Below are 282239 nucleotides of genomic sequence, written 5' to 3' on the forward strand. Positions count from 1 at the left end.
GATGATGATGAGGGTAGTTTAGTATTATTCCACTCTTTGTCCTCTCCTTCTCTACCATTGATCTTCCTCCTGACATATTAGCTTCAAATTTTGTTTTTGCTTCCCTCTGGCCTTATCTCTTTCAAGTTTCAATGCTTTGTGCATGTAAAAATATCTGATCTTTTTATTTTCTTTCAAACTTTTTAGTCAAAGTAGTTTTTGAGATGGGTATAACTTCTCACTTTGATTTCTAAGATTTAAAATCGATATAAATGATCCCCAAAATTATCCACCGTCAATCATTTTGGTTATTTCTTGAATAATCTCCGTTTAATTGAGGGTACTTTTGTCAAATCAACCCCTCTCCTTGAACTGGTAATTTCTTCAATTTAACGGAGATTTTTCACAAAATGATTAAAATGAAGGTGACAAACTCAGAGACCGCTCTTATCGATTTTAAATCTTAAAAACCAAAGTAATAAGTTATGACAATCTCATAAATCATTTTGCATCTGATTAACTTAAGCAGGAACCAGAAGACCAAGTGGGTTGTGTTACGTAGGTAGCTATGGAACAAAAATTCCTATAATTGAGAGTTAGACTGACTTATGGATAATGTTTCTTAACACAATTGTTGTCCATTGTTTGGTCAGTGATCATATCATGTCTCTTTTTTTTTTTTTTTTTCCTGATTTCCAATAGAAACAAAATCTGATGGCTCAAGCAAAGCTTATCCTTTTTCCCCTTTGCATGCTACATTTAATCGATGAGGATAGAGTAATGCTAAGGATATCATGTGGTGCTCAAATATGACACAAAAATGTGATATTTTATGTGATTTAGTACTACAGTTTAGTGATATACTTCTGCACTTGTAAGTGAAAGGTTTTAGGTTTAATTTTCTCCAAAGACAAATTTGAACCACATTAAATTTGACTCTAGTGAATAACAAATTCGACATTAAATTATTATGCAGATTATTAATCCCACGATGCCTTGAGTAAAGATGGGGATGGAAAATGAGTCCACATCAATTGGACCAAAAACTTAATTCTTGATGTAAATTTGGAAGAAATCAAAATTTTGGGCGGTGAGGTCAAGTGGAAGAATTCAATAAAGATAGGAGGCATATATAATTTTGATAATTCTATGTCAACTAGAAAATAATAACCAACCAAAATAAAACAAAAATTGAAACTATTGACCAAAAGAATTAAAAAGAATGGATGCTATCCACATACTTTATTTTACTTTTCACATATTTTTTCTTAATTTTGTCACACACTTGCTGTTAAACTTGTTATTTATTCTTTCTTATTTATTCAATCTGACGTCTATAATTAAAAAGAATGTGCAACAAGAAAAAATAAAAAAGTGTCAATAGGAATATCCTTAAAAAAATGTAAAATTTGAAACGGACGGCAGATATAGGGCAACGATGCAGGACGTTGAGAAGGGTCACGTGTCACATGTTAGTGCCTTGCCTCTTCCAACTTTGTCAATTGACAAAGTGATTGGACACCATAATTGTTTATTTGATTTTCTTGTCCAAAAATACCAAAATATTCAAATAAAAAAATAAGTGATTTTGACTTTGTTGAATCATTCTATTTTCCATACAACTTTTCCTAATCTCAGCTCCATTTGAGAGAGCTGGGAGAAGAAGCAAACAAGATCAAAAGGGAACAAAAAAGTTGTCTCTCTTTCCCATTTGAAACTTTTGCGGAGTGGAGCCTCAAACCCAAATTTTCACATTTCCCAAACACTCTCCTCTCTCTCTCTCTCTCTCTCTTCCTTCAAGCACTGGGATCTGTTCTCTTCAGTCTGCAAGAACAAAGCTCAAAGGTGAGAACTTTAATGAATTTTCCATCTGGGTATTTGATTTTGGTCATAAAGATGGCTGCTTTATGTGATTCTGCTGGTTTTATTAGCTTGTTAGCTTAAATCAGAATTTACAATTTCTCGGGTTTCTTGAAGTTCGTATACATGCAGTTAGCTTAAATCAGAATTTACAAGTTCTCGGGTTTCTTGAAGTTTACAATTTCTCGGGTTTCTTGAAGTTCTTATACATGCATGTATACTCACAATCAAACTATACAATTTCCAGCCACTTCTGATTTGGATTACAAGTTCAGGATCAAGAATAATTGCTGAATTTTTATCTTTTATTTATAATTTCTTGTTTCTTTGGTGGTAAATTAAGATATTTATATATAATATATAATTGAGTAATTATTAACTCTCCATCTACCAAATTTACCCCCTGTTGGAATGGAAGGTGAGGGATGTGGGGCAATTAGCTGGAGCCTGGACTGTCTTTGTTTCCGACATATGCATTCCTTTCCCGCGGATTCAGATTCAGATTTTTTATTTATTTCTTTTTTTCCTTATCATTCCCACCAGACACCCATAGATTCAGATTTTTTTCTTTTCTTTTACTTTATTCCTTTTCTTGTTTTATTAGGACAGTTTATGGGCCCATAAAACAGTGTGCCGGCCCACTTTCCAGTTCTGTAGGCCCAACTGAACTTGGCTTGTTTTTGCCCTCTTTGGAGTCCAGCTTTTGCTGGCATTGTTTTCATGAAGTGTGTATGAGTTAGGCCAGTTGACATTGTCAGGATGTGAAGGTAAAAGAGTCTTACGTTAGTGAAAATAGAAACCTTGCAAGAGCTTACAAGAGGTTGGGTTACTCTTCTCCGTATAGCCAATTGGTTTTACAGTGGAACGTTACCTTTCTCCGGACATTTGCCTACCTTTACCAACTCAAGTTTGAATTCCCCTTCCCATAGATTAGAGTGGTTTAGAATATCTTTCAGTAAGAAAAAGGACATCTATGGTAATTTATCTATACTATTATCCTATTATGAGAGCTCCTTCTGTCAATTTAGGTGAAGTGTGTAACTTCTGATTCGATTTTTTGACATTAGATGTAAATACTGAAGTTGTGAACTAATTTGTATGTGGGCTTGGGACACAGGTTATTGTAGCGAAAGTATCAACTCGAAGTTTCAACAACATTAGCAAATGGCCAACTCCTTGGTAAGAACTGAAATTCAGAATTCCAGCAAACACCAGCTTTGCTAATTCTGCAGTTTCTGATATGTTGTTGTAGTTAGAGAACTGAACGATTCATATGCGTAGGCCATGATCACATTGTCCAGATGAATTTGAGTTAAATTTGATCGTGTCAAACTAAGTCGGAATGACAGATCAGCCCTGCTGCAGCATTATGTAATGGATAGAAAGAGTGTTGTCAACTTAAACATGGTTGGTGGGATAGTGGTACATGCCAATAAAAATGAATATGTTAAAATTGCAGTAGGAAAGCATACTATTAGCGGTGATTGTCATTTTGGTGACTTTTATACTAATATGATATATGCAAAACCTAGATCAGAGCACAAATTGTTAGCATCACGAAGGTTTAGTGTTGAATGAAACATTTGCATCGTAGAGTCAAGCGTCTAAATAGCAGATGGTCTTTCACGGATCAGGCATAAGATATCTTGTTTTTTATATTTCAGGTTGAGTCCAATAAGACTATGAAGAGGTTCGAATCAAGAAAGTCTCATTTGTGGTGGTGGGATAGTCACATCGGTCCCAAGAACTCTAAGTGGCTTGCAGATAATCTCGAGGGTGAGCAACAAACACCTCTTTTGGTCTAATTTGTAACTTTTGTATTTATTTATTTTTAAGATGTCGCATGCAATGCCACAAAGGCATAGGAAAGAGATGTCTAATGATGAATTTCCTCAATATTATGCTTCATATCTAGTTTCTCATAGAAAATGAAAGATATTACGCCTAGGTTAAATTTAAAAAATAGTAATCCGTTTATAAAATTTCATTCAGCTTGACCTAGCTAAATTCGAGCATCGGTATTATATTTGGTTTTGACTTATTTACGAGGAATTCTAGGTTAAGTCAGATTCGTTTTACTATTTTGAGCTAATGCTTTCTTCTTCTTATACGTTATCAAAGATTTCTTGTTGCACATTCTAAATGAAGGCAAGGTTAAAATGGGCAAATCGGACTACGGTTGTATAATTTTAGTGTTACTTCTCCTGGTCTAATGGTATAGGGGTTATTCAACCCCAACTGCCCAAACCGGTGGAGGAAGTTGGTTTTCCAAATTATGCATGTTTAAATATCTAAAGAGTCGATTTTTTTTTTGTCAAAGTTCTAAAGTGGTGATTGCTATAATCGATTTTTCACCAAAATGCCTCTCATGAAAATGACCAAACGATCTTTCTCCTCAGAGATGGATCGGAGCATCAAGGGGATGTTGAAGCTGGTTGAAGAGGATGGGGATACATTTGCAAAAAAGGCAGAAATGTATTATCAAAAGAGGCCTGAATTGATTGCTCATGTTGAAGAGTTTTATCGCTTGTACCGGTCCCTGGCCGAACGTTATGATCATGTGACAGGAGAATTGCGGAAGAATGCACCCTCAGATCTCCAATCCCAGAGTTCATGCCTTTCTGACATTGGTTCAGAACTCCCATCTGCATTGCCATCTCCTGATGTCCAACCTGGAAGACTAGGTCGTCGGAAATCTGGCCCTCGTGCTGCTGGCTTTGATTTCTTCCTTGGCCCTGGTGGAAACGGCTCAGATAATTACCAGAAAGAGGGAGACGAATCATCTTCATTAACTGATTCCGAGCCAGAATCTGATGATTCTTCAGTCAACAATTATTCAACTCCCTTGTCAAATGGTCTTGATCATGGGCAGACGAGAAAGATAATTGAATTGGAAATTGAGCTTCGTGAAGTGAAGGAGAAGCTCCGGATGCTACAGGAAGAAAGTGTAGACAGTTCATTCACGGGTGCAAAACCTGATCATTCCGATGAATTTCCTGCAAAAATTGCAGAATATGAGCAGGAGCTGACAACCACAAATGAAAAATTGCGGGAATCGGAAGAAGAGATTGCAAGGTTGAACATCAAGCTCAAAAGGTACGAGTCTCCGCAGCATAATAATGGTATTAAGGTTGCACTTGAACCAGAGTCTGCACAACATAATAATGGTCTTAAGCTTGCACTTGAACCAGAGGCTGCACAACATAATAATGGTCTTAAGCTTGCACTTGAACCAGAGTCTCCGCAACATAATAATGATCTTAAGCTTGCACTTGAATTATCAAAACCGAAAGAGGCCAAGATACATGAGGGTGAGCTAGACAGGGAGATAGATGAATTGTCAGAGATTCATAAAACGGTTGGTGGGTCGGGAGAAGTTCAAGACCCAGATAGCAAGATTGAGGCATTGATGAAAGAGCTTAGAGCCACAAAAGATAGACTTCAACATTCAGAAAAAGAGATTGCAAGTTTGAGACAGCAACTTGAGAGTAATAAGGCCTCTGAGGAAATCCGACGGTTGCAGGGTCAACTTGTATCCGCTAACAAGGATATTTCTTCGTGGAAAACGAAGTTCAACACAGAGAAACGAGAGGTGTCCAAACTGCAGGAACGAATTTCAAGGTTGAAAAATAGTTTAACAGACAGGGATAATGAAGTCATGGATTTGAAAATAGCAGTGTCTGATGCCGAGGAGAAGATTTTCCCCGAGAAAGCACAGGTTAAGGCTGAAATATCTCGATTGCAATTAGAACGGACACGTTTAGAGGAGCAAATTAAAGACTGGGAATCTCGTGCTCGGTTGTTGGAAGACGAAATCAGACAGATGAAGTCTGGAAAAGCAGAAATGGAGGAGAGACTGAATGGCGAGATCGCACAGTTGAAGGCAGACATCCTTGAGAGAAGCAACCAAATGGAGAATTTAAACAAGGCCCTTGATGCAATGAAAACAGAAAGATATGAGCTTAGCACCAAAGCCACAACACTACAGGCAGAGGTGAGTTCAAGAGACGATCAGATCAATGAGATAAACAAGACCTTGCAGCATATGCAGACGGAACATCAAGAACTGCTCAACGGGGCTGAAGGGGAGCGTAAACAGGTGGAGGAGCTGACAGAAAGAGCAAAGGAACTCGAAGAGGAGATTCAGAGGCAAAGAGTTGTGATCATGGAAGGAGCAGAAGAAAAAAGAGAAGCTATAAGGCAGCTATGCTTCTCGCTCGAACATTACAGGAACGGATACCATAGGCTTAGACAGGCGTGCATGGGAAACAAGAGAGTTCCAGTTTTGGCAACTTAAGCTAAACACAAAACATGCTGTCATCGTTTGTATAATACATAATTTTTTGAGTGCCTTTTTTTGTATCGGCTTGGAAATGGCCAGCCGAGTGATCATGCTCTCTCATGGTTGAATGAATGTGAGGTTTGTGTAGTGTAGTATACATATAGATGCAGAGGGGTCCTGTCTTAAGGACCCATTTGAGTCACTAATTTGCCCTGAAAAATGGTGGAGAGGGCAGAAATTTGCGTGATAATTCTGGTTTGGTGTTTGGTGTTTGGTGTTTGGTTTTGGGGTTGAAATTGGCACAATTGAAAGTGTGCAAACTTGAGACACATGACTGCATATTCATTTGCTATTTAAAATTTAGGGAAAAAAAGGCCTATGGACTTTTGGATTTTATCATCTTACCCTCCGAACTTTTTATTTGGTTTTGTGCCTCCTAGGCTTTCAATATGTGTCATATCTTTCTCAATTTTATTAATTTCATTACGTGTAATGCAAATGACCTTTTTTATGAGCGTATACGCCAACCAAATGTTTTATCAACAGAAAAAATTACCGAGTGATCTTAATTTATTGTCAAAAACAAGATTTAATATTTAGCTAATTAAATTAAATTTTGAACTGTTGAATTTCTTTAGCTAACACTTTGCAAATTGACCTCAAAAAAAATAGAAAAGAAAAGGAAATAAGATTCGCGCCAGGAAGGGGTCGAACCTTCGACTTTCTGCTTAGGAAACAGACGCTCTATCCACTGAGCTACAGGCGCTTGTTGTTGACAATAATCCTTCATTAATTCTTATAAACGTCTGACATGGTTCTTAGACCCAAAACCTTCGGAAGACCCCATGAGGAAGACTATGTGGTAAGTTGTTATCATGTCGATTCGCTTACATTTTTTTTTTCTCGTACGCAAGAGAAATTCTTAGATAAAGAGTGCGACATCCAACTACCTTTCACGTAGGAGAAAGTATTGGAAACGGCTGCCACATAGTGGCGTGCTCAAAACGAGTGAAACTCTATGGACTCGCATGCAAACCCGTTAGGAGAGGCACAGGCAACCCCAACCAAGAATTTATGCTCATGTTGGTCGCTCTCGATTTTCTACTAGCTCAACACGCGAAACTCAACATAAAACGAAAAAAAAATTAACCTTAGGATTTCTAGCACTAATATTATGATAAAATTTGTTTTAACCTCGGCGTCTTATTTAGCTATGCATACAAGACGTTAGTCATGCTTGTTTAAGATTATTTCTAAAATGACTAAAAGCGTACCTTTGATTATGCCTAGAAAAAAAAAAACTCAAAGAACTTTTGGGTCTTAAAAGCTGTTCTTCAATGAGCATCACCAAGTGCTTTTTTCACTAAGCACTTAGAAGTTTTTGTAAGAATTTCGACATGTCACAAGAAAAGCACTTTTAGCAAAAACATTTAGGATAAGTGCTTCGTATATAAACTGTCCCAAACGATTATAACATCCACCACCACCAAATTTTAGCTCACTAAATGAGATCGGTTATATGAATCGTGAAATGCTACTGCGCTCGATTTTCTATGTTTCACTATATTCTAGCTCAATTAAACAATATGCAGAATGTAGAATAATATGACGTCAAAAATTGGAAACTCATATGCAAGAGATAGCAAAAACCACAACCAAATCTTAAAGAGAATATTCAATTAAAAAAAAAAAATAGTCCCTTGGAAATTCTAAAACAAGCAAATTATTGAAACAGATGGGAAATTAGAATCTCTCCTCTGATTGGTTGGCTCATTGAAACTTGAAAACGACGATGAAAATTGCGTTACGACGGATCCAGATCCAGCAACATCGTGAAATTTATTGGCCTTCAGTCTCAGCAGGCTTCTCGAAAAATGTCTTCTTTATCCAATCAAACGGCTGTTAATTTTTTGCAAATTAAAATAAATAAAAAGAAAAACCATTAGAATCATAATGTTTCTGAAGTTTTCTAATCTGTTGCTCAATCTACGGATTTACTGGGAAAAAGAATAAATAAATATGCGATTTTTGATAAATAAATAAATTGGGGATGAGAGGAAGTGAAGTGGGAAGCGAGAGAGAGAGAGAGAGAGGGGTTAGACCTGGACGAACCAAAGAGCGCCGGTGCCGGCGGCGACGCCCCACATGGCGGCGGCCTTTACATCGGAGGATTGGGGAATCGAGAGCTTCGAGAAACGTGCTGCGAGTCCACCTGCCATTTTTTGGATCTGAATTCACAACAAACGCAAACAGAGGAGCAACGATGACGCGCAGCAAAGAAAAGCGACTTTGAACAGGCCGCTGCGTTTGAAGTCGCAGACAATATTTATAAAATAGTCTAATTACACGTCCCATCCAAGTATTTTTTAAATTGACAAAAGAACCCCTAAAGTTACTAAATATTATATATTGGCCTCTCAATCAATCTAACTATTGAGTTAACTACTATTTCTTAACTTGTTAATCAATGACGATGAGATTTCTTTTCCGGCATGTTTATTTGGAAGAAATGAGATGAGTAAGCAATCGGAGAACTTAGAATTAGGGAAAGTAAGTACCGATTTGCTACTGAGGTGTTTTTATAAAAAGTGAACATAAAAAAAAACTGAGCTAAAAAGTGTTTGGTAAACACTTAGAAACAGTTTATTTTCACAGTTTTGGGTGAAAAACAGCTGAAATCATGAAGCATAAAAAATAAGCTTATTCTCACATCACAGCTGAAGCAGTTTTTTTTCAAAGCACAGCAATACCAAACCAAAGAAAGGGAAATCGAATAAACTAGCCCCTTGGTTAATCTGATTTCTAACTTTGAGGTATTTAATTACAAATTTTAAGGAGAAACTCGCGGTCTTCTGATTTCATGTGTTAGTGAAACGATTCTTAAACCCATATTTTCGTGTATGGGACCGAAACCGTGAGATTGTATATGCCTCTAGTGAAGCCATAATCAATTCAAATATTGCATTCCAATACAAACATCTCAAGAAAACTTCATTTTTAAGATATACAACGGAAGACCTATGAGCCAACCTTACAGTCTCTAAATCCGTTAAATCATTCATCCTTAGTACAGATTCTGGGTACACTAACAATGTAAACGACAGACCTGAAACGCGGACAACGCACAAGGAACTAATCGTGTTCAGCACCTTTGTAGTCCAAGCCTCAAGTCAGAAGCAACACGCCTCTATCACTTTACCGAGGTTGCAAGACAAGCATGCATAAAGCAGCACAGGCACGTTTACAGCTGACAGAGGCCATGAGGTATGGATGGGCAAAGAGGGAAGACCGAGGGAACGAGGGAGGGGGGAGAGAGTCCGGGCACTTCTATTCTAGCTTCCACACAAACTACTTACCAACGTCAATCTTGAAGCCCCACGAGTGAATCTTTGCTTGTATTTAAAAACCCACTGAAGGTAGACTTCATCAATCGTCCCAAGCACTATCTGCTGCACCTTCTTTTTTATTGTTCGAATCAGCAAACATGAACCGATACTTATCCTCAATGTTTACTGATGCTGGTCCCGCTGTTGAGCTATTGGATAAGGCAACCCTAGCTTGCTTTTGAGCAGCTGCTGCTTCTTTCTCTTTCCTTCTTGCAGTCTGATAGTCAATAGCAAAAATTGCCAAGCTTATAAACACATGAAACAAAATTTTCTTTTCTTTCTACCCAGATTATTTATAAATGAGAAAGAAATTCTGTGCACTAGAACGATGCAAAAGCAATGTCTGTTGATAGCATATCTCAGAATTAGTACCTTCCCAGTTGCAAAAGCCACAGCATTCCCAGATCCAGCATCTGATATTGCTTTCTTTATATTTGCCACGAGGAACTACAGTGTGCCATCAATAATCGAGAATGAAGAGTTATATTCTGCTAATGGAAGAGAGATAGTGAGAAGAAGCAATAAGAAAAGGTGGAGAGCAAGGTACCATGTCACGATCAGTGTAAAAGGAAGTAGATTGTCCCATTGATCCTGCTCTTCCTGTTCTTCCAATCCGGTGCACATAATCTTCCATGCTCTATATTGAGGTAGCCATAACTGAAGCTTCAGGTTTGCTATTTCACAACAAATTTAATAGCAACTGAAAAGACCAGGCTATTGAGATGCTATCACATGATAGCAAACAGACTTATGATCACAAGTTGACGCTATTCATATACCAAAGGTCACCACCTATTTGTTAAGGACAATGGCGGAAATGAAACTCTGATAAGAGCTGCCTAAATTATAGCCAATTTTCAGATAAGCTTCTAAGTTGGGTTAGTGGATTCCAGATATAAATGAACCAAGAGGCAGGCCTTCCATCGCAACCAGCTATACCTTTGGAAGATCCAAATTGATAACATGTGCAACTCCTGAGACATCCAATCCACGAGATGCAACATCAGTGGCGACCTACACACATGGTCTCAATCAGACACTTGATAATTGGTGATGTTAAAGCTGCCTTATATTCAAGCAGAATCAGACAAAGATGAACAGATATAAAGAAAATGTGAAATTAATAGACCACAAGGCAGTGCATGTACCAAAATACTGGTAGTGCCTTTTCTAAAATCACGTAGAGCAGCCTCTCGTTCAGTTTGAGTACGACCACCATGAAGAGCAACTGCATGCAACCCTTGTGCTACCAAAGCTTCAGCAACTTCGTCACATCTCGTCTACATGCACACCCAAATTCAATGTCAAATTTCATGAATGAGCCATACAAATGTAAAATGCAGGGCCTCGCAAAAAGAGTTAGTAACGAGAGAACATTAAGTCACACCAGATTATTAATTTTTCCGTCTAGCAAGCAAGGCATAGCATCTTGCACTAAGAACAGGAAAGACTTCAAATTGAATTTGCACAAACTTTTCACTAATACAAATTTCACGATAATGACCTTTAAACCAAATCATAAATGAGTTTGCCATCCACAATATAGAGATTTGGAAGACATGCAAGCAACGCAGGAACTTGTTCATCAATTATTTATACCCATCACCATTAATTATAAGCTTGAAATGATGCTAGTCATAATCAAGTAACAATAAAGTATAAAGCATAATGTACCTTCCTTTCAACAAATACAATAGTTAAGGGAAAGGGATGGCCAGTTCCTTCAACCCGAGATGCCTCCTCTACGAGCAAAGCCAAAAGCCGATCAGTCTACACAGACAAAGCACAATTGTCAAGTTAAAACGAGGCCAAGAACTCTCCCAGTAAAAGATCTGCGAAATATGCTAGCCAAAGATGATAAGATCATCATCAAGCACAGAAATACGCAGGGAGTGGCAAATATACATAGAACAACTCTCCACACCATAGGTCTAGCACTAAATTCCTAGAAACCTCATCCCCACCCCAAAGGAAAGAAAAAGAAAAGACAATATCACAGACTGCAGAATTTAAAAAAAAATGCAGAGAAACCAATATTGCTTATTCTGGGTGAACCAACCTTCTCACTCTCAGGAACCTTCTCCAAAGTCTGAGTTACGTTTGCTGTAGGGCTACTCACTTTTCCTACCTTCACTTGCACTGGTTTAGTTAAGTATTCCTGAAGACAATAAAAGCTAGAATAAGTTTTCACTGAAATTGAGCATGAAAGTCTTAACTAAACCAGAGAGCAAGCGAGCATAATGATCTTAAAGGTATTCCAATACCAGTTTTGGTATATTAGAAAATAACAAACTACAAATTCATTTCAAACTTGGTGTAAAACTACGTTGCACTAAAGGTATAATGCAGTAGTTTCTATTCATACAATCAAGATTGTCTAGTTAGTAATTTGTCCATCTGGTAAGCAAAGCGATAAATAGGTCTGTATACCAATCTGCCTGTTGCAGAGCAAGAAAATAACATTATGTTACGACCAAAAGAAGAGCCAATGGCTTATATGTCACAGGAAAGAGAGAAGGTTCTCAGACCCAACATACAGGAAAAATAAGCCATAGAAACATAAGATTGTAAAATGAGAAGGTTGATTCTATGAAAGAACCACAGTGACGCCTTTCCCTTATTTAGTTACAAAAACTATGAATAGAATTACTTAGTTACATCAACTATGATAATGTTCATAAAAGCTCGTACAAGAAAGTAATCAAGTGGAAACCTTACCTGAGCTAATTCTTCTATCTCTTCAGGCATAGTTGCACTGAACAGCAAAGTTTGATGCTTTTCAGAAAGGTTCCGCATCACCTAAAATGGCATCAAAATATGTGACATATCATTTCAGAATTAAACAGGGAATCAGATAGTTGTTCCATTTTTAAGGAAAAAGAAATAGAAAGTAAAAGGCACATTCACGTCAAAAGTTGAGACAATATACCTCTCTTATCTGCGGTTCAAATCCCATGTCAAGCATTCTATCAGCTTCATCTAGAACAACAAAAGAAATTCTAGTGAGAGAAGTGTTCCTTTGTTGTAAATGATCTATAAATCTTCCAGGAGTGGCAACCACTACATCAACTCCTGCTCGTAGCTCAGACCTCTGTCAATCCATCCAGTAGAAATACACAACGAAACAAGTATTAGCAGAGACTAATAAGATATATATTCCGTAAAATGACATAAAATTGAAAAAAAACATTGCACTAAAGGCATGTCTCAGTCTTACTGCATGAGAAATCAAGGGAGGTATGAGGTTAAGTGTTTTCTTTTCATACCACAGGTCAGAGGGGAGGAGGGCGGAGGGGGGGCATTAGGGAGAAACATATGTTCATAAGAATCTATAACACTAGAAGCATTGATTCAAACCCTAGCCCACACCTAGGCATTATCAAAACCAAGAGAGAACGACAAGCACTAACAAATTTCCAGAGTCACAACACCTAGAAGATCAAGAACAATTATTGAAATAAAATGTACAGTTATTCCCCCAAATCAATTACCTGCTCAGATATGTTGGTTCCACCGACCACAATTGCAGTTCTGAAGGACTCGAGAGATGCACTAAAAGCTTTGACCTGTAAAACCACAATATAACTTAGCACTTACAGAAAAGTACTAAGAAATAAATTCCAGACTAACAATCATATACTCATAAATTCATTGTGATCTTTTGCAGCTTAGATCACCTCTTTTTCAATTTGTTGGGCAAGCTCTCTAGTCGGAGCCAATACCAGAGCTAGTGGTCCATCACCACGCTGAACAGGAGGTTGAGCCAAGCAATGCTGTACATCGAAAATGACAATTAAAACATGCCTTAAACCAAAAACTACTTAGCATGCACATATAGTCCAGACTACATAAGAATGCTATCAGGACCACGGACCTGTATCATGGGAATGGCGAATGCAGCAGTTTTCCCACTGCCAGTTTCAGCACAGCCTAATAGGTCCCTCCCACTGAGGGCAACTGGCATAGCTTGAGCCTGAATGGATGTTGGTGTAGTGTATCCATGATTGTCGATATCCTTCATGATGCTAGGGTGCAAACACTGAGAGTAGAGGAACGACACGTCCGTTAATCATATGGATATACAAACTAGGCTAATTCAAAAATAGAAGTAAAAAATCTGATTGATAAAACACAAAGACGACTCACCATATCTGTGAAAGACTCAATCGGTGCCGGAGCAGAAGCAGAGTCGGGACTAACAGAAACATCCAAATTAAGCCGCAAACAAACCTCTTCAATCTACAGGCATGTAATTCCGTAAATTTCAGTTAATGATGGCGATATAAACAGACTGATAAAGTCAACAAACAGAAATTTGACTGACATTGTGAAATTAGCTGTAGCAAGAACCCTAAGCAAATGCAAATTGCACAAAATTCAGAAAATGCAAGGAAATAACTGGATGAGCGTCGAACCATTTCAGGCTTCATGCCAAGGACGCGGTCGGAGGGCTTCCACTGAGGGACGACGGAGTCAGGGCGAGCTCTGCTGGCCTGGGAGAGAGCGCCGGAGCTCCAGCGGGAGGAGGCATTGGAGTGCGAGAAGCTGGAGAAGGAAGCAGCACCGGACGACTTATCGTTGTTGATGTGAGAGTTTGAGGAGGAGAGCTTGCTCTGATCGTCTAGGGTTCGGGACGAGGGTTTGGCGGTGGTGGTGGTGGTGGTGGTTGTGGTGGTTCGTGAGCTCGACCTCAGGTGCGGAGGCACGTACGACATTGTTTTGCGGAGAGTTTTCTCGGAAATCGGAGACAGTGTTTGATTTTACGGCGACGACGTCGACGACTGTTGGTGGAGTGAGTGAGTATATGAAAAACGAGAGGTGCGTGTTCGGCCAATCTTTCTCAATCGAAAGGATCATACCACGAAAATGTTTTCACTCTCGCTAGCATGGGCCTCTGTGGGTTGTGGGCCCTTTGGGTCATTGCGGGCTTAGATTTCAGTCCATATTTCTGGGCCAGAATAACAGCGTCGTTTGGGTCCTCTTATGATTTTGGGCCGGACTCAACCCACATTTGAATTAGGTTTCTTTCTCCTCTTCTTGTATATGGAACCAAATTTGGATTTTGACTCCAAAGGGAGCCACCTCATTGTACGACTTTTGAGGTGATATTACCCTTAAAGGCCATTACTAGGTACTTGTGGCCCTTGGGCATGAAGCTACAGGAGAATCAAGGTTTCCCATTTTCTCTCTTGACTCTTTGGTTTTAAGACTGTTTGGTCACGAGAATAAGTAATTGTCCTTCTCTGATTTTCATCACCCAGCCTACAAGCAGACAACCAATCAGTCCACTTGATTTATTGAATTTGATTTTATCGTTGGTTTGCAACCCCTAGAGGCCAACAATCTATTTTCGCACTACTTACCTATGAGTACATCCATAAGTAAGTAGCATGAGAGCTCTCAACCACATCAATAGCTCATGTGCTCACTAGAATCTGTCTCAATGAGGTTGAAATGTGAATCACATGAAGCACATTACGTCTTCCACATTAGGATAAGGAATTTGTGGCCCTTGATGATCAAGCTATAGGAGAATCAAGGTCTCCCATTTTCTCACTTGACTCTTTGGTTTGAAGACTGTTTGGTCACGAGAATAAGTGATTGCCCTTCTTTGATTTTCAACACCCAACCTACAAGCAGACAACCATTCAGTCCACTTGATTTATTGAATTTGATTTTATCGTCGGTTTGCAAACCCTAAAGGTCAACGACCCATTTTTGCACAACTTACTTATAAGCACATCTATAAATAAGTAGCGTGAGAGCTCTCAGCCACATCAATAGCTCATGTGCTCACTAGCATCTGTCTCTATGAGGTTGAAATGCGAATCACATCAAGCACATTACGTCTTCCACTATATTAGGATAAGGAATTGAGTTTGATTCCAATTTCACATATGTCGGTCCTATGAATTCAGTCTGAGAGAGAGAAACGAAAATAACCAATACAAAAATAGAATTAGATGAATCTCACAATTAATAGATAGAACTTAACTCGCTCAAACCGACAATGGTGTAAAAATTGTGTTATATTTTAATTCCTATATATACATAAATCAAAGTCACATAAACCACTGCAGATGCCATCGCTAGAAGCCAAACTTGTATTTAGGCTCCCATGGCATGTCACGATGTGAGACAAACCTAATTAGTTTTGCTGCTCCCACAATATTTATGAGAGAAGCCACCTCGTTGTAATCGTTCTTATTTCTGTGGGCTCCTATTCCTTTATATTTAACATGTGATTGTAATCCGTGAAACTGTCTATGGATAATATAAAAAAAAAAAAAAAAAGTAATGTTACGCTAATCACATTTGTATCATCACGTGAGTTTTATCTCTATTAAATAAATGATACAAAGAATAATAATTTTATAATAAAATAAGTGCATTTTTGCTCACCACCATAAACTATGTTATATGTTCGTCATACACCTTATCATATGTTGGTCACTGTTCTATTTAACTTTTTAATATTGAAAAAGAGACTATCTGAAAGCGAAACTCTCGATGGACTATCTGCTACCTCACACATCAATGTTAATTTTCATACTAATATTATAAAATAGAATAATGTTAGGGAGACAAAAAATTTAAAGTAAATTTGTAAACCAACAGATATGTCACCAATAGGATATAAACACGTTAAAATTGATACTTAATTAATAATTCAATCATCAACAATCACATCATTTGGTTTAAGCAAAAGTTTTGTTTAAAAATTTGTTCATCCTGACATTACCCCATAAAATATTGTACCAAAAATATGAAGTTGAGTTCATGAGTACAGAGATAATCATACGTCTAAAAGAGTCTTCTTAACATTTCTTATAAAATAATAAAAATAATAACTAGTGATGTAGCAACTGACATAAAGATGACGTGGATGATTTTGGTGATTGAAAAAAAAAAAAGAGAATGGTTGGGGAGAAGGTAGCTTGAGAAAGTGCGTGCCATTGGTTGTACTGAACATCCTTTTCAATGGTGGTAGGTGAGATGGGATGAAAGCCTTGGAACTTGTCCTCACCACCAATCCACAAATTTGGATCTATCTTCTTCTTCCTTCTAACCTCATTTGATTAGTGATGTTTAGTTTCGATGATTAAAATTAATTATTAATTTATGTCCTCATAAGGTGCATCTTTATATTTTGGAGGTGAGAGGTGGATTATCTGTCTTTCTATTTCCATACTCTCTTCTGATGTGTGGTCACAGTTAAGTCACGTTAATATTTTATATTAATTTTTTATATAAATAATCAAATAAAAAGTAATAGGAATATAAAATGTTGACGTAACTTAACCGTAACTACACAAACAGAAAAATATGAAAGAGTCTGGAAATGAGAGGGTATACAATCCACCTCCTTGGGGTGGTATCCCACTACAGTTAAGCACTAGGCCTCCTCGACAAGTCCTTGTATTTGTCTTTAAGCAAAATTATAGACTCAAACGGTCGCATAACTTTTATTTTCTTACGAGGGTTTTTTTTTTTTTTTTTTTTTTTTTTTAATGTCCTTTGTATATCTTATTAAAGTCGAAATAAGAATATTCCAATTACATATTAAATTTTGATTTGCTGATGAGAAGGATCGAAATAAAGAAATACAAGAACTCCATTGAAGCAAGTTTTTCCTTGATCTTATCTACCTGTCTTTACCAAGTGTTGCTCGCATTAGAAAGTGTTTTACGAGAAAGTGTGTGTGTTTACGTTTTAATTCTAATGAAAACTAATGAAAATGATTCGAAAATTTTGAGTTTTAACGATAAGAACAAAATAAAGGGTAAACTGAATAGTACCAAGATTGACTTTTTAATGTAAAAATGTGATTTTTCATTAAAGTGAACAATATCATGAGTTTTTCGTTAAAACTCTATTTATTCTACTCCACTTTTATAAAGAGTATGTCTCTTTGTTTAATAGTTTCGTTATGAAAAGTGCTAGAGTACAAATCAATTGTCCTCGCATACGCTCATCCTACTTAAGACTGTTTTATGAAAAAGCAAGTCTCCATTTTTCACGTTACTCGTAAAACGTATAATAAAGTCATTATTATGCTACATTACCCTAATGGTTTAATTAGAGCTGGTTTAGGATTGCTTAAATATTTTTAAAAGTAGCTTCTTATAAAACCTGAGGCCTTAATTTTGTGTTTGGTAGATGACAAAAAAAAAAAAAAAAATCACGATCATGGGTCCAAAACAACATACAGCAGAAGCAACTCTACATATTTTTCTCAAAAAAAAAGCATTTTTTTCATTGGAAGCAGGTAAACAATACTAATAAATAAAACTTACATATTGATAATCCTACTACCCTTTTTTTTTTTTTTTTTTTTTTTTTTTTTTGCTAAAAGCACTTTTGGCACTATCTTTTACCAAAAACTTACTTTTTTTTTCACAACTATTTATTCTCACACCACAACAAAAACAATTTAAAAAAAAAAAAAAAAAAGAAAAAAAAAAACACACAGCAACCCGAAAACTAGCCCAAACTAGCCCTCTGCGCTCCTGCAACTAAGTAAGGACCAAAATATTATGATTTATTGCTCATACAAGTTGTTCTTGTGTGTGTGCGCGTATAAAATCACAAATATAGGTAGAAATAGAGAGATTTTTTAGTGTAATCGACACATGAGATGGTACATCATGTGTCATTATTTAAATGATGAGATATATGTGTTAAAAAGTTAATAACTTAAAAAATAAAATTTTCCACCATTTACATAAAAACACGTGGTGTACCATTTATATTTTCGTCACAATTAAAATTTTCTCGTTGAAGAGTCTAAGATGTCAGGTGAGAAAGCAATACATATGCACAACGCGTAAGGAGTTGGATCGTATGGTGTGGTAGGCAGCGCATGTAATTAGGGAAGGTAATATGATTAGCATAAGGTACGACCACGCCCCGTCAAATCTAATTTAACGGCAACCTAATACGACGCCGTCTAAATATCCTAGGAATGCTAGAAGATCTGAAAGTGCATTGACATTTATTTTTTTGTCTCTCCCAATAAGTTATATTATCTGTTTTCGTATGGTAAACTTTCATTTGAAGTCGTAGGTTGTGCCTTGTGCGTGTTTGAGTGCCATAAGACTTTTCGTGTCGAGAAGTTAGCACTAGTCTTCCATTTGCGTATGATTTTCCGGCCATGCTGACGTAAACGGGCAGGCTCCGTTTGACCTAGCTGAGAAAGTTCGAAATATTTTTCGATTGAGGCTTCATTTTAAAACTAACCGAGAATGAAGAAGTGACTCAATTCTTTATAAGCAAGTGTTTGAAATTTCTTCAATACGATCGATATTTCTATGAAAAAAATCAAAGAAAGATATGGAAACGGAAAGTGAAGTTTAAAGTTCACTCCATATCAGATAAACTCTTAAATTTTGACTAATATCGACAGATTTTGTTGATATTTTAAACATATCAGTTGAATATCGAAGAAAATTTTATATTTCGTTTAAACCAATATTTGACATTCCTCAATATTTTTTTTTTTTAATTTTCACGTTTTTTAGCAAATTTCTGTTATTTCTATAAAAATCAACCGATATCGATATTTCTATAAATTTGCATATTGATCAATATTTTCAACGATATTAATATTTTAAACACTACTTATAAGTTCATGCGAAGTTTCTTAAATCTGCAATTTATGATTTATAATCCTAACAAGCCTCTCTTACATATAGTCATTTAATTTTCATGATAAACAACAACATATTGAACGAAGTAGAACCGCATGGGCCGTTGAGCCCTGCAATTGAGAAAAAAGAAACATTTCTCTTAAAGTTGACCAGGGGTTGTCTAAGGATGGTGGAGAAAGAGATTATTAAAAAAAAATAATTAAATAATAGAAGTTGATATTTGAGAATTTGAGATAGATTTATGGACAAAGTCCAACGTCATTTGAGTAAGCAATACTACTTTGTTTTTATAAAGAAAAAAAGATAACTACATATCTAAGCAATCAATTGCTCCTTCAAATTCTTTAGGGCCATCACATCATCGGTGATGACTCTATTTTTTATTTCATTGAGGTGTATCATACGATTCACATGAAATTGTTATTGACATTTGAAAAAAAAAAAAAAAATCATTTTGCACTTCTCAAAGGACAGTTTTTCACTAATGTTGTTTGAGAGATAACTAGCATGACGAATTTCTTAGAGTGTCTTCTCAAAGTGTAGTTTATTCTTCGTGCAATTTTTTCTTTTTGAGGGACGAATACAAGATGATGAGATGCTGGGTAGAAACCCAATATTGTAGTGGATAAGTACGTATGGTTGAATATTAGTGGATAAAATGTTGGGTTTTCATCTATGCGTCTGGGGTTCGAAAATTCTCATATCATAAATTATTGTAATACTTTCGAACCCTTCCCCCTCCCTTAATAATAATAATTTTGTAAACAGCATTTTAGTTAAAAATTGTCACTGAGATTTAAAATCGATAGAAGTGGTCCATGAGTTTGTCAACCATCAATCATTTTAGTCATTCTGTGAAAAATATTTGTTAAATAAGAAACAAAATAACAAAAATACCCTTATTTTACTAAACAATAGGCCAAAATGATTCAACAAAAATTGAGAGTATTTTTTGTCATTTTTTTCAATTATTTAATGAAGATTTTTTACGGAAGAACCAAAATAATTAATGGTGGGCAAATTCAGTGACATGTTCTATCAATTTTAAATCTTAATGACTAAAGTGAGGAGTTATGCGAATCTTATGAACTATTTTGACTAAAAAAAAAAAAAATTATAAAGTGTAAATATCAATTTCCATATATTGTTGCAAACCAACTTAATATACTATATATGCTATTATTTTTTTTCTTAGTTAAACCAGATTTCCTTTTGTACATTGAATTGTGGAGAAAAATGCATGGTAAGCATTTTCTTTGTTTGGAATGGATTTGATAAAACTAATTGCCGTAATAATGCCTCTTATTTCTAAGGGCAGAACACGCTTTGCACCTGTATGGTTTAGGGCATGTATCAATTTAATTTCACACGTATTAAAATTTGGCAAAAAAAGCGTTTAAAAGCATCTCCAAAGGAGATGCGAAAACATCCATGTAGGTATATAACAGTAAAAAATGACAGCAAATTCTCTCCAACCGAGCCTTCAATTTCCTACGTGGCGCTGAGTCAATTGAAGGCAAAGCCTTTTGCTGTCAAATTTGACAGCATATGTCAAATTTATTAAAGAATTTTTTTAATAAATTAATATAATATATAATAAATGTTGTTGTGTTTTTCAAGTTTTTGATTGGTTGTGTCAATCATTGAACCCCACAAAAAATTAAAAAATTTAATAAATAACATTATTATTTGACATATCGGGTGGAACAAAATATTACATAAAATGTCAATTTGCCACATAAGCTATTAAATATCATTTTGATGTTTAAAATTTGACACATTATTTGGAGATGCTCTAAGTGACAAGTTGTTACGTGTTTGACTCTCCATTTATGAAGCTATCAAGTTAACCGCAATGTGAATAAGGAAAATGTCACTTTAGGCATGCTTGTTGTACAACTGCTCATTATTTGTTTGGAATAACTTTCAAATGCATGTCGGTATGTTTTTTAAGAGAAGTGATAGCGATTTTTCATTAGTAACAAAAACAATTATAAGGGTTATCACATGAGTTTTCATCGATCTAGTGATATTTGCACAAACAATCATAAAGATTAATTCCTTAGTAGGCTACCCGCAAACAGCAACAACATTGATGATAGCACAAGCACCAACATAGATTCACCACAGATACGGAACTATGAATTTAAACCGGAGCAACGTAATGCCATTGCCAACAAACGAAACCACGTCAAACCATCGCTTAAGATTTAATTATGTGTCTTAAAAGTGACGCTTGGATATTGGGATTTTTTGGTCATTATCTTTAACTTTAGTGTACCATTCATACATCCAAGATTCTAAAAAGGTCAGAACCAACATAGAATTTGGTGGACTGAGACTTCATCGAGAAGGATGTGCAAAATTCAACATTGGACGAAGCACAACTCATACAACTGACCTAATTGCTTCTCAGACTATTTAGAAATCAAGGGAAGAGATCTCCTCCGAATCTCTTCCACCAAATCCTAGGGATCTAGACATTTGAAATTTGATTAAACGGTTATAATTATTATAATTTTTAGAGGGGCCCTTTATTTGTAGCCGTTGAATCAAATTTCAATGATCGGATCTCCGAATCCCTAAGATTTGATGAGAGAGGTCTGAAGAGGATATCTTTCTAGAAATCAAGATTCTGGTGGGACCCACTCCCAACTTTAGCCAAATATTATCACTAAACTTTTATTTTTTGTTGTTTATGTTCCCATAAATACTATAAATCCTTTTCGGGGTAACATTTCCATATATATATATATATATATATATATATATATATATTTGAGCGTACAGAAAAGGAAATTTAATCACAAATAATAGTTTAGGAAAAATGAACCAAAATTAATTCTGGTGGTCGCAGCAGCGTTACTATATGATGCTAAAGCAACCACGACAACAGAAACATACACGGAGACGGACCCATTTCAATTGATTACATTCAATCTGATAGGATATTTTTTAACGTGTCGAAAACACGATTCAGTACATCAATTTTTTAACATGCCAGATCGTATTTTCGATACACTGAAAAATTTCTCCAATCCTACTGATAGCTCTGTGGGCTTCACAAATAATGTTATAAGCAGACACAGACACGTTATTTTTTACATGCGTTAAAAAAATAGCTCCATATGTGATACTAATGAAATATTTAAGTATATGTGTCAAGTTGCAAGGCTAATTTTGGAGAGAGACTTCCCTAAAGATCTTAGTACTCATAACAATAACGTAATGATAGGTGAAAACGCTAAAATATACGAAACTCCTTCTTTACTCTTCTAGGATGCACCAGAGCTTACCAGAGAGCTCAATTAAGTCCTTCTAACTTAACTTCGTTATACTTTTCACAAAATTAACACGCATACATGTCACACTCATAAGAATAAATTAGTTTTTAAAAACATAAATTTACTCGTGCCTCTCAAATCTCAACTATTAATCTCATACTCATAAATTTAAATCGCAACAAGTGAAACTTTTTATTTTTTGAACAAACAATATTATCTATACTAAGAGGAATTATGTGAGCTTAGCCTCACAATGGACTAGCAATAATGTGGTTCAAACTCGCCATTGGTGAAAATCGAACCTAAAATCTTTCACTTACAAGTAAAGAATATCACTAAACCGTAATACTAAGTAGCCGCAATAAGTCAAACTTAGAGGTGAAGAACATCAAAGTTTTTATTTTGTTGAAAAAGGACGAACGTCACACTATTAGCCGAACAAACATTTGAACGTCTCCCATCTCCCTCCACCTACCCGCTCGTTTACCTACTCCCCACACGCCCACACACTTTTCTCCAACCCTATCTCCGTCCAATCTAACGCCGTTACACTCCGCATTCACGCCTTTACGTCTTCCACCCACCCCCCACTGACACATGACCACGCAACCCACCTAACGTCCGCGAAACCGTGTCCCTCTATAAAACGCAAACCCGAAACCCCCAAAACGCCAGTTCACTCTCCCACACAACTCTCTGCATTTCTGCTCAGCCCACCCACCATATCACTCGACACACCCACAGAGGCAATGGACCTCCTCCTTCTGGAAAAGACCCTTCTGGGTCTCTTCGTCGCCGTCATCGTCGCCATCGCCATTTCAAAACTCCGCGGCAAGAAATTCAGGCTCCCGCCGGGTCCCATCCCCGTACCCGTATTCGGAAACTGGCTCCAGGTCGGTGACGACCTCAACCACCGCAATCTCACCGACATGGCCAAGAAATTCGGTGACTGCTTCCTCCTCCGCATGGGGCAGCGCAACCTCGTCGTCGTCTCCTCGCCGGAGCTCGCCAAGGAGGTCCTCCACACTCAGGGAGTCGAATTCGGGTCGAGGACCCGAAACGTCGTCTTTGATATTTTCACCGGTGAAGGCCAGGACATGGTGTTCACCGTCTACGGCGAGCACTGGCGGAAAATGCGGCGTATCATGACCGTCCCCTTCTTCACCAACAAGGTCGTCCAGCAGTACCGCTACGGATGGGAGTCGGAGGCGGCGGCGGTCGTCGAGGATGTGAAAAAGCACCCCGAGGCGGCGACCAGCGGAATGGTGCTGCGGAGGCGGCTGCAGCTGATGATGTACAACAACATGTACAGAATCATGTTCGACCGGCGATTCGAGAGCGAGGAGGATCCCCTGTTCGTGAAGCTCAAGGCGCTGAATGGGGAGAGGAGCCGATTGGCGCAGAGCTTCGACTACAACTACGGCGATTTTATCCCGATCTTAAGGCCCTTTTTGAGAGGGTATTTGAAGATCTGCAAGGAAGTGAAGGAGAAGAGGATCCAGCTGTTTAAGGACTATTTCGTGGACGAGAGGAAGTAAGTTAATTCATTTTATTTATTAGTTTTAATTACTTTTACTTTTTAATTTTATTTTTGGTCGAGTAAACGTTATTAGAGTGCAATTTTCAACTCTCCTCTTTCAACCTCAAAAAGAATAAATAACTGTTATTTGAGAAATTTGTAATTACGACAGAAACATAAATGGTACGTTATGTGTTTTAGTTGAAATGGAGGAAATTTTTAATTTTTAAGTTATTAACTTTTTAGCATACATATCTTACTATTTGTATAGTAATACTTCATATATCATCATGTTTATCGGTCACACTGAAATATCTCTCTTATTATTTACCACCCGTTATTGGCCTCTTAAAAAAAAAAAAAAAAAAAGTTCTCTTCAAAAGATAAAAAGAATGTTAGATACACGAAATTGCCTTTATCGTTGACACTTGACATATTTTTTAATAATATAAGTCGGTCTCACGCATATCTCTAGGGATTGTCGGACTTCTAGAGAGCGTGACAAAAGTTAAAAAGAATTTTTATTCACGCTTTCCGGCTGTCATTATGTGTTAAGACTTAAGCGGGTGAAAATGATAGATCGAGAATGAATACCACCATTAATAGTATGTCACGCTCGAGTTAGTCTTTTATACTTTTGTGTGATTTCAATACGAAATGATACGACGATTAAAATGAGCGTGTGAAAATTATTGACTCGTTTTTTTTTTCTCGGTATTTTTGAGCAGGAAACTTTCGAGCACAAAGCCTACAACAAACGAAGGGTTGAAATGCGCCATCGACCACATCCTCGACGCGCAGCAGAAAGGAGAAATCAACGAGGACAACGTTCTCTACATCGTCGAGAACATCAACGTTGCTGGTGAGTAGACCCACTCCTTATAATATTAACTCTTAACATGACAACATAGTAAATCTATTTGGAAGAGGATCATCTCCAGATCTACTTTGTGAGAATCCTAGGGATCCACATATCCTAGTGTTTATTATACATCATGTGATCAGTTTTCGTCAGTTATTATTTATGTTTAATTTTATATTAAAAAAATTAAATGATTTCTGATCGCACGATATACAATAAATAATTAAGATGTGAAGATCTTTAGGATCCCACAAAGTGAATCCGGATGGGATTCAATTCCAATCCATTTTTACTTATATGACATGAATTAAAAATGATTGTTAGGATTATTATAATTCATCACTTTGAATTTTGATATTTAAATTTAATAAAAATTAGTCCTAAGATTAGCCACTGTCAAGCTATTTTATTGTATTTCTCATAATATTAATTTAACTTTGAGCAAAAATGAAAGATCCTATAAATAATTATTTTTCGTAATTGGAGGCCGGCAAATTAGATAAGGTTCTGAGATTCATATCTATGGAAGTGCATTACTTTGCAAACCAACTTTTCATCCCCACCCTATATATCTTTTTATAACATGGTGGTAATTAAATATTTATTTTCTTGATGGAGTCACTAAAATATGAAAAATAATTATATGGTTTTTTAGCTCCCCCGTATGCCAGGGATAAGGATTGTCTACCCTCCAACTTCTCGTGTCTTCTTGTTTTATGTAATCACAGTTAAGTCACATCAATATTTGATATATATATTTTTATAAAGATAATAAGATAAAAATAAATAGTAATATAAAATATTAACGTAACTTAACCGTAATCACATAAACAAAAAAAACACGGAAGGACAGACAATCCTTGTCTGTATGCTAGTGCTTACATGTGGTGGAAGGCCTACAGGCCCCAATGATGTTACGTAAAATTGTTTTTAGCTTACGTAAATATTGCAAGAGCCACAAAGTTTCTATTGGATACGTCGCCGTCTTTGGTTGTCCCGTTTTGATCCAGTTGGCATACTTGTTTAGGCCTAATACTTGTGTCACCGACATATCATCATGTGAGTATATTTTTGTGTGTGGAATTGGATCCTCTCCGAGGCAAAGATTCATTAACACGGACCGTTGAATTTTGATTCAACAATTACAATTATTATAACTTTTAAAGAGATTTCTTGTTTGTAGCTGTTGGATCAAAATCCAACGGTCTGTATTATTGGGTCAAGAGGATCTCGAGACTTTGCCTCGGAGAGGATCCAATTCCCTTGTGTCATGTAATGTACCACCTATCCCATTATTTATAACACACATATCCCACTATTTATAGAGTGTCATGTAATGTATCACCTAGTATTCTGATCACACTAAAAAATCTCTCCAAATCTAGGTTAGGTGTGTTGGTGAACAAATATGTTGCTTTTGATCTAAATTTGCTAAACCACTTGATTGTGCCTAAACAGTGGTTGTTCGTATCCTTTTATAACTTCGTTTTATATACAACTCACTTCTTTTTACCAACCTCATGACATTGACATGCAAACATGATCGCAATAGTTCTAATACAATACGATGACGTGGTATTATTTTAGGTTGTAATACGTGATTGTATTTGAATATTCACAATATTTCTTTGCAATGAGCTTTGTGCAAATTCAGTTAAGGTTGTTTAATTTTAAGAAAGACTAATGAAAAAAGTTTGAAAATTTTCAGTTTTAATGATAAAGATAAAATAAAGGGTAAAATGAATAGTATTATGATTAATTTTTTAATGTAAAAATATGGTTTTTCGTTAAAGTGAACAGTTATGAGTTTTTCGTTAAAACTCCTTCCATTTTAGGCTGCTAATGTTGCATTTCTCTATTGAACAGCTATTGAGACCACATTGTGGTCGATCGAGTGGGGAATTGCCGAGCTAGTGAACCATCCCGAAATCCAGAAAAAGCTGAGGAATGAACTCGACACAGTCCTTGGCCGCGGAGTTCAGATCACAGAGCCCGACGTTCATAAACTTCCCTACCTGCAAGCCGTGGTCAAGGAGACTCTCCGACTTCGCATGGCAATCCCACTCCTTGTCCCCCACATGAACCTCCAGGATGCCAAGCTCGGCGGGTTTGATATTCCGGCGGAGAGCAAGATACTGGTGAATGCTTGGTGGTTGGCAAACAACCCTGCCCTGTGGAAGAAGCCAGAAGAGTTTAGGCCCGAGAGGTTTTTGGAGGAGGAGTCGAAGGTGGAGGCTAACGGGAACGACTTCAGGTATCTCCCGTTTGGTGTTGGGAGGAGAAGTTGTCCTGGGATTATTTTGGCCCTGCCAATCCTGGGCATTACAATTGGACGTTTAGTCCAGAACTTCGAGCTTCTGCCCCCGCCAGGACAGTCCAAGCTCGACACCTCGGAGAAAGGTGGACAGTTCAGCCTGCACATCCTGAAGCACTCCACCATTGTGATGAAGCCGAGGGCGTAGATTGATGCTTGGGGAGGAAGATTTTGATTCTATGAAATATGATATTTGGTTGTGAAAATGTAAATTTATCAACTTCTTTCTTTCTTCTTCTTTGTTTACTTAGATTTATGAACTTTGAATTAATGGAAGGTTCAAGTAATAAACTTCTTTTTATTAATAAGTATTTATATCTTAGTTTTGATGAGTTTGTTTTTTGTTGATAGTATTGTACTTGATGTTCGAGGTAATGAATGAGCTTTACCCCCCAAGAATATGTGCGTGTGCGTGTAATTTGGGGGTTTGAAGTTAGGCACTTGTCATTCAATTCCGACCCTTTACCTAACACACATATCGATACAAGTGATTCAGATTTTTGAAATTTAATCCAATGATAACTTTAAAGAGAGTTTCTGTTTTTAACCATTAGATAAAATTTTAATGTTTTGGATCACTTGATCAGGTAACTTTAGTGAAAGAGATCTGAAAAATATATTTTTCCCTCGCCACCAACCCCTCTACATAGTTTCACTTTTTTATTCTCTTTTCATGGTTGCGAAAATTTGTTTGGTCTATTTTCACTAGCAACCTTTTCCCCTGTGCTTGAATTTAATCCATAGACAATGTGGTTTGCTCAACCTAAATTTCTTGACTTAAAACACACTTAACCTAATTTTATCATGATTGGTGCTGTCTATTGAGTAGACATGTGATGGTTTAGGGGGATTTTCCACTAAATTCTTAATGCCTGACATATTTACAAAAGTGATTTGAGTCCATCACTGGATTAAGAGCCCTTATGTGCTTTTAAAATGACTAAAAGTATTTTTTGAAAATTGTTTTTGGGTTCTAAAAGCACATTAAGTGTTTTTTTTTTTTTTTTTCAGGATTTAATAGCATTTTTACTAAGGATTGTTTCTAAAAAAAGTTTCACCAAAATCGCTTTTAGTCATTTTAAAAGCACATCCAAAGGAGCTCTAATTTAGGTAACATCATAGACATTATCCAACTACCCTTGTTACGTATTTCGGAAGGAAACACTGTTACTTGGATTCACGTCTCTCCTTAGATGGTAGTCATAGTCTTATTTGAGTACTTACACATACTTATCAACAGAGGGATTCAAACGATGCAATATACGTTGACACTAAGTGCACGAGACACTACGATGACGATAAATTCATTTTATCTTCTCCTCAGTCTTACCATTACAACAAAAAATTAACAAAAATGTACGAAAATGAGTCAAATTCTTGGGGGTGCCAGAATTTTCCGTGCAAAATCTATTAAAATTCGTATTTAAACACTTGTAATCAACGATTTAAAACTTAAATTTAAAGATATGTGAACCTTTTTTTGTTAATTTTTCTTTTATCTAAATCTAAACTATATGTTAATAGAACCCTCTTTCTCAACCAAAAGAGGGTGAAAGACTATTTAACAAAACTAAATGTTGCTATTTTTTGTTTAAGCCTTACTTACGGGTGATTTTTTTTTTTTGGTGAAGAAGCTATAGAATCTACACTAAGGGGATGTGGTGAGTGGTGTGTTAAGCCTTACAAGGGACTTACCATGATAATATGGTTCAACTTTGCATTTGTCGAGAATCGAATCTAAGATCTCTCACTTACAATGAAAAGGAATATCACCAGCGTAATATTAAGTGGCACCTACAGGTTATTTTAACATTTCTGATTTAAAAAAATACACACACACACACACACTGAATATACATTTTAACATCTCTATATTTTTCATTTATTTTTTTTACATTTCGGCTTAATATTCTACTAAATATACACTTGTTGCTCAATAAATTATAAATCTGTTTCCAAATGCATCATAAAGATTTACTTAATTCTCGCAGAAAATATTTCAAGAAAATAAAAAAATTTCATTTTTTATAAAAAACGTGGATCAACACTCACGATTTTTAGTCGATTTTGCAAATTTGTACATAAATCACTGATCAATCTATTTATTTTCACACGTGACATTTTGGCATTCATAATAATTTTTATCATTTTATTTATTTATTTATTTATTTTTATTTCTCTTACAGTCCTCACACACCCAAATTAGAGATAAACTAAGTTTTCATATTATTCCATGTCATGTACGGATAAGCTGACTTAACTGTGAAAGTGACATTTGATATGAGGCACCAAATGCACTTATCCTCTACCAGTCTCGTCCTCCAAAACCATCAAATCAAGTGATTCAAGTTCTTGAAATTTAATTAAATGACTAAAAATTATTATAACATTCAAATTTTTTTTATTAACTTATTTATTTTTAACCGTTGAATTAAATTTCAAAAATCCAAATCATTTGATTAGATGGTTTTGAAGAAATGATCTCTTTCCCCTCCACCAACACTTCCCCAATTTCTCAATTTCCACCGGCTGCAACTGGCTCTTGGCCAAGAAGAAGAACAGTAGCTTTTTCCCATGCCCCCATGATCCATCTGCCACCGACTTGTCAAACCGACAATTTAATCACACAATCATTCTCCCCGTTCTCCAACGTCAAACCCCTCCTAACAAAATTTGTATTATTATTAATTTTTTTTCTAAAAAACGATATTATCTACGTTAAGAGATAAATAAGTAAGCTAAGCTTTACAATGGACTAATAATAACGTGATTCAAATTCGTTTTTGCCGAGAATCGAACCTAAATCTCTCATTTACAAGTGAAGAAAAATACTATTAGACCGTATTACTATGTGGTTGCATTATTAAAGTATGTATGATGAATATGTCAAATTATAAAAATCAAATTATAATTGATTGCTGATGTGATATTCTAAAGTGAAATTATAATTGATTGTTGATGTGGCATTCTAAAGTTAAGTTCTGAGTTTGAAATCTTCAAGTCTCAGTTCCTCCCTTCCAAATATTGAATGTATAAAATATATAAAATAAAATAGAAATTGCTTTCTTTTCTTTTTCTTTTGTTAAACAATAGATTTATTAGGAAGCCGATGAAGTTTTGAATCCACATTGCAGTATAAGGACAATACTTCTTTCTACCACTATGGTAGATGACAACTTCTTCATATGGGTTAATTATTAAAAACAGCCTTCAATTTTTTGCAAAAAAATAAAGAAAAGTCTTCATTCATCTAGTCCTGTTCCTGCTCGTTCTTTTCATTTGGGCCAAAGTGAAAAGTTCACGTTCCTCTATTTCTCACTTAGCAACTACCCAACTAATTGTGAACTGAACACGTTTTATTCAAAATTGCCCAATCACTTGGCAGTGGGTACTAAATTGTTGACCCGACCAAATCGGCTGATTCAAATAGTAACGGTTAGTTTAGTTAGAATTTTCGATTTTTAGTACCAAAAAAAATCGGCGTCGTGCTCCCGCGGAGTGGGCGTTGGCTAGAGTTGGCGTTGTGGTCTCTTCGGAATTAGTTATTGGAAAACTTCAAAACCACACAGTTGGTGACGACTACTACAACGTTGCCGATAACTAGCTCCAGGGAGCCCACGACGCTGACTCCGGCCGATGCCCACTCTAAGGAAGCATGACACCGACTCCGGAGGCCAAAAAAGTGTATAGAAAGAAGAGGAAGGATGAGGATCCGGAGGTTTTGGTGGAACTGGCTCAGGAGAGGATCCTCTCCCCCGGCGAGCAGACCAAGTATTAAACTGATTATGATTTGATTTGATCACGGTTTTGAATTTTTGTATCCCATACCAAAATTTAATCATTAACTGCATGTTATGTAATTTATTAAATATAATTAAAAAAAAAATTCATTTAGCATGATTCAGTTAGTAAGAGGTACAATTCTAATTCCGATTTCAAAAAAAAGTTTAATAAACAATTTCAACATAAATCTAATTTTGACTCTAATTCATTCAAACTTCTCAACAATCCAATTTTTTATTAATTCAATTCTACTCATTCTAATTACGAATTAGTTAACGCGACAGTAGTTACTATGTTTCAATGTTCAACAAAAAATACAACAAATAAATTAACACTTTCGATATTATACATGCTTGGTACAATCAAAAGCACTTTTCGATAATGTTTGAACAAAAAAAAAAAAAAAATTGCTTCACGAAACACGTCCCCGTACAGTTTTTTAATTAAATTTTTTGACATTGTTTCTAAATTTTTTATACAAGTGCTTTCCATAGAAGCACTTTTTAAACAAGGACCCGATTCAAGGACTAAAAAAAGCAGAAAAATTCGAGATTGGTGACAACTAACAAGGAAAAAGAGAAGAAAAGACGAAGGCGGAGGAAGAAAAAATGTAGGTCGTAACCAGGCCCTCAAATCAGAGAGAGTCAGAGAGAGCAGACATGCGGACCCTTTGCAATTCAATTTCCGTGCACATAACCATGATTCCTTCATTCCTTTTTACTCCAGAGCATCGACTTATTGTGCACGGATTCCATAAACTATTAACCACGGATCTGTAACCCTAATTAACACCCAACAAACCTAACTAATCTCACGGCCTAGTGAGTTTGATGCCGAACTCACGGCCTAGCGAGTTTGATGCCAAATTATTGTTGGCTAATTGTGTAGCTTATTTCATTCTCCCATGTCAACATGGTTGCCCAACTTAGAGGCTTTCTTATCTAGTACAAAGTTAATCTTAATTCTTCTATGGACTCAAATTTTGGAGCCTACAAGTATATCAAAGTCCTACAAGTATTTTGGAGCCAATATTTTTTTTTTGCTAGAGCGATAACGTTAGTGGGTAAAATAATTGTTATTAGGAAGAAAGGAAATTGGTTATAATTGATCCGTGGTAAAGTGCATATGCATGATTCTTTCAAGTTGGGAGTAGCAACAAAAACACCAAAAAAGAATACAGACAAGGAGAAATCAGATTGGGCTTAAGTTAGCCCAACTCGTGCTGAGCCCAACCCGGATGAGATTGGATCCACAACCCAACTTGAAGTCGTGACCGTACATATTTCATATTTTCATTGATAAACACGCGCCAAAAATAACCGAAACAAAGTTTTCAGTTGGCTCCGATTGCCTTCTATCACAATCGTCGATTCATCGTCACCAAACCACCTTCGTTTTCTTTCAATTTCAAAGAAGCAATTAAAACCTCCGAATTCGCAGAGCCACCTCCAAATTACTGAATCGGTGCTCGCTCACTCAGCAAGCAGCAATCCCGAGTTTTCAGGTGAATCGGTGCATCTCTCTCTCTCTCTCTCTCTTAGGGTTTAAGTTTGATTAACTAGGAAGTGCTTCTTCGGAATTCAACCATAGTCTGTGATCGAATTGAGATTCTGTTTGCGATTTCGAGATTTCAATGTTTATTTCTGTGTAATTTGATCGTTTCATAGAAAATTTGTGCATTTTGATCGTTGTTGGGCTCAATTTTCAGGGTTTTTGTTTTCCATTTCCATTTTTCTGTAAGTGTTGGGACATTTGTGTATCTTCCTCAAATAATGCTTCACATACTAATTACTGTTCCATTTTTAACCCTTGGGAGTGAAATTTTCAGATTGATTTTTTAAATATGTTGCAATGGATGGGAGGATCGAGGCGGAAAGTAACGGCTGTAAGTGTGATATAAAATTATTTCGGATTCATGTTCTAATTTTAAATCTTTCGCGGCATATCCTGGATTCCGAAAATGGGAGGTTGAAATTTTGTTCTGACATGTTAGCATTTGTTTCATGCATGTTACCTCTTTGGTTGAATCGGGGAAACTTCAGTCAAGGAAGTCTACACAGCAGAGGTACAAAAGACTTGTTTTTATCAGCAACAAAAGTTCACATATTGCATCGATTTCGTAGCACCGATGTAACATAGTAATTGAAATGTAAAATTAAATGGTTATTATACAAAACGTTTTGCTATCGAACTGTATATAAATTTTGGTGCATTTTTTTCAGAAGAATAATGCTGTTGAGCATATGGTTCTAACTTTTAAGACTTTAAGTTTATATTCTGTTAGATGCAGCATATCGATATGTTCTGAGTCATTATGAACATCCTTTTGATTGTCAAGGCAAAAGCAATACTTTGAACAAAGAAGAAGACAACAACAGCGTCAGGGGCAAACAACTGGGTTAGAGAGTTACGCAGATGGCCTAAACATATCTGAACAGCATCACAAAGAACATCGATCATTGGATATTCTCAGTTTGCTGAACTTATCAACAACTGCTCAAGAACACAAATCTTCTTACCCATATCGTAAGTTCCTAATATCTTAAAAATTCGGTAAGTCCCTAGGAACATTTTTCATTTCTCCCAGATTTTATATAGTCGGTGATATGACCCTGCAACTAAAACTAATTGAACTTACTCTTTAGCTTTGGTATTGTGACTATTTTCAATAAGTAAACTATTTTCTCTCTTTCCCTTTGTTTGTCACTTTTGCACCCATATAAGGAAGGGAAGATCTTGAAGTCAATGCTTTAAGACCAAAGTGTGATATCACAAAGGATTCACCAAAAATACCTTCAAAGATGGTTGCTCCTCTCACCTCTGTTGAAGTTAACAAAGCAAGTATGCTTTCTACTTTATTTTCTTTAACTTTTAGGGCCCCTTCTTCCCCATCCTGTTTTTCCATCTAAACGTTTCTCTGTCTGTACTTCTTAAGTGGATACACCATGTTTTAATGGATTATTTTTATATGATGATACAGGAGCTGAATCAGGCTTTCAAGTGGAGATTGCATCTCCGAAAAAGTGAGTGATATGTGTGTGTGCACATGTGTACTCTTTGTGGAATATCATCACACCCATACATAGCTATATCTCACCAAACTCATTTCAAAGCCTTATTTTTACTTGTAACTGAATAAATAAATCTAAGCTACTTTGGTTTCAAGTGGTTACAGTTCACTATAAACAGTCAGTTGACTTTGTACATATAGATTGTGGTCTTGTTGCTGGTAAATTGATAATAGTAATCACAATTGTGTGCATAGTTGCTTCCATGTGTGATTGTTTTGCATCACAGGGTTAAGCTTAGTGATTCGCTTAATCATAACAAGTCCTGCAATGAAAACTGGAGAGAAGGCACGGAGCAGCGTAAGTATAAAAGCATTGAATACAGTTTTGAACTTTCTTACTTTCTAACTTTTGGTATCAGTCCTTACAGATTTAGCTTGCGAAAACAGTTTAGAAGTTGGTTGTCAATAGAACTTTGCCATAGTGCCTTGAAAGCCACTTCCTTGTCATTTCAGGTTTTTAGATACACCTCTGAGTATTGAAGCTTTTTTTCATAAATTGCTCCTTTCTGTTTCAGAGTGTTCTGTACTTGATTTTCTTGGCGATGATGGGTTGAATGACTATGTAAAAGAAAGCCCAGTACATGAAGATCATGTTGCATTTTCAGTTGAAGGTATAATTCTGTTAATTCAGATCCTTAAGTAATATCTTCTATTTCGTATTCCTCTATACAACACGAACTACTGTCCACCATTGTGTTGCTCAAATTTTGCGGTCTCCTTTATACTTATGACTAAAAGCTCAATTTTAATTGGAAGAGTTGCTTCATAAGGTTATTCCCAACTCTCTGGAAGTAAGATGCAGGTGTTATAGGTTGTAGTGCTTCTTTACTTGAAAAACAATAAAAAATATACTAAAATAATTGTTTGTCGAACAATTGACATCGTGTAATTCCCATCCCTTCTTAATGAAGCTGTTGAGTCCATGAGAAACAGTGCCTGCTATTTTTTTTCCTGATGTTGGTTGATATGTGTTTTCACTGCACATCCTTACTTATCAGGTTTGGGTAAAATGGGAATGGAAACACCAGTCCATTCACCAAGACAGCCTGGAAGGTAACGATTCCCAACTGTTGTTCGGTCAGCTAAGGTTGTTGCTAACTAGGATGCTACACTTGTCAAATATTTCTTATTTTCCATGAATGGCTTTCACCAATTTAATGGAAATCTTATATTTAAATACCAAAAGACAAGTAATAGCGGAGCTTATACATTTTTGGTCAAAAGTGGGGACTCCAAATTTAAAAGAAGATTCTAACTTTGTCTGCACATGGCTTAAATTTCTGTGATTGTAGAACATTCTCCTATGATTGCTCCTCACCCTTGAATGCTGTGAGGGGACAAAAATCATTCAACAGTCATAAGCATCTGGATGACTTTGAAATTGAAATGGTGAGAGGCATTATTGATTGAATTCTTATCGTGTAATCTTAAATTTTCCATGCACTTTAACTCTTAAGTGACTTATTTGTGCAGTCACTTTTATCTCTCTGATATATGAACCCTTGTTTAGTATCTTTATCCTGTACGATCCATTAAAATTTTCATTTGGAAGAGCTAGATTATGCTCTCTTCTTTGGGTATAAATTAGTTTCTTCTGATGCAGGATGCAATGATGCAAGATATCAATATTCCCCCATATAGCAGTGCTTTAGAGTTTTCTCCTGATCCAATGGATTCATTCAGTAGTTCAAAGCAAACGCTATCAAAGGATGATGGTCACAGTGGTAGATTAGATAGTTATTATGGGTGCAGAAGAATCTTTGACGATGCTGAAAATTTCAGAAAAGATAAATGGGATGGTAAATACTTCTGCCTTGAGTTATACTGTGCCCTTTATTACAGTTGACACTTTGCAAGAGAATGTAATATCTAACATTTCATCATTTCTGTTAGCCTGATATGCATTATTGACCCATTCCCTATGGGTTATCTGACATTGCTGCATGTAATTATTTATTCTAGATCTCTAGGTTCAATTTTCATGAAAATCTAGTGAAATTTTACTTTGGAAATATGACCTTTGATTTTTTTACTTCTAATGAGTCATGAGAACAGTGTATATATTATATTCAACATGATATGAACTTTACTAGTAGCATGCAACTGCAACAAAAAAAATACTAGTAATTTTTTCTGAGATATGCTTGTTTTCATTTCCGTAGCAAGTAAATGAGTCCATGAAACAGAAATGTAATCGGTTATTTTGTGATCTTTCTGTTATTTACATTATGATGGTTAACTATACTAGTACTCTTCATTCTGCTCGACCAATGGCCTTCTGATAGGGTTCAAATATAGGATGGTATGACTTATTAATTGTCTACCAGGTCGGCCATGTTTCCCAGAGGAATACACTTTTAATGAATGGGAACATGATTTATCATGGAAGAACTGGCAAAGTCAAATGAACTGTGCTTCTGATGATAATTTGATGCACGAAAAGTACCAGACGTCAGATTTTGCTTTTGAAGGATCCTTTTCACCGATAAGGTGCTTACTTAATTTCTACTTCTTCAGTTATCTTGTTTTGAGAAATTATATCTTCTTGATAGAGTCGTGGCATCTGTACAGGTCTGCTACAGGCATCACAGACAAGTTCGACATCTTAGGTGCTCTCTGTCTGAAACTCCTAATTGAACTCTGCGTGTAGAATCCTTTAACTGGCCTTTGTTTAGCTGTGTGCATATATAAAAATACAAATTGTTTGGGTTCAAGAAGCCATTACCTATATATTATATACTAGAACTTTTGCATCCTGAAATTGTTTTTGATTGGTCCATCATCTGCATTGCATAGTAGGATTAAGTTGTGAGTTGTGTCCATTTCTTATACCATGTTATGAAAGACCTTACATGGAAACGTTGTGCTAAAAATATGATATATTAGCTTTATATGAAATGGAATTGCTTGCCTTCATCTATGGATTTTTGTCCGATGCTTTGCTCACTTCTCTCTTATCAGAGGAACCTTCATATTTCAAGCACCAAAAATCAGAAAAGTATCATGATTTTATGGTTCCCAATGGAGCAAGGTACGCCTTCGGACTGAGCTAAATTTCTATCAGTAATGTAGACATGAACTCAAGGGTGTCTGCTTGTGATGTTAGACAGACGCCACGCAGTAGGAAGGAATTTTGATTTTGGTGGTGTAACCAGGCAACCAGATTGGTCTAGCTTTATGAATGAAAATGAAAGGGACAATTTGAGCTTGCTGAGGTAATTAGCGGCATTCTTTTGCTTAACGTTGATTTTCTTCCCCCACCCCTTACTCTGACTCATACAGTCATATGTTTCATTACCTTCTGTGTCTTTCAACAGTGAAGAGTCTTGCTCATCAAGTGCAGGTATATATATTAATTGAAAATATGTGGTGATTCAGAGTTAAATTTCTGCTATTGCCAATATGATAACCTTTACTCATAATAAATTTGTTCTTTTTTCCATTTTTTAACGTCAGTGAGGGACAATGCGATTGATAGTTCACTGTCAAAGCCAACCAGGAATTGGAGCAAGAGAAGACATGACAATGCATACGCTGACCCAGTATATCATTTGAATATAACTTCTACAGGAAAGACACAGATCAAAAGCAGGCATGTTGTTCAACCAGAGGATATTGCACATGGGTCAGGAACATGCACGAAGATGCCAGATTCGTCAAAGTTCAAACCATTCCACTACTCAAACTCTCCTCTCCAGGAAAAGTTTACCCCAAACTGCAATTGGTTCCCTGAGGAAGGATATCTGTCGGTTGACAATAATTCAGGTTGCAGATCTTTCCATCAAAAGTCAGAGACAAACTGCCCATCTGCAGGCTCTAAAATTTTGTTTGGAGATCCTTTCAGTGCAAGTCCTGTCCCAGAATTACATCTCAATCCTAGATCTCATTTTAAACCCTGCGAACCTGTTGCAAGTTCACCTTCCGGCAATTTGATTTCTGGGAACTTCGAATTTCATGACTCTCCTATGACCCCTAAGATTGGTTTTGGACCAAGAAAACAAGAGTCCCATTACTCTCATGGCGAGACACCATCTCCAGATTTATCAGCGCAGGAAAGTGTCAGCAAAGATGAGGGAAGAAAAGCTGAATCGCAGCAATGCCAAAAATCTAAGCTGGAGGAAGAACATTGTATTCTGAACAATCTGTACACAGAAAATCAACGATGGAACAAGAACAGTGAATTTGAGGAAGTAAAAGATGCAGCTTCGGGACTAACAGCAAGCATAAAACCAACCTTGCTTGAGCGGGTTGAGAAGACATCGTCATCTATGAACTCTCCAGCGAAATATGGAAGCATAATACAAAAGAAAGAGTAAGTGACACAAACATTGAAGTATTTTCTCTCCCTCGAGTTTATATGTTTGGTTCGCCAACTCTTTGAGTCTTAAAACCTATTCTATATTTGTACTAAGAGGTTTTTGTTGTTGACAGGGATTACTGTGGTTACGAAATTCCTATCCCATGTCCAAATCACAACGGAGGTACGTGTTTCTTCTTAACTGTCTTGAACTTCCCTTTAGTTTCTTGCCAACAAAGGTTCAGCAAATGTTTGTTTCTCAATTTTGTCGCAGGCTAATGTGCTTCATTCGCTTGTTTTTTACAGAAATGGAAGAGGCTGAGCTTCAGGAAACGAAGAAAGAAAGTAAACAGCAAAGTGATTTTGTTGACTCGTCCTGTCGGGTGATGATGCTTCAGAGCTATGTTCAGTTTCTTTGTGTGCAGAAGGTATTGGAGGAGGCAGCTGCACACAACGACCTAAAGAAGATATAACACGTTTGCGACATGGCAGCCACGGCTGACTTCCCTTTGACGTGAGGATTCTGTTGAATCAAACTGCACGGTACATTTTCGTTGTAAACATCATTTTCGGATGTGTAATGCATATCATACCGGTCTTGTAGATTTACGTTTTACAGTAGCAAAACGGAGCAGAAGGCAAAAAATCCCTGATCGTAATATGATTCAAAGAAATTAACAACGGTTACATTGTATCTCAGTGTTTGACGAATCAAACAAGACTGAAGTGTTGATGGATATAAATGTTAGGCCCTTTGGGATTCTGTTCTTGGATATTAAGTGCCCTTATAGAGGTCATCTTCCCCTTCATTGCTAGGGTTTCCGAATTCCTTTAAACGGCATTGCAATTTTATGACGTCCGATTGCCGGAGAGGCTTCAGAAAGAACTCTTCGGCTCCTTCCTCAAGGCACCTATTCAGGTCAGGAAAATTGAGGGATCAATAAACTGCTATATTTTCCCAAAAAATTAGAAGATAAATAAATTGAGATTCCTAGGTGAAGATTTTTACTTCTCGATTCGGGTAGGTATGTCCTCAGATGATATAACTACTACTGGTATCTCCTTCACGGTTGGCGATTCCTGTTTAAAGAGGGAGATTGGCAGGGTTAGATAAATGTTCTAGTTACAGCCATAATTAAAAAGTAGATGTGCTCCTGCTTAGGCTTTGACAATTTTTTGCATGACTCATTAACCCAATGTGAAACGACAAAAAAATAACAGGTTTTGGCTTGACTCGTTAACAAGTTGGGTTGTTATTGAGTTATCGGTTAGAAACTTGACAAGCATGACCTGTCTACTAGGTCTTATGCACTCGAGTTTGAATAGATAATGGATTTGACACGATAGGATTCGTTAAGATAACGGATATGACACGAATACGACAAGTATGACCTGTTTACCAGGTCTTATACAATCGAGTTTGAATTTTCCTTCCAATTTAATTTAGTTTAAAAGTAAAATATCGTTTGTGTAATTAAAAAAAAATCATGATTGAAATGGCCCTTCAATTATGCACTATACATTAAAGCATAAAATAGTCACATAATTATTTACCTTAATTTTTTTCAGAAGCTCATAACCTGTCATTCCTGGCATAGAGTAATCAGTGATGATCATGTTTACATTCGAAACCTGCAAAGACACGTGCATTGAATCTCAGAGTCAAATCGAAAAAACAAGAGGTACTTAGGTCGCCCTCTCGAGTTCTCTCTCGGTAGATTAGAGTAATTTAGAATATCGCTTTGTATAATGCGATTCAAGAACTAAACCACTTACAGTGTTGCCGAAGTTTTGTTGTCCATCTGCAAGCCCCAACAGCTCCAATGCACCATGTGCGTTTTCTGCAGTAGTCACTGCCATATAGAAAAGAAGAACCAAATATTATTACCTCCCAAAACTACTTATTCAACTTAATGAACAAATAAATCTTCTGAAAAACTATATGCCAAATAGTAATAACAAATCATAGAGTTCTTAGTTGATCTTAAAATACCAATAATGAGTCAAGATTTAGATAGATTAGGGGTTCCTCCATTTTAGCAAAAAAAAAAAAAAAGCTTATATAACTAAAACTATATTGCAAGGAACTTGTAACTTAAGTAGTTAAGAGTATTTAGCGATACTAATTTGGTTGCGTAAAGCCTTTTTTTCTTATTTTCCTTAACAAAAACAAAACTATGACTCATTAACCAATCACGTAATGGAGAAGAACTTATATGAAACCGATTTACCATTATCTAAATGTTTCGGTTTAATAATACAATGACAAAAGAGAGAAACTTACACATAACATTATTGAATCAAGATACCAAAAAAATGGTAGACCCAATCCACGTAATTTCTTCTCCTTCTAATGACCACCGTGACCCAACAACAACGACCAAGTAACCTTTAAAGTAGCAGTACCTTTGCATGCAGAGTTGGTGAGCAATTTTTCAGTGATTTTGCGGTCCACCAAACTATCATCGACAGCCAAAACATGTGGCTTTTCATCATCTTTCCACCCCAACCCCATTGATGCTGCGGCACAAGAAGAAGGCATATAAAATCATGAAAAAATCATATTGGTCACAGATATCTCGTCATCTTTTTAGGTGTTTGTGATATATATGATCATATATGAACATGTATGATTTGATATTATTGGGTACTAGCTGGGAACATTCCTCTGATCTCAAAAGTTTTGATTCTAATATTATTTGATCCTCTTCTTTATTTAAATTTTTCTTTGATATGTTAAGTCTAATCTTTTGAGATCAGCTCTTAGAGATTGATGATAATCCAGTCCAGCTCATCAAGATTTTTTGGTTTGTCTAATTAATCCTAGTTATACAGAATAAGTATATGCGATATAAAAGGATACCGAAAGATATATAGCACCATAATTAATGGAAGAATGCCCTCATGCATGTACCAATTAAGTAATTACCAACGTGGATAACCAACGCCCATTTGAATTTGAGCCATTGGTTAACCAAAAGAGCTGTTGGTCTCTGTTTTCTTGGCTGACGTGGGTGGCACACCTACATGCGTGGGGTTGCACTTTGCAGCAGTGATGGTGGGTTGTAGCGCGATCCTCATGTGGCGTGCGTGAATTTGAGCGCTTGTCGTCCAACTTCCTCTCTTACACTCACAAGTGGGCTTTCCCACTAACCCAAAGTCAAAAGTTGGCCGAAATTTGACCCATTTTTAAGTTTTAACCCAAAACTGAAAATTGGCCTAAGTGTTAGAATGAAATTGGCGGGGGGGGGGGGGGGGGGGGGGGGTGGGTGGGGTGGTGGTGGAATGGTGGGTGGGGTGGTGGTGGAATAGAAGCTTAAATTTGAGACTTCCTCCAAGAATTGGAGTTGGTCTAAATGTTAAATTTTGTTTTTAAAATAAAACAATATATATAATTATACAATGCGCAAATTATAATAGATTGATATTAAACTTATTATTTATGAAAATCAAACATAATACATCTTGCTTACAAGTAAAAAAATATCACTAAATTAAAGTAGTCAAAATTACGGACACTTACATAGTCGAGGACTAAAATTGAAAATAAAAGTAAAACACAAAGACCAAAAATATAATTTTTTTGAAAAGCCTATTACATATAGGCAGATAATAGTCCTTCCCTTTTCTTGGTCCAGAAAAAAAAAAGAAAATTTTAACGAAAAGTTTTCGGTACTATTTACTTTAACGAAAAATCATATTTTTACACTAAAAAATCGATCATAGTACTATCCACTTTAGCCTTCATTTTATCCTTATCGTTAAAATTTATAATTTTCAAACTTTTTTCTTTAGTTTCATTTAAAAAAAAAACCAAGAAATCCAATTGACAGGTGAGAGCTCACCCAAACCAAAAAAACCCATAGCGAAACCATCGGGTCATCGTATCACATCACTGTCCTAATAGGAATACTCTCGCTCCTCCCTTTCTCTCTCTAAATACAAATTTCAATACATGGCGTAAAAAAGGGAGACGACTTGTGTTAAGCGGCGTGTCTTCAAGTGTCGTGCATGCATTTTATGCATCTGTTGCTTTGCATGCACTCTCTCTCTCTCCTCCCTCCCTCTCTCTCTCTAAATGCACGTTTTCTCTCCTGGTCTTACCCACACAGACCCCCAAAAACCCCACTCCCCACTAATTACGTTCGTGAACGGTAAAACCCAGCTGACTGAGTTTTGACTCGTTTCTTCTTCATCAGCTCACTGTATCGAGCTCGCCGCCGCAGCCGCCGCCGTGGCCGGTTGGTTTCCAGGGTGGGTTTCTGCTCTGTTCTTGGATGACTAGTCGTTTTCGAGATTTGGGTTTCGATTTGGGTAAAACAAGGTTTGTTCCTTGCTAATTTTTTTTAATTACGTATTTGTTTAATAATTGCCCAAATCTCAAATGTTGTGTATGATTGTGTTTAGTGCTGGGGTTTCTGTTTAAATTTCTAGCTTTTGATCAAAAGAGCTTTAGCGATTTGGGTTTGATTGCTCTGTTTTGTTTGATTTAAGGGTTTGGAGAGCTTGAATTTGGGGGGATGGAGTCCAAGATTTGCATGAATCCTTCGTGTAGGATGGCCAATACGCACGAATGGAAGAAAGGTTGGCCTTTGCGAACCGGTGGATTTGCCCATCTCTGCTACAAGTGCGGGTAAATTTTTTCCCTCTTTTTAATTTTTGCTGACCAAAGTTTTGATCTTTCAGCTGTTCAGTTGTTGATACGGTGTTGGGAGGACATTGTGGAAATATGGGTTGTGGTTCTTGACGTGGGATTTGATGTGTATTGTGGGTTAGGACTAGTTGCATTGTTCATGAACTGTTTCTATTTTTATCGTCGGCCATGGAGGAATGAGCGGAATTATCGATGATCAACATATAATCAGGGTAAAATTAAAATCCTTATTAGAAATACTAAAAAGCTAGTATCTTTTAATTTATTTGATGTAAAGGAGAAATCGCAAGAACAAGAAAATTGTTTACCTTTTTGTTGCCTTAAAGAGTATCTTTGATAGTATGATGAGTTTTTGCTATCCTTGTGGTCCGGCTAATTTATTTATGAATAAGAAAATTGTGAAATTATTTATTCCCAAGTAATTGGAGCTGAAATTATATCAGCTAACCTTTGTAGAACCTAACTTTAGCCATATTCATCTTGATGTAATAGGCTTGAGTGCTTATGTTTTCCTATCAGTTGCTGTTGTTTCAGATGTTCCAATATTTTGCATTTTATATTACTTGCAATTGTATTTTATTGTTTTTATGCGGATTGAAAGCTTAACGGGAACAGATGACTTCACTCTCTTTTGAACTGGATATTAGTCTTTCAGAAGTCACTTGATATCAGATGTTAGTATTGTGGAAAGAATTATCCTCTTTTGATTTGTTTGTTTGCTCCCACACTAATATCTGAGACTTTATGTTGTAAACATGCCATATCATTAGGGTTGGTTTTTTTTTGTATGCTCATAAATACTTACATATTTCCCATGTTGGTTTAAAAATATTTCCGTTGCTGATCATGGCATTGCTTGTACTCCAGAGTTGAGTATGAGAATTCAGTTTACTGCAATACATTCCATTCTGGGGAAACTGGTTGGAGGGACTGCAATTTGTGCCACAAGGTTAGCTTGCAGTTTGTTCATGTAAAAAAATAGTATTCAAGCTCTCTTCACACCACTCTGTTACTCTCTCTGACTTTACCTTAGAAAATTATTCAATTTTGTGCAGCCTCTCCACTGTGGATGCATAGTCTCAGAGACATTGTATGAGTGCCTGGATTTTGGAGGTATAGGGTGCATTGGCTGTGCTTCTCAACCTCGCATGGTACGAACAATTTCAGTTTTTGGTTATTTATACCCATTATAAGTCATAGGGTGCATTGGCTGTGCTTCTCAACCTCGCATGGTATGAACAACTTCAGTTTTTGGTTATTATATACCCATTATAAGTCACTATCTTTGTCTCCACCATATCATTTGTTTGCATTAAACTCTCCCATCTGCTTCCATGGTTGATAGTTAACTTCATTCTTTAGAACATAGATTATATATGTACATATATGTATCTTATTTTGTACTTACGTATATTCATAACATTGATTCATCTGTTTTCACTTGCTCAACGGCAAACCTATTCAATAGTATTTTTAGATATCCTCTATCGGTAATCAATGTATATGTAAGCAATTGGTCTTTATCTGTCACAGTGTACCTGTCTGCATCTCTCACTCTTGTTCACATACACACAAAGATGACCTATAGGAATTTCATGGATTCTTATTTTCTTAAGTGCAGATTCAGGACGGTGATGTTTTAAATGGATTTGGTGGATTGAAAATAAGTGATTCCGGTGATCAGCAATCAACTGTTCCTCAGAATGGAGCATTAAGTGATACTGCTAATGAGGGAAAACTTTTGCAATTGTGTCAAGTCATGGAGGCTAATGAATCCAACCTTTCATCTCAATCTCAGAGAGGTGAAATAAATATATCTCCTGTGCAAACCAAACGTGAAGAAGTTACTTATCCAAGGGGGGAAGTTGGCCCTGGATTTTCAAGTATCAGCAGGCCATCTTTTGGATCATTAACATTTGCCAAACCAGACAATGGTAGAATAATGATAGAGGTCAAAGATATGAATAAGCCATCCTCTGACCCGTCTTTGAGTATGACTTTGGGAGGCCCATCTGCAACTCCAAACTTTGCTCAACCCTTTACTGGGGGAATTTTGGAGAGAAGGGATCAGATTAAGACGTCTTCTTCCTTCCAACAGGGGCAAAAAATTCAGCCTATTTTTCCCAGACCCTTGAGACCTCCCCCTCCTGTTCATCATGTGCGTGTTGCAAGGCCACCGGCTGAAGGGCGAGGGAAGAGTCAGTTACTTCCTCGATACTGGCCAAGGATTACTGATCAAGAGCTCCAGAAATTAGCTGGAGAGTATCCTTAATCGCTTTTATATTTCTATTTGGTGCAGAACACTTCTTACTTAGTAAATATATGCTTTTGATTATCTGTCAATTTGAATGTAGTATTTTCCTTAAATGTTTTTCAGTTTGAATTCTACTATTGTGCCACTGTTCGAGAAGGTACTGAGTGCCAGCGATGCAGGTCGAATTGGTCGTCTGGTTCTCCCAAAAGCATGTGCTGAGGTAAAAATTAACAAGTTAATTTCTTTGAAGGCATTTTATGAATTCGAGATTATGTTATTCATTAGTTTCGGGAGTTTAGGTGGGGATTAATTTTTTTTCGTTTCCTTGCCTTACATTTTTGCCATGTTTGTGTATGTGTTATTTCCCCTTTGCCACATTTGTATGAACTGGAAGTGAATGCAGGCATACTTTCCTCCTATTTCTCAATCAGAAGGCCTTCCTATAAGGATTCAAGATGTCAAGGGTAATGAATGGACGTTTCAGTTCAGATTTTGGCCAAATAATAATAGCAGGATGTATGTTTTAGAAGGAGTAACGCCTTGCATACAGTCTATGCAACTTCAAGCTGGTGATACTGGTATGCTTAACTATATTCTGGCTTAGAGGATTAAGATAAAAAGTCCACATATTTTCATCTTTCCAGTTATTTCATTAGCTTCTCATTCCTTTCGCCATAGAAAAAGACCTCCCAGCTGAAGTCTAGATTTGGATCTGATTCTTTTTGTTGCAGTGACATTCAGTCGGATAGATCCTGGAGGCAGACTTGTAATTGGGTTTCGTAAGGCATCAAGGTGTTTAGATGTGCAGGTCAAGTGTCATAATTTCATATCTCTTGAAATTCTTCACCCTCGTACTTTCATACTGTGTTTCTGTTCCTTTGTTCTGATGGAATCTGACATTTCCACACAAATGTTAAATAATTAGGAATCCCAAACATCTTTCCTTCCCAATGGAACTCCTGGGGAAACTTCCTGTCCTAGCGTTGTTGAGAATCTGGTAACAGGAAGTGGTCACTCTAGTATTTATCAAACGAGTACAGGAAGCAAAGACCCTTACCTAAATGCTCTATCAGGACATTTGCATTTGGCTGATGGGGGTACAAGTTTGCATGATAATGAGAACCATAGTCACTTTACAAGTGAGGATCTGCAGCAGAAGCCTGTGTCGAATTCTGACAAGAAGAGGGCCCGAAATATTGGGCCTAAAAGTAAGAGGTTGCTCTTGCATAGTGAAGATGTTCTGGAGCTGAGACTGACATGGGAAGAAGCACAGGACTTGCTTCGTCCACCCCCGAGTGTCAAACCAAGCATTGTCACTATAGAAGATCATGAATTCGAAGAGTACGATGTAAGTATGTCATAGTCAGTGTCCCTCTTGCTATATGAAGTCATGTGTGTTATGATTCTTTGACAGATTCAATCCGTTAAAATTACAAACTCCATTGCGTTCTTTGGTGAGTTGACTGATCAATGTTCATTTTTTCCAGGAGCCCCCAGTTTTTGGGAAGAGATCTCTATTCATCGCCGAATCTGAGTAAGTACTTCTGAGATATAATGTGTTATGTTACGTTTATCATATCAAGAAAGAGGGCTGTATTTAATTTATACCTAGCCACATGACAGAGCATCTTCAAGTTTCTTGGAAAAAAAAAAAAACCACTATTAAAATGTAGTGATCGAAGCTATTTGGCACATGAGCGTGCGCCTCATAAGTAGGCCCTCTACTGTAAACTGAGGACTAACTTTGTCCTTGCATTGTGAAATCTGGAACTTATATCCAGGAGACAGGAACAATGGGCTCAGTGTGATGATTGCTCTAAGTGGCGGAGGTTGCCTGTTGACGTTTTTCTTCCTCCAAAGTGGACGTGCTCTGAAAATTCTTGGGATATAAACAGGTGCAACTTAAATCTTTAATCTTCTTCCATGAGATCACTGAGATGCAAGATTGATTGTGTTTATTTTTAATCTTCGCAGGTGCTCATGTTCTGCACCAGAGGAGGTGAGCCAAAAGGAATTGGATAATCTTCTAAGACCAAGCAAAGGTATAACTTGAACCTTGTGTCCCTTCTCTTTTATATAATACATTTATCAAACACGCATGCACCTATCATTCCCAACCACATCCGTCAAATTAGGCATTGATAGATTTTTGTTTTTCTGTTTTTCACTCAGATTTAAAGAAGCGAAGAATCGTAGTGAACCATAATGAAGCCCAGGAACACGAACCTTCTGGCTTGGATGCCCTGGCTAGTGCTAGTGCTGCCATTCTGGGAGATAGTGTGGATTACGCTGATGAACAATCAGTTGGAGCCACAACCAGACATCCGCGTCATCGCCCAGGTTGCACATGCATAGTATGTATTCAACCCCCAAGCGGGAAGGGCAAGCACAAGCCAACATGCACATGCAACGTGTGCATGACAGTAAAACGGCGCTTCAAAACCCTGATGATGAACAAGAGGAAACGCAAATCAGAACGTGAAATGGAGAATGCCCACAGGGATAATAATGACCAAAAGGATGAATCAGAAATGAATGGTACGTCAACAGAGATTGAGTTGCATATGAATCACTTATCGGAGAATGGAAGCAGCTGCGAGAAGAGAATTCAAGCTGACGTGGCAGAAAGTTCATGCGCTGGACAAATTGATCTGAATTGTGAGCCCAAACACAATTATGTGCAGGTTTCAGGATTGAACTTGTTGAGACTCGCTGATGCTGTTGCTCAACAACCAGTAAAGAACAGCACGAAGGAAAGTGGCCTCACAAACAGAATGTGCGAGCCACAGGCCGGTCTTGGTTCATCTTTACGTACACAAGATACTGCGGAGACTGATAAACTCTTGTGTAATGAAGGCAGCCTTTCATCCGTGGCAGCGGCGTGGGACTTGGAGGGTAGAGGTGATGGGGACTGAAACAATCCGGCCGTGCCCCTTCTTTTTTTGTCGGAAATATATCTTTATTTGGCTTTATTTATAGAGGGCAGTCCTATACATCTTTACAAGTCTTCACAGCCAGTGAATGTAATTTTGTTTCTTTGTTCGTCTGCTATGTTCGTGTGGACAAATTTTAACTTTGTCTCTAAAGTTGAAACAGACGAATCGATGAAGGTTGAAAATTGCATTATGCGGCAGTTGATGAACACTTCCCTGTTGCGGGAATCGGATTCGGACGAGATTACTTAAAGAAATCAAACCTATGGAAAAAAAATTCCATCAACGACGCATTCTCAGATAACATGTCATCTCCCCACGAATTCGTCTATTTCATAACCTCTTCCGACACTTTGTATTCTCTGGCATACTCGATTCATCCGTCTAAACTTGAGGCCTAAATCTTCTTCATCACTCTCACTCTTCGATGCGCTCTCACTAGACTTTTGATTTTATGTCTACGCCGCCTCGATTCACTTAGATTTAATGGTTTGGTAACCTGCAACATCTTTGGTTCGGCTAGCTTTCATCTTTTTTTTATATTAACTGTTAATGTCGGGTGCAATTACAACTGGGTTTAAAAGTTTTCTTTTGTTCTTCGGTGCTTCGTTTACGTGCAACTCAGATCTAAATGATTTGCTGGGAACATATGTCAAAGAAAAGAACGAAGCAAACAAGAAAATCCGAGCTAGGTGGTCATGACAAAGTATGTTTTATGTTCCGTGCTAGGAAGCATTACTCTTCCCCTTTCATTCCAAATTTTACAATATGGCCGATACGGTTAACCTGTTTGTGTGCCTCTCCTACTTTTTGCATTCCATTCCCCCGGTTTCTCGGATACGTTTTGATCCACCTACGCCAAATCTCAATTTGTGAAAAAGAAAATAATTTATGTGCACTATTTCTCACTTTTTGAACATCCTTACGTCTTTTTAGTTATTGGATTAATTAATCAAACGAAAATCAAGAGCCAAGATTAAAAAAGGATGTGCTTAAGGTGAAAAAATGTGGCTGCCGAGCGCAATCACTCCCTTTTGTGGAAGTGCCCCCTGTCAAATTTTTTCTTTTCCTAAACTCTCACGTTAATCTTGATAAATATTACAAATTTTCAGTGAAATTCACAAGTGCTTCTCTTCTTTTTTTCGCTCATTCATACTCATGTTTAATTTTCTCTTTTAAAATGCTGCTCCATCTTTGAATCCAAACAGATACAAAATGCAAGAAATCATAGTTTATTTGTCCATCGACAATATTAATCGGCCATTTTTGGTTCATCAACTAGGCGTTAAAATTCACCAAGCAAAGAGTGAAGGCTTACAATTGGCATGGAGAATACGAATTGATAAAATATTGGTGGAATCAAACTCTACAGTCACAGTTCATTTGGTGTTGCAAGGTCCCCTTGTTTTGGTCTGTCGAGAATTGCTTTCAAGATCTTGGCAATGCAAACTTCAGCATGTCTACAGACAGAAGAACTTTGTGGCGGATAGTTTATCGACCTATAGTCTTGATTTAAATTTAGGTAATTTTTATTTTGATACTCTTCTTTCTTGTTTAGTTAGTTTTATTCATGAGGATTAACTTGAGATGTCCCGGTCTAGATTTATTATTGAGTAAGTTTGTTTGGACTCTTGCTTTTAACCCCGTTTTTCAAACAAAAAAGAGAGTGAAGACCAATGTTTTGATACCAGCACACATTTTATTACTGGCTGTAGTAGGTGAAAAACAAAAACAATATTGGCCGGCCACGGATTAGTTATTTTTTCTTGGCCGGGTTGATCATATCCGTCATCCACGTTGATTTATTTTTATTGTTTATTTATTTAGTTTTTTTCTTCAAATAATAGAAACATGGGATGCAGTTCATAAACTAAAGGTTTAAGAATCAAATTTAAAACTAATTTATTCACGATGTATCAGATTTTCTTTGATTCAAACACAAAAGAAGTCTTTATTTAAAATTGAGGAAGAAACCATCGCACTACGAGGGTCAATATTGGTTTGTTTTTATTAGCTAAGTCATGAAATGACAATAAGTTTTTGCCTGCTAATTTGCTTTGTTTTTAATCCCAACCTTATACAAAATAGGGAACTTTCATGAAAAGCTCTCGGTATTATTCATTTTAACGAAAAATCACATTTTTACACTAAAAAGTCAATACTGTTACTATTCATTTTACCCTTTATTTTGTCCTTATCGTTAAAACTCAAAATTTTCAAACCCCTTTCATTAGTTTTCCTTACAAAATAACCATTCATTTTGCGACATTCATAGGCTTTTTTAGACAAAGATTATATACGTATACACACATTCTAAGCTACTCTAATTTATGGGAATGATTTGCACTTAAATGCAACCGGACGAACGCGGTTTCTCTTGCCAACTGATCTAATCCAGGCCTGCTTAACATTCAAACCAGTTAAATAGTGTACCATGGGGAATAATTAGTAATTTACATGCGTCAAAGTTGAGGGCCAATTCAACCCATTTTTATGGGGGGTTTTGTAATACACATCACAATCCTTAATACCTACCTTGTTTCAGTATGGGAGAAATTTTTTTTGCTCAATGTCCACGGCCGGCCCTCCAGCTTGTCCTTTTATTACCGTCTTCGTTCTCATTGGAACCTATTAAACCAACTTAATCTCCCATCTTAATTCCAACCACTAATTCACTCTTAAACATTTGGAACCTAAACATCTCTCTCTCTCTCTCTCTCTCTCTCTCTCTCTCTAAAAAACTGTAGAGATGGGGGACAAGGCAACATTGAGCAAGGCAAGAATGGAGCTTGAAGACATGTACCAAGGCATCCCAGATGAGTCAGTGAACCTAACTTTCCAGGACTTTGCAGAGCTCAAACTACACCAAGTTACATCAGAAAAGAAAAAAAAACCTACTCCATTATTATTGAATCCTACCTCTCAACTCAAATCCACCACACAAGCATCCTCCCCCTCTCCTTTGACCAAACTCCCCAGCCTTGACTTCAACCGTGCCTTGCAAGCATCCAGAGATAACCACCACCGCAACCGCCACCACAACAACGAAAACAATGTCCCTGTCGGTCCATATGACATTGGTAGTAACAATGATTATAATCATCAGCATATTGATCATCATATGAATACTCATCATGGTCATCAACGTGAAGTCAACCATGACATGCAGCATGGCCATGGAGGTCACGGTCAATATATGGGCGGTGGCGACCATCATCATAACCATCAGATGCATCGTGGGATGCATCATGGTCATGATGGCCATGCAGTTAATAATGGTCATCATATGAGTCTGAATAGTCCTGGTCCCACGTGTAATTCAGGTATGAAGCATGGATTGGAGACTAGCATGGGGGCTTTTGATCATGATGTGAGTGGTGTGAGCGGTGTGAGCATGGCTTCCATGTACCAGAAAGAGAGAGGAGGAATAAGAAGGCCTGGGATTCCCCACTCTAATATCTGCACCCTTTGCAGTACCTACATCTATATTTTCCGCCACCGTTGCCTGGTACGTGTTATTTGTACAAATTTACAATATCTAATGCTTGATTTATCTGATAAAATATTGAACACATGTATGGAAATGGCGATGGATCAGATATTAGTAATTTAATTTTGTGTACAGGTATGTGGTAGAGTGTATTGTAGACAATGCGTGATTCTAGGGATGGGAGAAATGACAGAAGGTAGAAAATGCGTCGAGTGTTTAGGGAGGAGATTCAGCCAAAGGTATGTTCAAGTTAAACTATGATTAAGTTTTTTTCTACTTAGTTGAATTCCTATCACATACAATTACTAGATATTTAGATTCAAGTCATGAGCTCAACACGATTATTACCGATGAGTAACTTTAGAATGATTAAATTTTAGGAAAACTAATAAAAATGGCTTGAAAACTTTGAGTTTTAATAATAAGGACAAAATAAAGGGTAAAGTGAATAGTATCAGGATTGACTTTTTAGTATAAAAATGTGGTTTTTCGTTAAAGTGAATAGTATCGTGGGTTTTTCGTTAAAACTCCTTTAAATTTTCTTATTTTAACCATTATTCGCATTCTATGAAGATAATTTAGTTATTTTGTAAAGAAATAGATTAGCGAAACTGTACTTTAAGTAATGTATGATGATTATAAAGTATCAATAACAGTTCTCTTTTTAAGTCTTTGGCATGTGGGAAGTTTTTATAGCAAAATCATCAACCATATAATTAGGTTTGTGGTGAAAATGTTATTAATTAATTATGTAAATAACATTCCAAGACCGAGCTCTTTAAGTGCCTAAACACTGCCCTAAATTTACCAATTATTATGTAGTTAGTGGTACTTTCTCTTTCAATGTTGAAATGCGTCTCAATTAATCCGAGTCCTCTATCTCGCTTCCATTAATAAAAAAAAATATCCCAAAGAATAATATATTGTAACATCCCACATCGACCAACAGAGAGGGGGTGACGTGCCTTATATGTACATACTTCCCTCCCTATAGCACGAGACCTTTTGAGAACTCACTGGTTTCGGGTTCCATCGGAACTCTGAAATTAAGCGAGTTTAGGCGAGAGCATTCCTACGATGGGTCACCCACTGGGAAGTTTTCGTCTGAGTTCCCAAAAACAAAACCGTGAGGGCATGGCCAGGTCCCAAAATGGACAATATCGTGCTGCTGCAGAGTCGAGCTGGGCTGCGATGGGAGATATACCATTTTCATGGATTGGTTTCCACTCCTAAACCATAGATTGGACGATATGGTGTCAAACACTAGAAAAAATGGTAATAGACTAATATATAATGTTGAATTTTTTAACACATCAACTATCATACATGTAACGATAAATTACAAGCAAGCTACACAAGCTAAAAAAAAACAAGAAAACTGAAAAAAAAACAAAATATCGTGCTGCTGCAGAGTCGAGCTGGGCTGCGATGGGAGATATACCATTTTCATGGATTGGTTTCCACTCCTAAACCATAGATTGGACGATATGGTGTCAAACACTAGAAAAAATGGTAATAGACTAATATATAATGTTGAATTTTTGAACACATCAACTATCATACATGTAACGATAAATTACAAGCAAGCTACACAAGCTAAAAAAAAACAAGAAAACTGAAAAAAAAACAAAGGCCGGCAATGAGGTTGTTCTAACCGACGAAGCCGATAGTAACATTAAATTACAAAATATAAAAAGGAAAACTAATGAAAATGCCGTAGACTTTTTGTTAAAACTCTCAATATAAAATGTATTATAGCGTTGCCGTCCTTGGTTCTTCATACTTGGCACTTCACAAACTGACAGTGGCCTAATACAAGAAGAAAGAAACTCCACAACATGATGTTCGGATAAAATAATATTTTTGTCTCATTGTTTATTTTATGACACAAGTAAATTGGCTTATAGGTACATACAAAGAGCAGGGAAGTTTGGGTGTTGGTCAAGGTACCCTTCCAGGGTGAAGCAAGCAGAGCTCAAGTGGGCTGAGAAAGGGCCGAGAAGAAGTGCCGGCAACGGAGGCTACGGCCGGAGCTCAATGACATCACCAATATCAAAAAGCCCAGTGACGCCGATGACTCCGAGGACCCCAAACAGAGGCCATGCTAGTAGCCCAAATTCTTTCGTCATGAATAGTTCATCATATTCCCCGTATTCACCAAGTCATCGCCACCACCTTCCTTTGTAGAGAGTTTGGAGACCACAATTTATCCAACATTCTCAGTTCTTATGGTCACTGAGTTATTTCCCAAACATTATTCTTCCAGTGGTTGGATTTTTCTTAATTAATTCATCATTATATATATATATGTATGTATCTTCATTTTGTATTAACATTTTATAGATATCATATATTACATAGAGAGGTGGCAAATCAACCTATTGAGTTGTTAATGGGTACCTGTTAAGATCATTTTAATTTGAAATCACCATAATATACAGGAAAAATTGGTAGTGGTGATGATGATTTAAGGTAAAATCAAACTAAATGGTTCTTAATGAGTATCCATTAACAATCTGAAGGATTGATTTTTCACCTCTAATTCCATAGCCTAGACTTTGCTAGGCTGGGAAATATGGCCTTTAAAATCCCTAGAGGCAGACAACTTGAAGAAACGAAAGCTTGTAATTTATGAGGCCATGAGATATGCTATGAGATTGGCAATCAAAAGATAAAATGAAAGCCCTGGGTTAGCACATCTGTAGGTAATCATTACAAACAGATTAAGAGATGTTTGGAGTTCAATTCTCTCAAACGCATAACTAAAAAATATTTACGGATAAATCATTACAAAAAGAAGGATGAAATGAATAGAAATTAAAATTAAAATTATTCAACTAAAAAAATACGTTGCTGGTAACACTTCTTTTTTTTTTTGCCAAATGACAGAAGAATTGGGGTGGAAGGAAATTTGAACATGACCTTAGATGCAGAGGTAAATGTTCTGACCATTTGGACTATAAGTCCACATTACAAACCCTAATCCGGATGTGAACAAGATTGAGCAAATAAGGCTATAGTAATCCGTAAAAATTGAGGTAATAAAGTAAGATATATCAAGGAAAAGAGTTAGGTTAACCCAACTTTATTTTATAATGCATCAATAATTTCATGAATTCTTACAAGATTTTCTTTTGAAGGACAAACGAATATTATCAAACACAAAGCATGAGGCATAAACAAGCACTGTACTAATTAAGGCTTTCTTGGTTTGATCTTGATTGGGAGACCCATGGATGGATATGGCGCTGGGTTAGGTTACGATTTATCGGTTCCTCAAGGTGCACCTTTGACCACTCAAAACATTTTCACCAAGTTGTGGATGGTAACGAGTCACTACAAAATAAAATAAAAACAGTCTTTCAATCATAACGAAAGTTGTGATCAAAAGTACAAAACGTTGTGACTAAAATATTTAGTCACGAAAAAGCTCTGTAATTGGACTGTGACTAAAAACCTCGTGACTAGTTGATTTAGCAAAAAATAAAAATTGACCGACTAAAGTCACATCATAATTTGTTAATAGAAAATTAAACCAAATCCTGACTTTTAGTCACAACATCTTTTAGTTACAATCACTCTTCATGACTAAAAGATTTAGTTACAATGCCCTTATGACTAATAAGTATGTAGTGATCACAACCGATTTTCATGACGGAAAATCTTAGTAAAGCCATGAGATGCAGATACAAATTATCAATTCTTTGCAAGGCATATAAACAAAGCCTTGTGTTGTAATTAAGGCTTCCTTGGTTTGATCTTGATTGGGAGACCCATGGATGGATATGGCATTGGTTGCCTGGTGATAGCTTCATCGGGGTACACCGGAGACCACTCATACATTGTCACCAAGTTGTGGATGATAGTGAGCACTTCTACTCTTGCAAACTCATTCCCTATGCAAGTGTGGAGGCCTCCTCCAAATGGAATATAAGCATAGGGAGGGATTGGTTTTGATGGGTTCTCAAACCTTGATGGATCAAACTCTGTAGGCTTGTCAAATGTCTCTTTGTTCATATGAGTTCCATGGGCCACCCAAAACACCTGCAAAACCAAATTCACATGTTAATTCTCATTCTTGAAAGTTGAACTTGATCTCCTTTAAAAGTGCTAGTCCGGAAACTAGGCACAAACTTAGGAGTGGCTTGGGGGCGCTCTAGGAGAGACAAACTATCTTGAAACTAATATATAATCCCGGTGCACATAACCAGTGACATAGATGATTGTCATGTACATCATCTGTCATCTATTAGATAGTTGCCAATTGGTGTCACTAATTACAAGATAGAATCTCTCGTGCACTAGACACCCCAAGTAAAAAAAGTCCTAACAAATAGTTTAGTTCTAGCTTGTTGATATAATATTTGAAGATGATGATATAAAATGCTGTTACCTGCCATCCCTTGGGGATATCATAGCCACCATATTCAATGTCCTTAAGTGCTTTTCTAAAGCTGCCAAACACAGGAGGGATAATCCTCATCAGCTCTTGTGCAACTCTCCATGTGTATTTCATCTTTTGTATCTCAGCCCAAGTCAGCCTATTTTCTGCTCCCTCCTCCCTCTTCCCTATAATGTCCATTTGTTCTACAAGCAAAGAAAATACAGGCATATAAATTTAGTGAGAAATTTGGGAAGATAAAAAAGGAGATACCTAATGAAATATTATACCCTCTAAAACTTTGTTGTATATCTCAGAGTCTCTGGACAGCTTCCATATCATCAGGCTCAGAAGAATGGCTGAAGTGTCGTGACTAGCTACCATCAATGTGACATAATTATCCACGATCAAATCATCTGAAACAGGTTCTTCATTTTCATCTCTTAATGCTAGTAATGATGAGAAAACATCGCTTGTAGGGCTTAATTTTCCTTTTGAAAACGCCTCCTTTCTTTGCTCAAGTATTGGCAAAATCTGGTTAGCAATCCTTGACCGGGCTCTTAGGCCTTTCCAGTAAACAGTGCCAGGGAAGTTAACAGGAAGAGACCAAACTGCTTTGAATGCTAAAGAAAAATCATCAAACAAAACCTCCCTAATGCGCTCATCCTCGATGCCGAAAAGGATGCTGGATGCTATGGTGAATGTAAATTTCTTCATGGTGACCACAACTTTTATGGTGTCTTTATTTTCGGTTTCTTTTAGTAACATGGTCTTGATCAGTCCATCCATTCGTTTAATATAGTTCTGTAGACTTTCTGGCTTTAAGAAGCTCACCATTGCTCCCTTTACCAATCTGTACCTGCAATACGCACGATATTAATCATTTGTCATCCTATTGGACCAAATTCGTGACATGCATGTGTTATCAGACTATAAACCTTAAAATATGAAGTGTTTGACTTTTAGATAAGAGAAAAATTTCCCGAAAACATAAGATGAGGGCTTATTAAGTACCTTGAGCCTGTAAGTTCAAATATATTTTGCTTTCCAGAAATGGCTACCAGGGTGACAGGTTGCTTGGCGGCAAGGACATCATCCTCAGCACCAAGGACGAACTTGTTACCCGCTTGACCAACAACCACCACAGTTGGGGAACCCATCAAGGAGGTTTTGAACACTGGTCCATGCTTTGATGTTCTCTCTTCGAGCCATTCGGGTCCTTGATCTTGTTTCTGTGCTCGAAGAAAGCTGAACGTCTCTCCGATTAAGGGAAAGCCTAAAGACCCTCCTGGCAGGTTTTTGGTCTGATCCTTAAACAGAAATTTTGAAAGGAAAAAAGCGATGAACAGAGTTACTACAATTACTGCAATGAAAGCTTCCATGTTTGTGGAAGAATGCTATGATCAGAGAGATTGAACTAAATGAATATATGCTCAACCATGGCCGGCTGCTACAAACAAACCAATTGAAAGTGATGGAAATATTATAATGGATTATTAACTAGATTGAGTAAACGGCAACATGCACAAAAGCATGTCTGCATATTCTTCTTCCTTCATTTTGAATCTAAGGGCCTACAAAACTCTGACCTGATCTGAGAGCAGTCATCTCTTTAACTTTTCAACAAACTTGTATGTGTTTATGAAGAAAGTTGGGTTACGCCGTAAAATTGATTGGTAATATGAGTAGTAGTCCAACATCTTATAAGCAATCAACATGCTCTGATAGCATATAGAAAGTTGGGGTTCCGCCATAAAACCAACTGGCAAGCCTTTGTAAAGTCTCTCATTTCACTGATGTGGGACTCTTTTACCTTCTCATCCTCACAGTTTTAAAACTTTTATCACGACATAAAAAAGTCTTTGCGCTTTTTTGTTAAAAAAAAAAAAAATGAAGATGAGAACCTCAACCAATAATAAATTAACGTTTTAAATTTTACACTCGAAATTTTGTGTTTGATTCTCACACTTCAACACACCGTTTTACATCCTAAACTTCTAGTCATTTTCAAAATTAATTCTCTGATAAAATGAGTGAACATTGTTCGAACCTTTTTAATTAACTACCAAATACAGTTAGATTGTGATTAGTTTATAATTAAGAAAGGATTATTATACATATAATTGAGCCATATGGTTTGGGATAACAAAAGTAAACGATGAACACAAGACCCTTTCATTTTCAGCATCGATCGTCACCATGGTTTTTTTATTAATTAACGTATCTAATTAAGCAATTAATGGACTCTTTCCACAGCTGACGGATATGTAAACAAACATGATGGAGACATGCATGTTATTGGCACTTAAAATGTTATTGTGTATTTCTTCATGTACATTTTCTAATAGGGGTATTACTTGTGTCTCTTGTGATTTCATAATGAGTTCTTTGTGCTAATTTTCTTAATCCTGGTGTAGCATTTGTTCCCTTATAGATAATGGCAGAGCCACCCACAAGGCTTAGATAGGTTGTAGTCAGGAGGTTTTTTTTTGTAAATTCATGCTTTAATTGCTTATGTTAATGCATGTAGTCTATATATTTCATTCAATTTTAATACATATTAATATTTAATGTATACTTATGTATTATAGGTAATAAATAATACTTTTTATGCTAAAAATAAAATGAGTTCTCTCTCTATTCCCCATCCTTTTATAGTGGTGGAGAAGAGTGTTGCCCTTGCACCACGGCGTGCTGCCTAATTTAACATCTAATCTAACAAATCTATCGTTTGACAAAAAAAAAAAAAAGACTATTTAGCCAATGCAATCTAACCATTGTGCTTCTTACTCAAAAAAAGAAAAAGATTTTGTTTTAATCAACCATTAAAGCCCTAGCTCTGCAATTTCCTTACACTATGTTTGGGTGAAGAAATTTAAGATTACTAAGGAATTTAAAAATGACGGAAATTGAAATGACGAGATTTTATTTTCTAGAATTTGTAAATTTTCTTGTTTGGTTAACCTAAAAGAACAATGGAATTGAATACAGAATTTGTTATTTTTAAACTCTCAATCATAGAAATTGAGAAATGACACCTATTTACATGGAATTTGAACTTGGGATTTGGAGGTCCCAAATTCCAAGTTTTTTTTCCATGCGGAAATTCTAAATTTCTATGCTTATGAATCCAAACAAGAGAATTGGTGCCTGTTAATTTATAAATTCTGACTTTTACCAAAATTCCATGTTTATTTCCCTCATCCAAACATAGTGTTACTTTCCATGGAGATTTTCCAATGAATATCACATTTGGTACGTTCTTAATCTCTTTATTTACTATTCTTGATTTAATTATAGGTTTATTATTTATATGGTCCTTGAATTTGTAGATTAGATTACAATTTTGAGAAAAGTTTATATTTCATTGTTGTTGTTTCATGTTGATTATTATATAATTTTATATAGGTAAAAAAATGAACATATAATTTTGTGGTACTGCTTTTAGCTAGCCCACTCAAGAAAAAAATTCTAGCTCCGCCCTTGAGAATTGCAACATGCTAATATGGTCAGACTTTTAAACATGTGTCGCAGTTCTAAAAAAGGGGTAATGTCACGCAAGAATTAAGATTGAGCAAAAACGATTCTTTCATAAATGAGAAGTATGACATTCATGAAGTGCCAATATAAAACCTAAGCTAAAACATTCAATTTACTATATGTGTGCACACTCGTAGGGAATGATAAACACACACATTTTGTTCCTTGCACACCCCATTTTAGTCATGCCCTTTAATTTTGTTTAATTTATTTAATTTGATTACATAATTAAAGAGAAATACATGAGAAATTAAAATGACCGTGTAAATATCACCTCCCTTTATTATTCGTATAAAAAATAGAAATGGTCATTGTTGATATGTATCCCCTAGCCCCTAGGCAACAATCATACATCTCATAGCTTTTTTCAACATCTTATAAGCTTTATCCCACTTGGAAAGGTACGTGACGACAATTAGAAATTAACTTCCCACTTCATTTAAAAATATTGCTCGACTCCTTAATTATGTTTTTTTTATGAGAGGAACTCCTTAATTATATTTAAACACATGTCATCTAACACAAATTAAACTACAAGTTGATGAGATATGTCATCGAACTATATTATAACAAGTGGTGGATTAATAACACATAAAAAAATGTATGCTCGTATTAATTGTAATTTATTTGTAATGGAGAATGACCACAATAACAGTCTATGCAGTGTGGCAAAGTAAATTGAGATCATATTCAGATCTCTGTGTCTTGAGCCAATGAACCTAGATATTCATTAGTCCATCTTACTGGTCTGCCACACACAATTAAGAGTTTGAGTCTTTCTTTCCTTCGCGTAAGTAGCTCGAATCTCTGATTCCGTTGATTCCGCACGTCGAGATCCAGAGAGACTCTCGATTCGTGGCAAAGTATTTTCCCTTCATGTGATGTCTTCCTCTTTAGTGGCAGCCAATGGACCCAATGAGCAGAAACTGAAACGTGTGTGGCCCCTACACATGGACAATGGTTCGTCCACTCAAGTTCCATCCATGCATGGCCAGCTTGCATTTTTTTATTTGAATCTTGTTCTTGTCGACTCCGGTAACTAGGCGGAGCTTACTAAGTAAGGGGGCAAGGCTTATTCTATTTCTGAATTTCATTCAAGTAATTTTGTTCTTACTCATAATATCGTTACGTGATATTATTGTTTTACATAAATTATTAATATATAAAGAACGTCGTTTATTGATATTATAATGTAACAAAGCCTTTAGTCAGAGAGGTTCTCCTTTTTTGGTAAAAATATGGACTATTTGTGGGACTCATTATGACATGCTCCAACCTCGATGTCTCCACATACCAGGGTATGTACGTATTGGCCGACACCTGAGGGTGATGAAGTCATTTTAAAAACATGCATACTGATAAAATATGTAATTAGAAAGATATAAACTGATGCAGAATCATGTTCTGAGCATACAACTAAGTAAGAATAATGTGAAAGAATTTTTAGGAAAATATACGAACAAAGGAATGATACCTATACTGAGAAGACTCGAGAATACCTATGCAGAAGTGTCCTGACACTGGGATCATGTGTCTCGATCCTAACTCTAGAGGAGGCGCCAAAACAGAAAAGGTAAGTGGACCAAAGTTTATAATAATAATACTAATAATAAGAAAACATTTTATTTATGAACATACTAACCCCCTGTTTTGAAAACATATATAATACTACATATAGGTTTTATAAAAACCCTAGCATACCATGCAAAACCTTTGTAAAACATGCTCAATAATGCTGAAAACGTTGCCCGAAGGAAAATCCGTAAATCTCATCAATGAAATACTCATCTAGGGGTATCATAGTCGCCCGAAGGCAGTACCTGTCCATCACCCGAAGGTGAAGTTGAATAACTTGTCCATCACCCGAAGGTGAAGTTGTATAAAATAACATACATCCACACTGAAACTGCTTTCAGTAGTGAAGCTGGGGTATATAATATATCACATCTCACTCCTCCATCATTTATGTCCTATGGCCATAGACATCTATACCCGTGGTGTGCGGATGTGCCGTATGATAACCCTCTAGGTAAGTACCAAAAACATAACTCAAAATCTTGTATCAAACATCGAAGCTCACTAGCTCAAAGTCTCATCTCATAAATCCAAGATAAATCGTATTCATGTTCGTAAAACTGTAATATAAGTCATATTTGAGATCAATAGAAATCCATATACGCAAATCCAATAATTCGTAACCGTCAGTAAACGTAATTTCGATAAAATTATGAATATTTCGTAAACCGTAATTATGGAAGTTCGTAAAGCATAATATAAAACATCCTCAAATCATGAAATACGAAATGCATGCCAGGCTACTATTTTATGAAAATATATAAGTTAGGAAGAGATCCACTCACATATTTTATATCCGGATCTCTATGTCCTGAGCCGGTTAACTTAGATATCCATTAGTCCATCTCACTAGTCCGCCACACAAAGAGTTCGAGTCTTTCTTTCCCTAGCATAAGCAGTTTGAATCTCTGATTCCGTTGACTCCGAACATCGAGATCTAAAGAGAATCTCAATTCGTGGCGAAATATTTTCCTTTCATTTGATGTCATCCTCTTTAGTGGTAGCCAATGGACCCAATGAGCAGAAACTGAACCGTATGTGGCCCCTACACATGGACAATGGTTCGTCCATTCAAGCTCCATCCATGCATAGCCAGCTTGCATTTTTTTATTTGAATCTTGTTCTTGTCGACTCCGGTAACTAGGCGGAGCTTACTAAGTAAGGGGGCAAAGCTTATTCTATTTCTGAATTTCCTTCAAGTAATTTTTTTTCTGTCTTATAATTTCGTTACGTGATATTATTATTTTACATAAATTATTAATAACTTTATTGATATCATAATGTAACAAAGCCCTTATTTAGAGAGGTTCTCATTTTTTAGTAAAAATATGGACCACTCATCATACGTCGAATTTCAATTATTCAAACCGTCTATGTTTAATTCTTCATTCCAAAAAATTCAATATTTCTTAAAACATAATGTTCATTAATTTCTTTGAACTTAATTGGATGTCTCAAGCATTTTCAATTTGATTAATATTATGCAAAGATAATGTATAAACTGCAACTTGAAAAAAAAAAAAAAATTCAAATTGTTAAAATTCAATATAAAATGAACCCCACCACTAGTCTTTATTTTTACTAGAAAAATATAAATCCATTTGAATAAACACCAGTGTCCACCATTGGGTAAGTTGACAATGACAATGTGATTGACACATTCCGCCAATCAAGGCTTCAAGATCGGTCTGATATTTGCCTGTTTGATCGCCGGTCTACTTTGCAGTTGTGTTATCGTCAATCAGTCATGCATGGTACGTGACAAAAAGTATATCAAGAGGTGACTTGATAAAAAATATTGATCTCTCTAACATTATTTTTTCTCGTTTCTCTTGGATAAATGAAGAAATTTTTAGTTGTGATAGGAATACGGATGATGCATCATATGTTTTTATGCAAGTGATAGAAAATTTTACTTTTTAAGTTATTAACTTTTTAACACACATATCTTACCATTTATATAACGACACGTGATGTACTACCTTATGTGACGGTCATACTGAAAAATCTCTTCAACAAATAATGACTTAAATTTTACATTGTGTTTCTTGCGAACGAGGGAAGAAAGAAAGAAAACAAAACAAGAGAAGTCAAAAAAACAAAAACAGAAACCGAACAGAAGACACAAAGTGGAGCGAAACACATGGGAGGGAGGGACAAACAAACCCACAATGTCCACAGAAACCACCACCCCGCCAATGCACCAAGATCAACACCTCCTCCAACAATCCAACCCTAACCCTAATTTCTTCACCTTCAATTCCAATCCCAATCCCAATCCCAAATCCAATCCTATCCCACGGCTCCCCAGAAGCGTTGGCATTAGTGGCAATGCCAATGCTTCGGGACTAGCAGCGGCCGCCACGACGTCGTCTTCAACTGCGTCCACCACGTCCACATCCCTGAGCTTGGCGACAATGTTGGGCAATTCCGCCTCCCCTTTCATCCGGGAAGACGCGGACGGGTCCCACCTCCACCATGATTACGGCGGGAGCCACAGGAGGGCCCACTCGGAGGTGAGCTTTCGGCTGTCGGAGGACATGGTGGATAAGTCCGCGGCGGCGGCGGATCCGTTTAACGGCGGATCGTCGACGGCAAGTCTCGAGGAGATGGGATCGGAGGAGGACCTGTTCTCCACGTACATTGACCTCGACAAGCTTGGCGGGTCCAATAATTCGTCGGATCAGAATAGCGGCGGCAATGATGGGCCCGATGGTGGGCCTAATGGTGGGCCCAATGGGAATGGCGGTGGTGGTGATGGAGGAGGAGAGAAGAAGCTGTCCAGGCACCGGTATAGCAGCTCGGTGGATGGGTCGTCGACGTCGACCGGCGTGTTTGGGGAGGTCATGGATGCCAAAAAAGCTATGCCTCCTGATAAGCTCGCTGAGCTCTGGACCCTTGATCCCAAGCGTGCCAAAAGGTCTGCAAAATGCTCTGTTTTCTTCCTTTTTTCTTTCTGGGTTGCTTTATTTTGTTGCATTCTGTTTGGATGCTGAGAAAATGTGAAATGTGAGAAGGAATCCTAATTGGGTTTTGGGTATATGGAAAACGCGAACGTATAAATGCTGAATTTAATGAACTGAATTCTAGAAACTGCAAATTAGAAACTGTTTATGTGGTTATTAATTACAATTAGCATAAAAACATAGTAGTAACTGATGTTGCCACAAACCAGCTATTTTTCTGATCAAAGGCTTTGCCTTCACTAGAATTCACTACGAGAGGTAGGTTGTTTCTTGGTTGTCAAGACCTTCCCTTTCGACTGAGATCGAGTGTTAATTAGAATTGAACTGCATGAAGGTTCTATTTGGAGAATACTATTGCATAAAATTTGGAAAAGTATGAATGTGTTCAACGGAAGATCCATCGTCCTCCTATTTGAGATTCATTCATATGCATCATAGTTTTCCTTTTCCTCAGTAACCGTATTTTGTGAGAATGTATCAATGGAGTACTTTCTCTCACCCAAGCAAACCATTTAGATTATTGCTCTACGAGTGTTTTGTACATTCAAAAACTCATGGTGGCATGCAAGACTTGTGTGCCTAGTTGCCTACGAACTTCTTGAACTCTATTTGTTTCCGGTTAAGGGATTTTTGGGAGCCTTACATTTTGGTTGTCATATATAGGATACTGGCGAATCGGCAGTCTGCTGCTCGCTCAAAAGAACGCAAGGCACGCTATATGCAAGAACTTGAGCGCAAAGTTCAGACCCTTCAAACAGAAGCAACCACTCTTTCTGCTCAACTTACGTTATTCCAGGTTTGTGTCAGTGTATTTTAGCAGCTTTCGTTAAATGTACTGCATGTGCACATCTTTACTGACAACACTGCCTTAAAATCATACATGAAATCTCTGTTCAGCCATTTTTTGTGATCCAACATTGCTAATCGCTCTATGTTATGTATTTTTAAATTGATAGATGACGCGTAGTATGGAAGAAAAAAAAAGGTTATTCGTCAATCAAAACAAAGGATACTTGGAGCAAGTATTTTAATAGAACTTCATCAATTCATCCTTTGTTGCAATGTTCTGTTAATATTTAGCCTTCATTTGGTTCTGGACTGTGTTGTTCTGCTCACTTCTTACGTATATACACAAATGTTTGTTAATTGGTTAAAGGTTATGACTTTTTTTGTTTTTTGTCACTTACAGAGGGACACAACAGGTCTGAGTACTGAAAACACAGAACTTAAGCGTCGGTTACAGTCTATGGAACAACAAGCTCAGTTACGCGATGGTGAGCAACATGCCAACTTTTATCATATTTGATACTCGAAACTTTTCTTTTTTCTTAATTATATCAGAAGAGAATGGTCCATTTAATCCAACTGGTACTTATTTTGTTTGAAATATTTCGTGCAGCATTAAACGAAGCACTGAAGAAGGAGGTTGAGAGGCTCAAGATTGCCACAGGGGAGATGATGAGTGCTTCTGATTCATTCAACTTGGGAATGCACCAGATGCCATACAACCATCCATCAGCTTATTTTCCGCTTCAACAACAACCAGGACCGGCTAGTCACCAGACCATGCATTTGCCACAATTCAATCATTCCCAATCTAGTATGCCACCCCAACACCTGCATCAGTCAAATTCTCGTACTCATCTTTCAGATATGTTGCAGAACGGTCCTGTTGGTCAGTTACAGGGACTCGACATTGGTAGCAAAGGAGCACCTCTCGTGAAGTCTGAAGACCCCTCGCTTTCTGCTAGTGAAAGTAGTTCTACTTTTTGACACAAACTGGCTGTCGAGCTGCTTGCCTGCTGACTTGTCCATTGCACACGCTGTCTGGTAGATTTGTTCATAGATTGATATCCGATCATTTAGAGAGGCTACTCCATATTTATTGAATTTGTGTCAAGAATTTATTCTTAATTGTTTATTCTTAGGGCTGTTCCCCAAAAGTGGGAGGCACCCTTTTCATCTGTCTGTTCGAGGTCCATTTTTTGTGCATGGGGGTGCTATAAATTCTGGGAATGGAAGGTCATTCCTATTGGCGTGGAGATGCTGTCAATTCATGGCAGAATTCTCATCCTTTGTATCTTGTTTGTTATGTAATACCTTGTAACTCTGTGTACTACTGCCACATTTTTCTTTTTCCTTTCTGATGTATTTATGCTTTTCTGAAAATCCTATTCATAAAATTTACTCATCTAGTTTTTCATTTCATTTTATTTTTTATTTAACTTATTGAAGTTCGGTAGACGTCCGCCTTCCGACCCTTGCAAAATGGGGAGTCTTGTTGGCAGGGTCACCTGTTACTTATTGAAACTTGGTACACTGTGGTAGCCGTAAACCGGATGTATTTACTTATCAGATTTGAATTAAGACTCACGAACAATATCATCTAGAGAATACCTGACAAAAAATTAACTGAAGTATTGTTGTATCAAAAATGAAAATAAAAATGTAATAGATAAATTGTTCATACATACAGACAATGCATATATTTTGTGTATAAAAGGGGATCATTTTATTATTAATAGATGGTAATGGATTACATTGCCATCCTTATACAGGACGATCCGACCCTTATAAATTATTAAGTTCCACAAAAGCATTGTGATTTAAACAACTAAGAGGTCTGTCTAGCTATATGGCTTCGAGGAATAGTCTTCTCGGAAGCGTTATTCTCCATTCTCCAATCCTCCTATGGATTCAGATTACCCTGAAAAAAATTGCACCCAAATATACAATTAGTATGCTATTGCTTTTGTTTATTAATTATCCAATGCTTCCTAAACTATCACAATAATATCACTTTATTCTTTGTTTTTTTCTCCTGAACCTTTATTTTGCATTTCACGTTGCCCTATTTCAATTTTCATTAAGTGAATCATTACCTTTTTCTTATGTGGACCTCGGCGAAATATGACCTTAGGGATTAGTCCACGTAGGCACCATGTAAGAAAAAGTTAAAAATTCACTATAATAAATTAGACTAAATATAGTAATTTGAGACGCAAAATGAGTGTTCATGAGAGCAAAATGATACAGTCGCCAAAGTACGGTAAACTTTAGCAATAGTTCAAGGGGCATTTTGATAATTAAGCCATACTTTGGTGGTATGTTTACAAAAAGTTAAAAACATGGAGGAGGCTGAGGCTTACGCAGAGCAATTTGTAGAGGGGTAAACTTTGTAAGGACAAGGAGAGCCACAGACATCACCAAGAGTGTTAATCCGGTCATAATTAATCCCGGGGATTGCTGCAGCTCCGTCCTGAATGCAACTGCAAGCAATTCTACGGTCGATCGTCGTGTTTTGTGCAGCATTCAGCTCTTTTATGCCTTTACAGCAATCTGGGGGCACTGTGCCTCCAAACACTCCAAAGGGTATGCATGGAGTGAGCCAAGCTACCACTTGATCACAAGTTATGGTGGCGTAACTGACAGAAGAAGCTGTCACAAATAAGAACACTATTGCCACGATGACCGAAAACCTGGCCATGGTTAGCTGCTTTTGTTTGGGTTTGGGCAGGAGTACTACACATGTTTATGGGGCTATATATAGAGTGTGATGTTATGAACAGAACAGCTCGTGCGTTTGTGCCATGTCATATGCGATTATATCGGAAAATAGTCAGGTCATAATCTCATCATGTATCAAATGACTTGAACACTAACTCACTTGTTTATAAAACTCGTTGATCTAGTAGCATTCCTCATAAAATCCATGACATGTCCTGATCCACACTGACTAATTAGAACAAAGCTGACCTAACTAAGCACGTACAAACTAGACAAATTAATTAACTAGCTAAATTAATGATATGTGTCTGATGATGTAAGCTAATATGATCTTCGTGTTGATGTCAAGGAACGGCTAATTCACCCAAACCACATTCTAATTTTGTGATGGGTTTAAGTAGGCGTTCCCTTTCGTGCCAAAATTGTCACCCTTCAAAGTTAAGCATATCAAACTATATGTTGACAGGGGTGGCCAGGGAACAAGATAGGGTTTGACTGTCTGTCGTTACCTATGGAGGTCATGGGGCTGCTGCTAGAAAATTCAATCTTCCTTGTACAGATGGCTCAAGAAAAATATTGGAAGGAAAATTCAAAGGGTCTTGAACCTTCTTGTGGAAAAGGGTTCCGTGAGGGACACAATGTTGTAGAAATGCCAGAAGAGTGGAAGATCAGATTTATGATAAGCATGCGTGGCCAATCAATTCTTATTACTTGGATAGGGCTCAATAATATCAACGACTAAGATTCTTAGTGTGACCGGAGATATATCCTTCTCTTTCTATCTCTCCATCACATAACTGTATGCTAAATCCCCCGTTAATTATGAATGTTTCAACTAGGTTTTGAATTTTCCATGCCAAATTTAATCCAGGATTCAAGGCGTCAACAATGCAAGGTTCCAACTTTAGCACAGTATACCGGATTGACTGTTTGTTCTTTCTTTTTCTACTTGTTTGATTGAATTCTGTTCTAACTTCTAAAGTATTTCTTGTTGAAATTCTTAATGTTGGAATTGGACCTATGACGTAAGGTTGAGATACTTTCTTTATGATGTGCTGAAACCTGCATTGTTCTTAAAATTATTTTGTACCCGAGTTGCACCTTGTAAGGAAAATCTGACTTAATGGAGAATAATGCCACTAAACCGTAATACTAAGTGCCCAACAAATTAAATACTTTGAATTCCAAACATTCACTTGGAGTTTATTGAATTATAAGTCTTAGTTAAATACATTTATTATTGATATAATGACATAATTTTGTACATTAAAATTAAAAAGGATTACAAAATAGTTGTTTACCAAAGTTATTTATGAAATTTGTTATTACTGGCACTCCAATTATGTCATCCTGCACTATATTATTCATCCTCTTGCGAATAAATGGGGCGCAACGAATCCTCCGATTTCTCCACCGGGAGGAGGAGGAGAAGTTATAGTGCAGCAACGACAGTAGGGAATGTAAAGTCCACGGACTTTCTTAATTATGCAAGAACCACTTTGGCCGCATTCCTCTAGACAATAATTATCGCACGATGCCGGCTTGCATTTTTTAAGGTAATCACGGCAACATGGTATTTCCTGGCAACAGTCTTGATAAGCTTCACCTCGAAAAGCTGTAAAACATCAATTGAGCTCTGTTAGCTATACGATACATGGTTAATTTTATTGATTTATTGGTCAGTTTTATGTAGATTGGGACATATGAATTGAAACAGGATTAGGATCGAGAGGCATACATTGTTTTGACATACATTCTAACACACTTTCTTAGGTTCCACTAAAAATTATATTTTAAGGATCTGAATCATTTATTTTTTAGATATTTCTTCAAAGATCATTTCATAAAAAAAATCAACCGAATTCAAAACTATATGTCGAACTATATCCGTTCATTTTTTTCACTATAAATGAATGTTTTAATGGTTTTGGGTTTGTCTTTGCAAGGATGATCGGTAAATGATCGATAAATTGAAATAGACATTTGCATTTTTGAAAGAGATTACGGAATGAGCCCTAAAAAAATATGTCAAAATGTTTGTTAGAAAAATATGTATCCCGGATCCTGACCATATATATATGTTAATGAAAGAAGAAAGCTATAGCGTGAACCAACAAAGCTATAGCATTATACAGACCTGTGCATAAAGCATAGGTGACGATACAGAAAAGCACCAGCTCTTGTGCTATGGCCATCTTTTAATCTTCAGCAAATTTCTGTAGACTATTTCATGGTGTGTATCTAGGAAATCAATGCCCATTTAATTTAGAGGTTGAAGGTTAATTAACACTTTTGAACCATTAATTAGGATATGCTGCAAGGATTATTAATATTTCCTTTTCAGATCCGGCGTGATCGACAGTGAATTTATTGAAGACTCTTTATTCTTTATTTTTTATTTATTTTTTATTTTTATTTTTTAAGTTGAGACTCTTTAATCATTTTGTTAAAAACAAAAAGAAAAACAATAGTGGAATGTGGAGGACTTGATGATAGGCTTATTTTTAGCAATGACTCTTGTGCTCGTTACCAAATTTCATTTTATTTTTTGGAAAATTTTATTTGAACCCATATTTTGTATCTCAACATCCAATTTACTTTTTATATCCACATTGTATTTGATTTATCTATCATTTTCTATTTACACCCAACATTATTTCCGAAACCGTCCTTACTTATTAAAACTCAACTCAATCAAATTTCTTTTTACACCCAACTCAATATACTTAAAAATAAAAAATAAAACCCTAACCAGTCCATCATCTCCATGGAGCAAATCCCCTTCTCTCTTTCTCTCTCTTTAAAAAATCCTACCATCTTCCATGGTTGTCATTTTGCACCCCCATCTACTCCTCCGTAGTCATCCAAATCCCTTCCTCGTCATTTTCTTTATCATTTGACATCTCTAAATTTCTAGAGCACTAATTAACTTAATAATCTGTATGAGCGTCTGGTTAGAGTGTTTAATGAGTTTGGTATGTTTCAATTAAATGAGAATCTTCTAGCCTCTATATTCCTATAGAAAAATGGGTACGCCCATGATAACTTTTTGTCAAAACTGTGGATATTTATTAGATACAAAAGTTGTAGACAACAATTCACATTACATTGAACTGTGGCTAAAAAGTATATCACATTGGCATGTTTTATAGGTGAACTCATAGTTAAGCAGTTTTTATTGTGGAGCAAAACTTTGGGAATTGATCTAACTTGGATGTGTAATTGAGTTTGTGTATTTTAATGATTAAACTGATAAATATTTCGACCATATATGGATTTGATATCGTAGTATCTTTTAGCCTCTATATGCCACAAAAGTTGCAGAAAAAAAATTCACAATACATAGAACTGTGGTTAAAAAGTTTATCACCTTTGCACGTTTCATAGGTGAACTCATAGGTAAACAGTTTTATTGTTGACCAAAACTTCGGGAATTGATCTAACTTGAATGTATCATTGAGCTTATGCATTATAATGATTAAATTCATAAATATCTCGACCACATATGAATTTAATATCGTATTGTCTTTTAGCCTCTATATTGGTATCTATGGCAAATAAATGGGTACCTCCATGGGAAAATTTTATAGATCGATGAATATTTTCAATCTGGATATTTATTAGATACCAGAAATTATAAGTCTATTCGCGAAAATCTAAGTCAATGTCACATACAATATTTGTTGAGACATATTTAGGGAACTGTTATTAGCACTTAAAAAATCTCATTCTATACTCCGCATAAATGTATTTTTCCTTCTAATTATAGAAAGTTTGGAGTGCCAAATGAGATTTTTGAAGTGCTAATAACAATTTTCGGTATTTATACATTTTATTTTAGTTTGGAAGTCGACTTCCTTTTTTTTCTTTCTTTATCAAGTTAGGAGTATCACTGACTATGACCCTGTGCAACTAGTTGTTTATTCATTTTGAATAATCAACATTATTTCTTACAATGTCTTGGGCATATGAATAACAGAAAGAAAACGGTCATGATACAAGCTAAATAGTAGGAATACTAATTAGTAAACAACTTGTGCATGAAGGGACAAATGTGTAGGTTTCATGCATGACTTAGAATAGTATTTGTAAATGCATGATGTTTGCTTATAACCAAGTGGCATGAAGGGACAAATGTACATGTTTCATGCATGACTTGGAAGTCGGGAGATTTTGCATCCATTTGTTTTTGTTTTTAATATGTATATATTAAATTCTATTTTAATGGGATTAATCACCACCTCTAAGTTAAGATAATGCCTTTATTTATCGTTGTTAAGTGAGTTTAATTAAATTTTGAGATTGTGTTTATCCACTACATACATTTCGATTTTTTTTTTTTTTAGTCGAGCGATAGCATTAGTAAGTTAGATGTTAGATTATTTACCGATAGAATAACAGAAAGAAAACGGTCATGATACAAGCTAAATAGTAGGAATACTAATTAGTAAACAACTTGTGCATGAAGGGACAAATGTGTAGGTTTCATGCATGACTTAGAATAGTATTAGTAAATGCATGATGTTTGCTTATAACCAAGTGGCATGAAGGGACAAATGTGCATGTTTCATGCATGACTTGGAAGTCGGGAGATTTTGCATCCATTTGTTTTTGTTTTTAATATGTATATATTAAATTCTATTTTAATGGGATTAATCACCACCTCTAAGTTAAGATAATGCCTTTATTTATCGTTGTTAAGTGAGTTTAATTAAATTTTGAGATTGTGTTTATCCACTACATACATTTCAATTTTTTTTTCTTTTCAGTCGAGCGATAGCATTAGTAAGTTAGATGTTAGATTATTCACCGATAAAATTCAAACCCACGCCGTCATGCAAGAGCACAACACTTTTTCACCACTGTTGTAAAGGGCCACTTGCCAACAAGTTGATTGGCCTGTATGATTTTACTAATACTATTCCAAGTCATGCATGAAACATACACATTTGTCCCTTCATGCCACTTGGTTATAAGCAAACATCATGCACAAGTTGTTTACTAATTAGTACTACTCTTATTTAGCTTGTATCATGACCGTTTTCTTTCTGTTATTCATAACCCAAGACATTGCAAGAAATAATGTGAATTTTTAAAAACGAATCAACAACTAGTTGCATAGGATCACAGTCAGTGATACTCCCAACTTGATAAAGAAAGAAAAAAAAAAGGAAGTTGACTTCCAAACTAAAATAAAATGTATATAAATATAGAAAATTGTTATTAGCACTCCAAAAATCTCATTCGGTACTCCAAACTTTATATAATTAGGAAGAAAAATACACTTGTACAAAGTGTAGAATGAGATTTTTGGAGTGCTAATAACAATTCCCTAAATATATCTTAACAAATATTGTATGTCGCATTGACTTAGAATAGACTTATGATTTCTGGTATCTAATAAATATTCAGATTGAAAATTTTCATCAATCTACAAAATTTTCTCATGGAGGTACCCATTTTTTTGCCACAGATACCAATATACATGCTAAAAGACACTACGATATTAAATTCATATGCGGTCGAGATATTTATGAATTTAATCATTAAAATGCATAAGTTCAATGATACATTCAAGTTAGATCAATTCCCAAAGTTTTGGTCGACAATAAAACTGCTTACCTATGAGTTCACTTATAAAACGTGCAAAGGCGATATACTTTTTAACCACAGTTCTATGTATTGTGAAATTTTTTCTGCAACTTTTGTGGCATATAGAGGCTAAAAGATACTACGATATTAAATCCATATGTGGTTTAAATATTTATCAGTTTAATCATTAAAATGCATAAACTCAATTACACATCCAAGTTAGATCAATTCCCGAAGTTTTGCTGCACAATAAAAATTGCTTAGCTATGAGTTCGCCTTTAAACGTGCATAGGCGACATACTTTTTAGCCACAGTTCAATGTAATGTGAATTGTTGTCCGCAACTTTTGTATCTAATAAATATCCACGGTTTCGATAAAAAAAAAATTATCCACAGTTAAAAATATTCATTGATCTACCAAAAGTTATCATGGACATACTCATTTTTCTAGCACAGATCGGAATATAGAGTTTAGAAGATTCTCATTTAATTGAAACATACCAAACACATTAAACACTCTAACTAGAAGATCATTTAATTGAAAAGAAAAAGGAATCAATAGGTAAAAATTGAACCAATCAATTGAACACATACCAATTATCATGCTAATTAGTGCTCTAGAAATTTAGAGATGTCAAATGATGAAGAAAAGGAAGAGGAAGAGGTTTGGATGACTACGGAGGAGTAGATGGGGGTGCAGAATGACAACCATGGGAGATGGAATGATTTTTTAAGGAGAGAGAGAAGGGGTTTTGCTCCATGGAGATGATGGACTGATAGGGTTTTATTTTTTATTTTTAAGTAGATTGAGTGGTGTAAAAAGAAGTTTAATTGAATTGAGTTTTGATAAATAAGGGTGGTTTCGGAAATAACGTTGGGTGTAATTTCAACGGCCCGATAGGCTTGGTTAGGAGGATTCTCACCCTTTGCTCAGGAGAGGATCCTGATCCCAAACTTTATTCCTTTCTTTGGCCCTTTGAACTTTCATTTTACATTTCACATTGCCCCATTTCGTCAATTCCACAAGTGAGCATTAACTTTTCCTTACATGGGCTTTGGCCTAATATGACCTCATGAATTAGTTCATGTAGGCACAATGTAAGAAAAAGTTAACAATTCACTACAATGGTTAGACTAAATGGGTGCAATTTGAGACACAAAATGAAAGTTCATGAAAACAAAGTGGTACAGTTGCAAAAGTACGGGATAAAGTTTACCAATAATTCAAGGGGCATTTTGTTAAGTAAGCCCTACTTTGGCGGTATCCTTACAAAAAGTTAAAAACACAGAGGAGGCTGCGGCTTAGGCAGAGACTTTAGTAGAGAGTAAACTTTGTAAGGGCAAGGAGAGCCACACAGACATCACCAAGAGTGTTAATCCGGTCATAATTAATCCTGGGGATTCTTGCAGCTCCTTCCTGAATGCAACTGCAAGCAATCCTCTGGTCCATCGTCGTGTTTTGTGCAGCATTCAGCCGTTTTATGCCTTTACAGCAATCTAGAGGCACTGTGCCTCCAAACACTCCAAAGGGTATGCATGGAGTGAGAAAAACTACCACTTCACTACAAGTTATGGTGGCATTACTGACAGAAGCAGCCGTCACAAATAAGAATACTATTGTCAAAATGACTGAAAACCTGGGCACAGTCATAATCTCATCATGTGTTAGACATTATCTCATCATGTGTCGAATGATTCTAACTCAACTTGTTTATAATGTTCGTGTCATTTGATCTATTAGCATTCCTTATAAAATCCATGAGAGATATTGACAAACCCTAGAATTCTTATCAGATAAGCCAGAGAGAAAGAACGAAGCTTTTCCTTTACTAAAGAGTATCTTTTTACACAACAATAAGTCTGAGCAATCTCAGACTATATATGCCCACAATGATTAACAAGATATTCGTGTTGGTGTAAAAAATGGCTAATCCAACCAAATCTAACTGTGTTGGGTTTAAGTAGCTTTTCTATGTCGTGCAAAAATTGTGACCCTGAAAAATTAAGCATATCAAACTATATGTTGACAAGGGTGGCTTGGGAAAAAAAATAGGGTTTGATTGTCTGTTACCTATGAAGGTCATGGGGCTGCTGCTAGAAATTCAATTTTCCTTGTACCGATGGCTCAAGGAAAATATAGGAAGGAGATTTCAAATGGTATTGAGCTTCTTGTGGAAAAGGGTTCCATGAGGGATACTTAGTTGTACAAATGCCAAAAGAGTGGAAGATCAGATTTATGATCAGCGTAATGCCAATCATGGAAGATTATTGAGTGTGACAGAGGATATGTCCTTCTCTTTGTCTCTTGCATCACATAACTGTATGCTAGAGTCCCCCGTCAATTGTGCATGTTTCAACTAGGTTTTGAATTTTCCATGTCAAATTAATCCAAGATTCATGGCGTCACCAAAGCAAGGCTCCAATTTCTTCAAAGCACACTTGATTGACTGTTTGTTCGTTCCATTTGACTTGTTTGATTATGGGGCATCAAGATATAGGTCCAAAAAATTGACGTACTATTGGCTTTAGTCCAATTTTTTGAAATTTCTGATTTAGGTCCACTTAACTATTTTTTAAACCTATTTTACCCCTTGTTTTCAAATTTTGAATATTTAAACATTTGCAATCTACTAAACATTTAAAAAAACGTTTCAATTCTTTACCCTTTAATAAAATAAAATATTTTTATCATAGATTAAGTTTCAAAAGTATACAACCTAATTAAAAGGTACTAATACATAAATGTACATATACCTATAAGTAAGATATCAAACGAAGAAAATATATTTAATCAATAGGTAGATAAACGAACTGAAAGGTACAAATACACAATTTACCTACCTATAAGCAAGATAAATTACTATGTAATATAGGAAAACATATAGAAGCAATCTGTGATAGAGATAGATAATAAAAATAAAAATAAATATAATCTACCTATAATAGAGGTAGGTTATATAACAAAATCTTGTGATACAAGTAGATTAATATTGGCCATGAAATCAATTAATTTGAGTAAAAATACAACTCAAATGAAGATCCAATTTTGACCATGAAATTAACTAATTTGAACACAACAAGCAATTTGATGAAAGAAGCCAACCGACCTCCATTCTTTGATCAAACAGAATCAAATTTCATATATAGTGGAAGCCTGAGAAAAGAAGAGGAAAACTGAACAATGATAAAGAAGAAGAAGATTCGCAAGGCAAATGATAAATCCTAATTAAGAAGAAGGTTTTAGATAACAAACTAAAAAGAAATAATAGATAAATGAAGAAGAAATGAAGAGGCGTATCCTCACTTGTAGATATATAGGAAGTAATTTTATTCAACAATTATCCTATCATTAAGGGAATTTTATTCTTTAAACCTCAAATAGGTAAAACTTATCACAAATACTAATCCTAAAATCAAGGGATAATATTGATTACTTATAAGTAATTTTAGGAGTAAGTTGGTATGAAAATGAAAAAAAACTGACATGGAATATAATTGGACTTATCTCAAAAATGACTCACAAAATTGGATTCATATCAAGTTCCCCTTTGATTTGATTTGATTAATTGTGTTCTAACTTTTAAAGCATTTCTTATTGAAATTCTTAATGATGGAATTGGACATAAGTACATTGAGTTGAGAGACTTTCTTTACGATGCACTGAAAACTGCACTGTTATTAGAATGTTGTTCCTGAGTTGTACCTTGTAAAGAAAATCTCACTTATAAGTAGAGACTAATAACACTAAAATCATAGTGCTAAGCGGCCAACGAATGAAATACTTTGGATTCCAAACATTGGCGTAGAGTTTATTGAATTATAGATTTTAATTATGTACTTTTATTATTGATAACGGCATCACTTTGTATATCAAAATTGAAAAAGATGACAACATAGTTTTTTACCAAAGTTATTTATGAAATTATTATTAGCATTCCAATCATGTCATCCTGCACTATCTATCGGCACTGAAATGTTATTTATGCTCTGGCGAATAAACGGGGCGCGGAGAAAAAGATCCTTGGATTTCTCCACCGGGAGGAGGAGGAGGAGAAGGTATAGTGCAGCAACGACAGTGTGGAAGGTAAAGTCCACGGACTTCCTTAACTATGCAAGAACCACTTTGCCCGCATTCCTCTAGACAATAATAATCGCACGATGCCGTCTTGCATATTTTAAGTTGAAGGTAATCACGGCAACATGTTTCTTCGTGGCAACAGTCTTGTTCAGCTTCACCTCGAAAAGCTGTAAAACATGAATTGAGCTCCGTCAGCTATACGATATATGGTTAGTTTTATTGATTTATGGGTCAGTTTTATGTAGATCGGATTAGGACATATGCAATTGAAATACGATTAGGATTGAATGATACATTGTTTTGATACACTTTCTTACGACCCCTACACCCTGTCTTTTAGGTATTTTTTCATAGATTATCATTATAATAATCAGCCAAATCCAAAACTATACAATCGTTGGATTAAAGGCAATCACTTTGTGTTCCGAATCAGTCTGTTTTTTTCACTATAAATGAATGTCTTAATGGTTTTGCATTTATTTATTTTTTATTATTACACAAATGATCTAGAAATGATTGATAATTTAAAATACAAACATTCACATTCACATTCTTGAACAAAACTACAGAGTGAGCCCTAAGGAAATTTGTCAAAATGTTTGGTTGAAAAATATGTGTCCCCGATCATGACCATATAATATGTTAATGAAACCAACAAAGCTATCACATATAATATAAATTTACTCCACCATTTGATGAAAATAATTATGTATTACACAGACCTGTGCTTAAAGCATAGGTGACAATACAGAAAAGCACCAGCGCTCGTGCTATGGCCATCTTCTAATCTTCAGCTTTTTTTTGTGTACTATTTCACTTAACCAGCCATGATATATTAGCATGTATATATATGTGATGGCTATTGTGGAGGGAGAATGGTGTATATCTAGGAATTAATTCCCATTTAATTTAGAGATGATTTTGTTGAAGGTTAATTAGCACTTTTGAACTAGGGATATGCTAAGGATTATTAATATTTCCTTTTCAGATCAGGCGTGATCAACAGTGAATTTGTTGAAGACTCCTTAATTTTTATTTTTCTTTCAAAGTTAGGTTTTTTTTAAAAAAAAAAAAATAAATAAAGAAGGGTTCGAAACAATTACAATAATTTAAGAGAGAAAAGTGTTCGAACTTAGGATGAATGTATGAAAACCAAACACTCTATCCAATAATTTTTTTCAAAGTTGTGACTTTAATAATTTTGTAAAAAATATATATAAATCATCATTGCACTTTCGGGGTGTAAAGGATAGAAAGTAAGCTTATTTTTAGCAAGAATCCATGTACTCTCAGCAAGTCTCATTACCTTATCGAGAAAAATCGTCCATTCGATTGCATTGAAATCTAAGTCAATTCTTTTTCCAATTCTTAGTGTTTTTTTTTTCTACAAAAGGGGGATAAGTGGTGGCAAATTAAGATTATGCACCCCTTTCGAGTCTGGAAAGGCCATGGAAAATTTCACTCTACTCGTGGCCATAGTCAAGCAAACTCACCAGTCAAAACATTAAACTCGGGACTTCCTACATTTTTTTGTTTATTGGGGAGCCACAGTGTAATTGTTAATGTTTCAATTGGAACATACATGTTGCATGCTAAATACCAAATATATGCAATTTAATTACCTTTGCTTTTTATTGTTTTATTCAAGTTAATTTTCTTTTAGTATAACAGTTGTTGACCATATCTTTAAAATTAACTTTCCAAATTAAGTTTTTATACGACAAATTCAATGAATTTTTCTAACTATGTTTTTATTCCAAATTTATTTCAATTGACCGTTTGGACATGGCATTTAATTGTTTCTATTAATAACCTGTTGTTTTCTAATTGGTGAAAACAAAAATCCTTCAGTTACATAACATAGGTTAACAATTATATTAAATGCATAACGGTACAATCTTTTTCATTTAATTTGTTTCAACTTTGAAAATAAAATATCGATCTTGATTGACAGATGTACATAATTATGTACTTTACATTTTCGTTTCATTTATTTTACATCTAAATGAGGTGGACTTCGTAAGTTGAAAAGAATGAGAGAAGAAAGCTACCACGTGAAGTGAGAGAGGAATCACATGAAACATCTCCACGTTTGAGTAAAAATAATATTTACATTTCCCAAAATTATAAATGATATGTAAATATAATTTTCACAATTAAAACAAATGCAGAAGCAATAGAACAATGACGTCTATTATTGGCAATTCGAAAAAATTATCATCCACTTCAAACACGTAGAAACTTAACAAAGCGTCAATAACATCTCTTTTAAACAATATTATTTAAATAAACGTTTGTATAGTAAAATGAAAGAAAGAGTTTTTATTATCATAATTTGGATTACACACGATCCGTACGATCCGTACGATCCATTACCCATATTCAAATAATTAATTATTTGTTCGATCAAATAATTAATAATTGAATGCGACAAAATAAAGCATTGTGCTTTCAATAAGTGACCCTTCTTGTAGCTAGATTTTGAGGAATAGTCTTCCAGGAAGCTTGATTTCAAAGGCATTATTCAATTTACCCTGCAAATAAATTACATCCATGTATTGTTAGCATGCTAATTTCTAGTAAAATTCAGTAAAAAAAACGGGCATGTGTATAAATTAACACAAGGCTTACTCGGAGCAGTTAGTAGAGGGGTAAACTGTGTAGGGGCAAGGAGAACCACATCGATCCCCAAGCGTGTTAACTCGGTCATAATCTAACCCTGGAATCATTGCAGCCCCTTTTTGAATGCAGCTGCACGCAGTTCTTCGATCCTCCGCGGTGTTTTGTATATCATGCAGGCCTTTTATGCCGGCACAACAATCTGGCGGCACGTCTCCTCCAAACACTCCAAAGGGGATGCATGGAGTGAGTAATGTGACGACCTGACCACAAGTTACCGTTGCATTAACGGTGTAAGGAGCAGTCACAAGCATCGATAATAGCACCACCGTGAATGCCGCCCTAGACACCGCAGGTCTTTGCCATAGTTGCTAGATTGCAGTTAATACATTTTCTCCTTTAGGTTGTTTGGGCAGGAAACACACATGTTAATTGCCCTTATATACTGGAGAGCCTTGCAATCACGTGTGTGACAAAACGTTGTCTGATTATCTGTTAGCATTGGACATAAGGGGCTGCAGGAAAATTCAAATTTTCGTGCACCGAATGACCCACGGCCGGAAAATGAGTGCAGAAAAATACAAAGGGTCCTGATCGAGTGAGATCATGTCGACAAATGGGTTCCGGGAGGAACTTGAGTAGGGAAAATGGCCGAGACTGTGTTTTAGAAATGCATGCCAAGGGACAAAGAGAGATGGGACACTTTCCACAAAAATGAAGCTTCCGTATCTCTTCCTCTACTCGGCAATATCCCGGTGTCACCAACGCAAGGTTGGAATTACAGCACGGTACTGTCAGGCTGATAAAACAGTCGAGGCAGTGTCAGCTTTCGGAACTACCTCTACTGTTTTTGTTGTATCTGAAATTACTTGATTTCCTTGTTCTTTCCTTCTGACTTTTCTGATGGAAGAAGAAGAGTGGGTATGTCCTGGCAAGAAAATTCAAAACGATGATAGCCCGACTTCGATTTCATCGAGTTCTAAATTCTAATTCATCATATGCATTTTTCTTTCTTTGGCTTTGGCAATTATTTCTCAGAGTTTTTCTATTTAAACACCACCTCATATCTACGACTCCTTGATATAAATCGTACATACTGGAACAAAAATAAAGTTTTAAAGAGTTAAGTGGCGAAATTTGAACTCCCGAAGTAAAGTGAGATAGAAATTGATTTAATGGGACGCAAAACCGAGCACAATGAACTTCTAGGATTAATATAGCCGACCCCACTTAGTGGAGCAAGACTTTGTTTTTATTGGTATATTTACACCAAGGAGCAGAAGATTTAGGTCAAGCCACATAATGTTTCAATATCAAACACGTGAGTCAAACCTAAAATCTCTCATTTACAAGTGAAAAAAAAATACCACTAGACTATCGTACATTAGTACTAGTTGATAAAAGGACACTACAAAAAACATCTTTCATCCACATCCTGTAGTTGTACAAATATGTAAAAAGTTAATGTACACGTCCGATAAGGTACCAGATGACCAAAATACAACCGAGCAGACTATTCACAGGCGCCGCTACCCTTCCATGTTTCTCCACTTGTCCTTTAGATCAACCTGGAAGGACATGGTGACCCCAAAAGTCTTAGACACAATATTGACTGATGAAGTAGAGACATTTCAGATGAATAGAAAAACTTGTTTACGGAATGTACTCATGAATAGGTGAAAGTCATTGAATATATTACGAAACATGGGTACCTCAGTTCTCTCTTCGAATATATCGCGGTAGCTATTCAAGATAAGTTTCCAGTTCCCTTTTCCATACCTTAATGAAAACGACCAAAACAGTGAGACTCAGAAGCATACATAATGTTCAAAACTATTATTAGATCCTACTTATCCAGTCAATAGAAGCATGATAGGTAGAGCACGTTGTAATCATGAAATTTAGAGGGGGAAAACAGGGAAACAAAAAAGAGGCCAGAGAGAAGAATGCAACTTACTTCTGTACACCAGTCCTTAAGGTTTCTTCTTCCAATAAGCTCCATCTTTTAACTTTTCTTCTCTTAGTCAATCTGATATTCCCGTACTTCTTCAATGGAGAAACAGCAGTCCTCTTTGGGCTCGGAAGGTGAAGCCTGCCTGCATCTTTCTTTGTTCCTTCTTGTGACGTATCTATTGAGTCCTCCCACTGAAAAAACAATTTTCAACATGGAGTACAAATTTATACAACCAGAACCACAAAATTGCAGGAGGGAATAAACCATAATACAAACTGAATAAAATAACTAACAGCAGAGAAACTCATGGATTCAGTAAAACGTTTACGAGGAATTAGTTATGTTCCCCTTGCCAAAGATAAAAGCAAATCAGGTCTCACACTCGAATAAAATGAAAAAAAACAGCGTGAACATAAATACCTCAAAAGTACGGGCAGTACTATTACGTTCCATCAAGCTAGGACGAGCAACATTATTCTGATTATTGAGAGAAGCATTTCTAAGATTGGCAGCATCAGTTTGAACAGACTCAGTGCCCCCCTGGTCAACAGACGGATTTGGTACATCATTTTCTATTCCACTAGATTGAGGATCATTCTGATGTCTGGATGGCAGATTTCCGACATTATCATTATTAGATTGAACAGGCCCAGCACCCTTCTCAATAGATGGATTATCTGCACCTATATCTTTTCCATTGACATGATTTGCAGATCTCACTGCCAAACCAGATCTTACGGTCTCAGACACTCTTAATGCATCTGGAAGTGGATCAGTCACTACTTCTTGGAGCTCCGAAATACTGGTTTTAAGTGCTTCTTGTGCCTTGTTAACTTCAGGGGAAGAAGGGGAACCAAATGTTCTATTTGGTACCTCTGTGCTTGAATCTTCAGCATCCCCAATCCTAATTGGTCCTCTAGTGCGTCTATGAGCAAGGTGCTTGTGTCTAGGCACAGCACTCTGATTTTCTACAAGAAATTAAAAAAAAAAAAAAAAAACAGAAATATAATAATTCGAAACTGAAGTCTGCAATAACTATATTATGCACGAGTTGGCAAGTTGTATATTTGGCAACGCTAAACAACCCAGAACAAGATCATGCACTTAAAAGAACAACAGATGACAGATAATACAATACAAAGCACTCTCTCACCATCCACGCACATAAGTTAATGTCACTAAGATTACCTTAATTTCTGCTAATGAAAAAAAGTACCTTTATCTTTCGTGGTATGGTCAATACTGAGATCCAGTTCCCCATTCGCACTAGGCGAGCTCCCTGCCCGAACTTCTTTCAATGGGACTGCAACTGATATAGGACCTAATTCAGACTCATCAACTAAATTTGTCTCATTCAATGGTTGCTCTTCCAATGCAGACTGACTGCCCACATTAGATCCATTAGTAGTTTGTGCCTGCCTTTGTGACCGAACACCCTCATTAGTCCCATTAACAGTTTGTGATTCTGGCTCGGACCTATCAATCAGACTAGCTCCACTCATCATTTGTGCTTCCAATTCAGAGTCACCAGTCACATTAGCCTCCTTCCTAGTTTGCTCCTCCAATTGATCCCCGTCACCCACATTAGTCCCATTAACCATTTGCTCCTCCAATTCAGATCCATCACCCGCATCAGTCCCATTCTCCATTTGCACCTCCATATCAGACCGACCACCCACAGTAGTCTCATTCTCCGTTTCAGCCTCTAAATCCAACCCACGCACCCCCACGTTTGCCTGGTTTGCCATTTGAGCATCCAATTCAGACCCACCATCACCACCCACGTTAGCCCTATTCGCCATTTGATTCTCCAATTCAGACACACCTGCCCCCACACTATCCCCATTCGCCATTTGTACATCCAATTCAGGCCCGTCACCCGCATAAGCCCCCTTCTTCTTTTGCCCCTCCACTTCAGACCCACAACCAACATTAGCCTCATTGGCCACTGTAATCTGATCAGCTTCCAAGTCAGCAACTTCCTTGGGCACATTCAATCTAATAGCCCAAGTAATAAACGGAGGTCCCAACAACGCCAAAGCTGCTTTCACATAAACTGCAAGCAATCTCAGCGCATCATTCCTCGTGTTCATCCTCGACAGCTTCTTCGACACTCTCAAATCCCAGACCCCTGCCTCGACCTCATCCATTCGATGCCTCAACTCCGCCGATACCAGCTGGCTCCTCCCAGACCTTTCCAAAACCCCAACCCTCCCTCTCCAAATGCGATCCACGGCCTCCAAGTACTTCCCACTAGGCTTTCCCATAAAACCCACCAAGAACTTGACCGTACACTCAGTGGCCACGGCGCAGTAGGCGGCTTTCATGGATTCCGTGGTGGAAATGCCTTCTCTGATATCCAAATCCTCAATCGTTTCAAGCGTTTCGAGGATCGATTCGGAGACCGAAGCTTCGTATACCTCGCACTCGATGGTTCGGAGGAGCACCGTCTTCTTCAAGCGATAGTCTTGGTCGGAGAAGGGTGCGACTGCGAGGACCCTCTTGGCAATGCAATCCTTCTCGCGGTCTCGGAGAAGGAGCTCGATGACCCATCGCGAAACGTCGACGTCTGAGTCCATTGAACAAGGCAATCGTAACCCTAATTCTGCGAGAAGGGAAGAAAAATGAATGTCAGAGACTGAAAAGTGAAGGTCTTGAAGCACGCTGCCTTTGCTTATTTGGGAAGTTAGGGTTTTTTCGATGCAATAATTGGGAGCGACAGAAAAACGTTAGGGATTGGAATTTTTGAAAGGGGTGAGAGTTGATCATCGAAACGACGAACGTGAACGTCCTAAACCTTTGAATTTGGGGCCATTTGTGATGATGCTAGACGAATTTTACTGTCTATAATCTGCTTGGTTTTTCTGTATCATGTGTGGGCCAAGACACTGTAAATTAGGCCTCGGATTTGGGCTTAAAATTTGGACCTTTAACTTAGCTTGGGCTTCATTCATGGTCTTTCTTTTTTCTTTTCTTCTTTCAATTATCTTAAGGAAATTGTTATTGGCATTCCAAAAATCTTATTCTACACTCCATACTTTCTATATTTGGAAAGAAAAATACACTTGTGAAGAGTGTAGAATGAGATTTTTGGAGTACCAATAACACTTCCCTTATCTTAATATGCAAATTATTTTTAGCACTACAAAATAGTAGGGGTGGGTTGGAAAAACCGAAAATCGAAAAAAATCGAACCAAATACCAAACTGAAACCAAAAAAATCCGAACCAAACTGAAAGTTATTGGTTTGGTTTCGGTGATTCAAAAACCAAACCAAACATAACCGAATTAAATATAATTAAGTTTATTTATTTATTTTATATTTGAGTGTTTATATTCCAAGCCAAATTTAAGTTTAGACCCAAGTTTTAAGCTTTTGTTTTAGACTAACCATTAACACATAATCCAAGTCCTTTTTTTTTTCTCCCTACCCAACCCTCTTCTTTCTTCCATTTTTTTCTCCCCATCTGACCCTTTGCTTTCTTCCTTTTTTTTCTCCCCACCCGACCTCTCTACATCTTCTTTCTCTTTCTCTTTTTTTCTTCCTTTACTTTCTATGAAATGAAAAAACTGTAAGTAAAGTTGTAGAGCATAGGCCAATTTTCAAATTAAAAAAAAAAATTAGGTTTTATAAAAAAAAGGAACCGAACTGAAACCGAGCCGAATTTTAACCGAACCAAATAAAATTGAACCGAACCGAAATTTCGATTTTGGCAAAAAAAGGAACAGATTGAAACCTAACCCACCCCTACAAAATAGTTATGCTAGGGTTTTGTTTATAAAAAAGAAAAAGAAAAAAACAGCTCGTGGTTGCGCTACATAATTTTTTTTTTTTTTCAGAGTTGGAAAGATTTACAGAGACATCGAGTGACAATAAAATATCCTATTATCATGAAATCTAATTTTCAATCATGACCATACATTCGATTTCACATACGAAATAGTTTTAATCAATAATGTAAGAATATCTCCACCAATCATGATAATAAGATGGCCATTTGTCTCCTTACATGAACTAATAATAGTGATTTGAAAATTTCGTACGCACAAATAACCGATATCATTAGCCACTTAAATAAATAATTAGTATCTCAATGCAAAGTGACCACATGCTGACTTATCCAACTTACCAAAATTGCAATTCAAAAACCCTAGGGAATGTGTGACGGAATAACATAAAGTACCTTGAAGCACCCACATGAAAGGAATAAATTCCACCCCCGTCCCGAGTTGAGATCGTGCTCTTCCTCCTCCAAGCTGCTCCAAGACCCCGACTGAGTGTCAAGACCCATAGCAGTGGAGAGAACTCGGAGAGCTTCCTTCAGCCGACTCCGTACTCTCTCCCTCTCTCTCCGACAATGGCTCGCTGCACTTTCAAATCGGACGATATCATAATAAAGTCCCCGAATGACAGACGATTATACAGGTTAATCGAGCTCGAGAACGGCCTCTCTGCATTGCTCGTTCACGATCCTGAGATTTACCCAGAAGGGCCGCCGGAGAACTCCAAGTACGTCGAGCACAGCGAAGCTGAAGAGGAAGAAGAAGATGATGATATGGACGACGGGGATGGAGAGGAAGGGGAAGACAGTGAAGGAGAGGACGATGACGATGAAGATGAAGAAGCGGAAGGCAGAGATGGTGAACTGAAGAAGGGGAAGGGAGGAGATTCTCAGACTAAGAAAGTTGGTATTTCGATTTACATTGAAATTGTGAAATTGCCCATCTCGCATTCAAGTTTATTCGATTTAATTTGATTGAAAAGTGAAAACCCAGTTGGAGAAACTTGATGAAATCGGTTTTACAATGTTAACAAATTGATTTTAGGTTGAAAAACAATATGAATTTTTGGTTGAATGATTGATTCCAGATTATAGTAACTTCAAGTTTTGAACTTTTACTTGGTTACTGCTTCAAGATTCCACCATCATTGTTTTTTCTGATAATCTTTAGCTATCGACCATTGGTACCTTCGTACTAATTTCATTTAAAATAATGATGAAGCTTTGATAGTATAATTCCAAGTACTGAGAATGGCACTGGTCTTTATTCTACTCTAATGATTGGGATGATGTTTACTCAGCCCGGTTAGCAGAACTTGATTTATGTGAAGATGTTTGGTCGTATTTGCAGGCAGCAGCAGCGATGTGCGTTGGAATAGGAAGCTTCTCCGACCCTTTTGAAGCACAGGGGCTTGCGCATTTTCTAGGTTTGTGTTACACATGCTTACATGCTTCATAAAAGGATGTACTTTTGAATGTTGAGGCATGCATTACTGACATGTCGAATGTTTTGCAGAACACATGCTCTTCATGGGGAGTACAGAGTTTCCAGATGAAAATGAGGTCAGTTTGTACTTGGAGTATTCTTTTCAGTTTTTAGGTGCCAATTATCTTCGTTTTTTTTTTCGCAAGTCACTTCGAGATGCACATGATCCTTTGTGCTATGCACCATAAATGAGGTGTACTGACTGTGTATGGAAATAGTTACGCCGCATGAATTTTCCCTCAATACAGATTGCTAGATGTAATCTCACTATTTATATTTACTCGTCCTTAAGCAACATCATGAGCCTGCTTAGTTCTGTTTCTTATATAAAATTATAAAAAATAAAAAAAAGCATCACCAGCATGCTTGTTCTATGTATATGTGAGTGGGAGGACTTGTTTGTTCTTTTGCTGCCCACCTGCTCGCAGATGGGTCAGGCTGTATGGAACAACTAATTCAGCCTATGATTGTGTCATTTGTGAAAGGTTGCTCCTTTGTGACCGAAAGGTCACAGGTTCAAGTCGTGGAAACAGCCTCCTTGCGTAGTAAGGGTAAGCGGTTGCGTAACGTTCCCTGGCCCCCGACTCTCGCAAAGCGGGGAAGTCTTGTTGGCTTGGGGTCGCCCTTTGACTTAAACCTTATAGGAATCGATGCCATTTCAGATTTATTATAGAAATTGTTTATGGTAGTTTTTATCTTCTTTTCTGCTTATTGTTTAATTGTAAAACAGATATTTAAAAGTAATCTGTTCTACTTGCTACAACATTTATTAAAATTTCACTCAAGTTAAATAGGAGAAGTCTGTATGCCTTTGTTTGTGGCCACTCGTTTTGACTCTTCTCTTTGCTAGTATGATAGTTACTTGTCCAAGCATGGAGGTTCATCAAATGCATACACAGAAGCAGAGCATACCTGCTACCATTTTGAAGTGAAGCCGGAGTTTCTTAAGGGTGCCTTGAGAAGGTAAACTCTGAGCTCTTCATGCTTTGAATATTATATATGCATGCTAGTGATGTTACTTACGGGGTGCAGTGCACAACCATATAAAAAATGTTGGAATGGAACTATGGGGGTGAGGTTTTCAGATTCATAAGGTCCAGCAATATGTTCCTTTTGGTTCCTCAATATCTGGCTCGCCATAGTTGTTTCACTGGATAAAAAATATTTATAAATAGTTTTTAAATTAATATGCCCTGTATAGCGTTCTGTGTTCGATATGTTCCAATTGCAATACATTTAGTTAATAGGATGTACTTGGCCCTTAGTATAGAATACTCTAGTTATATTTTTCTCTTTCAAAATTTAGAAACCTGGTTTGTATTCATTAGGGCTCTTTATTTTGTCAGATTTTCCCAGTTCTTTGTTTCACCTCTAATGAAAATTGAAGCGATGGAGCGAGAGGTACAAGCTATAGATTCAGGTGCGTGCATGTCTTACCTACGGTTCTTGATTTCCACGTTTCTTAAAAAGTATCCAAGCTTTTTGCTTACAGTATTGCTCAGTGCAAATTTTCTAATGCTGAATGGTATTTCTTTGTTGTTAATCAAAATGGAATGCAGAATTTAACCAGGTTCTGCAGAATGATTCTTGCCGCCTTGAACAAATTCAGTGTCATACATCCGCACCTGGTCACCCATTTAATAGGTTCTCTTGGGGTAAAACTTCAATCCATTGTACAATCTTACTCTTCTCTCTCTCTCTCTCTCTCTCTCTCTCTCTCTCTCTCTCTCTCTCTCTTACAATTTTTTTATGTTTGCTTGAAAGGAAATAAGAAGAGCTTGGTTGATGCTATGGAAAATGGGATCAACTTGCGAGAACAAATACTAAAATTGTACAAGGATTATTACCATGGTGGACTAATGAAGCTAGTTGTCATTGGTGGAGGTGAATATACTCCTTTCCTTTCCTTTTTTCTTCTGCTCTTTGTTCTTTTTTCTTCTACTGTTTTTTTTTTTTTGGGGAATGAATGTTAGTTAAAACCTATCAATTTTGTATCTTGCACAACACAGGGCATGCTTGAATGGAAATAATGAAACATTTTCAATTTGACTTGGTGGATTTCAATCACATTACTTATCTACTTAGGGTTTCTGTTCTGTAGATGATTGTTCTTTGAACTGGTAGAGTTTGATACTGGTGTTCACTATTAGTCTATTACACATTGGAATTTCGTCATTCATAGTGCTTTATTGGTGATACAGCTGTTTTGGCAATATTTATTGGCAAAAATTTTTTATTAGCGGTGAAGATGCAATTATTGTTGGTATCAGTCTTTAAATGGTGTGGTTGTGCCATAAAGCTCATTTTCTAGGATCTCAATCCTGCATTTACTAGAATGATGTTTAGCTGGTAGTTTGATTTCTGTATCAAATAAAAAACTATTCCTGTGATCCTGTCCAATCATTTATGTGTACAATTAACCAACCAAATAGAATATTTTTATTCTGCTTATATATCAGATATATTTCATGCTAATTATAATAGTTCTGATTGCTGCAGAATCTCTTGATGTACTTGAGGATTGGGTTGTGGAATTGTATGGTAATGTCAAGAAAGGCCCCCAAGTAAAACTGGAGTTCAAGGCAGAAGGTCCTATCTGGAAAGTTGGCAAACTATACAGGCTAGAGGCTGTTAGAGATGTTAACATACTCAACCTTATGTGGACATTTCCATGTCTTCATCAAGACTATTTGAAGAAACCGGAAGATTATTTAGCTCATCTACTTGGGCATGGTAATCTGATTCATTATTACTTAATTTGATGTTGATTATTATTCCTCTGCAGAGAACAAAAATTTCTTTAGCAGGAAAAAAAAAATGTTAAAAGTTTAGAATTGTTAGTTTTCAATTTTTTTAGTACAAGCAGCAGTTACAATTTCCTAGAGTAGACGTCACTTGAAACTTTGATACTAAGATATAGTTTTATTTTATTTGAGCGGAGCTTAAATCCTTCAGTTCCTTCTGTCACTTTGCGTCTTACTGATAATTTTTCACCTTGGAAAGGTATCTGTCAGAGTCATTGCTTTTCTGCATTAGATTTTGTTGCTTTTGCATTTCATATACATTGCATGTTATTTATTATATCTCACAATGGGTTGTCTGTTTGGCCACCTATGCCATGATTATGACCTTAAATTCTGAGAACTAAATTATGGGGTTTTCAGAGGGCCGGGGAAGTTTGCATTTTTACCTCAAAACCAGAGGGTGGGCAACATCTTTGTCTGCTGGTGTTGGGGACGAGGGGATGCACCGATCTTCTGTGGCTTATGTCTTCCGCATGTCCATACACCTCACTGACTCTGGATTGGAAAAGGTAGCATCTCAAGTTTATCCTTGTAGAGAATCTTTTGGTAGAAGATAAATTTTCACAGATTCATAGTTTAATATGTTCTACATGCGCAGTTACTGTAAGCATCAGTAACTGTGGAGCAAAGTTTGCTTTTTTCTTTATTACTTCTCATTTGCTATATGTGATGCTTATCTTGCAGATTTTCGAAATAATTTGCTATGTCTACCAGTACATTAAGTTACTGCGTCAAGTGTCTCCACAAGAATGGATATTTAGGGAACTTCAAGATATTGGGAATATGGATTTTAGATTCGCAGAGGAGCAGCCCCAAGATGATTATGCTGCAGAACTTGCAGGTTTTCTTTTGTTAGCAAAATTGTACATCTTTCCTTGGTCATGTTTTACCTAACTGAAAGTATCCCTACTCCATAAAAGATTCTTTATGATATCTATATTCTGTGTTTTTCTTAGCCAAAAGGATATCCCCAAATTCATGACCTGTTTATTATTGTAAAATCTTATTGTTGCAGAAAATTTACTACTGTATCCAGCAGAGAACGTTATTTATGGGGACTATGTGTACAAGATTTGGGACGCGGAACTGATAAAATATGTTCTTGGTTTCTTCACGCCAGAAAACATGAGGGTTGATGTGGTATCAAAGTCCTCAATTAAGTCGGAAGGTAAATCGCATATGCCCTTTTATGTAAAAAAAAAGAAAGTAGAAGAAAAACCTAGAAAAAAAGTGTTGTTTCCACCTTGCAGTATTTATGAGTACGAACATAACAATAATTTTTATTTGTCCCATTCTATATGTGTTATAATATTGATGTAAGCTCTATTTTCTCGAACTGTTTCAGATTTCCAGTGCGAGCCTTGGTTTGGGTCACATTATACTGAGGAAGATATATCTCCATCCTTGATGGATTTGTGGAAGAATCCCCAAGAAATTGATGACTCATTGTATCTACCTTCAAAGAATGAGTTCATTCCTAGTGATTTTTCGATCCGCTCTGATAACTTATGCCTTGATCCTGCAAATATATCTTATCCAAGATGTATAATTGATGAACCATTGATGAAGTTCTGGTACAAGCTCGATGATTCATTTAAATTTCCACGGGCAAATACATACTTCCGCATCAATCTGAAGGGTGGATATGCTAATCTGAAGAGTTGTGTTTTGACTGAACTATATATTCTCCTTCTTAAGGATGCGCTGAATGAGATTGTTTATCAGGTTCATGTCTTGTCCTTTATAACTAATTATTTTGTGCTTCAATTTAGATAGCTGATAACTCTTATGTACTTGAATACATTTTAGGGAACACTTGTTCCATTAAGTTTATTTAGAATATCTCTGCAGTCTCTGTCCAAGTTTGTTCTGTAGAGGGACTTGGATGTTATAGTGGCTTACGATACAGACTAGAAAACCGGTATAATTATTGTCCAAACAAAATATATTCAGTTAACTTTTCATTATGTAAATCGGAAACTACAAATGGTAATTCTTATCCATAATGCCCTCATTTTAATATTCTCAATGTATAGTAATTCGGTTGTAAAAATATTAACTTATGCTGCCAGTGTAGTTATTTAGTTGATGCTGTATTTCACGAATATAGGTCCTTTTTATCCTCAGTGACATGCCCAACTTATTTTTTTCATTTAAAACATGCATCTAAAATCTGTACTGAGCACCTTTTTCCTCTGTGTGCAGGCCACTGTTGCCAAGCTGGAAACTTCTGTATCTATGTTCAGTGACAAACTGGAGCTGAAGGTCTATGGTTTTAATGATAAACTTCCAGCTCTCTTGTCAAAAGTTTTGGAAACAGCCAAAAGTTTCATGCCGACTGATGATCGTTTTAAGGTATGTGTGTTGCCTTTCGTTTCCATCACTCCACTCTATGTCTGGTTTTAGTTTAATTTTGCATGCCCTGTTGTTTCTTTTGGCTTGTCCATTGCTAATTCACACTTTAACAGGATGTTAAAGAAGATATGAAGCGAACGTTAAAGAACACCAATATGAAGCCTCTGAGTCACTCATCATACTTAAGGCTGCAAGTTCTGTGTCAAACATTTTATGATGCAGATGAGAAGTTGCATGTTTTGAATGCATTGTCTATTTCTGATTTGAAGTCATTCATTCCCGAGCTCTGTTCCCAGGTACAATACGCACAAATATGTATATTTGTTATAGGTTACTGCTGTCGGTTCATGAAACTCAAGTTCTCAACATCATCCTCCAGCCAGGTCTATTTTCATGAGAAATTCATGCGGTTCAGGCTTCTTGGCCTCTTATTCTTCACTGTAATATGTAACTTGATAAGTGGAGAGTGGTATGTTCTGGTGAGAGAATTGGAGAGTGGCTGCCAAATGTGAACCCAATAGTTAATTTTGACTGTTTTTAAAATAAAAAAAAATTTAACATTTGCTTTTAGATTTATTTAATTTTTTATCAAGTCTCTTAGAATTAGTTTAATTCAGGCATTTGCTTTCATCTTACCCTCTCCTCAATATGTGCAGCTATACATTGAGGGCCTTTGCCATGGAAATTTGTTAGAAGAAGAAGCAATTACCCTGTCAAATATATTTAAATTGACTTTTACCGTACCACCACTGCCTATCGAATTGAGGCATAAAGAGCATGTTATTTGTCTTCCTCCTGGTGCTAACCTGATTAGAGATTCCAATGTGAAGAATAAGTCGGAAACGAACTCTGTGATTGAGGTAACTCAAAATGGATACATTTTCGAGTGGTTTCCCTATATGAAGATGTACTTTCCTTGTCTTGTGTTGATATTCTTCTCTTGGTTGTGGTTTCATATTGCAGCTGTATTTTCAAATTGAGCAAGAAGCAGGGATTGAGTCAATCAGATTGAAATCCTTGATAGATCTTTTCGATGAAATTGTGGAGGAACCACTTTTCAATCAACTAAGGTGATTTTATTTGAGGCTGGTGCTTTTACTTACATACTGGCTAGCAAAAGAATCTGGGATCTGATAATAATTTTTTCTAATATATTTGAATCTATATTCATATAATTGTTAGCTATTTCTGGGAACAGGACGAAGGAGCAGCTTGGATATGTTGTCCAGTGTAGCCCACGGGTAACATACCGTGTACTTGGCTTTTGTTTCTGTGTTCAATCGTCTGAGTACGACCCAATCTACTTACAAGGGAGAGTTGATAACTTTATAGAAGGTCTGCAAGAATTGTTGGTAAGCGGTCAAGTTTCCCTCTTATTTCAATGCTCTGCTCGTTTAAGCATCTCATAAGCTTTATAACTATCGTGCTATGCTAAGCTGACGTGCTTATGCGATTTTGCAATTTGAGGTTCCCTATTGTTAAATATATAAGGAAATTCTTGTTTGTGGAAAACTTTGCTTGGATCTGACCTCATGTTATTTCTACTTCGATGAGTTGAGTTAAATGATTATTGTTTCTGCATTGCAATTTCAGTTACTGACAATACGTTGACATTTGCAGGACGGGCTTGATGATGAATCATTTGAGAATTATAAAAATGGACTACTTGCTAAGCTATTGGAGAAAGACCCGTCCCTCACATATGAAACCAATAGATTTTGGAATCAGATTATCGATCAAAGGTGCTGTTGTCCTCTTTGGTTTGTCCAGATTGTAATTTCCAAAGATTGGATTCAAACATCATTCTGTTAAACAGATTTGTGCCTTTAAACTTTCTAATTGTTGTGATTCGATGCTCATTCTAACTCAATACATGTTGATCACAGGTATATGTTCGACCTGTCAAAACGAGAAGCAGAAGAACTCAGCAGTATTCACAAGAAGGACGTTATCAACTGGTACAAAATGTATTTGCAACAATCATCTCCCAAGTGTCGTAGACTAGCGATCCGTGTTTGGGGTTGCAACACTAACCCGAAAGAGGCGGAAGCACAACCGAAATCTATCCAAGCCATCGAAGACCCTGCAACATTTAAGAAGTCATCTAAGTTCTATCCTAGCCTTTCTTGAAAATATGAACCAGCTTTGATTTCTTGATTAAATTGATCCATTAGAAACACTGAAGGCCTCAGTTTTGACTAGTTGTAGGTGGATTGTATGATCACCTGGAAGAGCAAAGTTAAAATTACAAACATTTAACGGAAAATTGGGATTATAGATGTAAAATTACATTCATTTGAATAGAGTGAAATTTGTGATGCCAATCATTTCTTGCTCTGATTCTTCGATCCTTGACCACGAAGCATTCCTACAAGTCCAGGTTCGACAGAAAAAGCCATTGCGCGGATTTGTGTTTGGGGTTTGCGACACTGACCCGAAAGAGGTTGAAGCGTATTACAGTGCGTGATTGATTTGAAATATCGTTAATGTGACAATTCCAGATGCAAGGAAGTTTCTCGGCTTCTAAACATGTAACCAACATAAGAGGTCCAAATCATAAATAAGATGACGCTACATAAATCTCTGAGGATTTGTATTGGGTTCAAATTTCCAAATTTTGGTTTGAAATGCACATGGTAGGGTTTTGGGTTATTTGATTGAGATGCATCTAGGAGCTTGTTAATTTGTAGGGTCCTTGCTGAGCTCTGATTAAGACCATTTTCTTAATTTTCCCAATCAAAATCTGATGTGAAGGTCTATTCTCTTTCCAAGAAACTCAATACAAGTCCTTGTCAAGGGCACTTTCAGAGACCCCTAACTAACTGTAATATATAGATAATTTAATCCCTATGCTCCCTTGTCGATATTTCACAAATCATGTTCCACCCGAAATTTGATCAAGAATTATGATTGAAAATGACAAAAAATTAAGAATTAAAAAAGGAAAAAAAAGAGTTTTGTGGCTCAAACCTTTTCAAATTCCTGCTGTTTTGCTAGATTCGTTATATGGTGTTACGAGGCTAATGAAAACCCATGACATTTGTTGTGTTGGAGTAGAAGATCTTTAGAATAAGATCAAAATACATTACATTCATGTAATTAAATTACATGTTTTGTCGGACGACATTAATGATTGATAAAGCGTAAATAAAAAGTGACACTTAAAAATGTTCTACTATCAAAATATGAAGCATGCGATCTTGTTAAAGGAATGTTCTGTTTATTAGTATTATCAAGTGACAATAACAACCCAGCTCAAGTTTTTTCGATCTCATGTTTTAAAAGATCTCTTGATGCATACACTTAGGAAAAGAAAGTGCACAACTAAAGACTTCAAGAATAAAGATCCTTTTACTCATTGGAAGACTACATTTGATGTACAAGGTGGCATACAGGTTGGTTAGATTGGGTTTAACTTTAACTAATTTGGTAGTTTGGTTTGAGGAACTCCTGATGTAATTTTAGATTTTCTCGTTGAAGATAGTAATAATTTATAATCTATAATGTTGGGAACGCTCTTCTTCTCTTTGTTCGGGTTGAAATCTCTAGCAAGGTTTTTATCGAGGCTCACTGTTTGCACCATATCCTCAATGTTGCACGTATTCAATTTTTCTATTAATGAATATCGTATCTTTGCTAAATAAGAATAAAGATCCTAAGACAATCTATAAAGATCCTATTTAAGACAATCCTTAACAAAACATACACAATGATCTGCAGTAAAGATTGCAAGTCCTTCCTTCCGGATTGCTACAAAATTTAATTAAAACCCTAAAATCTCAACTCAAATATTCCCTTCACGCGTGGACAAGAATTACATTGAAGGCAAGGGAACAGTATGGGTTTTGACGTGGGGACAAAACGGTGGTTTAAGATGCTTCCTCAAACTTCATTTCTTGCAGATTACAAAAAATACGTTATATATTGTCGTAACTGCTGGCATGGGATATACAATATTTTTAACTTTTAGGTTTATGAATATATCAAAGATTGAGGAAAAAGTTATGCATGCATGCATGATCGCTAAAGGCCGAAAACACAGAACTTTGCATGTGCTTCTAAGATTGCAGACCGACATGTATATGATATATCTCCAACTTTTCAGACTCACTTTATTTCTAATAACTAATTAAATAATAGCTTTATCTATGTTTTGTTGACATACAATAATTTGATCATGCAAATCCAAATGAGTTAACCGCAGTGAAAACCGAAAGCACCAACAAATGTACTATTAATACATTTACCATTGCTGACAACTTACAAATCATGATTTTTAGTTAAAGAAACAAACAATGCAGTTGCTTAAACGATCTCGGACCTCTTTAACCGTTACGTACCATTTGGTTTTCACAATTAGATGCTCACATCATATAAGATTTGTAAATTATGAGTTGTGGACATTGTATGTATGGTTCGCTCAACTTTATTGTTATAAGTGCGAGTCTCATATTTGATTCCACTTTCTTTTAAATAATGAAAATATAATAGTAATCCAAACCTGCCACATCTTCAATTGCTATGCTGGCACCTACATTGATATAACCTGCTGCTATTTTCGCTTTAAAAGGCCCTGGTCGGTAGATTGAGAGTAAATAATTGCAATTTCTAATGAGGATATAATGCAGAAAAAGATTTTGTTAATATTTTGTCATGCATAAGACAAACGTAAGACAATTAATCAGAATCATTTGTCCTGTTAATCATGGTTCATGAACACTTAACCTTAATTGTAGCAGTATTGTTTTTGTTCCGTCTCTTAATTAATTCTTTGATTAGGACCAAATTAAAATAAAACAATTCCTCAACTGACATCAAATAGAGTAATAGGCTGTGGTGACACCTGTAATTAGGGTTTTGTATGTTAGTGAATTGCTTTCACTACTTCCTACATAAACACATGCATACACATGAGAAATTTTTTATTGTGATGGGATTACGGTGCTATATCACGCGTTTTTATGTAAGTAGTGAGAAATTTTACTTTTTAAGTTATTAACATTTTAACACACATATCTCATCATTTGTATAGTGATACGTGATGTAAAATCTTGTGTACCGATCACAATAAAAAATCTCTCCATACACACGTGTATGACAATGATTTATATTCTTGGAGATCAAAAGTTGGAAACAAGATGACAAGACCTGAACCAAACCTCATGTAAAAAGTTTGGGAACCATCAAATGATGTCGTTCAATGAGTGACAAACTATTTTAATTGACAAACTATATACATGGGCAGATCTGTGGTATTATTTTTTCATACAATTTTTTACATATGTTTATGTAATATTTACTTGTAATGTAATTATGAAAGAGTGATGTTTGCAAAAACTATTTTCATTATCAATTTACATTAAATTCTTCTTGGCCACTTTCACCGAAATATCTCTACGTCCGACGGATATATACACGTTAGAACCTTTTTCGGCGTAGGTGTTGCAGTTCACTAGTTCAAAGAACGCATGCTTCTGAGGTATTTCGATGGATCGGATTCTGGAGCTTTTTGCATGATCACATTGTATATCCAAATATTTACAGAAGACAAATGCCCCATGACTCAAATTTGAGGGCAGTACGACATCGGTTTGGTCCTAAGCCTCTAATAACCTCAAGTTCCCAGCTACTTGCCTTAATTTGGCGGTCCAAAATTCAGGCATGAGGGCTCTCACCTATTTAATGTAAGTCGGCCATCCATGTGACCAAACGCCCAACGAAATGGGGACATATAGTTCCTGTTGTCCCCCATGCCCACGTAACGCCAGAGTTCTTTTTTTTTTTTTCTTTTTTTTTTTTCAGAAAAAAAAAATCATTAATAATTTATACAATTCACACATCATACAAGCATACAAATGTAAATTAAATATATTACATGGATATCAGAAAATGGATAGGAGCCTAGAAAGTTTATTATCTTTACTTACACATATCATATATAATACACAATTATTTTTTGGACCAAACGTTGGTTATATTTTAGATAAAGTGTTAATATTATTGTCCAAAGATATAAAATTTGTCATTTAACAAAGAGCAGATGTCCTGCATAAATACTTTTGTTTAATACGCATACATCATGGTATAACAAGAATTTTATATATTATGACTGTAATTTGAAGACCATTTATTTAGATATAATCAATATCTATAATCATTTGACATAGCGAAACTCAATCTCCATTATATTAAACGATATCACATGACCACAAAAGAGAAACCATTCCAAGCCAAATTCAACTTGGAAGTAAGACTTTAATTTATTGCCTTTAATAAGTTAATGCTATGTTACTTGAATGAAGAGATATATGTGTAAGGGTGGGGCAGTGACAAAACATAACACATGCACTACTACCCAAATCGAAGCACGAAAACGAAATAATGGGTGGGACTCGGCCACTTCCCACCATGAGCAGTACTCAAGACTACTGCAAATTGCCATTCACATTCTGCACAGATTTGGAACTTCTACTTGCAAGCTCGCAAATGGTACTTTATATCATGCCCTTAATTTTGTTTCTCACTTAAGGATTAATGTCCATAAAAATATGGAAAAAGATTAGAAAGTAAACATATTTTGATTAAGCAAAATTTTCTCTCGGGTGCAAAGATACCATTATCTGTTAAGACTACCTACCATTATTCAACCAATAGAAGGGGATTTTCAACATTCTTGGGCCCCAAACTAAGAATTATCATCTTTATTTAAGTGTAATTAAGCACCAAAAACTAAAAGAAAATGCTATTGACACTTCTAATTTGCCATCATTCACATACCCATTTGATGATAGGAACCAAACAAGATCAAAACTGAGTCCAAGTATATTGTATAAAATATCACCTCTCTAGACACGATTTGTAAGATGAAATATACACACACACACATATATATGTTGGGTTGTTGGCCAATTCAATGAGTCCGGTTTCAACATTTATAAGTTCACTAATCAACGACTAGGTCATTAGTCCAATGTAATTGAAGTAGTTTACTCTAAATCAAATACCCGACTGCGTTCAAAGTGAAATATTAATTTGTTAAAATGAAATGGCAAACTAAAAGTGTGAAGAACACGAAAAGCAAATAAGTGCCATAAAAGAAAATCAGATCATATAATTTATTAAAATTTGTAAGAGATTTAATGGATGAGAAATGCATGTGGAAAGTTTGGCCCACGGGGATATCGGTTGGTAATCCCAACCACAACCGGCATGTGCACTTGTTTTCCTCAATCACTTGTGGCTGTTTTCTGTGATATCATATGCAAACAGACTCACTCCCTAGCCTCCCAAGTTTCCTTATTAATAGAGGAACCCTCGTGCACTCTAAGCACAAAACAAACTCCACCTGCCCTACACAAAAACTAAAGTCACAAAAAATGGCAGCTCATCCATTGTCTTTGGCTTCTATAGCCCTCTCTCTTGTTCTTCTCAATCTACATCTGCATGGTGTGTTGGCTGTTTATGGTAGCTGGGAAGGTGCTCATGCCACATTTTACGGCGGCGGTGATGCCTCCGGCACAATGGGTAAGTCCAAAACTCAAGTGTTTATTTACCACTGTAAGAAAAAAGTGTTTTTAGACAACTAAAATTGCTTATAAGTGAGAGGTTTTACGGCGGCGGTAATACCTTCAGCATTCAGTACTACAATCTAGTTTTTTTCACTTGTAAGTGAGAGGTCTTAGGTTCAATTCTCGTCAAAGGCGAATTTGAACCACATTATTGGTAGCTCATTGTGAGACCAAGTCTACTCTCCTCCATCCTTAGTGTAGATAATATCATTTGTACCCAAAATAAATAAATAAATAAATTGCTTATAGAAGTACCGTTTCTATGTATTGGAGATGATTAAGTTGCAATAATATATTTTATATTTTTCTATGAGCTGAAGTGTTTCTTTTAGAAATAGTCCAAATGAGTTAAAACTGGAAGTGTGAATAACATTTTAGTAACAAAACAAAACTATGGATAGACCCCTAGTTGAACGGCTCACCGTTGATCCAACGGCCGTCTAAAAAGAGTGTTTAATAAAGTGTTGGGGTTTGATATTAATTTGATTTGAAATTTTGCAGGAGGAGCATGTGGTTATGGGAATCTGTACAGCCAGGGGTATGGAACCAACACTGCAGCTTTGAGCACAGCATTGTTCAACAATGGCTTGAGCTGCGGATCTTGTTATGAAATGATGTGCAACAATGACCCGAGATGGTGCCGTCCTGGATCCATTATTGTTACTGCTACAAACTTTTGCCCTCCTAACTTTGCTGAGTCCAACGACAATGGCGGATGGTGCAATCCTCCTCTCCAGCACTTCGATTTGGCCGAGCCTGCTTTCTTGCAGATTGCTCAATACCGTGCTGGAATCGTGCCGGTTTCCTTCAGAAGGTAGGCCTTGAAGTTAATCACGGTGAAATTACTATGGTTATCGGAAATGTAAAGATGTTATGTTATCAGAGTGAGAATCTAAATGATTAATTGAGTGAATTCTTTTCTGAAAATGCGTGACTCTCAAGTAGTGATAACCTAACACGTCAAATATCTGAAAGGCGAACATTAGCCTATTATAATTACAAGTTAACACCTTACAATTTCTTACTAATGGGAGGTGTTTGTGTTTTGGTCTTGGCAGAGTACCTTGTATGAAGAAAGGAGGAATAAGATTCACCATCAACGGCCACTCCTACTTCAACCTGGTTTTGATCACCAACGTGGCTGGTGCAGGAGATGTCCATTCAGTTTCAATCAAGGGGTCCAGAACAGGGTGGCAACCCATGTCAAGAAACTGGGGTCAAAACTGGCAGAGCAACTCTTACCTCAATGGCCAAGCCCTCTCCTTCCAAGTCACCACCAGTGACGGTAGAACCGTCACGAGCTACAACGTGGCGCCTGGTAATTGGCAGTTTGGCCAGACATTCTCAGGGGGGCAATTTTAGAATTATCCCACTAGATTATTGGTAAAAATCTGTATATCTATCTGCGTCATTTTTTACCCTTAAGTTTCCAAGTGCAAAAGCAAAGAGTAGTTGTGAAGTGAAGGTCTGCTGAGGTGAGCTAAAATACACCCGCTGGGCCTTTCACATTTGAGATTTTCTGGAGAAACGAAATTTACCTCATTCAGGTTGTAATCAATTTCCTCAATTGTAACCTTAATGATATATATAATAATAATAAAAAGAGTTTTATTACAGTCGACACAACATTTAATGGCAAACAACTTTCTCATGATACCACTAATGTCGATATTTCAAGTCAATCAGTCAACATGACGTCGCAGTAGTAGGTAATTCTTGATAACTTACCTGCAGAATCCAAAAGAATATGAGGCAACACAACCTTATCCACACAATCACTTTCAAGTTGTTCTTTTTGGCTGTTGGTAGTAAGTAGTAACTTCTTATTAGAAGTTGGTGTTGTATCCTTTTCAGCAATATCTAAAGGCCTGCATCTAACATACAGCAGAACATGGCCACCTGGACACGGGCATGTGCTGTAGCAAAGGCTTGTTTTTTTGTCATAGGGCAACTAATTGTTGTGAAGGGTGACAGACAAAACAGAAACTTGGACGAAAAGAAAGGAACTATCATTTGGAATTTATCCAAGTACAAATGGTATGTATTTCGCCTTTGTGAGAAATGTGATCAGGTGATCGGTAGATGTGATATCTAAACTCTCGAAAAAGTGCGTTGAATCAAAGATTACTTAAAATAGTGCGGAAATTTTTTTTGTAACCATCGTCAAACAACGAATGTTCATTCGGTATAATTAAAGGGATGAGAGCTTACCAGTTTATCCAAATTAAGATTTTCTGAGTAGGAAACATGAAAGTGTGAAAAATGATTCTCGCGCATGAGTTTGTACTGGAATCCCACTTCTGCCTAGTCCAATATAACAACAAATCACTCAAGGGATATGAATTAGAGATAAAGCTTACGTACATTGCATAGTTATAAAATATGTTTCAGTGAATGACCGTATAATTAAGTGCAAATTCATATTTGATTTAAATAATCATATATGGTTATGTATTTGATTTCAAACGTTATATTTGACTCTTATTTGGTGTGTAGTGGGAATTACATATCACACTAGAGTCAAATTTAACTCCAAATTTAACTTTAAAGTTTTAACTTTTAATTATTAGATTAGAGATAACCTAACAAATGCAAATTTGAGTCATAACAAAATAATTCATCTCATAATAATGCAACTACCTTGAGCCACTTAACTAATGTAATTGATTTTTAACTAGATTGGTTCCTTTTGCTGAAGTTTTTACACCTCCTGAAAGACCAATCTATGAAAATTGAATTTTTCAAACTCAAACACAATTTAATAATTTTGCAAATAATAACCAAAATTCAGGGGCTTAGATCTGTTTTTGCTACCAAATATCAACCAAATTGGAGATTTTTCAATCATCCATATATATCTGTATCGAACACGAACAAATTGACGATGTTGATACCAAGTAACATTTTTATGATGAACCGTCCATTTGTTTGATACATACAAATAATCACAATGTTTCTCACATCTAGAAGAAACATTCCAGTTGAAAAGAGTTCGGTGAAGAAACAAGAAAAATGACAATAATTCAATACTTTTAGATTCACAATAAGTACTGCCATTTGAGAAGAATTACGGAACACGTTAACATTAACATCACAAAGAAAGCAAGTATGGCCTGCAGAACGAAAGGTAATCCGCTGAAGGATGACAATTAAGTCCCCTCGAATTTGTTGGCATCGTAAATTTCTCAACAACCTCCTGAGACATTTGAGACGTTACATGCTCTGACCAGATATGACCGCAGCAGAAAAGCTCGCATACTTTATATGTTGCAATTTTTGCAGCAGGAACACCTCTTCCGTTTCCTATGCCATAAAAGTTTACATCCTCAACAGCATTCCCTGCCACCGCTGAGGCAGAGTGAGTTCCATGAACGAAAACATCCCTCGAAGACTCTCGAGACTAATATAGAGGTCCAATGAGCTTGCTGCAAAATGAACATTTTATATAGTTTACAAAGTATTAGTATGTACAGAAGCAATACAATTATAAAAATTGTGTAACGCGGAACATATATAGGTGCTATGCACAACATTCTTGCTTATGATTTAGTAATTGTTTGTTTTCACTAAAAAGTATAACAATTGAAAGTAATAATTGGTTTATATATTTGTACCAGTGACTAGTATATTATGCAATAACTGAAAATTATGGAAACTATCTTGTTGCACCTGAAATTTTTGCAGCCTTCACAGGCACCTTTCTACCTCTGGGGAGGCAGGCCAAAACCTTCATCTTTAAAGCTCAGATTCCACTCAAATCCGACATTCAAACACATGAACAATAATATCACTTTTGATAATTGCTCTTCAACTAAATTTCTCATTGAATCCCAAAAAGTCCCAAGATCTTGAACGTTCTGCTTGGAAAGACACAAAAATAACAAAAATATCACTCCCGATAATTTCAGCAGTAAAACGGGTACTCAACAGTTCAAATTACTTGAGCGATATAGTTACAGACACAAAATCAATAGTATTCAAAGGATGCTAAAAGATTATATATTATCTATTGAAAACATAACACATATAGTCAGTCGGACTTGATTACTAGAAGAGGAAAGGAGGAGGGAATTTGAAAAACTTACATTGCTTAAGTTCACTGCGACAGTAAATTGGCGAAGCGTTGCTTAGCCTTGGCAGAGGGTAGATTCATCAAATTATTCTACATCCCCAGCTCTCTAAGGGGTGTAATGTTCCCCAACCACTCTGGTAAAGCCTCCACTCCCTCAAATAGTCGATACATAAAGCAGTTAAATTTAACGAGGCAGAGACTTGAGCTTTGTCCACCCTTTCAAATGTAATAATTCAAGCTGCAATGATCAACCTTGAACATCATGAATGAAGTTGATTCCTGCCAGAACCCGCCAAAGGTGAATTTTATCAATTTCGGGGTTTTAAACCTTTTCGCAGATTTCTTAAATTCGCCAAATTATAAAATCCCTAACTTAGTTTGCAACTGACGATTCTTAACCTAATTTTCTACAATAATGCAGATATTTGACAGTTCATCAAGCTACTTACGGGATATGAAATATCGATTAAATAATTAACTGAATTCAAGTCATTGTTCGTACGATTCAAAATCTGTTCAGAAATCACTAATCATAAAAATATCAGCGCAAATATAATAATAGACGAAAAGCAATTGCAGTAAATCTATATTTTTTATTATATGAATATGGTTTTACATGATTAGAAGCATTACTCTTCCAAGTTTCTAACCACGAACGGGTAATTAAGCTAGTGGTTCAACACTCATACAAATGAACTAAAGAAAGTTAACATATCGATTGATGTTGCCGAAATTAAGAAAGATAACATGTAAAGGAGAATGCCCACATGGTACCAAAAAAAGAGGCTTTCTAGCTTGATAAGAACTATAACTTAAAGTACATTTTTGAGAAATGAAGGTAGAGCGAGAAATTTAATATCTTATGCATCAGTACCTGTACTCAGTTTGCACCTATTGAGCATCCTGAAAAAACGCCACGGCATGCCAAAAGAAATATAGATGCCACTGAAGAGGAGGAGGTGCGGATTTGAAAAGCTTACAGGGATTAATTCCAATGCGGAAGTTGCATCCATGAATATTCAACTGTACATACTCTGGTTTTTCCGCAACTCATTTGTTGCAGTTTCTAAAGGCGTTGCGTAGCTTCAATCCAACCGTTGTCCCAGACTCTTAACTAATTTAAAACAAAACGGAGAAGGATAAACAACTTTGGTTAGTTTTCGAAATTTTTTGTGTGGATGAATAAAAGAACAAAAGAGATAAACATTATAACATGTACCCTGCAATTCGATTTCAAGAATTGCAAAACGTACTTGTGATATTCGGAATGTGAGCAATCTTAGGCCAATCTGTGCCGCTGTCCCTGGTGCATTTTTGCTCTAAAAGAGGATGACATCCGGAAATGTCCAGGATTTGTAATTCGGTGAGACGTTGCATAGCTTCGACACTAGGTAAATTCGACAGATTCTTGCAATCTTGAATCTCCAGCTGTGTAAGGGATGTAAGGTTACCCAACCATTCTGGCAAAGTCTCCACTCCGTCAAATGAAACTATCATCAAATCTGTCAAAGAAGTGAAGTGTTGAATCTGTTGAGGCAAAGACTTGAGCTTAGGCCAACCCCACAAGTCTAGCATTGTAAGATGCATCAATGATCCAACTCCAAAATCAGGGAAGGAATCGAGCTCCTCCCAGAACGAACCCATTTGTAATTTCCTCAAGCGAGGGAGCCACCGTAGCCCCGCTGGCAGATATTTTAGCTTTCGCCAATTTCTGATCTCCAAATAACAGAGAGAATTGAGATTGTCTAAACTTGGAAGAATCTCTAAATTTGGGAAATCGTTTATTGTCAGCCACTCGAGAGAGACTGGGAATTGCAGCCCGCTCACCCAACTTTCTAATCCTTCACAGTATTCGATCCTCAGTTGTTGAAGGGGTATCATTGTGCGCAAATCTGAAACGCATTTCTCCTCAATACTGCTACTTTGGACACCAAACGACGATAGCTTCGGGCATTCACTTATATACAATTGCTGAAGAGAGGGAAAGTGTTGTGGAAGAGCAGGTAAGCTCGATAGTTCATCGCAATACCTGATTGTCAACTTCTGAAGAGAGGTGAGAGACGCGCCGCCTTTAATTTCAATTGATGTCAGATTATTGCAACGCCATATAAACAATTCCACAAGCGAGGTGCAGCCTTGAAGCCCACTCAATGGGCCTGACAAACCACTGCAGTTATGAACAACCAACTTCTGGAGAGAGGTGCAGTAGTCTAACCCACTCGGTAGTCGTGACAATTGTTCACAATGATAAATCTCTAATCTGCGTAGAGATGCCATGCCCTGTGTAATTGGAATCAATTCTAGATTAGGACATCTGTATATACCCAGGTACTCAAGGAAAGGAAGTGTGTCTAGCCCATCCGGCAACTGCCTCAGTTTTTCACAATTACGAATAATCAATCTCTCAAGAGAACCACAAGAACCGAATAAATCGGGGGCAAGATCATAATCAATGACTCCAAAACTTTTTAAGTTAGCCATTCCGCTAATCTTAAGCTCCGTAAGATTGGGTAGATGACCAAGCGGTGGGACTGCTTCACATTTGTTGCATCCAAATAACTGAATCTTCTTCAAGTTGTTGAGCTGTAATGGTCTACTCATCATCCACAATGGAAACTTATCGCCCATGAAGTTTTCAATACTCAAGCTCTCTAAATCAGGATGCGGTTGGAGGCCTTCCAGTACATCCCCCTCGTCATTGTTGTTAGTTGTTGACCTATATCTCGTCCATCTGAGTGTCAAATGGCATACTTTTTTCTTGTCCTCTAGTTTAGCTTTTTTTGCTTCTTCTCCATTGTCTACGTGTTCCAGATTACAAACAACTAATTCACCTTTCAATTCTTTCAAGCCAGCCAACTCTTCAATTCGACGACCAATCTCATTACCCACCGAAAAGTATGGTAATGTTCTAAGGCAAGTCAACCACCTTAACCCCTGTGGAAATTTTGTACTCTCATCAAAATAAATATGCCTCAGATTGATCAAGTTTTGCAATTCTTTTGGAAACTCTTGAAGGGCACAATTTGTTGCTCTTAACGTCTGTAAGTTATAGAGCTTGCCTATAGAGCTGGGGAGTAATTTGAACCTTGTTTTAGAAATGTCAAGATACCTTAAGTGTTTCAGCCTTTCAACTAAAGTTGGAAACTCTTCAATATTAGCATTACTTAGATTCAAGATGCGTAAAGCTTTGAACCGTGGCAAAATATTTATAGGAACTTCACCCTCTTCAAAGACCAGTGATCGCAATTTTCCAGCACTTCTTTCTGGAATTGTTTTCAGTATAGAACTAGAAACTCGAGCAACATGTCGAATCTCATCTGTATTATCTATGCCATGGAAGTCTCCTGTCAAGCTTTCAAATCTGGATACAAGTTTTGCCAAATCGTGCACAAGATCGTGCATCTTGCATTCGCTAATAATGCCATTATAATCCAATGTAGCATCTTGAAATAAGGAGCTCTGCAATAGAATCTCAAAATATTCATTGCCTATATCCTCCATATCTTTACTTTCGCCAAGTGAAGGGCGGAGTAGTCCTTGAGCCATCCAAAGTTGAATCAAATTCTCTCTTTGAATTTCAAAATCTTTCTTGAACATTGAGCAATATGCAAAACATTGCTTCAATGATGGTGATTCTAAATTGTCAAAACTCAACTTCAAGACTGACATAATTCTATCTTCTCCTTTCGGTAGGTTGTTCCATATTCCACTTTCTTTAAACAACAACCATTCAGCAATACTGTTTTTAGTGTGCAAAATGCCTCCCAAAACCTGTTGATTGGATTAGAGAGTTTATATCACATAATGATTCATAGAGTATAGTAGTTTTAGCTGAAGTTGATGAAAAATAAAAAGAAAAATACATGACTGAAAAAGAGGGTATAGTTATAATCAGGTTCAAAAGTTTCCTACAACAATGTAGAAAACACTTGAGTTATAACAAAGTATTCATCCAATAATAATGCAGTTGGCTTAAGTCACTTAACTAATTTAACTGATTCCAACTAGATTGATTCTCTTTGGAAGACCATGTAAATTGAATTTTCAAAATTCGAACACAATTCAATCATTTTGCAAATAATATAACTAAAATTCAAACGGCCTGGATCAGTTTGCATACTACATACCAAATATCGATCACATTGGAGACTTTTTAGTCATTCATGTGTATTGAACACAAACAAATTGACAATGTTGGTTTCAAGTATCCATTTGTTTGATACATAAATAACTAAACAAATGAATGAATTGTGTAGAGATGATCTTTTAACCATGTGCAAAATGTGATACTAGCTTCCGTGTTTGTCAAATTCCCGAAATATCCATTAACTAGTTAAAAAAACGTTATATTCTTGATTTGTTGGGGTGATGAATTAATTTTGTTTAGTTTCTGTCTTGTTGAAATCAATAAGCTACTAATGTTGGTTTTTTATTAAGAAAATGTTAAGAGAGACCACACATTTTTTTGCATACCATCTAATGCATAAGTGAGGTGTACATGTTATATTAATTAATGAAAAATCAATCTACGTAAATTATACTTTCAAAATTTGAACTCAATTCAATCATCTTGCAAATGATATAACTAAAATTCGAAGGGATCGACGATGTTGATACCAAGTAAAATATCTATGATATCGGATAGCTAATATCTATGATTTGAAATGAAATTTTGTAATGATGATTTTTAAATGATAATTACAAAAATGAATGGTTCCGACTAATACGTTTGTCACAATGCCTTGTCCTAATTTATAAGTGATGCACCCCCTGTGGTGGATGCAAGTATATCTTGTCCTAATTTATAAATAAAAAGCATGTAAAAAAAAAGTGCAAATTCCAGGTTATATGATATATAATAATAGTACGTACCTTTGCCACCAATGGAATACCACCACAATTTTCAGCAATTTCCATTCCAATTGTCTTGAACTGGGGAACTATATGAGCACTGCTATTTGGGAAGGCTTTCTTTTTCATGATGGACCAACATTCATCCACAGTAAGTTTTTCTAGACCATGTCGTCGAAGTAGTTTTTCTGATAATGATGCAACTTTTGTACTGCGAGTAGTGACAATGATTTTGGATCCCCCAGCAGATTTAAGCTTAAATAAACATTCCATCAAATTATTCCATTTTTCGGAATCTTCGTTCCAAACGTCATCAAGTACAAGTAAGTATCTTTTATCTTTCAACTCTTCATTAAGGAACATAAGCAGAGCATTCTGGTTATCTTTCGAAGGGACTTTTGTCGGATTAAGCTGTTCTAACATCTGGAGTAGAATCAAATTGACATCAAAAGTGTTCGATACACAAACCCATATTTTTGTTTCGAAAAACTTGTGTATCAGATCCTCATTGTAAACTGACTTGGCCAACGTTGTCTTTCCGATGCCTCCCATTCCCACAATGGCCATAACCGCAAGATTTTCTTGATTGTATCTGGCGTCGGTCAAGTTTGTAACTATTTTTGAGACATCGTCTTCCCTTCCAACAGTTATTTCATCTCTGCCAATGAATGCGTTGGTTTGTCTGTCCCATCTATTTCCTCGAGGGGTTGCATCTATTCTCTTGGAAACTAGACCAATGAAAGATGCCTCACCCTTGAGATCTACCAAGGACTGGTTGATGTTCTTAATTTTATGTGCCATTTTCAAACGAAATGCAAATGGATTGGAGAGTGAAAAGAAGTTAAGTACCTTTTTCTTCATATGATTTTGGAGTTCAACCTTACGGCGAACAACTTCGTACTCGAACTCATCCAACACATCGTCAGCTTCATGAGCTATAGCTTTAAGCTTCCTCACCCACTCCTCCACCACCATGACCCGATCTTGTGGTTGATCGGAAACAGCTTGCAAGAAATCCTGAATGGTGAGTAATGAATGGTGAAGCCGTTTTAGTTCAGCTTTGAAACCCCAAGCAAGACTGAGTTCTTGAGCAGCAAGTGACGCCACCTTCGACAGTATTCCCTCAACAGAAAAAGTAAACACGGCTCCTGCAATCTTCCCTTCCATGCCGATCGATTAAATTTTCTCTCAATTTTCTCTCGAGTAGATGGAAGGAAATTAATACAAATGATGATGTGATGGCTTACACCAACCGCTTGTTTTTATTTGGCATGATCAGTTCTATCAGAATCCAATCCTGCCTATCGAACACATACAATTTAATTCCCACAATAGTCAAAAGAAGCGGCCAAAGCTGGCAAGGCAAGTGCAAGTGGTGACCGATGAGAAGACTTTATCTCTACCGACTAAAATTAATATCCGCCATTCATTCACGATTCATATAAGAAAAATGCTATGGAGATTATTTTAAAACAGTTCTTGTTACCTGATTAAAATAAAAAAGAAGACTCTTTACAAATTTTTTGTTACTTCTTGTTTTTTCATAATAATTTATAATATTAGTATGAATATTAATTGTTAAATTGTAAAGTCACAGAAAATAGATAAAAAAATCTAATTTGAAATAGAATCTCATTATCCTGTCCTGTCATATAATTCATTCATTTCTTCTCTTTTACCAATTTCTCTCCCCCGACTTCTTCTCTTTTACCAATTTCTCTCCCCCGACTTCTTCTCTCTAAATTTATACTGCAACACGTTGAAAATTATGATTTTATATGTCCATTAATTTCTCTCCCCCGACTTCTTCTCTCTGAATTTATACTGCAACACGTTGAAAATTATGATTTTATATGTCCATTTCTGTTTATATGAATGTATCTAATACAGATCTAGATGAAAGATTTGGTCAATTCAAACTCACCGAAGTTGAATAATCCCAAAAAATTGTTACACTCACAAAGTAACACACCACAATAGTAAAAACCAAACTAACAACTATTTAAGCCAGGTAGCTTTTCGACTCTCATTTTTTTCTTGATCATACTTGGCTGCATGCTTTTTGCTTCATCATACATCTATGTGACAGTCACACTAGGTTTCACAACACATCATATATTCTTATCTTCTTGTTTTTTTGTTCTTAATTAGAAAAAGTACATGAGGATTATTTTGACGTATCAATAACAATTTATTACTTGAAAAATAACAGTATATTAATATGAGGTGTGTTGTTTTCTTATTCACATGGCGTAAATGCACCAAGTAACGCACTCAGTCTCTTGTTTTGTAGCTCATGCTTTTGGCGTTCATTTTTGTGAGTTGGTCATTCATAGTTTGAAGTCTAATCTTCGCAAGCAATGTAAATGTGTTTATTCACTCGTATCTTACTATTATAAATACTAGCCTTTTTGGATGTGTTCATGCACGTACGAAAGATCTGTTTTAATCATGGTGAGCTATGCACGTGAATAAAATTCTATTTTCTTTTCCACATTTGTACTCAATGCAGCTAATAGGCAAGATATAAGACTGATTCTTCCAATCTTATGGTATATGGAACCTTAATTTGTTCAATCTTAATAAATTGTATGTGGAGCAAAAAATAATTCCATAAATCCTAGAGACCACACATATTTAGGGGAGGAGAACAACTTCATTACTGGTGGTATCTTCATGAGGGATTGGAAAAGCTATTTCTCTACCATTTTTGCTCGTGCTAGTGCCCCAAAGATTCTTGGATTTCTTGCAATATGAGATTTAATCCCATAACTCTTATTTTTATTTTACATGCTTCAACGCAGTCCCGTCTCGTGTTTTCCACAGTGTTGTGCCATGCTACAAAAATTATACGGTCTAAAATGATTCTAACTCATTTATTTGAATGAAAGCTCTTGAACAACCAAGTCCCCTGCCAACCAAACTACAAATTCTCAATTCTTTGATCGATAGGAACCTCGAAAAAAGTTTTGGGGTTTGAGTACTTAAAAATAGCTCTAAAAAAAACGGAACTACAAGTAAATCTTACTAAAAAGCATATGATGAGCATTTATTTGAGTCGAGCATTTCCAAGTGTGAACTTTTTTCCGAAGAAGATGGATCCAGTGGATCCCTTCTACCAAATCCACCTAATCATCTCATCTAGACATTTGAAATTTGATTCAACGGCTGAAATTATTATAAATTTTAAAATGACCCCTTGTTTTTAGACGTTAAATCAAATTTCAAGAGCTCGACTGAGTTGATTAGGTGGATTTGATGGAAGACATCCGAAAATAATCCCTTTCCCACAAAGATTTCCATGCGCAAGTCAACATATGTGGAGGCTTTAGAAATTTTTTTTGTTTCAGTCTTTCGGAGGCTTTTTGGTCTAGTTTTTTGTTATTGATGCCATGTCGGTGGTAATTCGAAAATAGAAGCTCGTATTCCTTCCTACAACCACCAAAAAAGCGTGGCAAGTGAACAAATATCACAGAATTTGGTAAGAAATCGCTCTACTGAGACGATTCGCAGCAAATGGGCCCCACGCTTCTCCAACTACACAAAAGAGACACATGGTGGTGATGCGGCGTAATTTGAGGCCACCCCACCTTATGGAGAAATTTTTAGGTGTACCCTCACTCATAACACTTTTTGTACCCTCACTTATTTTTCAATAAAATAAATAAAATCAAATTCTAATGAGTGAGGGTACACCAAATTGTACCAAAAAAATTTGGTGTACCGGGTACACCTAAAAATTTCTCCACCTTATGAGGATCTCTCTATATTAAATTCTAGGGATACCTGTTCATCGTACATGTACGATCAGTTTTCGTTAGTTACTATTTATGTTTAATTTTAAATAAAAAAAATTTAATTTTTTTTTTATTACACAATATATAATGAACTAGAATATAAAACTTTAATTTATTGCCCTTAATAAATTAACACATGAACTGCCCAAATTGATGTGTGAGGGATGGACAGTGACAAAACATATCACATGCACTACCCAAATCGAAGCACGAAAACGAAATAATGGGTGGGACTCGGCCACTTCCCACCATGAGATTATCTCCAACCCAAAAGGATCAAAAGATCATGTTTAGCTCTATAGCTTTATAAGAATTATTTTTTAATGAATAGTGTCACTCTATATTTTATACCATCTCCAACCGAAATAGCCAAATGATCATAGGCCAAAACATAGCCCGTTTGAGAAAAAAAAACTCATCTTCAACCGAAGGGGGCTATTTTTTAGCCCACTTAATAATTTATTATTTTAATTGAATTAATATTGCTAATTGAATTAAATTATCATGTTAAAATAAGATTTTCGGACATATTTTGAGTGTCACTTCTCGCTAAATGAATAAGGGTATGGTTCTCTTATCTTTATAATAAAAAGGATGTGAAAAATTGGTGAAGAATTGAATAAAATAAGGTAAGATAGTATGGAATGGTGAAAATGATGTAGAAATGGTTTAGGTATTTATAGGAAAAAAATTTAGATTAATTTTTTTAAATTTCGTCTTAAAAAAAAAAATCAAATCCAACATTAACATGACGTCAACTAGCATGGAATTATGGTCTGATAAGGCCCACAAGCCCTTTGGCTTAACCTTCAATTGAAGATGATTTTCGTATCAAAACAGATTATATTTTGGCTTGTGCCCTTTGGCTAATACTACTTATCCTCCCCATGGTTGCAGACGAGAGAAAGTAAAGGTGCTCAGTTATTACGTGTGGAAAATGGAAGTGGGAACTATCCTAAAATTCCTGTATGGACAAGGACCTACAAGCTTAAAAGCTTGTGCGACCCCCTAAACCTAAAAAAGTTTAAAACAAACGAATCGCCTACGCTGCGATTCGAACGGAGTCCTTGACTTTTAAAAACCAGGGGCTTATCCAATAGAAACAATTAGCATGAAATGGGCCCACAACCAATAAAAAAATATAATGAAAAATGATCAAAAATTCTGAGTTTTAAGAAAAGAGTAAATTATAGCAATAATCCCTCAATTGTAATTAAATTACAGCAATGATCCATTAACTAAAAATCTATTACCATTGGTCCCTCAACTCATCAAAATGTGTAGCTATGATCAGTTTCATCAACTTCGTCAAAATTTTGTCAAAATGAGTTATGTTGGAATGATCATTTCTACAATTAGGGTCTCTTAACTCATCAAAACGTGTAGTTATGGTCATTTTTGTCAACTTCGTCAAAATTTTATCAAAACTAGTTATATTGGAAGAACCATTGATACAATTGGGTTAAGTTGAGAGACCATTGCTCGATTTAGGTTAAAGTTGAGGGACCATTTCTCCGGTTAGATTAAAGTTGAGGGACCAATGGTAATGAATTTTTAGTTAAGAGATCATAACTGCACGTTTTGATGAGTTGAATGATCAAAGGTAATGTATTTTTAGTTGAGGAACTATTGTTCTAATTGAGTTAAAGTTAAAAAAGATCATTACTACAATTTACTCTTAACAAAAAGAATAAAAAGTTGTAGTACTTAAATAATACGAGGAGTGATTTTTTTAAAATAAAAATATTTTTAACATTAAACGTGAACAATATTAAAAATATTTTATTAAGATTTCCAAAAAAAATTCGACACATGCTGATGTGGCGTTATTAGAGGCCACCCTTCCCCCGGAAATCCGAATAAAAAAAATAAAAAGTCAACAAAACCCCCAGAAAATAAAATAAAAATTCATTGCATTTTTCCAATTTTCCAATTTTTATTATTATTTTTTTTCGAATTTTCACAAGAATTAAACGAAGAACACATGCTGATGATGCCCGCCATCAATGCCGCACTCGATTCTTTGCAATCTCAGTGATTCGGTATTTGATTGATTTGATTGGACCGTCCTTCGTCGATTCCAGCTTTCCCATCTTCGTTTCCGTACGGTATCCCTCTCTCCCTCTTTTTCTCGTTTTCTCTGTTGATTTGGTGTTTCTTAGTAAGAAGCAGATCGTTTCATAATCGAAAATTCGAGCCAGTGTCGGTGATGATTTGGTAATTTTGTGTGTTTGCCATTGTTGTTGCTGCAGTTTTGAGCTGCTTTGTGCCTGAAAAATCTGAAATTTCGGATGATGAGGTACGAATTTTGAATGTGGGTATTTATGGTACGTCTGTTTTGTGATTTTTACTGGAAATTGATTGGAATTGGTTGGATATTTCTTTCTGGGATATGCTAGATCCGTGTAAAGGTTTGGGCTTTGAATTGAGGGAAAGAATGTGGAAGATGGGAGAGAGCCAGAAGTTCCAGCTGGGAACCATTGGGGCTCTGAGTTTGTCGGTGGTGTCGTCGGTGTCAATCGTGATTTGCAACAAGGCGCTTATTAGCACACTTGGTTTCACTTTTGGTGAGTAATGCACCTGTTTGCTATGAAATTTGGCATATGTATATATTGGTTTTCTGCTTTGTTTGGGTGGTTGGAACTCTTTCTATGGCACATTTTTTGGTTTTAAGATAGTGTTAAATGATAAATGTCGGTAGAATTTGGTTGCTTCACTACATATAATGTTGGAAAAGAATTTTCTAGTTAATTTGGCTGGTGCATCTTAAAAGCTTGAATGTGGTTTACTTTGATGGAAACCGAAAAGATGGTTGGTCATGATTCATGAATGTAGAGCTAATTTATGATAACCACAGAGGGAAATACGAAAGATTTGAGTAACATATGTATTCTCTTTTCGTTTGCTTTTTTTGAGAATTCTCGTGTGTATTCTTTAAAGGTAATTCATTAAAAAATTGTGTTACAAAGATCATGCTAATGATATTTAACTCATATGTGTTCTCTTTTTTTGAGTATCATATGTATTTGTTTTGTTTCTTGTAATTATATAGTTTCTTTAACTTAACATCATGCTAATGATCATGATATTATACTATCGCCTTGTCAATGTTAATTAATATACTAAATCACAATATGGGATATGCAGCCACAACTTTGACAAGCTGGCATCTTCTAGTCACATTTTGTTCGCTTCATGTGGCGTTATGGATGAAATTTTTTGAACACAAGCCTTTTGATGCTAGTTCTGTAATGGGATTTGGAATTCTTAATGGAATCTCTATTGGCCTTCTGAATCTTAGCTTGGGTTTCAATTCCGTTGGTTTTTACCAGGTAAAGTTCTTGTTAGTTTTGCCTGCCTTCCTCAACTTGAGACATGCATTTTTAATGTTGTACTGTATGTGATCCCGTTCGTGCTATGATTATTTACTTCTTTACCTAACGATATTACATTTTCATTTTAAAATCTGTTACTGTTTCAGCAGTTTTAATGTAAATTATCAATTTCTGAAGAAATTTTCTCTTAATTTTCTTTATCAGATGACAAAACTGGCAATCATCCCTTGTACTGTTCTTCTGGAGACCCTTTTCTTTAAGAAGAAATTCAGGTCAGTGTTTATCATAGATCGGTAGTGGGATGAATTTGCTCGTAGTTCAATCTAGTTTGAAATTTTCTATATAGGATGTTATATTTGCTTTCACTATTTACCTGAGTCATTATATTGAGTTTTGATGCACGATTTCATTGAATTTTCAACTGATACAACTGCATACTGGTTCTGACACTCTTTACCTTATGACAGTCGAAGTGTCCAGTTTTCACTCTCCATCCTTCTTTTGGGAGTTGGGGTTGCAACAGTGACAGATCTTCAACTCAATGCTCTGGGTTCTTTTTTGTCCCTGCTGGCAGTTTTAACAACCTGTGTTGCTCAGATTGTATCCTAAATTGAACTGAGCTTTTCTATTTCATTAGATGCATTGTACATGTTTAATGTTTAAGCAAAGCGCTGTTGATAAAAAAAGAAAGCATATCAATAAGATCTGCATTATTTACTGATTACCGTATGGCATTATGGTAGTGTTTATTGTTTTAGACCTTAACAGCTACTTCAGATGACCAATACCATCCAGAAGAAGTTTAAAGTTTCATCAACCCAACTTCTGTACCAATCTTGCCCTTATCAGGCAATAACGTTGTTTGTCATTGGTCCATTTCTAGATGGACTTTTAACTAATCAAAATGTTTTCTCATTTGCATATACCCCTCAAGTGCTGGTGAGTATTCAATATTTCCCCAGCGTTGCCTCCCCCGACCCCTTTACGACATTTCTATATCCTTCATTTACCGTGATATTGTCTATGTTGCAGTTCTTCATTGTTCTGTCCTGCCTGATATCTGTCTCCGTAAACTTCAGTACATTTTTGGTTATTGGAAAGACGTCTGCAGTAACCTATCAGGTCCTTGGACATCTGAAAACATGCCTTGTTTTGGCATTTGGCTACATTCTACTTCGTGATCCATTTAGCGGGCGCAACATTTTGGGGATATTGATTGCTATAGTCGGGATGGTGCTCTATTCTTATTATTGCACTCTCGAGAGCCAGCGGAAGGCTAATGAAGTATCCCAACAGTTACCCCAGGTGTGTCCCAATTTTTCATATCCCATTCACACGTTCTCTATATAATTCCCATATCCTTTATCTGAAATATTAATAGGCACAAACTTGTGCTGATTCATTGGCTAATACTACTTATCCTCCCCATGGTTGCAGACGAGAGAAAGTGAAGGTGCTCAGTTATTAGGTGTGGAAAATGGAAGTGGGAACGATCCTAAAATTCCTGCATGGAAGAACAAGGACCTACAAGCTTAAAAGCCTGTGCGATCCCTGAGTTCATTTGCGGTAGATCAAATTTAGTGGGGGAAAAACTGTTCCGGCGATGAAGGTGTTGCTGGAGAGGGGTTTCTATCTGTGGCACTGTGGGTTTATAATTTCCATTGTAGAAGGAAGCTTCAGGTCAAAGAAATGTCTCATTTTTTCTTACTTTATATAGCAGTTTTGGTTATTATTTTTGTCTGAAACGGGTTTGGCAAATCGGATTTATACCGAAAATTTTGTGTTGTACCCAAATTTTAGTTGTATTAGTGAAGATAGTGAAAATTGCTGAACCTCAGTATTTGGTCTGCAGATTTCATGAGGTTAGCCCTCTAAATGTAGTTGAGAAAACAAAAACATAATCGCACTTGTACCAGTATGAGAAAACAAAAGCATTTTCCTGGAGCAATGAAGGCATAATTGTGATTACATGTTTTCTCATGCCATGGTGTCGGGGAATGTACGGTTCTTATGTTGTTTGACTGTAAATTTGATATGCACGTATCATTCTATATCAAATTTGATATGGCTCTAGTATATTTAGGGCTCGTTTGGAAGTGATTTTAAGTCAGGAAGTATTTTAAATGATTTAAAACGCTTTTAGAGAAAAAAAAAATTGGATTCTAAAAGCACTTAAGGTAGTAGCAAAATGTTTTTGGGTTCTAAAAGCATTTAAGTCATTTTTCAAAATTTTATCAATGATTGGTTTAAAAAATATTTTCATCAAAAGCATTTTCAACCATTTTAAAAGCACTTCCAAACGAGCTAGTACTTTCAATACAAAATGTAATCACTATAGTACAAAAAGATAGCTCTCACGCCATATTTTAGGGAGGTGTATTCAATTAGACATTGGAGAAATTTTAATAGATTTAAAAATCCATGGAATTTTATGGAGTTTAATTGATTTGCAGAGATTTAATGTAAAAATTTGATTCAATTCTCTTGAAATCTCATATGGAGATGTGAGATTTGTAGATGCTTAAAATACACTACAAAATCTCTCAAATTCCCTCTAATTCCTCAACTTTTTGAAATTCTTTAAAATCAAATTTAAATTTAATACACCTGGAATTTATAAACTTCCTTAAAATCCTAATTGAATACACTTAGATTTCTAAGAATTTTAATAAATTATCTTAAAATCATGATTGAATACACATTGAATTTCAGATAATCACTTAAAATCCAGATTGAATACCCCTAGATTCATTAAAAGAATTAAAATCTTTTAAAATCCCAATTGAATACACCCCAAAGTTGGAAGAAAAAAAAAAAAAAAAAAAAAAAAAGAGAGTTGTAATAATTATCATTGATCCCTCAACTTTAATCTAATTAGAGCAATGGTCCCTCAACTTTAACTCAATTGTAGTCATGACCCATCTAACATAACTCATTTTGATAAAATTCTGACAAAAATGACCAGAGCTACACATTTTAAAGAGTTGAGGGATCCTAATTATAGCAATGGTTCTTCCCACATAACCCATTTTAACAAAATTCTGACGAAGTTGATGAAAATGACCATAGCTACATATTTTAATGAGTTAAATGACTAATAGTAATAAATTTTTAGTTAAGAGACTGTTACTCCAATTTAATTAAAATTGAAAGACTATTGCTATAATTTATGAAAACAACAAGGAAACAATTAATTGATTTTGTTTTGAAACAGGAAAAAAAAAAAAAAAAGAACAGATTTTAACGGGCCCGGCCCGAATGGATCATAAGACCCCGCAAAACCCTAGTAAACGAAAGCGTCCACAAATATATATCCTCCTACCATAAGAGGCCGCCGAAGCGTTTGGCAGCACAAGAAGGGGAAGCTCAGATCGAGACGGCGGCTTAGGGTTTCACTTCCCTGAAGGCAAATCAGCAACCATGGTAAACCTTCTCTCCCCCATTTCTCCATCCCCAAATTACACGATTAACGAGTAATATTTTACTTACCATTCAAACTAGAATTCTTAGTCTCTCTCCGTCTGCAGACTTTCAAGAGAAGAAATGGCGGCCGGAACAAGCACGGCCGCGGCCACGTGAAGTTCATCCGCTGCTCCAACTGCGGGAAATGCTGCCCCAAGGTGTGCTTATACCTAATTATCCCTTTTTTGTATTTTTATTAAAGTTTGAATCTTTAGAGGTGAAAGATTTGAAATTCGAAGTGGGTTCTGTGTTTTTAATTAGTTTTTTGGATTATTTTTAAGTGGGTTCTGGTTTTGAATTAGTTTTAGGATTAATTTATTGGGTTTGTGTTAAAAAGGACAAAGCTATCAAGAGGTTTCTGGTGAGGAACATTGTTGAGCAGGCTGCAGTTAGGGATGTTCAGGAGGCTTGTGTTTACGATGGTAATAATCCTTTCCCTTTCAGTTTAATTCCGTAAATGTTTCTTCGTATTGTTTTCGGTGTTATTTTAGTATTTGGTTTCTGATGACTGCTGATAATGTTTTACTGGGAATGCTGTTTGATTTGAAGGTTACACTCTTCCTAAGCTGTATGCTAAGATGCAATACTGCGTTTCTTGTGCCATCCACTCCCACGTTGTGAGGGTTCGGTCTCGCGAAAACAGGAGGAACCGTGAGCCCCCTCAGCGTTTCAGGCGCCGGGTATGCTCTAAACTTCATCCCTATATATCTATATCTTTTATTTTGTTTTAGTTTATGCTTCTATGCAATTTGGCTTATGGTTCAGTGTGACATATACTTTCACATAAGCTGTATGTTTTGTGTTTGTTCAATACTTATGTTTGTTGGGATTTCGTGTTTGAAATTATTCATTATACATTCCACCTAAGTTGACGAGGGTCCATCTATACAAACTTAACAAGTTTAAGAGCAAAGGAGTTAATGCCATGTTGAATTTGCTTAAAAGAGGTTCGGATGCACCCAACTGTGGAGACTCTATTTAGGACATGCATATTTGGTAGCTTAACTTTAGACTTATTATTTGGTTAAATGATCCGTGTACTTCCATTACTAGTGGCATTTAGGAGCTTGAAGACTCATGCTAAACAATTTTTTGTTTAACTTCAAAATTGTATGTAGTATCGTAGTAATATCTCAGTAACATTTACTGGCTAGGAGTTTCTCCTGCTAAAGTTTTTATACCTCCATCTGATTTCCAAATCCATCTGTTGCTTTCATTCTTAATTAAACGTTTTTATATGCCGATATTAGGATAAATTTTGAAGTGTGGTACTTATAAAAGCACCCTATCTGTCTAGTTCAGCCGCATCCCCTCTACCCAATGTTAGTATTTCACTATTTTGGCTAGATAGTTCCTACCAGGAAGCAACATTTGATACAATTGGTTGTCACATTTGGCCGTAATTTTCTAGTTTGTACATTTGCGTTCATCATTCACTGTCTTTTAATAAACCTTTCAATTTCGATTTATACATTTCAGGAGGATACACCTAGGCCTGGTGCACCTGGTGCTCCTGGTCAGGGTCCACGCCCTGTTGGAGCTGGAGCGCCAGCTGCTCGTCCATGAAAAGGCAACGCATCTGCCTGCTCAATTGCTTTGAGGATGTGCTTTGAGGCTTTTAATTTTGGCTGCTACCTTGCTTTATTTCCATTTTATCTTTGAATGCATCTTTGACTCCGTTGTGACTTATGTGTAATATCATAGTACTTCAGTCTTATATGTTGTACTTATCATGTTGCGGGAAGGTATTTGCGAAAGCAGCCGGAGATTCAAAACCAGAGTTTTTACATATTCATATTCGTATTAACTTTCATCAACTTTTGTTGGTTTTCACTAAATTTTTAGCTCCGAAGATTTTGTTACGCTGGTTTTTAGCCTTAAATTGGCACTATGGTCCTTGAACTATATAAGTTTTAGTTTTGGTCTCTAAACTCTGATAATAGTTGTTCTGGTTCTCGAATTATGTTTTGTGTTGAACTTGCACTAGTGGTTCTTTTGGATAACTCTCAACTTTGCTGTCGCTGACGGGCTGGGATTGGGTTGCAGTCGTCTTCATCAAGAAAAATTGTAGGCTTCGAATGGTAATGGTCCTATTTCCTGTTCATTTTTTCAAGTTGCCTAATTAAACTTTTCATTAGTTGGTTTTGGCACAATCCACGACAGAACAATAGCTGTTAAGATCTTGATGCATTCAATCCCTTGACCTATCAAAATACTTTTCAGCGGAGATTTTTTTTAGGCACTGTTGAAATCAGTTGTTTTGCTTTGTCCTTACTGTAAGTTTGTTAAGCATTCAAGCCAAATTTGCCGACTGTCATACTGCCGGGTGATGTAGTTTATGCCAAGGAATTTGGATTCTCTCTTGACTTTAGTGTTCGGAGCCTAAGGATTAGGGAATCCAGGCTCTTAATTTGTGCCAAAGCGAAATTGAAACCCTTGTGTTTGTGTGGTGGGCTAATACATTGAGTTAATGGGGTTGGTCGAATTCAATTTGAATGGTCTGAATTTTCAATGTTTGAGCTCTGAACAGTGAGATCCGGAGAGTAATTCTATCCTATGCCAGGGACAGTGGTATCAGGGTTGATGCTTCATGAACACCATTATATGGTGTGGTATTATGGCCATAGACGAAGCTACATAGGGACAAGGAGGGGCGGCCGCCCCTCCTCTTGCCGGAAATGAAGCCCAGGAGCGACGGTCCACCTCTTTGCCCTCATTAGAAAACCTGCAAGTTGTGAAGCCTCTCCCTTGGCGATGATCTTGATATGTCGTTTTGCTAGACACCAACGTCAGTTTAGTGCCATTTCCTTGTGCGACAATAGACGACGGCGGTGTTGATAAGGTTTGTTGGAAGGCCTCGCGAAAAAGATGGTCAGCAAAACCCTTTTAATCTTTACTACGTCACCGTTTTGTTGAGAGTTCATGATTTTAAAATACGACCTGCCGTTATTTATTTCTATACCGAAACGACACCACATTCTATTCCACATCCTATTTTTTCTTGGGTTTAAATGAGACTAAAGCCCAACAACCAGAACAAAACCATAATCCCTCTTTGAATTCTTTTTTTGGTAATTTAAAAATATGTTGCAAATATTTTTATTATTAAATATTTACCAACATGATACAATTGTTCGTATCGACGTGTTGTATTGTGTAGTCATGTCTGTATTCATGCTTTATAATGCTTGAATGAAGGCTATTGTTGCTGTTGTTGTGTTGTGTGCAACCTTTTTTTAATAATAATAAATAAAAAACAGGTCCAAAATGACGGAACAACGTCATTTTGGACATAAAAAAAAAAAAAAAAAAAAAAAGACAAGCTGCATCGTTTCAGTGGTTAAGTTTCGCCCTCCATTCCATCAACAATTATTGGCTTCGCCACTGGTTATGGCTGGATACTTGATGGGCCAAGGGCAGTTAACAAAATGTTGTACGGACTATAACACGAGTAAATTTGCATTTCGTTTATATTTGAACAATAACTGATTTTTTTTCTAAACATTGGCTTTGCACCTTATAGGGGTAAGGAAAGAGGTTGACAAGTCCACAGAGGAGCAATTGACGGTTGATGTAGATAGACATGGATGCTGTGGCGGGCGTAGGAAAAGGGATGCCAGGTTAAAGGAGAATTGACGAACAAGGATCCTCTCTGGATCCTCTTTGTGGGGATCTGAAGATTAATTAATTATGTCCGTTCATCGTACATCGTATGGTTAGTTTTCGTTAGGTATTATTTATATTTATTTAAAAATTTAAAAATTTAAAATTATTTCTAACTGTTGTACAATAAACGAACATGATTAATTGATCATCCGGATCTCCACAAAGATGATCTGAAGAGAATACTTGTCCAGAATAGACAAACGTAGTTGCGTCTCTGAGTTTAAATTTTGAAAATGTCAAAAGTCATGATGGCCAAACATGTCTGAATGTTGAAAGAAGCCATGTGCACTGCCATCCAAATCCACATCCAACGCAAACATCACATTTTGTGCTTAGCGGGATGCCACAAAGGACAATCTTTGAAATATGAGTTGTACGACATTATTATCGGTAAGATCTTTCATAAAGATATAGAATTTTGTTAATTTTAGATATATTTATATCCGATCTTACGTTTACGTTAACGTTAACTTTACTGATCTTATAAAAGTTGTCCTAGTCAATAGTCTTCTCGAAATTTTTCTTTTTATTTTTGGTAAAATGTTTTGGATATATTTTTTTTCTTTTTTGGGTGAATAATGCCATGTGAAAACACATTCCAATTGGGATTTTGTTATTAATGTTTAATAATTAAGGAACATTAACAAAATTTTAAATTTAATTGGTAATGCGATGTATGATTTCATATTGAGTAATAAACACGTTAATTAACAATTAAGTAATAATTTAATCATCAACTTCCCTTAGTTTACAAATTTTAGTCTACAAATTTAGTCTCAATAGCATTACCCTTTCATACTTAGTTTCAATGGCATTTATTCTCAACAAGTAAGACATACATCTATTATTTATCGCATTATTTGTAACTAAAAACTTTGAATGTTTTTATCTTTGATAAATCAAGCGTTGTTTAATAAAGAATTGAATACGATCATTTTGTTTTTATGAATGTAACTGATACATATCGATCATGCTGTTTGGGTTAGATGAAGAAAGGTCCAATGGTGCTAAAACAAGATGAACTTGCCCAAAGCCCATGTCACGATGCCTGATGCAAATTGAAGCCCTTTCAGCCAAGGCATAGGCCATGTGCCTATGACTGAAGTGACAACTGACAGAGATCAGCTCAATACCAGCCAAAAAACACTTTCTAATGGCATGACGGTATAAATGCATGATGACTCACTGCCCTTGGAAGCCCTCGGCCAAGAACAAAGCTTTGGCAATCGGGCCAAATCGCCTATAAAAGGAATAAGAGACAAGGACACTCAACCAATCAAATAAACAACATACAAACTCTGCTCTCAATCCAGATTTGCATTCATAACAGTTGAAATCAACCTAGATTCAGTCATTCTAACAGTAGTTCCCTTAGAAAAACTATCTTTTGTCTAGTGTAAAAGCTCTGCTACCTTCCCTAGTGTTGTAGTATCGATTTCCTTGTGTAAAACCTATTTACCATCCATCCCTTTTAGCATAAAACCTCTGTGAACTTTAAGAGAAGTGGCTGCAAGAAGTTCAACCTTACCCGACAAGGTGAAATCTTGCCCAAGTCTCTTTGTTTATCCTCTAAATTAGTAGATCTGTCGCTTAATGCACTTTTTAGTATGTATTCAAGTTATTTGTATTTGTTTTCTACTTAAGAGTCCCATCTACATTCAGATATGGTTAACTTAATAGATCTATTTTCATCAAGAACAACCTGGAGTCAAAGAAATGGTTTAAAAGAGCCCTTGACTCCCTTCATTTGAACATATAAGATTATGAACTAAAAGTCTTTGTTTACAAGGCAAGAAAAATAACTTAATGCATACTTAACCCATATGTGACAATCCTTTGATAACAAGAAGTTTGAGTAACTTGGGGCGCAAGTAACCGACTTAAACCAAATATGTTTTACATCTGTTATAACTGAGATAACAGTGGCATGCCTAATACTTTGTTAGTTTTGATTGTGAGCCTCAAGGCCTATACATAAGGCCCCACAAAGACACATTTCAAAGCTAACTTCAAACTCATCTTACAGCACATCAAGCAACAGGAGCTCGACCGACCAACATCAACAAAAGTGCCAGTCACCCTTGGAGAACTGTACAAGGGGCCATCCACCTTGTGCCTTCAAACACATACATGCATCAGTGATCGACTATCGTTCATGTACATAAAAAGATAAATCGAATTGAGACACACAAATACTAAGCAAAGAACTGACTCAGTCCTCGTCAGGCTAATTTGAAGCATATGTAGTTTTGTGGTTAGGAAGAACAGAATAAAAAGAATATTCCCAAGAATCTTCAGGGAAAAAGAATTAATGCAAAATTAGGAAATAAACACAATCAGATAAGGATCCACAAACGTTTGAAAAAAAAAATAAAATTAAGCAGGGCACTCAACGACGTCGTTTGACTGCGTCAGCGTGTTGCAGTGTCTGCCTGGCGCAGCATTGCCGCGGCATGTTGTGCTTGCTTTGGTAATAATGATGACATGCTGATGCGTCGTCGTTTCCGCCGCGGCCTCACGCTTGCATTTGCATGGCGTCGCGTCGCTATGCGGCAGACATGTGTCCTTGTGTGGCCCACAACTAAAAACCCCCAAAATTAACGCTAAATTTCACTAGTAGCCCTCGTACTTTTGTTGGTGTTAATTTTTCATAATTTTTCATGACAGAGCAATGTGCACAACTAAGTTGGTGTTAATTTTGCCACTTAATAATACGGTTTAGTGACATTCTTCTTCACTTGTAAGTGAAAAGTCTTAGATTTGATTATCGCCAAAGACGAATTTGAATCACATTATTATTAGATCATTATGAGGCTAAGCACATCCCTTATTCTTTAGTGTAAATGATATCGTTTGTTAAAATAATAGTTGGTGTTAATTCCATTAAATGTAGACGTATATCATATTTTTTTAGAGCGAATCTACTCTCTAAATGCACTTAGTCGATATCCTCATTTGTACACTATGGATTAGTTAAAGTAAAATCTCGTTCATTTATCAAAAAAAATAAAAACATAGTATTGACGGCATTTTATGACGATAAAGTCATCGTCAACTGACTAAACCCTATGGTCTAGTTGAATTTTTCAAATAAGAAGTGCCCATAATTTTTTTATTGCAAAAAATCGATAATAAATTGATATTGATAAAGATCTGAAGGTAAAATACCCGCGATTATTGGTAACTGCGGTTACCCGCCTATTTAAATTTAACGGTTACGGTTATGGGTAACCGTTTAGATAAATAAACGGTTATGAGTATAACAGTTTACCCGTGAAATTTAAATGGATGATTATGAGTATTAACCGCGGTTATAAACAAGTAATCATTTACCCATTTATTTTATATATGTAAAATTAACACAAACCATATTCTCTATCGAACAAAACTTAGATCAATGCTATTGACTATAGTGCATGGTTTATATAGCTAATTATATATATATATATATTATGTTAATACTTTACGTTATAGGTTAAATAACTCAAGCATATCGTCTTCTAAACAGTTTTTGTAACCAAAAATACTTAACAAATATTATATTACCTTCATTGTTAACATGGATTAGTAGTAAAAGTTTCCCAAAAAATTAGGAAAATAAATAACAATTCCTCTCAGCCCCACTCACTTAATTCAACCCAAGACCTGTTCCTCAAACTTGTTGTGACTTGCCATTTCAGCTAATCCCTCACTTTTGTTAACATTGTTACTGTAATGTATATATCCTACATTCCAATTTTGTTTTTTAAAACTGACTTTCTTGCTTTTTCATTCTATATCAATTAAAAATATCGTCTGTAAATTATTATTTAAATTATTGAAATGGTATAAGGAGTTAAAAAAATTAAAATACGGAAATGTATGATGAATGTACCTATAAAGGTGTTTAATTGTCCAAAAAAAGAGAAAATTATGAAAAAGAGGTAATGGTAAAAAAAAGATAAATGAGTTAAAAAGGATAAATGGGTAAACAAGTATTAAACGGTTACGGTTAAATGAGTATGCGGTTATGGGTATGGTTAACAATTTATAAACGGTTATGGGTATAGGTATAACCGTTTATGCAATTACCTAATGGGTAAACGGTTATGCGGATATGAGTATAAATGGTTATGGGTAAATAACCACGTTTACCCGCCCGTCATAACCGTTGCCCATCCCTAATCTGAACTCGAAACTTGATTCGAGTTACAAAGAAGTGCTCATAATTAAATGAAAATAAAATGGAACTATAAGGACGAAAGTGTAAGCACAAGATATGACTTGAACGAAAGTGAAAATTCGACGGGTCTTTCGTGAAAATTTAACTTAATAATAAAATAATAAAATAATAAAAAATAAAAAAATAAAGAAAGAAACAGAAGGAGGAGAGAGAGAGGGAGAGCGAGGGAGAGAAAGGAGGATTTTTGCCGCTTTTGCGTTTGGGTTTGGGGGGTTTTTAAAAGGTTTTTCCTCACACCACCGAAAAACGAAACTGGTCTTCCCTTCCAATCACACCCTCTGATTCCTCCTCCAAATCTCCGACCACCGTCTGTCAACGACTCCCTCAACGGCGCCTTTTCGGCGTTTCCTTCCTCTTCCTCCTTTCATTTCCCTCTCTCTTCTCCTCCCCCAATCTTGCCTCCGTTGGTCTCATGGCCCGTCCCCTCTGTTCGGCGCTGCCGAACGACGTCGTCTTCCGCGAGGATCGACCCTGCCCTACGCCGCCCTCGCCGTCATTGCCGACCACCAACCCCGATCCCTCCGTCATAGCCACCGAATCTTGGGCCGGAGCAGAGGAGGCAACCCAGGAGATAGTCTCAAAGATTCAGCCCACTCTGGCGGCCCACCAGACGAGGAAGGAGGTCATTCAATACGTGCAGAACCTCATCACATGTAACGTCGGGTGTCAGGTAATTACAATTCTGCCCAATTACATTTCTTTCGAATTCAGTTTTGCCATCTGGGTTAGTGTTTGTTTTGTGCAATTCTTGTGCAATTTGGTGGTAATGGCGATGTGGGTTTATCTGGTCATGTCCAATTTAGTCTAGTCTTGCAGTGCCAATGCCTACCTGTTAGCAAATGAAAATGTTACTTGTGATGTGATTGATCTTGGTTTTTCAAGGTAATGACTTCAATAAATGGAACGGGATTTTCTTGTGTTTTCCTGTTCGATTTCTGTTTAGCAACGAAATGTTGGTACTTGGTGCAAACCGTGAAGCAATATTGTTTTTCGAGTTCATTTATTTCTGGGGAATCGGTGAAGTTATAATGTTGTATCTGAGTTTGTTCATTTCACTGACTTGCTTATAAGTTACGATGGCGCTTTTTGTATTGTTATCTCACAGGTTTTTCCTTATGGGTCAGTTCCTTTGAAAACGTATCTGCCTGATGGTGATATTGACATGACGGCATTTGGCAGTGCAAACATTGATGAAGTCTTTGCAACTGATGTGTATGCAATTATGAAGGGAGAGGAGAATAACGAGGCTGGTCCATTTCATGTGAAGGATGTACATTACATTGATGCCGAGGTTCTTCCCTACTTGATGCCTTAATTTTTTGCTGGGAACCTTCAGTCTCTTCAGTTGAAAACATTTATAATTCCATATATTATTAGAGTTCGGGTCTTTGATGTAGGTATTATCGCATTTTTCTTTTGTCTGCATCGACATACAATACTTGTTCTTCTGTGGGATGTCTTTCCTATAACTTCGTCTTCTCTTTTTGTGGTAATGTATGTTTGGGAGAGTGTTGAGATTGATGTGTTTAGCAAAATAAGGTTCTTTTGCTAAATGTTATCAATTTTCTCTCGAGTATTGTTTCTTCCGAACTTTGTCTAGAACTGTTGATGTTGGTTCGGAGTTCTCCTGTGGCATATCACCCCCTTTTATTTATGCAACAAAAACTGTTTAGCTTTTCTATTTGCCAGGTTGAATTTCTTGGGACTTGACTTTATTTATAGGGAAAGTTTCTGATATTCATGATTGGATATTATGGAACTCAACATCTGTGGGGATTTTGTTGAGTTGAGTGCTTTAACTTTCTTGCGTTTTAACATCAGTGCTTCATGCTTAATGATGATGCTCCTAGGTTGATGAAGATATCATAATTTTCTTTGTTAGACATTTTCAATTTGCATTTGCAAGGTTACATGATCTAAAATTTGGAGGTTTTCGTTGCAGGTTAAGCTTGTCAAGTGCATTATACAAAATATAGTTGTAGATATATCCTCCAATCAGTTAGGAGGATTTAGTACACTGCACTTTCTTGAACAGGTATTAGCAATTCAAATTTTGATTAGTTACGATTCATATGGTATAACTGAAAGTTCACTCAGGTTCGATCTTTGGGTCATATTTCTTATGTTGCTTCCTCTGCAGGTAGATAATTATATTGGCAAAAATCATCTGTTCAAGCGGAGTATTATTCTGGTAAAAGCCTGGTGCTACTATGAGAGTCGTATTCTTGGGGCCCATCATGGTTTGATTTCAACATATGCTTTGGAAACATTAATCCTATATGTTTTCCATTTTTTTCATTCATCACTGGATGGCCCTCTGGCAGTGAGTACTCCCAAGTCAACTTTGAGTCCTTATTTCAAATACATAGATAAGTTTAAGAGCCTAATTGTTTTTCATTTCTATAGGTCCTTTATAGATTTTTGGATTACTTCAGCAAATTTGACTGGGAGAACTACTGTATAAGTTTAAATGGACTAGTATGCAAATCGTCCCTGCCTGATATAGTGGGTAAGAGATATTATTGTGTGTTTGTGATGCTTTGTTTATGTTTTCTTGCTCTGTCTCTCTGACACACTCACTTAAAAACTTCAGTTGAGGCACCAGAAAGTGGGAGAGATGATCTACTGCTGAGTGAAGAGTTTATTAGAAATTGTGTGGAAATGTTCTCTGTTCCATCAAAGGGTTATGAGACAAACTTGCGAGCTTTTCCCCTGAAGCATCTTAATATAATAGATCCACTAAAACAGAACAACAACCTTGGGCGTAGTGTCAGCAGAAGTATGCATTCTCTCTCTCTCTCTCTCTCTCTCTCTCATGCTGTTGTGGAGTTTTATCGTAGTATGATTCATGGGTTTTGTACAGGTAACTTCTATCGAATCTGCAGTGCTTTTAAATATGGAGCTCGCAAGCTTGGTTGGATTCTTTCGTTACCAGGGGAATGCATAGCAGATGAGTTACCCAAGTTTTTTGCGAACACTTTGGATAGGCATGGAAGCAATGGTCAGACTAATGTGCACAATAATGCGTTGTCTGGAGGTGCTGAAGCTTTGAACATTTTGTTGGAGCTGGGTGGTGATTTTGACAGTCATGGAATGAACCTGCAATATGGTCCCTTTTTCCCTGGATCTGCTACATCACCTCCTTTGTTGGAGCTTGGTGGTGATTTTGACGGTCATGGAATGAACCTGCAATATGGTCCCTTTTTCCCTGGATCTGCTACATCACCTCCTTTGTTGCCCAGTCCTCCCTTGTCACCTCAGCCATGGAAAGAGAACCCCTGGGGAGGTACGACTGAAGCCCTTCAGTTCCATCAGAATATTAATTCTCAAACTAACATAAATGGTGTTGATTGGGGAGTACATGCGTACCAAGCAAATGATTCCACTTTCTCCGTCGCTGCTTTCAGAGGAGAAAGAAGGAAACCGCGAGGGACTGGAACCTACATCCCCAATGCGGTAGTGGCATTTTTGTTTTCTATAAAATCATTTTCTCAGACTGCATTCATGTAATTCTATTGTCACGAGCTTCATATTTTTGGGTTTCTTTTTCTACTAAGTCATTCTCACAGAGGACTACAGTCCTGGTTTTCATAATCTCATGGTTATCTGCTACAGTCTTTTCAGTGTTACCGTCCCTTTAAGGATAGGTTGCCTGGAAGGGGAAGGAAACAGGCACCGGGAACTTGTTTCCGATTTCAGAGACATGCCTTTGGTTATGGCTTCACTGTAGCTCCTCAAGAGTCAATCTCCCCTAGAGAATGCAGCCAAGAGCTCTCGGAAGTGGAGTACCCAGTTCTAGGTCATGGAAACTGTGCGACATTAGATTACCATCAACCTCACATGCCTCTTTGGAAATCTTTTCATAACAACAATTTCTCCAACTTGCCAGCGAAACTCGAATCTAGATCCTCATCCCCTCAGTTATGGGAGGATGCACCCATGCCAGAATTGGACCTTCAAGCGGAGTATTTTGGAGCCGATGAGGAGAGGTAGTTTGATTTGTTAATATGAAGTAGTCCTGCACAACGGCTTTTCTAAAGCTAAATAGCTCTCTTTTTGTTTGTATCTTCAGGATTGAAGAACAATCATACCATCTGAAAAATGAAGATCAGGCATTCCACCTGAAAAACGAAGATGATTTTCCGCCACTCAACTCTCGAGTGCCGTTGAAGGAAGGATTATGCGTTGGAGAATGAAGACACTGGACTGAGCTTCCGGGAAGACTTTTCCCCCTCACCTTCGATCTCCTTGGGACCTCTGTTATTAGTTGTTTCGATGTAGCATACACATGTTGTACATTCTGGTTCGTTTTTGTCGTTACATATCTACGCGCACATTCGTGCGCTTTCATTGGAACGGGTGGATGATGTATATACGGGGTAAAGTTGGCCCCTCGGCTTGTCATTCCCTCCCAAAGTTTCTAGTTTTAAACACACTACTGAGAAACCTTTGTTAGGTATCTTTTAGGTTGGTATACAAATGATGAAATCTATAAATGTAACAGGAAAGTTTTGGTTATGTTGATTTTTTTTTGGTCGAATGTTATTTTGAATCGATGAAAGTTAATTGCAGTGAAGTTAAGTTTATTTTGGCGAAGCAGTAACAGTTACAGACGTGGGTTTAATCAAGTTTTTTAGAATAATGTGTTTTTCTCTTAGCAATCATGTTCAAACCTAAGTTTGATCAATTAGAATATTGTTGTACTAAAAAAATGAATTCTACAAAAGTTACCATGTGGGAACCTTATGCTTTAAGATGAACAAGCTGTCGCACGTAAGGGCTCGTTTGGTGCCACAATGTAATTGGATTAGAAAGTCGAGGTAAATGATTTTCATTTCAGCAGAGGATTATAAGTGGTTAGAAATGAAGGAAACTCTCACCTCGTCTTACATTTTTGTGAGAGTTAAGTAATTCTTCTACCTTCATGTTAGGGAAAAATTTATTCATTTCTTCCTTCAACACACATTGAATGTAGTAAGTTTTCTACTACAATTCCATCCCTGAGGTTGCACCTTCAATTAGTGATTCAGGATAATTAAAAATTTCTCAGACAACTAAGCAAGAACGCACCAGTGGTCTAGTGGTAGAATAGTACCCTGCCACGGTACAGACCCGGGTTCGATTCCCGGCTGGTGCATCCCTTCTTTTTACTTTTTCGTTCATGAGAAAGAGATTTGTCGACCTTTTGCCCTTTTTTTTCTAGAAAAAATAAATAATGAAAAGGATAGTTTTGTCTAGTCATATTCCAACCTGGAGACGTGGCAACGGATTTTAGGGAAGAAATAAATAAAGTCGTACTTGGGTGGCACTAATTAAGTAAGAAGAAGAGCATCAAAGTTGCTTTCTCCCTCACAATTATTATTCTTAATTAAATTATTAATTATTATACATAGACAATGCTTAAATTACTTCAAATATATAAAAATTGGCTGAATTCATTTGATCTGTCCATTTCATTTCAGTTGCCCGCCTCCTTCCTTCACCATCAGGTCCATCACTATAAATCTTTCGAGCCAACAACCTCTTGCTAATTTCCACAAGTTCAAGTTCAAGCTCTGCGGACTAAGCAAAATGTGGGCGGCTTAACTCAATATATTTTACTATTTGATGATTAGGCAGACGATGACGTTTGCATACATAGACGCATCGTTAATTAATTCACGTAGAAGGTCGTAATACGAGAAAAGTAAACTAATTAAAAAAAATCTATTTGTGTCGATTTACTATTAGTTATCACGTATAATAAAAGACAAATCTTTATGTCAATGTTATTTATATATTCTAAACGTGAATATTATGTGATTTGGGAGATTAGGAGGAACTTTTGCATGTCATTAGGTCGTATATATTCCCGTGCAAGTGTAGTACTCGTACGAAGATGTATGACATCCAAGTCTTCCTACAGTATTAGAGCGACAGTTTTTCGTACCAAACTACTCGAAAAACAGATAAACATCGAGAAATATCAGGAAATAATACAGTAAAACAAAGGAAGGTATAATACTGTATTTTTTTGTACCTGTTCATCCTAATTTTTGTTGTTATTTACACACGTAAGGATTTACATGCCAAATTAATCAATGGGCACAGAGCTGCCTATACAATCATACTTAACTATAACTACCTGCACTATAATACATAACCATATATATATATATAGATATATATTATATATATATATATATATATATATGAAACAATCATAGTGTTTGACTATTTTCCTGTTCGTAGTGCATTACGTACAAGTCATGACTTGTTTCATTAGAAAAAAGAAATAAAATGGTGTGCTGTGTAACCACATAACCGATGGTTTATCCATTTAAACTATGATATTATTTGTTCTTTGTTAATTTGTACACTACAAACTGCAACATGTCTTCCCCATTCTCACCTGTCTGAATTAGTCCAAACGCATACTAGGATTTTCATATATTTATCTTGTAAGTTTTATCCGCAAGTTTTTTGTGATTGTAACTTACTGCACAAAAAGTGACATTGAACTAAATCTTTAGTTAACGATATATTAGCGACTCTATCAGTTTCAATCCAATCTCATTAAACTTATAACTTAACTACCTAAAGGACCGTGTACGATATTATCAAGTATCTTGTTTTATTAGAAAAAAAGGTGTGTTGAGTTATTGATCAGACATGCGTTATAAAACCTCGTAATGAAACATTTATTTATTTTAATTATTACATTATTGTTGTTTGCTAATTTGTACACTACAACCCACAGCAACTAGCTTCCCCAGTCTTACCTCTCCTCTTTTGGATGAGTTAGTCCAAACGCAAACTAGGGTTTTGACGTTTTCAGGTTTTAAACTGTTAGCTAGTTCTATAAAACAAGTATTTTGTAATCCATTGCAAATTACGGACGGCGAGTCGCAAGATGGCACTTCTGCATGCATGACTGGTATGCTCAACCAAATTAAATTTTATTTTCTATAAGGTATAAAAATTCTGGTTATAAATTTCACAGGCTTCATGCAGCTTTTATAATTTATTTGAGACCGACACAGACAGTTATATATTGAATCGAGATCTTCTTCCAATCTTTAAGAATTAAGAGATTTGGGTTGTTAAAGTGAGGAGATTCAGGATCTTTAATTTATGTAAGTATGAGCCAGTAAAATTGATTAATATAAACCGTAAAATTTAAAATAAGTTATCTGAATTTCCTAATGCATTTGTGGATATAAAGATCTGGGGAGAAATGGGGACAAAAATAAAGAAAAAAATCATTGAGAAAGAGAGGATAAGAATATAATAATTGGGAGTGGGGGGACCCAATGAAAAATTGAAAATGCATGAAGAGACAAGTGAGCTGACGATTGATTTGCCAACCCACTACTAAATAATTGGAAAAATGAGGTGGGAGGAGCCCTCCGTGGGTTAACACAGCCGTTTACGGTGATGAAAATTTTCAAATCAAATTAAATTATGCGGTACTAAAACACAAGGAAATCTAATTTATTTGACAGAAAGAGAGATAAAGAGAAGAGCATCAAATAATAGTTGATTAGATTACTTTAGAAATAATAGTTGATTAGAAAGCAAATACAAACAAAATTGTTAGACAAATATAAGATACATCGACTAAACTTATTCATAAGGGCAATTCATTTTCTTCTTTATGTCTCAAGGTTCTACAATTGCAGACTTGAGGCTATCAAAAATTTATTACATAGTGAACAAAATGGGCCCGAAACCGCTCTAGTTTCTTAGTGGCTCTGCTCATGCTAACTTATTAAATGTCGGGGAGGGGAGGTAGAATAAGTGAGATCAAACTAGTACTAAGATAATAAACATTATTACGTTTTGCTACTATGGTAAAATCCGTTTGCCTTTAAAGTGTAATCATAAAAACAATAAAATTACTTTCGGGTCTCCAACATGAACTTTGAGAATCCTCGCAAAATTGAAGTATTCACAAGATCTTTTCTTTTTTTTGGACAAGATCGTTTTTTTTTTGGACAAGTATTCACAAGATCTTTGGTGTGTGCAATAATGGAACCGTCTTAACTCACTTCAAAATGATTGTTATAATGATTTTTGTTAAACTCTACAAACCTGATAAAAATCATGAGTTATATATACGTTATAGCAAATCGGTGCCGAAATTAAATTTTAGTTTAAGAAGGGCCCAATGTCTCAATCGGAAACTCTCTCTTTATTTATAAAATTTATTCTGCATGTGGTAAGCAACCAACCAACATTAGTTGGGCTTGGTATGTTATCGTCTTCATCCTTATCTTTCTTAAACCTAAACCCCAAGTCTCTATGACTTTCTTCTTTTCTCCATCCAACGATCCCCATACCAAAGTCTTACTCAAAGCTCACAAGGATCAAATTGTCTAAACTCGATAAAAGCCACTCACCTCAAGTAAGAAATTAAAGTAAAAACGTCGGATTGAGATCTTGAGCTTACAAAAAATCTTAAAAATCATAAGCATAAGACTAAATTTTTTTTAGCCAAAATGATCCTTGAAATTGGCATAACTTCTCACTTTGATCTCTGAGATTTGAAATCAATAGAAGTAGTCTCTAAGTTTGTCCACCATAAATCATTTATCATTCCATAAAAAATCTCCATTAAATAAGGTTAAAATGACAAAATTACCCTTAATTTTGGTTAAATCATTTGGCCCATTGTTTATTAAATTGACGGTGTTTTTGTCATTTTGGTTCTTATTTAATATAATTGTTTATGGAATAACCAAAATTATTGATGGTGGACAAACTTAAGGACCGCATTTATTCATTTCAAATCTCAAGGATCAAAATAATAAGTTATGCAAATATGAAGGACCATTTTGGCTAAACAACCAAAAATGTAAGAATGGACATGGGAGCTTCCTGATCCATTAATTGCTTCGCCTTTGTTGCCAATTCAATAAGTATATATATAAAAAAAAAAAATTATTAAGATTACCAACACCAGCAGATTTGTTTAGCAGTGAGCGGTACTTTGACAAGCGCTAAACAAACCGTGTTTGCCCCACATGGAAGCTAAACACATGTGCGTGATCAAATCTATGACTTTGAATGCATAAAAAAATACGCTTAACAACTTAAGATACAAATATCTTGCATAGGTCTTACTTATATGTATTGCTTTTTATTTTATTTTTTGTAAAGAACTTCCAACAGATTCATGTCAACTATGCAATAATGATACATCATCATACATGCATGTAAGCTTGGTTGTCGTATCCGTGTGATATTACGGATCATGTTGTGTCAAATTCGTTGTTTTAACAAGTGATCTAATAACGACTTGATTCGTTAATAGATCATGTCGTTTTGTGTTAGATTAATAGGTCATGCAAGAAATTCTCATGTCTAATGTCGAGATTTGACAAATGATATTTCATCGGATTCTTAACGAGTGACCCGATAACCATCTGACATGTCAATGGGTTCTTAATGGGTTATTCGATAACGACCCAACTTGTTAACATGTTGACCTAAAATCCATTATTTTTATGTTATTTCATGTCGAATTAACGAATTGTGTAAAAAATTGACAGCCTTACATGCATGTAACATAACCAAACGGAATTTCAAACTACAAAATGCTAAAAAAGCGTAAGCATTTGACGCAATAAAACAACCCAAACAGTCCCTATGGAGTTGCCACCACCACCTCTTGTCACACATGGACCACTCTCACACTGTCATACATAACCGGATCTCCTCCGGATCCAAATAAACTGAGCTTAATGATTAAAAGATATGGACAATTGAATTTTGATCCAACGGCTATAATTATTATAACTCTAAAGGATATCCTGTTTGTAATCGTTTGATCAAATTTCAACGGTTCGAATTATTTTTTCAAGAAACTCGGTTTATTTGGGAGGGGATCCGGTTCCCTGTCATACATCTCTTCCTGTTTAGTGTACTACTGGTGTAGTGTTTTGCCTCTCTTCTATATTTATAGCTTTTACTTCTTCTCTTCCAACACGTTAACATGTTAACCTAAAACTTGTTATTTTTGTATTATTTCGTGTCAAATTAACGAGTCGTGTAAAACATTGACAACCATGCATGTAACATTTCCAACGGAATTTCAAACTACAAAATGCAAAAAAAGCCAAAGCATTTGACGCAATAAAAACAAGGGAACTTTAACGAAAAGCTCTTGGTATTGTTTATTTTAACGAAAAACCATATTTTTACGTTAAAAAATCAATTCTGGTATTATTCACTTTACTCTTTATTTTATCTTTATCTTTAAAACTCAAAATTTTCAAACCATTTTTATAGTTTTCTTGAAAACAACCCAAACAGTCACTGGCGAGTTGGCACCGCCACCACCTCCCGTCACACGGGGACCACACTCACGCATCTCTTCCTGTTCAGTTTCCCTGTTCTATATTTACAGCTTTTACTTCTCTCGCTTCACTTGAAAACTCAATTGCCTTGCCCACAAACAACAACAGCAACATCCCACAAAAGTGCTTTTACAACTTGGATTCCTCCCCTTTCCCACAAATGGTACCAACAAAGTGTAGCCACAGATTCTTCAAGTTTCGTACCCCATCTTCCACTACACCACAATCTCTCTGATTCTTCAAAACTTTTGACAATTTCTCAAACTGCCCCTCCCAAAAACCCACCAACCATTCCCTACTCCTCAATTCCCCACACAAACACAACTCTCCCTTTCCAAGTTTCAAACTTTCTTTCCATTTGCCTCTGAAATTTGACATCTTTTTAAAACCCAAGTCCCAAATGGTTGCCAACAAGTACGAGGGGGCCTCTCGCGCCGTGGTAGTGGGTTTGGGTTGGATTATGCTGAGGATTGACTACTCGAGGCTCTTCTGGCTCTTGTTTGGTGTCTTCTCTTATGAAAACCACGAGGGAAAGCCTCGGATTTGATTTCCCAAATTTCCCATTTAATTTTCCCACCACACCCTTTTGATAATTTTTAGCAACCTTTAATTTGTTTCTAGTAATCACCTGCTCTCTGGTTTGTTCATCAAGCAAAACAAACAACGTTTGCTTGGAAGTCAGTAGCTGGAATCCTCGAACATGTCGATGGCAGACAAGACTGGCTATGTTGAAATGGATCCTACTGCGAGATATGGTCGGGTATGTAATACTAATATGCATGTTACCATTAATTTTTTTTTCTAGAGACTATTTTTTTTGAAATTTTGGACCTTACCCAGTTGCCGGAATTGATTGTTTTTGTGGTGGCTCAAAGTGTACTACTTGCTTATACTTTTTTTTCCCCATAAATTATGATGTTTAAGTTCCATTTATATATGTGTGTGTGTATATATATATATTAAAGTTGGTTACTATTTGTTTCTTGAAATTATTTAATTAAATGAATTTTGAGAACTATCTGAAAAACCATGGAAATGCTTAAACTTTGGAATCTCAGATCATCAGATATTTGAGTTTGATCAAATGGTTGGTGAGCATGGATTTATTGCTCGCCATGAGTAGGTGATCAATATTGTATTGTATGTGTGTGTATGCATGCATGCATGTATGTTCTTGTACACAAGTAGAATAACATTAAGTCTGGTTATAGAGTTTAGATAGTTTTGAAGGATGGAATAGTTTATTTGGTCAATCTTGTTTACTGGGTGAGTCATTGTCTAATTCATCATTAAGTACTTTAGTTTAAGCTGGAGTATTCGCCATCCGGGTGATCCCGATGACCTTGAACCCTAACCCATTAGTTTTTTTTATTTTTTTATTTTATTTTATTTTTTATGACAGTTGGTGTAAAGAAAGATTGTTAATTTAATACAAGATGCTAATTCTTCTCTTAAATAATATTGGTTTTCAATTCTGTGAGCTCTTTGGACTTGGATTGATGGTGCTTGTTACGAGTTGGAGAAAATTTGGGAAATAAATTTGATTGTTTAATTTGGTGCCTCATTAGTTTAGATGTAAAACAAGGGTGGTGCTATCCACACACCAATTTTTACCCCTCACACACCCCTCTCAATTTCTGGCCATCGGATTGAAAGAACCAAAGAAGATCAATGGACAAAAATTAACAAGGGTGTGTTGGAAGTAAAAGGGGGTGTGGGAATAGCACTCCCCTAAAACAAAATCAAAAGGATTTCTTGGCCAGCAAGCATCTTGGTCGAAGTTTTATTCAGTTGTGCTTATGCTATCTATATTATCTCGTAAGGGACAACCTTGTAATACCATTAGAGTGAGAACTTCAAATCTGATTATTCTCCGAATGGTACTCTTTAACTAAAAGTCAGTTCCTGACTCCTGAGCATATGGTTAATTATGGATTCAAGAGTAATTAACCATATGTTGATAATTTCAGTGATAATAATAGTCGATGGAAATTAATAGAATGTTGAGTCAATTAATTTGTTCTGGTTTATGTATGGAAATAAATAAACGGAAATGATATTTTCGATTGCTTTTTGAAGTGACAATAGTATTTTCTTCGTGTTAGTTTGAAGAAGTTCTTGGCAAAGGAGCAATGAAAACAGTGTACAAGGCAATTGATGAGCTGCTTGGGATGGAGGTGGCATGGAATCAGGTAAAACTTAACCAAGTTCTTCGCTCACCAGAGGATTTGCAACGGCTTTACTCAGAAGTTCACCTCCTCAGCACCCTCAACCACGACTCCATAATTCGGTTCTACACCTCCTGGATCGACATTGAGCACAGAACTTTTAACTTCATTACCGAAATGTTCACATCGGGGACGCTAAGAGAGTAATCTTCTTTCCAACTCTAGTATTGCTAACTCTAGTTCCTCAACTTGCATATCTTTTGAACTAGGTAAAACACTGGAAAATGGAGAAAATGTGACATTAGACCCTAATTGTAGCCTCTTCCCTCCAAAGTCGTTTCTTCATTAAATCTATATTAATGAGAAGGACAATGTGATCAACAGATTGGGAACCGTTATCCTTGATACTAATTCTTAAGCATGAAATAGGATTCCTTATTCAATGCATTTGGCTCAATGTATTGATAAACTACTCTATCTTTCATATGCAGGTATAGGAAGAAATATAATCAGGTAGACATCCGAGCCATAAAGAACTGGGCCCGCCAGATCCTTCGGGGTCTTGTATATCTGCATGGACATGATCCTCCAGTGGTCCATAGAGATCTTAAGTGTGACAACATCTTTGTTAATGGGCACCTTGGGCAAGTCAAAATTGGTGATTTAGGGCTTGCAGCAATTCTCCGTGGTTCCCAATCTGCTCACAGTGTCATAGGTACTCGTTTATCTCCATTATTAGCGCATAAATTCTGGCACTTATTTCCACTGGAAGATAATTATCTGTCTCTATACTTTTAGGCACTCCAGAGTTCATGGCACCAGAACTATACGACGAAAATTACAACGAACTAGTCGATGTCTATTCATTTGGCATGTGTGTATTAGAGATGCTTACATCTGAATACCCATATAGTGAGTGTGTCAACCCTGCACAAATCTACAAGAAAGTGACAGCGGTAAGGTGAAGTTTCGTAGTCAAGATTAATAGGTATCAGTGAACAGAACCTTACCCCTTGTCACTGTTTTTCTTCAGGGGAAGCTTCCAGGAGCATTCTACCGGATTGAAGACTTGGAAGCACAGCGATTTGTTGGCAAATGCTTGGTAAATGCTTCAAAGAGATTATCAGCTAAAGAATTATTACTTGATCCATTTCTCGACTGTGGTAAAGATGAATCATTGCCTTTGGGAAAGCTTGGACGCCCAAAGCCATTTTTAAACGACAAGGAAATGGAGAAGCTGCAATTGAGTGATCATCCAACCAGGACTGACATGACAATCACGGGGAAGCTAAATTCTGAAGATGATACCATCTTTCTCAAAGTTCAGATTGCTGATAAAGACGGTACTATTTAACTTCCTCTGGCTGTTGTTGTCGCTCAAGTGAACTCGAGATTCAAATGGTGAACGTTTCTTCAACTGTTTTCTCATGCAGGTTCTCTTAGGAACATATATTTTCCTTTTGACGTATTAAACGATACACCATTTGATGTTGCAACGGAAATGGTCAAGGAATTGGAGATCACTGATTGGGAGCCATTTGAAATTGCTAATATGATTGAAGGGGAGATATCTGCTCTGGTACCAGATTGGAAACCTGAAGCCTACCACACATTTAAGTATCAAGATGATGACAAAAATGGACCTCACCGTCCTTCTGACTCTCACTGCTACTCATCATCTCGCTCGTCATTATCTGGCTTGATCAATTCTCAGGGCATTAATGGAATAACAAGTGGCTGCGATTCACTCCAAGGTATGATTCATAGAACTCACTAAGTTAATTTGCACTGTGACTACTCACTATTATTTTTGGGCCTTTTACACCTTGAACTTAAAAGTCTAATGGCTTGACTTTAGCCGTCTTTTTCTGTATGCTAGTCTTTCCTAGAAGAACATTGCCTATGGAGGCTAGTTGTAGTCCATTAGAGATCAAGGGGGCTAGTTGCAGGCCTGTTCCATTTCTTATAACACGTCCTTGGTGAATAAAGGATTTAATCTGGAGTCTATAAATATGTCAAGAAACTTTACCGAACTGACCAGAACATAAATCACATGATAATATCAACTTTGCAATAGATATGCCCTCCAGCTGAGGCTGATTTTGGGCATATCAGAATATGTCTAAACTGCGACTAAATCAACTTTTGGCTTCGAAAGTAGCCTGTAGTTGGATGAAGGCTTGAACATTGGGATGGGTGTTTTGAGTGTGGGTCGGTTGACTATTGTTGTGTGCTACTCCTGAAGTCTGATCCACGTACATATATGATGCATTTCTAACAAGTTTTATAGGCCAGGCCTTTAGGGCTGCATTTTCCTGCTAAAAGTACTGACACGGGGATTAAGCAAAGCCCCGTCTTAAGATTTTGAGTCTTACATTTTAATTGCAAATGATTGTGGTTGCAGATGATTTGCCTGACGAGACCAGCTCACAAAGCTCATCACATTTGGTAACATCTCCCAATGTAAGTTTCATTTCTGCCAATGAGCATGGGACTAAGATGTTCCCCACAGGAGGAGACAAACATCCCATATCAAAATGTCACAAGTCCACAAGGTTTTGTCCTGAAGAAACACGCAATGCTGGGAAGTCTATAGCGAAAAAATATTTCGAGAGATGCAAAGCTTTTCTAGCATCTGGTTCAAAGGATAAAAGGATCATGGATAGCCAAAAATTGATGAGGAATAGGTCATTAGGAGACACAAGAAGCCAACTACTACACCGGTCTGTGGTTGAAGAGGTGAATAGGAAGCGCTTGTTTAAGACGGTGGGAGCTGTGGAAACTATTGGGTTTCAAGCGCCTTGTGAGATTTCAAAGAAGTTGTAGAACCCATTAGCTGTTGTTTGTTTTGTTATACAAGAACCACAAGAAATGAGAATGGTAAATTACGCCAGTTACTTTTTACATTTCTCATGAGCAGTAAACTCAGTAAGGGAGGAATGGAAATTTTATTTCCCAATCTGGAGATACAAGAAATGACAGTTTACTGTCTTGATTGCTCCCGATATGGCGGGAATAGTTGTCAAGCCACAAGCAAGGACAAGGTTATACGAATGAATTTGTGGACCACTTCAAGAATCTAGTGACTTGTATGTTGTAAAAAATTTTGTGCAGAAGGATTGTAATTATGCTTCCGTAATGTCTTCTATATCAGGATAAATGCTTAGTCTGTTAGTTTCTTAAATGTGTTGATGCCCTTTTCTTTTAGTGTTTTCCATAAAAAAAATCCTATTTAGTTTAGTCCTGACAACTGATAACGTTAATGAAAAACACTTGACGAATCAAACTATAGACACAGAATTTCGTCACCTATAGTACTGTGACTGTTGGGTCTAGATCAGGTGTTCTAAAATGGAGTTTTGAGGGATGTATGGAAAAGTAAAGTGCATGACAATACGTGATTGGTTTGCGATACTGCCACAACTAGTATCCCGATGCAGGTAAGTTTCTCTCATTTGGAAGGAACTCAGTCCTAACCTTTACAGCTAGCAGGCTGCAAGTGCACATATGCCATTTTGCATTATAAGATGATGGTGAACACAGCAACTGATGTGTTTTTTGTGTGAGTAGTCCCTGCCTGTATTATCTAATTCACAGTAAACACAGAGACTGATGTGTTTTAGGTACGGGTTGTTTGGATGGGAACTTACACAAACTACTTGGATCCATAATGTTGAATTATTGAAGATAGGGTTTGGTAAGGTAGCTGGTTTAGGAAATGTTTCTTGATGGATGTGTTTTGCTAATTTTGGATATGTGAAGGCTGTAGACTTGTTGATATATGCAAAATCCAAACAGTCTTTACCCGGGAATCCTGGGTTGCACATTTTTTGTGGGTTTGATGAATAAGAGTTTGATCATGTTCTAACTCACGAGTCCTTCTACCATACATCAATGCGTATAATATTACCTTTTAAATGGTTCGTGTCTATCTGTTTAATTCGTTTGAATTATTGAACATACATATATCCTTTGAATTCATCAATGCATGCCATACATTGTACTCCAAAAATTTTGCCAACTTCATGCCTATTCACATAACTTTGTTAGTTTTTGTCCATTGATCTTCTTTAATTCATTCGATACAACGGCTGAATGCTAAGAGGGACGTGTGAGAGATAAAATTAGGTGTGTGGATAGGACCACCCTTTCAAATATTGTAATGATTGGTCCCGTGTAAAATAAGGCCATGCCCTTATAATTAACTCCATTCCAAAATTACATGATTAAGATTTTTTCATGCAACTATAATTAGGCATCCAATTGGAGTAGGCAATGAGTTGTAGTGATGAGAGAATTAGGTAGCAATAGCATGCTGTAATTGTTTGATAAATCATCATATACTTACCGCCCCATATCATGTTTTTAGTGAATCCTATGAAATGAACTCTTACAATACGAAAAAGAAATATTTAGCCAATACTTCTTCAACGAGTTATTAGGAGTAAAAAATTTGAACTTAAAACGTCTTCTAATATTAAAATAAAAAAAAGATGTGTTATTCATACACCCTATTTTACTTCTCATACATTCCTTGATAATTTTTGTCCGTTGATCTTCTTCAATTCATCCGATCCGATGACAGAAAATTAAAAAGATATGTGAGAAGTAAAATAGGATGTGTGGATTCACATTCCTAAAAAGATACTAGAAATTGTTTGAGTTGAAAGTAACAAGGGCCAAAGGGCAACCTACTTTTTGAAAAAGGGTCGATCAAGCGTGAGATCATGGGATTCATTCCCGGAGATGATTATGATGGTCCTCCAATGAGATTTATTTCCTGAATTTTCTCTGTGGTCCTAATTGGATTTTTTTCGCCCAGTTTTCAAATCTGGTACTTCTTTGTTCCTTGGTCCTCTTGCATGTTACGATGTGTCCAAATTCGTTATCTTGTCATGTAAGGTTTGCTTGTCATACTGCACAGTCGCAATGGTTAGAAATACCTTCTTTCTCAAAGTATGTATTATTGAGTGATTGTATTGTAAAATCACGAGTTAGATCTTGCATATGATTTAATGAATCTTTGCACGGGTGAAATTTTGTATAGAATTCACACGAGTAAATTCGATGTAGCATTGTAGCCGGACCCAAAAAATAAAGAGAACCAATATTTGACAAAGTTATTTTCTCGCTCCTAGCTAGCTAAGAGTGATTAGCAATCTAATGACTTCATATGTGGGTCGACTAGTTTTCCAAAAAGAGGAATGCTATCTACTTTTTCTTTGCCTTCCCCTATTTATTTTTTCCACTCATCACTTGAGATGTATATTTACTAACAAATTAAATTACATAATTAATGCATTAAAAGTGTAAATTCTAATTTTCGACCTTAAAAACATGAATTATGTACTTTAGTTTGTTAGTAGAATACACGTATCAAGTGATGAATGAAAAAGGTAAATAGGGAAAGGCAAATGAGGAAGGTAGCTAGCATTCTTCTTCCGAAAATGCTCTTTAGGTTATGCTAGGTTAATAATTCAATTTCATTCTAGTATTACCAAAAGGTGAGTGCTAGCAATCTTCTCACTTACATTCTCATTTAAACCTTCTCACTTTTCTTCATACTATTACTACGTGTGTTACACTAGCACACAAAGCTAAACATTTAATAATCTTAAATGTCGTATCAACTTATACATCTTTTTTAATTTATCATATGAACTAAAATTTTAAGCAATTTGTCATATCAATTTTCCAAAATCATTAATTTGTCATCTCACTCTAACTCTGTTATGTTTTCCATCCAAAATAAGCTACGTAGCATGCACACTTATTTACAAGGTTATTTTGGACATTTCAACTCCCCACTCCCTTTCAAGATTATTTCTAAAATTTCAAAGTTATTTCAGACATTTCAGCTGTGACATCCCACATGGCCTAGGGGAGTGATCCTTATATGTATATTCTCATCCCTACCTAGCACGAGGCCTTTTGGGAGCTCACTAGTTTCGGATTCCATGGGAACTCCAAAGTTAAGCGAGTAGCGCACAAGAGCACTCCCATGATGGGTGACCCACTCGAAAGTTCTCGTGTGAGTTTCTAGAAACAAAACCGTGAGGGCGTGGTCGGGGCCCAAAGCGGACAATATGGTGCTACGGTGGTGGAGTGGCCCGAGTTGTGGTGGGAGTTCGGGCTGGGATGTGACAATTTGGGGGGTGGATTGTGACATCCCACATCACCCAGGGGAGTGATCCTTATATGTATATTCTCATCCCTACCTAGCACAAGGCCTTTTGGAAGCTCACTAGCTTCGGGTTCCCCTTTTGGGAGCTCACTAGTTTCGGATTCCATGGGAACTCCAAAGTTAAGCGAGTAGCGCACAAGAGCACTCCCATGATGGGTGACCCACTCGAAAGTTCTTGTGTGAGTTTCTAGAAACAAAACCGTGAGGGCGTGGTCGGGGCCCAAAGCGGACAATATGGTGCTACGGTGGTGGAGTGGCCCGAGTTGTGGTGGGAGTTCGGGCTGGGATGTGACAATTTGGGGGGTGGATTGTGACATCCCACATCACCCAGGGGAGTGATCCTTATATGTATATTCTCATCCCTACCTAGCACAAGGCCTTTTGGAAGCTCACTAGCTTCGGGTTCCCCTTTTGGGAGCTCACTAGTTTCGGATTCCATGGGAACTCCAAAGTTAAGCGAGTAGCGCACAAGAGCACTCCCATGATGGGTGACCCACTCGAAAGTTCTCGTGTGAGTTTCTAGAAACAAAACCGTAAGGGCGTGGTCGGGGCCCAAAGCGGACAATATGGTGCTACGGTGGTGGAGTGGCCCGAGTTGTGGTGGGAGTTCGGGCTGGGATGTGACAATTTGGGGGGTGGATTGTGACATCCCACATCACCCAGGGGAGTGATCCTTATATGTATATTCTCATCCCTACCTAGCACAAGGCCTTTTGGAAGCTCACTAGCTTCGGGTTCCATGGGAACTCCAAAGTTAAGCGAGTAGCGCGCGAGAGCGCTCCCATGATAGGTGACCCACTGGGAAGTTCTCGTGTGAGTTCCTAGAAACAAAACCGTGAGGGCGTGGTCGGGGCCCAAAGCGGACAATATCGTGCTATGGTGGTGGAGCGGCCCGGGTTGTGGTGGGAGCCCGGGCTAGGATGTGACATCAGCTCCCTTTTTTTAATATACATGAATGACCACGTTAAATTCTCAAAACTTGGAATTAGTTAAATTCATGTTAGTGAACCTAATGTCATTTTTAGTAGTTGACAATAAGTTTTTGAAACAAACCCGACATGTTCTTTTTACCAGCCAAAAATTTTTTGTTCGTACAAAAGAAAAGTAGAGAACTTGTAAATATGAGGTCAAAATTCCTAAACCAATTTATTCCCACCCCATATCTATGAAAATGTCTCAAAAGTCCAAAATGACCCTGAACACAAGTCATGTGCAATGTGCATTGTACATGATTTCTTTTGGATGGAAAATTTAAGTAGGTGAGATGACAAATTAATGATTTCAGAAAATTAATATAACAAATTGCTTAAAAATTTAGTTCATATGACAAATTAAAAAAATGTATAAGTTCATACGACATTTCAAAAAATTTCCCTTGTATTAACAACAACAAAGTCTTTTCTCACTAAGTAGGGTTGATTATATGAATCCTAGAACGTCATTTCCTTATATTAACAAAGGAATAAAAATAGTGGGACTTTGACATGGTTATATTTTAGGTTTAAGTGCTAGTGGAGTACATATGGCATGCAAAGAAGTGAGAAGGTAAGTGAGAAATTCACCATACATGCGCAGATAAGAAATTTACTTTTATAAATTGATAATACTAAGAAGATCAAAATTTTAAATTAAATTTGCAGATCAAATAATGTGTAACCAAGAGGAAATATGCACGTTAATCAATACTTAAATAATAATTTAATCATAAACCACTATATTATTTGATTTATAAATTTAATCTCCTTAGCGTTATTTTTTATAAATATATACCATTTTTACAAATAAAATGTAAACTTTTTTATTTATTTTTATCCATGAAGCCATATATTTATTTCAAAGATTCATAATAATTCAGTCTTTGGTGAAACATTGGTGGTTCTAAATTCCCTCCAGATCTCTCACACCAAAGCCACACAATCAATTAAGTTGGGCTCTTGAAATTTGATTCAACGGCTAAAATTATTGTAACTTTTAAAGGGGTCCCTGTTTGTAGCCGTTGGATTGAATTTCAAGAACCCGGATTAATTGATTGTGTGATTTTGGTGGAAGGGGATCTCTTCCAGTAGTCCTCGACCTCGATCTCCTCTGTCATCAAGAAAACAGCACAGTAACTACGGAAATTAGGTTGAATTTATATCAACCCCTCGTACTATATGCTTAATTGTGTGTCAAAATCAACAAGTCAAATGCATTCGGAATGATGAGTCCTCTTGCCATTTCCACCTAAACCGTTCATATATAAGCCATAGGGACCTGCCACACAATTGCAACTTAATGAGCAGTAACTGGTGGTCTGCATCACTCCTGCATTGCCCGCGGTTGGTGGTATGGCATGTAGCCATGTGGAAACCCTAGCTGTCACAAGTCTTGTGCGTTGTGACAACGTAGAACATTGTTACTCTATCCACATGTTACGTCATTAAACTATTAATTTAAAATTGCTACTTAGTATGAATATATGTGCATCTAAATATACAAGTTCTTTGAAGTCGCCCTTTAACCTTTATTCTTATGGAAAGGAGATGCTAATAACCCCAGAAGACAGAGAAAACTTCAACCAGACTTCTCTATCACGTAAGAAGTTGAATAGTATGTATTGTTCGATTAACGGTTGTCATGTGTTATAATATATTAATTATTAATAAACACATAGAAAGGTTTCAGCATGATGATATATTTAACCCGTTACATGGCAAGATAGTCTATGCAGATATACAGTTCCATGACAACCACGTTGTTTAAGACTTTCATTTAGTTCAATTTTTCAATATGTACAAAATAATATATACAGAAAAGTTTTCTCATCTGGCTATTGTACAGTTTCTTTCCTTTGGATTACACTACTGCAACTCATGATCTGGTACCAACTAGTTGAGCTTGTTTCCAGAAACAAAACCTTGGGGAACAGCAATCTTTCTCAAAATTATCCAGACAAGAACCAAGCCAAAGCCCTCAAACAGGAATATATGTTTATACTCTTTTGACATGGTAAGGCCTACCATTTTTCATGACGTTCGGACATTCAACTTTAACATTATGTCAAAACACTGTAGTTAAATTGAAACAATTAATAGTCTAGTAAACTGTGGACAGAGTTAGATGTGGCCTTTCATTCCTTAGGGAGTGAGAAGACTAAGGAGAAAGGGTGGGTGGCCCCTTTGTTTTGAGGTACCGCCGTTGTCACAGAGCATGGGAAGGACGAGCGGCACCGTTCTTAGTAGTAATGTGCCGGCGCAAGCGGTTCTCCTTAAGATATTCCCCAAAGCGGAATTCGTGCTTTACCTTTTGTAGGATCTTAGTAGGAAGAACCATTGTATGAGAGGCATCATCTAAGTGAATGAAAAAAAAAAAATAGCCAATCTACTTTGATCCACTTTTTGTTTTGTAAAAAATTCGTTATTAGTTCATTTTTTTGGCATATTAGTAGTGGGCACAATATAGACGATAAGGGAACACAAAATTGTGGTCTATATAGAGATTTTGTTTTTTTTTTTAAGAAAATCTTGACGGTACGAGGGAAATTTTATTAATAACCAAAAAAGAGGTACACCTAGTAAGAGAGGACCTAAACCTAACCTCTCATAATACAAGAAAGAAGGATAAAAAAATTGTGGGACATAATCCTTACCTTTCTGGAAACAAAACAAAAAAAAAAAAAAAAAAAAAAAAAAAAAAACAAGGAAAAGAGGTGGTGACATAAAACATAATTACCCCTCTAAGGTCAAACCTAAAGGTCTAAACTTGCAAAATAGAGCAATCCACATCATAAGGTAAAGAAGATCAAATGACAAAAATTAATAAAGGGTGTGCAAAAATGTGTGTGGATATAGTTAAATATTACCTTGCTCAAAATCAGTGAATCCAGTTCTTTCAACAAACAATACATGCATGCAGCTTTTTTGAGGTATCAAGATATTTTCTTAGAAACCCAGAAGTCAGAAAGTAGCCATCATAATTTAATTAAGATTATATACATGCATTGGCATTTAACAATCTAAGACAGTGAAAAATGTTACATTTTGATGCGAGCCATGTCAAACCAGATTTGCTCAAAGGCCTTGACAATGAGTTCATGATATTCCTTTGAGTTGAGTGAGAGATAGCAAGCAAGAAGCTCTTCCAAATCCTTAGCTGCCCTGATATTGTTCTCCACAATCATCTCCATCATTGAATGCCTGAAGTCCCTCTGTGGATCAACTGAGGACTTCACAACGGCAAAACTCTCTGAAAGGTGCCTGTTCTTCGACTTCAAGCACGACGATGGTGATGATGGCACACTCTTTCTACCACATGGCTGAGTTTTCTTCTTGCTTCCAAGTCTTGGAGAGTTGCCTCTAAGTCTTATGCCCGTTGAACTGGCAGAAGACCTTCGAACCAAATTCCGGGCAACTTTCCTTTGGTTACCCTTCCGAATGCTTTCCTCCTTGACAATTTTGACAGTGAGAGACCTTTGTCCTTGTATTTCCTTCACTTTTGATGAACTTCTCTTGAACTTGGTGGCCTCATCAAATTTCAGTGGCTTTGTCAAAATTGGAGGAAGCTCTACCTCTGAGATCAGATCAGAATCAAACCCATCAGGCTTCTGATCATGGATTTTTCTTGTCGAGCCTTCATTTTTCATGTCAGCAAATTTCAGGTCACATTCAAATTCTGATGGGATTAATTCGTGAAAGTCAGGCTCGCTAGAACTCTCACTAGAAGAGCCAAAGTAATCGGGAGACTGAATATTTCTGTGGTGCTCATCAGTCCAAACCGAATTAATCTGAGCATGACAGTTGCAATTTGATGAGGACTTTGAGACAGATTTGTTAGGAGAAGGCTTGTAAACAGCTTTTCTTTCGGATCTTCTGGTGGATAATCTTCTGGGGTTTTCAGGAAAATGTGTGTCTGAGGCTTTTGGGTGGATAGGTGAATTGGAGAACTTGTTTTCTATGTTGGGTTGTGTAGAGAAGTAATAGGAGTATCTTCTTGTTTGAGAAAGGTGGGATTTTTGGGGTGGTGAGAATTTATTTGAGGTTAGTTTCTTCTGATCGGTGGAGTGATGATGGTGCTGGGAGGTGTTGTGGTTTTTGTTTCTGGTGCTGCTCATGTCTTTGAGCTTGTAAAACCAAGCATTTGGGATCATGTCTGAAAATCTGAACTTGTAATTCCCCATCAAGAATGAAACAGCTAGCTCCTCCCTCCCTCTCTCTCTCTCTCTCTCTCTCTCTCTCTCTCACAGACTCGTGTGTGTGTGTGTGTATGGCTCTCACTCTTAAAAGAGCTGAATGTTATGGTCTATATCGAAGGTTGAAATTGGGGTCCAGTACTAGAAAAATTTAGTACGAAAGCAACAGGTTACATGTAAAATGAAAATAAAATTAGCAAATGATCATCTACCATAGTGGTGGAAATGAGTATTGCCCTTGTACTACGGTGTGGATTCGAATCCCATTATCTCTCTTATCTAACAAATCTTTCGTTTGACAAAAATACAAAAAAAATTAGTTCTTCATTGCTATAGCTAGTGAAAAGTTAAGTTCTAACAAAGAGAAACATGCACTTTTATGTAAAGAGTTTTATATTTAGCCCTAACTAGGGTTAATTGTTTGGATTGTATTACTTGGCACAGTCCAATTAGTTCACTGTTTATGCATGGTGATCTCTTGCAAACACCAAGCAATGATCGTTGTGATTAGGTAGTGCATCTTAAGCTTGAAGGAATCTAATTTCTATATTATTTATACATAGAATATATGATACGATATCGTTTTTACTTTTTACCATAAACAATGAAGAATATAATTAGAGCTTGATTTATTTGATGCTTTCTGGCTCCTGCATATATATACCCCAAGTGCGTTGTTGTCCCCTTCTTTTAAATTTTATCTCATCTGGATCCTCCTCCTTTTGTTTACCTAAAGCAGCCAACATTAATCATGATTTTAGTAACAGCCAAGACCCATCTGTCTACCAAGTGCTGTATATCTTCCCATAATTCCTTGCTTTACAAATGATGATATTCCATGCCTTTTCCAAAGTGCTTAATTTCCACAAGGCCCGCAGGCTCTTAAAGCCAAGGCTGGATAACCTCTGGTTGCTAGTTATGGCATAATTGTTTTCAGTATTAAAACATATAAAAAATTATTGTATGATATTGAAATACTGTGATACGATAATATCTACTCTACTTACCTAATATAAAATAGTAAAACAGCATGGATAAGCTACGAGTTTATACTATAGGATACCATGTCAATCCAATATAATTATAATACTGATACTGATACAATATCAATCCAATATAAATATGTTCAGTTGCTCACGCTTCATGAGTTATTTCTTACAGTGTTTATGTTTGTGGAGGAGCTCACAGTAGACTAACGTTAACGGTAAGAATATGGACTCGGTGTTGGCGATTGACCTAGTTCTACGTTTGAGCATTAAATCTTCTTCTCGTCCTTGGTTTAGACTAATGCTTCAATCTCTTCTTTACACACTAGGGACCGCAAGCAGACTAATTGATAGATATGGATTGATACTGAACCTCATATATTACAAGAGAGAATGTTTAGAATAAATTGCCAATTGATAGCCAATTGATAAGAGAAGAGACTTTGCATGTTCTTATAAGTGGTTGAGCTATTTTATATATTGCCAATTGGTTTTATGGTGGAATCCAACTTTTTTTACGATGTAGAGCAGGTTATTCTATGTGTGAAAAACAATGGTCACATGTGCTCCCCGTCACTCGAGTTGTGTTGTCCACATGTTAAGCTCGAAAATTCACCACATGTGAGAGATGGGCATTTGAGAATGAATCCCGAATTGATGAGAGGAAGAACGTTGCATTTACTTATAAGTAATTGGACTGCTTCTCATATCGCCCAATTGATTTTATGGTGAAACCTAACTTTTTTCAAAGAAGAAGGGTGATGGATTTCATATATACATATGTGACATAAAGCCTAACGTTACATTAAAGAAAAGACCTAACAACTAGCATGATATCGACTCATACGTGAACAGTAAATGTGCTGAAAATGAATATGTGAGCATTGGGATATTAAACGATGGAGACAATGAAATAGGAACAAAGAGACTTTGTGACAAGTGACATTAGATCAAGACAGAGATATGTAAACAAGTCCCGACAGACAAATAAACATTATTTTCATCCCCAAAATTGTAAGATAAGTTTTTCCTTCATGTCAAATCCTCTCGATTTGAAAAATTATTTACGTATAAATTCAACATACTTGGAATATAATTGTTAATCCATTCTTATCCAACCCTAAAATACCAAATGAGATTGTAAGAAATCATTCATACTTGTCTGTAAATTGTGCAAATCACAGTTTTATACGTACTGATATACATAAACATGTTAATAAAAACACAAACATGAAAGTTTACACACTCGCATTAAACTACGGTTAGTTTGTTACTCCCTACATGTCAAAAATCATCAAAGTAATTTCCGTACAGACCAAGAAAAACAGAAAACAATCGGGACCAGGAGGATGAATGGTCCCAAATTTTGAAGAATGAGACACCTCTCGACAAACCATTCTACTATTTCTTTTGCTTTTTCTTTCCCTATTGTCGTGGGTTTGTTAATAGGCCCGTAAAATAGGTCAGATCTAGCCCATCTCAATTATTAGTCCTCAAAGGTCCAAGTTTACCCGGCCATCATTTCAGCCCATTGGATTAGTTGGGCTAGACAGGACCATGCTAACACTAGGCACCCTACTATTGGTAGCCAATAATATTTTTATTTTTGTGTTAGTTTTTTAAATTGGTTTAGGTTACCTTTTTGTCCATTAATTTTTTACAGCGACATTCATACTCTATTTTGTTAAAACAATTCATAAGTTCAAATCTCGAATAAAAGCAGAAAAAGAACTTATCGTTGAGCAAAATATAGTTACTCTTATCAAACAAGATCATGTAAAATTTGATACACACAAGTGCTTTGCTCTTTGCTCTCTAATTTTCTCACAAACTTTCATAGGGATTAGAGTCTATCTCCGTCTCTTTTTCTCAAATGTTGAGATAAAAATTTCAGATGTAAAAATTATATTTACATCTTATTTATATTTTGGTGAAAAATGAGTACGATTTTTTTAAGATTTTAAAGAGATGAGTTAACGACTCACTACTAATTACACTGATATTATCTCCAACTTTACATATTATCACCTACATAGCACGATATGTGTTCCATATCCTCATATACACCTTCGACTAAAGATCGCTCTTAAAATTTCAAGGTCCAAAGACCACGCGTTAACCCAGCTGTTGACATTGACACCCGCTTACGAACTTTGGGGTTTACTTCATTTCCTAATTTCATGGTATCCCACTTACTTTGACTCCAATACGTGAACCCCATCAACATTATTTATCACCCAATTAAGAGAAAGCACAGAACTCTCTCTCTCTCTCTCTCTCTCTCTCTCTCTCTCTCTCTCTCTCTATATATATATATATATATGTTACACCAAACGATATTGCAACAGCAAAACTCTTAAAAGCGATAAAAAGCAGCAAAGTCACCATCCTGCACTATCCCTAGCTTCAATCACACTGCTTTTATCAATCATTAGCTATGAAGTTGAAAGCATCAGTTGCCTTGAGATCCAAGCTACTCAAACCATGCAGAAATTTCCTACAAATCTTCAGATTCAAGCTCAAAAAACCATTCTTTTTAAGAGCTCTTCGTCTCCGTCGATCTCCTTACACCCAAGTTAAAGAGGATAAAAAGTCTCTGAAGAAGAAGAGTCGGATAACTTTGTTCCTATCATCTTTCTGTTCAACCAGGAAACCGAAAGGAATGGACAGACTAGCAGCGCTCAAGAGCTTCTCTGAAAGAGGGGGTGACAGAAATGGAATACTGCACTATCCGTCACCTGTCACACCGGCGGCTATGACCGGAGGAAGGGCGGGGGTTTCTGGTAATGACGATGTGCAAGATGCGTGCAGGAGTTTTGAGAACTATTTGGTGGAGATGATCATTGAGGAAGGGAAAGTGGGGGACTTGATGGATGTGGAAGAGCTTCTGTATTGCTGGAAGAACCTCAAGTGCCCTGTTTTCATTGATTTGGTTGGGAGATTCTATGGGGAGCTTTGCAAGGACTTGTTTTCTCCTACCAGTGATGAAAGTTAGTGTGATTTTGCAAAAATTGAATTCTTTGTCTTAAATGCCAAGTCATATTTTTTTTATTTTTTTTATAATACTAGGTGTAAGTGCAAAAAAATGATTCATTTTATCATGCTTCTTTGCTCCACTAGGCATAAAATCCTCTAAATGGGAAACAATTTGATGACAGAGTTAGGTGTAAATTTTGGGAATGGAAATGGGATCTTGAAATGTTAAATCTAAAACAATCATCGCTAATGTCATGTTTGCTTACTTAAAATGACGAGAATTATGAATCGAGAAACTAGGGAACATGGGAGAGAAGGAATGAAAATAAGATCTTGATTTTACAGGTATTGGATTACCGATCTCATAGTAGGAGCCACATGTTTTTCGATTCTGTACGAGATATCAAACACGTGAAATGTCAAAAACCGAAACAATTCCAATACACGTGTTCATAAACACATGAAAAGTCAAGAATCGAAATAGTTCCATTCCAATCCAAGTAAACGAGGGAGATTTCAGCGTATCAGGGAGATTTCAGCGTATCAGGTACACGTTACGGGACACAAAATGTCATAATACAAGTGATTGCCGAACAAGCAATGTGTTTCCCAAGTTGGAGAACAAGGGCCATGATTAAATTGTGGAAAGAAACATTAACCAGATTCATGCAATCTACTACATTCATATAGATCTATCAAAATTCAAAACTTGAAATTTGGAAATTTCATACTCATATGGATCTACCTTGTATTCCCCAACAAGTGCTCTTGACTAATTTAACTATTAACATTTTCATAACAGAAGTTAGGTTCAGTTGAATTACCAGTTAGCCGGTAAACTGTAAACATTACCAAGCGACGTTACATTTTTGATTTCGAAACATACACCCGAGACCTCACAATTGTCTCTCCAACTCTAAATCCGGGCACAACCATAAACTCCACCTGTTGTTCACCCCAGACAGCTGCACCTTCCCCGTCTTCCTCCACGGACTCCATATGGATATCCGAGAATTTACTTCCTCTTTCGACAGCAAACATTTTTGCTTCAGAATCTATCGAAGGTGCAATGCCACGCAACACCCAAACCGACCTTGCCATTCTCGCGAATATTTGGTAGAATGAAGTCCTCGGATGCTTGCCACTCAATACAAGAGTCCTGTGATCCAGATGGCCAAAAAACTTGGCTTCCATTGTTGGATGAACAACTAAGAGATACTTTTCTCCACAGAATCTTGCAAAATCGGAATCTGGGTTCTCCATCAGGGCATCGATTGGGTCATCATATCTCATAATACCATCCACATTATGAGATTTCAATGACATTCCATAAAACATTCTCCCAGCAATGTAGGCTTCAAATGCATATTTTTTGTGGGCCCTTTTTGAATACACAGCTTCCACTTCCACTGTCTTTGCCGCAAGATCCAAATCCCAGCCTGAAGCTCTCATCAAGCTAATTAACGGCTTTGCAAAATCGTGAATGGATTTCGATGCAGCTCTGAAAGCATCCTGAAATGTTGCAACGTTCCACACCCTTACATTCTTCCTCTGCAAACTTGCCTGCCTTACCTTTTCAGCCAGTGCCACATTCACCGAATCCAAATCCCTGAGCTCTTTTTGCAAGCAGAGTATATCAGAGTTCTTAACTTCCATTTGAAACTTCAACTCGTCCAGTAGCTTCTCATTCAGTTCAACTTTCTTCTTCAGGATATCTGAACGAGAGGGATCAGACTTCAACTTTATACATTGCTTCTCCTTATATGCGCGCTTCATCTTACAGAGCGCTTCAAGCTCAGTCATAAATTGTTCGTCCGCAGCTACAATCTTCTTCGGGTTATAGGGCAAATGAGCTTGCTGAAGCTGAACGTAAGCTAATTTCAGAGCTGAAACAATGTCAAACAACTTGGATAACTCTGCATCCCCACACTTATCGCTTGCTCTATTTACTTCCACAGGCTGGGGGTGGATCTTCACCCCATCACACTCCGTCTCCTCTGTCACATTGCTGCTATCCTCACCCAAATGTGCATTACTAATGTTGGGGTTGTCGGGTTGATGGTTATGATCCGGGTTCTCGGACGAAAACACGCCAATGGATCTCAACTTGCAAACTTTGGCAAACTTGGAGACAATATCAGTTATGTTTGAGGAGGGTTTAAGGGGTTTGGCAGTAGCAAATTCCATTTCCTTCCTTAAAAGGTTCAAAAACCCTAATCAGAAACTAATACTGCATATCCAAACAACAATTTCACTAAAAGCACTTTTGGTTCCACAGAATTAAAAAAAACACCAATCTGATATATAACTTGTCCCTCAAATTGGGCAGAGCAAACCCATGAAACCTGGCGTAGAAAATGCCCACTAACAAAATAGTATACTCTACAAAAACCCCAGCAGCCAGCAGAATTGCAAAAGCACTTTTGACTTTGTGGATCAAAAACCCCAAATCAAACCAAACCCAGACACCAAAAGTTCAACAGGAACAAGCCCAAAAGCCCTTTTACAAAACCCAAAAGCCAGAAATCAACAGAAGCGATTCTACAGCAGAAGCAGGGCACATGCAAAACAAGAACAACAGCATTTGGAGTTCACAAGAAACTTACAAGCCAGCAAGTGAAGCAGCTAGACGACGGCGTTTTGGCGAAGAGCTATCTCCTTGTTCTGCATTCTCCAATGTCCGGTCTCAGCGAAAAATGGGTTTTGGTGGAGATGCCAATGTAATCATATTTTAACATTTTCATACCAGTACAAATTTTTTTATTTTTTTTTCAGAAATTGTTTGGAAAAATGTGAGGTCTATAAAATTTGGTGATTTTTTAAATTAATATTATTAATTTTTCTGAGAAATGTGCTAAAACCCAGACCGCGAATCTCTATGGCTTCTGAATGACCTCCCGTCACCACTTTGAAATTCCTGCATTTTTTACTTTTTCTGCTTTTTTTTTTTTGGAATTTAAATTTAAATTGTTTTTTAGTGTTTAATTTTTGGGATTTTTTCAGAGAAAGAAGCGCACGTAGTTACCAGCAGAAAGTTAATTGTAAAAAAAAAAAAAAAAAGAGGATCGCACGCGAGTTTCTTTTAACTTCTGTGTCAGAGTCTCCGAGAGATTCAGAGCGTTGACGCGCATCCCGATATCTGCTCTGTAATTTTACTGCTGGTTTTGTGATTTCCAGTTTGAATCTCCACCGTTGAAATACATGCTGTGGAATGTGGAATCGCAACTGAAAAAGTAATTTATACACAAAATTTTGAAAACTAAATGATATGAAAGTTGAGAGCAACTCCAGCGTTGGAGCCCTCCCCCCTGGCAATACACTATTCAATCCACCTAATGAACAGTAACTGCCCTTAATGAACAGTAAGTAGCCCTGGCAATAGAATTTGCATCTCCACCGTTACACTTCAATAGCCCTGGCAATAGGCAATAAAATATTAGTATTTTTTTTTATTATAAAATAATACAAAATAATTTTAATTGTAATATCGGATAAGATTTTTAATCGTTCTCGGTGCGCCACGTGTCATTATCCGAAGTATTATTAAATAATACAAAAGAATACAATTATTGGTGATGGATTTCTGATAAGATTATTAACCAATCACGTCGCGCCACGTGTCATAATCGGTTCACAATCTTTGAGGATAGATTTCCATCAGATTTTTAACGAATGACGACATGCCACGTGTCATAATCCGTTCACAATCTTTGAGGATAGATTTCCATCAGATTTGTAACGAATGACGGCATGCCACGTGGCATTATGCAGAACCTAATCATTTCTGAATCCTCTATATAATCCACCATCCATCCTCACAAATCTCACACCAAAATTCTCAAGATCTCTATCGTTATTCATAGTTTCTGCTTCCTTATTCACAAAAATTTGTATCATTATTCATAGTTTCTGTTTCTTTCTTTCAATGTCGTCTTCTTCTTCCTCAAGGATGATGTGGGAATACAATCAGGAAGAGGAAGAATTGTTTAACGAATCTGAAGCAATCTTCAATCACCAGAGGGTAAGAAATGAGAGGGAAGAGGATGAGGAGCGTCAAATGAGAAATGACGAAGTAAGAAGGGGCAGAGCCTCACATTCCCGTCGAGTCATCCAAGCTGCGGCTCAGATCTGCAGGCCCAGCCGTTCCGGAAACCTTGATAGAAGCAGGCAACGACGAGGTATGGAACTCTTGGATGATTATTTTGTTCCTAATAGTGCATTCCCTGATACGTACTTTAGACGTCGTTTTAGAATGGAACGACATTTGTTCAACAAAATCATGATTGCTGTTTGCAACCATGATTCTTATTTTGTGCAAAAAAAAGATGCTTTTGGTGCTATGGGTCTACTGCCTGAGCAAAAAATTACTGCTGCCTTGCGGATGCTTGCATATGGAGCATCTGCAGACCAAGTGGATGAGATAACGAGGATGGGGCAATCAACCATTCTTGAGTCCCTGATGAGGTTTTGCGGAGCAATCGAATCTATCTACACCGCTGAGTACCTCCGCAAACCTACACACATGGACTTGGAGCGGCTGTTGAAGAAGGCGGAGATGCGTGGCTTTCCGGGGATGATTGGAAGCATTGATTGTATGCACTGGACGTGGAAAAACTGTCCAAGTGCATGGCAAGGCGCTTACGGGGACAGAAAAGGAGCAAAAAGTATCATTCTGGAGGCGGTGGCATCTTTTGATACATGGATTTGGCACGCCTTTTTCGGGGTCCCGGGAGCTCAAAATGACATCAACGTCCTTGCCCAATCCCCAGTGTTCAACGATGTCTTGCAAGGAAATGCACCAAAAGTTACGTATGAGGTCAACGGACGTATGTACGACGGGCCATACTACCTAGCTGACGGCATCTACCCGCGCTGGTCAACCTTTGTCAAAACAGTGCCACGTCCACGGAGTGCAAAGGAAAAACACTTTGCAAGCTGTCAAGAGGGGTGCAGGAAGGATGTAGAGCGTTGTTTCGGTATCCTCCAAGCTCGCTGGGCGATCGTCAGGGGTGCTGCCAGATTGTTTGATGTAGAGTCGCTTCGATCCATCATGATGACGTGCATCATTCTTCATAACATGATTGTGGAAGATGAGTACGATTATGAAGCCGTTGATGAATATGAGCCAGACCCGATGAACAATTCAAGAACACGTATATATTGTGCTCATGACGCCACCGATGAGCCCGTGCAACATGAGCCATTACAAAGGGATGGACGTTACAATGAAAGACTCATTCAACGATATACTGCATTTCAAATGCCAGACATGCACAATGCCCGACAAATTGACTTGATAGAGCACCAGTGGGCATTGAAACAAGCTGAAGATAATTAAGTTCATTTAGTGTGTTTTTTTTTAATTTGGTATGTTTATGTTATTTTATTTGGTGTGTTTTATTATTTGGTATGTTTAAGTAATTTTTTTATGTTTATGTTTATGTAATTCTTAGTATATGTAATTCTTAGTATGTTTATGTTTATGTTTATGTTTATGTAATTTTGTTATGTTTATGTTTATGTAATTCTTAGTATGTTTTATGTTTATGTTTATGTTTATGTAATTTTGTTATGTTTATGTTTATGTAATTCTTAGTATGTTTATGTTTATGTTTATGTAAAGGACTTTTAATTAGAACGATGGACTTTTAATTATTTTATACAAGGACTTTTAATTTGAACAATGGACTTTTAATAAATAACTTACCAAATTAATTTGAATAAATATTCAAGAAATTGGAAACAACATAAATAATACAAACAATAAATAATAAATTACAACCCAAAGTGATTGGAAAATTATGGGCTCCGATTACAAAAAGTACTTTATTCATCATCACTTAACCAATTTGTGGTGCTAGGATGATCTTCTGTTGCGGTGCTAGAACCACCTTGGCTTGCTATTGCTTCTCTTGCACGCCTCCTTCGCACAACGTCCGCTTTCTCTGATTTCCAAAAAAATTTAGAATTTGGAGACTTCCCTTCTAAAGACATGTTCATAATCTCACGATCTTGTTGAGCCCGTCTTTCTTCTCTAACATGTTCCCTTTCTTGCCTAAGTAGCTCTCTTTCTCTCTCATTAGCATAAAATTCTCTCTCAACAGCTGCTTGTTTTGATGCCTCTCTAGCCTTTTCAGCCTCATCTTTCGCCAGGTCCCTTGCCAAAGTCAATTCACCTTGGCGAGTAAGTTCTTCCATGAACTTTGCATAATCGTTCTTGGAAGCACTACCTTTTCTCTTTGAAGCCTTCTTACCTTGAGGCCTAATTGGAAAACGGGTCGAACCCGACGCGCGTTCAGGGAGGGGCGTTTCGGGCACTTCTTCTGCATCATCTTCATGAACATGATCGGGTGTAGAGTGTAGAGGGGTGCTGTTCATGTGCACTTCTGGACCGACTGGCACAACTCTAAATTTAGGACAATCTTTGACAATATTCCAACATTCCCACCGGTTGAATGATTTATTTTTGCTTTTGGTTTTGGCAGCGTACCAAGCTTGTGCTTGAAGTTCCTACACAATAAAAATAAGTAACAAATAAATAAGTAACTAGGAAATACATACATATATATATATATATAAGTAACAAATAAATAATTTTAATGAAAATAAGTAACTAGCAAATATATACATATATATATAAGTAACAAATAAATAATTATAATGAAAATAAGTAACTAGCAAATATATACATACATATATATATATATATATATATATATATATATAAGTAACAAATATAATGAAAATAAGTAAGAAGGCTTCAAGTTTAGTAAATAATGAAAATAAGTAACAAATAAATAATTTTAATGAAAATAAGTAACTAGCAAATATATACATATATATATATATAAGTAACAAATAAATAATTATAATGAAAATAAGTAACTAGCAAATATATACATACATACATATATATATATATATATATATATATATATATATATAAGTAACAAATATAATGAAAATAAGTAAGAAGGCTTCAAGTTTAGTAAATAATGAAAATAAGTAACAAATAAATAATTATAATGAAAATAACTAACTAGCAAATATATACATATATATATAAGTAACAAATATAATGAAAATAAGTAAGAAGGCTTCAAGTTTAGTAAATAATGAAAATAAGTAACAAATAAATAATTATAATGAAAATAACTAACTAGCAAATATATACATATATATATAAGTAACAAATATAATGAAAATAACTAAGAAGGCTTCAAGTTTAGTAAATAATGAAAATAAGTAACAAATAAATAATTATAATGAAAATAACTAACTAGCAAATATATACATATATATATAAGTAACAAATATATATATATATATATATATATATATGTCATTTTAATCATAACATGGGGCTAGAGTTCCAAGTTTAGTAAATAAATAATACAAACAAACAAATAAATAAATAATACAAACAACATAATTATAATGTAACAAATAAGTAACAATAAATAATAAATTGTTACCTGATCCGAGTAATTTTCCCCACTTCGAATATTATTACTAGCTTGTGCCAAAGCGTCTCTCCACGTACTAAACGATTGGCTAAGTAATTTCCAACGACTGGACATCGATTCTTTGGTTCTTTTCCCACCAATTTTCTCAAGAAAACTGGTATGAATAAGACTCCACATTTCTCGCAACTGCATCTCATTACCCGTAAGCGAACTATGAGTAACTTCAACCCAGCTAGTACACAACGCAACATCTTCAATAAGCGACCAATTCGTACCTGCACCAGTGGTCATTTTGTTGAAAAAAAATGGATTCAAACTTTGAGACAAAGAAAGGAATGTGATTGAAAGTAGTTGAGAAAATATGAAATTGTTGTGTAAGGTAGATGATAATGAGAAGGTATTTATAGAAAAGTAAAAACAATTTTTTTTAGAATTTTTTTCAGATTTTTCAGATATTTTTTTGAATTTTTTTGAATTTTTTTGAATTTTTTACATTTTTTTTAAAATTTTTATTCAATTAATTAATCTCTGCCGTTGGATATAAAAAAATTTGAATTCCAACGCTCCAGATTGTGCCACGTGTCACAACGGTAACTTTTCAGATTTTTTAAACTATTTTTTCATTTATTTTTTAATTTATAAAGCATTTTAATATCCACCGTTGATCTCAGATCGAACGGTGGATATTAAATCTGACATTTTTTTTTTTTTTTACCGTTGAGATCTAACGGTCCACATTAAGTGATCGTTAGGATCTAACGTACCGTGGGAAGCCACGTGGCTTCCCAACGGTAACTGACAAAAGCTTTTTTTTTCTGATTATTGTGTCGGGACGCGCCCCCACGCGCGGGTGGGGTGCACGCGCCTGACACAAAAAAAATTAAATAATACGCTGACGCCACCCTGGCGTCAGCATGGCGTCATCCTCAGCTCGGGCTCAAGGCCTGGCAATCCCTCACGGGCCTGGCCCTCGGGCCTCCCCCATCCCCCGGCCTGCCTCACGCTGGAGGCCATCCACCGGCCCTCGGGCCTTTGTTCTGGAGACTGTCCCCCGAGCAAAAAGCTACGGTGGGAATGCTCTGATGATTGACGTGTTTATGCTTATTAGTGGCACATTATTTAGTTTGCAAATTTAATCATTAAATTTGGTCTCTCTAGTATTATCCCAACTGAAATATAAGACACGATGGACATATCACAAACGTTTAGGGAAATGGATTCGTGTGTAGAGAGAAATTTTTACGTGTGCCAGAACACTTTTCATGAATGGCTGTTACATATTATAGTTTTTTTCAGAATAGTAATATCACTAGCTTGGTGTATAAAAAATCTCTAATAGTTGAATTAATGTTGAGTACGCGCACTGAGTTGGACATTTAAAAAGGAAAATCCCAGAAGAGCTGCAATCAATACGTTTTTCCTAATTCTGGATTTCCAAAAGGAAGTACAAGTAACATGCGAAACTTTATAGTTTCAAACATGGTTGACCTCCAATATTACTGATACGTTCTAACTTAATTACTTATTACTCGGTATTGAATTTTATCATAAAAAACATCGATGATATAAGAAGTGAAAACTCCCATCTGATACAAGATATGGTACAAATATGAAAAATCTCAGCTTATTCCCTTCTAGTTAACCCTAAGGCAAGGCGTTGAGGAAACCAAACTTAATAGAATGAAGGGTTTATTGTTTCGGAAACTGTCAAAGTGCAGAATGTAACTGGAAGAGCAGTTGCCTTGTTGATATGGGGTGAACTGAAAAGCATAATCACGTGAAGAATCTATCTGAACAGATGAGTTGGTAATATGTAAGCTTACAAGGGACAAGAAGTGAGTCCAATATTAAAAAGATAGGGAGAGATACAAGCAAACACAAAAACCTGAAAAGTTTAATACTGAGAGACTTTGCATGGAGCCAAGATCGTGAAAACGACATTCAAATTGAGGAAGAAGAGCGGGGGACCGTTTTTTATATCGCAAATATATTGATCCCAGTCCCACTTGTAACACTGTTATACTACATGAAAACAGTGACAATACCAACCCCAAATCTTTGCCACCATATTAAATTCTACATGTTATTGTCCCCTTAATTTGTTTCTTCTTGCTGTTCTCACATATGCCCATAAGTAATTAATAGTTCTCATGACATTATATTACTGGAACAAAATTATAAGATAAGGGAGAGTAAAGTGCTTCAATCTTGCAATGAGATTATTATGGGCGTGAAGCATAAAACCTAGTTCATTTACGCTTATCGCTTGTATTCTTGCTCTCAACCAAATTAGTGTACTCAACTAAAAGAAGTTGTATGTGACCAATAAGTCTGTGAGATGTGAGAAAGACACATATAAGTTATATATGACATATAAAACCTAGTCCATTTGCTATAATTTTAATGTTACAAGCACTACTCCTCCAAAAGAGTAGAAGAAACTTATGAAAAGATTGTAATTTAATTGTTTCCACAAACAAACTATAAGAATGGACAAGTATGGCATGTTTGAATTCAAACTACAAGCATGGTAAAAAAACTAGTTTATTTGAGTTACATCTGATTTAGCTTGGCTGCGTTTCTTGCGGCGAATGAGTAGTTAGGGTTTCTAGGGTTTGTTCTGTTTTGTGCTTATTTCCTTGTTTTAGTCCCTTTATTTTGTTGTTTGGCTGGTCCATATTATTTCTTGGTGTTTCGCTTTGTATTTGGACCATTCTATGTACCTCTTTTTTTTATTTTTTTATTTGTATGATAATGAATTATATTTCCATAAAAAGTAGTAGTCATATGTCTTGGCAGACCTTAGAGGTCCTGTTTTCTAATAGACAAGATGGTGTACAGCTTTTTTCAATCTAATATCATGAACCGTTTGGATCAAGAGGAGACATAACACAGAAGAAAATAAATATGCATGGAACCCTCAACCCTGTAAATTTGTATGGAGCTGAGAGTACAAACAAATAATATCCGAAATGCAATTATATATATATATATATATATATATATAGCACTCTTCTACAGTGTATTGGAGTGCATAAAGGGAGTTAGAATAATATCCACTAATTTCAAAGTTCTATTTGTTGTTGGGTTAATCTAAAGAGAATTTCTAAGCATTCGTATATGCACAACAAGATCTGACAATTCCCAACAGTTGATGCAATGCAATATGGACTTTACATGCATATACGGCTGAGATTGCATCAGCAATTAATAGTCACACATTTGTATGTTGGGAAAATGTCCTAAGCACAACTTCTTTTAAGAAGTCGATAGTCGATACCTTTACCATTGTGGACACCAAGCATTTAGTAAAGAGAGAGGCTTGGCTTTTTAAGATTAAGGAGGAGTTACTCCTCAAGATACTCTGTAAAGATCATCTCTACAAAAAAAAATATATCAATTAAAAATAAGATTGTTTAGTCAATTAACTGTAACAAATAGAAAAACAGGTCATCATTCTTTTACCAGATCCATCCATCTATTTTTTTATGGTTTGATGACTAAACGATCTCATATGTAATTTTTTTTTTTTTTTTTTTTTTTTGTAGAGATGATCTTTAAAATATGTAATTTATAATATGAACGATTCCGATCATAATCATAAAATTTTGTAAATCAGCCATGTAATAAATTGAGGAGCTTAATTACTATACTAAAGTATGTATGAGAACATATCTTAGATGTGAACCCTTACAATTTTGGTAATGTATGTGTATGATAGATACCACACAATAGGATAAATCCTGACCAAATATCTTATATAGCCGCTAAAGTGTCCCTGATATGAGAAAGGCAGCCACAGCTATCACAAACAATTATTTATGATCATCAGATCAAAAGAGAGCCCCATCTGTCAAAATCAGAATCAAAATATAGAGTTGTCAGCTTTGTTCAAAAGAGAGTCCCACCCTTATTTAACCTAATGCATTTCCCACATCTCTATCAAACTCTAAACCTAGCTTTGGTGGGACAACGGTCAAATTTAATTCAAGATTGAAATGTTCATGTCTGGCTAAGTGGGTCGACATCTGTAGAGATGTATAATACACACACATATATACATGTGAGACAACGAGTCTCTGGACTTGGTTTCTATTAGCAAATAGGAAGGCCAGGAGGAAAGCAAAGGGCATCAGAACCCTATCGAGCAGAAACAAAAGCATAGAAACAAGAACAGGTTTGCAATATTTGCAGAGACTTGCAATAAGTTAGTTTCCTTTTCTCCACATCTGCATTTTTTCCCAAATGCCCACGCTTGCACCAAACAACATATTCATTGCTAGGGACGATACGAGTAATTAAGTCGAACATGTGTTTCTGTACATTTGGTTTTCCTGTGTCTTTACTTCATGGAGCAAGAATATATTCACTTTTATCGTGTTTCAAAACCCTAATGTGATTATAGTTCCGGACCCATTTGCCCTCTTGCCATTTTTTTCATCTCACCTAGCCAAGTGATACGTTAGAAATGTAAATGCTTGCAGATGGAAGGATAGTATGGTAAGAGTGCATGGCGGGCTGCAGATGATTGGGTTATATGTTGAATAATTTGTGCATGGTTTATGTCGTTGTCTGTTGGCAATTCATGTTAGGAAAAAGAAAAACACAGAGGTCTGTCATTTCACCATCTCTTCCAAGAGTACGTAAGCTTATTCTATCATTAATTCCGTCAGCGTGAGATGAAGGATTTAGCTTGCAAATAGCAAATTTACATTTTTTCCTGATAGGGTAAATGATCAAATTTAGCAAAAGCTATTACTTCATAATGCTGCAATTATTTCTTTGTCATGTCTCACGGACAGGCAAAAGTAACTTTAATTTCCCCAATCATGTTTTATTTTATTATTATTTTTATATCCATGTTATTTCTTGTTCAAGTAGGAAATTGAAAAGAAACGTATGAGAAATAAAAATAAGTATATGGATAACACTACCCTTTTAAGTAATGTATTGAAAGAGGTTCACCTTTTCTGCTACAGTTAACACTCTCTAATTATAATGCGCAACGAAAGATTCATTCCTTCTTATATATCAATCAGAATTGTTCAAAGTTAATCCATGAATTATCGACGAAGAGTTGCATGTGCTTATAAGTAATTGGATTATTTACTCCCTATATAGCCAATTGATTTTATAGTAGAACATCAATTTTCCTCATGATATCAGAGCACATTGTCTCTTGTATAAAAGCCCAACGGCCACACGTGCTCCACATCACCTGATTTGCATTGTCCACGTGTTTGGCTTGAAAATTCACCACACATGAAGGGACTTGTCGAGAGTTAATCCCACATTGGAGAAATTAGGGACTTTGCATGTGCTTATAAGTAAGTTGGGCTACTCTTCATATAACCAATTGATTTGAAACCTCAACTTTCCTCAACAATGATATACACATAGTTATTCATTAAAAACATGAAAGAAGAAGGACCGAGTCCATACATGTAGAGGGAGTATTCAAACATTTTCCTTCTAATGCACTCCATATCGATAATTTGGCTCTTAATTTATTCGTTCTCGGAAATTTAGCTAGGAAGAGGACATGAGAAAACCCCCATCAGGTAAAATAGAATTTCTAAGGTAATACGAGAGATTTAAGTAAAATTCAAGAGTCTTTGCATTTTGTGAAAATTGAATAATCATTTAAAGATATCCATTAAACACAGTCTTGCTTCATTATTGTTAATGTTTTTATTAATAATTTTTTTGTTGATTCAAGGAAAAAATGTGTATTGATACTAGGAATATTAATCATAGATAGAAAGATTATGTGTATCTTGTCAATTAAATTTTTTATAAAATAATGGGAGGTTACGTTAGGGCGCTTAACGGCATAAAGATTAGAATTGCTATTGATCTTAGAGAAAGAAAACACTAACAAATGAAACTACACATAGATTAATATTTAGAGTAGAACATTCAGAAAATCATGATCTGAATAAAAGAAGTAGAAAGTTATAAGCCATGTGAAAGAACAAGTAAATTGTCGATTATCTATGTCCTACATGGGCCACTTCAAAACCCATTACCAAACACACCATTTTCTGGCTGATTTTTTTTTTTTGTTTTTTTTTTTTTTTGTTTTTGTCAAACCCATTTTCTGGCTGATTTGTTTGGACAATTTGTCCACACCCGATTGCTTTCGGAATCTCAAAGTTTACATTGATTAGGAGGTAGTGGAGTGGCCAGCCAATTTGATGGTCAGATTCTGTGGCATATTGCCATGACATCCCATCCTTTTTGTGCCCGAAGTGTCACATATTAACGGCTTGGGATTGTTTCACGGTAGTTTGATTAGATGCTAACAGTTTAATATCACCATAGACCAGGAAAATGCTTCCTTTCATCCCCGAAGGTCCACTGCTGCATGTTACAGGCAGTGTGTACTTCTTGTTTTTCCCAAAATTCCAAAGCATACAGGGTGAAAACGGAGTTGTGAATTGAACAAACGCATCTAAGCCTTGAAAGATGGTTAGTGCATAATAATGCTTCCCCCATTTTTACAAGTTGCCAATTTACCACACCACTCTATACAAATAAGTTCATCGATCAAAGCTAGATTTCGTAGCAAAAAATACTATTACAGAAAGAAAACAAAACTCATAAACTCAATTATATATTATTTCACCTGGCGATTGTTGTCTTAAATATTTAACCTCTGATAGGTTTGTTTCTAAGATGATTCTTAAAGTGTTTTTTTACTAATATTCAGTAGTATATTTTGCAATATTCAATCGAAAGGCAAAGGAAAAAACAAAATACAAATGGGCTACTTAATTCTACGATCTAGTGGTATTTCTCTTCACTTGTAACTTGTAAATGAGAGGTCATAGGTCTGATTCTTGCCAAAACGAATTTGAACCATATTATTGATAGTCCATTGTGAGGCTAAAGCCTACCTCCTTCTTTTAGTGTAGATAATATCGTTTGTTAAAAAAAAAAAAAAAAAACTTCTCTATCGTAACATGGATAACTCATTTTTAACAAGAAAAGTAAACTTACACTAGGATCCCCAACGAATATAAAATAACCCCGAGACCTAAACATCCTTACATTATCAATTGAGTCAATCAGATTACAATCGTATTCAATGCCTCCATTCATATTCTATTAACTACATCGAATTATAAATAAATAACTCCTTCAATTCACAGTCCGATTGAAATAAAAATGATAATATACTTAATATCTTATTTAATAATGTAATTATTTTGGTAAGGATAATATTTTGGTACAAAAGGGTCTGGACCGCACATCCTTATCCAATAGTATGAGTTAATACTAATACAACACATGTCATACCGGCTTTAAAAATAAATTAATAACATATTATTTAATTATTTTCAACCTAGTCATAGATATAGGGTTAGGACCCAAGTATAGTTCTCGTGGAGCAAAAAACAAAAAAGTATAGTTCTTGTGATAATATAAGAAAAAAATATATCTAATGCAAGGATACACACTAAGAGAGTTTTAAGTATGCATCGATGTATGCTACACCGAAATTTGACTGTTAAATTCCTAATTAATGTTTCTCTGGACACAAATTTAACCTTTTATTCATTAATGCACGAGATACACTATCTTACTAAGAGATAGAAGTTTGGTGCTAAAAATTTAAGAAGTGGAAAGAGATGAGGGCAGAGAATAAAAAACAAAGAAGATATGGGTCGGGGAAGATATGGGTGGGGGAGTGAGGAGAGATTTTTCAGTATGATCGTCACACGAGATGATACATTATGTGTTTTTATATAAATAATGGGTTATGTGTGTTAAAAGATTAATAACTAAAAATTAAAATTTTTCATTACTTAAATAAAAATAAATGATGTATTATTCGTGTTCTCGTTCCAACTAAAAATTTCACGGGGAATGAGTGAAAGTTTGCTGAGGAAAAAAAAGGGAAAAAGAGGAGAGTGGATTGTGGAAAAAAGGAGGAGGTGCAGAAGGTAGCAGAGCAGTAGTTGTTTTTAGTTTTTTACATTTCTGTGTTTGGGAATTGTTGAAAGACAGTAGAGAAAAGCCTGCAAGAGTATCAAACAGCCAAACATGGCAGTGCTTAGGATGTGACGGCCCTCTTAGATTCACCCTTTCTTTTTCCCCCCTCTCTCTCTCTCTCTCTCTCTCTCTCTCTCTCTCTCTCTCTCAAACTTGCTTAAATATACCATCCCTCTTTTTAAACCTCCAACACAACTACCCTCACTTAAGGGCTGAGATGACAGTTGCAACAAGGGAACCTAGTTAATCTGAAAAAGGTCCCAGAGAGAAAAATAGCCACAGAGAGAGAGAGAGAGAGCCCAGAAAATATCAGATAAAGTTGCTGTTTTCTTCTGCCATTGGTGGGTTTTTTGAGCTTCCATCTTGCTGTCCATGGAGTTGAAAAGACTTCACAGACTGATAACGTTCACCACCATCGGCATTTTCTCAATTTATGCACTTTTCACCACCATCAGTTCCACTTCCACTACATGTCCAGGTGAACTTTTCAACAATCAAATTAATTTCCCATTTTACATTATTTTTTTTTTTAGAAAAAATTGAATTTTTTACTGAATTAATATTTCATTTAAACAGAATTTAATTATCTACTTGTTTCCAAAATGCAGATAACAACTGTGCCTTCACGGCTAAACTGGATTCATATTTTCAGGTAGGTAGTTCCGCAGTTCCACAGTTCCACTATACCTATCATATTTTATGGTCCGTGATTTTAACACTCCTCCTTTAGCTTCCTGCTGGCACTTACGAAGTGCCGGAATCTGAATATAGATGACTAACGAGGAGTGCCAAAATCTCTACCTTATCTGATACTTCAACATTCAATGAGCACTAATGCTTCTTTCTTATGTTATTTATTGTTCTCCACATGAATCACATCAATCACCACATATCATGACCTTACAGCAAGTCTCTAGTAGCTTTGACTAACTTTGACCCAAGCTGGGTTTTTGATAAAGACTGCATATGCTTGTATGAAATTGAAAAGACAAAAATAGAACCATATTATTATTGTTATTACTGATCAAGCCACCACCCACCATGGTGCTTTGATAAGTAGCACACACTGACTGAAGGACAGGGTGGTCCTGCTGCTGTTTACCCTGGTCCATACTAAGAAAAATGGTCTGGTAGTACGGCTCAGCCTGCCTAATTAAGAAGCACACAGCACCACAGGCGTAGTTTAGCACACAGCTTTGGGCTTGGAGGACACCTATTTTTATTTGGCTTTTCAGAAGCAAAAGAAAAGGCTTTTGTTGTTCATATTGTCGTCTTCTAAAAATTCTACTGCATCTTGGTAACTTGCGCCTGCTGTGCTCAGCGCCCTACCCGCTCAAACCATGTTGTATAGTGTACTCCCGTGAGCTAAAAATTGTTATCGGGGCCGGCGAACATTAGCATTGGTAGGCGCACTTTAGCACTAAGGATATATGTTGACAAGTCGGCAGACGTTAGCAAACCGTGTGCGCAGAAGGGTTGGTGGATAATTGTGTTATATATAATTGCTAATTTTTGGGAGATTAACTAACTGAAGTGGTGCAGGAATTTGGGAAGCACAGTGACAAAATGAGGGAGCAGAGGATGATGACTTTGAGCTTGGCTAGGAGGTACTTGAGTGGACCTGGATCGTCCCCCCCTCGGTGCACATCCAAGTGCGGCAGGTGCACCCCTTGCAAGCCGGTTCACGTGTCTGTGCCGCCTGGGACGCCGGTGATGGCGGAGTACTACCCGGAGGCTTGGAGGTGCAAATGTGGCAACAAGTTGTACATGCCGTGAAAATAAATGAATATGATCATCATATGCTTTATGATATTTATTTTGTTTGTGTTAGTATTACAAAGTCTCTCTAGCTAGCTACTTTTCTAGCTGATCGTATGCTTAGTTATTCTTCAAAAAGATATTAGTTTATAGGACTTAATTTTGTGTAGAAAAATATATACACGTTAACATTGACGGAGAGTATTCTATGATCAATATGGAGAATATATATTGTGTTAAATATTTGGAAATTTATCTTTAATGTAATTGAATGGTTGTTTCCTTCCCTATAAACCTACTTGTCAACAACTACGAATATGAACTCATTCCTCCTCCCCCGTCTTTTTTAAGGCCCAAACTGGATAATCATGGAACTAGCTAAGCTAGGAAATAGTAGCACCTGAACATCAGTGGAGGTTCTCTACACTTGGAAAGGTTCTCACCTACAAATAGAGATATATCCTGATAATTCTACAACACTCATCGCAGGAAGAGAAACTCACATGTCACCGGCCCGTACACTGTCTTGCCCTCCCTCCTCCGTCTCACTTGACTCTGATCATACAATGAATGTTGTAGACTCATAGATATATATTCACAATAACGTAGGAGAATCTCTCTCAAAGCTAATCCATAAAGAACAATGAAACAACGAAACAGGCTCTCCCTCACATACAATTCGAAAACTAGTTCCCCATCAAGTACTACAATAATAACAAAGAAAAGGTGCAATCTGTTATCTATGATTCAAGAATTATTGTCTATGAAATTTAAAATCATCACAAAGAGAGCAGAAATTATGTGCCGCTAAATCAAACGGTTATTAGCAATTGTGCACATTGTCTAACTTGAAGATTTTGCCACTACATTTTTTTGATGATAGTTGATCATGCCATTAGCATATAACAAATGAATTTGTTTGTGAGAGAGATGTTGCATGCATACGTTGCCTGCCTATGCATTAATATTGGAGAGAATTGAGCCATAACTTACTTCAATTCTAACTTATTATCGCACCCTCACCACTTAGACTTCTCATAAAAGTCTACATTACTTTAAATGTCCAACTTTTGAGTGAAAAAGGCATCTTAATTTCAAGTAAGAACATTGTGGGCTTCTTTTGTCACAAAAGGTCACTATGGGCCTTGTCCAATTTTATTTTGTGAGCTCAATATATAACAAGTTCTACTTAACTTTATGATATTGCTAGGAGACAATTTTAAACTAAATTTGTAAATAAATATCACTAAATTCACTTTATTTAATTAAGGACTTAGTTATAATACCAGGGTTAATATATAATCAAAATGATTATATTAATGCTTGAGAAATGCTAGGGAGACTTTTTTAAAGTGAGACTCTTTATGGACTTTCTGTCACCTCACAATTTAATGTTAATTCTCGTGCTAACGTTATAAAATATTGTACCAAAAAACATAAGGTGGCATAAATTCTATAAAAAATCGCATATGTAATTGATAATTGATATCATTGGTTTTTGGAGTGTGGTTGAAGCCTCTGCCCCCTAACAGATACTCCTAAACTCCTCTTTGTATTTGCTCCCACCACCCACAGAGGCATAGCCAAAAAGCTTATATAATAATGCTTCATTAATATAACTTTTAGCTTTTTTTTTTTTCATGAATAGAAAAAATCAACGGCTTATATAATTCGTCCTTGAAGCATGATTTCCTAACTCTCAAGGCTTACAACTTCGTTACAAGGGCAAGACATCTGCCACCAAAGAAGTGGAAATGTGTTATGGTTGTGGCTCCAATGACTATTGGCCTCGCACTCGCTAATCTTCCGCTTAAGTTGTTGTTGGGTATCATTTATGTCGCAAACCAGTAGAGACTAACTTTGTTCAAGTGGATAATCTCGAAGATATAATTATGGAGATTTCTAATTTTCAAGAGACACATGCACCAATGGAAGATTAGAGTTTCTAGACATGGGCCTATATGTGGCCGAGTTCACCTAGTGGTCGAACCCCCTTAATTTTTTGTTTTAGTTTTGAATTATTTCTTTTGTTTTTGGATTATTTGTTTGATGTTTGTTTTAAAGTTTGGGACAATTAACTTATGGATTTTATTTCTTGAATGATTGATTAAATGAATGAAATTCAATTTTTTCCTTACAAATGTGACCGATTCAATTATTTTACTTCTAGGTATGTCTTGTAGTGATGTTAGTTGTATGGAAGATAGTGCAATTACACATATCATCTTTGTGTGAACGCCACTATTTACTAACTTTGTACCTAAAACCTTTACCTCTGACAACCTTTCAAGCCTATACAACCTGATTGAAAGGCACGACACTACTAATATAATGTTGTTTATTGGTATTGAATTAACCATTCAAGAGATATTTTACTCATCTTGTTTCGGAAGAAGGTTATTGAGCTTCAAAGATATTCGAGATAATAATGATCACGCTGAAACCACTTAAGAAAATGAAGTTGAATTCTTTTGCATCACTTTTTATGAATATGGCTAAAAGCCTATTCATAAGAAAATAGAGCGCTTATGAACATGACTTTGTTTTGTTGAACAAGTTTGAATTATATATAATGATGATGTTTTAGTGATATTGATGTTCAAGTATATTCATCAATTGTTATATTAGTTTCTTGGAAGATATGTGTTAACCATATTTGTGTGTCTCCAACAACTTGCAAGTGAAGATAAAAGAGTGTTCGGTGGAAATTATTATTCTCCAAAATATTGTGTTTTATAATTTGCTAGTGACATATTTGTTTGGTACGGTTGTTATTACCTAGCCAGACGAACAATTTGGCAGCAACAATTATTGGCCAAATTTTTATATTAATTTCGGAATTTAGGCAAACTCTAGAAAAGTCTTGGGTAAATTATATTTTGCACTCTTAACATTGGATCACATAACAAACTCATAACACAGTCTTTAAACATTACAATGTCATACCATAAGTTCGGTTAATTAGTGGTTATATATCTCTAAGTACGCGTTTGATAACGGGCAATATTATTGTGGGATTGTTGCTCAAAGCTACAATATTTGATACACATATAAATCTTAGGGATTGGTAGAATTCAAGTTCAGTTCATCGACCACTTAGAAGTGCTTAGAATATGAAGGCATACTTCTGGTTGTTATTAGCCAAAAATTGAGGCCACAAAACAAAACGCAAGCTTCCTCCAATTATGCAACAAAGGAGGGATGATGACACGCCCGCCTCTGATATCCTCCAAATACTAAGGTATGCACGTGCTGGCCGACATCCGAAGATGACGAAGTCATATTAGAATGCATGAGAACTAGAAAGAAATAACTAATATAAATAAAACTTGTAAATTTAACTAGAATGAATATGTAATTGTGGAACGTGTTCAGAGCATACAACTAATCTAAGACACTAAAAAGGAAATAATATAAAATAGAATAAACAAAGGGATGGGTCCTACACCGAGAGGACTCCAAGATGCTGATGTGGGAGTGCCTTGACACCGGGATTGTACGTCTCGATTCTAAGTCCTAAGGGGGCGTAAAACAAAACATAAGTGGACCAAGTTGATATATAGTAATACTAAAATAGTTAATCAACAACGTACTAACCCCTAAAATTTATGAAAACTCAAATAGCATAATAAGTAATAGGTTTTCTTAAAACCCTAGCATGCCATAAAACCTTCATAAAACATATATCATATATAGTGTGCTTAGAAGTGGTATCAGTATTGCCTGAAGGCATATAGAACTCTTCATTTGCCCAGAGGCATATAGAACCCTTCATTTGCCGGGAGGCATATAGAACACTTCATTCGCCCGAAGGTATATAGAACACTTCATTCGCTCGTAGGCCTGACCGGGGGATCAAAAAGGAAAGTGAGCTCCACAAGGCACACTAATTAAGACAAAAAAAAAAAAAAAAACAACCATTCCAAAATATATCCTAATCAAAGTGAAATTATGAAAATACTCTCGACGTTCCGTAAAATCCTGGACGGATCGTTACAGATGACAAGGAGTTTAACCACAGAAAACAAGCAGTACGTAGTAGTGATACTTCATGGTCATTAGGGTTTCGAAGAAACTTTTAAAATGGTAAAATAAATCTTAGGGGTCACCATTGTATTAAATTGTATTACTTTGTAATACAATAATTATGGTTGGTGTTATCTAGCTACTGGCTCATGTAGCATAGTTTATCCCAAATTATTGACCCCTCCATATATTTTATGGTTGGTGTTGCAATTGTTATTTAATAAGTATGTAGCTCTTAGAAAAATGTCGTGTTTGTTGAACATGGAATATGTAGTTAATTATGAACAAGTTTCTATATATTAATGTAACCAGTTGTGCACCATGTCATGATTTACTGATAAACTCTAGAAAAAGTCTTAATAACGTCATACAACAGCGAGCATGTTAACCCGATTCACAAAGTTGACAAAGTAACCACCATGATCCTTATACAAAGACATGTACATAACGCACTATAAACTGAGTACCTCGTTTGAGAGTATCTATGAGCTTAATGGCTCGCTCTGGCATAATGTTTTGATCATCAAGAAGATAAATTTGCTTGAAACAAGATATGATCGGCAACATTGATGCTTCCAATTCAAGTTTGTGAATGAATACAATTATGAAATTTGTCCTATGAAATCACTTGTCACATTCTACGAAGATGACTTGACTGAACATGATCTCCTAAAGGAGACTTATTCAACTTTTATGCCACCAATATTGTCATGCAGTAACAATATCGAGCACATAAATTTACGAAACTCTCATATTGGGTCTTTGTCCTACAACTTGTTGAGAAGCAAAATCAACTTTTGCTGAAGAATCATCAAGTTAGACCTACTAGCTCAAGCGCTGCTCCTGAAGCCATGCCAACACATCATGGCCATGTATGTGTGTATATATATATATATATATATATATATATATATATTATGGTTAGTCTTACAATTATTATTTAATATGTGTCTCTTGTGTAAATTAACTTAATTAATTAATTGTTTGGTGCCACTGAGTACTACGGTCTGGTGGTATTCATCTTCACTTGGAAGTGAGAGATCTTAAGTTTGAATCTCATGGATGGCGAATTCGATACCAAATTAGGCTACCCATTGTATAGCTTAGCCGAACTCTCCCTTCCCTTAGTGTAAAATATCGATGTACTCCCAAAAAAAAAAAAAATATTGATTGTTAAACGTCGTGTTTGTTTGGCATGGAATATATATTTAATTATTGGCCAATTTTTTATATTAATTTTTGGAATTTAGGCAAACTCTAGAAGGGTCTTGAGTAAATTATATTTGGCATTCTCAACTTTGAATCACATAACAAACTCATAGCACAATTTTCAACATTGCAATGTCATAACTTTAGATCACATAACAAACTCATAGCACACCCTTTGAACATTACAATGTCATAAAATAATTTTAGTTAATTAGTGGTTGTTATCTCTAGGTACGTACACATTTGATAGCTGGCAATATTGTTGTGGGATTGTTGCTCAAAATATTTGATGCCAATATGAATCTGTGGAATTGGTAGAAATCAAGTTCAGTTCCTTTCGATTACTTAAAAAAAGTTCAGTTGATTGTATAGAAGTCTCGATTGACCACTTAGAAGTGCTACGAGTCTGAAGGCATGCTTGTGGTTGTTGTTAGCCAAAACTTGAGGCCATAAACAAAACCTGTCATCCTCCTATTACGCAACAAAGAAGGGATAGGAGTTTAACTACACAAAATAAGCAGCGGTAGTGAGATTTCATAGTTGGATTATTGCTTAAATGTTGATTAATGTGCATATCTCTATTGGGGATACATTATTTTGCTTGCAAATCTGATTTAAAAATTTAGTCTCTCTAGCATTTTTCATTAAATTGTATTACTTTATAATACGATATTATGGTTGGTGTTATCTTGTGGCTCTTGTATGATAGATTATCCCAGATAATTGAGCCCTTCATATATTTTGGTGTTACATTTATTATTTAAGAAGCATGTGGCTCTTAGAAAAAAAGTCGTGTTTGTTGAACATGAAATATATGGTTAATTAAGCTGTGCACCATGTCATGATTTACTAGTAAAGTTTAGAAAAAAGTCTTAATAACGTCATATGACACTGAACACGTTAACCCGGTTCACGAAGTTGATAAAACAATCGCCATGATCTTTATACGAGACTTATGAATGACAGATTACAAACTAAGTACCTTGCTTGAGAGTATCCACAAGCTTTATCACTTGCTCTGACAGAGCATTTCGACTATCAAAAAGATATATTTTTGCTGAAACATGACCTGGCAGCATTTACGCTTTCAATATTTTCAAGAGGCATAGGTATGGATGGAGTATTAGAGTTTTTACACATGGGCCTATATGCAGCTGAGCTCACCTTAGTGGTCGAAACCCCTTAATTTTTTGTTTGAGTTTTAAATAATTTCCTTTTGTTTTTGGATGATTTGTTTTGAAGTTTTGGATAATTAACTTATGGATTTATTTCTCGGATGATTAATTGAAAGAATGAAATTTGAATCTTTATGTACAATGTGACAGATTCAATTAATTTATTTCTAGGTATGTCTTGTAGTGAAGTTAGTTGTCTGGAAGATAGTGCAACCATGCATATCATCGTTGTGTAAACGCCACTATTTTACTAACTTTGTACCTAAATACTCACATCTGACAACCTTTCAAGCCCATCTAACGTGATTGAGGGGCGTGGCACTACCAGTACAATGACAGTACTGAATTAACCACTAAATAGAAAATTTACTCATCTTGTTTCCAGAAGAAGGTTATTGAGCTTCAAAGATATTTGAGATAATAATCATTACACTGAAACCACTAAAGAAAATGGAGCGAAATTCCTTTATATCACTTCTTATGAATATGGCCAGAAACGTATTCGAAGATAGAGCGTTTATGAATATATGGCTTTGTTTTGCTGAACAAGTTTTAATTATATGCAAGGTTTTAAAAGACTCTAAGCGCTAGTTGGACAACGAGTTGGGGCCTAAGGCCTAGGCAGCTAGGCGAGAGCCTAGGCGGACTAGGCGGATTTGAATAAATTTCATAAATATCGTATAAACAAGTGTCTATTTACACCCTAAAAAAATTATACTTGCATTTTTTTTTTTTTTTTTTAAATTTTGATCAATAATGAGTGATCAATTAACAGGTAATATAAAAATTCTACTAACTGACTGAAAAAAAAAACATAAAATAATTAGGTTCATTTTGGACTTTAAAAGTTGGGTGGACAAGCCAAGCCCATTACATTGCCGAAGTCCATATATTTAAAGTTCAAATAAAAAATGCTTTTATGCTATTTCACTTATAAACAAAACTCACGACGTCGTTTAGTGTAGGTTCTTTTAAAATGTTACTATTTGTTATCATCATCTCCTTCCTTTATCGCGGCCGTGCAGCTTTTCTCTACCCAGAAAGGCTTTGAAGATATGCGGCTGTAGTTCAAAGTTTCTCAGAAAACTCAGTTGGGCCTTGCCAGCCTAACGCAGCCTTGCCCGCCTAGTCTCCCGTCTAGTGCCGCTAAATAGGTTATCCGATTTTTCTAAGGATTAGCCATAATCGGAACGGCATTTAGCCATGTAGCGCCTAGGTCGATTTTTAGAACAGTAATTATATGTAACGATAATATTTTAATGATATTGATGTCCAAGTTTAGTTGTCAATTGTTACATTAGTTTTTTTGGAAGATATATGTAAACAATATTTGTGAATCTGCAACAACTTGGAAGTAAAGACGAACGAGTTGTTGGTGGACATTATTATTCTCCAAAATATTGTGTTTTATAGTTTGCTAGTGACATTTGTTTAGTACAGTTGTTATTAACAAATTCGCAGGCAGCAACTCAAATTCCAACCTTGGCCATTGGCCATTCATCATTTCTTTAGGTCCCAAGTAATCGACCCCTTCATATATATATGGCTGGTCTTGCAATTATCATTTAATATGTTGCTCTTGTGTAAATTAACTTAATTAATTGATTGTTTGGAAGATTATTTATGCAGCATTTGACCTAAAAAATGTCGTGTTTGTTTATCATGGAATATATATTGGGGTATGATATTCACACACCCCATTTTACTTCTCATACACTTTTTTAATTTTCAGCTGTCGGATTGGATGAATTGAAGAAGATCAATAGACATAAATTATCAAAGGGTGTATGATAATTAAAATGAGATGTGTGGATAGTACACCCCTATATATTTTAATTATTAGCCAAATTAATATTCGAAATTTTGGACTATACTCAAATCCTCGATGTCATTATTTACCGGCAAACTCTAGAAAAAATCTTAATAAGTTAACTATTGTGTCATATGATAGAAAAGCCTTGGCGTCCAATGTTAGTTAACAAACAATCCAATCAATTCGCTACTGTGTGCAATGTTGCCAACTTGCTAAGGGTAGTATTCGTTTCCCTCTAATTTTCGGCCTAATTTCCCTCTAACAGGCAATGTATCTTGCTAGCTTAAGATTATTTGTTTGACGTTTGCTTTAAAGTTTCGGATAATTAACTTATGAACGTTATTTTTTAAATGATTAATTGAATGAATAAAATTCAATATTTTCCTTACACATGTGATCGATTTAATTAATTTACTTATAGATAAGTCTTGTAGTGAAGTTAGTTGTCTGGAAGATAGTGCAACTACACATACCATCTTTGCATGAACGACATTATTTTACTTTGTACCTAAATATTCACATCCGACAACCTTTCAAACCCATTTAACATGATTGAGGAGCATGACACTGTCAGTATAATGCAATGTTACTAAATTAACCCTTGAATAGACAATTTATTCATCATGTTCCGGAAGAAGGTTGTTGAACTTCAAAGATAATTGAAATAATAATCATCAAGTTGAAACCACTATAGAAAATGAAACGAAATCCTTTACATCACTTCTTATGAATAATTATGGCCAGAAGCGTAAGCTTATTTATAAGAAGATGGAGCGCTTATGAACATGATGACTTTGTTTTATTGAACAAGTTTGGATTATAGGTAAAGATAATATTTTAGTGATATTGATGTCCAAGATTAGTCGTCAATTGTTACATTAATTTTTTGGAAGATATGTGTAAACTATATTTATGAGTCTGCAACAACTTGGAAGCAAAGACAAACGAGTGGTTGGTGGATATTATTATTCTCCAAAATATTGTGTTTTATTTGCTAGTGACATATTTGTATGGTACGGTTGTTATTACCTAGCCAGACGAACAAATTTGCAGCAACTCAAATTCTAACCTTTGCCGTTGGCCGTTGGCCATTTGCTATTCTTTAGGTCCCAAGTAATTGACCCGCATCGTTAGCTTGAAATGTTAGGGGTTATAGTTGACGTTAATTCATCATTTTTAACATTTCTAATTCAAAATTGAACTTGAAACTTTGATTTCATTCAGCTCTTTTATGGAAGACGTATACCCTTTTCATATATATATGGTTGGTCTTACAATTATCATTTAATATGCTGCTCTTGTGTAAATTAACTTAATTAATTGATTGTTTGGTAAGATTATTGATGCAGCACTTGACCTCAAAAATGTCGTGTTTGTTTGTCATGGAATATATGTTTTAATTATTGGCCAAATTTCTATATTAATATTCGAAATTTTGGACTATAATCAAAGCCTCAATGTAACCATCTGTGCACCATGTCATTATTTATCAGAAAACTCTAAAATAAGTCTTAATAAATTAGCTATTGTGTCATACGACAGAAAATCCTTCACGCCCAACGTTAACAAACAGTCCAATCAATTAAGTATTGTGTGCAATGTTGCCAACTTGCCACGGGTAAGATTCTTTTCCCTCTCATTTTCTCTCTCACTTCCTCCCCTCTAGAGGAGCTCCTCTCATTTCACACTCTTCTCTCTCTCTCTCTCTCTCTCTCTCTCTCTCTCTCTCTCTCTCTCTCTCTCTCTAAAAAAGTTAACACAAGAGTTGATATGACTTAATCGTGACGGTTCAAATAAAAAAAAAAAAACGGAAGGATAAAAAGAAATGAGAGAATTCTACTCCGCAAGTTTTAACTTTTAAGTGATATTAACAAAAATGGTAGACCTAGTTTAATTTTACACAGAAAAATGAAAAGAGTTACACAATGAGGACGACTTAAGATTTTTTTCCCCTGCTCCATAACAGGTAATAATTTTTCTTCCACTTGATTCTGGATAGCTTAAGATTCCTCCTTACGGAATTAGAAACCATACAAATTTGTTAAGACGGCAACATAAACCGTAAGACTATATATATCTTACTAGACTTAAGAAAAATAAACGAATACAAAACTCCTGTGTATAAAGAAAACTACAATAAACTCTAATACTTAACCGGCAATAAATTCTAGAAAGAAGTGTTACATATATGATAATCCATATGATCCACAAATCTAGCAACCTTTGATTTGTCAAACATCAAAGGTTCCTCTAAGTGGGAATATGTCAAATATGTATATACATGTGGACTGTGTGTAATCAACTGTTTAACAAAATTTAAGCTCTCTGTAAATTAGTGGGCGCAGCAGCTGTATCTTTTTTGCTTCTGGGTTAAAAACCAAATGACGTCCATGTTAATTGTAAGTTTGCTAGTAATGTTATTGAAGAAAGTTGAGGTTCTACTATAAAACTAATTGATAATATCGGGAGTAGCCCAACTACTTATAAGCACATGCAATGGCCCTCCTCTCATCAATGAAGAATTCATTCCCAACAAGACTTCTCACGTGTGACGAATTTTCAAGCCTTAACACGTGAACAACACAACTCGAATGTCGTGGAGGGCGTGTGGCCATTGGGCTTCACACATGGAACAACGTGCTCTGATACCATGAAGAAAGTTGGGGTTCAACGATAAAATCAATTGACAATATAGTAAGTAGCCAAACTACTTATAAACATTTGCAAGATCCCTCATCTCGTTAATGTGAGATTTATTCTCAACAATTATTACCTAGCTAGACGAACAAATTTGCAGCAGCCCTTGGCTATTCGATCATTTCTTTAGTACCTAAATAATTGAGCGCTTCATATATTTTAAGGTTGGTGTTACAATAATTTAATAAGCATGTGGCTCTTGTGTAAACTTAGTTAGTTGATTGAATATATCATTCAATTATTGCATGCACCTCCTTATCACGCTATAAAAAGTTAAACCTTCCGACGCTTGTTGTCTATCATATCATCCTCCATTTCACTTGTGTTGTAATTTGTATCCAAGAGAGAAATTAAACACTCTGATTAGCTGAGTTGCAAGGAGTTGAAAGAATGGCAGTTGTGCTTACTTTTGCTGCGAAGGGAACACTGGAAAAGCTGCTTTCACTTGCTGAGAAAGAATTCAGTCTTGCATGGGGTTTCAAAGCTGAACTCCGAAAGCTTCAAGAGTCATCCACTAACATTGAACTTTTGCTGAATGATGTTACCGACAAACCACAAGGTAGTATATATTTTTGAATTGTCTTATAATCTCGCACACACATGCTACAATGGAAGGTATTTTAACTTGTTTTCATTCTCTAACAGCTCCGCCAATAGAGGAATGGGTGAAGAAACTCAAAGGCGTAGCTGATGATGCTGAGGATATCTTGGATGAATTCAAGTACGAAGTTGATCGGCGTAAAGTCGAAATCCAAAACCATATGAAGAAAAGGGTTCTTAACTTCTTTTCACTCTCCAATCCACTTGCATTTCGTCTTAAAATGGCGCATAAAATTCAGAAGATCAATACATCCTTGGTGGATCTCGAGAGGAAAGCATCTCCTCTTGGACTAGTTTCCAAGAATAATGATGCAACCCCTCAGGGGATTAGATGGGAGAGACAAACCCACTCACTCATTGGCAAAGACGAAACAACTGTTGGAAGGGTAGATGATGTGTCGAATATAGTTAAAACCTTGACCGACTCCAAAAGCAACCAAGAAAATCTTGCGGTTATGGCCATTGTGGGAATGGGAGGCCTCGGAAAAACAACTTTGGCCACGTCGGTTTACAATGAGGATTCGATACAAAAGTTTTTTGACGAGAGAATATGGATTTGTGTATCGAACCCTTTCGACATCAATTTAATTCTACTCCATATGTTAGAACATCTCAATCCGGCAAAAGCTCCTTCAAAAGATAACAAGAATGTTCTTCTTAAGTTCCTTAATGAAGAGTTGAAAAATAAAAGGTACTTACTTGTACTTGATGATGTTTGGAACGAAGATTCTAAAATATGGGATAATTTAATGGAATGTTTGTCAAAGCTTAATTCTGCTGAGGGATCCAAAATTATTGTCACTACTCGCAGTGACAAAGTCGCATCAATCTCAGAAAAGCTACTTCCACGACATGAATTGGGAGAACTTTCTGTCGATGAATGTTGGTCCATCATGAAAGATGGAGCTTTCCCAATTAGCAGTGCTCCTGCATTCGAGGCGATTGGAAAAGAGATTGCTAAAAATTGCGGTGGTGTTCCATTAGTAGCCAAGGTACGTACTATTATTATGTATCATAACATGCAATTAGCACCATTTTATTTTTACTTTTTCACACGTTTTAATTTAAAAATTAGGACAATACCTTCATTAATTTACCCCAGGTTCACCACCTTACAATTAGGACAAGGCCCTTTGACAAACGAATTTTGATTGTACAAGTTTCATAATTAAAACCATTCATTTTCGTACATCAGTACAAAATTTCATTTCAAATTATAGATAGTAACTATATAATATTTGTTCGAAAATAATAAGTTTAGGATTTGAACTCAGCTCGTTATAGAATTAGATTTTTGTTTAGAGAGTAAGGTTTAGTTTATTATAAAGAGTATACTTGTTATTCACTTGTGTATGAGTCGGTCACAAATCTTTAAGTATAGTAGTCTCGACAATCTTGTTTCTTTTTTTCCACTAATCAAATAATATTCGCGGTTTGTAATCTGTCTGTTTGATATGCGCACTCAGATATTCAACTTTGCATCAGAGCAGGTTTAATCCTTATCGGATTTGATCTGCTTTGGTTGGTATCTAGCTCCCTACCTATATCGATGTTCGTGCATTATCATATGCCGAGCCCACTAGTTTGATTCGTCAAACCGCTACCTCTCCCCCCTTCCTCCAATGCTGGCTATTGATCAATATACGATTTTGAGTGTTTTTAGCTCATATAGATTTTCATATACCTAGATTCACCATTGTCTTCTCATTCGTCCCAAGGCTTTCGAGTCTGTCTTCTTCATTTATTTGTTTGTCTTTGTTTAGATTGTTGTCATTTGATAAATTAGGCTCACATCCCTCATTTTTCTTTTTCATTAATTAAAACTTTTTATTTTTATTTTTTATCAAGATTCCTCGACTTTTCTCCATGTCATATTTAAATTTTAAATTATTTACAAGTCATCATACGTCAAATTTTTAGTGTTTTTTTTTCATATATTTTTATTTATAATTTGTACTAATATTTTTTTTAGTTTTAGTTTGTACCCATAATTTTGAATTTTTAATATGCACCCATTTTTTTATTTAATTTGTGCCCCTATTTTTTTGTGAATGTACCATGCTAATTATATGTATTTAATTTATGTTTTAAATATATCAATAGTTATTTCTTATTATATATTGATAATTACGTGGCTACATTATTTTATAACTAGAACTATGTGTGGAATAACATTACTCTATTATGGATTTCTATGAAATTTTAAGTAATTGTCATATTGTAAAAATATTACTTGAATTTATATAAATTTCATAATTTGTGGGATTTTGAATACACAAATAAATGAGTTAAGTACCTACAATAATTCTTCGACTCAAAAAAAAAAAAAAAAAAACTTTAAATAATTTTAGAGATCTTGACTAAACTATTTAAACAAACAAAATTTTATTTTAGCACTTATGTTGACTATAAACGGGAACCAAAATGACCCTTAGTGCTTTATTTAAAAAATTGTTTGATTTCTCCAAAAAACAAAAAACAAAAATTGTTTGATTGACAACTGGAGCCGCTAAAATCTGTTCGAAGGCTGTAGCGGGAGCCTTACCGGTCCGTAGCTGAGCCGCCAGAGCCGCGTTTAGAAGTGGATTCGAACCACTGACAAGGATTTTCAGTCCTCTGCTCTTTTTATTTTTAGCGCTGCGCTTGCCTCCTGTTGTTGTCTGAAATCGACTCCCACCACCGCATCGAACCACGAACCCGCGGCTGATGCTGCCTGATCATCTAGCCGTCTGCCTGAGCCACGGCGAAGCACAGAATCGCACCCGCCTGACCAGATCTGCTAAACCCATTAACCCGTACCGTGCCTGCGTCAAACCCGCCGCTACGCCCACCAGAATCCGCATCGCTGCTGATTGCCTGACCAACCCCGCACCGTATTTGAATGAAACCCAGAAATCACTGCCGTGGACGCCGTCTGCCTGAGCATCACGCCCACACCACTGCTTAATCGACCCTGCAGCTTGACTGCCCGCTGCTTGACCGCCTTTGAACCTCTGTGCCCTGTCGAAGTCTGCTTGCTTCGCTCCTGCAATCGTGCCGTCGCCCCACCATCTGCTGTCGCATGAACCCTCCTTCAACAGTTCAACCCCGATCCATCACCGTCTTGCTGACTGTCCTCCAACAGTTCAACCCCGATCCATCACCGTATTGCTGACTGTCCTCCAACCCACATCGCACTGTTGCCGAAAAACCCACTTCGTCTTCTGCCAGTATTGCTACTATTTTTTTTATCAGCGTACGCAATTCCCACAGGGGATAAGGCAGTTGGCTTGCCTTCAACCTGAGGCGTATTCTGTATCATATATAACATGATATTTGCTCCTATTCTTTACAAATATTTTAATTTATATTATTTGCAAGATGATTGAATTGAGTTTGAATTTTGAGAATTCAATTTGCGTAGATTGGTTTGTTGGAGGGAGTAAAAATTTCTATGTACACATTACTTACACATTAAATGATATATAAAAATATGATCCCCTAACATTTCTTATTCAAAACCAACATTAGCGACTTATTGATTTGAACAAGGCGGAAACTAGAATAAAATTAATTCATTAGCCCCAACAAATCAAGAATAAAACGTATTTTTAACTAGTGGGTACTTTGGGAATTTCGTCAAAAACCAAAATTAATGGAAGCTAATATCATTTTGCAATTGGCTTAGGCCATCTCCAACTGAAGAGTTCAGAGGAACAAAGGGCCGAAAATAGCCTAAAAACTGTCTCCAACCAAGGGTTAGGGAAAAGGACTCATGGGCCCCACTGAACAAAAAAAGGCTAAAGGGCCAACTAGCTGGCCTAACCCAGCCAACTAGCCCGTCCCAAGCAGGTCACATGCTGACATCATATTTGAAATTTTTTTTTTAACAAAAATTTTTAAAACAAATTTAGAAATTCTATAATTTTTTTTCCCTATAACTTCGTAAGTCATTAAACAACATTAAATAACATGAAACAACATTAAACAATATTAAACAACATTAAGTAACATTAAACAACATTAAACAATATTAAACAACATTAAATAACATTAAACAACATAAAAAAAATTTAACAACATGAAACTTAAACAACATTTTTAAAAACATTTAACAACATGAAAATTATTGACAATCCATAACATATAATTATTGAGGTAATTTAATTTAAGTAACCATAGTAATTCAATTAAAATGATAAATTATGTTTGGCACTATGACCTGTTGGCCCTCGGTTAGAGATGGTTTTTTTTTTTTTTTTGTTTTTCACGAACCCAGATTCTCTCCAAATCTAATGATCCTGAGGCTAAGGATCAAATGATCCAGGCTGTTTAAATTTGGTCCAACGGTTACAAACAGGGGGGTTCCTCTAAAAATTATAATAATCGTAACCATTGAATCAAATTTCAACGGTCCCAATCATTTGATTCTTAGGCTCAGGATCATTAGATCCAGAGAGGATCTGGGTTCTGTTTTCACAGGGCTATGTTTGGCCTATGACCCCCTGGCCCCTCGGTTGGAGATGATAAGAAATATGGCTCTGCACAGTTCATTAAAATATTAATTTCTTGAAGGGCCAGAGAGCACAAACTAGCCTTCTGGCCCTTCTTCGGTTGGAGATGGCCTTAAATGTCATCTTTTTAGGCAAGGGGATTCAAAATCAAATAAGCAAAAACTTCTTATTTTATTTGAGTCCCTGTTTTCTACGTTGTTTTTGGACAACTATGAAACTCACTAATCCAATCAACAGATTTTGGCAGGCATCTTGCACAAAAAAATAAAATATTGAAGAATGGTCATCGTTAAAAAACAAAAGAATATGGGGTCATTCATTTTCGTAATAATCATTTAAAGATCGTTTCTATAAAAATTCATTCATTCGGAGTTTGTTTAATTATCTATATGTAGATAAAAAAAAAAATAGACGATTCATTATGGATATGCTACTTAGTACCAACACCGTCAATTTGTTCGTGTTCGATACATGTACATATAGATGACTAAAAGGTCTCCAATTTGGTTGATATTTGATAGCAAACAAACATATTTAAGCCCCTTGAATTTTGGTTATATTATTTACAAAATGATTGAATTATTTGACACCTAGAAACTATTTCTTTTCTCCCTTTTTCTTTGTCATATCTTTTTCTCCTTTTTTTTTTTTTTTTTTCCTCCTTAGGCCAACTGCATTATTGTTGGATAAAATATTTTGTTATGACCCAAGTATCTTCTATGTTGTCTTAGGAAACCTTTAAAATTAAATAAAACTATTCCCTCTTTTTCTTTTAATTTTTCATCAAACTTCAGTTAAACTAACGTACTTTATAGACCATTAAATGATATAAACTCTCTAATCCAATTAACAGGTTTTGGGAGGCATTTTGCACACTAAAAAGAGTATTCAAGAATGGTCGTTGTTTAAAAACAGTAGAATATGGAACAACCTATTAAAAGGAGAAGATATAATTATGCCAATCCTAAGGTTGAGTTTTGACAACTTAGAATCACCATCATTGAAGCAATGTTTTGCATATTGCTCAATGTTCAAGAAAGATGTTAAAATTCAAAGAGACAACTTGATTCAACTTTGGATGGCTCAAGGATTACTCCGCCCTTCGCTTGGTGGAAGTAAAGATATGGAGGACATAGGCAATGAATATTTTGATATTCTATTGCAGAGCTCCTTATTTCAAGATGCTACAATGAGTGACAATGGCATAGTTAGTGAATGCAAGATGCATGATCTTGTGCACGATCTTGCAGAACATCTATTCAAATCTGAAGGCTTGACAGGAGACTTATGTGGCATAGATAATACACTTGAGATTCGACATGTTGCTTGGGTTTCTACTTCTACACTTGAAAATATTCCAGCAAGAAGTGCTAGGAAATTGCGGTCACTGTTTTCAAGCGACGGTGAAATTCCTACTAACATGCTTCCACGGTTCAAAGCTTTACGCGTCTTGAGTTTAAGTAATGCAGATATTGAAGGATTCTCAGTTTTAGTTGGTAGGCTGAAACATTTGCGGTATCTTGACATTTCCAAAACAAGTTTTAAAGCACTCCCAAAATCTATAGGCAAGCTCTATAACCTGCAGACGTTAAGAGCAAATAGTTTGGCCCTCGAAGAGTTTCCTAAAGAACTGCAAAACTTGATCAACCTAAGGCATATTTATTTTGGTAAGAGTATGAAATTTCCACAGGGGATAGGGCAGTTGACTTGCCTTCAAACATTACCTTACTTTTCAGTGGATAATGAGATTGGTCGTCGAATTGAAGAGTTAGCTGGCTTGAAACAATTGAAGGGTGAATTAATTGTTTGTAATTTGGAGCACGTAAATAATGGAGAAGAAGCAAAGAAGGCTAAGCTAGAGGATAAGATGAAAGTACGCCATTTACGCTTCAATTGGACAAAAGATAGGCCAACAACAACGAGGAGGAAGATGTCCTAGAAGGCCTCCGACCACATCTTGAGTTGGAGAGCTTAAGTATTGAAAACTTCATGGGCGATAAGTTTCCAACGTGGATGATAAGTGGGTCATTAATGCCCAACAAATTGAAGAAGATTGAGTTACTTGGATGCGAAAAATGTGAAGGAGTCCCACCGCTCGGTCATCTACCCAGTCTTACGGAGCTTAATATTAGAGGAATGGCTAACTTGAAATGTGTTAGAGCTGAGTTCTATGGTTATGATCTTGTCCACAATGTAACCACGACAAGTGAGGAGATAATTCCTTTATTTCCAGCGCTAAAAGTATTATATATTTCTGATTGTGGTGATCTAAATGAATGGATGCAAGCACCAACAACGTCAAGAAAAAAAGTTGTGGTTTTTCCTTGTCTCGAGATGTTGACCGTCAAAAATTGTTCCAAATTGAGAAATGCTCCGAGTCATTTTCCATTTCTCCAAAAGTTGGAGATGTTTTCTTGTGATAGCAGAATGCCAATAGAAGAAATAAGCAGTGGATTAACAACTCTCACTTCTCTCGAAATAAGAGGTATTAAGGAGCTTACTTGTTTGCCGCCGGGGATTTTGAAGAAGAATAATGATCTCTATTCTTTGGTTATAAAGAATTGCGATGATTTAACTTGTATTACTGAAGATGTAGTCGGTTATTGCGGTTCTCTTAAAGGATTAGTTATTTCGAATTGTAAAAACCTGAGGCATTTGGCGTATGGTCTAGACACCCTCCCTCTCCTTGAAGAACTGACTATTGAGGGATGTTCTAGTCTAGAGTTGATTTCAATTACACAGGGCATGCCATCTCTACGGGAATTAGAGATTAAAGATTGTGGACGATTGTCACGCCTACCGGGTGGGTTAAAGAAGTGCACCTTTCTCCAGAAATTGAGAATATGGGAATGTGATGGATTATCAGGCCCATTAAGTTTATGGGCCTCTCTCGTGGAATTGTGTATATACAAGTGCAATAATCTAACATCAGTTGAAATGAAAGGCGACGTGTCCCTTACCGCCTCTCTTGAGATATTGACAATCAAATATTGCCGTGAATTAACAAGTTTACCTGCTCTTCCACAACAATGTCCCTCTCTTCAGGAATTGGAGATATTTAATTGCCCACAGCTATCATCGTTCGGTGTCAAAAGTAGCAGAGTTGAGAAGGGGGAGAAGTGCATTAGTCGACAATCTACTTCAGATTTGCGCACCATGACCTCCCTTCGACTTCTGAGGATTGGAAATTGTGAAAGATTAGAAAGTTGGGTGATCAGCCTGCAATTCCCACTCTCTCTTGACACTCTGTCAATACGTTTTATCCCTAATTTAAAGATTCTTCCAAGTTTAGACCACCTAAATTCTCTCAGGTATTTGAGCATCGGTAGGTTCTGGGAGGAGCTCGATTCCTTCCCCTTCCCTGATTTTGAAGTTGGATCATTAATGCATCTTAGAGTGTTAACGTTGTATGGTTGGCCTAAGCTCAAGTCTCTGCCTCAACAAATTCAACACCTCACTTCTCTAACAGATTTGACAATATGTGAACTTGACGGAGTGGAGACTTTGCCAGAATGGTTGGGTAGCCTTACATCCCTTACATTTCTGGAGATTGTGGATTGCAAGAATCTGATGAATTTACCAAGTCTCCAAGCTATGCAACGCCTCACCAAATTACAAACTTTGTATATTCATAGATGTCATCCCCTTTTAGAGCAAAGATGCAGGAGGGACGGCGGCACAGATTGGCCTAAGATTTCTCACATTCCAGATAATTACAGTAAGTTTTAAAATTATTGAAATCAAATTACAGAGGTGACGTTATATGTTTATCTCTTTTCTTATTTTATTCCGTGTCTCCATTAGTACTACACTCAAATTTAAACTAGTATAGCATAATTTGTTTACACTTCTCCTCTTCTTTTTAAATCAGTTTGGGGCATACACTTCTGAGACAACGGTTGGATTGAAGCTATGCAGCGCCTTGCGATACTACAACAAACGTGTATTGGGAAAACCAAATTTCATGGTGTGCGAGGCCACACTTCTCTGAGATTACTTGTATTTTAGTTTTATGTACAAACGACTCCAAATGGCTCAAACTTTCGCATTGAAATTAAGTCATGTAAGATTTTCAAACCCACACCTCCTCTTCTCTTCTGGTTCTAATTGATCAATACATTCTACTGTTGACTTCTGACTTACTATATATGTTGTGTGTTTCCCAGTGCCATCTATATTTCTTTTGGTATGCTGTGTCGTTTTTCATGATGCTCAATAGCTGTAAACTGACTCCAGGTACTGATGCACACGATATTAATTCTCTCGCTCTACCTTCATTTCTCAATAATATACCATTGATTCCTGCATAATGAGGAAATTTGTCTGTAACTATATATTATCTCAAGACTTGTTTTCAGGATAACGATGTTAATATAATAAATAGAACTGCTGTAATTGCTTTCTTACGAAGATTTTGGACTGATAGTTTTGGGGCTACTTGTAATATCTGAATTATATGCAGAGTGATTTGAATGTTGATGTTTAAGCCTTGCAGCTGCTTTGTGTTTTGTTGCATTCTGTCTTGTTGTAGTTCAAAGTGTCTTTTGTCCTAGTTTTTGAAATGTAAGGCTGAGATTAAATCAAAGCTAATAGGCTAAATGTATGTGTGTCTCATGGTATAACATCTCACTTATATGTGAGCATGTGGGATTCACGTGAGTTTTGGTGTAATGGGAGAGGTAGTGCGCCTCAAACGGCTATATCTCCTCCCCACTCTAGTTTTGTAGCTTCTTAATCATTTCAGTCATAGCTGAATGAAATCAGATTTTTACAGAGCTCTTCATCTTCTCTGCATCACCATTTTCGTGTGTATTCTTGGTTGAAGTCAAAATCTCATTGAATTCCTCTTAGTTCTGTGCTCTGCTCTGTTGTTTTATAGAACTTTAACATGGCCTCAGAGCCTAGTTCATCGCTTTAATCTGGGCGTGAATCTGTGTTTTCTGGGTTCTTCAGTGAATCGCTGAAGAATCGAGTTTCTTAAATCTCCAAAACGAAGATCTGTGTCTAACATGGCTGGATCAATGAGTTCTGAACTTCGTACTCCCATTTTCAATGGTGAGAACTATGAATTTTGGAATATCAGAATGCGAACCATTCTCAGGTCTCATGGACTGTGGGATCTTGTAGAGACTGGGTTTACTATCCCAGAATCATCTACTGTGATTGAGGTAGCTGATGAAAAGAAGGATGCAGCTACTCAAATTTCAACAAACGTTGCGGAGATCATAATGAAGGATGCTAAGGCCCTTGGGTTGATTCAAGGAGCTGTGTCTGATCAAATTTTTCCTAGGATTTCTAATGAAGAAACCTCCAAAGGAGCTTGGGATATCCTACAGCAAGAATTCAGAGGTGATAAACAGGTTAGAAATGTGAAATTACAAGGTTTACGCAGAGAGTTCGAGTATACTAGGATGAGAGATGATGAATCTTTGTCTGCATATCTTACTAAACTGTTTGACATCATGAATCAAATGAGGAGTTATGGTGAAGAACTATCTAGAGAGAGGGTTGTTCAAAAATTACTTATAAGCTTGCCTAGAAGTTATGACTCTATCTGTGCTGTGATTGAACACTCAAAGGATATTGAAACACTTGAAATCCAAGAAGTGGTTGCTTCTCTCAAGGGTTATGAACAAAGGCTTGATATGCATACTGATCACTCTACTGAAAAGGCATTTGCTAGCCTAAATGTTGGTTCTAAGTTTCAAAAACCCAGTGGGTTCTCTGGTACACAGAAATCAGGGAAAAGTTGGAAGAACAAAGGGAAAAAATGGGATACTAAGCCTAATTTTATCTCTAAGCAGAATAATTCTCATGATTCGAACAAAACAGCTTGCAAACATTGTGATAAACTGCACTATGGAAAGTGCTGGTTTGAAGGAAAACCTAAATGCACAAATTGCCATAAATTTGGTCATGAAGTCAGAAACTGTAATGGGAACAAAGTGGTGCAGAAGGCTAACTATGCCAATCAGGTTGATGATATGGGAACCTTGTTCTTTGCTTGCAATTTTGTGTCTCAGGTGAAGGTCAATAACACTTGGTATATTGACAATGGTTGTAGCAACCACATGACAGGAAATGAAAACTTGCTGGTGAATGTAAGTAGAAATCTGAATGCAAAAGTAAAAATGGGAACTGGTGAAGTTGTGAGTGTAGCAGGAATAGGCACACTAGTCATTGAAACCAAGATGGGAAGAAAGCACATACAAGAAGTAATGCTAGTGCCTGGCTTGGATGAAAATCTTCTAAGTGTGGGGCAAATGTTGGAACATGGTTACTATCTACTATTTGGTGATAATGCAGTCTGTATTTTTGATAGTTGGAACTTGAATGGACTGGTTGCTAAGATTCAAATGACTAGCAACAGATGTTTTCCTTTAACAATGATGTCTGCCACACCACTAGCATTAAAAGCTAGTGTATCTCATTGCATACAGATTTGGCACAAGAGGCTAGGTCACTTAAACACAAGAAGTTTGCTGCAACTCAAGGAGCAAGAAATGGTTCATGGGCTACCTCACTTGGAAAATTCCAAGAATGTCTGTGAAGGATGTATGCTTGGCAAGCAACATAGAGATGAGTTTCCAAGAGAATCTGCTTGGAGAGCTAAATTCCCACTTGAACTGATACATACTGATATCTGTGGTCCAATGCAAATTGCCTCAAATGCTGGAAACAAGTACTTCATTCTGTTCACTGATGATTGTACGAGAATGACATGGGTCTACTTTCTGAGGTACAAATCTGAGGCATTGGAGTATTTCAAAAGGTTCAAAGCAATGACAAAATTGCAGTGTGGGTACAAAATCAAGTATCTAAGAAGTGATAGAGGTGGTGAGTTCTTGTCTTCTGAATTCAGTGATTTTTGCAATGTTTTTGGGATTCAAAGGCAACTAACCATGTCATACACACCACAACAGAATGGTGTGTCAGAAAGGAAGAACAGAACTGTGGTGGAGATGGCTAAAACTATGTTACATGAAAAGGGCATGCCATACCAGTTTTGGGCAGAAGCTGTGCACACTGCAGTGTATCTCATCAACAGATGTCCTACTAAGGCATTGGATAAAAAGACTCATTTTGAATCCTACAGTGGAAGAAAACCTGGAATTGCACATTTGAAGATTTTTGGGTCAGTATGTTATGTTCATGTTCCCATGAATTTGAGACACAAGCTTGAGTGCAACAGTCACAAATGTGTGTTTGTGGGTTATGGAACCAGTGAGAAAGGATACAGATTATTTGATCCTATCACTAGTAAGATTATATTGTCTAGAGATGTAGTATTTGATGAGAGTGCTAGATGGAATTGGAATGACAACTCTGGAAAACAGTCCAGTATATCGATTACTACTGATATGGCAGAATCTGATCTAATTCAAGGGTCAAATGTTCAAAATGAAAGTGTATTCCCTGAGGCTATTTCTGATGCTGCACTAGATGATTTGAATACTAATGCTGATGATCCAGGTTCAATCATTGATCTATCACAGAGCTATGATTCTACTCCAAAGAAATGGAGGCCCTTAAATGAAGTCATTGCACAGTGTAATGTATGCATTATGGAACCTGAGAATTTTGAAGAGGCTGCTCTAGATTTGTCTTGGATGAAAGCTATGCAAACTGAGCTTGACATGATTGAGAGGAATAACACATAGATGCTGGTAGATAGACCATCTAGCAAACCTGTGATAGGTGTGAAGTGGGTATACAAAACAAAACTGAATCTTGATGGAAGCATTCAGAAAAACACAGCTAGACTGGTTGCAAAAGGTTATTCACAGAAGCCAGGCATTGACTTTAATGAAACCTTTGCACCAGTTGCTAGGCTTGACACCATAAGGACCTTGATTGCACTTGCAGCTCAGAAAGAATGGCAACTATTCCAGTTAGATGTAAAATCTGCATTCCTTAATGGTGTACTTAAAGAGGAAGTTTATGTTGATCAGCCTCAAGGATTTGTCATGCAAGGCAAGGAGGATAAGGTGTATAAGTTAAGTAAGGCATTGTATGGCCTTAAACAAGCTCCAAGAGCTTGGTATGAAGAAATTAACTCTTACTTCACCAAGGCAGGTTTTAAAAGAAGTCCTAATGAAGCCACCTTATATACTAAGGTTGAAAAGTCAGGGATTCTCATAGTTTCTGTCTATGTCGATGACATTGTGTACACTGGAAGCAGTGACACAATGCTTGACAGTTTTAAAAATGACATGATGCAGCATTATGAGATGATTGATTTGGGATTGCTACATCATTTTCTTGGTATGAGAATTGTTCAAACCAAGAAAAGCATCTTCATACATCAGAAGAAATATGCAATGAAAATGCTGGAGAAATTTGGACTACAAGGTTGTAAGTCTGTGGGAACACCACTTGCAGCAAATGAAAGGTTATGCAAAAATGATGGGAGTGAAGCTGCAGATGAGTCTGAATACAGGAAATTGGTGGGAAGTCTTCTGTACCTTACTGCCACTAGACCAGATATAATGTTCGGTACTAGTCTCTTGGCAAGATTTATGCATGGTCCAACTAAGAAACATATGGGAACAACAAGAATAGTACTAAGATACATTCAAGGTACTATGGATTTTGGCATTGAATATGTAAAAGGAAAGTCAGCAGTTCTTATAGGATATTGTGACAGTGACTGGGCTGGGAGTATTGATGACATGAAAAGCACATCAGGGTATGCCTTCAGTCTTGGCTCAGGTGTGTTTTCTTGGGCATCAGTTAAACAAAACACAGTAGCATTATCCACTGCAGAAGCAGAATATGTAAGTGCTGCTGGAGCAACATCTCAGGCCAAATGGTTAAGATTTGTTTTGGAAGATTTCGGAGAAGAGCAAGTTGAACCTACTGTGCTAATGTGTGATAACACCTCAACAATAGCTATTGCCAAGAATCCTGTGTTTCATCAGAAAACAAGACACATTAGCAGGAAATTCTATTTCATCAGAGATGCAATACAAGAGAATGAGATTGAACTTGTTTATTGCAAATCTGAAGAACAAATGGTAGATATCCTGACAAAGGCACTACCAAAGGAGAAGTTCAACTATTTCAGGGAAATGCTAGGAGTAAAGTCAGCTGCCAGCTTAGAGGAGAGTGTTGATGTTTAAGCCTTGCAGCTGCTTTGTGTTTTGTTGCATTCTATCTTGTTGTAGTTCAAAGTGTCTTTTGTCCTAGTTTTTGAAATGTAAGGCTGAGATTAAATCAAAGCTAATAGGCTAAATGTATGTGTGTCTCATGGTATAACATCTCACTTATATGTGAGCATGTGGGATTCACGTGAGTTTTGGTGTAATGGGAGAGGTAGTGCGCCTCAAACGGCTATATCTCCTCCCCACTCTAGTTTTGTAGCTTCTTAATCATTTCAGTCATAGCTGAATGAAATCAGATTTTTACAGAGCTCTTCATCTTCTCTGCATCACCATTTTCGTGTGTATTCTTGGTTGAAGTCAAAATCTCATTGAATTCCTCTTAGTTCTGTGCTCTGCTCTGTTGTTTTATAGAACTTTAACATTGAATACTATTGATTTTGTGTCTGTAGTCCGCCTGAACCACGAACCACGAGCCCGCTGCTGATGCTGCCTGATCATCTTGCAGTCCGCCTGAACCACCGCGAAGCACAGAATCGCACCCGCCTGACCATATCTGCTAAACCCATCAACCCGTACCATACCTGCGTCAGACCCGCCGCTACGCCCACCAGAATCCGCATCGCTGCTGATTGCCTGACCAACCCCACACCGTATTAGAATGAAACCCAGAAATCACTGCCTGAGCATCACGCCGTCTGCCTGACCAACCCCACACCGTATTAAATTGTATGCAGAGGGATTTGAATTCAGTTGACTTTTGTCTCTGTGAACTTGATGAACAGACTGTACCCATACATTTGCAGAAATTAGGTAAATGAATCTTCAGGTCCAAGGTTTTTACTATCAGTTGCAAAGTTGAATTTGTTGTTCATATTTTGATTAAGTTGTTTTGGTGTGTTATCTTTGTACAGGCAGAATTGGAGTCCGATCAAAACTCATGCATGGATCAATATCATTCTTCAACTTCAATCATGTTTCCTTATCATCAAACCTTAATTTGGATACAAATTGGTAATCTTTTATCTTGTCAATTACAACTGGATCAATATTCTTTGTTTGATACTCATCGCCAAATCGAAATGCATCCTTATGTGTTTGCACAGAGATTTGAATTCAGTTGATGTTTTTTGTTGTGTGGATCTTTAGAAGCGTGGGCTTCCTAGCGTCCTTTGTGCCCTGCATTGCTGTGAAAGGATAGTGCAAGAAGCAGCCAGCTGTTGAATAGAGAGAGAGTCTGAGATTTGAAATTGAAAAAACTATTGTACTACTCTCTCTCTCTCTTCACTTGCCACCTAAAAGACTCTCTCATGCTCCTTTTGAGATGTACTTACAATATTATAGTAAAAACAGGAGAAACTACTAAACCTGGACGTAGCCGAGCTTGCACGTATGGAAGCTTCACACGATGTCATATGGACTTGGTGCTTTCTTTAATGAAAGAAACTCTGGATGCTTTATTGGGGATGAGCGTGTGTAAAATCAGCTCCGGTATATAAGGTGTTCTTTTCTCCTTTTATTTTACGTTGAACAATCTAGGCACACCTTTTTTTTTCCCCCATTTTAAGGTTTTCTCCATTTTATATTCACCATGTACTTATTAGTCATTATGCCTTGATGATAACGATGTCGGTGTAGGTCCGTATTGGGTACTTTAGGTCACTCACCATTGTCTCAACACCAAAGTATTTTACAGATTCTTCGGGCTGTGAAGGTAATACTGTCTCCTTTGAGCCACTTTCTTATACCATTATAACGGATTAACATTGTTATCAGTGAGAATTAATCGTGTTTTTAATCAATTGTGCATTGCAGATATGAAGGAAGTAGTCTCTGTTATTTTAAGCAGAAAATTCAAGCTGCAAACAAGTTACTTACTCCTACGAACACATGTGCATTCTCTACCCCAACTTTCTAGTTTACAAAATGACGTCTTTCATTTTTCCGCAGTCGTGTTGTGGCCGAGGACATCGGCATAGGCCTTGCAGCAGACAAAGTTGATGGAATGAAGTGTATCGTAACCAAAAGCGGGTAACTTTCCTATATGAGCAAAAGAGTGCTTCCATATATGCCACCTTCTTGATATCTCAGATTATACTTCAAATTTGTTAAAAAGTTAATTGGCATGAGTTGGGTGTAATCTTTGCTAGTCACATATGTCAAATTTTTTATCGGGATCAAATGATAAACATGTTCACTTCATCTCTTAAAACTCCGGTTTCAGGTACACAGCTGAAGAAGACTTCCGTAATGCAGATTTAGTCTTTGACTTCATTGGAGATCCCCCGGAGGATCGAAATTTCATTCAGTGCTGGTCCTCCATCTACAATACCTTTGGATGGTGATTAGGGTTTCAGCTAAAATAATAGACGAATGATAGTCGGCGTTCGGTAGTAATCCTGATGTAGATATTCCTGTTGAAGTAGTATTTCGGTTGTATACAAGTTTAGAAGAATTATGGTGTTAAGAATGTACATGTTTTATATGGGACGGATCTGTAAATAATGCCAGCATTGGAGACTTTAACATCGTCAAATGGCCATAAATTTGTCTTTCGGATAATGTGGGTTGTTTTAGTTGGAGAATTGTTTAGGGAAAACTGTAACAAAGTATACTGAAATTTACGTTCCGTTCTTACTGTTTGTAGAGATGGCACAGTTTGCAGCGCTTTTGCTATTCATATTTTCGGCACAGATGATGTGGTATTTCCCTACCCAATTAAGCATTGCGATGTGTCTATTACTAGTCCACATGGCAGTGCTCGATTTACTTAGAATATCGACATAATGACATCTTAGTTAGGGGGAAGTTTCTCTCAACTCAATGACAGTGGGGATGTGTTAACCAGACGTTTTTAGTCTTCAAGACTTAAGCCAAAGTATTGCAGTATGGTTTTAAATTTACCTTCTATTATAGGAGAGCAAACTTGCATGAAATAGAATGAGGTTCTCGTCCATGTGGTATGTCATTCAATAATGCAGTGGTATGTGTAAGTTTATTTTGTTGGATATATAGGATATTATCTACATTAAGGGCATTTACACCTGAGCAAGGGCAGTCCAATGACAATTATCATTTATTTTGAACGGTAATCGTCTTTGTCAACTCCACCTGTTTTTCCATTACCAGCGCGATTACTCTTCACAAATAGCGATTACTTTTTTAATCGTATGAACAGTGATTTGAATTCAGTTGACAATTTAATCGTTATTTCATATCCCTTGGGTAACTTGATGAACTGTCAAATACCTGCATTATTGCAGTAATTGGGTAAAGAACATCAGATGCAATGCTAAGTTAGGGATTTTATAATTTGGCGAATTTAAGAAATCGTGGAAAGGTCTACAAACCCGAAATGGATAAACTTCACCTTCGGTGGGTTCTGGGAGGAGCTCAATTCCATTCCTGATGTTCAAGGTTGATCATGGTAGCTTGAATCGTTACATTTTAAAGGGTGGCCAAAGCTCAAGTCTCTGTCCCATCAAATTAAACACTTCACTTCTTTAACTGCTTTATGTATCAACCACTTGAGGGAGTGGAGGCTTGACACTTCACTTCTTACAAAGACTTGTTGGGTGACCTTACATCCCTTATCGAGCTGGGATTAGGAATTATAAGAATTTGATGAATCAACCCTCTGCCAAAGTTATGCAATGCGTCCGCAGTTTACTGTCGCAGTGAATTAAGCAATGTAAGTTTTTCAAACTCTTATCTCCTTTGCTCTTCTAGTAATTAAGTCGACTTACTATATATGTTGTGTTTCCAATAGTCATATTTAACTCTTTTAGCATCCCTTGGCATTTTTCATGACGCTCTTACTCAACTGGAACAATGTAGTGCGGTAGGTGCAAACGGAGTCCAGGTACTGATGCACAAGATATGTTTTTCCCGAAAAGTAGTGTTTGTTGGTTTAGATATTGTTTCATCCTTGTTTCATCGATTGCTTGATAAATTTCTCATATTACCTTGTTCAGTAATCTACTTGCCTTACAATCCTTTTCAAGCTAGCATGTAAATTCTGAATTGCCAATCTAAGCGGATTTGGTTGTTCAACCATCAGTTGATCCATTTTAGTTACACAGGCCCATACTAGTTCTCATTCTGAATCACAATGTTTTGCTCCAAAACTTTTTAAGTGGAATTTTTCTTCTGGGCAGATTGTTATCTTAAAATTATCAGCTCTTGAATTTTAATCCTGATCACAACAGTAGTGCTAGATTTATCACATTGTTGCATCAATCTCTTGCAGTTCGCTTATTCTGTTGGTTCCTGCACAATGAGCAAATCAAGACTTGTTTTCACGATAACAATGTTGATATAATATATAGAACTGTTGTAATTGCTTTCTTATGAAGTTTGGACTAATAGTTTTGGGGCTACTTGTAAAATCTGAATTGTATGCACAGTGATTTGAATACTATTGATTTTGTGTCTGCAGTTGATATCGCTCAGTAACTTGATGCACTGTTGAGTACCCATATTATTGCTGAAATTATCGAGAATGATATTACTGTTGATTTTTGTGTCTTTCCTAGCAGAACATTCAAGATTTTGGGACTTTTTGGGGATTCAGTGAAAAAGTTCGTTGAAATGCAATTATCGAGAGTGATATTGTTATTGGTGTGTTCGAATGAGATTAAAATTACGGATTAATGACTTTTTATCCTGATGAAAATTGTAGCACTTTCCTTATTCATCTGATTCTTGCATAATGAGGAAAGTGGGCAAAATAACTGGAATTGCTTTGTCTTTGAATCTTCCATAAAATAAATAGTTATTATTCTTATAAAGATTTTGGACTGAGATTTTTATGATTACAAATATTTAAATTGTATGCAGAGAGATTTGAATTCAGTTCACTTTTCTCTGTGATTGAAACCTCGAGTAACTTGACGAACAGAGTGTACCCACACTATTGATTAGGTAAATGAATCTTCAATTCCAAACATTTTACCATCAGTTGAAAACTTGAAATTTGTTGCTTATATTTATTCTTAAGTTGTTTTGGTGTTATCTTTGTACATGCAGAATTGGGATTTCAACCAAAACTCATGCGTGGATCAGTATCATTCTTCAACTTCAATCATGTTTCCTTGTCATCAAATCTTAATTTGGATAGAAATTGGTAATCTTTTATCTTGTTGATTACAACTGGATCAATATCCTTTGTTTGATACTCGTCATCATATCAAAATGCATCCTTATGAGTTTGCACAAGATTTGAATTCAGTTTATTTTTTGTGTTGTGTGGATCTTCAGAAGCTCGGGCTTCCTGGCGTCCTCTGTGCCCTGCATTACTGTGAAAGGAGAGTGCAAGAAGCAGCCAGCTGTTGAATGGAGGGAGAGCTTGAGATTTGAAACAACTATTTTACTACCCTAATTGTAACTTCTCTCTCTCTCTTCACTTGCTCTCTTAAAGACTCTCTCATGCTCCTTTTAAAATGTAACCTACATTATTACAGTAAAAACCACAGAAACTACTAAGCATGGAAGTAGGCCAGCTTGCACATAAGAAAGGTTCGTACAGTGCTCTGGACTTATTACTGTCCTTCATGAAAGAAAGAAATTCTGGATGCTTTATTGGGATCAGAGTCTGTAATATCAGCTCCAGTGTATAAGGTGTGCTATTCTCCTTCTCTTTTACATTGAACAATCTAAGCACATCCGTATTTTTTTCATTCTTCAGGTTTTCTCCGTTTCATATTCACCGTGAACTTATTAGTCATTATGCCTTGATGATAACGATGTCGTAAGAGTCATATGTGTTGCAAAACAAGGTTTGCTCTGTTGTTTCTAAGATAGTAAATTATTTTACATGGAATGCCCTGATGATAACGATGTTGTTGTAGGTCCATACTGGGTACTTCGGGTCTCTTCCTGATGGTGTTTACTCACCATTGTCTCAACACTTTAGTATTTTACAGAGTTCTTCGAGCTGTGAAGGTAACACTGTCTTCTTTGAGCCACTTTCTTATGCCATTACAAGGGATTAACATTTTTATAGATGAAAATTAATCGTATTTATAATAACATGTGCACTGCAGATATGAAGTAGTCTCTCTATTTTTGCAATAATATTTCTCCATGATAGCAATGCTGCAACAGATATTATGTTGTTTGATTTAAAAAAAGATTGTTTATCTTCTTATGACGTCTAATACTCGTAAATTGCAGTTTTGATGGGGCATGGAAGGAACAGGAAGATAGAGGGGGAATTGGAGTGGTGCTAAGAAACGACACAGGTCAGTTTGTGGCGGCGCTGGCGATGAAATAGAGGCAGCATGTGCTGCAATCTTGCTAGTACGAGAGTTAAACAAGGAACTGGTGGAACTTGAAGGAGATGCAGCGTTGGTCCTTGCTGCGCTAAATCTAAGATGACATGTCGTTGATGGATAGTATAGTAAATGAGGAGCGCTACGTCCTGCGCTCGACTCCACAAACCAAACTCAAGCATGCTTGCAGGGAGACAAACAAGGTTGCTCACAGATTGGCGCAATTGGGACTCACTCTAGAACAGCGACAAGTTTGGTTCGAGGAATCTCTTGATGTAATCACTGATTTTCTGATAGAGGATAGTTAAGTTTTATATTTTCGTGGTGCGGGACGCTCTTTTTCCCTTCGACTGGGTTGAAATCCCCAGCAAGGTTTTTATCGAGGCCCTATAAAATGCACCCTATCCTACTATCTGTACGTATTCTTTCTCATATCAATGAATACCGTACCTCTTCTAAAAAAAATACTCGTAAATTGTCCATGAATGTTCTAACAGCGGAGAAAGTACATGGCCCTTAAATTGTTAAGAGGCCACAAAAGAAAGGAATTTTTCCAAAAGCGTTTAGCTTCCTTCTACGCTTGGCCTTGCAAAAAATCCCTCCGAAAAGTTAATTTATCACAACAAATATTTTAAGTGCACAGTAGCTGAAATTGAGAAAAAAGAAAAGTAAAAAAGCTCTTTTAAAATTAATTATTTCATAAAACCTAGGAATAATTGGCATGAAAATATAGGAAATAATTCATCTACCAACGTTTATAATATAAGTAGACAAAGCCGAATATGAGGACAAATAAGTTTCTTTACTTAAAACAATAATTCCTCGATTTTCTTCCTTCAAGTTGGATGCATTTATTTTGTTTCTTTCTTCAACATAATTTTAAATATAGTTGGTTATCTATTTCAATCCGTCATAGAGGGAGACCAAATAAGATAAATAAATATGTGCAGTATAGTACAAGATGATTGGATAACACTGAGTGGCGGTGCAAAAATATCTGACATTAGAGGATTGAGGCAGAAATGAGAGTTGAATTTTGTTTTGCAAGACAAAGATAAAAGCTATAAAGAAAGGGATTGTAGTGCCAATGCCACACTCTCTATCAGACTATAATCACTTGGCTCTTGTAGCTTTGGAACATAAGCTAACTAAGTTTGCTTCCTGATCGGTCGTTGGTTTGGCTCCTGTCAATGGCAGCCATGCATTTCAAAACAAACTATAAATCTTTGGTTTAATTCTTAGCCATTCAATATTTATGTTGGTCCCAATTAATTGACCCTTCGTATTACTTATGCCCATGCTGCTTTAGCCATTCAATATTTCTGCTAAATAGTCATATTATATTAGGTTAATTACTTGTTGATTTAGTAATCAATTTAGTAAACCCTGTCGTTGTTGCATATAACGTACTTGAAGGAAGCTTTAGCTGGTGGACTCAAACCTAACATTCCAATCAAGTAACGATTGGTTGTTAACACTTACACTGCCATGACTAAATCGTTTCTCATTTAACACCCCACTATTTCACAAGTAACACAATTTTAATGAAGTTTATAAAATTTTTAGCACTGATCGAATTGACAATTTGGCAGAGCTTAAACGAGCGGGATGTAGGTCCGCTGTCTCCAAGTTTGTGTCTTCTTTCATATCTTCTATCTATTTACTTGACACGTGTTATGCAGTTTAACAAAGAGTTAACAGTGTTAAGTATTATTATTTTGTGAGGCCAACCGTGCGTGCCTTACATAGAACACTAATCAAATTCGAACATCCGTTAAAACTATTTGACAAGACACGACCAAATGTGCAAGCATAAATTTCACCGATCAAGGTTACATATGTTGGATGAACAAGTTTAAGAGCACTAAGAAATTTTGAGATGACGAATTTCAAATTGATGAAACTTAATGATATTGAATTTCTAAAAATATTTCTTTGACCAAATTGTAATGGTACATAAATGCAAAATTTAAAAATATGCTTTATGAAGACATGATATGTTTGTAAACGAGTGGTGGTGGTTGATGTATAGATGTGAATGGTTGTGATGGTAGAGTGCTAACGATGGTAGTGGCAGTGGTGGTGGAGGAGGGGAGTCACCAAGGATGATAATGGTGACGTTGTTGTTGCTAGGGAAAAGGTAGTAATAGGGTGAGAATGGGGTTGGGGTTGGCAGAAGCATCGATGGCGATGGTGGTGGTCGTGGCAGAAGCAGTGAATTTGAAAACTGATGGTGGTGGTTGGCAGCAGCATCGATCAATCGTTTATGTACCACATATAGTTTCTGTCGTTTTATTTTTTGTGACATCAGACAAGGAAATTAGGACATTTTAATTTAAAAAAGGTTTGAAGGTTGTTTAAATTCCGAATTTATTTTTCACGCCGGATAATCACCTTTCACTTTTATTATACATGTGATTTATCCAAAAAAAAACAACCATCTGCACTCTATCCCGAGCGCAGAAGCATGATCACATTTTGGCTTCATAAACACACTAACAATTTTTGACACAAATTGTTGTCCCTGACCAATCGATATTCAAATATATTGTGTGTCATTTCAAATGATTATATACCCCATATGGCCAACACCTAAACCTTCATCCAAGATATGTCTTACGCCTTCAAACATTTATCGGATAAGATTGTCCTTCATGCATGCATACATAGTTCCGAAAATTTCAAGTGTGTTACGATGTATTTTATGTATTGAGATATTTGGAGGTTAGATTTTCGCTATTTTCGGTCATTAGGTTGTTTTTACTACATTGCATGCATACATGAATTCGATTTCGGTGATGGTGAATCATATAATGGTGACCAAGGAAGACTAAATGCTCTTGAAAGAGTGGAAAAGCTGAAAAGCCTTTATGAGTCATTTCGGCCTCCGAAAAAATAAACTATAGTGGCCAAGCCACCAACTAATCCTTTAAAAAATAAAAAAATAAAAAAATAAAACTTGGTAGTTTACAGCATATTCTATGTACATTGAGATATTTGGTCATTAAAATTAATGCATGCATGCATTTTTTTGGTACCTCTAATATGTTTTAGTGTTACTTTATACATTGGGATATTTTATCATTATTGGTCGTTAAATGATTGACCAGAAATCAAATAACAAAGAATCCCAACTTACAAGATACACTAGAACATACTAGAAAACTCTTGTATGATTTCTTATTTGAAAGTAGAAGAAGAATGTTAACGTTGCTATTCCTGTCTAAGCAACCTCTAATCTCAAATTAAATCTTCGCTCCTTGAGTCACTCCATATGGTAAGGGCAATAAAAACATATACAAGTAGGTAGGTAGGTAGGTTAACAACTTCGGAAACTTAAACCCAAGTCAAATGAAATACAAACAAAACAAAAGCATCCCAAAATAACAAAAAGGGGCGTTTTGATATAGGCGCCTCGTTTTTTAATTTTTTTAGATTAAACATACACTCCTTTTGAAAATTTGATCAAACATTTTCCTAAAAATTTGGTTATTAATTTCAATTTTTCACATAAGTTCATTTTTTTTTTTAAATTTTAGTTTTTCACGACTTCTCTTGGACATTTCGTTTTTTTTTTCTTTTCCTATTATCCCTATATTTATGCGTTTATTATCCATCTCTATGCTTTTTTTTTTTATTGTTTGTTATAATTTTTACTTTTTTTGTGAATATAGTAGAATATTTATTAAAAAAAAAAAATTGTCAGATTTTATTATTTAGAAGACCCAACACATAATAAAGATTTGTTTGATTATATAGCTACGTCTAGTTACATATAATATGGACACATTTAGTTTTATAATGGATTTGATTTTTTGTATTTCTCGGTACATTTGGAATGTAAATGTACCAAAAGGGGTTATCTGATAGAGACATTTGGTTTTGTGGTACATTTTGGATTTTTTGTTCATTTGGTCTTTTGGTACATTTGGAATCTAAACGTACCAAAAGGGTTACATAACAATAGGTACATTTGGTTTTATGGTACATTTAAATTTTTGGTACATTTGAAATCCAAACGTACCAAAAGTTGATATTTTTGTTCTCAAATGTACCGTAAGTTTTAAGTATATTTTTTATATATCTATACGTGAAAAAAATATGTAATGAAGACTTTTTATTGAGATATTTTTAATAGAAAGAGATTTTTTTTTAATTTTTTAAATATTGATAATAAGGAAATGAGGAATTAGTTAATTAATTTTTTATTTTATTTTATTTAAAAAATATCATTTAATGCGTAGAAGGGGATTGACGAAATTAAATTCCTATATTATAGGCAATTAGTTGCTAAGCTACCTTATGCCTCTATATAAATGCATTTAAATTAATGACATGGAAATTAAATAAATAGAAAATTATTGAGGTGACAATTGATCAAAGCACCTCAACCAAATCTTTAAAATGGATGAATGTTTAATCTAACAACTATAAAAAAGATGTAGAGCATTCTAATTTTCCCACAAGAAATTCTAACAACATTTCTCAAAAGTGAAACCATCCAACAAGTAGATTTTTGTTTCTCTTCTTTTAAATAGTTTCATTTTTTGAGAAAGAGTGTACATTTCTATGCGTAACTAACAGTATTTCTTTGTACATTTCTTCTAGATTTCTCTTACGACATTTCATCCACACTTTTTGATTCCCACTAACACAAAAACATTAAACCATAAACTACAAACAAACTGGTTATCAAACGAGTCGTACAATTTAATAAATATACTTAGCTGACCTTATAATTTTTCTAATAACATTCAAACCCTTTGTTTGCCTAGTTCTCATTATTCGAGGAGCCCTCGAGCAAAACTCGACCCCCTCTCTAAGAGTAACTCGATCTCATCGAGTGCTTGTCGAGCCATCGATCTCTTGTCTGTTGGGTGTTGTATTTACTTGCTTACATACAATTCAATGTGTGTCAAGATGAGCTTGAGTTGTTCTCGAAATGGCTCAAGTAATACAAATTAAGCAAACAATAGGTTTTGAATACAATTAGAACTACAAGGTCAAATTCATTTCACATATAAATTGAAAGTAGTTACCAAATAAGATTTTATTTTTCAATTTTCAAAAAATGAAAAACAAAAACTGAAAATGAAATGATTATTAAACGGCCTCTTAATATTTTTCTTAATAAAACAAGATTCAAAGAAAACCCCGCCTCTTTCTCTTTTTCTAATTTTTTGAGCTTGCAACAGGACAAGTTATTAAAAAAGAAAACTAAAATGACCAATGACTCTCTTAAAATTTCTAATTAGTCCCTCACCTTTCAATTTAGCTTTACATCCCTAATCTTTTTTTTTACTCTATCACATTTCTTTGGTTAGATTTTCTTACCGACGAAATTATTCTTCATTCTGATAAAAATTTGATAAATTAGACACCAGAGGGCACGTTGGTAGAAGCTTAAATGTTTGTACAAGGGTTTGTAAGTACTAAAAAGGGTTTTGGCTAAATTAGCTAGAATGCATTACAAATAGACGAGCACTTGAAATGAGTAAATACAATGCATGTAGTCGTTTGCAAATCCCTTATTTATGTCGTCACAATGATCATGCATTGTATTTACTCATTTCAAGTTTTATAGTTTTATGTCATCTCATCTAATGTTTTATAGTTCATTTCTTTCTAATTCAGCGTATATTTCCTTGCTCTTGCAAATTACTTGTCCAAATATAGCCTAGCACTATGTTTGAATGTTTGAATGAGAGAAATAAACTTGAAATATTAACAAAAGTCAGAATTTATAAATCGACATGCACCAATTTCCTTTTTTAGATTCATAAACATAGGAATTTAGAATATTCGAGTAGAAAAAAAAAACTGAGAATTTGAGACCTTCAGTTCCCGAGTTTAAATTATAATGCAAATAAGTGTCATTTCTAAATTTATATGGGTGAGAGTTTAAAAAAAAAAAAATTGTATTCAAGTTTTATTGTTCTTCTAGGTTAACTAAATAAGAAACTTTACAAATTCTAAAAAATAAAATTCCGTCATTTCTATTTTCATAATTTTGAAATTCCTTAGTAAGGTTTCAACCAAAAACAGTGTAAGGAGGCTGAAATTGTAATGGTACATAAATGCAAAATTTAAAAATATGCTTTATGAAGACATGATATGTTTGTAAACGAGTGGTGGTGGTTGATCTATTGATGTGAATGGTTGTGATGGTAGAATGCTAACGATGGTAGTGGCAGTAGTGGTGGAGGAGGGGAGTCACCAAGGATGATAATGGTGACGTTGTTGTTGCTAGGGAAAAGGTAGTAATAGGGTGAGGATGGGGTTGGGGTTGGCAGAAGCATCGATGGCGAGGGTGGTGGTCGTGGCAGAAGCAGTGAATTTGAAAACTGATGGTGGTGGTTGGCAGCAGCATCGATCAATCGTTTATGTACCACATATAGTTTCTGTAGTTTTATTTTTTGGGACATCAGACAAGGAAATTAGGACATTTTAATTTAAAAAAGGTTTGAAGGTTGTTTAAATGCCGAATTTATTTTCCACGCCCGATAATCACCATTCACTTTTATTATACATGTGATTTATCCAAAAAAAAACAACATCTGCACTCTATCCCGAGCGCAGAAGCATGATCACAGCGGATATTTCTTTGCTCTTGCAAATTACTTGTCCAAATATAGCCTAACACTGTGTTTGAATGTTTGAATGAGAGAAATAAATTTGAAATATTAACAAAAGTCAGAATTTATAAATCGACATCACCCATTTCCTTTTTTAGATTCATAAACATAGGAATTTAGAATATTCGAGTAGAAAAAAAAAAAAAAACTGAGAATTTGAGACCCCCAGTTCCTGAGTTTAAATTATAATACAAATAAGTGTCATTTTTAAATTTATATGGGTGAGAGTTTAAAAATAAAAAAAATTATATTCAAATTTTATTGTTCTTCTAGGTTAACTAAATAAAAAAAATTTACAAATTCTAAAAAATAGAATTCCGCCATTTCTATTTTCATAATTTTGAAATTCCTTAATAAGGTTTCATCCAAAAACAGTGTAAGGAGGCTGAAAACGAAATTTATAAACAGATGACCTGTTAGATAACTATTTTGTTTTATGATGTTTTTGTTTCACCCTTTATAATTTCCTACATTTTGAACACAAAAAATAAAAATAAAAACGACAAAAAAAAAATTCAAACAAAAAACCGTCTTTTGCTATTTTTTAATTTTGGTCTCGCAAAACCCAAATAAAAACAAAATAAAACAAAACAAAACTATTCTCTCCTACGTATAGGAAGATATCCCCTTAAAACCCTACAACAGACAAACTCATCCTCCACCGCAGCTTCCACCGAAAACCTTTCCGTACTTTTCTCTCCTCCTCCTCCCAATTAAAACTCCCGACATTCCTCCTCTGACAAAACACAAAATCCCCAAATCTTCTCACCCGTTTTTATTTATCATCTCTCACTCTCTTTTCAACCAATCAAAACCCACAACCCGGACCGACCCGATTCCCCCCGGTTCGGTCTCATCTCGGCATCCCATGATGCCGGAGAGCGAACAACGACAGCCGCTGCTGGCGCCACAGCAGCCGCGCGTCCCTGACAATGCCCTGTTCGGGAAGTACGAGCTCGGCAAGCTCCTCGGGTGCGGCGCCTTCGCCAAAGTCTACCACGCCCGCGACGTCCGCACCGGCCAGAGTGTCGCCGTCAAAGTCATCAACAAGAAGAAGCTCGCCGGCACCAGCCTCATGTCCAACATCAAGCGCGAGATCACCATCATGCGCCGCCTCCGCCACCCCAACATCGTCAAGCTCTACGAGGTCCTCGCCTCGAAGACCAAGATTTACTTCGTCATGGAGTTCGTGAAAGGCGGGGAGCTTTTCGCCAAGGTGTCGAAGGCGCGTTTCTCGGAGAATCTCAGCCGGAAGTACTTCCAGCAGCTCATCTCCGCCGTCGGGTACTGCCACTCTCGCGGCGTCTACCACCGGGATTTGAAGCCCGAGAATTTGCTCGTTGACGAGAACGGGGATTTGAAGGTTTCGGATTTCGGTCTCAGCGCCGTGACCAACCAGATCCGACCCGACGGGCTCCTCCACACGCTATGCGGGACCCCCGCTTACGTGGCCCCGGAGATTTTGACGAAGAAGGGATACGACGGCGCCAAGGTGGATGTGTGGTCGTGCGGCGTGATACTGTACGTTTTGAACGCCGGGTTCCTGCCGTTCAACGACCCAAATCTGATGGCCATGTATAAGAAGATTTACAAGGGAGAATTTCGGTGCCCGAAATGGATGTCGTCGGATCTGAAGCGGTTTTTGGGTCGGCTCATGGATACAAACCCAGCGACCCGGATCACGATCGACGAGATTTTGAAGGACCCGTGGTTCAGAAAAGGCGGGTGCAAGGAGATCAAATTCTACGACGATGATTATTCGATGGACGACGCCAAAATTGGCGGCGGCGAGGAGGAGCAGAAGGGCGTGACGAGCCTGAACGCGTTCGATTTGATTTCGTTCTCGGCCGGGCTGGACCTGTCCGGGTTGTTCGAGCCATCGAGCAGCAGCCCGGCGGAAGACGGCGAGCGATTTATCTCGGAAGATACAGTGGAGAACGTGGTGGATAGAGTGGCGGAGTTTGCAAAGGCGGAGAAGCTGAGGGTGAGGAGGAAGAAGGATTGGGGGCTGGAGATGGAAGGGCAGAATGGGAATTTATCAATCGGGGTGGAGGTTTCCAGATTGACGGAAAATCTAGTGGTGGTGGAGGCCAAGAGGACGGGCGGCGACGCGGGGCCGTACAAGGAGCTGTGGAAGAACAAGCTCAGGCCTTACCTGATTTGCCCAGATGATCAAAGTCCCTCATCGTCAATATCAACTCCTTCCTCCTCCTCGCTCGCTTGCCCAGTCGACGAATGTTGATTGTGGGTGTCGAACGACATGTCGCTTTTTGGAATGGTAATTAAAATTAATCAAGTGATTAATTAATAAAAATTAAAAAAATAGAAGATAATGGGTTGTTGTGTTTGTACTGGCAAATGGGATTAATAAAAGATTACTAAACCGATTTTGTAATCTGGGATTAAGACAAAGATTACTAAACCGATTTTGTAATCTGGGATTAAGACTGGGATTAGGGAAAAGAGATATATGTGCATGTATAGGGGAGGTGATATATATATTATTTATATATAGCCTTTGATAGGGCAATGTACAAGTTAAGTTGTACAGATTATATGAGTAAGTTGATGAGGGCAACAGAGGATGAAGGGTTAGATTTAAATCTAATCAAAACTCTGACTCTTTTGCAATGCATCTTGTATAATTGTAATGATTCTTTCTTCTTTCAATTTTGGTGTTTGTATTTAAAATCTTTGGTCTAATGACGTTTATTTATCTAGAATAAGGGTTAGAAGTGTTTTGATTTCTAACTTTTTGTATGTAATTAGAAGTATGTGAGTCTCATAATTAGGTTTGGCAAACAAGTTGTATTTGTTGTATTAGTGTCGTTGTATTTGTTGTATTAGTGTCGTTTTCGTATCATATCCCTTATCTTAACCAATGTTCTAAAAAAATGCCTAGGGGCTGGGCAGTGGTGACCCGAGGCTTTCCTTGCAAATCGGTTGGAAAAATCGGCGAGGCTTTAGGTGGCAGCCTAGGCCCTAGGCCCTTTTTTTTTTTTAATGAAATTCAAATATATAAAAAAAAAAAAAAAATCCTATCTAAGTCTAATTGGTTTAAAATTGCGAACTTGTTGTACATGTGTTATCCTATAATACTCATCGCTATGGTTATATGACATATATGCTTAATGTATTTTTAAAATTTGGACTTGTTGGATACTCTTTTTGCATTTTATCGTTCTTTTATTATCTTATCTATAGATTTCATACAAGTATATTTTTTTATAAGTGTCAATATGCACTTATTTACAAGATATACAAGAAATTTATCTAAATCTGTCTGGGCGCCAGCCCGCCGTCCGACTAGCGCCTAGCGCCTAGCGTCTTTTAGAGCATTGATCTTAATAGATCGTGTCGTGACAAACTCGTTATCTTAACGGGTGTTCTATTAGGTGAGCCGATAACGACCCGATTCGTCAACAGATCGTGTTATTTCTTGTTGGGTTAACGAATGTTGTCTAGATTTGAAAAAGAATATTTTATGGAGTTCTTAATGGATGACTTGATAACAACCCAACTCGTTAACTGGTGATCCGATAAGATCTACATCGATAACAAGTTGATTCGAAACTTATTATGTTTGTGTTAAGTTAATGGATCGTCCAAAAAATTAGCAGGCCAGGCCTACTCACAATACAAACTGCGATTGAACACCAATGAACTCATAATTGGTTAAGATAATTGAATCTTTTGATTTCCGACTTCTTATACGGAGTGGAAAGTTTGTGAGTCTGACAATACAAACTGTAATTCAAACTTAAGAACCAAGTATTTTGGTGGGTTATGGGTCGTTGATTCCATACCTTTTCATTCTCTTCCTCATTCATGACTTTTTCAATTCAAGATTGTATCCATTACAAATAAATAAACACATCAAAATTATATTTTATTCGTCAAAATTATGTTTTATTCTTTCATATTAAAAAGATCTCAAATTTGAATCTTCCGTCCACTAGTGCATCTCAAAAATTTAATTTGACAACTGTAATTTGGTTGCTGTTCACATAGTGGGTTGACACGGACCGAAAGAATGGAGTATTTTATACTTATCAATTATGAACTTGCTGCCATTTGCCTACCCATATACATTTTTTTATTTTTTTATATTGAATGGATTAGACACAAGGCATCATAATCATATAATAAATAATGAATGTGACCATATAACAAACTGGTTTAAATTGCTAGCCGACCTCTATATTATGGGCAAAATTATTAAAAATACACATTTAGTGCTCAGACCAAACCAATTATTAACAAGACCTTTCTCTCTACGTTTGGAATCTGTGGACTCGAAAATCTGAGTCGTCTAAGGAAGAAAGAGAGATTCAAACTCTTAATTTTCATGAGATAGGATAATGAACGGATAATTGGGGGTCGGGAGATTGGAATAATTGCCAATTTGCAAGATTGTAGGAACCGATTTCAGGTGATAGAGTGCTCTGCATCATTTATTTTAGCGAGTTTTAATAAAAAGAGCTTAGATGAAGATTATTTTAACCATAAACCAGCTTAAAATATTGTTTAACAAAAAACTCTTCAAATTTAAATATGGGGAACTTTAATGAAAAATTTTCGGTACTGTTCACTTTAACGGAAAAAAAACCACATTTTTACATTAAAAAATCAATCATGGTATTATTTACTTTACTCTTTATTTTTTCTTTATCGTTAAAATTCAAAGTTTTCAAATATTTTTTATTATTTTTCCTTTAAATATAAGGACAAAAACTCTAAATTATATACGGGCTGAATTACAAAGCCCATCACGCTCAAATGTAACTTTTCAAAATTGCTTTAACAGAAAGATAAGAAGAAAAGTGTCTCTCACTTAACTCCGACCCCAGGTGGCCTCACCCTTTCATATTTAGTTTTTTATTAAATTGTTTTTCAATGAAATTGGAACAGCTAGCATCCCAACATGTTTTAAGAAATTATGTGGTGCCCCACCTCCAACCTTTTATGCGTCACATCCCTTAGCTCTCTCCTTTCTTTTTTTATTTTTTTATAAATTGTTGTTCAAATGCTTTTTACATCATATGTTTTACACTTTTATTTTGTTTTAAATTTACGATAAATTCATATGATTTCTATAAAATATTTCTTAAAGTACTATGGAGTTGTAATTATTTAAATTTTCATTTTATTTTATCAAATAATAAATTTACTTACATTTGTCTAGTTCTACGTCCGACTAGCACCTAACGTCTTTTAGAATCATGAGAAAAAATGTGTGTTCTTCAGTTTTTTAATAAATAATGTATAATTTTGCGATAGTTGTCACATCCCCGCCCGGGGTGGATCAGTTCCCGGGTCCACTCCACCACCGTAGTACGATATTGTCCGCTTTGGGCTTACCATTCCCTCACGGTTTTGTTTTTTGGGAACTCACGAGCAACTTCCCAGTGGGTCACCCATCATGGGATTGCTCTAGCCCCCTTCTCGCTTAACTTCGGAGTTCCTACGGAACCCGAAGCCAGTGAGCTCCCAAAAGGCCTCGTGCTAGGTAGGGATTAGAATATACATTTAAGGATCACTCCCCTGACCGACGTGGAATGTCACAATAGTTCTAGCAATAGTGTGCGTTATTTTTTTGTTCAAATTCAGAATTAGTGTGGATTATTGTGTTATAGTTCCAGAAATAGTGTTTATTTTATTACCTTTCATAAATAGTGTGAGTGATTTTGACCAACTTTCGGAAATAGTGTGGCTTATTATGTTATAGTTCTAGTAATAGTATGAGTTATTTTGGGTCACTTTCAGGAATAATGTGAGTTATTATTCTATAGTTCCAGAAATATATGTGGATTATTTTAGTTTAGTTTCAAAAATAGTGTGGGTTATGTTTGTTCGCTTTCAAAAATAGTGTGTGTTATTTTTGCTCACTTTCATAAATAGTGTGGTTTATTATGTTATAGATCCACAAATAGTATGGGTTATTTTGATGTAGTTTCAGAAATAGTGTGAGTTAATTTGTTATAGTTCTAGAAAAAACGTGAGTTATTTCAGTTCATTTTCAGAAATAGCGTGTAATTTTGTTGTAGTTCTACAAATATGTGGATTATTTTAGTTTAGTTTCAGAAGTAGTATTTGTTATTTTGCTATAGTTTCAGAAATACTGTTTGTCACATCCCGACCCGGGCGGGACTACTTCCCAGGCCCGACTCCACTACTGTAGCACGATATTGTCCGCTTTGGGCTTACCATTCCCTCACGGTTTTGTTTTTGGGAACTCACGAGCAACTTCCCAGTGGGTCACCCATCATGGGATTGCTCTAGCCCCCTTCTCGCTTAACTTCGGAGTTCCTACGGAACCCGAAGCCAGTGAGCTCCCAAAAGGACTCGTGCTAGGTAGGGATGAGAATATACATTTAAGGATTACTCCCCTGGGCGATGTGGGATGTCACAATCCACCCCCCTTAGGGGCCCGACGTCCTCGTCGGCACACACGCGGTCAGGGGTAGGCTCTGATACCAAATTGTCACATCCCGACCCGGGCGAGACTACTTCCCGGGCCCGACTCCACTACCGTAGCACGATATTGTCCGTTTTGGGCTTACCATTCCCTCACAGTTTTGTTTTTGGGAATTCACGAGCAACTTCCCAGTGGGTCACCCATCATGGGATTGCTCTAGCCCCCTTCTCGCTTAACTTCGGAGTTCCTACGGAACCTGAAGCCAGTGAGCTCCCAAAAGGCCTCGTGCTAGGTAGGGATGGGAATATACATTTAAGGATCACTCCCCTGAGCGATGTGGGATGTCACACTGTTTATTTTGTTCCATTTTAGAAATAGTGTGGGTTATTTTGCTGTAGTTTTAGAAATAATGTGGGTTATTTTGGAGTAGTTCCAGAAATTGGATGGATTATTTTGCTTCTAGAAATAGTGAGGATTAATTTGACTCAGTTTTAAAAATAATGTGAATTATTTTGGTTTAATTTTCAGAAGTTCTATAAATTTTGTTCCATTTTAGAAATAGTGTGGGTTATTTTGCTGTAGTTTTAGAAATAATGTAGGTTATTTTGGAGTAGTTCCAGAAATTGGATGGATTATTTTGCTTCTAGAAATAGTGAGGATTAATTTGACTCAGTTTTAAAAATAATGTGAATTATTTTGGTTTAATTTTCAGAAGTTCTATAAATAATACAAGATTACTCCACCAAAAAACAAAAAAGAATATGTAATCACACTTTTAGACTTATGTTCAACAAATACTTTATAAAGATTCACTTTTAATTTTAACATTTGACAAAAAAAAAAAAAAAATTAGTTTGTTTTATTTGTTTTTTAATTTTAAGTTGGAGCAAAGACACAAGAACCCTACTTGAAAAGATGACTTCAAATTCCAGTAGCAGTGTCTTTGACAGCATGATGACGACGATGACCATGAAATATGACATTTTGGGCTCTCATGCTCTCTCCCTCTCTCTCAACCTTTCTCTCTGTGTATCAAAATCCAAGTAAAATGCATTTCATACATCTGTTAGTCATCAATTTGATCAGTAAGTGATAACGTGATAAATATAAAACTTACATGTATTTATGATGTGGCAAAAAAATTAATTAAATATTAAAAAACCATTTTAAAAACAAAACTAAATTAAAAGTTATAAGGGACCCACCCACCCACCTTCTTCTCCAAGGAGAGAGATGGCGTCCATCAAACTATCATTGCAATTTGAAAAATTACAGCGGTCAGCGAGGTTCCTATCTCATCTTTTCTCGGTCTCTCTCTCTGCGGGGAGCGCATCCTCTATCTCATCTTCTCTCGATCTCTCTCTCCGCTGCGCGCGCGGCTTCAATTCCACCATGTGTAACCATGAAATGTAAAGCTTAACAAAAAAAATCAACTTTTGTCATTTTTATATGAATGGAGGAAATGCAGCAGAGGTAGGAGGAGGGAGGGACTAAAGTGTCAAGTATTGAGTCATCAAGTTACTTGGATGTTTATTATAATTTTTTTTTTATAAATTGGTAGATTAGACAAGAGCATAATTGTAATTGTACGAGTAGCATATTGCTTATATATATATATACTGAAGCACCATTGTAATTTTATCAACATTGAATGAAATGACGGTAGTATATTCAGAAACTGTGTATTCTTAGATTCTACAGGGACAACGTGTTGTGTTGCTGTCAGGGGTAAAAACGGAAACTCAATTTTTGAACCATTTTAATTGGATTGGTTTAGAGTTGAACTTTGTTCTAACCATTAAATAAAGTTACTACATGATTTTTAGTTAAAATTCAAAGTTTTGAAATTATTTTCATTAATTTTTCTTTTATTTATTTGTTTATTTATTGGAGTGACGTTTTGATGCACTGTTTCGTGTTAATTATTTCAATAATTCATCAGGAAAGTCATCAGGCCAGCCAGCAATTATAGGCAACGATACAAGGAGGGACAAAAGCAAAATTATGGGCATCAATCATGAAACGGATAAGTTCAAGTAAAGAATATAGAGTAATTGAGAGTAGGGAGAATGGAGTTGGGAGGAAGCTAGCTCAATCTTCCATGATGAGAGAAAGAAGTTTATGGCTCGTGTGAAAGTATTTTTAAAATGATTAAAAGCATATTGGATAAGAAAAATTCGCTTTTAATTTAAAAAAAAAATGTGATTTTTTATAAAAAATTTTAATTATATTTAAAATCTCATTTAAATAGACACAAATGTTCTCAATATATGTGCATAGTTGTTGATTAAAAATTTTCAATACTATAATCAAATGTTGCTCCCACCAATATTTTTATCATTTTTTTAATTTTCTTTGTCAATTGAAGACCGTAGGTTTCTCTCAATTTTATATTTTTAATAAATAGACAAAGAAAGGAGTATCAACATCTTACTTGGCCAGATAGCTTGTTCTTATCCAGCTAGGAATGAACATAATATATATATATATATATATATATATATAGCAACAAGTGCACTACCAGAATGAACAAATAAAAATAAATTAAATTTTACTTGTCTCAAATTTAAAGGATTAATGTACAACCAAAATAAACAATACAACAATCCAAATAAAAATTTATTCATTACAGTTCAAATTTAAAAGAGTTCAACAAAGTAGGATGAAGTTGAATCGGATTCCCATCAGTTTTTTTATAATGGTCATTTGAACCACACTTTGAACATTTTCGAGTTGATTTTTCTTCTTCACGGGATGGGAATCTTTTTTTTTTTTTTTTTTTTTTTTTCTCCTATCACGTCTTCTTCGCGTAATTGATGGGTAGGACAATTCTTTACAAAAAGCAATTTGCAAACAAATGATTTGTATGAGAAGTGGATACTGGTCTGCTACATAACTACGAAGGCAATTTGCATAAAAACTACGGAAGCAATTTGGATAAAAACTACATAAGCAATGATGTTAAAGTTACATTAGGCAATTTACATAAAAACTACATTGCATAAACACTTGAGAACAAATAAAAATGTACCCAAATACATACAGACCGATAGCAAAGAACCACAAAACCGCGAAACCACATTTAAGTACTATCCATTTGTCTCCCAGAATCATCGAAACCAAAGAACCAAAAAAAGATACCGACCAAAACATGGAATGAATCAAAAAATAAAAAGAAATCGTAGACGAGGAAAAATGAAAAAACCATCTATACCATCGTTTAGGGCTACACAACCAACAATGATGCCTTTAATATGTCTCCACTATTTCTTAGGTTTTGACGTCAGAAATTTATCATATAGGGTTTTTATTTTTTAGTTTATTTGATTTTAAAATTTAGGGTATTTATGTCTATTTAAGTGAGATTTTGGATATATTTGAAAATATTATAAAAATTGACATTTTTAAAATTAAGAACTAATATTTGGCTATATTTGATAAATACTGGTTTTTGAAACCAATCATTAATAAAAATGCAAGTAAATTATAAAAAGGCACTTGAAATGCTTTTAAAATGACTAAACATTTTTTATATGAGAGTGCTTTTCAAACCAATTATTAGTAAAAATGTAATTAAATCCTTAAAAAAAAAGCACTTGAAATGCTTATAAAATGACTAAGACCTGGTTTGGTACTGAGGTGATTCTGAAAAAAGCTGCTATCAAAAAAAGCTGGGAGCTGTTTTTGTGTTTGGTAAACACTCAGCTTCAGTTTTTTTTCATAGTTTTGGATGAAAAAAAGCCAAAAACAAGAAGCTGCAAAACCCAGCTTTGAAAAACCGGTTTTTTTTCACATCTGTTTTACATAAAAGTTTACCAAACACTCTAATACTGCTTTTTTTTTTTCAAAAGCACTTTTACAAAAAAGTTTACCAAACACTTTGCTGCTTTATTTCACAGTTGCTTATTCTCACAGCACAGCAGAAGCAGTTTTTTTTCAAAGCACAGCAATACCAAACCAGCCCAACACTTTTGATGGGAATGCTTTTGGAATCAATCCTTAGTGAAATTGCAAGTGAATCCTAAAAAAACATTTGAAGTGCTTCTTGGAAGAATTAACTGGTGGTTCTTGCAGAAAGCGTTTTCAGTCATTTTAAAATCATTTCCAAACGAGTTCTTAATGAGAAGAAATTTTGTGTGTGCAGGAGTCTCTGTAGGGTACCACACTTAATCAAGCCCAAATAGAGTAAGTTGAGTCCTTTGATGAGAGGTAGCATGAATGACGTGACCCAAAGAACAAATGCATAATGTAGTATATCCTTCTCTTACTTTTATCCTGTCTATGGGAATATGGAGTTGTGTCTGTCTAAAATGAAGCAAATGAAATCTCTAGTCGCTTATCGTGGAGAAAAGTATAGATTTGTCTATTCGAGGACCACGCAATTCTAACCTAATTCATATTCTCAGGTCTCAACGATCAGTGCTTCAATTTCCATGTTTGGTTCGCGGATAAGGTAGGAGAATGCTCATGTGATGCAATTTCCATGGTTGGTAAGATCAGCGCTCAGATTATGACAAGTTACCAGACCGGTTTATCAAATTTGTGATGGGGAGAATCTCGTACTCTTGGTCACTCTTAGAAAGTTCATGCAACGTGCAATGCAATGGTATCCTATTACAGCATAAATCAAATGTGGAAACAAAGAAAAACGATACCTTTTCTTTTCTTTTCTTTTTTCTTTTTTCCAATGATTTGAAGTACGAGAATGAAAGTCTTTCATTCGCGTACTTTAGGAATGAGTATGCAAATTTCCTAAGTGAGACAATAAGTAATGTTAGCTTCTGTTTGCTTTTTCAGGGAGGTCAAACGTCGGGAAATAGACTTCGTTGCTATGATTTCATCAGCTGTTCAGTTTGTGGATGACGAATGTGCTTCTTCCGCAGACCATTAATTTCTTCAATCTGGGATCAAAGCTCTGCTTGGTTGATTTGCCCGGTTATGGCTTTGCTTATGCTAAAGAAGAATTTAAGGATGCTTGGGTGGAGCTTGTGAGTATACAACTTTATGTTCTCCTTTTCATTTCTAAAGTGGAATTTGGTGAATAAAACTGTTTACTTGCAAGTGAATCCAAATATCTAAATCTTATATGTGCCAATATAATTGGTTTTTTGGGCGCTTCAAATTTTGTAGGTGAAGGAGTATGTTTCGACAAGAGTTGGTCTAAAGCAAGTGTGTTTACTTACTGGTACAAAATGGCGAATGAAGCCAAGGGATCATGAGCTCATTGACTTAATGGAAAGGTAGACAACTGATTTTATTAAACCAATGTCGGGATTAACTCATCGGTTACACTGATTCCATGTGGTACAAGATACCACACATTCCTCTATTGTCTTCGATTGGTGTATACGCACATATGTATCAGATTTTATTAACTAATACGGATTCGGTTTACAGAGCTGAAACTAAATATCAGGTTTTATTGACTAAGACGGATACGGTTTTCCCAATTGATGCGGCACGTCGTGCAATGCAAATTGAAGAGGTCATTAAGGCTTATTTATACTGGCATTTCACAATATATAAGCAGCATTTTCTCAGTAAGACTATCTTTTTTAATCAATATATCTGATTTTGCATAGTCTGAAAGCAAATAAGTCTTTGGTCCAACCCGCGGTATGGAGTATGCTGTTATCTGATCAGTTGATAATCACAAGCATACTATTTACGCGTATCAGTGTTGAAAATAATGTAATCACTCCGGATTTGGTTCTTATTTCAGGTGATGGTGAGCTCGAAATCTGGAGCTGGTATTCGAAGTTTAAGAACAGCGCTAGCGAAGATTGCCCGTCTTGCCAAAGTCTAATATGCAGCATCAGGTAAATGTAAACTCTTAATCCAGGGTGCATTTAAGCTCTTTTTTCTGTGAACTCATCTATATAGTTATGTACTTCTAGGCTGTGGCGTGCTGCTTGTACTAATGTTTTGGCTTGGAAGCCAAATTTCTCAAACTCATAGAGTTGCCGGATGCGTTTGATGCAGATTGTTCGCCTACACAGATTGAGCAGGGCGCCGAAATAGTTTGGTAATGCCTGTCTCGATTAGCAGGACGACGTTGAGTTGACATTTGGCGAGTTAAATGAGAATTAGTTTTGTAGATTCTAGTTTATTTCTTACATTTTAAGTTTTTAAATTGAAGGTTACATTTGATTGCAGACATTTTAAGATAGTGAATGGCTTTTATCGGCTGATTGGTGCAAATTGCAGCCATTGCTCACGTATTCTCAAGTTATGCCTTTAGCACTGCTGTATTAGTAGTTTACGCTAGCGTCGGTCGCCGGCCATGATGGCCGCCATTGATGATCGTGAGCGCCGCGCTATCGGGCGGCTTCGCTATTGTCGGTCATTTAAAAAGGATAGTGGAAAACCAGTACAAATGCAACATGGTGGACTTTCCATTGTATAATTTTATCCTTCCTTGGGATATGTAGGGAAAAAATGCCTTTATACTATTGGTTCGACGATCTCAGTCGAAGAAGCACTTAAACACGACGGACGCACTAGGGACAGAAGACATGGCAAAGCAGCCCAAGAAGCACTTTCCATACATAATTACTTTTCAATTTGTTGGTTTACATTATGCCAAAGCACTTAAGTAAAGCAAGTAAAACAACAAAAAGCAAAACAAAGATAGAATTCTTGAACACGCAGTTGATTTTTATTGCTAGATTCTACAATGTGGGGTAGGTATTTAAGTTGGTGATTAGGGTAGGGAAGGGGAGACTAATCTAACATTAGGACTATTAAATGAGTTATCATGTCAGTATTACAATCTAATGATATTATTTTCGTGAGTAAGAAGTCTTCAGTTAAATTCTTCTATATGACGAGTTTGATTCCAAGATATAACTGACTCATTGTGTGATTCAGTCCAAATCGCCTATTTCAATGTTGTATAAAAAAACAAACTCTCCCCATCTTCAATCTATAATCGAGCATCTTCAGCTCATATGTCCACGTAAGCATTATAACTTCTAGAGTCAACAAAACTCGATAAACTCAACTAAAACCATTAAGTATAATCTATATCACAAATGTTTGGCAGATTGTGATGAAAATGCTAATCTCCATACGTAAGTTCATAAATGGGAAAAAAAACTTTGTGCTTCTTGCCTTTGCAATATATTATGACCATATTATTTACTAACTTTTTTTACTACAAACGATAATCCATCACTTGCATATTTTTTCGTAATATAAATAGAAATTATAAACAATGTTTTATAATTTTCTTGATGTTTAATTTTTTCTAACAAGGGTGCTGTATAAGGCCTATTTTATATATTAATACTACAACTAAAGTATACAAAAGTCTTCTGTCTATATTATCACATGTTCATTAATAATAACAACACAACATGGCGTTGTGATTGGTGCACATGAAAAAACCAAAATTTAAGTCAAAATAAATTCCCACTCAAAGAGACTCAATTCTTTGTATCAAGGGAAAAAAAAAAAACTCTGAATTCTAGATGCAGACTTGCAAATCAATTTAATTTAAAACATTCATTCTTGCACTCGAGATTTCTAGTTCAATTATCCATTCTCAACATTTGATGCAATTTAATTAAAAACATGCATTCATGCACTCGAGATCTCTAATTCAATTACCCTTCATTCTTACACCCGAGGTCTCTAGCTCGATTACCCGTCCCTCAACATTAAAGTCATGTTCAAGCAATTAGACAACTAATTTGAGACGTGTGTGTGGATGTGCGTTTGGTTAGGCCAAATGCAATTATCGCAATACTTTGAATTAGTTTAAGTCATGACCTCATTTCCATAACCAAAACAGAATAAAATTGACCATTCCCTCTCACCATTGTCATGCTTCAACTGCACTCCCTCCCTTTTCATAACCAACACATTTGTCAATCCTCTCTCTCTCCTCCTCTCTTTCTCTCTCCTCTCCTCTCCTCTCTTTCCCTGTGCATGCTTGAGAGATTGAGAAGGAGAAATGTGTCCCCTGCGGCTGATTCTCATATTCCTCTCCGCCACCCTCGCCGGCTTCTTTGTCCTCAGAAACCTCAAATCCGACGGCCCCCAATTGGAAATGCCGCAAGATGAACAAGAAACCCACCAACTGCAAAACCCCAACAAATCTCCCCACCAATTCTCCAAGGTTCCCAATCCATTTTCTCCCTTCAATTCCTGCACCATTTCTGCTTTTCTCTTCTGGGTTTCTCTCCGTTTTAACAAATTTCGCTTCTTTGGTGTCCTTTTGCAGGTTCGCTCCGCCTTGGAATCGGGGTTCTGGACCGTCGTGGACATGGCCAGCGGACGCTACCTCTGGAGGCATTTGGCGTCGTTGACGGCGGCGAAGCAGTCGGATTGATGCTATAATTGCTGGGAATCTCACACGAGTCCAGGTTTGAGATTGACTACTAAGAATCTAAGATGTTGTAATTTTGAAAGGACCCAATTGAAAAGAAATCCGAAATGTTGTATGATGTTTGCAAATGGTGTGCTGTAGCTGTAATTACTACCATTCAGCAACAATATCAATCCAATTTGTATTGTAATTTTGCTATTTTACACTATCTGGTTCTGGTTTCTGTATTAACTAATCAAGTGTGGTGTGGAGAAATTTCACCAAGACATAATCCACCTCTATCTCATGCTATTCCCTGTGCTATGTATAAAGCTAAGGCTTGCGAACTTCGGCGGCTTTCATACATTATACTTTACCTTGCTAATGCTATTTACAAAGAGAGCATGTTGTCAGCTATATAAGAAAGTCTCCTACTTTAACCCGTTTGAGTGTTCATTAATCGATTAGCATAGGTACTATTCTTCATGTTAATGAGAAGGCCGAGAAAGGATTTTATGAAATGCTCGTTTAGAATATCGAAGGCTGGGATACACCAATATTCATGCTTATGCTTGCATTCACAAACATAAGGATAAATTGTCTGTTTATGGTGAGGGATTTTCTGTGTTTTCGTGGTTAGGGATAATGGAAATTGTTGTTTGTCATGGCTGCTGGTTTATGGTTAATCGAGTTTGCAATTTGCAGCCCAATATAGAGATTTTTTCTCTTACATGCCCACATGCGAATGTGTAATCTATGCTGCTGAATGCTGCTGTCGTATCCTATGAGCTAATGTTTGTTGATGATGTTAGGGCATTTGGAAGGGGAGTGTTGTGATGCCATTCGTGTTACCGCTATTTGAGATGTGGATTCTTTGTCTATAGTAATGGTAGTTTGTTTTGCTGGCTTTCTATGTGACTATTGAGGCAAGATTCTACATTTCTGGTATTCTGGTTGTGAACTGTTGATGCTCTCTGCTTGTAATGTGTAATTTTTTTTTCGTCAAACGAATTGGAATATGATGCTTTTGTAGAGTGGTAATTGCTCCGTTAATGCTTCTCTCCTTGTATCTTCCCCTGTCTCAAATCCGTTAGCTATTGTTTCCTTAGTTGATGTCTTCTATGTTGAAAACAGTAATGTCTTGACAAGCCAGAAATGAATTTGATGCATTTTAAGAACATGAACCAACTAGCCAAGTGTAAACGACAAACTTAAGGATAATGTTAGACCTAGGGGTGGTATTGGTACGATTACCGTACCAAAATTCATGTACTAATTACTATACCAAACTTTTGATATGACAAAATCTATTACCATATTACCCTGCCAAATTTTTGATATACCGAATTTCGGCATGTAAAATAATTCAGTTGGTATGATATAGTAATTGTAAGTGCCACTTTGTGTTGGGCCAAATAGTCAGAGTTGAGTAGCCTAGTTTTTGTGCTTAAATTGTGGTAGGTTTTCTGACTTGGTGATTTGGATTTATTGTTTTGTTGTACTTTTGGGTTCATTATTTCTCTTGATTGGCCAACCTTTTGACTACATGTGGGGCTGGTATTGCTAACTGATTGATCAGTTGGTGGGAGAATGTGACATATTCTAATTATACATACATCCACAACTTGATTGATTCAACTCCCTCCCTTCAAAAACTCAGAATAATGCTCGATAGAAATGGAAAAGGATTTTCGTCGGATTCTTTTCGTATACCTTGCGAACAGTTTTCATTAAGTGTTATTTATATTTAATTTTAAATTTTTAAATGATTTATGACCGCACGATATATGATGAACGATCTCGATCACAGAATCTTTAAGATTTCCAGAAAAATGATACTTTTTCGTTAGAAATCGAGGTAAACTTATATCAAGATAAACTCCACCTGTATCAAAATAAAGTTAATTTCTATTAGGACATTATTATTTGCATACTTATTTTTACTTCTCACATATTTTTGTTGATTTTCTTCACTTCACTAGATCCGACGATCAAAAATTAAGACGCGTGTGTAAGAAGTAAAAATAGTGTGTGAATAACACTACTCTTTCTATTATTGAGAGGGATTCGAAATCAATGTTATAACAGGAGTGAATAGATTATAATACGTGTCAGTCACAATTAAAAAGGTATCTAAATGAAAGAAAATCAGTCAAACCCCTTCCAAAACTAAAGTAAGAGAATTGCAGAGTGAGGGATTTTTCTGGTTCAAAATGAGAGTGAGGTCAATTTATAGTGGACTTGGTGTTGTAACTCGTACCACTTCTTGAAGATTTTTTTATGGAGTTCTATGGTATAAGATACTTTGGGAATTTTAACGGTTAAAATTTAATTTAAACATATAAAAATTAAGATCTAATGGTTAAACAATTACACTGGATTTATAGAAGTTTTACTCATCAAATTCGTAAAAAATATAAACGGCAAAAACTAAGAGCTTCGATAGCCAAAAATGAAAAAGTATGTAAAAATCAGTCTATTCTTTTTGGGTCCCGTTCTTTTTTTCTAATCCATTAAATTAGTGGATTTTTATTATTAAAATTTGATCTAACGGTTGAAGTTATTATAACTTATAGGCTTTTTTTTATGGCAGTTGAATCCAATTTTAATGATACAGATTTTCTAATTTGATGAATTAAGAATAAAGAATCCGGAGTAGATTAGAAAGAAGGGATCTTGGAGAGGATCCCTTTCGCTTGGTTTCGCTTTCAGCACCACCGACAGATCACGACCGTCGAATGGCGTGGTTTTCAAACAGTCAATAAGGATAAAATATTCCAACGGTCGAATCGTATTCATTCCAATTTCAGTATACCTCTCTGTGTCTGCTTGTGTTCGCAGAGACGAGAGAGAGATGAGGCAGAAGAAAAAGGCAGGATCAGAAATCCCAGAAACCCTAACAGCGATGCCAGAGGAAGAAGAAGAAGGAGATGGTCGATTCTTTGCTTGCTATCTGTTGACCTCTCGCAGCCCTCGCTACAAGGGCCACACTTATATTGGGTAATTTCCCAATTTCCTTAGTTACTTTTATTAATTTTTAATCTCCAATCAGTTCAGAATAATCAGATCATTCTTGATTCAATCATTTTTCCATCTGAATTTCTTTAAATTTTGAAACTTTCTTTTAGAACTGCGATCAATAATTCTGCCCAATTTCACTGTTTGTTCATTTGGCACTATCTGATTTGAATTTATTTGAAATTTGAGACTTTATGTTGCTTTCTTTTATAAATTGGATTAGCAAGTGTCCCCAGTTTGACTGTTTGTTTATCTGGGTGATGCTGAATACAGGTTCACAGTGAATCCGAGGCGGCGAATAAGGCAGCACAACGGAGAAATATCGCAAGGAGCCTGGAGAACGAAGCGAAAGCGGCCTTGGGAGATGGTCTTGTGCATCTATGGTTTCCCAACAAACGTTTCTGCTCTCCAGGTCTCTACATTTTTGTCTTTATTTCCTTCCAAATATAGTTAATTTATCAATTATGATTGATTAGGATCAACTTAGATGCAAATTTCTTGAGAATTATATCTTAATTATGTGTCAATTGTGGATATTTCCAGTTTGATTGGGACCTACATTGAGTTTGTACTAATTTAGCATCCATTTGGTTCTTTTTCTTTTTTTTTTATTGATTTGTTGGATTCAAGTTTATATGAAGATTTATTAATTGGAATTTGGGAACTTTCAAACTCCAATTTCTTGAGAATTATGTCGTTTTTCTGTTTCATTTGAGGATATCTCCAGTTTTATTGGAACCCGCACTGGGTTGGAACCAATTTTCAAATCAGTTATGTATTAATATTTGGTTGGGATCATGTTAGCTTGGGGATTTCCGATTTATATCGACTGGATTTGGAAATTGCAGTTTGAATGGGCCTGGCAGAATCCAACTGTATCAAAGGCAGTTAGGCAGGCTGCTGCAAGCTTTAAAACCCTTGGGGGACTTGTCAGCAAGATCAAGCTTGCATACACAATGCTCACTCTTCCGCCATGGAACAGGTATCGTTTTATTTGTTAATGCGTGAATTGTGAGTGAATGAGCACACATGCTTTTTTTATAGTACTAATGGGATGTGAAATTTTGTTTGTTTGGATCATCAGCTTGAACCTCACTGTGAACTTCTTTTCGAGCCAGTACACCAAGCATTCTGCTGGCTGTCCACGCCTGCCGGAGCAGGTGAAGGTCAAAGTTTGCTCCATGGATGATCTTCCTTCCTCAACCAAACTATCTGATGACATTTTTGAAAATGAAGATGATTGGTGCAATGAAAGGGAATGTGATCAAGATATGTGTACCAATAGTTCGCCACAGGAAAACACATTATTGGACGTCATGGTTCATAATTCAGCAGGCGATCAGCATAATGATATCGGCAATAAAGTAGGAAGCTATGAGCACTACAATGAAAAAGAATATGATGAATTCTTGTATGACGGCACTCTAGAGCAAGAACCATTGTCAGATTTTATAGTTCATAATTCAGAAGATGATCAGAATGATGATACAGAAAAGACAATTAACAAAGTATATGGAGACAGTCAGCAAGTAAAGGAAGATTGCACAGAGCAATTTGGTTTTATCACATCACCGGTGAGAATGCCATCTTCGAATGCGGCTACCACATCTTCTGATGACAGTGGTGTTGAACTGAGGCATCCTGCAAGGGAACAATTGACAATTACAGTTGCGGACGATGATCAGTCACCGGGTGAAAGCTATCTCAGACCTTGTGGAGCCGGGGTAATAGATTTGACTACGCCAGCTCCTCAATGTAGAAGCGGTTTATGCAGCGGGAAGAGTAGAGTTGTCACCACTTATCCTCAGATTATTGACTTGACTATGTCTCCAAATTTTATCCAATTATAGTGCTTGAGGATCTTGTGGTTTGGTTGAATAATTTAGAGGAACTTTTGTCATCTTTGCCTGATGGCATATTGTTGTAACACTTCAGTTCTTACAGTTTTTACTGAAATAAAAATCTTCTTTTTACCCACTTGCTACTTTTACTGCTTTTCTTTGATGGCTTGATGAAGATTGCATTTTTACTCCCCTGCTTTTCACATTTTGTCTTTACAAACTGGTTTGGACTACCTTGCATATCAAGGCAGGTTTTATTTCTTCCTCAAAATCCTGCTGATGCTTAAACATTTCGAGTTAATCCAGCTTTGTGTTCGAAAAGTTAACGCTTGTTTCTGCTATGCGACTGATTAAGTTGATTTTCCGTTAGACTGTCACGCAAACTTGTTCTTTTAGTGCAAATTAAAAGGAAACAGTAAACATATAAAACAGAGTAAATATTTGATCAAATTAGCAAATTGAAGAGTAAACTACTATAGTGGAAAGACAAAGTACTTTGATATGGTGCAGATAAATTTTTTTGCACCAATGTTGTAAGAAACACTAACTAAACTGTTCACTAAATCCGATAAAAATTCCGGTACCAAATCTTCGGTACCAACCAAGGCCGATCGCTTCTACAATCCTTAAACATTAAGGTGCTCATCTATAAAAGTGCTTGACCAGAAGTTGCCACCGTCTAATGACTGCAGTTGGAGACGATCCCAGCAATCATCCATACTTGGATGCAACACTTCTTTGAGTTCAGCATATAATTCCTCAACTCTTCCATCACCAGCGACCTCAAAAGCAGTTGGCATAAGCACTTCCGCGGGTTCAGAAAGTAAAAATTCCTTTAAGGCAAAAGCTGTTGGGGAAAGCACTTCCTCTTCTACTGCTCCATCGGTCGGCGCTTTATCTACTGTTTCGTTTGATTCGGCAACCGTGATGGTCAATCTCGGATCATTACTAGTTAGACAAGAATTGCCTTGTCCTTCTTCCTCCTCAACAACATCGATCAGATTCATGTTTTGTTTTGATCCTGCTTCTTGATCATCCTCACTTTTGATCTCTTCGTTTGCACGCTGATTCTTCTTCCTCTTGTTTGAAGTGGTCACTTGATCCTCGAATGATGGTGAAGTCGGACACTTTCTCTTGTTAATGCCGTTCTTCGTTGAAGCGGTCACTTGATCATCCTCTGATGATGATGAACTCGGGCACGTCTTCCTCAACCGGCAAAGCACGTAATCAAAATCGTAACTTGTATGGCTCTTGCGCTTCCTTGGAGCCGCAAAGAGACTGTATTCATCTAGTAACCACGCGCCATGGTCCTCTGAGCCTACATTCTTGTAGGAGAAGGTTCTTTTTAGTCCAATACAGGTAGAAGTTCCGTCAGTCCCCTCAACCCATGCGGGGACTGCCTTGCCGTCCCAGTTACCTCCGACTCTTCCCATCTTTCGCATGATGTTCGAACCCTTGGGGTTTTTCTTCGTGAGCTCAGAGAAGAAGTACAAGGCGGGTTGATCAGCAGCAGCAAGTTGAAGTGCTCCTCCTCCTCCGAAGGCCTCCCAAATCTCAGAGGGTTCTGAGTGGTTGCCGAAGAGGTTGCACTTGTGCATGAAGGTGTGGTGCGGTAGCGGGGGCAGTAGCCGCGGCGTCTCCACCAAAAAGTAGCGGAGGAAGCGACCGATGAGTTCTTGATCGGTGGGTTTGAAGCGGAAACCGGTCGGGACAAGGGAATGATTGATCTCCATTAACGCCACACGAGAAGATGAAGTGCAGTACTGGAGTAGTTAACTAGGTTCTGTGCGGTGTTGTTGATGGGACAGACAATTAGAGATGGCGTAGTTTGGTTTGGTATTTATAAAGGGATTCAATACAATTTCCTCAAGCAATTAGGATTGATCACAGCTACAGCTACAATTACAACTAGGGGGGGGGGGGGGGGGGGGGAGAGAGAGAGAGAGTTGCTTGGAGGGTAAGTAAGAAATTAGAAACCCTAACTCTAGGACGTCCTGATTGTATTAGGAAATAGTGAGAATCCCAATTTTAGTAGGACTCTCTTCACATTTGTGTCAAAGTTTCATAGCCGTTGTCATTTTAATAAACCACGTGTTTAATTTGTTAAATTCAAGTTTTTGTTCTTTTTTACCCTTATTTTTTGGTCGGTTAAAAAAATTGGATTTTGTAAAAAAAAAAATGCAGACACTAATAAACTGGAAAAAAGGGAAAATTAAAGAAACCAGTTATCCATGGAATTTTGTTTGGATAAAAACAAGAGGAGTAATTCAAGAATTTCAAGTTTTGGTATTTACCCAAACCAAACTTGAACTTGGTTTTTTTTTTTTTTTTTTTTTTTGTTTTGTTTTGTTTTGTTTTTTTTTTTTTTAAGAAAAACAACTGGTAACAAGTCACGGTTCTCGCCGGAAGACTCAGGCACTTCATTTTTTTTATTTTTTATTTTTTATTTTTTAAAACTTGGCTTCTCGCCACTCCAATTTCTCCGGTGGCTGTTCAGCAGCACCGCGCCATAGAAGGACGAGGACGGACCTGGAAGTTGGAAAGACGGGCCGGGTCAGTGCTGTGGTATTAATTTAATTTGTGTACGTGATTTGGATTGTGTTGGGTTTTGTTTGTTTTGCATCTCCAGCAGTCCAGATTATGAAGCAAGAACCATGAATTGGAAGAATGCTGCAAATAACTTAGATGTCTTGTACTTGGTATGTATTCTATTATATTTTTATTCCCTTTTACATGTAGTTGAAGGAGATGAATGTCATAGTTACCGCACTGTAGTGTTTGGAAAGCGCGGTAGGTACATTCGTTTTCTCTTCAGGAATTGAGCATCCATTAAACTTAAGACCCCATAAAGTTTTTTAGCCCATGCTATCATCCTTGATTGAACGTTTTCAATCCAATCTTGTTTTAACTTTGAGACTTTCTTTTGCTTTCTTTCAGAACTTGGATTAGTAAGTGAGCCCAATTTGACTGTTCGCTTCTTTGAGTGGTGTTGATGCAGATTCTATGTGAATCCTCGGCGTTCAGTTAAATAGCACAATGGAAAATAGCAAGTAGCTTGGAAAACAAAGCGAAAGAGGAAGAGCGATACAATGAAAAACAAGAAACATTATCGGATTTATTGTTAATGGTTTGACAGATGATAAGCAGGGTGATGCTGGCAAGGTGATCAACAAAGTATATGGATGCAGTCATAGAGTAAGACAGAATTGTACACAGAAATTTGGTTTTCTCACATCGCCGGTGAATTGCGTCTTCGAACCTTGCTGCCTCATTTGATACAGAAGTAACTAAAAATTTAGGCTTGTGTGGATCTTCTAATGTCAGTATGGTTGAATTGTGGCAACCTGCAAGGCAACAATTGACAACTAGAGTTGTGAATGATGAACAATCACCTGGAAGAAGCCACCTTGGGCCTTATACAGCTGAGGTAATAGGCTTGACGATTCCAGCTCCCCCGTGCAGAAGCGATTTATGCGGCTAGAAGAGCAGCGTTACTAGTGCTTACTGTTGGATTATTGACTTGACTGCGTCTCCCAGTTTCATCCAATTATAGTATGTTCTATGTTGGACATGTCTGGTGATCTTATTGTAATTTGCAAGCACACGAGTGTGAGCAATCTTTGTTCAAATTTTACAGTTTTTACTGAAACAAAAATCCTTTTTGCCCCACTTGCTTAATTTTATTACCCTGCTTTGATGGCTTGTCTACATTTACTGCACACTGGCTTAAGGTGCCTTGCATCTCAAGTTAGTTTTACTTTCTTTCTCCCAAAACCCGCTTATGCTTTATGCTTAATCGTTAAATCACGTGGTAATTAATTAAGCGCACGGGTTGTGAAGGGCAGTCTGGAGATCCAAATGTTTAAGCTTTGTGTTCGATGATGATTAATTAAAGACAAGAAAATATTTATTTTGTGTAAATTAAAAAGAAAATCCATTATTTGACATCAAATTAACAAATCTAAGAGTACATTGACTGGAAAATCAGACTCAGATCATTGATAACTTTATATATATGATCACAGGGAACAAAATGGACTAAAGCCAATCAAATTTGTATATAGATGTTCAGAACTAAGTTGTACTGGCAGTGGAAAATTAGACAGAACTATTACAATATCTCTTGTGCAATGTTAATGGGTGGCATGAACTGATCTTCCAAACAAGCATTATTCGGGTAGCTGCTGCCGTAATATGATTGGTCGAGCACATTCTCGTAGGCATTTGGATGATAAGCTTCTTGTACTCCTCCATCTGCAGCGATCCATTCCTTGTAGAAACTTGGATTCATAGGTTCCTCTTCATGGGTTTCAAGCAAATATTTCTCTAATAAACTTGGATCCCAAACATTCTCTTCTACTGCTCCATCTGCAGCAATTCCAGAATCTGCTGGCAGTAGCAATTCTTGATCATTATCACCTTCGATCTCTTCGTTTGTGCTCTTCTTCTTCGTCCTCTTGTTCGAAGTGGTCACTTGATCCTCTGATGATGATGAAGTCGGACACTTTCTCTTGTTAATGCTGTTCTTCGTGGAAGCGGTCACTTGATCATCCTCTGATGATGATGTTCTCGGGCACTTTCTGTTGTTATTGTCGGACGTCTTCCTTAACCGACAAAGCACATAATCAAAATCGTAACTTGTATGGCTCTTGCGATTCCTTGGAGCCGCAAAGAGACTGTATTCGTCTAGTAACCACGCGCCATGGTCCTCTGAGCATACATTCTTGTAGCAGAAGGTTCTTTTTAGTCCAATGCAGGTAGAAGTTCCGTCAGTTCCCTCAACCCATGCAGGGACTGCCTTGCCGTCCCATTTACCTCCGTTTCTTCCCATCTTCCGAACGATGTTCGAACCATTGGGGGTTTTCTTCGTGAGCTCAGAGAAGAAATACAAGGCGGGTTGGTCAGGAGCAGCGAGTTGAAGTGCTCCTCCTCCTCCAAAGGCCTCCCAAATCTCAGAGGGTTCTGAGTGGTTGCCGAAGAGGTTGCACTTGTGCATGAAGGTGTGGTGTGGTGACGGGGGCAGTAGCTGCGGCGTCTCCACCAAAAAGTAGCGGAGGAAGCGACCGATGAGTTCTTGATCGGTGGGTTTGAAGCGGAAACAACTCAGTACAAGGGAATGATTGATCTCCATTAACAATACACGAGAAGATGAAGTGCAGTAGCCGATAGAGTGGTGAACTAGGTTTCTGTGCGTTGTTGTTGATGGGACAGACAAAAGCAAGAGAGCAAAGAGTGAGTGGTATTATTTATAGATATAGAGAGGGGGAGTGCCAATGGGGCGGTGAGGGTATTGGTTTAGGGTTAATTAGTTGCTTGGAGGGTAAGTAAGAAATAGAAACCCTAAATTAGCCTGACCTATTTGTATTAGGAAATAGAGAAATCTCACTTTTAGTAGGACTCCTACTCTCTTCATTTATGTTAAATTTCCTAACGGTTGATCATTTTAACCACGTCCTTAATTTGGAAACAATTAAAACCAAATTTTTCTATGTTATTATTATTTTTTAATTCCAAAAAAATTGAAAAAAAAAATGCAGACACTCGTTAAATTAGACAAAAAAAAAAAAAAGAATAATTAATTTAATATTAGTCCACTTTTATACCCTAGTATTAGGATTAGCACACTTTTTAGTTATTTTATAATTAGGTCCAATGATTGTAATTCCACAACATTGTCGTTCCTATTTTTTTGGATCATTTTTTATCATCCCAATGTTACCCGTGATCTTAGCATTACTGATAATAATCCTTAACGTTAGTCCACTTTTACACCCTAGTATCAGGATAAGTTTATGATAATCCTTAATTTCATGAAAGGCTAAAAGATAATTCTCCTGCAAGTGGCCTTTTACCATAGTAGTGAAAATGTGTTGTGCTCTTGCATGATGGCATGGATTTGAACCCTATCGGTGGATAATCTAACATTTAACTTACTAACGTTATCGTTTCACTAAAAAAAAAAAAAAAGAAGATAATTCTCCTAAATGTTAGCTTATTAAACCATATGCACGTTCGTCTTCTCCACTTTCTTAAATCCGTTTTCCTCCTCTTCTTTAGGTACATGTCCATTATTTGGAGTACCTGAATAATAGATACTCAAACAATATAATAATAATAATATCGGCTCAACGGGAAGACCAATAAAATTCAAGCAAATTTTAGACTAGAATTTCCACAATTTTAGGTAGACAAACATTAACATTAACAGGAAGGTAATTTATTTTCCCAAATCTAAATCACTTTTATTTTTGGATGAGTTGTGTTAAAACATACAATGACAATTGATGTAATTTATTTTAAAAACATGGACACTTGCTGACGTCTACTTACTGAACCCCACTTATAAGAACGTAATAGTAATGGATTCCATTCAAAATAGGCATATAAAGTTGGACCTATATTTAAAAACCCCCCTGTGTGGTAACTTCAAATTAAGTCGGAAGTATAGTTTCTTTTAGTCCTTTTTTTGTTTTCGAATTTTATGAAAATGGTATTTCTTATGTTCAAAATAGCTTAATATAAAGTGAATTACTCTGTCCGGAGTTTGCACAATTGCACTGTTGGCACTTGAGTAGGAGATATGTGTCTCATTCATGCTTTGCAACTAGCTCTGGAACAATGTTGCAAATAAACGGCAATAATTGACAATGAAATTTCCTGATGCTGCTAAGTGCTTTCGGATCTTCTCTTGTGCTAGGGATTAGTTTCCTCTGTGATTAGTGCTAGGACTAATATCCTGATGCTGCTTTGTAATTGTATCTTTCATGACTCCTAATCCTAAACCCTATATGGCATTTGATGCATATTCAATGTAAGTGGTTTAGAATATTGCTTGCACCCGTTATCAAACATTTTTTCTTTTCGATAGTACATGAAATTTGAACTTCTAACAATGTGGATTCCATGACATGAAAAGCTAGAGGTACAGGAGATTGGTAAATTTGCGGATTTTTCTTTTCAAACAAGGCCACTATTACCAATGACAAGCTCAGCTTGAGAAGGTAAGAGGCTGAGAGATTGTAAAGGAGGCAGAGAGGTACAAACCTGAAGGTGAGGAGGTTAAAACCAAGTTGGATGCCAAGAACTCACTCGCTCAAGAACTACACCTACAGCATGAGGAACACCGTGAAGGATGAGAAGGTTGCCGGGATATTGGACCCTGCAGACAAGCAGAAGATTGAGCTATTGACGAGACAGTTCGAGACGTTCCAACTATATTGTGATTTAGGGTTCTGGCTAATTGTAAAGTTCCAACAATCACTGTATCAGTTTTTGTTTGAATTGTCAGTGAAAATGAGTTTTTGTTTGAATTGTCAGTGAAAATGAGCACAAGTCCTCCAATGTATCACTGTATCAAGGTATCACCGGTGAGAATGCTTCTTCGAACCTTGCTGTCTCATTTGATGCAGAAGTAAATACAAATTTTGGGTTGTGTCGATCTTCTAAGGCAGTACTCATGAATTGAAGCAACCCACAGGGCAACAATTGACAACTAGAGTTGCATATGACAAACAATCACCGGAAGAAGCTACCTCGGGCCTTTTACAGCTGAAGTAATAGGCTTGACGACTCCACTCCCCAATGCAGAAACGATTTATGCAGCAAGAAGAGCAACGTTACTAGTGATCTTATTGTTGGATTGTTGACTTGATTGTCTCCCAATTTCATCCAATTATAGCATGTTTTATGTTAGACATGTTTGATGATCTTATTGTAATTGTAAGCACATGGGCGCGAGCAATGTTTGTTCAAATTTTACAATTTGTAGTGAAATAAAAATCTTTTTACCCACTTGCTTAATTGTATTACCCTGCTTTGATGGCTTGTCTACGTTTACTCCAAACTGGTTAGAGGTGCCTTGCATCTCAAGTTAGTTTTACTTTCTTTCTCCCAAAACCTGCTTATGCTTTATGCTTAAACGTCATGTGGTAACTAATTAAGCGCACGGATTGTGAACTCTTATAATCCGGAGATCAAAATGTTTAAGCCTTGTTTTCACAGACGATTAATTAAAGACAAGAAAATATTCGTTTTGTGTAAATTAAAAGGAAAATCTAAGAGCAAGTTGTGTTTAAGAGAGCAGCTCCATTATTTTGTCATCAAATTAACAAATTTAAGAGTAAACTTACGGGAAAATCAGACTCAGATAATTCATAATTTCATACATATGTAATCATCGGAAACAAAACAGACTAAAGCCGACAGAATTTGTATACGTACAGATGTTCAAAACCAAGTTGTACTGGTAGTGGAAAATTACACAGAACTATTACAATATCTCTTATACAATTGGTGGCACGAACTGATCTTCCAAAAAACAACTATCCAAGCAGCTGTTGCCGTAAAATGATTGGTCGAGCGCATTCTTGTAGGCATTTGGATGATGAGCTTATTGTACTCCTCCTCCATCTGCAGCAATCCATTCGTTGTAGAAACTTGGATTCAAAGGTTCCTCTTCATGGGTTTCAAGCAAATATTTCTCTAATAAACTTGGATCCCAAGCATTCTCTTCTACAGCTCCAAGTGCAGCAATTCCAGAATCTGCTGGCTGAGGTAATTCTTGATCATCATCACTTTTGATCTCTTCGTTTGCGCGCATCTTCTTATTCCTCTCGTTCGAAGTGGTCACTTGATCCTCTGATGATGATGAAGTCGGACAATTTCTCTTGTTAATGCCGTTCTTCTTCAAAGCGGTGACTTGATCATCCTCTGATGATGATGATGTCGGGCACTTTCTCTTGTTAATGTCGGACGTCTTCCTCAATCGACAAAGCACGTAATCAAAATCGTAACTTGTATTGCTCTTGCGCTTCCTTGGGGCCGCAAAGAGACTGTATTCGTCTAGTAACCACGCGCCATGGTCCTCCGAGCCTTCATTCTTGTAGCAGAAGGTTCTTTTTAGTCCAATACAGGTAGATGTCGCGTCAGTCCCCTCAACCCATGCGGGGACTGCCTTGCCGTCCCATTTACCTCCGTTTCTTCCCATCTTCCGAACGATTTTCGAACCATTGGGGGTTTTTTTCATGAGCTCAGAGAAGAAATACAAGGCGGGTTGATCCGGAGCAGCAAGTTGAAGTGCTCCTCCTCCTCCAAAGGCCTCCCAAATCTCAGAGGGTTCTGAGTGGTTGCCAAAGAGGTTGCACTTGTGCATGAAGGTGTGGTGCGGTGGCGGGGGCAGTAGCCGTGGGGTCTCCACCAAAAAGTAGCGGAGGAAGCGACCGATGAGTTCCTGATCGGTGGGTTTGAAGCGGAAACAACTCGGTACAAGGGAATGATTGATCTCCATTAACAACACACGAGAAGCTGAAGTGCAGTAGCCGATAGAGTGGTGAACTAGGTTTCTGTGCGTTGTTGTTGATGAGACAGACAAAAGCAAGAGAGCAAAGAGTGAGTGGTATTATTTATAGATATAGAGAGGGGGAGTGCCAATGGGGCGGTGAGGGTATTGGTTTAGGGTTAATTAGTTGCTTGGAGGGTAAGTAAGAAATAGAAACCCTAAATTAGCCTGTCCTGATTGTATTAGGAAATAGAGAAATCTCACTTTTAGTAGGACTCCGACTCTCTTCATTTATGTTAAGTTTCATAGCGGTTGATCATTTTAACCACGTCCTTAATTTGGAAACAATTAAAACCAAATTTTTCTTTGCTTTTCCTTTTTTTGCCATTATTATTTTTTAATTCCAAAAAAATTGAAACAAAAAAAAAATGCAGACACTCGCTAAATTGGAAAGAAAAAAAAGAAGGAATAATTAATTTAATATTAGTCCACTTTTGTACCCTAGTATTAGGATTAGCACGCTTTTTAGTTATTTTATAATTAGGTCCAATGATTGTAATTCCACATCATTGTCGTTCCTATTTTTTTTGGATCATTTTTTATCATCCCAATGTTACCCGTGATCTTAGCATTACTGATACTAATCCTTAATATTAGTCCACTTTTATACCCTAGTATCAGGATAAGTTTATGATAATCCTTAAATTCATGAAAGACTAAAAGATAATTCTCCTAAATTATTTTAGCTTATTAAACCATATGCACGTTGACCTTCTCCTCTTTCTTAAATCCTCGTCGTTTTCCTCCTATTCTTTAGGTACATGTCCATCATTTGGAGTACCTGAATAATAGATACTCAAACAATATAATAATAACATCGGCTCAACGGGAAGACCAATAAAATTCAAGCAAATTTTAGACTAGAATTTCCACTATTTCAGGTAGACAAACATTAACATTAACAGAAAGGTAATTTATTTTCCCAAATCTAAATCACTTTAATTTTTGGATGAGTTGTGTTAAAACATACAATGACAATTGATGTAATTTATTTTAAAAACACGGACACTTTAGTTGCTGACGTCTACTTACAAGACCTTACTTATAAAAATGTAATACTACTGGATTCCATTCAAAATAGGCATATAAAATTGGACCCATATTTAAAAACGCCTTTGTATGATAACTTCAAATTAAGTCGGAAGTATAGTTTCTTTTAGTCCATTTTTTGTTTTCAAATTTTATGAAAATGGTATTTCTTATGTTCAAAATAGCTTAATTAATATGATCATAAAGTGAATTTCTCTGTCCGGAGTTTGCACAATTGCACTGTTGGTACTTGAGTAGGAGATATGTGTATCATTCATGCTTTGCAACTAGCTCTGATGTTGCAAATAAACGGCAATAATTGGCACTGAAATTTCCTGATGCTGCTTAGTGCATTCGGATCTTCTCTTGTGCTAGGGATTAGTTTCCTCGAGTGATTAGTGCTTGGACTAATATCCTGATGCTGCTTTGTAATTGTATCTTTCATGACTCCAAATCCTATATGGCATTTGATGTGTTGGGTGCGAGAGCACAATGGAAAAGTGCCCATGGGAACGCTATGGTCTCACAACTAACGTGTTGCTCTCCAGGTCTCTTCGTTTCTTTTCTTTCCCTCTAAAATTAATTAATTCTTTTTAATTTTGATAAATAGCCAATTATTTGTTGGATTTTTGGTGAGGAGGTTAAGACCAAGTTGGATTTTTGCTGAGAGACTGTACAAGAGGCAGAGAGGTACAAACCTGAAGGTGAGGAGGTTAAGAACAAGTTGGATGCCAAGAACTCGCTCGCTCGAGAACTACACCTACAACATGAGGAACACCCTGAAGGATGAGAAGGTTGCTGGGATATTGGACCTGTTGAATTATAAGTGTTGAGCTGAAAAGTTTAAAATAAGATGTCTTAAATTGGTGTATTCACTTATGCAAAATGATGCAAAGTGTAAAGTTCAATTTTATTAAAAGGCCATGAGTGCCATGTGTTGATTGATCCATGTAATTAGTTAGATGAGTGACTAAGATGAATTGTAGTGTGTGTGGTCCCAAGTTAAGGCTAACAGTGATGTAAAAAGCATGTTGAGTGCTCTCTTTTGATATATGAAGAAAGTCATCCTCTCTGCATCTTAAGGCGAGAGTGAAAGGAAGAAAAACCATTCAGTTTCCTCTCTGTTCATTTTCTGACTCTCTGTCTTGCTCTTTCTCTCTAAATCGAAATCAGTTTTTCATATACACTAACAGGACCCTGCAGACATGTAGAAGATTGAGCTATTGACGAGACAGTTCGAGACCTTCCAAATATATTGTGATTTACGGTTCTGGCTAATTGTAAAGTTCCAACAATCACTACTACAAATCTTTACATACATGATGCATTTTATGGGTTATGTTAAAAGTTTAATGACGCAAGGGTTTAGCGTCATCTTTGTGGGTGTCATTAAAGATATTTTTTATAGCGTTGAAAGAGTGTCATGTATTACTTTTAAGGACGCCTAACAAACGTCATTGAATTAAGAACTTGTGTCATCTATTACCATTTAAGACACGGAATAAGTGTCATAAACATAGGAATGAGCGCCATGGTATAATAATCATGACATACACACAGTGTCATGTATAGCTTTTAGAGACACCTAACAAGCGTCATTGAATTAAAAAAGCATGTCATCTATTTCAATTTGAGATGCAGAATATGTGTCATAAACAGAGGAATAAGCGTTATGGTATAGTAAACATGACATCTGTATAGCGTCATGTACTATAGCACTGCAGCATCATTGAACATTACCAACGACACAAAAGCATGTCATAAACGATTCAATTCATGTCCCAAAATATGTATGATGACATATATAAGAAGACTTACATAATTCATCCAAGAAGCAAGATATTTACCTCAAATTAAACAGTATTGCTTCATAAATTTGTAATTCATCCACTACCAAAGTATTACAAAAGAACAATATAATGTGTAGAGTTTCCTACTAAAACAAAACTATAAGTTCACTTAATTTAAAATTTCACAAACCAGCTAATCTAGTGTTTCATCTATTGGGATGAAGTCATCAACATACTCAGCCCACTCTATTCTTGATGCATCAATTTCCTGTTGAGTGTATGTAGCTTTTTCTTTGAACGCAACAAATCACAACCAAAGAAAACATGTAAGGACAAAAACTAATTTCAATCATTTAATTAATAAGGAGGTGGTCAATTAGCATCAACTAGCCCAAAAAGAACAAGGGCTCTCTACTCATATTTTTTGCTGATGTGTTTTTTTTTTTTTTCACTCGGTAAAACGTCAAGCGGTCTAGCAAAAGATTTAAACTTTAAAGGCCTCATCTTGATGGTAAATAACACCAAGCTCAAACACAACATGGCTTAACAAAATTAGCTCTAAACCTATTTATTTATCGCATTCAAACATAAACTAAAGATAGACTACCATTACAATTTTATTGAAGACAAAAAATAATTCAAGAATTAGAATCTGAATCCAGACAAGGAAAACAAAAACAAACCCATTGATGACTTGAATCAACTCAATACACGAATACCCAAGATGGTTTTGATGAGCTAAAATGCTCTTTCCTGTATAGGATGCAATCATTGGGGCATGCATGTATTTTTTCGTACTCAATTCCGAGAGAAAACAATGTTTTTCTTTGCTTCATACATAGAGGGGTATTTCATTCTTCTGTGGGAGCAAAACTCCTAAAAATTCTAGTAAATCTGCAAATAGTTTATCATTGCACCCATTCTTTGCTTTTATATTGTACAATCTAACCAAGGTTGATAACTTTGTGAAGTTTGAACCAGGGTATACAGGCTTCTCTACATCCTCTAACAACTTCTCAAATTGTTCAGGATTTGACGCAAAATGATCATAAGTTGCTTCCACCATCCTGATAATGTTATCTTCAACTATTTTTTCCTGATTACTCCTTTTCTCATTCTTACTATCTGGAACAGCTTCTCCATGCCAATACCATGTACAATAACTTTGATCTATACCATTGAAAAAGAGATCCTCTCTTATCTCTTTAACCGTCCTTGATTTGATGTTACCACATTTTAGGCACGGACAACGTATGTAGTTAATATCAGTAGCATGAAGCATTGCATAGTTCAAAAAGTTTTCAACCCTTTCAGAATATATTTGTGATCTTCTATCCATAGACATCCAAGATTTATCCATTCTAAAACAGTTATATTGATTGATATTAGAATAAAACATATAACCAGATTGCATGAGGGCACAATGTATAAACTGTTGCAGGCTAAAGATTAAGAACAGAAGTAGAACTTATGAGGAGTTTTATCAAACATGTGGTGTGCTATAAACACCAACTCCCACAAGAACACACAATCTAAAGATTAAAAAAAAAAAAAAAAAAAAAAGGATAAAAGTAAAAGTTAATCTAATTCAGAATTGGTATTAAGGGGATCACAAAGTTATAAAAATAAAAAAGAAAAAACAATGATCATGGCAGTGACTAACCCAATCAAATGAAATAATCAATCTCAACTACAATTTGTACAACAACTACTTTAGCAAATGACAAGGCTAAACTAAAATCTGCCTAGCCACATAGCTCGGGCCAATCAATACAACTTCACAAAACAGATTAATATAGAAATTATTTTCTAGAAAACCCATAACCATTCCAACAAACTGACCTTACACAATTAGGTTTTGAGTGAAATTTGGGGAAAACAATCAATTTGGTTGATAAAGACTGTGGACGCCCAAAGAGAGAGAAAGAGAGGGAGAGATAGAAAGACAATGAGTCTTCTGCCTTGAGGAGAAAGAGAGCGTTGATATTTCATTCTCTATCTGGGAGTTGGCTGGGACTGGGAGACTGGTAGTGGGTTAGGTATTGGCGCGAATAAGTCATGAGGGCTGGGAAGTTTTGAGGAATTCGCATACCAGAGTCGATTTATTTTAGTTGCGTTTATAAATCCTTCCCATTGGTTTTTTTAGTTGCGTCATCAATTTATTTTAATAACGTTTCTAATAAAAAAAATGTCATTAAAAAATTTAATAAGTGTCATGAAAGCTCTATTTTGTAGTAGTGAATCACTGTATCGGTTTTTGTTTGAATTGTCAGTGATAAGGAGCACAAGTCCAATGTACCACTGTATCAAGGTATCACCGGTGAGAATGTATCTTTGAACCTTGCTGCCTTATTTGATTCAGAAGTAAATACAAATTTTGGGTTGTGTGGATCTTCTAATGCCAGTGGTCTTGAATTGAGGCAATCCGCAGGGCAACAATTGACAACTACAGTTGCAGATGATAAACAACCACCGGAAGAAGCTACCTCGGGCCTTTACAGCTAAGGTAATAGGCTTGACGACTCCACTCCCAATGCAGAAACGGTTTATGCGGCAAGAAGAGCAGCGTTGCTAGTGATCTTATTGTTGGATTGTTGACTTGATTGTCTCCTAATTTCATCCAATTATAGTATGTTCTCTGTTAAACATGTTTGATGATCTTATTGTAATTGTAACCACACGAGTGCGATCAATGTTTATTCAAATTTTATAATTTCAAGTGAAATAAAAAGCTCTTTTACCCACTTGCTTAATTGTATTACCCTGCTTTGATGGCTTGTCTACGTTTACTCCAAACTGGTTTGAGGTGCCTTGCGTCTCAAGTTAGTCTTACTTTCTTTCTCCAAATACCTGCTTATGCTTTAGGCTTAAACGTCATGTGGTATTAATTAAGCGCACGGATTGTGAACTCTTATAATCTGAGATCAAAATTTTTAAGCTTCGTATTCACGGACGATTAATTAGAGACAAGAAAATATTTGTTTTGTGTAAATTAAAAAGAAAATCTACTAGCAAGTTGTGTTTAAAAAGCAGTTCCATTATTTTGTCATCAAATTAACAAATTTGAGTAAATTTACTGGAAAATCAGACTCATATAATTCATAATTTCATACATACATAATCATCGGAAACAAAGCATACTAAAGCCAACAGAATTTGTATACAGATGTTCAGAACCAAGTTGTACTGGTAGTGGAAAATTACACAGAACTATTACAATATCTCTTATACAATGTTAATAGGTGGCACGAACTGATCTTCCAAAAAACAACTATCCAAGTAGCTGCTGCCGTAAAATGATTGGTCGAGCACTTTCTCGCTGGCATTTGGATGATAAGCTTCTTGTACTCCTTCTCCATCCGCAGCGATCCATTCGTTGTAGAAACTTGGATTCAAGGGTTCCTCTTCATGGGTTTCAAGCAAATATTTCTCTAATAAACTTGGATCCCAATCATTCTCTTCTACAGCTCCAACTGCAGCAATTCCAGAATCTGCTGGCAGAAGTAATTCTTGATCATCATCACTTTCGATCTCTTCGTTTGCGTGCATCTTCTTCTTCCTCTTGTTCGAAGTGGTCACTTGACCCTCTGATGATGATGAAGTCGGACACTTTCTCTTGTTAATGCCATTCTTCTTCAAAGCGGTCACTTGATCATCCTCTGATGATGATGAAGTCGGGCACTTTCTCTTGTTAATGCCGTTCTTCTTCAAAGCAGTCACTTGATCATCCTCTGATGATGATGAAGTCGGGCACTTTCTCTTGTTAATGTCGCATGTCTTCCTCAATCGACAAAGCACGTAATCAAAATCGTAACTTGTATCGCTCTTGCGCTTCCTTGGGGCCGCAAAGAGACTGTATTCTGTTGGGGATTAAAAATGCTTCACTACTTGGAGATGTTTATCTCACAAAGGAGATTGTAATGCAGCGGAATTTGATAGGCAAGAGAAAGAAAAAATCACTCAAAGTGTTATACAAAATTTTTTTTTCTCACACAATCTTAATACAGGAGGAAACACTCAAACACACTCACACTTCACTCTTTTTCTCACTTCTTGCTCTCTTTCTTAGTTCTTGCTACATGGCAACACACACACACACACCTAAATTTATAGGCATGTTTGCCGACTTCACTAGCACTTTCTAGTGCATGTTAATGCACACACTGCACCGACATATGGCTTATGGCCATATAATATTACAACTTGCTAGAATTATCTAGCTTATTATGCATGCCTAATGCACCGACAACCTTTTGCTAGAATTTTCTAGCACATTTCATGAGTTTTCTATGGGCTGGATCATCTTCTTGGGCTGAAGACAAGATTACCATTCAACATCCCCCCTTAATCTTGTCTTGTGACGCCGATTGAGTTTCTTAGTCTGACAAAGTCTTCTTGTTTGAGGGGCTTGGTGAATATGTCTGCGATTTGGTCTTGAGACTTCACGTATTCCACTTGCACATCCTTTCTTGCAATGCACTCTCTTATGTAGTGATAACGGGTATCTATATGTTTGCTCCTGTTATGGAATACTGGATTCTTTGCTAGAGCTATTGCAGACTTGTTGTCGACATAGATCTTTGTTGGCTCTTCTTGTCGCATTCTTAATTCTTTCAGCAAGTTTCTCAGCCAAATTGCATGGCAGACACATGAAGTAGCAGCTACATATTCAGCTTCGCAGGTAGAGAGAGTGACAATCGGTTGCTTCTTCGACATCCATGTGAATGCAGTGTCTCCCATGAAGAACACAAATCCAGTAGTGCTTTTTCTATCGTCGGAATCTCCTGCCCAATCACTGTCGCTATATCCAGCAAGTTTGTAGTTATCAGAACTTGAATAAAACAAGCCAAAGTTAACAGTACCTTTGAGGTATCGAAGAATTCTTTTGGCCGTTTTCAAATGTGTAGTTGTGGGATTCTCCATGTGGCGACTGATTAATCCGACAGCATAGAGAATATCTGGTCTTGTGCAAGTCAAGTAGCGCAAGCTTCCAACTAGACTTTTGAAAAATGTTGGATCTACGCTTTCTCCTTTGTCATACTTGGTTAGTTTGACTCCGCACTCCATTGGCGTGCTCACGGGCTTGCAGTCGTCCATTTTGAACTTTTTCAGTATCTCCTTTGTGTAGCTTTCTTGGGAGATGAGAATTCCTTCTTCGTTCTGCTTGACTTCAATGCCTAGGTAATATGCCATCAACCCGATGTCGGTCATCTCAAATTCTTTGGTCATCACTCTCTTGAACTCTTCAAACATGCTTGGATTACTCCCAGTGAAGATTAGATCATCCACATATAAGCACACAATCAAAATATCTTCATCTTTGACTTTGACGTAGAGAGCATGTTCATGAGGGCACTTGATGAAGTTGTTTTCCTGAAAGTACTTGTCGATGCGACTATTCCATGCTCGTGGCGCTTGTTTTAACCCATAGAGGGCTTTCTTCAGCTTCAAAACTTTGTCTTCATGCCCTTTGATCTCATAGCCTGACGGTTGCTGAATGTAGACTTCTTCTTCAAGGACTCCATTTAGGAAGGCGGACTTCACATCCATTTGTTGAATCTTCCAACTGTTTTGAGCTGCCAAAGAAATTAGTAATCGTATAGTTTCCAACCGAGCAACGGGTGCGAATACCTCATCATAGTCGATTCCGGCTCTTTGACTATAGCCTTTCGCCACTAGTCTTGCCTTGTATCTTTCGACCTCTCCATTGGCATTTTTCTTTGTCTTGTACACCCACTTGACTCCGATGGCTTTGTGTCCTTTCGGAAGAATAGCGAGTTCCCATGTATCATTCTTCTGGATTGCTTCAATTTCTTCATCCATTGCTTTCCTCCACTTAGTATCTTGCACTGCTTCTTGGAAGTCGACTGGTTCACAATCAGCAAAGAGACAGAAAAGTGTAGGATTATCAAGTCTTTCAGCTACTTCATAAAGATCTCGTATACTTCTTGTGCGTGGTACTTCTCTTTCATTTAGACTCCCACTTGACAATGCTGATGCTGATGAATTACCATGATCGGTTGATGTTGGTGAAGCAGGTGGAGTAGTGGATTCTTGTTGAACCTCTCTTGCTTGCTCCATCATCCCTTGTTCATTCTCTTCTTCAAATTGAGGAAAGAAGTGAAGATCACCTGCATGCGGGCCAAAATCCCATTCTCCTTCTTCATCGAACATCACGTCTCGACTGATCACCGTCTTCCCATTGTTTGGATTATACAACTTATAGCCTTTTGAATTTGTGTCATAGCCGATGAAGATGAACTTCTCACTTTTGTCGTCGAGTTTGATTCTCCTCTCGTCTGGTACGTGTACATGGGCTATGCTTCCAAAAACTCTTAGATGAGAAATACCTGGTTTTCTTCCACTCCATGCTTCTTGCGGAGTTTTTCCCCACACACTCCTTGTTGGAGACCGATTGGATAGGTAGACAGCACATGCTACAGCTTCTGCCCACAATTCCTTAGGCAATTTCTTGCTTTTGAGCATGCTTCGAGCCATGTCGAGGATGGTTCGATTTTTTCTTTCCGCCACTCCATTTTGTTGAGGGGATCTTGGAACTGTCAAAGGTCGACGAATTCCATTTTCTTCACAAAATTCTTGAAATTCCTTCGAAGTGAATTCTCCTCCTCGATCAGATCTCATGGCTTTGATCTTGCAACCACTCTCCTTTTCTACAGCGGCTTTGAACTTCTTGAATGCTCCAAAGACTTCTGATTTCTGCTTCAAGAAATACACCCAGGTTTTTCTTGAAAAATCATCAATGAAGAGAAGGAAATAATTATTTTTACCCAAAGAGCTTGGTTTTATTGGACCGCACACATCGGTGTGAATGAGCTCGAGTGGCTTCTGGGCTCTTGTGGTCGACTCCTTTGGAAAGCTTTTCCTGAACTGTTTCCCAAGTAAACATCCTTCGCAAACTTGATCAGGGTGGCTGATACGCGGTAAGCCTCTCACCATCTCCTTCTTGGATAATAACTCCAATCCCCCAAAGTTAAGATGCCCAAAACGAAGATGCCAAAGCCAAGATATGTCTTTGTAACATATCTTGAGACACTTTGCAACATCGTTTTGAATGTTCATGGGAAACATCCTATTCTTTGACATTTTCGCCTTGGCAATTAATCTTCCTTTGTCATCTCTAAGAAAAAGGATATAATTTTTCGTATGAAAATCATAACCTTTTTCTAAGAGTTGACCCAAACTCAAAATGTTGCTTTTCATATTGGGCACGTAGTAGACATTCGAAATTAATTGGTGACCCCCATTTTCCAGGGGAATAAGGATGTTACCTTTTCCTTTTACGGGTATTTTGGATTCATCTCCAAAAGAAACGTTACCACTCACTGATTCATTGAGCTCTACGAAGATGCTTCTTCTTCCGCACATGTGGTTGCTGGCGCCGGTGTCAAGGTACCATGTATAGTCTTGGTCTCCATCATTGTTCTTGCATGCTAGTAGCACAACACCATTCTCTTCTTTCTCTTCTTTCACATAATTGACCTTCTCATCAAGTCTGTTGTTTGGAGCTCTACATTCCCAAGCATAATGCCCAAACTTTTGACAATTATAGCATTGAACTTGAGATTTTTCATACCTTGAGTTTGAGCGTCCTCTTCCGCGACCTTTTGTTGAGCTTTCTCCTCTTTCGTAGTTGCTATGGTTGTTTAAGTTCCAACCACATCCACGCCCATGTCCACGTCCGCGACCTCGACCACGACTTCTTCCGTATCGGCTTCTCTCGTTGTCGAAGCTTTCTTCTTTCTTCTTTGGCTGAACATGCGTCTTAAGGAGCTGCTCATCATTCCCTTGCCTCTTCTTATGTTTCTCTTCATATGCTTGTAGTGAACCCATTAATTGCTCTATACTAATTTCTTCCAAGTTTTTAGTTTCTTCAATCGTCACGACAATGTGCTCGAACTTGGGGTCCAACGAGCGTAGTATCTTCTCCATAATTCTAACATCTTCTAACTTTTCTCCGTTTCTTTTTAATTGATTGGAAACGGCTAAGACTCTTGAGAAATAATCAGAGATTGATTCAGACCCTTTCATTTGTAGAGATTCGAACTCACCTCTTAATACTTGAAGACGAACCTTTTTCACTTGTTCGGCTCCTTTGTAAGAGGTTTGAAGCTTCTCCCATGCTTGCTTGGCAGAGGTTGCACTCGAGACCTTCTCAAAGCCATTGTCATCTAATGCTTGGTAGATAAGGTAGAGAGCCTTCTTGTCTCTCTTTCTTGAATCTTTCAAACTCTCCTTCTGGGGTTGAGACAGAGTAGCTTCATCTTCTGGCTCAGTGTAGCCTTTCTCCACGACTTCCCAGACATCGTGTGCACCCAAAAGGGCCTTCATTTTGATACTCCAATTATCGAAGTTGTTGCTGTCGAGCACTGGAACTTGGAAGGCTGCCATAGCATTGCTAGCCATAGCTCTGATACCACTTTGTTGGGGATTAAAAATGCTTCACTACTTGGAGATGTTTATCTCACAAAGGAGATTGTAATGCAGCGGAATTTGATAGGCAAGAGAAAGAAAAAATCACTCAAAGTGTTATACAAAATTTTTTTTTCTCACACAATCTTAATACAGGAGGAAACACTCAAACACACTCACACTTCACTCTTTTTCTCACTTCTTGCTCTCTTTCTTAGTTCTTGCTACATGGCAACACACACACACACACCTAAATTTATAGGCATGTTTGCCGACTTCACTAGCACTTTCTAGTGCATGTTAATGCACACACTGCACCGACATATGGCTTATGGCCATATAATATTACAACTTGCTAGAATTATCTAGCTTATTATGCATGCCTAATGCACCGACAACCTTTTGCTAGAATTTTCTAGCACATTTCATGAGTTTTCTATGGGCTGGATCATCTTCTTGGGCTGAAGACAAGATTACCATTCAACATATTCGTCTAGTAACCACGCACCATGGTCCTCCGAGCCTTCATTCTTGTAGCAGAAGGTTCTTTTTAGTCCAAGACAGGTAGATGTCCCGTCATTCCCCTCAACCCATGCAGGGACTGCCTTGCCGTCCCATTTACCTCCGTTTCTTCCCATCTTCCGAACGATGTTCGAACCCTTGGGGGTTTTCTTCGTGAGCTCAGAGAAGAAATACAAGGCGGGTTGATCAGCAGCAGTAAGTTGAAGTGCTCCTCCTCCAAAGGCCTCCCAAATCTCAGAGGGTTCTGAGTGGTTGCCGAAGAGGTTGCACTTGTGCATGAAGGTGTGGTGCGGCGGCGGGGGCAGTAGCCGCGGGGTCTCCACCAAAAAGTAGCGGAGGAAGCGACCGATGAGTTCCTGATCGGTGGGTTTGAAGTGGAAACAACTCGGTACAAGGGAATGATTGATCTCCATTAACAACACACGAGAAGATGAAGTGCAGTAGCCGATCGAGTGGTGAACTAGGTTTCTGTGCGTTGTTGTTGATGGGACAGACAAAAGCAAGAGAGCAAAGAGTGAGTGGTATTATTTATAGATATAGAGAGGGGGAGTGCCAATGGGGCGGTGAGGGTATTGGTTTAGGGTTAATTAGTTGCTTGGAGGGTAAGTAAGAAATAGAAACCCTAAATTAGCCTATCCTGATTGTAGTACGAATTAGAGAAACTTTTAGGAGGACTCCGACTATCTTCATTTATGTCTTTCATAGGCGTTAATCATTTAACCACGTGTTAATTGGGAAACAATTAAATCCAAATTTTTCTATGTTTTACCTTTTTTTTTTTTTTTTTGCTATTAATTTTTTTAATTAAAAAAATTGTATAAAAAATACAGACACTCGCTAAATTGGAAGAAGAAAAAAAAGTATAATTAATTTAATATTAGTCCACTTTTATGCCCTAATATTATGATTAATCCACTTTTTAGTTACTTTTTAATGAGGTCCAATGATTGTAATTCCACGTCAGTATTGTCATTCCCATTTTTTTGCATCATTGTTTCTCATTCCAAAGTTACCCTTAATCTTATCATTACTTATAACTGATAAGTTTATGATAATCCCTTAATTCCATGAAAAAGTAAAAGATGATTCTCCTAAATTTTAGCTTATTAAACCATATGCACTTTGATCTTCTCCTCTTTCTTAAATCCTCATCGTTTTGCTCCTCTTCTTTAGGGACATGTCCATTATTTGGAGTACCTGAATAATAGATACTCAAACAATATAATAATGATATCGGCTCAACGGGAAGACCAATAAAATTCAAGCAAATTTTAGACTAGAATTTCCACTATTTCAGGTAGACTAACATTAACATTAACAGGAAGGTAAGTTTAAAACCCAACAAATTAGCATAATTGTTATAGCGATGGGAGCTTCTGACCAAGAGGTATTATAAACCCCCATTTCCTCCCGCATAGGTAGAACAACAATTCCACCACCACAGGTAGCATAACCTTGCCGCAAAGCACAAATACTGAAGACATACAAAGGAGAAATAAAAATGGAAGACCGTAGCAAATTAACATACCCATTCGACAGACGCTTCTCCTCAAAGATAGTACATAATAATAAATTAATTTTCCCAAATCTAAATCACTTTAATTTTTGTATGAGGTGTTAAAACATACAATGACAATTGATATAATTTATTTTAAAATCATGGACACTTTAGTTACTGACGCCTACTTACTGGACCTCACTTATAAGAATGTAATACTAGTGGATTCCATTCAAAACAGGCATATAAAATTGGATCCATATTAAAAAAACCTTTGTATGATAACTTCAAATTAAGTCAGAAGTATAGTTTCTTTTAGTCCTTTTTTTGTTTTCAAAATTCAAAAATTGCTGAAGTGAAAATGGTATTTCCTATGTTGAAAATAGCTTAATATGACCATAAAGTGAATTGCTCTGTCCGGAGTTTGCACAATTGCGCTGTTGGCACTTGAGTAGGAGATATGTGCCTCATTCATGTTTTGCAACTATCTCTGAACAATGTTGCAAATAAACGGCAATAATTGGCACCTTTTGGGGTACTGAAATTTGATATCCTGATGCTGCTTAGCGCAGTCGCATCTTCTCTTGTGCTAGGGATTAGTTTGCTCTGTGATTAGTGCTAGGACTAATATCCTGATGCTGCTTTGTAATTGTATCTTTCATGCATGACTCCTAATCCTAAACCCTACATGTCATTTGATGTGTCGGGTGCGAGAGAACAATGGAAAAGTGTCCATGGGAATGCTATGGTCTCACTACTAACGTGTTGCTCTCCAGGTCTCTGTTGGAATCCCACATCGATCGGGGTAAAGAAAAGCAATGATTTTAAATAGGATTACCCCACTTTAACTAATACCAAGGTCTTTTGTGGTAAAATTCCACACCTGACAAATTGGGCAAGTGGTAAAGTAGGGGACAGTATCGGTGTCGTTAAAGTGGGGCATCCCGGGCTCGTTGATCTAAAAAAATTTCAAGATGGTATCAGAGCCAAGTTCGAACCCGTGCAAGCCAACGAGTTTGTCACCAGGAAGGAAACAAGCCAGGACTCTTAATGTAGAGCGAGCCTCTGAGTTCCATTGAAAACAAGTTTGGACTCTTAACATAGAGCCGACCAACCACTAAATGGGGTTACACTTGAGGGGGTGTGTTGGCAATCCCACATCGGTGGGGGAAGTCAACAAGGGGCCCCCCGGGCCCGTCGATCTAAAATTTTCCAACATGGTATCAAAGCCCACGGTTACGAGCACGTGCAAGCCGAAAGCTTGTCAAAAGGAAGTGTGGGCTTGGAAACAACCTCTGAGTTCTTAAGAGGCACTTCCTGAAAAATATTGAAAACAAGTTTGGACTCTATTGGAGCCAACCTCTGAGTTTCAATTGCCGATGTGTGGATCTTCACATGTGAACCACTAAATGGGGTTACACTTGAGGAGGAGTGTTGAAATCCGATATCGGTGGGGGTAAAGAAAAGCAATGACTTTAAATAGGATTATCCCACTCTAACTAATACTGAGGCCTTTTTGTGGTAAAACCCCACACTTGACAAATTGGGCAGTGGTAAAGTTAGAGATAGTATCGGTGTTGTTAGAATGGGCCCATCGGCCCCGTCGATCTAAAAAAAATCAACGGTCACTTCGTTTTTTTCTTTCCCTCTAAAGTTAGTTAATTCTTTTTAATTTTGATAAATAGCCACTTATTGTACACGATGATTGTAAGTGGTTTAGAATATTGCTTGCACCTGTTATCAAACCTTTTTCCTTTTCGATAGTGTACGAAATTTGAACTTCTAACAATGTGGATTCCATGACATGAAAAGCTTGAGGTACAGGAGATTGGTAAATTTGCGGATTTTTCTTTTCAAACAAGGCCACTATTACCAATGACAAGCTCAGCTTGAGAAGGGAAGGCTGAGAGACTGTACAGGAGGCAGAGAGGTACAAACCTGAAGGTGAGGAGGTTAAGACCAAGTTGGATGCCAAGAACTCGCTCGCTCGAGAACTACACCTACAACATGAGGAACACCCTGAAGGATGAGAAGGTTGCTGGGATATTGGACCCTTCAGACAAGCAGAAGTTTGAGCTATTGACGAGACAGTCGAGACCTTCCAACTATATTGTGATTTAGGGTTCTGGCTAATTGTAAAGTTCCAACAATCACTTTAGCAGTTTTTGTTTGAATTGTCAGTGAAAATGAGCACAAGTCCTCCAATGTATCACTGTATCAAGGTATCACGGGTGAGAATGCACCTTCGAACCTTGCTGCCTCATTTATACAGAAGTACATAAAAATTTAGGGTTGTGTGGATCTTCTAATGTCAGTAGTCTTGAATTGAGGCAACCCGCAGGGCAACAATTATTGACAACTAGAGTTGCAGATTATAAACAATCACTGGAAGAAGCTACCTCGGGCCTTTCAAAGCTGAGGTAATAGGCTCGACGACTCCACTCCCCAATGCAGAAACGGTTTATGCGGCAAGAAGAGCAGCCTTACTAGTGCTTATTGTTGGATTTTGACTTGATTGTCTCCCAATTTCATCCAATTGTAAGCACACGAGTGCGAGCCTATTTGTTCAAATTTTACAATTTGTAGTGAAATAAAAATATTTTTTACCCACTTGCTTAATTATATTACCCTGCTTTGATGGCTTGCCTACGTTTACTCCAAACTGGTTTGAGGTGCCTTGCATCTCAAGTTAGTCTTACTTTCTTTCTCCCAAAACCAGCTTATACTTCATGCTTAAACGTCATGTGGTAATTAATTAAGCGCCGGATTTTGAATTCTTTTAATCTGCAGATCAAAATGCTTTAAGCTTTGTATTCACGGACGAATAATTAAAGACAAGAAAATATTCGTTTTGTGTAAATTAAAAAGAAAATCTATCAACAAGTTGTTTTTAAGAGAGCAGCTCCGTTATTTTGTACTTAAATTAACAAATGTAAGAGTAAATTTACTGGAAAATCAGACTCAGATAATTCATAATTTCATAGATATATAATCATCGGAAACAAAACAGACTAAAGTCGACAGAATTTGTATACAGATGTTCAGAACCAAGTTGTACTGACAGTGGAAAATTACACAGAACTATTACAATATCTCTTATGCAATGTTAATAGGTGGCACGAACTGATCTTCCAAAAAACAACTATCCAAGTAGCTGCTGCCGTAAAATGATTGGTCGAGCACTTTCTCGCTGGCATTTGGATGATAAGCTTCTTGTACTCCTTCTCCATCCGCAGCGATCCATTCGTTGTAGAAACTTGGATTCAAAGGTTCCTCTTCATGGGTTTCAAGCAAATATTTCTCTAATAAACTTGGATCCCAATCATTCTCTTCTACAGCTCCAACTGCAGCAATTCCAGAATCTGCTGGCAGAAGTAATTCTTGATCATCATTACTTTCGATCTCTTCGTTTGCGTGCATCTTCTTCTTCCTCTTGTTTGAAGTGGTCATTTGATCCTCTGATGATGATGAAGTCGGAAATTTTCTCTTGTTAATGCTGTTCTTCTTCAAAGCGGCCACTTGATCATACTCTGATGATGATGAAGTCGGGCACTTTCTCTTGTTAATGTCGGACGTCTTCCTCAATCGACAAAGCACGTAATCAAAATCGTAACTTGTATGGCTCTTGCGCTTCCTTGGGGCCGCAAAGAGACTGTATTCGTCTAGTAACCACGCGCCATGGTCCTCTGAGCATACATTCTTGTAGCAGAAGGTCCTTTTTAGTCCAATGCAGGTAGAAGTTCCGTCAGTTCCCTCAACCCATGCAGGGACTGCCTTGCCGTCCCATTTACCTCCGTTTCTTCCCATCTTCCGAACGATGTTCGAACCCTTGGGGGTTTTCTTCGTGAGCTCAGAGAAGAAATACAAGGCGGGTTGATCAGCAGCAGTAAGTTGAAGTGCTCCTCCTCCAAAGGCCTCCCAAATCTCAGAGGGTTCTGAGTGGTTGCCAAAGAGGTTGCACTTGTGCATGAAGGTGTGGTGCGGCGGTGGGGGCAGTAGCCGCGGGGTCTCCACCAAAAAGTAGCGGAGGAAGCGACTGATGAGTTCCTGATCGGTGGGTTTGAAGCGGAAACAACTCGGTACAAGGGAATGATTGATCTCCATTAACAACACACGAGAAGATGAAGTGCAGCAGCCGATCGAGTGGTGAACTAGGTTTCTGTGCGTTGTTGTTGATGGGACAGACAAAAGCAAGAGAGCAAAGAGTGAGTGGTATTATTTATAGATATAGAGAGGGGGAGTGCCAATGGGGCGGTGAGGGTATTGGTTTAGGGTTAATTAGTTGCTTGGAGGGTAAGTAAGAAATAGAAACCCTAAATTAGCCTATCCTGATTGTATTAGGAAATAGAGAAATCTCATTTTTAGTAGGACTCTGACTCTTTTCATTTATGTTAAATTTCATTGCCGTTAATCATTTAACCACGCGTTTAATTTGGAAACAATTAGATCCAAATTTTTCTCTGTTTTTCCTTTTTTGGCTATTAATTTTTTAAATTCCAAATTGTAAAAACCAATGCAGACACTCGCTAAATTGGAAAAAATGGAATAATTAAAATTAAACCACTCCATGGAATTTTGCTTGGACAAAAACCGAAGGGAAATATTAAAGAATTTCTAGTTAAATGGAAGTTTAATCCTTCGTGGAGTATGATAAATAATGTTATGCTGTACATTAGTAATTTTTTTTTATGGTATATATTAGTGAGTGGTCTAAATCTTGCACATAGAGATTATGCAATAAAAACCGGTGTGAGTTCTTAGGTAATTAGGAAACTCTATTTGCTAATTAGTAAAACCATACCGCGAATAACCTAACTAGCAAGTCTTTATCGCTCAACCTTAAACGTCAGATCGTATAACATTTTGCTGCGATTTTGTTTTATATTCATTGTTAAACTCCAAAAAGTTAAATTTTTGCTAAATTCAAACATTAAAATGAAAATTGAATAAACTACGAAAGTATTTAAGAAACAAAAGGGAATAAGCTTTGGAAAAAAATTTAACCTTTGTAAATTGGCTATAAAAAATGGTCAACTCCTTTTTGTTTTCTTTAAAAAGAAAAGCACAATACACAATAAGAGGCTTAACTTTAAGCCCAACTCTAATGCGGTTGAAAACAATCTTATTATAGTTTTGTTTTTTTTTTTTTATAGATATTTCCTGCATCTTGTATATGAAGTCTCATTCGAAGCTTTAGAGAAAGCTACCATTGAGATATTGGGACCTTATGGTATCTTGTACACATGCCAATCTTTTGTCAAGAATTTCACAATATCTCATGGGCATTAAGTCTTCTAAAAAGAAAACTTTGTTGCTGATGTCTTCACTAATTCAGGATATGATGTTAGTACTCGTAATAGAGAATTCTTTTATCTAATATCATTTACTTGTACAAATTTTTTTTTCCATGTATGATGCAAGAGTTAACGTCCTTAACCATTTTAACGGCACAATCTCCTTTACTGCTAAACATCCTCGTCTGTACAAGTTGGTGTTCGTAGCATTGTACTCTTTTTCTAAATCGTTGTCCTATAAAACTCTCACAAACTGAAGTGAAGCTAGAAAATCTCCAGCATCCTTTGACTAGGAAAGAGGCAGAACCTAGTTATATATGGGCTAAAACAGAAACAAATGAAAAGTAGCCCATTACCCGTTCCTGTGGGCCATAAAACCAGAAACATAACTTTTGAAAATCTTAATTACTCTCCACGAATTCGGGAGAAAAATCTATTTTCTTTCTTTTTTACTATATTAATAAATAAATAAATAAAACCCTAAATCCCAATTCTTTGGAACCCTAATTACCCAATCACCTAATTTATATTGTATCCCAACTGGACTTTTCCCTGTCGTTGACTCTTTCAATCCACACCCTCCCCTTCAGCTCTCAGACACTATTAAATAATTTAAATCCAAAAGATGCAACCTTCAACCTCTCTTCTTTGATTCAGAAACCCCAGTTTATGAAGATAAAATCCCAATCCACTCCAACCCAACACCGAATCAATCAAATCATCCGAATCCGACCCTAACCCATCTCCAAAACCCAACTTCTCGACGACCCATCTCGCCACCCGCCGCATTCTCCCTCCCCATGGCCACCGACGCCACCGCCAAGTTCCAAAACCAGGACTTTCACCCGGTTCCGAAGCCCCCGGATTACCTCCCAACCCCCACAGTCTCGCCCCACGACGGTCTCCACTTTTGGCAGTTCATGATCGCCGGTTCAATTGCTGGCATGGTCGAACACATGGCTATGTTCCCGGTGGACACCGTTAAAACCCATATGCAAGCTCTCGGGTCGTGCCCGATTAAGTCCGTCGGACTCCGGCAGGCCCTTCGGTCAATTTTGAAGTCCGAGGGCCCTGCCGGGCTCTACCGCGGGATTGGAGCTATGGGACTCGGCGCGGGCCCGGCACACGCCGTCTACTTCTCGGTGTACGAGACGAGCAAGAAGTTTTTCTCGGGCGGGAACCCGAACAACCCGGTTGCCCACGCGATTTCCGGCGTGTTCGCAACGGTGGCGAGTGACGCTGTTTTTACCCCGATGGATATGGTGAAGCAGAGGTTGCAGCTGGGGACTAATTTGCACAGCCCGTACAAGGGGGTGTGGGATTGTGTGGGGAAGGTGTTCAAGGAAGATGGGTTTAAGGCGTTTTACGCTTCCTACAGGACGACTGTGGTGATGAATGCGCCGTACACGGCGGTGCATTTCGCGACGTACGAGGCGGCGAAGAGGGCTTTGAATGAGATTTCGCCCGAGCATGCGGATGACGAGCGGTTGATTGTTCATGCCACTGCTGGTGCTGCAGCTGGGGGGTTGGCTGCGGTGGTCACTACGCCGCTTGATGTGGTGAAAACGCAATTACAGTGTCAGGTATAGTAACTTCTGGCTTTCCCATATTCAGATTAACTTGTTGGTGTTAGTTTAGTTTGATTTAAATACATTCTGATGCAACTGCAACTGATAACCATTCAATTTCGTCATACAATCAATCACTTTAATACCGCTTAGTTACACGTCCACGCTACTAGGTTCAAGGATGCAATTGATACCCTTTAGTTCTAGACACTGATTGCTCTGCCCTGTAATCTTTCCGATTCCCGGCATCTACTAATGATGTTGCATAGCGATAAGGTGATAATTCTGTTTGTTGGTTTCCGAAAACTCTGTCTCCGATGGAATCCTAGGCTATTGTTACTTGGACTGGCTGTTTGTGCTTGTGTTTTTCTTTTTCTTATGTAAAGAAATAATGTGGGGCAGAGAGACCAAATAAAAAATCGATAGATTTTTTTGCGTTTGACAGAGTAATGGAGCAGAAAGAAGTAATAAGTGTGGTATTTGGTTTTTATAAGTGTCGTCCTTCTTTTCTGTGGTTCAGTGGTTGTCTCTCTTGAAAGCGGGATTCTGTGTCATACTCAAGTTTAGTTAGTCTGGTTGGACAATCTATTAAGAGTCAGAACGTAATTTTTTATGTAAGCAGATTGGTGTGGGACTAGATCCTCTGCTAGAGTAACAAACAATCCATCTTTCTCACTCTCGCTCTTTCTCGCAATCAATCATGAGGGGCAGTTCCGGTCTACGATTTATGGGTGGTCATTTTAGTGCTTTGCCGTTGGATAAGGAAGGTCCTCGCTCAAGACTTTACGAATGACTGATAAACCATAGGATTTAGTTGTAATGGAATTACTATGTCCGATGATTCATATAACTGGTTGTAATGGTATTACTATATCCAATGATTCACACACCTTTAGTTGTAATGGAATTACTAGGCATTGGATGGTTTGAGTGAAGGTTTAAATACTCATCTGAATGCAAACCTGCCTGAAGCTTTGCTGCTTTTCTTAACATGGATTTGTTGTACAGGGTATTTGTGGATGTGACAGATTTAAAAGTGGTTCGATTACTGATGTTATTCAAACAATTGTGAGAAAGGATGGGTACAAAGGTCTTCTTAGGGGATGGGCTCCAAGAATGCTTTTCCATGCCCCCGCTGCTGCCATCTGCTGGTCCACATATGAAGCCTCAAAAACCTTCTTCCAAGATCTCAATGGCAGTCGTAACAGCGGAACTATAACCTGAAGAGACTTTTAAAGACAAATGAGATTTTTTTCGTTTCAATAGCGATACATCTTCAGCCTGTATAATTGACGATCGGAGTTGCTTCACACGAAGGATAGTAAGCAAGTCAATCAGAAGTTTTCAGACCTGACTCCAGTCTATTAAATGGGCAGTAGTAGTCGGTAAGTTGGAATCATTGGTGTGGGTTAAATTTATTTGTACTTTTACCATTGTTGTTTGTTTCAAGTAGGTTTTTTTTCCCGTCTCAGATTTTGTTCTAATAAACGTAGAAATCAAATGTTTTTGTTCATTCGTCAGATTCTGTGTTACATGAATGAGACCCTTTGGAATCCCTATCATCATTGGGTTTCTTGGTGATGTATGAATCAATCAATCAGTCATAAAGTTTTGAATTATATTCCATCTCTCGCAAATAATTTTCGCGCATGTTGTTGATTTCTGCTTCGGTACCTAGGATTTATCTTGCAAAATAACGGAGAGTTGGATGGAGACCTCAATCATAGAATACAAGTTGGATGGATGAAGTGGAAGAATGCATTTGGCGTGTTGTGTGACCGTCGTATGCCACTGAAGCTCAAGGGAAAATTTTATAGGATGGCAATAAGGTCGGCAATGCTTTATGGCACGGAATGTTGGGCGATGAAGCATCAACACGTACATAAAATGGGTGTAGCACATGAGAAAGGATAAGATTATGAATGAGGATATCTGTGGTAAAGTAGGAGTAGCTGAAATTGAAGGAAATATGAGAGAATCAGTTACGGTGGTTTGAACATGTAAAACGAAGGCCTACTGACGCGCTGGTTAGAAGATGCGATTACGAGACAAAGGTTCAGGGCCAAGGGAAGGGGTAGAGAAAGACATAGGAAGACTTTGGAAGAGACTCTAAGAGTACTTGGATTTAATTGAAGATGTGACACAGAATCGAGCACAATAACGTTCTAAGATTCATATGGCTGACCTCATTTGGTAGGAAGAGGCTTTGTTGTTGTTGTTGATTTCTGCTTTGTATTAGAGCCGTGTTGGTCCTGCTTTTCAAGACACATTCTCCTTAGAAATTCAAGTTTTTCTCGGAAAAGTACTTTTAACTCTTTAAATTACCCAGAAGTACTTTTGATTATTTGAAGCTTCTAGCCATTTGAAAAGCATTTCCAAACAAACGTTGACACAAAAGTTTCACTTGGACTGTTGATCTTTATTTTGAAGAATCCATGGCATTGTACTCTTAAAACAGATGAGAAATTCAGACAACAGCTAGAACTTAATAGCAGTGAGGACTTTTGTACACAAATATGAAGAGATGACTTTCAATCAGTTGCCCTAAAACCGGATGAAAATTGCCGAAAAACTATAGCCCGGCTACCCGGAAAAGGGAATGTTTGTATTTGAAGTTTGAATCTCTTGGAGAAGACCAAAATGCTTCATAAGCTTACAACCTGACCAACAATCACAGTGATATCATCTGGCTTTCCACCTGCACAACAGAAAACTCAGGTCAGCCAAGAGATCAACGAATAACGGGGCCTTCTCGTCATAGTATAAAACCGGATAGGCCGTGCCTGTAAGCTTCATTCCGAGAATCTTCTTCCACAAAGGAGGCTCGAAACCCTGAAAGTTGTTACGGAGGAAGGAAATCAATACGTAATTATGTTTTCGTTGAGAAAGAGTATTATGATTTCGAAGTTGGTTAAGTCAGATCGATGATTTTACCCTTGATCTAGCCTCCATGGAGTAGGGAGAATCGAAGTTTGAATCCAACGAATGATTGTTTGCCAGATTAGCTAATGCCTTTGCTAGCATTAAGATCAATTTCAGTTAGAAATAACATAAATCCTGAGCTGGCTTAGTTACTATTTAATTCCCCGTCACGTTTGTTTGATTTCGGAAACACATACCAGCCTCAGCAACGTCTCTGTGTCCGGCCACTGTCAAAGCAATTTCATGGTCGAAAACATTGTCAAAAAGTCCGTCTGAGCCCATAACTATGGTGTCTCCTTCCATCAACTCAACATTGGAAACCTGCAATCGGAGTGGAGCACTTGAAAGTCTTACGACCGTTGTGTTTCAATGCAGAGAGCAACTAGAGGAGATATAAAAACCCGCCAGACATTTGTGTACGTGTGTGTGCAGTTGATTCGAAGTAGGACTCTTGGACTGAAAGTTTAGAAAGACTAGAAATGCAGACAGTAATCGCGTAAGGTTGGATCAGTGTAAATACCATCGCATCCTGATACGTTTGGCCAACGATCTCTGAACTAAGTTGGTATGGACAATCGAAATAGTGTTCTTGTGGAGATGTGGAAAATTTGATTTTACCTGCAAGTCAAGTCACAGCTACATGTCACTTGAAAATAAACTGAGAGTTGATCAGAACCTGTGCAAAGAAAGCCTGAACTATTACCTTCACGAATAACCCTTAATCCGCAATCCCCAACATTCGCAATTTTCAGAATCCCGTCCCTCTCCAGCATGGCAATCATTCTAATCAGCAAAGGAAAGCTAAAGTAAGAATCTCTTGAACAAATATGGCAACTATAGCGAGGTTCTCTTGAACGAAATGATGATCTTACACCGTAGCAGAACCTATCGAAGAGGTATAAGCATGTGCTTTTCCTATCAGAATCCGAGGATCGTTGTTCACCTGCTACGTAGGTGACATGCATGGTTCTTAGCAAACACGAAATATGCAGAGACTCGAAAATCCACTTAACAATAGTGAAAGTGCTACTTGGTTTAGAGAGAAACTACCTCCACATCTCCCACAAAATTTGAGGCATTGGCCATCAATTCTTTCGGGAACAATGAAGGATCTACATCCTGTTCAGCCCAACTGCCAAGCCAAATAACGAGAAAATCACAAATTCCGAAATCAAGAAACGACTTACAGCATCGATACAGAAAAACATCAGAATTATGTGTCCACTCCTTTGAGTTTATTAAACCAGTTTCCGTGGATTCCTTGTTCTTTTTTTTTTTTACTCGTAAAACGCTGTTTGAGAACTTTACCCGGATACACCATCAGCAACAGCAAGAACTCCTCCATTGTAGCTGCTCACGAAGAAAGCATCTTCCCCGCCTTTTTCAACCTTTTTCACACAGACTTGCAAAGGTTAAAAAAAAAAAGACCGGGAATTTCTTAAAGAAACTTGATGCTTACCACAAAAAAACTTACAAAGCATGAGTTGACATGCATGCCTCGTTTGGTGTCTATGATTGAAATGAATTTGGTAACAGACTAGACTCGATGTACGTTTGAAGGTAGAAGATGGATTAGACAAGAAGGCGGCTTACCCCTTACAATCACCTCAAAAACAGTAGAATTGTGAGGGATAAGTTTCCTTCATCACGAATCCATTTCTGCCTTCAAAGTAAGTAAAATTTGGAAGTAAAACCATTCCGTACTTCAATCCAATGAGTTATACAATCCAATCCAATCCTAGACACCAAGCGAGGCCACATGGTTTGCGAGCTTGCACTAACCTTGTTGGGATGTGGAATAACATAAGTTCCAACAGAGAAACACAGCTCTGGCCTACATAATTTTATCGGAAGCTCAAACAGTTAACTCGAGGAATTTGACTGAAACGATAAGGAAAATCTCAGGATTGGGCTCACCGAAATGGTTTGAGTTCCGACGAAGCAGCACAGCAGGATAGCAATCTTTTCCTCTTCCAAATTTCATCAGTGACTGATGCAGCTGAGGAAATGGAGTGAATGAGAGGGTGAGACTTCGGAATTGAGGCCCGGAATATGGGAACTGCCATTTTCCCGCTTCCCCTCCCTCCCTCACTCGCCTGCCAGGCAAGCTTGCAGGAGAGCTCAAATGTGTGGCTTAAAGTTGAAACTTCAGCCACAACCACAAAGCTTCTTTATTTGCACTTCCACAAGTAAGCAATCAGGGCCCATATGTGGCTGTTTCTAGTAAGCGCTTCTCAGCAAAAGTGCTTTTATGAACTTACCTCTCCAAGTAAAATCCAAGTGGAAAAGAAATTACTTTTTGTAGGACAATATATGTATCCGTCGTATAGGTGCATTTCATTGTCTATCTAGTTGTGATTAACGTATTTTTTAAAAGTATACGTATTATTATCTTTTCTTTGCTGGGTATAAATTTTAAAAGCATAATTGTTCTTTATCTCATTTGTCATTTGAAAATCATGTCTAGCAAAAATACAAATAATAATAATAATAATTTGAAGATTTTTGGTCATTCATATGTATTAGGTAAATGAAGGATCATTGTAAGGATACTAGTTATTATCAAAACCGTTTATTTGTTTCATACTTCTTCCGCTAAGCATTTAAAGTATTTTTTCAAAATTTACTTGTATTTTTATTAAGAATTGGTTCAAAAAATATTTTTACCAAAAATGCATTTAATCATACTAAAAACACTTCGAAACGAACCGAACCAATCCACGATAAAAGGAATTGGTTACAAAATTTCTGTCATAGACTAAAAGCCTTCTTGGTCATGAGAAAGCAGCTAAAACAATTATATTTCGAGACTTTTCCTCTCAAATTCCAACAAGGCACCAGTGGTCTAGTGGTAGAATAGTACCCTGCCACGGTACAGACCCGGGTTCGATTCCCGGCTGGTGCACCCCTTTTTTTTTTTTTTTTTTTTTTGTTGTTCTTTACCGTAAATTGTAGCAATGATCTCTTAATTTTAATTAAATTAGAGTAATGGTTCCTTAACTTATCAAAATGTGTAGTTATGATCATTTTCGTTAACTTCGTCAGAATTTTTTCAAAATAAGTTATGTTGGAAATGATCATTGTTATAATTAAGGTCCCTCAACTTATTAAAACGTGTAGTTATGATCATTTTCGTTAACTTCTTCAGAATTTTGTCAAAATAAATTATATTAGAATGTTACAATTAAATTAAAATTGAGAACTATTACTACAATTTATTCCAAATGTATATATAGAGTTTCCCCAAAACGAGCCTCTCACACTTGTCGGGTGTTTGGTTCTCTCCACCACTGAAACGACGATGAACGCCGCAGCTCCTCCTGATTTCATCCAAGGTTTCGTATTTCCCACATTTCTCTTCCTTTTTTTTCAATTTTCTCTACTCATCGATTATTGATATGTGCATAGTAATTTCAGTCACAGACAACCAGAACGGAAGCGATTCCGACACCAACATCGACGATGACGATGCAGCCGCCGCCGAGTTCTACCAGCCAGTCTCCGCCGTCGATTCCGAAGATGACGAAGACCAGATCGGAAACGACGCCGCTACGATCCACTCCCCGCTGCACTCCAACGGCGTTACTGTCAATCAGGTCGAGGGGGGAATCTCGTTTCTCCAGCTAAACGACGACGTCGGGCGCAATGATCACTTGAACAGCAGTAGGGATGGCGAAGCGGAAGAAGAAGTGGAGGAGGAGGAGGAGGAGGCTTCCGATTCGGCGATCATGAGGGCGTTCAGAGAAGACGAGAGTCGCAGAAACGCGCCGCTGACGGCGGAGAACGCGACGAGGGTCAGAGAGGCCATGCGTGGAATTTCCTTCGCCGGAACTCCTCCGCATTGGGCGGGCCTGATCGCCGAGAACAACTGGATGGACCGCCTTCGCGGGGTCGGACAATCTTCGTCCCGGAGCTAAAACAGTTTAATTGTATTCTCACTTTTTTTATCTGATTGGAGCGGACTGCAAATTTTCAAATATGTTTGGTGTAAAATATAATTTCAATAATATTAATATCCAGCAATTCACATAATTGTGGGGAAATCTTCCAAAAAAACCAAATCTTCCACCTTATTATGCACTACTAATTCTGATTAATTAATAAAAGAAGGTTACAATTAAGGAAGCAAAAAACATTATTATACCAAAAACAGGATTTCTAATCGCCTAACATAACTCTAAACAGTAGTAAATTCCGGGAAAGTTGGGAAGTAGAACTGCGACTGCTGCCCCTGCTCTCCACTGCCGCCAACAGCCGCCAGGTGCCGCCATTAGCAAATGTATTACAATAAATGGTAACGGGATGTTGCTGGTGTAGAAGTGCAGTGGCGATGGCCTCTCTCAAGCGGCAATGTTCTCAATGTCTGCACTTCTCTCCATTCTCTTCACAATGCCGGCTATAACCTGATACACGATCCAACCATAAACTTAGAAGCGAAGAAATTGAGCACCCTACGATGAAACTGAAATTCTATTGGTGTTCTGTATGGTCTTGTGTACCTTTCCGGGGCCCAATTCGTAACTCTTCTTCAGCCCCTTGCCGAGCAGAGTCCTGACGGTTGTTTCCCATTGAACAGGAGAAGTTACCTGTCAATTTGAGTTTAGGTCGAGATCAGTAATCTTGCTCGTGTGACGTGATAGGGAGGAGAAAGTTCTAGATAGCTTACCTGACGAGCCAATATCTTCTTAATTGTCTCAGGATCTGAATGTGGCTGTGCGTCAACGTTGGAGATAACTGGTATTCTTGGTGTTCTGATCTGTGTTTCTGCCAACTTAGCTTCCAATCTTGACACGGCCGGTTCCATAAAACTGGTGTGGAAAGCGCCAGCAACAGCTAGACGCACCTGAGCGTAATGGAACAGGGGAGAAGTGGGTTCGTCATCAATCGTTAATAGAAGAAGGATGGAACTGCATCTAAGTAGGAAATGAAGAATGGTACCGTCATTCGGGCCTTGAACGACTTTGCCTTAGCCTCTACTGCTTCAATTCCTTTCACACCACCAGAAACAGCATAATTTCCCTACCACAACAAAATCGTGCTGTGGTCAAAACTATGTTAAAAAGCACTTAAGATGCAATCACCTTAGGGTTACTAAGTTGAAGTTCTTACAGTGCATAGATAATTTGCAATCTGAACTTTGTCAGCGTCATCAACTTCTGCATTGGCTGCATCACACAACTGTTGCACCTTGTCTGAGTCCAACCCGATGACACTGACCATGGCACTTTTGGCAGCATCGGCAGCTGCCTGAAGTAAGTTGTAAAAAGGAAATATGTTAGCGTAACAGACTATGAGCCTAGTCCCTCCAGTAACATGAACCGACACAACCAAAAATTTACCTGCATAGCTTCTCCCCTCAGTTTGACCAGCTTGAGCCCATCCTCAAAGCTTACATATTGAATCAAGTCAACGAAAAAAGGAAAGATTAGTACAAGAAGATAGGCACCACTGAAGATCAGACAAATGTACTACATCTGCTTTCATGTATTTACGACTACATTAACAATAATCTCCTATCTTAAACCAAGTACTAGGTGAACAATGAAAGTGATGCTTCCTCTCCCTCGTATTATAAACATGGAAACGCAGCATAAAAGATAATTCATGTATAAACTCTTCCTCGCACCCCCATAACAGGAGATCGCAAAATTAACGGATTTTTCAGTTGGTATGTATTTGTGAATACAATTGCAATTACAACATATGCTGCTCAGTTCGATGACTCACCTGAATGACTCAGCAAATGCTAGAGCAGTATATTCTCCCAAACTTAGGCCGCACGTGACATCAACTGAATCAATGATCAGCTGACCTCCATCACGTGCACGTAGTAACTCAACAGCAGCTAGACTTGTGACGTAAATAGCAGGCTGCAAATTAGTAGTGGTGCATACTTATCAATGATTCACAAGAAAAACTCATTCTCGAACATTTGACATAGAAGAGCATAAATGTTGTATTCCGACCCCGAAAATCACTGACTATAAGGTGCACATTCAAAACATTTCATGGAGGAACAACAATCCTATTTCTGTGGAACTAAACTACCGAACAAGTAATACAGCACATACCTGGCTTATAACAGTTGAATCTAGCTTCTCTTTTGGTCCATTGATACAAACATCCAAAAGATCAAACCTGCACACAACGTATACATTAAATCACTCCCAAAACCCAATTTTCCGTTAAATGAAAGAAGATAACTACATCTGATTCTGAGCTAAGCTAAAATTAACGAACAACTCTATTTAAAGTTACCCTAAAATATCGTTTGCTTTCTTGTATAACTCTGCTGCAGCAGGAACACTTTGAGCTTCCTTTCCCATTCCAACCGCTTGTGCACCCTGAGTTGCAAACACAGTAGAACATTACAATATAACAGAATGAAGCTCAACCTGAAATTCAAAGTCGCTATCTTTAGCACCATAACATGATGAATTTCCAATCAAACACATAGGGCTCGTTTGGGAGTGCTTATGCAGGAAGTACTTCTACTGGTAAGCTCTTTTGTAAGAAGTGAATATATTAAAAGCATGTCAAGAAGTTTATCAAAAATCCAAGTGCTTACTAAAATACTTTCATGTCCACAAGCAATTTTGGGTTTTTCTGCAAAACATTGTCAAAAGCACTTTTGGCTCTTGTTTAAGTAACCAGTCCCTTCAACTATAGCCCAAATTGCAAACTTTTTACTTTTCATGTCAAATTAGCATTCAAATTTTGAATTCAATTCCTAAAGTTTCATGGAGAAATTCAGAACTCTCTATCTTTAGCACCATAACATGATGAAACTCCAAACGAATAAACACGCATGGCCTGTCCGGGTGGGTAGGAAGTACTTCTACTCATACGCACTTCTGCAAGAAGCACTTCTAGCAGAAGCATGTCAAAATATATATATAATTCCAAGTCCTCCTTGCAATGCACTAAAAAGTACTTTTATGATCCATAAGCACTTTTGAACTATTCAATTACTAACCCAAATTACAATTTTTCCAAAATTACAAAGTTTTCATATCAAACTAGAATTAAAAATTTGAATTCAATTCCCAAATTAGACTGACTATTGAGCAGCAAAGTAACGACATTGTTCACATTAAACAAATTAAATGGCAGCGGAGCAACTAACTCACTTGGCCAGGGAAGAGGAAAGCAGAGGAGGGCTTGTAATCGGCGAACAAGGCGTCGCCTTGCAGAGTCTGCGATCCGACGGAGGCGGCCATGGAAACTCTAGATCGCCCGAGGTTTCGGACGCCGAGCTGGGCTACGGCGCCATTCCGGAGCCCCGAGAAGGAGGAGGAGTTGAGAGAAATGGAAGAGGGGAGGGCGATGTAGGCGGCCATGGTGGCGAGTGAGGTGCGTAGGATAAGAGGGTGGTGGAGGTTAAGCCTGAGGCAGGTGTGCATATAAGAAATTGTAGGCGGATTGAGTGATATAGTGCGCAGAGGGCGTTGAGGTTAGCGGAGTTTACAAAGGTAGACGTTGGAGATGGCCATCAAAACCAAGAAAACACCGTCCAACTGCTTTTTTTGTCTTGTTTTCGTCATCACAAATTCATTTAATTATTAGGGTAAATTACACAAAATTACTTCTACTATAAGTTGAATCATAATCTTTCATTTTTTAAACATTGCAATGTCATACATCATTTTACGAATTCATTGCAATGTCAGACCTCCGTTAAATTTTATGTTAAGTTTGTTGTTAAATGATGAAGTGACAAGTATGGGCCCACATCCTCAACTATTCAAATATTTTGAGTTAAATCTTCCTTAAGTTTTAAATATTCTATGTCTTTTCTTAAAGTATGTCAAATACCAACCCAATGATTTAACATTTGCAGTTACAATTCCCAACTCTTGGCACAGTTAAAAAAGAGTCTACGACAACAACCAAGTTTTATCCCACCAAGTGAACCCACGACATGAATCTTAAACATCACCGTGCTCGGTTTAGTAAATCTAAAAGTAAATTTATTAATAATGAAAATTACAATTACATCTCCATTCCATGGTAACTATATAGTATAAACTACATCTGCAGTTCCCGTTCAAATTGAATGAATAGTAAAAACCAAGTTCAACTAGATTAAATTAAAGTAAGAATCTTGAATGCTTTTGGGTATATATGATACAGCGGCATCTTCCCTCTATTCTTCTGCTATTCTGCTTCTGCTCTTAAGATGGTCAAAAAATGGCGTTACTCCTTCGTCGACGTTGATGCTATTCTTCTTCTGTACAAACAATTTGAGCCATGGAAAACAACTTGTTTGCTCATCTCTATATATAATCGACAACCGTCAATTCACTGGATGGATCCTTCTTGCTTCTTATAACTCTTGCTTTATTGTCTTTTATTTCTAGAACCTGTAAAACGTAGTTAAGATTACATGTTCAACGAACTTAATCCCCGTTAAATGTTCAAGAAATTAGAATCCGGCAGTGATGCATGAAAGTAGCTAAACTTAAGTTTACCTCGGGTCTTGAATTGAGAACTCCACTGGACATCCCCACGTCAATCCGCCATATGCTGCAGTCGTATTCACTGCAAAGAAGAATCCATAATTCAAGAACTGAATCGACAACAAAAGTACATACGTTTGACATAAATGATCTGAACTGGACAGAAGAAAGCTTGGCATCGTACCAGTTTGCCCCAGTAGGTTGAGGAGTATGCCCCACCACCATTCCCTTGGCACCAACTGCTTGTAGCGTCTGTTGAAGAATGTAATTTATCTGAAAGAAGATTTCAATTTCAAAAGCCAAAGAAGTCAGCAGGAGACAACATTCAGGGAGGACAAGAACTCAATCTTGATCCCCAATCTCGCTAGAAGAATGATTGATTTATATGCTAGTGAATAATAATCAATCAGACTACCAAAACAATTGCAGAAAACCCCTATCGCTAGAACCATGATTGATTTATATGCTAGTGAATATTCTGAAACTAGTCCGGCTTTTCCCATTTCCAAGATAATCCCCTATCAGCTCCATAATTAAGCAAGTTGAAACCAATAGTCAAACGCAGCAACGATTCTTTTCATTTTAAGTCGCCCCAAGTACCAAAACAACTGAATATGGAAAGGGAACCAAAATATAGCTATTTACTTGCCTGGTTAATCTGATAGTCATCTAAATCTGAAGTGTCTCTTGAGTACAATCGGTTCCAAACCACACTGTCATAGCCCCTGGTGGCTACAAAAGGGAAGTGAGGGTTGTCATCAACCTCAACGAGACCTCTCATCCAGTCAGATACTTCCCTGTTCATCCTCTCCACTCCGTACGTAACTGTGGAAGGAGCAATACTCCTATCAGCCGATGGAACAAGAAATATATACACTTCTCTAAAAGTTTGAATGGCACCAGAAAACCGCTTTGTTCAGATTGTAGTACTGTTTTTACCATGTTGAGGAACAAGACCACCGTGACAGAAGACCCAGTCATTAACCTTAAGAACAACAGCATGACGTGCTAACTCGCGTGCCAATGGACCCCCTGGCCTTAATAGGATTGATCTGGCAATCACACCTTTTTGCTTCTGTCCTAATGTTCGGAAAACATTATCAGAAGAAAAATTAAAAAATAGTAATGGCCGAATGGGAAAAGAAAAAAAAGTGAAACAGTGGATTCAGTACCCTCACTAGATTCCATGGATCCCAATAATTTTGGGGCATTTTCCTCTCTTCCTTCATCCTTTTAGAGACACCAACCCAGCCAACAAAAGCTTCTTCCCAGTCATCTCGATTGTCATCCAAGTATTCCAGGAAATCAAGACACTCATCAAATCCTCCAGTATCCACGTATCGGAAATCCCCTTCCACATTGATAGTCTCATGATTCCCATTGACCTACATCGTTACAGAGAAGACCATCAACAATACTAATTAGGAAACAATCTACATATAAATTTCTCAAATTTGCACCAAAGGGTAATGGATTCTCATCTTTCGAACCAACCTTCATGAAATCAGTGTATCAGAATGGTTAACACATTCTTCAACAATCAAATCGGGATGGAAAATACAGTGTAATTAAAGCATCAAATAAGTTTATCTAGCAGTGAAGATATTCCAATTGCTACACAAACCTGAAAAACTGCTCCGCCTTCAGCTTTTGCCTGCATATCCAAAGATCTAAGCAAGGACAAAATCGCTATTTCATCTTCACCGCGATCAAGTATATCTCCAAGCTGAATCAACACCTAAGTAACACAAGGAAACAGCTTTATCCCCATGTTCTTCAAAAGTTACTAGCTTTCGAAACAGAAAGATAAAATTTGTGCCTGGTGAAGACAATAGGAAGAACCTTAAGTGTTCAGAATTATGTCAATGAAAGGTATACCGTTTCTCCACCAGTCCATAAATCTTCACCATCAGAACTCAACACACCAGCTGTCTCAAGTGCACATCTTGTTTGGCCAAGGTCTCCATGAAGATCCCCAACTATATATACACAAATCACAAAGCCATAAATATATGTGAATAATAGTAAGTAAGCGCAACGGAAAGGAAAGGTTGCTACTTTGTGACCGAAAGGTCACGGATTCGAGTCGTGGAAACAGCCTCTTTGCAAAAAAGCAAGGGTTTTGGAAGGGTAAGGCTGCGTATGATAGACTTCCCCCCACCCTCGCAAAGCGAAGAGCCTTGTAGGCTAGGGGTCGCCCCTTTTTTAATGCTATAATGGAAAGTAAGCCTGCAAGCGGAACCTGATATCGAAAACGCTAAAGATAGTGCTCATCACACCAGACATGTTAGCAAGAATGTGTTCATAATTTCAGATATTCAATTCCAACATTTGCATAGCTTCAAGCCAATACATACCAAATTACAATGGACAGTTAAAAACTCAAAATGTGCCGAATTACAACTGCTACCGTGAGTTTTGACACAGCGAAAAACACGGGTTAACGGATACACAAGCATCAAATCGTCAGGTATTCAGCAGAAACCAAAAAACTGGTCCCTTGACTAGTTAGCTAGGATTGATCATACAAATTCTAATGCATTCTACACTTTGAATATGCAAATTCAACCACAAAACTGAACAAAAATTAAATATTAATCCAACAACATAGAGCATATACTGAGTCACTGACAAACCCAACTGCTAAAATCTAAAATTCAACTGAAACAGTTAAATAAACAACAACAAAGAAGAGAAAATAAAACCAAATAAACATCTTTCATCACTAATAAATTAATATTCATACGAAAGTATATGTAAAACGTAAGACAAATGAAACCAACCGGCGACAATTCGGCGGCCGGGGGCGGAAACAAAGGTGGGCGGGCTGCCACTGACGACAATGGGCTTTAAGGCTTCTCCTCTGCTGCCATAACTATTAACATTCAGAGAGTTGGAAGACAAAGAAGAAGAAGAGGAAGAAGAAGGAGGAGGAAGAGGAGATTCTGAGACTTTGCGGGGTTGGGAAGGCGGAGGAAGAGGCAGCGAGTTGAGACAGAGCGAAGCCATTTCTTTTGGGAAGAGCAGTGACTCAGGGGCCATTCATATTGGTCTGCTTTTTTTACTTTATTTTTGTTGGTATTTTTATGTAGGCTATGTATTTATTTGGGTTTCAAGGGACATGAAAAAGAAATCTCAGCCAAGTATTTGCCATTTGGTATATCTTCTGTCATATTGATTTTTAATTTTGCAAATTTGCAATTGTATTTTTCTTTTTAACAAACGTATTCTCAAAATCTTTCATGCAATTTTGTATAATATAACGCAATCAATTAATAGCGTGTTCACGTATCGGTAATTAGAATAAATATAGGGAGTTGGATTTTGATTACGAAATCGTTTACTAACTTTGAATGAATCAAGAGAGCGGTGGAGCCCACACGAAATAAAGAATTAGACTCCCTAGATTGAAGAAGTATTTGGATTTCGAGAGGGTGAGGAAATGGGGAATGCAAAATTTCAATCTGCCATTCAAATAGGTAAGTAATGTCAATCTCGAGGTTTCAATATTGTAAGTATCTTAGAAATCAAGTATTGAGATGTTATATATCGTAAGTATATTAGATGTATGACCTCCCTTAAGTTATGTGTGGCCATTTACATGGTGCGGGCTGTATTTTAAACAATGCACTTACTTTGGCCAAGTCAAGTTTTTTCCACAGAATTTGAATCATGACATTCTACATCTACCGCCAGTGCAAAAGGTCGAGTAGTACTTATATGAACCTAATCATAGTAGAACTTGTCAAGAAGTAGTTGGTGCTACAATCATTGGGGGAACAATATCTAAACATCAGGATGCTCCAAAATCTTTTTGATTGCTCGTTCAAGAACTACAATCTTTGGCTCTAGAACTGAATCATTTCCTTGTATATGAGAAGAACTTCCAAATTAATAGGAAGGAAGCTTAATCAAAATGAAATAAGTTAGAATTTTTCTTCTATGATCGATCACTATAAATATCAACAACTTCAAATTGGATTAGTTTCTCTGCACCAAATAAGAGCTTGGGCCAAAAAAAACCTTACCTAAGTGGTTTAGGTATCACCAACAATGGTGAAGATTAAAAAAAATGATTAAATTAACTAATTTTCTTTTAATCTAATCCTTTTTTCTTTTGTTGAGAAATTAGATAAGAGTGCATAGCGGATTTATATTAAAAGAATATCTGAATAATACGGACAGTATGGTGGCAAAAGCTTCATGTGGATCGAAAATAGTTGAGTTAGGTTTGGCCCAATATTGTGTTCTGGACTTCATCCATAGCAAACAGCTCGCCTCCCTTCTATTTTCAAAAAAGCCTGTTGGGCTTTAACGGTTGAGATTGCCCAATTCACTAAACCTAATGGCTACCTTCAAAAGTTCACCCAAGTCCAGAGTAAAAAAGTTGGGTGTCCATAATATAAGGGAGTACATATATTACTTTTGGATGTAAACAGAACTCTCCAATTTAGAAATGGACTCTAAACTGTGAGTCTAGAATTGGTCTTTAAATTAAATTTTGTTAATTAAGATATTTTAATTTAACAAAATACGTTACTACTTGGTACTACGATGTAGTGATATTTCTCTTCACTTGTAAGTGAGAGGTCTTAGGTTCGATTCTTGCCAAATGTGAATTTGAATCGAATTATTACGAGCATATAGTAAGGCTAAGCTCATCCCCTCCCGATTAGTATAGATAATATCGTTTGTTCAAAAAATTAAAAATAATAAATAAATAAACAAAATGTGTTTTATTTAATTATGAAGACAATAAAAGAGAGAAAGATGCAAGTTGCTTTTGATGTCTTGATCTTGATTCAAAAGGATTGCTAGTTAATGTACTTTCTTGCACTTTTGTTAGATATAATTAGCACACCAAGGCCTCGTTTGATAGAGAGACTTGACTCGGGTATGACTATTCACTATTGAAGACATTCTAACAAAGAAATAGATGAGAACTTTCATATTTTGTCTAAGTTAAAAGTTACTCATGAAGTGAATACATGAGTCATCATGTCATTCTCATGTAAGTAAATTCCATATTAATTGACATTTTTTGGCAAGTCATGGCCAAGATTGTCCACACAAAATCATCATATACTATTTATTTCAAGACTAAGACACTTTAATATTAATTCCAAAATAATCCAAGGCGTAAACAATGTCAACTTTCATACATGGTGGAACCACGTGAGACTGGAGACCAAAACTCAAGATAACTCATATTTTGTGAGAAGTATATTACGAAAATAAATGCTAAGGAAACTCTCTAAAAGTGGAATTCTCTATTACTTTACAATTTTGTGTCAATTCTCGCCCCAACATTAGGAAATATTGTGATGAAAACATGAGGTGTCAAAAAGTCCATAAAGATTTCCACTTTTCAGAATCTCCTTAACATTTCCCGTTGTACGAATGTCATGTGGTCAGACACCTCCATTTCCCTTCCGACTCCAAGTATATGCTATGGGGAGTAGTACACAAGTAAAACTTCCAACTAGAAGATGACAATTGAATTGATGAAAAAGGTGAAAGAACAATGGAAGCTGGAAAAGAGGGCTTGAAAGAAGGGCTGCCACAATGTCTAGTCACTGCAGAGGAAACATATACAAGGTGATAGACGATGGGTCAGCTTTTGTTGCCAAAAATGGATTGGGAATAATATTATTGGTGAAGACTAAAGATAGATATATGCATGTGATATTATGAGACATTAAGCACGCCCCCCCCCCACACCCCCTACCTCTCGTCCTACAGCATAACACGGACCGATATGTATATGTCCAGTCACATTCAGTCAATTCAAGTACGTACGTACGCGTGCATACGCAGTCTAGGGTTTCAGAAATTGTTATCAGGGCCAGTCCCGACATTGATCCAGCTCTATATACTTACCTGTATTGCATATATTGTGAGGAACCCTTAATGCAACTGGACCCTTGGTTATAGCAAAAGATTGAGTTGGGAAGGAAAAGCATACGATAAAAGAGATCTGACCTCAAAAATAAATAATAAAAAAAGAAATTTTTTGCTACACAATTTTCTTCATGAGTGAACTGTTGAGATTGAACTAATTGAGATTTAGTTAAATCTCTTCACAAGTGAAAAAAAAATGTGTGGGTGAGCAAAGTACAAGATAGCTTTGCTCTCATGCACATCAAAGGACAAAGTTAAGGATAATGGCTGGGTCTCCCACTTACGACTTACGAATCTTTACAATCCGAGCATCATAATCGAAATAATTGATTCTCTTTATCATTGTTTAAAGATCATATATGCAAAAAATTATTCAATTTGGAGATCGTTTAGTCATCCATACTTGTTAAGCCAATCAACGGTTTCGGTAACAAGTAGCATCCTTATAATGAACCATCCATCTGTTTTATGCATATAAATGGTTAAAAGATCTCCAAATTGAATAATTTGTTGTATATATAATCTTTAATAAAGAGAATGAATAGTTTCGATTATGATGTTCAGATGATAATGGTTCGTTAAATGAATAGTTTCGATTATGATGTTCAGATGATAATGGTTCGTTAATCGTAAGTGGGGAGACAAATCCACCATGATGGGACACAAACATTATCCTTTAGTTAAATCCCAACAATCACTCATGGAGAATTTTCGGGACATCCCTAACCAAATGGATCATATAATTAGTAAAGAAGTGCAAGAGTATAAGGCCTCGTTTGGCAGTTCGGACTGTACTGACTATTTCTGTCAGATAGGATAAATAGCCACCAGATAGTACTGACTAAATTAGTCGGGTGTTTGGTGCAGTATCGGACTAGTGACCGTATTATTTATACTGTGTTTGATATTATACTAGATAGGAGGAATCAAACTTTAAAAAAAAAAAAATTTTAAAAGTGAAATCATTTTTTTGTTCCTAGATCTCTCCGCACCCCCCAAACACCCTCCCTCTCTCTCCCTTCTTCTTCCCCGACTGCAGAAGAATCTCAAATAATTGTTCCCCAGCTCTCTCCGCCACACCCCCCAAACTCCCTCCCTTTCTCTCCCATATTCTTCTTCCCCGACTAAATAATCCAGGCATTTTGGTTGGTTTTATTAAGCGGGTGTATACCGTGTTATCCTATCCGACCGGTTAAATTAATCCGGCGCTTATTTAGTACGAGTGAACGCCAATTACCCGAGTCCGTATAACTAATCCTATCCGATCTGCCAAACAGGGCCTAAGAGTGTAAACTTTCTCTAATACAGTTTTTTATTTATGAGGATTTGATGTTTAATTATTAGGGATCTTGGTTTTTATAACTTTTTAGACACATAACATCGTTATGATATCTCATAGTTATAGCTAAGATCTTAAATTCAAATTCATCGAAAAATACATAATAAGGGATTTACAAACGTCTAGTTCCAAAAACTTTCATCAATATTTCGAAGTTCACCAGAATAACAAAAAGATCTCCAAAATTTTATTAAATATTATTAAACTGATGAGTACAAATCCACAAAGTTGTTTAAATAATAAACTGAAACCCTAATTTATAGAAAAGCACTGAAGTCCATATTACGTACGTCAATATTTCGAGACATCCTTCTTCCCTTTTTGCATGTAGTCTTGCTAAACTTTATTCTTATTTGGAGGAATTGACCCATATACTGTCTTCTACGGTTATATTGCTTTTCTAAGAACATGTTATGTAATTACTTAGTACTATTGTCTAGTAGTGTTCTTTTTCACTTGTAAGTGAAATATCGTATGTTCGATTCTTGCTAAAGACGAATTTGAACCACACTATTGCTAGTCAATTGTGATGCTCAGTCCACTCCCTCCATCTTAGTATAGATAATATCATTTGTTAAAAAAAACCAAACAAGTTATGCAACATTTTCAAACAAATGTACCAACATTGCTCACGTGTTATGAGGTGTTAGGTATTGATATTTTGTATTTTTTTTTTTCCAAACGTTTTGTAGTTAGATATAGTGTACGAAATGTTAAATAAGATTTTCCAAGTCGGAATAATTTTATATTGTTATGAGAAGCTAGCTTTTGCTTGTCGGCTACCACTTAACATGGTTTACATGTTAACCTTAATTATTATATTATTAAGATTAGTCTCTTATTTTTTTAAATTCTAAATCTATTTTTTAAAATGTCGTCCGAAGATCTTAGTGACAAATTAAAGATCCATTTCAAGAAAGACGGCTCTCTAATCATGGGAAAAATAGTTAAATAATGCCATCGAAAAAGATGTTACATATTTATATTATTCTTTGGAATATTGTACAATGTTAGAATTATCGAAAGAGAAAATTAGAATACCCCACTTCGTTTCTACAATTTTTTTTATTAAACAATTGTGTCTTTTAAAATTTTGATTAAGACACCTTGACTAGTGGCCACCTAAGCATTTTAAAATTTATTTTAATTAGTTTTTTTTTTTTCTAAATGAAAATTGTTATATTTTGATTTTCCACTTAATCTTTTTAGTTAATAGATGCTTTTTGGCGTGTCAGAATCTATGCCCCTATGTTGGATAATTAATAGATATTAACTATTAAATCATCAATATTATTTCTTAATTTTTGAATTTTTAACATTTATTTTTCTATAATAAAACTTCATTGATCACAGAAAAAACTTATGAAAATAGCCAATCCAACATGATGAAAACACCATGGACGCTACATTTATCTTGTTGAGTTTTAGTTTGATTGCATGGTTGTGTAGTATGCAACAGAAAACAAGTGCTTTTAAAATATTGTAGCACAATATAATTTGCATAAAAGTTGTTGACAAAGGGGATTAGTTGGAGTGAGATTAATGTCATTTGGCATGAGATATATGAATGTGAATTTTAAATTGAAACCAAATTTAAATATATTAATTTCTAGTTTGAATTGTACTCATCCCATGTTGAAATGTACTAATATGACTTGGAACGTACCAATGTCAAACTGAAACATACCAATGCTGATAGGACATGTACCCATGCCAACTTAAAACGTACCAACATATCGTCTAGAAATGTACCCATGCCAAATTGAAACATACCGATGTTCATATGAAATGTACCCATGCCAATTGAAAACGTGACAACATATCGGCTAGAAACGTACCAATACTAAATGGAAACATACCCCATATCATCTACCACTAGAATCTATTTTCCAAATGTACCATGGTACGAATACTCAAATCAAGAGGTTTGCATAAAATGAAAATAGAAAGAGAATGAACATGACTCACAAAGGATAACAGAAGAGTATCGACTGATAGAAAAGAAATGGCACGAAAAGATTGTGGAATGGTCGTGAAAGAGGAACATAAATATAGATCACGTTAGAAGCATAAATAAATCAAATTTGAAATGTTTTAGATTTTTAAAACATACGTCTACTAGATTTTCGGAGATTTGGATAATTATTAGCTAATTGGTACATTATATATATGGCAAATTGTGTAATTTTGCATTAAAAATGCTACTTATAAAATATTTGGCACCTAAAATGTAAGAAAATGTTTAATATAAATTCTAAAAAGAATGGATGTTAATAAATTAAACAACGAGGCATTTAAATCTAAACACCCTTATTGGAAAATTTAATTATTATTATGTGGTACGCATTGAGAAAAAAGAAAAGAAAAAAGAAGAGTATAGAATATAAGAATGCGAGTTTGACTGTGAGTCTGTGAGTGTCTTGACTCTTGAGATGCATGGGGTACTGCATTACTCCAGCAAGGCCCCAACCATGAATTTGAGGGCAGAGAATGTGGGGGACCCGGTGCCTGATCCGGATCCGGCGGTGGATGTATTCGAGTAGGAGAGCACAAATGTAAAGAGATTGACAGGACGGAGCCCCTCCACTTCACCTAATTTACCAATACAAAATTTATAATCTATTTTTAAAGAAATGATAAGGCTACTCTCTAAAAAAAATGAGACTTTTCATGTACTCTGTATCACCTTATATTTTAACATAATATTTTATAATATTGATATAAAAATTAAGGTTAAACTGTAAGCTGGCAGAAAATTTATAAAGAGACTCACTTTGAGAGAGTTTCCTTAGTATTTATCTTAGTTTTAACAAATAATCGCTGAAGTTGTTATATAGAACTAGGGTCACTTGTTGATAGGAATAACACCGTTTAGGTAATTACGAATTAGATATAACCATTCTGGACTTCAGCTTTAGGTTTTATATTTGATATGGAAGTTTACTATACTTTGTCCTTATAAAGAGTTGAGCTATTTTGATAGTAAAACATCAATTTTCTTTATAATATTCAAAGAGTTTACAATTATATGAAATCCAACCGCTACACTTACTTCACATCACCAATTACCCACACAATTTTTAACTATTAAGTTCAAACCATGCACCAATAATAATTTCTCCCAACTTAATCACCTATATTGGGGTTTGGGCATGATGGATCTCAAGTATGAGTTTATCTTAAAGCACTTGGCAATTAGTAGTGGACTATCTACCTACTTAAATTGTAGATAAGTGTTGTACTCTCTCTTCATATTTCCTTAGCTTGTATCGACTATCGAGTAATTGTTGTACTCTACTTTTGACATTTTTCTTAGCGTGTATCGAGTCAACTTTCATCAACACATATCTATAGATGGGTAAGGAAATTAGGTCTTAACTAGTTAGGACCAAAATGTTGTCCGTGAAACAACTATAATCTTAAAACTTTCTAATATTTATTATTCATAGATTTTGAGTTGAATTTTCACATTCTCACACAACCATCGATGTTGTTCTCATAGAAGGAACGGGCCACATAAAATGTATATGTATTGAGGGATGTTGACCTAAGTATTCAAAACATTATTGTTAGTTTCTTTCCTTCATTTAAAAGGAGGAGAACTCGAAATTTTTTCTTTTTAACAAAGTATTGTAACGAAATATGAATAATTCAGTAACTATATAATATTGATTCTTATTTTTTTTTCTAAATAATTTTGGTTTAATGTAGTATTGTAATTAGACTAAAAACGATTGCAATCAACAAAATATTGGTCAATTGCAAGCATCCACTAGTGGGTGACAAATATAATCAAATTGAAAAAAGATATTAGTCTCGGCTATAGAGGGAAAGCGGGGGAGTGGGTCAACACTAGTGATGAACCCATTACCCCCACACATGGCTCGATATAGTTGAGTTCTTCTGATAAAAAAAAAAAAAATCATCGCGGAATCTTCTTTATGACAAACATACACGAATACAAACGGGCAGGGCGAGGGGAACCGGGGGAGAGGGCCAACACTAGTGATGAACCCATTACCCACACGTGGCTTGATACAGTTGAGTTCTTTTGATATTCAGATATCAGAAATATGCAGAATATCTAGCAAACTTTGATGTGACAAACGCGCACAAATACAAATGGGCAGGGTCTGCCGACTGAAGTCGGTCAACCCCTTTTAAGAAGAAAATGCGTTGCTAATTCACTGGATTCTATATACAATGCATGCCACCCTGCTGCTGATTGTCGGTCCAGCCTCCAGCCAGCCGTTTCCAGATTTGCTGCCG

General features: G+C 36.6%; 33 protein-coding genes, 4 non-coding genes and 1 pseudogene across 56 annotated transcripts; 22 read left to right on the plus strand and 16 right to left on the minus strand.

Annotated features, from left to right (window-relative positions):
* Positions 1-1439: 1439 nt before the first annotated feature.
* LOC137742288 (uncharacterized) lies at positions 1440-6520 on the plus strand. 3 transcript variants are annotated; one of them, XM_088679774.1, is made up of 5 exons: positions 1686-1824; positions 2957-3018; positions 3504-3615; positions 4239-5032; positions 5078-6520. In XM_088679774.1, the coding sequence occupies exons 2-5, from the start codon at positions 3004-3006 to the stop codon at positions 6134-6136; spliced, it is 1980 nt and encodes a 659-aa protein (XP_088535900.1). In that variant the 5' UTR covers positions 1686-1824; positions 2957-3003; the 3' UTR covers positions 6137-6520. The 3 variants fall into 3 exon arrangements, with proteins under 3 accessions (XP_068338218.2, XP_068338217.2, XP_088535900.1); XM_068482116.2 differs by having other exon boundaries at positions 1480-1824; positions 4239-6520; XM_068482117.2 differs by lacking the exon at positions 2957-3018 and having other exon boundaries at positions 1440-1824; positions 4239-6520.
* A 294-nt stretch (positions 6521-6814) lies between these two features.
* TRNAR-CCU (transfer RNA arginine (anticodon CCU)) lies at positions 6815-6887 on the minus strand. The gene has a single exon. It is a non-coding gene; the product is annotated as a tRNA-Arg (tRNA).
* Positions 6888-9041: 2154 nt separating this feature from the next.
* LOC137742067 (DEAD-box ATP-dependent RNA helicase 20) lies at positions 9042-14587 on the minus strand. Of its 2 annotated transcripts, none has more exons than XR_015953140.1 (14): positions 13923-14348; positions 13654-13746; positions 13382-13546; positions 13185-13280; positions 12999-13073; positions 12437-12598; positions 12226-12306; positions 11567-11665; positions 11182-11277; positions 10656-10787; positions 10447-10521; positions 10055-10181; positions 9880-9954; positions 9042-9724 (listed from the first exon to the last, which is right to left on the minus strand). XR_015953140.1 is itself a non-coding variant. In XM_068481813.2 (14 exons), the coding sequence occupies exons 1-14, from the start codon at positions 14220-14222 to the stop codon at positions 9548-9550; spliced, it is 1716 nt and encodes a 571-aa protein (XP_068337914.2). In that variant the 5' UTR covers positions 14223-14587; the 3' UTR covers positions 9042-9547. The 2 variants fall into 2 exon arrangements, 1 of the variants encoding a protein (XP_068337914.2); XM_068481813.2 differs by having other exon boundaries at positions 10055-10144; positions 13923-14587.
* Positions 14588-23045: 8458 nt separating this feature from the next.
* Positions 23046-27444, plus strand: C4H (cinnamate-4-hydroxylase). The gene is made up of 3 exons (XM_068483723.2): positions 23046-23975; positions 24689-24822; positions 26689-27444. The coding sequence occupies exons 1-3, from the start codon at positions 23191-23193 to the stop codon at positions 27282-27284; spliced, it is 1515 nt and encodes a 504-aa protein (XP_068339824.2). The 5' UTR covers positions 23046-23190; the 3' UTR covers positions 27285-27444.
* A 4081-nt stretch (positions 27445-31525) lies between these two features.
* On the minus strand, positions 31526-31632 carry LOC137743966 (small nucleolar RNA snoR100). The gene has a single exon (XR_011069571.1). It is a non-coding gene; the product is annotated as a small nucleolar RNA snoR100 (small nucleolar RNA).
* A 613-nt stretch (positions 31633-32245) lies between these two features.
* LOC137741353 (uncharacterized) lies at positions 32246-39059 on the plus strand. 5 transcript variants are annotated; one of them, XM_068481076.2, is made up of 19 exons: positions 32246-32423; positions 32748-32804; positions 32962-32984; positions 33258-33445; positions 33644-33760; positions 33900-33942; positions 34217-34287; positions 34505-34600; positions 34988-35042; positions 35282-35378; positions 35593-35788; positions 36317-36479; positions 36561-36598; positions 36951-37020; positions 37100-37204; positions 37307-37332; positions 37446-38301; positions 38421-38470; positions 38593-39059. In XM_068481076.2, the coding sequence occupies exons 2-19, from the start codon at positions 32763-32765 to the stop codon at positions 38757-38759; spliced, it is 2403 nt and encodes an 800-aa protein (XP_068337177.2). In that variant the 5' UTR covers positions 32246-32423; positions 32748-32762; the 3' UTR covers positions 38760-39059. The 5 variants fall into 5 exon arrangements, with proteins under 5 accessions (XP_068337177.2, XP_088535006.1, XP_088535007.1 ...); XM_088678880.1 differs by having other exon boundaries at positions 37145-37204; XM_088678881.1 differs by having other exon boundaries at positions 38561-38693.
* On the minus strand, positions 39051-40828 carry LOC137743205 (two-component response regulator ARR17-like). The gene is made up of 5 exons (XM_068483088.2): positions 40693-40828; positions 40063-40139; positions 39841-39918; positions 39296-39366; positions 39051-39197 (listed from the first exon to the last, which is right to left on the minus strand). The coding sequence occupies exons 1-5, from the start codon at positions 40826-40828 to the stop codon at positions 39062-39064; spliced, it is 498 nt and encodes a 165-aa protein (XP_068339189.2). The 3' UTR covers positions 39051-39061.
* A 1351-nt stretch (positions 40829-42179) lies between these two features.
* On the plus strand, positions 42180-48338 carry LOC137743353 (B3 domain-containing transcription repressor VAL1). Of its 5 annotated transcripts, none has more exons than XM_088680150.1 (14): positions 42256-42610; positions 42781-42870; positions 42973-43152; positions 43808-43889; positions 43996-44172; positions 44562-45202; positions 45318-45414; positions 45598-45772; positions 45926-46002; positions 46120-46542; positions 46682-46728; positions 46976-47089; positions 47169-47236; positions 47367-48338. In XM_088680150.1, exons 5-14 carry the CDS (start codon positions 44170-44172, stop codon positions 48107-48109), a joined length of 2388 nt encoding a protein of 795 aa, XP_088536276.1. In that variant the 5' UTR covers positions 42256-42610; positions 42781-42870; positions 42973-43152; positions 43808-43889; positions 43996-44169; the 3' UTR covers positions 48110-48338. The 5 variants fall into 5 exon arrangements, with proteins under 5 accessions (XP_068339335.2, XP_088536276.1, XP_088536273.1 ...); XM_088680147.1 differs by having other exon boundaries at positions 43996-44091; XM_068483234.2 differs by lacking the exon at positions 42973-43152 and having other exon boundaries at positions 42180-42610; positions 42781-42919; positions 43996-44091.
* A 2538-nt stretch (positions 48339-50876) lies between these two features.
* Positions 50877-53804, plus strand: LOC148692689 (uncharacterized). The gene is made up of 3 exons (XM_088680151.1): positions 50877-51635; positions 51753-51856; positions 53525-53804. The coding sequence occupies exons 1-3, from the start codon at positions 50877-50879 to the stop codon at positions 53802-53804; spliced, it is 1143 nt and encodes a 380-aa protein (XP_088536277.1).
* A 1285-nt stretch (positions 53805-55089) lies between these two features.
* On the minus strand, positions 55090-57584 carry LOC137743811 (11,12-secotaxane synthase). The gene is made up of 4 exons (XM_068483748.2): positions 57013-57584; positions 56289-56857; positions 56011-56204; positions 55090-55661 (listed from the first exon to the last, which is right to left on the minus strand). Exons 1-4 carry the CDS (start codon positions 57378-57380, stop codon positions 55356-55358), a joined length of 1437 nt encoding a protein of 478 aa, XP_068339849.2. The 5' UTR covers positions 57381-57584; the 3' UTR covers positions 55090-55355.
* A 5549-nt stretch (positions 57585-63133) lies between these two features.
* LOC137741998 (transcription factor RF2b) lies at positions 63134-66270 on the plus strand. Its single transcript, XM_068481723.2, has 4 exons — positions 63134-64033; positions 64743-64875; positions 65269-65353; positions 65479-66270. Exons 1-4 carry the CDS (start codon positions 63285-63287, stop codon positions 65850-65852), a joined length of 1341 nt encoding a protein of 446 aa, XP_068337824.2. The 5' UTR covers positions 63134-63284; the 3' UTR covers positions 65853-66270.
* Positions 66271-66514: 244 nt separating this feature from the next.
* On the minus strand, positions 66515-67942 carry LOC137743623 (non-specific lipid-transfer protein 1-like). The gene is made up of 2 exons (XM_088679910.1): positions 67229-67942; positions 66515-66786 (listed from the first exon to the last, which is right to left on the minus strand). The coding sequence occupies exons 1-2, from the start codon at positions 67564-67566 to the stop codon at positions 66777-66779; spliced, it is 348 nt and encodes a 115-aa protein (XP_088536036.1). The 5' UTR covers positions 67567-67942; the 3' UTR covers positions 66515-66776.
* Positions 67943-79883: 11941 nt separating this feature from the next.
* On the minus strand, positions 79884-80483 carry LOC137743204 (non-specific lipid-transfer protein 1 pseudogene; annotated as a pseudogene).
* A 676-nt stretch (positions 80484-81159) lies between these two features.
* Positions 81160-84661, minus strand: LOC137742377 (uncharacterized). The gene is made up of 5 exons (XM_068482231.2): positions 83046-84661; positions 82250-82797; positions 81833-82020; positions 81588-81654; positions 81160-81443 (listed from the first exon to the last, which is right to left on the minus strand). The coding sequence occupies exons 1-5, from the start codon at positions 84406-84408 to the stop codon at positions 81405-81407; spliced, it is 2205 nt and encodes a 734-aa protein (XP_068338332.2). The 5' UTR covers positions 84409-84661; the 3' UTR covers positions 81160-81404.
* Positions 84662-85932: 1271 nt separating this feature from the next.
* On the plus strand, positions 85933-94580 carry LOC137743340 (nardilysin-like). Of its 3 annotated transcripts, none has more exons than XR_015953428.1 (19): positions 85933-86514; positions 86963-87038; positions 87128-87174; positions 87948-88060; positions 88444-88517; positions 88657-88752; positions 88862-88981; positions 89597-89830; positions 90262-90410; positions 90586-90742; positions 90917-91069; positions 91247-91626; positions 92107-92256; positions 92370-92552; positions 92913-93116; positions 93220-93326; positions 93439-93608; positions 93877-93998; positions 94143-94580. XR_015953428.1 is itself a non-coding variant. In XM_068483217.2 (19 exons), the coding sequence occupies exons 1-19, from the start codon at positions 86188-86190 to the stop codon at positions 94384-94386; spliced, it is 3090 nt and encodes a 1029-aa protein (XP_068339318.2). In that variant the 5' UTR covers positions 85933-86187; the 3' UTR covers positions 94387-94580. The 3 variants fall into 3 exon arrangements, 2 of the variants coding, with proteins under 2 accessions (XP_068339318.2, XP_088536055.1); XM_068483217.2 differs by having other exon boundaries at positions 93455-93608; XM_088679929.1 differs by having other exon boundaries at positions 86072-86514; positions 87956-88060; positions 93455-93608.
* Positions 94581-99571: 4991 nt separating this feature from the next.
* On the plus strand, positions 99572-101450 carry LOC137742020 (expansin-A4). The gene is made up of 3 exons (XM_068481751.2): positions 99572-99780; positions 100326-100638; positions 100883-101450. The coding sequence occupies exons 1-3, from the start codon at positions 99633-99635 to the stop codon at positions 101184-101186; spliced, it is 765 nt and encodes a 254-aa protein (XP_068337852.2). The 5' UTR covers positions 99572-99632; the 3' UTR covers positions 101187-101450.
* Positions 101451-102711: 1261 nt separating this feature from the next.
* LOC137743322 (putative disease resistance protein RGA3) lies at positions 102712-110044 on the minus strand. The gene is made up of 6 exons (XM_068483190.2): positions 108769-110044; positions 105150-107667; positions 104771-105010; positions 103910-104175; positions 103494-103681; positions 102712-103249 (listed from the first exon to the last, which is right to left on the minus strand). The coding sequence occupies exons 1-3, from the start codon at positions 109912-109914 to the stop codon at positions 104982-104984; spliced, it is 3693 nt and encodes a 1230-aa protein (XP_068339291.2). The 5' UTR covers positions 109915-110044; the 3' UTR covers positions 102712-103249; positions 103494-103681; positions 103910-104175; positions 104771-104981.
* A 4312-nt stretch (positions 110045-114356) lies between these two features.
* On the plus strand, positions 114357-117847 carry LOC137742690 (UDP-xylose transporter 3). 2 transcript variants are annotated; one of them, XM_068482623.2, is made up of 9 exons: positions 114357-114652; positions 114797-114843; positions 114944-115111; positions 115692-115876; positions 116084-116151; positions 116347-116479; positions 116657-116818; positions 116912-117184; positions 117317-117847. In XM_068482623.2, the coding sequence occupies exons 3-9, from the start codon at positions 114982-114984 to the stop codon at positions 117413-117415; spliced, it is 1050 nt and encodes a 349-aa protein (XP_068338724.1). In that variant the 5' UTR covers positions 114357-114652; positions 114797-114843; positions 114944-114981; the 3' UTR covers positions 117416-117847. The 2 variants fall into 2 exon arrangements, with proteins under 2 accessions (XP_068338724.1, XP_088536319.1); XM_088680193.1 differs by having other exon boundaries at positions 114454-114647.
* A 1313-nt stretch (positions 117848-119160) lies between these two features.
* LOC137743532 (small ribosomal subunit protein eS26x) lies at positions 119161-121158 on the plus strand. The gene is made up of 5 exons (XM_068483446.2): positions 119161-119302; positions 119407-119499; positions 119679-119763; positions 119891-120021; positions 120821-121158. Exons 1-5 carry the CDS (start codon positions 119300-119302, stop codon positions 120905-120907), a joined length of 399 nt encoding a protein of 132 aa, XP_068339547.1. The 5' UTR covers positions 119161-119299; the 3' UTR covers positions 120908-121158.
* Positions 121159-127354: 6196 nt separating this feature from the next.
* Positions 127355-131805, plus strand: LOC137742573 (uncharacterized). Of its 3 annotated transcripts, none has more exons than XM_068482479.2 (9): positions 127355-127899; positions 128335-128520; positions 129172-129264; positions 129370-129552; positions 129636-129738; positions 129823-130008; positions 130093-130685; positions 130845-131218; positions 131302-131805. In XM_068482479.2, the coding sequence occupies exons 1-9, from the start codon at positions 127642-127644 to the stop codon at positions 131423-131425; spliced, it is 2100 nt and encodes a 699-aa protein (XP_068338580.2). In that variant the 5' UTR covers positions 127355-127641; the 3' UTR covers positions 131426-131805. The 3 variants fall into 3 exon arrangements, 2 of the variants coding, with proteins under 2 accessions (XP_068338580.2, XP_088536316.1); XR_015953555.1 differs by having other exon boundaries at positions 127383-127899; positions 130093-130735; XM_088680190.1 differs by having other exon boundaries at positions 127385-127899; positions 128354-128520.
* Positions 131806-132295: 490 nt separating this feature from the next.
* Positions 132296-132366, plus strand: TRNAG-GCC (transfer RNA glycine (anticodon GCC)). Its single transcript has one exon. It is a non-coding gene; the product is annotated as a tRNA-Gly (tRNA).
* A 5131-nt stretch (positions 132367-137497) lies between these two features.
* Positions 137498-142977, plus strand: LOC137743349 (putative serine/threonine-protein kinase WNK4). Its single transcript, XM_068483226.2, has 7 exons — positions 137498-138329; positions 139675-139940; positions 140229-140452; positions 140536-140693; positions 140771-141080; positions 141171-141491; positions 142142-142977. Exons 1-7 carry the CDS (start codon positions 138270-138272, stop codon positions 142561-142563), a joined length of 1761 nt encoding a protein of 586 aa, XP_068339327.2. The 5' UTR covers positions 137498-138269; the 3' UTR covers positions 142564-142977.
* A 6879-nt stretch (positions 142978-149856) lies between these two features.
* On the minus strand, positions 149857-151161 carry LOC137742586 (transcription repressor OFP4). The gene has a single exon (XM_068482496.2). The coding sequence runs from the start codon at positions 151074-151076 to the stop codon at positions 149934-149936; it is 1143 nt and encodes a 380-aa protein (XP_068338597.1). The 5' UTR covers positions 151077-151161; the 3' UTR covers positions 149857-149933.
* Positions 151162-154511: 3350 nt separating this feature from the next.
* On the plus strand, positions 154512-155125 carry LOC137741575 (transcription repressor OFP17-like). Its single transcript, XM_068481268.2, has one exon. The coding sequence runs from the start codon at positions 154512-154514 to the stop codon at positions 155067-155069; it is 558 nt and encodes a 185-aa protein (XP_068337369.2). The 3' UTR covers positions 155070-155125.
* Positions 155126-155743: 618 nt separating this feature from the next.
* On the minus strand, positions 155744-157881 carry LOC137741383 (protein GRAVITROPIC IN THE LIGHT 1-like). 2 transcript variants are annotated; one of them, XM_068481102.2, is made up of 2 exons: positions 157657-157881; positions 155744-157244 (listed from the first exon to the last, which is right to left on the minus strand). In XM_068481102.2, exon 2 carries the CDS (start codon positions 157235-157237, stop codon positions 155912-155914), a length of 1326 nt encoding a protein of 441 aa, XP_068337203.2. In that variant the 5' UTR covers positions 157238-157244; positions 157657-157881; the 3' UTR covers positions 155744-155911. The 2 variants fall into 2 exon arrangements, with proteins under 2 accessions (XP_068337203.2, XP_088535164.1); XM_088679038.1 differs by having other exon boundaries at positions 155744-157240; positions 157657-157782.
* A 2858-nt stretch (positions 157882-160739) lies between these two features.
* LOC148692690 (uncharacterized) lies at positions 160740-163597 on the minus strand. The gene is made up of 2 exons (XM_088680479.1): positions 162526-163597; positions 160740-161560 (listed from the first exon to the last, which is right to left on the minus strand). Exons 1-2 carry the CDS (start codon positions 162805-162807, stop codon positions 160877-160879), a joined length of 966 nt encoding a protein of 321 aa, XP_088536605.1. The 5' UTR covers positions 162808-163597; the 3' UTR covers positions 160740-160876.
* A 6841-nt stretch (positions 163598-170438) lies between these two features.
* On the plus strand, positions 170439-172513 carry LOC137743794 (EPIDERMAL PATTERNING FACTOR-like protein 6). Its single transcript, XM_068483732.2, has 3 exons — positions 170439-170992; positions 171123-171166; positions 172057-172513. Exons 1-3 carry the CDS (start codon positions 170887-170889, stop codon positions 172288-172290), a joined length of 384 nt encoding a protein of 127 aa, XP_068339833.1. The 5' UTR covers positions 170439-170886; the 3' UTR covers positions 172291-172513.
* Positions 172514-183483: 10970 nt separating this feature from the next.
* On the plus strand, positions 183484-204096 carry LOC137714853 (putative disease resistance protein RGA3). Its single transcript, XM_088679391.1, is given in 13 exon segments — positions 183484-183751; positions 183838-184784; positions 189139-190189; positions 190192-192003; positions 192157-192506; positions 198301-198400; positions 198536-198650; positions 199337-199522; positions 201124-202309; positions 202415-202511; positions 202646-203005; positions 203236-203329; positions 203561-204096. Coding segments are annotated over 5 exon segments (3999 nt in total). The 5' UTR covers positions 183484-183582; the 3' UTR covers positions 192177-192506; positions 198301-198400; positions 198536-198650; positions 199337-199522; positions 201124-202309; positions 202415-202511; positions 202646-203005; positions 203236-203329; positions 203561-204096.
* A 6779-nt stretch (positions 204097-210875) lies between these two features.
* LOC137742078 (CBL-interacting serine/threonine-protein kinase 11-like) lies at positions 210876-212963 on the plus strand. The gene has a single exon (XM_068481824.2). It carries the CDS (start codon positions 211162-211164, stop codon positions 212533-212535), a length of 1374 nt encoding a protein of 457 aa, XP_068337925.2. The 5' UTR covers positions 210876-211161; the 3' UTR covers positions 212536-212963.
* Positions 212964-224542: 11579 nt separating this feature from the next.
* On the plus strand, positions 224543-225251 carry LOC137743200 (uncharacterized). Its single transcript, XM_068483084.2, has 2 exons — positions 224543-224833; positions 224939-225251. Exons 1-2 carry the CDS (start codon positions 224669-224671, stop codon positions 225044-225046), a joined length of 273 nt encoding a protein of 90 aa, XP_068339185.2. The 5' UTR covers positions 224543-224668; the 3' UTR covers positions 225047-225251.
* A 2470-nt stretch (positions 225252-227721) lies between these two features.
* LOC137743733 (uncharacterized) lies at positions 227722-230017 on the plus strand. Its single transcript, XM_068483677.2, has 4 exons — positions 227722-228022; positions 228314-228452; positions 228889-229022; positions 229125-230017. The coding sequence occupies exons 1-4, from the start codon at positions 227877-227879 to the stop codon at positions 229888-229890; spliced, it is 1185 nt and encodes a 394-aa protein (XP_068339778.2). The 5' UTR covers positions 227722-227876; the 3' UTR covers positions 229891-230017.
* A 20923-nt stretch (positions 230018-250940) lies between these two features.
* Positions 250941-251402, minus strand: LOC137743198 (protein NTM1-like 9). Its single transcript, XM_068483082.2, has one exon. The coding sequence runs from the start codon at positions 251400-251402 to the stop codon at positions 250941-250943; it is 462 nt and encodes a 153-aa protein (XP_068339183.2).
* Positions 251403-258248: 6846 nt separating this feature from the next.
* Positions 258249-260968, plus strand: LOC137742606 (uncharacterized). The gene is made up of 2 exons (XM_068482515.2): positions 258249-259364; positions 260358-260968. The coding sequence occupies exons 1-2, from the start codon at positions 258582-258584 to the stop codon at positions 260571-260573; spliced, it is 999 nt and encodes a 332-aa protein (XP_068338616.2). The 5' UTR covers positions 258249-258581; the 3' UTR covers positions 260574-260968.
* A 779-nt stretch (positions 260969-261747) lies between these two features.
* Positions 261748-264457, minus strand: PBCP (Protein phosphatase 2C family protein). 2 transcript variants are annotated; one of them, XM_068483303.2, is made up of 11 exons: positions 264189-264457; positions 264054-264105; positions 263580-263659; positions 263322-263403; positions 263144-263214; positions 262975-263054; positions 262792-262889; positions 262469-262592; positions 262284-262366; positions 262133-262181; positions 261748-262047 (listed from the first exon to the last, which is right to left on the minus strand). In XM_068483303.2, exons 1-11 carry the CDS (start codon positions 264335-264337, stop codon positions 261995-261997), a joined length of 921 nt encoding a protein of 306 aa, XP_068339404.2. In that variant the 5' UTR covers positions 264338-264457; the 3' UTR covers positions 261748-261994. The 2 variants fall into 2 exon arrangements, 1 of the variants encoding a protein (XP_068339404.2); XR_015953511.1 differs by having other exon boundaries at positions 262025-262047; positions 262284-262361; positions 264189-264432.
* Positions 264458-265105: 648 nt separating this feature from the next.
* Positions 265106-265176, plus strand: TRNAG-GCC (transfer RNA glycine (anticodon GCC)). Its single transcript has one exon. It is a non-coding gene; the product is annotated as a tRNA-Gly (tRNA).
* Positions 265177-265485: 309 nt separating this feature from the next.
* Positions 265486-266303, plus strand: LOC137742101 (uncharacterized). Of its 2 annotated transcripts, none has more exons than XM_068481848.2 (2): positions 265486-265606; positions 265689-266303. In XM_068481848.2, exons 1-2 carry the CDS (start codon positions 265573-265575, stop codon positions 266186-266188), a joined length of 534 nt encoding a protein of 177 aa, XP_068337949.2. In that variant the 5' UTR covers positions 265486-265572; the 3' UTR covers positions 266189-266303. The 2 variants fall into 2 exon arrangements, with proteins under 2 accessions (XP_068337949.2, XP_088536503.1); XM_088680377.1 differs by having other exon boundaries at positions 265488-265606; positions 265680-266303.
* LOC137742100 (uncharacterized) lies at positions 266241-269777 on the minus strand. Its single transcript, XM_068481847.2, has 10 exons — positions 269402-269777; positions 268530-268615; positions 268343-268409; positions 267999-268141; positions 267611-267659; positions 267381-267518; positions 267210-267290; positions 266938-267114; positions 266771-266857; positions 266241-266674 (listed from the first exon to the last, which is right to left on the minus strand). The coding sequence occupies exons 1-10, from the start codon at positions 269672-269674 to the stop codon at positions 266612-266614; spliced, it is 1164 nt and encodes a 387-aa protein (XP_068337948.2). The 5' UTR covers positions 269675-269777; the 3' UTR covers positions 266241-266611.
* A 442-nt stretch (positions 269778-270219) lies between these two features.
* On the minus strand, positions 270220-273807 carry SLP1 (Calcineurin-like metallo-phosphoesterase superfamily protein). The gene is made up of 9 exons (XM_068483478.2): positions 273514-273807; positions 272609-272709; positions 272355-272468; positions 271903-272115; positions 271670-271805; positions 271380-271555; positions 270915-271003; positions 270743-270812; positions 270220-270634 (listed from the first exon to the last, which is right to left on the minus strand). Exons 1-9 carry the CDS (start codon positions 273770-273772, stop codon positions 270548-270550), a joined length of 1245 nt encoding a protein of 414 aa, XP_068339579.2. The 5' UTR covers positions 273773-273807; the 3' UTR covers positions 270220-270547.
* Positions 273808-282239: the final 8432 nt, after the last annotated feature.

Source organism: Pyrus communis, chromosome 11 (assembly GCF_041283825.1).
Source record: "Pyrus communis isolate YQ-2024b chromosome 11, ASM4128382v1, whole genome shotgun sequence".
Taxonomy (NCBI): domain Eukaryota; kingdom Viridiplantae; phylum Streptophyta; class Magnoliopsida; order Rosales; family Rosaceae; genus Pyrus; species Pyrus communis.

Bases quoted from the DNA above. Each gene is read 5' to 3' on its own strand.
- LOC137743198 (XM_068483082.2), bottom strand. From the start codon at position 251,402: ATGGAGATCAATCATTCCCTTGTACCGAGTTGTTTCCACTTCAAACCC.
- LOC137742078 (XM_068481824.2), top strand. From the start codon at position 211,162: ATGATGCCGGAGAGCGAACAACGACAGCCGCTGCTGGCGCCACAGCAG.
- LOC137743322 (XM_068483190.2), bottom strand. From the start codon at position 109,914: ATGGAAGGGAAGATTGCAGGAGCCGTGTTTACTTTTTCTGTTGAGGGA. The intron at 107,668-108,768 runs GTACGTACTATT...TCCAATCAACAG, and splicing joins GTATTCCATTGGTGGCAAAG to GTTTTGGGAGGCATTTTGCA. The intron at 105,011-105,149 runs GTACGTTTTGCA...GTTTTAAATTAG, and splicing joins TCACATTCCGAATATCACAA to TTAAGAGTCTGGGACAACGG.
- LOC137743205 (XM_068483088.2), bottom strand. From the start codon at position 40,828: ATGCCTTCTTCTTGTGCCGCAGCATCAATGGGGTTGGGGTGGAAAGAT. The intron at 39,919-40,062 runs GTAAGTGGTTTA...GTGTCTTTGCAG, and splicing joins AACAAAACTTCGGCAACACT to GTTTCGAATGTAAACATGAT. The intron at 39,367-39,840 runs GTAAATAATTAT...CTCTTTAAACAG, and splicing joins AGCTTCTGAAAAAAATTAAG to GAATCGCCAACCGTGAAGGA.
- LOC137742100 (XM_068481847.2), bottom strand. From the start codon at position 269,674: ATGCACACCTGCCTCAGGCTTAACCTCCACCACCCTCTTATCCTACGC. The intron at 268,616-269,401 runs GTGAGTTAGTTG...TTTGCAACTCAG, and splicing joins CTTTCCTCTTCCCTGGCCAA to GGTGCACAAGCGGTTGGAAT. The intron at 267,660-267,998 runs GTGAGTCATCGA...TCAATATGTAAG, and splicing joins GCATTTGCTGAGTCATTCAG to CTTTGAGGATGGGCTCAAGC.
- LOC137742573 (XM_068482479.2), top strand. From the start codon at position 127,642: ATGGCCCGTCCCCTCTGTTCGGCGCTGCCGAACGACGTCGTCTTCCGC. The intron at 129,739-129,822 runs GTAAGAGATATT...TAAAAACTTCAG, and splicing joins GTCCCTGCCTGATATAGTGG to TTGAGGCACCAGAAAGTGGG. The intron at 130,686-130,844 runs GTAGTGGCATTT...TATCTGCTACAG, and splicing joins GAACCTACATCCCCAATGCG to TCTTTTCAGTGTTACCGTCC.
- LOC137742067 (XM_068481813.2), bottom strand. From the start codon at position 14,222: ATGTCGTACGTGCCTCCGCACCTGAGGTCGAGCTCACGAACCACCACA. The intron at 13,747-13,922 runs GTTCGACGCTCA...ACATGCCTGTAG, and splicing joins TTGGCATGAAGCCTGAAATG to ATTGAAGAGGTTTGTTTGCG. The intron at 9,955-10,054 runs GTACCTTGCTCT...GGCACACTGTAG, and splicing joins TTTACACTGATCGTGACATG to TTCCTCGTGGCAAATATAAA.
- LOC148692690 (XM_088680479.1), bottom strand. From the start codon at position 162,807: ATGACCACTGGTGCAGGTACGAATTGGTCGCTTATTGAAGATGTTGCG. The intron at 161,561-162,525 runs GTAACAATTTAT...TTTATTGTGTAG, and splicing joins GGGAAAATTACTCGGATCAG to GAACTTCAAGCACAAGCTTG.
- SLP1 (XM_068483478.2), bottom strand. From the start codon at position 273,772: ATGGCCCCTGAGTCACTGCTCTTCCCAAAAGAAATGGCTTCGCTCTGT. The intron at 271,004-271,379 runs GCAAGTAAATAG...ATCTTCTTTCAG, and splicing joins ATGACTATCAGATTAACCAG to ATAAATTACATTCTTCAACA. The intron at 270,635-270,742 runs GTAAACTTAAGT...TACGTTTTACAG, and splicing joins TTCTCAATTCAAGACCCGAG to GTTCTAGAAATAAAAGACAA.
- PBCP (XM_068483303.2), bottom strand. From the start codon at position 264,337: ATGGCAGTTCCCATATTCCGGGCCTCAATTCCGAAGTCTCACCCTCTC. The intron at 263,660-264,053 runs GTTAGTGCAAGC...TGTGTGAAAAAG, and splicing joins TTATTCCACATCCCAACAAG to GTTGAAAAAGGCGGGGAAGA. The intron at 262,048-262,132 runs GCACGGCCTATC...TCTGTTGTGCAG, and splicing joins TCTCGGAATGAAGCTTACAG to GTGGAAAGCCAGATGATATC.
- LOC137742288 (XM_068482116.2), top strand. The intron at 3,616-4,238 runs GTGAGCAACAAA...CTTTCTCCTCAG, and splicing joins GCTTGCAGATAATCTCGAGG to AGATGGATCGGAGCATCAAG.
- LOC137742690 (XM_068482623.2), top strand. From the start codon at position 114,982: ATGTGGAAGATGGGAGAGAGCCAGAAGTTCCAGCTGGGAACCATTGGG. The intron at 116,819-116,911 runs GTGAGTATTCAA...TCTATGTTGCAG, and splicing joins CATATACCCCTCAAGTGCTG to TTCTTCATTGTTCTGTCCTG. The intron at 117,185-117,316 runs GTGTGTCCCAAT...CCATGGTTGCAG, and splicing joins TATCCCAACAGTTACCCCAG to ACGAGAGAAAGTGAAGGTGC.
- LOC137742606 (XM_068482515.2), top strand. From the start codon at position 258,582: ATGGCCACCGACGCCACCGCCAAGTTCCAAAACCAGGACTTTCACCCG. The intron at 259,365-260,357 runs GTATAGTAACTT...TTTGTTGTACAG, and splicing joins AAACGCAATTACAGTGTCAG to GGTATTTGTGGATGTGACAG.
- LOC137743532 (XM_068483446.2), top strand. The intron at 119,500-119,678 runs GTGTGCTTATAC...TGTGTTAAAAAG, and splicing joins GCGGGAAATGCTGCCCCAAG to GACAAAGCTATCAAGAGGTT. The intron at 120,022-120,820 runs GTATGCTCTAAA...TATACATTTCAG, and splicing joins CTCAGCGTTTCAGGCGCCGG to GAGGATACACCTAGGCCTGG.
- LOC137741575 (XM_068481268.2), top strand. From the start codon at position 154,512: ATGAAGTTGAAAGCATCAGTTGCCTTGAGATCCAAGCTACTCAAACCA.
- LOC148692689 (XM_088680151.1), top strand. From the start codon at position 50,877: ATGGGGGACAAGGCAACATTGAGCAAGGCAAGAATGGAGCTTGAAGAC. The intron at 51,636-51,752 runs GTACGTGTTATT...TTTTGTGTACAG, and splicing joins TTTTCCGCCACCGTTGCCTG to GTATGTGGTAGAGTGTATTG. The intron at 51,857-53,524 runs GTATGTTCAAGT...ATTGGCTTATAG, and splicing joins GGGAGGAGATTCAGCCAAAG to GTACATACAAAGAGCAGGGA.
- LOC137743353 (XM_068483234.2), top strand. From the start codon at position 42,807: ATGGAGTCCAAGATTTGCATGAATCCTTCGTGTAGGATGGCCAATACG. The intron at 42,920-43,807 runs GTAAATTTTTTC...CTTGTACTCCAG, and splicing joins CATCTCTGCTACAAGTGCGG to AGTTGAGTATGAGAATTCAG. The intron at 46,003-46,119 runs GTCAAGTGTCAT...TTAAATAATTAG, and splicing joins CAAGGTGTTTAGATGTGCAG to GAATCCCAAACATCTTTCCT.
- LOC137743733 (XM_068483677.2), top strand. From the start codon at position 227,877: ATGAGGCAGAAGAAAAAGGCAGGATCAGAAATCCCAGAAACCCTAACA. The intron at 228,023-228,313 runs GTAATTTCCCAA...TGCTGAATACAG, and splicing joins AAGGGCCACACTTATATTGG to GTTCACAGTGAATCCGAGGC. The intron at 229,023-229,124 runs GTATCGTTTTAT...TTGGATCATCAG, and splicing joins ACTCTTCCGCCATGGAACAG to CTTGAACCTCACTGTGAACT.
- LOC137743340 (XM_068483217.2), top strand. From the start codon at position 86,188: ATGGCTCGCTGCACTTTCAAATCGGACGATATCATAATAAAGTCCCCG. The intron at 90,411-90,585 runs GTAGCATCTCAA...CTTATCTTGCAG, and splicing joins CTGACTCTGGATTGGAAAAG to ATTTTCGAAATAATTTGCTA. The intron at 91,627-92,106 runs GTTCATGTCTTG...CTCTGTGTGCAG, and splicing joins TGAATGAGATTGTTTATCAG to GCCACTGTTGCCAAGCTGGA.
- LOC137741353 (XM_068481076.2), top strand. From the start codon at position 32,763: ATGTTGCAATGGATGGGAGGATCGAGGCGGAAAGTAACGGCT. The intron at 33,943-34,216 runs GTGAGTGATATG...TTTGCATCACAG, and splicing joins GAGATTGCATCTCCGAAAAA to GGTTAAGCTTAGTGATTCGC. The intron at 38,302-38,420 runs GTAAGTGACACA...TGTTGTTGACAG, and splicing joins AGCATAATACAAAAGAAAGA to GGATTACTGTGGTTACGAAA.
- LOC137743200 (XM_068483084.2), top strand. From the start codon at position 224,669: ATGTGTCCCCTGCGGCTGATTCTCATATTCCTCTCCGCCACCCTCGCC. The intron at 224,834-224,938 runs GTTCCCAATCCA...GTCCTTTTGCAG, and splicing joins CTCCCCACCAATTCTCCAAG to GTTCGCTCCGCCTTGGAATC.
- LOC137742586 (XM_068482496.2), bottom strand. From the start codon at position 151,076: ATGGGGAATTACAAGTTCAGATTTTCAGACATGATCCCAAATGCTTGG.
- LOC137741383 (XM_068481102.2), bottom strand. From the start codon at position 157,237: ATGGAATTTGCTACTGCCAAACCCCTTAAACCCTCCTCAAACATAACT.
- LOC137743794 (XM_068483732.2), top strand. From the start codon at position 170,887: ATGGAGTTGAAAAGACTTCACAGACTGATAACGTTCACCACCATCGGC. The intron at 170,993-171,122 runs GTGAACTTTTCA...TCCAAAATGCAG, and splicing joins CACTTCCACTACATGTCCAG to ATAACAACTGTGCCTTCACG. The intron at 171,167-172,056 runs GTAGGTAGTTCC...GAAGTGGTGCAG, and splicing joins AACTGGATTCATATTTTCAG to GAATTTGGGAAGCACAGTGA.
- LOC137742101 (XM_088680377.1), top strand. From the start codon at position 265,573: ATGAACGCCGCAGCTCCTCCTGATTTCATCCAAG. The intron at 265,607-265,679 runs GTTTCGTATTTC...ATATGTGCATAG, and splicing joins TCCTCCTGATTTCATCCAAG to TAATTTCAGTCACAGACAAC.
- LOC137742377 (XM_068482231.2), bottom strand. From the start codon at position 84,408: ATGGACTCAGACGTCGACGTTTCGCGATGGGTCATCGAGCTCCTTCTC. The intron at 82,798-83,045 runs GTACTTTTTTTC...AATTTCTTGTAG, and splicing joins CCATACCACGAAAGATAAAG to AAAATCAGAGTGCTGTGCCT. The intron at 82,021-82,249 runs GTATTTATGTTC...TTGTTTTTTCAG, and splicing joins GTACTGCCCGTACTTTTGAG to TGGGAGGACTCAATAGATAC.
- LOC137741998 (XM_068481723.2), top strand. From the start codon at position 63,285: ATGTCCACAGAAACCACCACCCCGCCAATGCACCAAGATCAACACCTC. The intron at 64,876-65,268 runs GTTTGTGTCAGT...TGTCACTTACAG, and splicing joins CTCAACTTACGTTATTCCAG to AGGGACACAACAGGTCTGAG. The intron at 65,354-65,478 runs GTGAGCAACATG...TATTTCGTGCAG, and splicing joins ACAAGCTCAGTTACGCGATG to CATTAAACGAAGCACTGAAG.
- LOC137743623 (XM_088679910.1), bottom strand. From the start codon at position 67,566: ATGGCCAGGTTTTCGGTCATCGTGGCAATAGTGTTCTTATTTGTGACA.
- LOC137743349 (XM_068483226.2), top strand. From the start codon at position 138,270: ATGTCGATGGCAGACAAGACTGGCTATGTTGAAATGGATCCTACTGCG. The intron at 138,330-139,674 runs GTATGTAATACT...TCTTCGTGTTAG, and splicing joins CTACTGCGAGATATGGTCGG to TTTGAAGAAGTTCTTGGCAA. The intron at 141,081-141,170 runs GTACTATTTAAC...TTTCTCATGCAG, and splicing joins TCAGATTGCTGATAAAGACG to GTTCTCTTAGGAACATATAT.
- LOC137742020 (XM_068481751.2), top strand. From the start codon at position 99,633: ATGGCAGCTCATCCATTGTCTTTGGCTTCTATAGCCCTCTCTCTTGTT. The intron at 99,781-100,325 runs GTAAGTCCAAAA...GAAATTTTGCAG, and splicing joins TGATGCCTCCGGCACAATGG to GAGGAGCATGTGGTTATGGG. The intron at 100,639-100,882 runs GTAGGCCTTGAA...TGGTCTTGGCAG, and splicing joins GTGCCGGTTTCCTTCAGAAG to AGTACCTTGTATGAAGAAAG.
- C4H (XM_068483723.2), top strand. From the start codon at position 23,191: ATGGACCTCCTCCTTCTGGAAAAGACCCTTCTGGGTCTCTTCGTCGCC. The intron at 23,976-24,688 runs GTAAGTTAATTC...ATTTTTGAGCAG, and splicing joins TATTTCGTGGACGAGAGGAA to GAAACTTTCGAGCACAAAGC. The intron at 24,823-26,688 runs GTGAGTAGACCC...TCTATTGAACAG, and splicing joins CGAGAACATCAACGTTGCTG to CTATTGAGACCACATTGTGG.
- LOC137743811 (XM_068483748.2), bottom strand. From the start codon at position 57,380: ATGGAAGCTTTCATTGCAGTAATTGTAGTAACTCTGTTCATCGCTTTT. The intron at 56,858-57,012 runs GTACTTAATAAG...TGCGTATTGCAG, and splicing joins TTTGAACTTACAGGCTCAAG to GTACAGATTGGTAAAGGGAG. The intron at 55,662-56,010 runs GTAACAGCATTT...TTGGTTTTGCAG, and splicing joins ATATCCCCAAGGGATGGCAG to GTGTTTTGGGTGGCCCATGG.